Source organism: Triturus cristatus, chromosome 7 (assembly GCF_964204655.1).
Source record: "Triturus cristatus chromosome 7, aTriCri1.1, whole genome shotgun sequence".
NCBI classification, from domain to species: domain Eukaryota; kingdom Metazoa; phylum Chordata; class Amphibia; order Caudata; family Salamandridae; genus Triturus; species Triturus cristatus.
The window spans coordinates 282,386,659-282,675,016 of NC_140590.1; the positions used below are offsets into that span (position 1 = coordinate 282,386,659).

The 288,358-nt window shown below is 44.8% G+C and overlaps 1 long non-coding RNA gene and 1 other non-coding gene across 2 annotated transcripts; one reads left to right on the forward strand and one right to left on the reverse strand.

Annotated features, from left to right (window-relative positions):
- Window positions 1-8,086: 8,086 nt before the first annotated feature.
- Window positions 8,087-8,157, forward strand: TRNAG-GCC (transfer RNA glycine (anticodon GCC)). The gene has a single exon. It is a non-coding gene; the product is annotated as a tRNA-Gly (tRNA).
- A 49,436-nt stretch (window positions 8,158-57,593) lies between these two features.
- On the reverse strand, window positions 57,594-193,478 carry LOC146809430 (uncharacterized). The gene is made up of 4 exons (XR_014965548.1): window positions 193,386-193,478; window positions 76,681-77,353; window positions 58,770-58,851; window positions 57,594-57,650 (listed from the first exon to the last, which is right to left on the reverse strand). It is a non-coding gene; the product is annotated as an uncharacterized LOC146809430 (long non-coding RNA).
- Between the last annotated feature and the right edge of the window lie 94,880 nt (window positions 193,479-288,358).

The following is a 288,358-nucleotide window of genomic DNA, read 5'->3' on the forward strand; positions in this document are numbered from 1 at the left end:
GTGAGTAGGTGTGTGAGTGATTTTGAGTGAGTAGGTGTGTGAGTGGCTGCATGTGTGTGTGAGTGGTTGTGCGGGTGTATAAGTGTGTGTGTCAGTGTGCCAGTGAGTGTGTGAGTAGGTGTGTGGATCTGTGATTGAATGTATGGTTATTTTTTTTAATTGGGGTTGGGATCCACAGATCCACCCAAATCCCCCCAGAATCCAGGAGGATCGGGGGAGGATCTGCAGATCCTCACGTGGTAAAGAAAAAAAGGTTTTGAACAATTTCTTGCCCATGAGGGGTCCCTCACAGACCCTTCCATTAGTCCCATGGGGTCAGGGTTGATCTACTGACCCCTTCTATCACTTTTTAACTTTATTTTCCCCGCTGGGAACCGAGTCCCATGAACAAAATGGAGGCCACAACTTTCCTCTCAGGTTGCGGCCACCCAATCACGGCATTGCTGTTAGCACGTGTATTTGCGAATCCAAGGAGGACCTCTGTCCCTAGATATACAAATTTGTATTTTAGTTAATATCTCGAAAAATAATTATCAGATTTCCACCAAATCACAAAAAGGATGCTTTCTGGACCAAGAAGTACCTTTCTACCAATATCCATTCAGCGTTCAGGCTGTAGTCTTGTCTAAAATTGCAATGGGAATTAACATGGGAAAGGCACTTTGTTGACCCCCCCTTTTTCCCAGCACCCACTTGACTGATCACCATAAAACTCTTCAAGTGCAACTAGAATCAGTGGCACACTTTTTCTGTTACATTTCATGAAGATTAGTCAAACGGCGCCAAAGATATAGGCAAGTGAAAAAAAGCTTTTCCTATGTAAACTAGGTCCTAACTATAACTACCTACTGGCAATTGGCAGTAGGTAATATATATATATCCTAACTATAACTACCTACTGGCAGTCTCCAGTAGGTAGTTATAGTTAGCACCTAGTTTACATATACATATAAAATACATAAATTACAACAAAACACTGCAATAAAAATATTAAATTAAACAATATTTTAACCTTCAATATAATAGTAAAACAAATAGAAAACAGTATACTTACTTTTGATATTTTTGTTCAAAATAATTTTGTAGTCACAATATGTTCATCATAATGATATAATGGTCATACGATATTTTTAAGTAGAGATTAAGGTGGGAATAAACAATTTCACATAACTACACCCTACACATCGTTTTCTCAGTCCTTTAGATCACACTCTGCCCTTTCTGTTCAATGCTGGTCCCACATGTGACCTGTGCCGCCAACTAACTGTGCTTACCCACTTTACATTGACTGCAGCATTGACAGTCAATGCCATTGATCCAGTGCCCTTTTCTTATCCATCAGGTCAATGATTTACATTTCTTGGACCAGTGGCCTTATTGCATCCATACACCCATAGCTGGGCTTCAGGCTTTCTCAGTGCAGACACCCAGAAGCCTAAAGTGCGGCTAGGAATGAAGACAAGCCACTCCAAGTGGACTTGGGACCAATGAGTGCCAGTACCAGCCCCTGGGCACCTTGAAAATAGTTTCCTCCTCGAACCACATGTTACTTCCACTCACAGACTTCCAAGTTCCAATTAAAGTGAGAGAATGTAGAACAGCCAGGCACCAACATTTCCCTCATCCTCCGCCCCCAGCTCTCGAATGCTGGTAACTGCAGGTAAATGAATGTATTATGGACCCCGCACCACCTCTCTAAAGCCGGACTCTGCAGGCAAATGTATGTATTAGAATTAAGGGCCAGGAAGGGTCTAACCTGAGGTAGAGGCTGACACAACAGGGGACAAAGAGACACAAAAACCTTTATAATGCATTAAACTAGTATGTCGTATGCCATACATAGGACAAAACACCAAGAGAAATAGGATAAGAAAAGGAGAGAGGTGACCCAATTACAAGTAGATAGTTTGGACAAAACCAACTCAAGCAGAATCAAGCCCAGGAACAAACATTCCAGACTACAATTAGAGGAATCTATCGCACTGCTTAGACTGTGAAACACATAGATTATTGGAGCAACATAAGGCTCCAAAAACAATAATCACTGCCCAAACTGACACTGGTTACCTGGAGCGCCGCAGGACCCACCGATCCCCTGCATGACACACCACAAGGATAATCGATAATATAACATAAAATTGTCATTTTATGCGTCGCAATTTATACAAACCTTTATTGGTAGTTATACAGTGGTTCCGTTTTGATTTTGTTTGGTTTAGTAGATTATTGAATGGCATGGATTTGATTTATTCTAGACATTAACAATATAATCAATGTAGACTTTCTCAAAAATCTATTTTGTACACAATATGTAAATCTATGTTATTTTAAATGAAATGTGTACCAGGGAGGCAGTGAGAAACAGAAAATCAAGTCAAATGCATTAGATGTATTTTAGCAATTTTTGAGTGTTTAACAGCATAACAGTGCTACAGAGGGGCTGATCGAGGATAAAAGATTTGAGCCAAAGAACACCAAAGAATATTTAAATAAAAATCGAGACCACCTCTTATGGAAGCAAACTCCACTAATAACAACCTTGGGTGTTGGTCAGTTTTTATGAACTAGTTTGAATATTCATATACAGTGGAAAGAAATGGGATGCATGGAGGAGTAAGACATGATTGTATCAATGAGTTGTAATCAATTCTCAAATAAAGTTATCTTTGGCACTCATTGTTATATGTAGAAGTCACCATGGATGTGAAAAGGAAAGGTTAGTTTAATTTCAGAAGGTAAAAATAGGCAATGCTTTCTGAAGGCAAACATAATCTGAACATAAGAGAACTGGAAAAGGTATTGATGAAAATTAATTATTAACAAGCCCAGCACTTCTGTGTCTTGAAGTTTAAACAATAGTTTAGCAATTCATTTTTAGAATTGTTGGTGCCTGGTGCAAACAGTACAGTGAACACACACCCCTCTGCCCAAGTTTAACTTAAACTTGTGCGATACATGGAACTGGGTCCAACAAACACACTGTCATCCCAAATGTGATACGTACACATAAATTGGAAAAATATATATATACCTTTATTCATATTATTTAGTCCATATGGTACAAAAAAAGATCATAAAATTCGATCTCAAAAGGTTAATATCCATTCATATCATGAGTCACACACATTCATTCTGTCTAACCATCACACAACCACATACTCATACATACTTAACCTATCAACACATACCGAATCATTAGATGACAATGACAATGATCCAAAATCACCAAGAGTCTTCCCCAGGGTAAATTCACACCAAATGCAATGTATGGAATGTACAGTTATTCACTACTCGCACAGTTCAAGAACACAATATCTTTTCCCGGAGGGAAATAGGAGTGGGAGAGACACAGGGGCTCCAGCGCCGATGCACGTTTTGGTGTCAAATCCAAGTCTGGGTCACACCTTCATCAGGACGAAGCCAAACAGAGTGGGACTCATGACGACAGAAACCTGATGATTAACATAAGACCCTGGTAATGAAATTGGGCACACGGATACATACAGCATTAGGGAGCACCCAGAAATAACCCAATATGGTAAAAAGTAGTGCAGGTAGATGCAGACTTGTAGGAAATTTGCAAAGAGAAAATAAGATTGGCGATATCATCGATAATGCGAGCCGTAATATTCAAGCCCCATTTAAGGTGGCGCCGCCATGTAGGCAACAACGTGTGGTCGGTCTATAACAATGTCTCATCAGATGCTTTGAAGCCTCCAGCACATCTGAAGTCCTGGGTGCACAAATTGGGGTTCGGATGGCGTAAAATCCTCACGCCCGTGATAGCCGGCGGTGCCTGGTGGACACACTTGTTCCAAGGGGCAACAGAAACAAACACATTCACTATAATAATGTACATAATTCTATATCACTTACCCTCACTAAATTATGACATAACTGGTAAAAATGTGTTTATTAGCTCCTTAAATACACAACTATCTTTAATTACTTCCAACAATTTTGAAAAACACAATAATTCAGCAAAATACTATTTATTTCAAAACTTTATAGTCTATTTTTGCAGGTCTCTGTGAATAGATGCTTTCACAACCCACCCAAAACGTAAAACTTCCAAGAGGACCAACTCCCTCACTCAAGTTGGATTTATCCACACAAAACACAATTCTCCACTCAATGATCTACTTAAACCCTTAGATATACCTAACAAACTACACTCACAAAAGCTGACATCACGATTTTGCAAATAGCACACAATATGGCGCGTAGGCATTTAACCACCTCAGGTGGACAGTCCAAACCAAGTGCCAGGAAATACACAGAGTGGATATGAAAAATGACCAGAAGGCAAGCTTTTTCCATCTACAGTGCCAGAATCTGGAACAACATCAACGTCGAATCGTATCAAACCCTCCAAAAATACAGAAAGGAGTTTTAGGTTTTTTCATTTCAGAGAACATAACCAACGTGCACACTAAGGGGTATCTTTACAAGCCTCTTGCGCCCCTGGAGCCTCACTTTTTTTGACACCCCAGTGGCTGGTCCATTTTTACAAGGCCACACAAAGCCATCCTGAGAGGCATTACATTGCCTTGTAAATATGGCTCCCTTTCATGCATTACTCTGCATGAAAGGTGCGTTCCCTTGGTGTTGCTGTAGCTGTTCCATGTAACACTCATGGATTCTGACGCATTCCCAGACTTATAAGGTTTCGTAAACCTGGGAATGCGTCAGATTTTAACACCTCCCCTGGCAAGGCATTAAAGTGGCGCAAAGACCAGAAATACCTCTATTTCTACTCTTTTTTTCCTCTCTCTATGTGTGTTGCATTCTGCAGCACATATAGAAGGAGGAAAATACCATCAATGATTATTCTGTGCAGGAACGTATCCCTTCCTGCACAAAAACAATCATCCCTGCAATGCAGGTGCCCTTGCACCATGGTGCAAGGGTCCATGCATCTAGGGACTTCATCCCCAAACCAGCAATGCGCCAGGAGGCACGTTTGCAGAGTGGTAGAGAAAGGGGGCGTGCCCTCCCAAGACAATTCAGCAATCCCACAGTGTGTGACTTACTGGAGGTAACAGGAGGGCTTGTTGGGCCCCAAGGACACTCTAGAGCCAATGGGAACCATCCCCCAGTCAGCAGTGTGCCAGGAGGCATGTTTGCCGATTGTTGGAGAAAGGGGGCGTGGCCTCCGAAGTCCTCTCAGCAATTGCAGTCTGTGGGACTCACTGAAGGTAACAGGAATGCTTTTTGGTCCCCAAGGACCCTCAGTATATAAGGGGACTTCCTCCCCCAACCATTAATGCGCCAGAAGGTGCATTTGAGAATGGTGGAGACAGGGGGTGTGCCTTCCCAAGACCTGTCAGCAATCCCACAGCACAAGGGTGCCTGCATTGGCGCTAGGTAGACTATTGTGCGCCAGCGCAGAGGAAAGCACAGGGATGTGTTGTATAATAAATATGACGAATACTGCACTTTCCTAATGATGCAGCTCAGCTCAGCAAGAGGGCTTGCAGCGCCGCACTGCATCATTATCCTGTAAATATGCCCCTATGAATCTTTGACAAACATGCTTCTTGCAAACTATCATGAATACTATAACTGGGAATGTGTCAGTTGTTCAGTTCATCATTGCAATCCTTGTTGGCTTGTGCTTTATTAATACGACTACATACCTGTATACATTCAGGATCACCTAGTTAATGTAAGAGTGTACCTTGCCTTTTGAAGAGTGAGGCCTGCCGCGGACTCTGACTGCTCCATTCCTGCATCTACTCCTGAGCTTTAGTTCCTTTCAAGATGAAGTCAATGAGATCGATCAGGAAACACACTTTTTGGGAGCATAGAACTTTCATTCAAGACCATGAGGTGGAAAAATCCCAGAAACAGGGTAGGCCTCATTGAAATATTCATGGGCAAGATGGCGCTGTTACCAGAACAATGGACTACACTCCTGTAAGGGTGGTTTCTGAGGTTTCCTTGGTAGGTATTTGTCTGAGCCTCCCTCAAGAATTAGCTGCCACTGTTGACAGTCGTCTTGGAGAAAGGAGGGGATATTGAGTCCTGCCTTAGGGACTCAGCCTGTACTTCAGGGAATTCATCCACATGAGAAGCTGCATTCCTATGCTGGCCCGCTGTAAACATGGAGACCTTCCTTTTTCTGTCAGCTAAAAGCATGAAAGGGGTTTGGACAGTCTGGGAAGGGCTGACCTCTCTGGAATTTTGGTGGTATGAATGCCCATCCTTTAGCTTGGAAGCATGAAGCCTGCCAGCTTTCACACTTACCATAAGCTGCTGGGCATGCCATTCCACAAAACCAGCCTGTTTCCAGTTGTCAAACATCCAGAGAGTGCAAGAACATTTTTTATTTTCCTCTGCTAGACATGGAGTGCCCAGATGAATCTCCATACCTCCTCACCTATGGAGCCGCAGGAAGCAGAACTGTTGCCATGGAAAGAATCATCAGAGACTGCTGAGCATTATTTCAAAGTTCATTCCCTTTTGTAACAATGTGCTTTGGCCTGTCTCAGGGCTGCTAGAGGGCTTGGCGAGTTGCGTCGAGCTCATCATCGCCGTTCCGCATCGGCCAAGCCGGCTCCTTGTTATCTGATATTCCCAGGAAAAGTCCATACATATTACGAGCACTGCCCATCAGTAAGTACGAGGAGAACAAATTGGCCTCACACAGAGAGTAGGGCTGATCCTCTAGCTATCTGGAAACTTCACTGCTTAGATAAATGCAGCCACCCTATTGAGGTTAAGGAGGATGAGCTTAGGTATGACCCGGCTCACAGGAGAGAAGTTAGGTCCATGGAGTTAGCTCCCCAGCAGGGCGGGGAGAGGATCCAGCCATTTAAGGAGGGCTGCTTTGGGCATCAGAAGTGTATTTCTGGTGCTCAGATCAGTCCATCCCTTACTGACGAGGCCCTTCAGGGGAAAAGATACAAATTGAGATCGAGTACCTTTCTAGGGAAGGAGGCTTTGCTGTCTCAATCTGTACCCCCAGGGCAAGTCCCTAATAAGACAAAACTTAGGAGGCGGCCTGATAAGGCTAGTAAGGATGGTAAACTGACCCCTATTAAGGATAGGAAGAAGAAAGCTAATCAACCCCCAGGTAGGGTGACTCCGTCTTTAAGGTCTTACTTTAAATTGAACATGCAGGACAATAAGGTAGTAGAAAGGCAGGGAGAGAAGCAAGGAGCAGCCCTGGTTCAGAACACTAAGCCACCAGAAAAGGCCATTCTGTTAGCAAATAGATGTGCAGTTCTCTCTGAGGCCAGCCCCTTATCCGGGGGAGACATCGATCTGAGCAGTATCGACGAGAGGAATGAAAATGTAATTCCCGACAGGGGTCAGGGGATTACAACACCTGGCCCAGATTTAATCCAGGAGATGCTGACACAGCTGTCTTTAGAGATAAAAGAACATTTTTCCACTTCCGAAACAAATCAGAAAAAGATTCAAGACACATGCTCTAATCTGGAGGAAAGCATTGCTGCTCTAGCACATCGTATGGAGGACCTGGAGAATAAGTTGGGAGAATTTACTCTAGATGTAAAAGAGAACACCCTAGAACTAGGTAGGCTAAAGGAAAGAGAGAGAGATCTCTCAGAAAGACTGGAGAGACTTGAAAATAAATCCAGAAGGAACAACATCAGGATCCTGGATTTAGCAGAAGGCCTGGAGGGGGACAATATTATGGCTTTTGTTATTGGGATTTTCACTAAATCATTTCCCCAGGTTGCATCGACATCTGTCTGAGAGGCCGAGATTCAACGGGTCAACAGGGACCCATTTAAGCTTAATCCAGGACGGAAGAAACCAAGAAAAATCTTGGTGTATACAATCATATTCCCTGAAGGAGCAACTACTTGGGGCCGGGTTGAAGTCCAAATGCATTCAGTTACAAGGTTCAACTTGTAGAATAAGATCAGATATCGGTCGCATCACAGAGGACAGAAGGTGGGAGCTGGGTAAGCGGATTGACTCACTGAAAGAATTGGGAGCACAAGTCCAGTTAAGATTTCCGGCCTTCTTGAAAGTCATGCTTGATAATAAGATGTACAACTTTAGATCCCCATAAGATGTAGACAATTTTTTATTACTTAAAAAATCTGCAGCCGCATTGGTGGTTCAGTGGTAGAATTCTCGGCTGCCACGCGGGAGGCCCGGGTTCGATTCCCGGCCAATGCACCAGTAATGGAAACGGCCTTCCAAATATGGAAAATATGTAAACGAAGACTCCGTTTGGATAGTAATTTTAATTTTTATATGCCCCTATTTGACAATCCATCGTTGCCACCAATATTTTCAGACCATATCATGCAGCGCTGGCAAACTTTTAATATTTGTCAGCTTGGGGATCTTTTTCCGAATGAACAATTTACAACATTTTCGTACCTTCAACAACTATATAATTTACCCAAAGCAGACTTTTTAAAATACCTTCAAATACGCAGCTTCCTAAACTCTGAAAATTTAGTTAATTCTAATAAAATTAAGAAACATGAGGTATTAGAATGCTGTTGGAAACAAAATAGAATTGGGGTGATTTATAAGGCAATGATTAAAGGCTTAGAAGATAACCTCGTATCTTATAATGCTAAATGGCAAAAAGAAATGGGTATTGAAAATATCGACATAATGGATGCTTTAGCTTTGTCTGATCAAGCATTATGTAATGGATCTTTAAAAAGTCAGAGTTTTAGGAGTACTTTTGACTTATATTATACTCCAGCCAAGTTATTAAAATGGAAAGGGAATGTTGGAGACAAGTGTAATCGTTGTGGATGTATAGGTGCAAATTCTATCCATATGTTTTTCTTATGTCCTAAATTATCCCAATTTATTTCTGAAGTGCAAGCGTTTTTAAACCAAATAATGAATGTTTCCTTAGTATTGTCTGTTGATCTTGTAATACTTGGCATCCAAGCTAATCCAGTCCGGCTGTACACACGTGCAGAAGAAGGCTTCCTATTTGTATCAATGTCTATTTTTAGATACTGTATCAACTCGCATTGGCTTGATGCTGATCCTCCCTTATTTTTTCAATGGCAAACTAAATTGTTAAATATCTATCAACTAGAGAAAGCTGTGTACTGTCTAAAGGGGACGAAAAAGAGAAATTTTGGTTTAAAATTATGGGCTCCAATCTACTATTGGTTACAACGTTAATAATATAATTTGTAATTAACCTGTTTTTCTTGTTATGAATTATGTAAAAAGTTGTTTAATTAATTAATTGACTACTTATGTCCTTGTGTAACCTATTGGATATATTGTGTTTGGTCAACTATCTACTTGCTGCTATGAAAATCAATAAATAAATAAATAAATAAATAAAAATAAAAAATCTGCAGCCAAATGATAGTGAAGCATGGGTTCAGTGCAGGGAGATGATTAGAATTATTTGTTTTTTTAAAACTTTTTCTTTGAGGTTAGTGAGCTTAGACCCAAATTGGCAAAATGGATTTGCCAAGTAACAGTCAGGGAGGGTTCCCTAGGGTGGGGTGGGTGGGTGATGGGGTGTCACATGTGTGTGGGTGGGGAGCATTGGGGAAAAAATATAAAAAATATATCCTAAATATGACCTCATATGACTTAATTTCTATGTGTGGGGGAGAGTGAGGACTATGATAGGGGGTAGTTCTAGGGTAGAGTCCCTTGAAATTTTAAGCTGGAATGTGAATGGTCTGAGAGTTAGGAGGAGACAGCGATTGGTTTAGCAACACCTTAAAGATAATCCGGCCAAGATTCATATGCTCCAAAAGACTCACCTGTTACAGTCTGAATGTAGAGCGTTATTTGGAAAATTAAGATGGTTGGGGAAAGTAATAGCCTCTGACCAACAATGTTGCCCAAAGGGAGTAGTTATAATTATTAAATCCAACGCAGAGGTAGAGCTTATTCAGTCACAAATAGACAAGGTGGGCAATAGCGGAGGTGAGGTGTTACGGTATCAATTACACTTTAGCCAATTATTATGGTCCCAACGAGGATGATACTGATCTTTTGAATAACCTGTGTTCAGCCTTGGTGAATTTTGAAGCATCCTTAACTTTAGGAGGTGATTTTAATGTCCTGCTAAATAACAATTTATATAGATCTTCCCCCAGAACTCAAATTGCAGTACCACGCGTAAAAGCATGTTTAATGACGATGTTAAAAAACTTTAATCTTGGTGACATTTGGAGGAAAAAATTGGGAGAGACGAGAGAATACTTCTTTTATAGCAAAAAACTCATCAATATTCAAGAATAGACTATATGTTTATTGACCTCTCTGAGCTAGAGTCAGTAAGATCAATTAGATATCAGCCGATTCATATTTCAGATCATGGTGCCATGCTGTTACAGCTGGCTCTTTCTTTGGAACCTATTTTCAGGAAGTGGACTTTGAATATAAGATTCCTTTTGCAAACTTCAACTCCTGAGTTACTAAAAAAAGAGACAGCTACCTTTTTTCACCATAATCTAGACTCGGCTCCTTTGCATATAGTGTGGGATGCCTTCAAGGCTTGGCTGAGGGGGATTTTAACCCCTTCAGTGCCCATGACGAGCTGGACTCGTCATGGGCTGCGGTGGCGCTGTGCCCATGACGAGTCCAGCTCGTCATGAACTCCGCCCGCTAATGCAAGGCGCGGCACTGGGCGGGGAAAGGGGCGGGCATGCAAGGGGTTAAAGGGAGCGCTTGCCGGCTGGGCTAGAGTGGAAAAAAATGAGATTGAAGACATAGAAAAACAGCTTGTTTTGACTGAGACAGCCTTAAAAAGAGGGCAGATGCACGCCGCAGAGAAATAATCCCTCGAAGCAAGGGTAGAGGATCTACAGATGAAATTCAGGCCGAAAACAGAAGCAATAATGCTTCAAAAGTGGGAGGCAAGTAAGATGAGTGATTTTGATCAGGGGGAGAACTTCGGCAAATTACTTGCTATGAAAAGTAGATCGGATAGGTCCCACAATTTTATCAATAAGATCAAGATAGGAGCCAATGTGGTAGAGGAAAAAAGGGAGATTGAGAAAGCATTCGTGGAGTTTTTTCAAGGCTTATATAGGGAGGAGTTATCGGTTGAGGATGAGATTATCGATCAGTGGCTGTCTGAAAAACAACTACCGAAACTGGACTTGGCGAGCCAAGTAACCTTGACCCAAGATATAGAGGAGGGTGAAATACGTGTAATTTTAAATAAAACTAAGAAAGGGAAATCAGCAGGTCCCAATGCAATACCAATAGAAGTTTACACGTTAATATCAGATGAAATAATCCCGATCTGGCTGAGGTTGTATAATAAGATTCTTAGAGGGAATTCGCCCTTGCCAGATTCCTGGAATGAGGCTGTTATTACGTTAATCTTGAAACCGGGCAAGGACCCATTGGAATGTCAATCTTACCGCCCTATTTCATTATTAAATTGTGATTATAAGGTCTTTGCAGGTGTGTTAAATGCTCGGCTTAGTAAGATAGTGGGGTCAATTATCCATCAAGACCAAAAGGGGTTTCTACCGGGTAGGCAGATGCTGGATCTGGTGTATTCCATAATAGGCTCGGTCGATTTGGCAACAACACTAGGAGCCCCCCTTTCTATTATTACGGTCGATGCTGCAAAAGCTTTTGATCAAGTTAATTGGCATTATCTTAACAACACTCTAAAGGCTTTTGGGTTCGGAGTCAACTTTAGGGAAGTTCTTAAAAAAATATATAATTCCCCCAGGCACAGATCTTGGTTAACGGTACTCTCTCTGCCGCGGTCTCGATACAGCGGGGCACTAGACAAGGGTGCCCTCTATCACTGATCCTTTTTGACCTATATATTGAGCCCCTGGCTCAGAGTCTATGACAGAATAATAATATCTCTCCTTTTGAAATTAACAGATTTTTTAGAAAGATTGCACTGTATGCAGATGATCTTATTGTATTTTCCTCCAACGTTACTCCAACCGTATCTGAGTTAATGGCTGAAGTACAGTCTTTCGGGGAAGTGTCAGGTTATCAAGTTAACAGAGATAAAACTGAAATCATGGCATGGAATACTTCTGCACAGGGGTTGGGATTTCTAAAGAGTTAAAGTACTTGGGAGTGATAGTAACCCAGGACATAGGAAAGATCCCCAAAACAAACCTGGATAAAGTCTTGAAGGAGGTGGAGCATTTACTGAAGAGATGGCAGATTTTACCGTTATCCCACTATGGGAGAGTCAACTTGATTAAAATGTGTGTGCTTCCCAAAATCGCCTACCTTTTTAATAATATACCTCTGGAATTCGATAAAACTGCTGTTTTGAAAATACAGGGTAAGATTTCCTCGTTTATATGGGCAAGTAAAGGGATTAGGCTATCCTGGAAGAAGCTTAGGCGAAAGCTGGTTGAGGGAGGCTTGGGTCTGCCGGACCTTCAGTTGTACTGTTGGGCATATCAACTAAAAAATTGCAGGATGTTACTATCAAAACCAGATAGCTCCTTGATAGGAAATATGTTCAATGCCATGCTTCCAGATAGGGATAAGGTAGGCTTTATGTATAAATTTGGAGCCCCCAAATACTTTAAAAAGATTAGGTTTAAGACTTTACATATGGCGGCTGGTGCAGGATTACCGTATTACAGCGGTTGGGCCCCAGTGTGGGACTCGCCAGGAACTCCAGAATGCCTTAAAGACACACTATCTCAGCCACTAAAAGAGGCCGGAGTCCTACACTGGAAGGATATAATGGATGGGAACATTTGTCATCCTTGGGAATTATGGTGGAACCCTCACCAGAGGAGCTCTCTCTAGATTTAAATGTTATCAAATCTCTTCATGGTGTAAAAGTCTATCTAGGTTAATTCCCAAGGATATTTCCATGGAAGATGAGCTGCAAGACCCAATGGTAAAAAAAAAGGAAGTTGGCCGTTGGTATCAACACCTGCTTGCGGCAGCAGACAAGAAAATGGAACGTCCATATCTGGTCTGGGAGAAGTGCTTGCCGAGTGAAGATCTGGAAAAGTTATGGCAAGTATCTTTGGAAATTTTATATCCACTAATTAAATCTGCTGCACTTACGAAAAACCATTTCTTCACATTGCATAGGATATACTGGTCGCCCTTGAAGCTTGCCAAAATAAGGGGAGGTGGAGAGGCCAACTGTATGAGATGTGGGGCCCGAACGCGGATGACGTTCACATTTTTGCGGCTTGCCCCCAGATTCCAGAGTTCTGGGGCAGTGTGGGTAAGACTTTGTCTGATGTGTTGGGCATGGAGGTTGAGGTAAACTTTTCTTTTATTATTTTTGGTATTATGTTGAAGCCTGATGGTCTGTTGGGGTTTTCGGGGCCCGAGAGTAAACTGGTATTCTACCTTGTTCTTTTGGCAAGAAGGGGAATTTGTAAGCTTTGGCGTCAGGCCCTCCCTCCAACTTGGAGAGCCTGGTGGAACGCGGTACGTTATTTTAGAGATTTGGACCAAAAGGTCAATCAGAATAAGGGTAGGATAGATGTGGGGTTGTTTTGGAATCTTCTAGATGACTCTGTCAGTGTTTAATCTATCTATCTATCCTATGATTAGACCTCTTGGTCAGCTCTCGATGAGTGGTGTGGTTGGGTTCCACACATACACCATCAGCTGAGTCCACACCCCTTAGATAAAAAAACGACAAGGGTGGTACAGGTTGAGAGGTCGTTGCATCTATGGAGGTCATATGAGGAAAAAAAATAAAAAAAACAATGTGCTGAAGTTTCTATTAATGGATGAAATACTCAAGTAAAAATTTAAACCATGCAAGCGAATGTCTCAGAAATCAATTCAAAATGGATAATTCACTTCGCTGCAAGTGTTCATTAATCAGTTCTACGACATGAGCCATTCGCAACATAGACGAGATCTCTGTTTGGTATTGCTGCATCAGATAGGTCGATCCAGGTGTGCAGTAACAAGAAGGCATGTTTATAAAAGACAAGGGCAACTCATGGGTGTTGAGGGACTGGGGGTGCAGAGTATTATAAACGAACAGGGGTCCCTCATCAAAAACAGGTAGAAATAATAATACAATAGGGATACGATGATACCTATATTTGTTGTCCAATAAACAATTGTGAATCATTTATTTGCACAAATATAGGAAAAATAGGTGGGAGAGAAAACAAACAAAAAAGCAGTCAATTCTGACATAGAGGACCCAGGAATTTGTATGTGACATAATTAACTAACTAGTTTTACTCACAATTAAATAGTACTACTTCTTTTGTGCACATTACTGTCAACATTACAGTAGAGTCAGAGTACAGGAGTCGATGACGTTTCAATACTTACTAAATCATAGGATCATCATCTGGACATTAAGGATAGCATGCCTGAGGATTAGTCTATGGAGATCGGTCTGTCAAAAAAGAGGCTGCATGCTCGGACTGGAAGACCAGTCAAGCTGATCATACAGGGGGGCTCAATTCTTGCGATGCTCGGGGACGCCTTTGTTCCTCTTCTCCAGGAGCCAGGGGCGACTGGTGCAGAGGCATCTTTAGGCCTCAGATTTTCATCACCGGATCACTTGCGGTAGAGGGGGCATGCAAAAATAGGCTGCAGGAGGCGGGAAGTCCATAGTGGGCGAATCCAAGGTGGGCTTTATCTCTGGAGAGCTGGGGGACCACACTGGCACCGTTGGCCCACTTCAGCTCGGGCTAGGAAGCACAGGTACAGGGGTGTTTGGCGGTGTCTTGTTTCTGCGGTCCAGAGTATTCACAGTCTTCTTTGGGGTGCCTGCAGGATGCAGGGAAGCAGCTCTGCTGCTCCATGCGAGATTTTCAGTCTTTATTGAATGCAGACCATCCTTCCAAGCTTTGGAGACACAACAGCTGCAGGGCGAGACATCTTTGGTGCATTTTTGAGTGGGAACAGCAGGCAGGCTGGCAGGGCTGGTGCAAAGTCAGTTACTCTTCTTCAATCTTCTGCTTTTGTGGCTCTTCGGTGTCCTTCTTCTTTGTAGGTTGTCAGGATCTCAAGACCATGTAGGCATCATTGGTCCACTTCAGCTCTGGCTATGCGGCTCAGGTGTAGTGGTGTTTTCCAGTGTTGGGTTTTCGTAGTCTTGGAGCCTCATGGCTCAGTCTGTGGTACCTGCAAAATGCGGGGGAACAGCTCCTTTGTTCAACGGGTGTTTCTGAGTCTTTTAAGGAGTGCTGACAGTCCTCCTAGGGTTTGGACGATCAGCAGCTTGCAAGGCGAGTTGTATCAACTGTTGAGAATAGGCAAAGAGGCCAGCAGGGCTGGTGCAAAGTCAGTTGCTTCTTCTGCAGTTCTTGCTTTCGCGGCTCTTCTGCCGTCTTCTTTGTTTGGTCGGCAGGATCTGCTTTGCTGGTGCCAGCTTTCCCCTAAATACTGAATTTAGGAGTGTTAGGAGAGTGTAAGGTAGTAGCCAATGTGCCACTTACCCCTGGAATCACAACGCACCCTATGTGACAACTTTCTTGGGGAAGTGGGCATAACCCTGTCCCAGAGATCCTAAATTTGACACCACCAAGATGGTCACTTTTGAAAAGTCGCATCCACTTTGGGTAGCCCAGTTCAGTGGTGTTGTTTGCCTGAGGGTGGACACGCGTGTCTTGCCTAGCTAATTTTCCTGCCTGCCCAGGTGCCAAGGGCTGTGAACAAAGGGGGCCAGTTTACTCTCCTATGAGAGAAGCCAGATTCACATACCAAAGGCGTGGGCCTCTTTGAAGCTCCCCAGCCCTGGAATGCTAAGCCGCAGATCATCCTGTGGATGGAGGTGCAAAGCACCCCCTGCTCAAGCAGGCTTGGTTTATGGCCCCCAGAGAGCAAAGGCCCTCACCCTTGGTGGTCAGAAAACCATCTCTGGTGGCACGCTGGCTAAAACCAGTCAGTCAGCACACCAGTAACTGGTTGGTTTTCAGGGGGCGCGTCTAAGGTGCCTCCTGGGTGCATGTATTACTAAATCCAACATTGACATCGGTGTGGGTTTATTAATATGAGATGTTTGATATCAAACATGCCTATTTTCAGTGAAGCCATCGTGCAGCTGGGGAATTTGTTTTCACTAGTGTCCAGCACATGCTTTTAGAATGGTTTCTCTGATCAACTGTACTAGCAGTAATGGAACTGACCAGTACGGGGACATATCTGCTCATGCAGTGATGCCCTCACATGTAGTATAGTGCACCCTACCTTACGGTGGTACGTGCTACTGTGGGGGTGACTTACTAATACTGCATGCAGTGTCGTCAGACATGGCACACAGTCATGCCATGTTGTGTTTTCACTTTTGTCTGCACCCAGACAGGTAGCCTGCAGCGCCAGTTTGCATGAGTTTGGTGAGGGGTCCCTTAGAGTGGCACTGGGGGTACCATTTATTAGGGACTTACAGAGGGCACTAAAGGTATCGCCAATTGGGGAAAACAATTGCAGTTTTGGGAAAGAGATCTGGCACTGGGGTCCTGGTTAGCAGGACCCAGTGCACTTCCAGTCGAAATCACATCATATACCAGGAAGAAAGTGGGTATAACTTTGTCAAAAAATTCACATTCATACAGTTTGTCACTCAATACAAAGAGTATGCAATTGGTTCTGAACATTCTGCTACAAGCCCTACAAGAAGGTAGCCCCACAGCTTCCCAAGCAGATTCTGTGGGATGACTAATACCTGGATATCATTGAAACACTTTCTTAAGTCTGTCTAGGTAGTCCACTGGTGACTCTCCCATGATCTGTTTACGACTAGAGATCGTTGTCTAATCTTTTTTGACCAGATATACTTCTATTCCCACATTCAACAACCTGTTCTTCACTGCTGCCAAACACCATCATTTACCGGACCCTTTTTTGGCCATCTGGGTCTGGTGGGCAATGAGAAGATGACACTGGTGGGTAGTGTCAGGAACTTGCAAGAGAAGGCAGTGTGAGCCGGCATTGGAGAGCATTGCTAGAAGTTAGCACTAGGAATGAGTGTTTGAATATGGCACTGTGGGCAGTGTGACAGGCAAGCACTGCTACAATTCAAGCACCAATGATTTAATTCTGGAACTTTTCGCAAAGAATACATCCACACAACAGAAGTATCCAAGCCCCTGAGGACATGCAGTTTATTTGTTGCGCCGTACAGTAACACTCACTCATTGACTGACCCCTTCACCCAGACTTCCAGGGGCCATGTGGGGCGGCTGCTGCCAGGACCCTGGTGCAGTTCACCTGCGTAGCATAGAGGGTTCCCTTGCAGAGCTGTCACTCACCAGAGGCGAAATCATTCCAAATATGTGAGGCATTCAAACATGCCACGAAACGGCAACCTATAGCCCTGGGCTTCCGAACGGCGTGGGCGATAGGTGTGTGTTTATGTGTGGGGGAGGAGGGAGTGTACGTGTTGTGGGCATACATGAAGGAAGTTGAATTTTAGGATGTAACCATACACGCCACCAACACCTATTTAGGTGGCAGAGTATTTTTTACTTCCAAAGCATAATTATTTAACCCTTTTCTCTCTTAAAACGTACTGCAGTTCAATGGAGGTTAGTGGGAAACGTTAATTACCACAATCCATTTCCCTAAATCTTCCTCTTACCTGTTCCCAAATGTTGGTATCTGTGAATTTGTGGGAAGAGTGGATGGATGTGTGTTTACATGTCAATTTGTACTTAGTAGCGTGTGATATTCTAAACCGGTCCTGGCTTTTTTTTATACACATGCCTTTTCATTGTTGCAGATTTTTAAATTTAAAATTCTGAGTGTAAAAGTGAAATTGAAGCACAATGGAAAGTGGTCTTACCAAAAGGCAGCACTGGCTGAAAGTCTAATGTATGACATAATGACATCATACCTGTCAACTCACCCGAATTTATGGGGTTCACCCGCTTTTTATTATTTCTTTTCGACAGCCTGACACACAAAAAGCCTCAATCAACTTTAATGGAGTCACCCGCTTTCAAATCTATATCACCCTCCAAAAAAGTGTGAATTCCCCGTTGATTTTAATGTAAATGACTCTCTTACACGCCTGACTTCACACACATTGAGGTAAGAGGTTGACAGGTATGTGACATGGGGGCACTTAGCAGTTATGTTTGTGAGTGGTGATTGAGTATGAAAACAAGATATGTGTGTGTGGGCCTCTGTGTGTGAAAGTTATAAGCGTACATATGTGAGGCAAGTCCGATTCTGAATAGGTGCATTTACATGTTCTTACGTATTGTTCGTAATAACATTACTCCCTATTTACCAAAATGCCTTTAAATGAGCGTTCTCACGCTTAGAACTCCCCTATATTAGTACAAAGTTAATGGGTAAATGTATTCCCGCTTGCTTTTCTGATTCTTTCTGATGTGCCCCCAAATCTTGGCATGTGCAGCACAATAAGCGTTGACGTGAAGCCTTCGTCCCATATTTGCTGCTGGGTGGCCAAAGTGTGAAGAAATGTTAGAGGTGAGGAGGTCAGGTAATTGTGAGCTGCAAGTCCCAACACCACTGGGAGTGAGCTGCATTCCTCCCAGATTAAATGGGTTTGCCTAAATTCAGCAGCATCCCTCGCCGCGTGTGCAGAGCCCCAGGGGCAGCCTCTGCGCGGGAATCCATCTTGGCCCATAAGCGGCCGCACAGACCGCAAACTAACTTTTTAGTGTGAAAAAGCCAGCTTTATTAAAGACAGGTGCCCATGACAATAAAAGCATCCTAGGCCATAGCCTCACAAAACTAAGTCTCACTATACAGTACTTCACCTAACCTCCCCCTACAACCAACCCCAAAATTTCCCGGCCCCTTAACAACTCTTATTTTGCAACTGTAACTCATACTTTACATCGCTAAATGCTTTAACCTACATCTATCATCATCTAACTATTTACGTATCCGCACTCTTATCTTTTCCTTTGCTTCCTCCAGGTTTAACTTTATTACCACCCCCTCACATTGTCCTGCTTCTCCTATGTTTACCACCATAATTTTAATGTATAACAATGGCAAGTAAAACTGCCTACTGCCTGCACCTGCTCCAAGCGACAGCCAAATACAAAACCTCCCTATTTAGCCCCTGTGTGCAACACAATCGACTAAAAAAACTAAAAATTTCAACCAGCCACCCCTTTTACTTCAACAGAAAAAACCCTCTCTTCTAAGGGATGGGTTGGAGGGAAAACATTTCTCCTGACTTAACTGGCGGCTGCAGTATCACCTACCAAAATGGTGGTCGCTAACATAAAATGGCCGGGAATATATTGGGCATGAAGCCCAAAGCAGCAAAGCACAATTAGAGCCCAAAAAAGCACAATGTAGCCCGGGCTGCACCATTGCCCCAAACCCCCCCTTGGGGGCACACCTCTTATTGGTCGGCTGCCACCCAAAGTCCATTGGGCCAAAAGGGGCAGCGCAGACCACATACTTGCTTCTTGTGTGAAAAAGCCCGCTTTATTGAAGACAGGTGCACATCACAATAAAATCACCCCAGGCATTAGCCTCACAAAACTAGACCTCACAATACAGTACTTCACCTTACCTACCCCTACCCCTAACCTATAAATTTACCACCCCCCTTAACATCCTTATTTTGCAACTTGAACTCATCTGTTGGCATTGAACTGTCAACCTTTATATTGATTAACACTTCAACCTACATTTATTATCATCTAACTATTTACGTAGCCTAACTCTTAACTTTTCCTTTGCTTCCTCCAGGTTTAAATCTATTACCCCCCCCCCCCCATATTGTTCTGCTTCCCTAATGTTCACCACCATCATCTTAACGTATAACCATGGCAAGTGAAACTGCCTCACGCCACTCAGAAAAGGCCTATCCCTTACCTTCCTTTTCTGACCCCGCCACCCCAGGAAACTACCTTCACTCCACTCCCTGTCAATGCTGTCTCAAGTGCTTCTCTGATCTGTACCAGATATAGCTCCATCCCATACTTTGCTGAATGGACCCCTATCCCTCTAAAAAAATACGGTGGATCGAACCTCAGCTCAGGATATTCCAACCTGCCAAACCTTTCCTCCCAACAAAAAAGCCTCATATCCCCATTGATCTTTCAGCGGGCTTTGTCAATGGTGGCTGGCTTAGCCGCGCCCCTCTCCAGTGTTGCCGCGTAACAAATTCTGGTCATATCACAAGTGTGCCTGCCCACTGCCTCCTAATCTCTAACATGTCCCTCTTCATCTCCTTTATCAGGGCTAGGCCCTTACAAACCACTAGTTTATTTTCCCCTGTATGTAAGACGAGAATATCAGGAGACTTGTTCCTCCTCATTAGCTTATTCAAATATTGTAATAGTTCCTGCCACATCATACCACCTTTTCCATGCCACTTTACTGTAAACAGCTTCTCATCCAGCCCAAGGTTACAGCCACGACCCTTCTGGAGCTCATGCTTTTCAGCCCATTTTATAAATGAATGTCCGACGATCCATATCGACAATTCAATAGCTTCCAGACCAGCTACCACACCTGTAAAGAACACAATTGTGAGATGCCGAATTAGCACCATTCAGAAACTCCCTGTCTGTTCCTCGCTCACATAATGCCTGTAGCAGTCTGACGACCTGTGGTCCAACCGCATAATGCTCTACCTACCCCAGCCCCTCCAGGCTCCCTCTGTAGCCATACCAATTCTAAAATAATGTGTCCCAAAGTCCCCTGGTTGCTTGCTCCCCAATACATTCCGCACCTGTGCCCCATGGACGTGACAAAAAACTTCCCCTCTTACTGACCCGCTAATTATCCTCCACTTTGCACCCCACTGTACCGGACACACGTCCTGGACTGGTAAAACCAGAAGCCGAACTCTCTTCCCCAATGCCCTTTGTTCTGTCTTGGATTGTCCAATGCACAGTTCTAGCCCATCATCTACCTTCACCACATCCCCCAAGTCCAGGGTTCGGATAGCTTTTCTACCCAGCAGCTCCAAAACCCAGAAAGCCACGAAAAACATCCATGACATTAGAGTCGAAAAAAGCACCCATTCTCCCCTTTCCTTGCATAAGTCTGACAGCACCTCTATTATTCTCCTGAGCAACCACCGGGATAAAGGCTTTCGCAGCCGACGACCCCTCTCCCTAGATCATCCCTCTAACATTCTCCTACCCTGCTCCCCAACCGTAGGCAGGTATCTCCAGAAACACTTCCCCATGAAGGCAATTCCGGCCAGTTTTCCCACTATGGTGACCCCCGAGAGACCTCTCCCAATCAGTGTGATGATGTGTTGAAATACATCTTCCCTGTCCCACTGTTCTGACCTCTGCTTGGCCCCCCTCCTCAAACTCTTTCCAGAACAAAGCATATGCTTTGCTGGTGGATACAGTTAACAACCCTGCCACCAACTGCAGCATCCTTTTTCTCCTATGCTTCACATGTGTGCTGGTACCATCGTCTTGTCTTTATCTGCTTCTTTCACCAAACCATGGAACCTCTCCCACAGTGAATGAGACAAAGCGTCTGCAATGTTATTGTCCACACCTGACACATGCTTTGCTTCCATGGTGGCCGACACAATGAAGAGGTGGTGGACCGGGTGGAAGGGGGTGGGTGAGAGCAAGAGGGGGAGAGCACGGGGGATGTTAATACTAAAAATTAAAAACCGACTGACCTTTAGCTGCGGCCGCCTCCTGTGTCGTGTCTCCGTCTTCTCTTCCTTGTCCCAGGCTACACTAGGACAGACACCCTGTACAATCCCCACGTTGCTGTCATGTGTGAGCAGCACGGGGATTGGTCTGAACAGGCTGAAAAGACTCTCCGCTTAGACCAGGAAGTCTGTGGGGTTTCTCCAGCCCAGATGTTCAATGCAGCTGGGCTAGAGAAACCTAAGTGCGCATGTGTGTTTTGGTTGGCCTGAGATGGCCGGCCAAACACATATGCAATCTCAGGGAGTGAACATAGCAATCCCCCTCTCCCTCCAAAGCAGTGGCCTGCCCCTCCCTGAACACGCTGGCTCAGAGCCGGCAAGTGAAAAATAAAAAGATTTAGGTAATTGTTTTATTTTTCACCTGCTGGCTTGGAGACAGTGGGGGCGCTCCTCTGCCTTTGCAGTGGAACTGCCCCTGCTTAGTTTTAAAGGTAACATCATGTTTCAAACAACACATTACGAAAACTTGCAGCTGTTTAAGTACATGTTCATCTCTTGCTGACTGCGTGGTTACTACATGTACCACTGACATATTATCTACTTTGAATAAAACCTTCCTGTGAGCAAGCTCCTGCCTCCATCACTGCTACGACTAAAGGGAAGAATTCCAGAAAGGCATTGCTCCTAACCCTGTGCTTCCATGCCGCTGGCCATTCTCACGCGCACGGCCTGCCCTGCCAATAAAGGCCAAAGCCTGCACCCCCTGAAGCGTCCAAGTATATCTTCACATCCCACTCGCATTTTTTTGGGTGATCATTGGAATTCCATTTAAATTATCCAAGAACCTGCACCATATGCGCAGGTCTTCCCTTGTACATGCTGAGAGATGCATGTGAGATGCCCAAATGCCAAAAGAACTATTGATGGACAGAATGCAGAACAATGTCATACATTCTCCCCAGTACAGAGATCTGGGCCTAAATCCATCGTTTTTTTGCTCACCATGCCATTCCAGTTTGGACCCAGCCATATGCAAGTCAGTCTTGACCCTGTGCCTAATGGGAACAGTCTAGCCCGAACTCCCAGGCCAGGTCCTCCCTGGACTGGAAACAAGCATCCTAGGACCGGTTTCGGGGTTTCACCCCTCTTCAGCCAGGATAGCTTGATTCCAGTGGCATGGAGAGCACGGGACTCACGTCTGATAATACCCGTCCCCCTCGGGGTGACAAATGCAAAAAAAACTATTGATGGACAGAATGCAGAACAATGTCATACATTCTCCCCAGTACAGAGATCTGGGCCTAAATCCATCATTTTTTTGCTCACCATGCCATTCCAGTTTGGACCCAGCCATATGCAAATCAGTCTTGACCCTGTGCCCAATGCTCAAATGCCAACAGAAAGTCCTCCCCGTCCTGACTTCTCTACAAGCAAAGTTCAGCTGTCCCAGCAAGACCTGAACCTCCTTGACGGTCACCTTTTGTGTGTCCAGCACAGTGCCCAATAACAGTTGAATTTGCACCTTCTTTTCCACCGGAAGGCGCTCTTTCATGGATCCAGAATCCAGGTCAATACCTAAGAAAATAAAGCACCATTGCTGGCCGCACAGTTTTTTCTGGAGCCAGCAGTACCCCTATGTCGCACATGAGCTCTTCAAAACTTGTCAACTGCTCTTGACTTTTCGCAGAAGCGGGCATCCCCACAAAAAAGAAAACATCCAGACATTGTTTTATAATCCTCTTCCCCGTGTGTGACATAAAAACCCACAGTAGGAAGAAGCTAAACATATATTGCACAGCCCATTGGTAAAGCCTTATCAACATTTCACTGTCCCTCAAATTGTATGCAAAGCAACTGAAAATCCTCTGGATGTACAGGTAACAGCCGGAAGACTGACTTAATGTCACATTTCGCCATGAGTGTGCCTCTTCCGATCTGTTCCACCAATGTCATGGCAACATCCACCGAGGAAAATGACACCAACGTATCCTCACCTGAGAAAAAACCATTACCCGATCTCCCTTCCGGCCTTGACAAGTGCTGTATTAGCCTGAAATGACCTTGCTCTTTATTTGGCACCACCCCAACGATTTGTTTATGTGTCACCAATGATTTCAAATTGTCTGTCCATCTTGTGACCCTGGGACCCCTGTATCCCAAAAGAAACCCCTCCCAGAAACCTTTGCTCAACAACTTAACATCCTGTCTGTCATTATAGTACCATAACCAATCGTCAAGCCGGTCGCCCTTAACTGGTGTACTAGCCTTTTCCCATAGTGCCATGTACCCTTTGTCCTCCCCTATTCATTGCATTGCCCTGCTGTCCATTATTGCCCCTGCAGTTTTGATTCCACTGTCCTGCCTGTGCACCCTGCAAATTTCCTCCCGCCCCACAACACGGTACGAGTGAATGTCTTCCCGAACACTTGGAACATTTGCGCCGGAACGTACTGTAATCTCTAGTACAAGAGCCTTTTTTGAACTCCCAGCCTGTCCCCATTGTTCCACCCTGGGCCTTGGCTGCAGGAACCCCCCCCAGTCGGGGGGTGGGGGCCGGACTGAAAGCCGAAACACCAATAATAATCCACTTACTGTGTACATCGTCTTGCGAAACTTGTTCAACCCCATCATCTGCTGATATAAGTCAGTATCAATTTCCCCCCCACTTTGTCTCGGTGTCCCATGCCATTCGGGTCATAAATTTTTCACCATCATGTGCCCAAGCATACCCTCCATACGTAATTTGTGCTCTGCGAATTACATCCATGTATTTAAATATGGATACGCATCGCTCTGGATATTTTTAGCAATATATGCTTGTAAAAATAAGAAAGGCAGCCGTCCAGTTCTCTATTGTCGTAGACACTCTTGGCCGTATAGACAATTCACCTTCTTCCTTCTACTCCTCCTTGGCCCGCAATTCCCTGTGGAGGAGCTTCAGCATCTCCACATACTCCCTGTTTGATTTTTTTCCCTTGGTCACTAGCATTAGATGCACTCCTAGTGGCTTGCTTATCTCCTTGTATGCCAGTCTCTTAATCATTATTTCTTTACTCTCCTTAACCTTTATGTCATCCCCCTGCTTCCTCCTTAGCATCCTTCTCTGCTGCCTTCCCTTGCGGGCTTACTATACTCCCTTTGCCGTTGTGTCTAATGCCTTTGCGACTTGACCTTCCATCCGTGTCTTACCCCCATCTTTAGCTGCGTCCCCCTGTCCCTCTGTGCCTAACCCTGTGTCCTTTATGTACCGTCCTTTCCTCAAACGGATGTCCTCATTACCTGCTTCATCCCCTGCATTCACCCCCATGGACACCTTGCCTTTGTGCATTGTATTGTCTCCTGTGCCCCTGATACCCTTACCTGCCGTCAAGGTCGGCCTCCACCGTGGATCCAGCCACCCAACCAGCTGTGAAGGGGTTCCACCAGCTGATTCCATCGTGACAATCCTGCAACAAGCTATGAACAATTGCATTATGTGAGCCCCGCTGAGCGCCCCTCGCCCACCAGTTGTCCTCATTCCCCTGTGGTTCCTCTACAATTTCCCCTTCTTCTAGACTAATTTTGTCATAATTTAACTGTTCCTGCTCCTCCTCGAAATCCCCCCTCCCTGATGGCCCTGTGGCCTTGTCATCAAACCTGTTGTCCACCTTTCTTTTTACGCAGATGACGCTCTCCGAGGGAAGACAGGGTGCCATAGTAAGACCCCCTGCCTCAGCCCCAACTGGCACCGTTTGACGCCGCTGCTCCCTGCCCGAGAGGCCTCATTGACCAGTCCTGGTTCTTGCCCTACCAAGGCCATCCCAGACATTCGAGTGGCAGTGTTGTCGCCATCCAACGTCGCTATCGGCTGACTACCCTAGACCTTACCATCTCTTCCCCTCAGGGTCTGTGAGTCGCATAAGACACACCCAAGTCCGCATGTCTACTCGAAGTTGACCATGAAAAAGAAAAGGCAGGTCTGGCGTGTTGCATTAATGTCCCTCTCTCCCTGCTCCTCACACTGGTCTGGCACCCACAGCCAAGTACCCCCCCCCGCTGTTACCTCCAACTAGCCTTCCCACCTTGCACACTAGCCTGTCTCCGACCCTGTACCGAAAACCGTGGCCCATTCTACCCTCCCCCTCCTTGACCGTGCCCCTTCTCACCCAAACTTGCTGTGCGTAAGTCCTCTCCCAATGCACCAGACCCTCTCCACCCTCCTACCCCCAGGCCTTCCTCATCACTCTACTCTAAATCTGCTGCGATTAAGGCAGGCCCAGTCACATACTGTTGGGCACTTCCTTGGCAAATCCCCCATGCCTTCTCCCTTTCCCACACTTCCCTTCTGTGCCTGCCACTGTTCCCACCCTCCCTTCTCACTCCAAAAACCCTGTAATGCTCTGGGCCCTCTCTAGCAACCCCCGCTGATAAATAAACGGGCGGTCATTTTACTGCTCCCTCTTCAGCCCCCTCTCTACTCCCCACCCCTGCATCCTCCACTTTCTCTATCCCCTTCATTCCATGGGGTTCATGTCTGTCATTTTCCACCTCCCCCTTCCCAGTCTGCTGTCCTGTGGCAGACAGGTAATCCCTACCCCTGTCCCCTCCAACCTCCCTTGAGCTCTCTGGGGCTTCCCTCCCCTTCTCCCTGGCTACACTGCGCACCCTTTCCAGGCGAATCAATTTTCCAGGCCTGAGGCCTCAATCTGCGACCTGACTCAGCTAGCAGGCACATGGCTTCTTGAACTCTGACATCTTCCACCTTCCTCACTTGATCACTACACACTTTAATCACAAAAAAGAAATGAAATTCTCCTGACTTAACTGGTGGCCACCATGTCAACTACTATAATGGTGGCTGCCAAACTGAAATGGCCGGTTATATATTGTGCATGAAGCCCAAAGCAGCAAAGCCCAATTAGAGCCCATAGAAGGCCAATGTAGCCCAGGCTGCACCATTGCCTCACACTTCCCAGGGAGCACACATGTTGGTCGGCTGCCCCAAAGCCCATTGGAGTGAGAACCCTCGCAAAAATGTCCAATAATAGGGCACAGCTATCTCTCAAAACTACCACTGGCAGAACCCTGTCCCCATTCCCCGTCGGCACCCAAAAATATGAGGGAGTTGGAACCCTCCAGAAATACACCCATGAAAAACACCGCCGCACCAGCAATCAAAGAGAGGCTTGAACAAGAGGAGGACTTTGACTCGATTTTATATGGTTTTATTGAAGATGATTCTTGACTTGTTTACCATTCTTTCCACAGTGTTTTATTTTACTTTTGTGGTTTTTATGGGGTTTGGGCCTATTTGGTAGAAATGGATATGGAGCTTGAGGTCTGCATTTACATCCCACATCAATCTTTTTGGTGACAACCTTTCAGCTTTACAATTTCACACAGTGCTTTATAAATGAAGCAAATGCATCGATGCGTTCATGATTTGCAATTTGCAAACATGCTTTGTATGCAAAAATGCCAATATTTACAAACAAACAAAATCGGGGTGTGGAAATGTGCCTTTTAATGAGCACACCGGTGCAGGGGTCACCCGTCTCTGTCCACAGGTCCGTAGACCGACAAAATAGAGATTGGCACTGAAGCTGGAATTCAAATAACAAGTTTATTAATCACTCATGAGTGGGACTACGTCCACACAGCATTCTCAAGTGCTGCCTGAGGTAGTACATTGAATACACAGACCATGGTGCTTATATACAGAGTTTGTTGCAGAGTAAGCATGTAGTTACAAATAGAAGGTACAAGCATACACAGGAATAACTACCGACAAACATGGGCAGATGAGAGATCACTTAGTCAGCAAAGTGGGAGGGGGAACAGAACTGTTAACATCAGCAGAAAACAGTTGACAGTTATATATTTAGCCAGGTCCATTCTAGCAGCTACAGGCCTTTTCTCTCAGCACATACATTGCTTTGGCTCAGTACAGAAGAGGTTAACTAAAGCTGATGACACATGCAGAATAGAAGAGCAAGCAACAGTGAAGACGGAAAAATTACATAGCTAACAAAATGGATGCCACAACCAAGATGGCTTCAGCTTATGCTAACCGAAATTATTTCAGATTTCCACAGACGACCCTTTTAGCATATGCTGAAGACATCTTCCTATGCTTTTGAAGGAATATGAAAAGGATCATTAACATCTATCTGCATCATTTAATTAATTTCTTGATCACTTGCTAGTCGGGCATTTACATTTTTGACATTTTGTTTAGTCGGTATACATGAGGTGCAAGTAGAAACACATAGGGAACACAGCATTGGGCCACATTGAATACATAGGCAACAAGTGAAAAGAATCATAAAAATTAAACATAGGGCTGATAAAAGTTTCCAGCCCCATACAGTAAACATGTTCCATAGCCATCCAGTCAAAGTCCATGTCCCTGAATCCTGGTGGATTTCAGTGGCTATTTTGTGCATCTTGGAAACTGCATCGAAAACAGAGGGGGCGTGGTCAGGAATGTATACACAGCAGCTGCTCCCAATGATGCGACATTTGGATAAAAGTGTTATTAAAGTAGGACATTCTATGCTTTTGCTCATAATAAGGTAGAGTGAAATAGTGATGTTCAATGGGGACAGGAGTGGTAGCAGTCAATGAATTTCGGACAGGAGCTACTTCCTCTACAACCCAAGTTATTATAGCGATGACAACAACAGTCAAAGCGAGTCCAGTAGCAATCGTAGTTGGTTTATTACAGATTCTCCCCAAGCATATTCATTCCTTTGTCAAACAACAAAGCAGATGGTGCCCTAAGGTCCTGGGCAGGCGTTGATTTCATCACTAACATTGAGACAAGTAGTCACTAATAGACTACCCCACTTTGAAATCAGTCATTAACCACCCAGGACAGTGGCTCAAACAGCCTTTTTCAGCAACAAAGTGTCTTTCTTCCTGGGTCGCAGCTGATATCGGGATGTACCAGGAATCGTGTGGTCCGGGAGGACTTCCTCAGATCCTTCAGGTGACGTGGCTTGTCCTTTCTCGGAGACCAGGTTATCGCGGTGATCTGCCAACGCAGCTGGGCTCACTAGGTCTTGCAACACTTTTCAACAGTGTGTCACATGGACCCAGTTTTTCCGGTTCGTCACTCGAACTGCAGTCCTGGTAGCCAATAGTACCTGCTCCGGTCCTCGCCACCTCGGTGCTAGGGAGCTGGTTCTCTGGAAGTACTTTATTACCACGTAATCCCCAGGGTGCAATCAGTGACCCTCACCTTGCGACCTGTCTGGAAGAGTCTCCAGAATCTGTTGATAAATAGAAGACAAACTGTCAGTCAACTGAGACAAATAGTCTTTTATCATTACATAGGGTACATCATGTAAAGGGCATGGCTTAGGAATCCCCCAAATACTAATTGGCCTTCCAAAAACCACCTCATACGGTGAGAGGCCAGATCGTGTATGTGGTATCGATATAATGGATAGCAATGCTAAGGGCCATGCATCAGGCCATTTCAAAGATGTGGAAGCCTGTATCTTAGCCAATTTCAATTTCAGAGTGGAGTTGTAACATTTCACTAGTCCTGCTGATTGTGGGTGAATAGCAGCATGAAACTTCTGCTTAATTTCCAACCCTTTCATGAGATACTCAACAACTTGCCCAATAAAATGGGGTCCATTGTCACTCCACAAAAATCGACAAATGCCTAATCGGGGAAAAAACTCCTTTAGGAGCACCTTTGCTGTAGTAAGAGCTGTATTATCTTTTGTAGCTTATGCCTCCACCCATATACTAAAAGCACAAACCACTACCAAGACATACTTCAGGTTGTTACAGTGCTCAAGCTGGATGTAATCCATTTGCAGGACCTCAAAAGGTGCAGTAGGTATTGCAAACCCTCCTGTTGGAGTTCGTGTTCCCATTCCAGGATTACACTGGAGACAGATCAGATAGGACTGGACTATTTTCTTAGCCATACCGACAATCTCTGGATGATCCCAAACTTGGATAAGTTGCTTTGCTATTGAGGATGCTCCAACATGTCCCGGTTCATGTGCCATGTGAATCATAGGGTGTAAATAGGTTGTGGGTAGCTTCCATTTTGTCATTTCTTTATTCCTCCAACAGCCCTCATCATCCAATGCTCCCTCCTTGGACCATTGGTCTAATTCATCAACAGAGGCAGATTGTTATATGTCCAGCACCTCTTGCCTGGCATCATGCCAACGTTCAGCCTGTGATTTAACTACATACATAGATGTGGTACTTCGCTGCATTGCAGTCTCTCCAGCTGTGTAATCCGCAAAGGCATTGCCTGCTCCTATTTTATCGGTCACTTTCTTGTGTGCGCTACATTTAACAATCGTCACTTTCTTAGGATAGGTCAAGGCAGTAAGGAGATTATGTACTAATTCCCCATGTACTAATTGTGTCCCATGTGAAGTAAGAAAGCCTCTTTCTTTCCAAAGTTGCCTGAATCTATGAGCCACGCCGAAGGCGTATTGGCTATCAGTGTAAATGTTAACAAGCAAATCTGTACTAATCTCACATGCTCTTGTCAATGCTATCAACTCAGCTGCTTGAGCTGACTTCTGTGGGATACGAGCTGTCTCAACTACTGTCTGAAGTGTTGTAATCGCATAAGCAGCAGATGTAGTGCCATCAGGCAAGAACCATCAGCCCATAGTTCTCCATCAAAATTAGAGAGAGGCGTATCTTGCAGGTCAACATGACCCTTTGTTTGTTCTTCAGTAAGGGATATACAGTCATGTAACTCTTGTGAGTGAGACTGAGTAGCTGGAAGTGGCAATAATGTAGCAGGATTCAAAGTCAAATATCTTTTAAACGTGATATGAGGGGCCAAAAGTGTCAATTCATATCCTGTCAAGCGGGCACTAGTCAGATGCTGTGTTTTCGTTTGATTTAACAAGGCATCAACTGAATGAGGTACTAACACAAACAATCTATGTGACAAGATTATTCCCTCACTCTGACGTATGGACACAGCTGCTGCCCCCACTGCTCGGAAACAACCAGGTAGCACACGAGCAACTGGATCAAGGACAGTTGAAAAATATGCACAAGGACGTTGTTTATCACCGTGTGTCTGTGTTAAAACTGAGAGAGCGCAACCTTCCCTCTCGTGTACATAGAGAGTAAGTCTTAGTGTAGTCTGGCGTTCCTAATACTGGTGCAGAACAAAGAGCTTGACGTAGCTGTTGGAAGGCATTCTGGCATTCAGTAGTCCATGGGAGAGGCATCGGAGTGTCTTTAGTCAAAAGGGCCAATATGGGTTTAATAATGCACGAAAAGCTAGGGATCAACTGCCTACAGAAGGAAGTAAGGCCAATCAATGCACGGACGTCCTTCTGAGTACGGGGCACAGGAGTATCTAAAATGGTCTGAATACGAACTGGTGTGAGTGCATGTCCCTCCTTAGACAGGAGGTGACCTAAATAGGTAACCTGCTGTCTACAAAATTGCAGTTTCTTCAGAGAAACATTATGATGATGAGAGGCAAGGAATGATAACAACAACAGTGTTCCTTCTTCACACTGTTCAGGGGAGTCAGCCGCCAACAAGATGTTGTCGACATATTTACTAAGAGCCACCCCTTCTGGTACAGGAAAGGAATGAAGCTGCCTTTTCAATGCCTGGCTATAAATGCTAGGACTCTCTGTATACCCTTGTGGAGATCTAGGGAACCTGAATGATCTATTGTTCAATGTAAAGCCAAACAAATAATGGCTGTCAAGGTGAATAGGTATTGAAAAGAATGCATTCTTCAAATCTATTACACTAAATGTAGTGGCAGTAGGTGGAACAATAGTAAGAAGTGTTGTAATGTCAGAGACTACCGGGTATTGGGGCACCACAATTTTGTTAACCTCTCATAAATCAATAATGAATCTGTAAATTTTAGTATCAGTGTCTCTTTTCATAATAGGAAGAATAGGGCTATTACAAATGTTATAAAGGACTTCTTCCACAACCCCCACCTTGATCAAATCCTGAACAATGTGCGTCAATGCCTCTTTGCCTCCTGAGATATTTTATATTGGGGCAGTCGAGGCAATAAAGCACCTTCCTTCACTTGAATATGCACTGGTGGGATAACCATTTGTCCCTCATCAGTATCTGATGTAGCCCATAAAGTACTAGGTGACGATGCCAGAGCAAAATCTTCTTCAATGAGACAAGACCTGTCAACCATTGGATAGTTATCATTTAAAATACCACACACACCTTCTGGGGAACAACGTATTGTAGCACGAAAATGTTTAAGCATATCGATATCCACAATATTATCCGGCGTGGTAGGGGAGAGCAAAAATGGACATGCTGCAGTGAATTTATCAAGACTAAATGCAAGTGGCTGTGACAGTGGGCTAGATGTAGGTGTCCCATCAAATCCTATCGATGTTATCATTGCACCAGACAGGTGAGCCCTAGGAACCAATTATTTAGACAGAGCACTACGAGTAGCTCCTGTTTCAACCAGAAACCGATCAGTAGAGCCCAAGACATTTGCATCAACATAAGGACCTTTCTGATCTACTGGTACCTCAACCGGTTCCTTACCCCATCCTAGGCATTCCTATGCATAATCAGAATCTGCAAGACCAGTGACCGAATAATCAGACATTTGTTATTGATTTCGTCTGTCAAAAGTATTGGAATAATTTGGTCCGTGTTCAACTGCCTCAAACCTGGGACGAGTTCCCCTTCCTCGCCTTTGTCCTGAATTCCCTGGGCGTCCTCTCACACTTCCTCTACCCCGTTGATACTGCTGACCTTGCAAAAGTGGACACTCAGAACGCCAATGTCCAATCTCTTTACAATAAGCGCACTGATCAGAAGACAAAGTTGATCGAGAGAAAGGGGGTACACCAGGGGTATATACTGCACGTCTGCCTCTACCACCACCTCTGAATGGTGGACCATATACTTGAGCCAACATAACTTTCGTTTTTAACTCCTTTACCCTCTTATCCTCTGTGCCTTTTGCTTCAATTCCTGATGCTCATAATACTGGGCCATAGTCAAAAGGGAGACTGGGGAAGACGTAGTCCAAGAACTCTCGCTGGCCTTTAGGCAACTAGCTATTTCTGGCAACGTGTTAGCCCGTGTCATCTGTCAATGACTGCCCACTAAAATCATGGAATGTCTCTTCAAATTGTGTAAAGAAATCTGAAACTAACTCATCCGCTTTCTGTTTACAAGATGCTAATGTTGTCCAATCTATTTTCTTAGGGGGTATAAGAGTTTTCAACTTAGTCACAATAGCTTTGGGAAGATCTAATATCTCCTGCTGTGGTTTCTGCACAGGCTCCCTGGTCGCATCTATTTCTTCTAAATGCACCCAAGTATCACCATATGCTACATTGTCATCTATTATCCGAATCGTTCTCCACATATCAGGGGGCAAAATAAGTATAAAAAACATATCAATATCTGGCAAGGTCATAGTGCAGGAACTAATGGCTCCTTCTACTTCTTCATAGAAAGCGGCAGGATTTTTCCGCGGATCGGGCAAAGCGGCTTTAAGAGACATTACATTCGGCCTACTCCAAGGAGTATAAACCCAATTATAAATATAATATCCTTTTGCATCATCTGAAACTTTATCTTCATCTGTTCCCCTACCCTTCGGAGGAACATACAAAGGCGCAGCTTCGCGCATTGGTCGTATAGTAACTTCAGAACTACTAAATCCATTATTTGTTTCTGGAGCTTCGACTATCTGTTCTGAGGGTTGGGCTACTTGTACAGTTTTAGTTTTACCAGCTGCTTTTTTTCTCTGCTTTTAAACAAAATGTGTCATCTCATAATTTAACCACTCACCTAATTAGATCAGGTATTTTAAACAAAGAAAAGTTCCATCTCTTAATTGTTTATAATCAGAATTTATATCAGTGGGCTCTAAGTTTGTAGAAAGGTTTCTAAAATTAAGCATTACTTCCCAAGTAATCTTCTCTGCAAAATATAACTGCTCTAAATCTTTCCACTGTTGAACCATCGCTACAAGATCTGCAGCAGAGGTAATCCCACAGGCTTCTTTACGAACAGTGGATCTGATAGTAGCTTTTTCGTCAATAGTTTGAGTAGAGCGAGTCTGTCGCCCATCTGACATATCTTTGTCTTTATCATCCGAAGAAAGATGTTCTTCATCGGAAAAATCATTCTCAAGGGCAGAGGGAAACTTATACGGGGCAGGAGTCGATCTAATAAGGTAGAATCATCCTGAGGTTTATTAAGTATGGGATAAATGGGGCGCCTAATAGGGTACTGGCTAGTTACCTCTAAACGATGCTCCCTTTCCTCTTTTTCTTTTATTTCCTTCATCTCCTTATTTTTTTAATGCTAACGCTTTTTGATATATCGTTTTTCATTGTTCTTTCTCTGCTATAGCTGCTTCTCTCTTTGTTCTCTTATGCACTTCTTTCTCCCACATTCGTACACTATCAAACATATTTTGTCGACTTTTGTTCTTGAACAAGCACTGCTCTACATATTGAATCTTATTAATGTCAAATGACCCATTAACTGGCCATTGTAGATCCGGATCCTTTTTCGTATATTTGTTCCACAGTGTACTATACATTATGGAAGAAATACCATATTTGACATACATATGTCTATTAGGAGTCCCCTCTGGGGGAGCCGGCTGACTTCTTTATAAATTCATTTTGGTACCACCAAGACAGCAACACAACCTACGGAGTGTGCTGGAAACAGGCATGCTATCAAGTTTCTGTAAAATATTACTTTTCCAAAATATTCAAAAGTAGAGAAAAATCTCCACATTACCTGCCTTTATCTTTTGCAAAAAATAAATCAAACAAACAAAACCAGAATCTTGGCCAAGCAAACAAGAGTGCCGTTTCAGCGACCTTACCAAACAAGAGTCTCCAACCTCCAACTGCCAATCTCTTGGTCGACCTAATGGTCACTGCAAAAATAATGCCAAATGATACCTCAGTTGGGACCGGCCAACACCTGGAGGGTCAAATCGAGAAAACCGGAAAAATCACTTCGGCTGCAAAGGCAAGGGTCTCCTCATGCAGGACGTCTCCTCAGCAATATTCCACTATTCCGTCAAGACCACTCCTTCGGACGGCCGCGTCCTCGAGGAGGCCACACGTGTCGGGCGCCAACTGTGGAATTGTGCCTTTTAATGAGCACACCGGTGCAGGGGTCACCCTCCTCTGTCCACGGTCCGTAGACCGACAAAATAGAGTTTGGCACTGAAGCTGGATTTTAAATAACACGTTTATTAATCACTCATGAGTGGAACTATGTCCACACAGCACTCCCAAGTGCTGCCTGAGGTAGTACATTGATTACAGAGACCATGGTGCTTCTATACAGAGTTTGTTGCAGAGTAAGCATGTAGTTACAAATAGAAGGTACAAGCATACACAAGAATAACTACCTACAAACATGGGTAGATGAGAGATCACTTAGTCAGCAAAGTGGGAGGGGGAACAGAGCTGTTTGCATCAGCAGAAAACAGTTGACAGTTGTATATTTAGCCAGGTGCATTCTAGCAGCTACAGGCCTTTTCTCAGCACGTACATTGCTTTGGCTCAGTACAGAAGGAGTTAACTAAAGCTGATGACAGAAGCAGAATAGAAGAGCAAGCAACAGTGAGGACGGAAGAATTACATAGGTAACAAAATGGATGCCACAACCAAGATGGCTTCAGCTTATGCTAACAGAAATTATTTCAGATTTCCATAGGGGGACTTTCTTTTCTCCCTCAAAGAACTTTCTTTCCTCCATTAACATTCATAGAAGTGAGTGACGTTTTACACGAGAAAGTTAAAATAACGCAATTTTTAGCCAAACAGAGGGAAATCTGATTCCTGAGTGGTGGCAAGTACTGCTATAAAAATGTGTAGCATAATGTTTGATACATACAAAATACAAACCGATAAACAGTCAAACACAATGAAAAGATTTGCAGAAAAGAGACAAAGATAGCGTAAGGCACACCATGGACAACCTTCCCGTGCGGAACAGCTGGCACAACCAATAGTACAAGCCCTCAACTCTGGTAACAATAACACAAACGGAGATGAAAATTGAAAAGATTTACTGACATACATACGGGCGGGTTCGCACAAAATTGTGCTATGGGTGGGATAATCCTTGCCTCCGTGTCCTTAATAGAATTGAAACTTACCGTTACTATGCTAGGCAAATTTCGATTCTATGTCAGGACCGGAGGCTCTGATTATGCTAGCTTAAAGCTTACTTACCACCAACTGAGCAACTTCCAAGACTGGTTTGAAGTAAAACCTTTTGAAGGTGGGATTCGAGGACCAATCCGCGGCCCGCATCAAATCCTCCAACCGGGCTCCCAGAGAAAAGGCCTTGGAAGCAATTGCACCCCTGGTTGAGTGAGCACCAAACTGCTTTGTGTCAATACCCGCTTCCTGCATGACCCAACGCACCCACCGGGCAATGGTGGGGGAGGAGACAGCTCTATGCGGTTTTCGTAAGGCAAGAAGAAGTTGACGTTCACCCAGAGGGCGGAATTCTTGAGTAAGGTCCTCATAAGCCTTAAGACAATTTACGACACACAACTTGGGGACGTCCAAAAATGTGGGATAAGAGATCAACCGAGTAAGAGACTTAGTTCGGCGACCCACCTCAAACGTCACCCCTTCTGGGGAAAAAACCCACGCTGAAATGTCCAGAGCACGAACATCCGACAGGATACCAAACACAAAAGCATGGCCAGTTTGGCCGAAAGCTCTTTCAAAGAGAGGTATTTATTTGGCTGCCAGGAGAGGAATAGATTTAAAACCAAGTTAACGTCCCAAAGGACAGAGTAACGCGGCTCTGGGGGCAATGAAAGCCGAATGCTCTGCAGGAGCTTACAAACAAAAGGGTGCTCCCTCCACCGGGCAATGCGCCGCTGAAATCGCGGAACGAATTGTGTTGATAGAGCGATACGCTAACCCGGCCGTTGCCAACTCTGCTAGAAAATTCAAGACGGGAACGACTCCCGCGACCATGGGATCCAGGTGCCGTCGAAGACACCAACGCATCCACTTCATCCAGGCAGAGTGATAACGTTTGGAGGTGCTGTTTGCCCAGGCCTTGGACAAGAGTTCTTCAGCCGGTCTCGAAAGACCTGGGTGTGATCAACGCTGCCTGAAAGCCGCCATGCTATGAGGCGGAGAGACCCCTCAGCGACTAGGTGATGTTGTTCCCCATTAGGACCCAGAAGGAGCTGAGGAAACAGGGGGAGTAGGATTGGAAAATCCCAAGAAAGTTCCAGAAGAACCGGAAACCAAACTTGGGACCTCCTATACAGTGTCAGAATCACCAACTCTGCTCCCTGGCGGCGGATCTGGGCCGCTGACCGCACGATCATCAAGAATGGGGCAAAAGCGTAACCCTTCTCCACTCTCCAGTCCTGCAGGAAGGCAACCGTGGCCTCCGCGAGAGGATCCGCCCTCCAGATGAAGAATCGCAGAAGCTGATGGTCTAGGCGGGACGCAATAAGATCCATCGTAAATGGCCCCCATAGGTCTGTCAGCCACCTGAAGACTAGGGGATCCATTTTCCACTGGCTGGAATCGACCAGATACCTTGAATTCCAATCCGCCACCCGGTTGGCCTGCCCCGGGAGATACTCCGCCGTCACCGAGATATGATGAGCCAAGCAGTACTCCCAGAAATCTTTTGCCAGATTCTCCAAAGCACGGGAGCGCGGTCCCCCAAGTGATTCACGTATTGGACCGCGGAGACATTGTCCATTTTTAACAGGGCACAAGACTGCACTCGGTCCCTGGTCCAGCACCGGACGGGGAAGGACCCCGCCAGGAGTTCCAGGCAAATGATGTGCAACGCCTGCTCTTCTGAAGACCAGGCTCCGCCTGTGGAAAACTCCGCAGCGGGCGCCCCATCCCGACCCGCTGGCGTCGGACTCTTTGACCAGGTCCGGGGCTGACCCAAAAATCGCCCGACCGTTCCACGCTCCCATGTGGGTGAGCCACCACGCCATCTAGTCCTTCACCTCCATGAAAAGGGGGACTGAGTGGCCGTAGCTTTCAAGCGTTGCATGGCCCGATAGTGTAGGGGACCTGGGAAGATTGCCTGTCCCACCACCCGTGCGATCTGCCAGAGAGAGGTGTGAGTCTTGGAGATGGTCTGGCGTAGTTTGTGTCGAATTTTGGCCATCTTTTGGGATGGCAGACTTAAGGAAGCTTTGACCGAATACACAACGACCCCAGAAAGTTCACGCTCTGAGTTGGGCTTCGGCCGGACTTGTCTGTGTTGATCATGAAGACAAGGCTCTGCAAAAGAGACACCGCCTGATGGAGCTGCACCGACAAAGTCTGGGGGCACTGCGCCATAAGCAGGATGTTGTCCAGGTAAACAATCATGCGGATACCTAGAGCCCTGGGAAACTCCACCACCGGATGGAGTACCTTTGTAAAGCACCAAGGTGCCGAAGAAAGACCGAACGGAAGGGCGGTGAACTTCCAACAAAATTGGAGGAACTGCCGCTGCAGTGGGTGAATGGGGACCACTAAGTATGTGTCCTTAAGGTCTAGACGCACCATCCAGTCGGATGGAAGGAGAACATCCCAGAGGAGGTGAATCTCCTCCATCTTGAAATGCCGGTACACCAACCACCCGTTGAACTCTTTGAGGTTGATGACCGGCCGACGTCCCCCATCGGTTTTGTCCACCAAGAAGATGTTGCTCAAAAACCCGCGAGGATGCATTTGTGAATGGCAAATGGCACCTTTGTGGAGCAACGCGGAGACCTCTTCGTCGACCAGCTGTGCAGCCGCGACGGACAAAAAGAGTTGGGATGTGGGCGGCGTTCTTGACGTGGGGTGTTGTAGAACTCCATGTGAAAACCTCGAATGGTCTGCAAGAGCCAAGCATCCGTTGTGAGACCTGACCAGGCACCTTGGAAGTGCGCCAACCGTCCCCCGATACAAATATGTGTAACTGTCATGACACTTACCTTTGGAGCCTCTGCCGCTGGGGTTGTTCTTGAAGCCACCACGGCCTCAGAACCACTGCCCTCTTGTGGGGTAGAAGTCAGAGTAGCTGGCGTTGGAGCTATAATGCCCCCGCCCGGAGCCTTGTCCACTGTTGGGAGTGTGTTGTGCGCCCCGGCCGGTCGTGCAGCCCCTCCCACAACCGGCCCCCTGAGAGAACCGGGGCTGAAAGACCCTCTGTATACTGGACTGGGCCTTGTCCAGCGAGGTAAAAGTGGCCACAAACTTGCTTAATTCCTTAACAAAGGAGTCTCCAAAGAGACCCCCTTGCGCCACTGCTCCCGCCTCCGAAGAGGCCAGGTTCCCTAGTTTAAGGTCCAACTTAATTAACAAAGAGCCACGGCGCTCCATCGAAAGGGCACAGTTGGCATTGCCCAAGAATATTATTACGCGCTGTGCCCAGTTGGAAAGCACTTCAGGGGAAATGGCGGCTCCCGATACCTTGGCCTCCTCCGCCATGTCCAGTATCTTAGTCAGAGGCCCTATGGCATCCATCAATTTGTCTTGGCAGGAAAGCCAAGAGCGGTCGATTCCTTTACGCGGGTCCTTCATATATTTGGCCAAGAAGGTGGCCATTTTGGAGTCAAGCTCCGGCGTACAGGCCACCTTCCCGACCAAAGTAGGACACGGGCACTCAGACCGCAAACAAACCCTTGTCTCCTTTTCCAAGGGTTTGCAGAGACAGCCGGCCATGAACTTAGCCACCTTGGGCCCGATTCACAGAATTAACTTAAGACAAAATCCTAAACTTAGTACCATTTTGGTATTCACAGAATGCACTTACTACTTCTGGTATTCACAGAATAAACTTACTACTTTTGGTATTCACAGAATGGATTTCCGACTACTAACTTTACGTCCGCACTCGGGCCGGAATTTCCGGCCCGGAGGCGGAGCTTCCGGCCCGGAGGCGGGGCTTCCGGCCCGGACACGGAGCTTCCGGGCCGGAGGCGGGGATTCCAGCCAGTGGCGGAGATTTAGCCATGGCCAAAATCTCCACCTCCGGCCCGGAAGCCCCACCTCCGGCCTGGAAGCCCCGCCTCCAGGCCGGAAGCTCCGCCTCCGGGCCGGAATTTCCGGCCCGAGTGCGGACGTAAAGTTAGTAGTCGGAAATCCATTCTGTGAATACCAAAAGTAGTAAGTTTATTCTGTGAATCGCAAAAGTAGTAAGTTCATTCTATGAATACCAGAAGTAGTAAGTGCATTCTGTGAATACCAAAATGGTACTAAGTTTAGGATTTTGTCTTAAGTTTGTTCTGTGAATCGGGCCCTTAGTCCCCAGGGGCCCAGGCCGCTGACCGAGGGTGAATAACTTCCTCCGGGTCCAGCATGTCCGAACTGTCCTGCAGCAGAGAGGTGGAAGAACCAGCTGGGTGCCAAGAACGCGAGGACCCTGTGTCATCGTCCGAGTGCCCCGATGAATCCCCATCCATGTTAGGGGAATCCGGCGCGGGTGACGGGTTCAGGAACAGGAGGTGGAACAGGTGCGGGGGAACTGCCTTGGCTAAGAAAGCGCTTCGCAAGCGCTCAAAGGCACCTTTGTCAACCCCCTGTGCCTCTCCCGAGTCACTCTCATCACAACTTCTCTTAGGGGGTGGGGGAACCTCCCCTGGGTTAGGATTATCAGTAGGGACCAGGGCCAGGGCTTCTAAAGGGGCCTGCGCCAATTTGGTGCATTCCTTCACAATCCTATCGGAGAGGCGCTGCTCCATGGGTCCCACAGCCTCGTTAACGCAGCGATAGATGGAGGAATCAACGGCTTCATAAAAAGCATTGTCATAGGGTAAGTATTCCACCTCCTCCTCAACAAACGTAAACGTCATTCTGCTCCATGTTAGTCAAGATAGGAAAGGAGCGAGACTACCAGGCTAGTCACCAGCACCAAAGGCACAGGGGTGGCACCCTCAAGTTAAGGCCCTTGGGAATTCCAGAGGGGAGTTATGGGCAGATCAGCGGACTGCAAGACTTTTGGAGCAGTTGAACACTGCACTCGAGGCAAGCACTGACCCCAGGCACGCACAGGCCCTCAGCAATGTGACCGGACCACCCACCGCCTCCCAGTGTGCCTACACACTTGCTAAGTCAAAATCAGCCCACAGACGTTCAAATGAGGTTAAACCACAATACGGACCCCTGCTGGGGCGTTCGTGAACAATGGCAGAAATGCGGGAAGTAGAGGCGTCAGGTGAGGCGGTCTCAGGGGACAAGGCTCTCGTGTCTCCACTAGCGCCCCACGACTCCTCAGATGTGGAGACGCGCCGCGGGAGCGACGAGACGGGAAAGCGCCCCCGGCGGTGAAAAGAAGCACCGCAAGTGAGTGGCAACGGCCGCCTAAGGAGCGTTACCGCTCCCGCGGCTGATCAGGAATCTGAAAGAAAAACCACTGCAATAAGTATAGTGAAAGTCAGCACTGACAATACAGCAATTACAACAAATGCGTAGCGGGCCCCTGGCGTCTTCTGTTATCAGAAAAACCGCCGGGCCTAAACAAACAGGAGAAAATGAAAAGCACTTATCTGGCTGCGTAAGCAGCGAAGAAAGAGGAAGGACAGCCAAGATGAAGGGGCTATGTAGGGAGCATGAACACTGTGGAAGGACTCAATGGACATTATACCTTGGAATTATTGGAAATGTAGTACTGAATGGATTTTTCCCGTTGTTTGTATTAGTTGTTTCCTTTTCCCACTTTGGAAAACGATAAAGCTTAATGCTTTTCTGGCTGCTGAAAAAATGGATAAAGTAATAAAGTGAAGAGAGAAAAGCATAATCAGAGCCTCCGGTCCTGACATAGAATCAGGGCTCCAATTTCCATCTAACTTCTGTTGAAGGTCATAAAAGCCAAAGAGGACCACTAGTTCTGTGCTACCTCCCGGGCTAAAGCATGCCTGGCAGAGTTCAACCAGGCATTGTCCTCAAAGAAACCCTGAAGCCTATGCTTTACTGCTCTTCCTAGGATCTGGCACAGTGAAGGTAGCAAGGCGATGGCCAAAAGTCCCACACTGAAGTGCTCTACTTTTGCCAGTTAACCATATTTTATTGTGTTTATAAATGCAAAGCTCTCTTGAATTGCTTCCAACAATTTCCTAAAGCAAACCGTGTCCCTAAAGTAGCGGCTTACAGAACCTTGAAAATAATCACAAAGTTTTGGACGAGACTCAAACATTCTTGTAGAAGGGGTTATCCTCAATCCTTGTTAAATAAATTCCCCCTTATGTCCAACACACAGGTATCAAAACACAACATGGCATCTCAGCACTCCAAAGATTTAAAATATTTCAAAACAATAAGTCAAGTGTCCATGCTTCCATGTAGTACAGTAAACCAATCAAGTTATTGTTCATTTCTTTAATGATGGTCTTCTTACAAATCATTTTTGATTGTAGCCATAGCTAACAGCTTTCATACCTCTTGGAACTTCTTCAGGGCTTATTTCAATTCCATTTATGAATGTCTGTTACCACTTTAAATCCTCCAGTGATGTGTAATTGACCTTTATGGTCCAGTGAACAATGTGGTTCCCGTCGAGTGTTCTATGCTGCATCCATGTGTTACATACAAGCAACCCAGAACCGGTTTTGCCCTAGTTATGGGCTCATCAGCCGGATACAACTTAGTTTTAGTGTGCATGGTACGCAAGTCTGGGCATCACTTTCACACATAGGGCAACACACTAAAGTATACAAAAAAGTGATTCTGTACTGGTTCAGGGAGGACCTGGCTTAGTAATTCGGGCTGGACTGTTGCAACTGGAGCAGGGTCAAGACTGATTTGCATATAGCTGGGTCCAAACTGAGGTGACATAGTGTGCAAAATAACGATGGAGTGGGATGCCGCCCCAAGTAATTACCATTGGCTGAGATAAGCATCCCATCCATCACTTTTGTATACTTTAATGCTTCTTTTTATTGAGGTCTTCTGTACGGAGACCTAGGCCCATGAAGTGACAGCTCCTTACAGCAAACTGGTAATTACTGAATACAGTGTATTGTTTCAATAGCACTGAAGAGCAAGGAATCCTAATGGCATTAAAATGGGAATGGCACTTTGGGAATTCCACCCCCTCTCGTTTCTTGGCCCTGCTTGACAGATCTGCACAAAACTTGTCATAAGGATCCTCGGAGTATCTGTGCGCGTTATAAACACAAATAACATAACATAAAGCGGATCTACTTTTCTTTTAGAAAGTTTTGTGCAGATTCGTTAAATCTCACCAAATTTATTAAGAGAACAAAAAATACCTTTGCTATGGAATCTCTAATTTAATAATTTGATTTTTTGCCCTGCTTCCAGCCCCTGGCCCTCTGGTGGAAGGACCATGGGGTTCTAGTCTGCTTCCAGCCCCTGGCCCTCAGGTGGAAGGACCATGGGGTTCTAGTCTGCTTCCAGCCTCTGGCCCTCAGGTGGAATGACCATGGGGTTCTAGTCTGCTTCCAGTCTCTGTGCCCTTCAGCGTTACTGATACTGGACTCCTGCTCTGGATGTCGCTGGATAATATCACTGTTAATGATTTTGGGGGCCTGGCCTGTTTGTAGTGTTTGTAAGCCTCCTTTTTAATGGCAATATGGTTCTGGCCTGCTGCTAGTGACTGTGGTTCGTACTTTCACCGAAAGAGAGCATTGCATGCAGTTTTTGAAGGCGTCCATTTTAAATGCCATTTCGGGTTCTGGCCTCCTTCCGGTATGGAGAGTTTTATGGTATTGTTAGTCTGCCATGGTTCCGGGGCAGGGGCTGCTGACAAGGTGCTCCGTGAGGACTGCTAGCAGCCCCCAACCCCCATCATGTACCGCAAGATCTACACGAGTTTTTTAAAGCGCTGGCTCTGGGACTTAGCAGCTGGAGAGGCGAAGCAGGTGCCTCCAGTCCAGAGCAATTCACAATCTGAAAGAACCAGAATTCTGAGTACATAAGAGGGTTATGCTGTTACCAAGTCAGACTCGAATAGGGGATTATTTTTGTCAGCAAATTAACGTGGTTGGAGCTGCTTCTGTACCCATGCCCAAGAAACAAACATGTTGTCATAGAAGTTGAGGAGCCCACTGCTATTTTTATATAGTGCTTAAAAGTCCCAGTTTGTACCTTTGAGGAGGGACCAATTGGAGAGGGGATCTTGGGGTGAAATATCCGTGGAGAGGGTGGATCAGCAGTGGGTTGAAGAGGACCCATAATGCCTTCTTGCCATATGCTAAAAAACACATGTGGAAGTTCTGCTTTGCCCTTACTTAGTGTTTTGTGCCCGACTCTATGGGCATCATAGGGCACACATAAGCGCGCCCTCACCCTTTATTTCTGACTGCATGAACCTCATCCAGCGCCCTCAGCCTTGCCCTGTGGCCTGAGGGCTTGGCAGCCAGCTCGGTCAATGGATCTGTAATCCTATCAGTTGAGAGTGAAATGATAGCAGGTTCAGCAGATACTCAACACCAGCTCAGAGGAGAGCACCCACTCTCCATCTGTCTGAGACCCCCAGGTGAAAGGTGTCCTGAGGACACGTATTCACAGCTTTCAGGTGGACGTGAAAAAGGGCAAACGCACGTGAACAAAGACACACACTAGAACAGGTGTGCGCACTCTGACACAAGGACCATCTGCACAAGCGTATACCACACCACAGACTCAGACACACACACTCAGATTCACATGCATACAGGCACACACATAGACATGCGCACGAAAAAATCTTCAAAAGGGCAGCAGTGGAAGAGCAAACAACACATTATTTAATATACTTAGGAGGACCACAACAATTTACCACTTATTTTAAAGATGTTTTCAGTTTTCGCAGATCATGATGCATTTTGTGTATTTTGGACCATTGTGTGGTCAGCGGTTTTACACACAGAAACAAATATATATTTTTAAAATTATTTTCTAAGTTAACAGTACAGACACTATCACCGAGCGAAACTATTCATCTTTACATTTGGGCTGCTGCAGTCGGAGAATTAACACAGAGGAATACTGACATCTCCACTTACATCAAAAGGTTCAGTCTGTATCCTGTGACACATTAAAGTAAGTTACTAACCGAATGTACTATAAAACCAGAATCCCATGAAGTATAGAAGATCTATATAGAAGGTTAGGGTAGAGTGACAGCATTCCCAATCAACATGTACATGGTCCTTTGCAAAACAATGGAGCATAAAGGCCAGTTGCATGTAAGAAGTAACTTAGAAAGACGGTATGTCATGCAGCTGAGGTAAGTAGAGCGATTAAGGGCTCCATATATAATTTTGGGCCTTGGCATTGGCTGCATCAGGTATGCATATATTTCTATCTGCTTGTTACAATATACAAGAGATGCTTAATAAAGCTTTCTAAACTAAAAAAAAAAACAATATACAAGAGACTCTAGAGTATTACTAACCATTCAAGCCAAATAATCAAAGAATACTTTCATTTTAGCTAAGCTGAAGCGAAGATCTCCAGGATATTCGAGTTACCAAAGGTGTTACCATCAATGATAGCATAAGGACAAGTGAAAGGCGTCACTCAGAGGTATCATGGCCCTGTGGTAGACATAGCAAATTTAAGTGCTATAAAAAATATGACATATTCAAGCACATTTCAACAAAAACAATTTACTAGAAAAAAAGTGCAACCCAGATTGAAAGCGCCTAAGTGGGGAAAGTGTGGCAAAAAACCTCGGGAATTTAAATGAGAGAAATAGATTACTCAAGTAAATCCGAATGTTTACAAGTTAGCACAATTTTAATGTAAATAATGGCTACAGTTTCTTACCACATTGGTATTTTAACCAAGCTAAAAACGAGAAAAGGTGGTGGAAAATGCTCAAAACCTAAAGAAATTCCACTTTCAAAAATGTTCTTCAAACCAGCTAACAATCCACCACATGAACTGAACAAAAAACAAACGTTTTGATTCCTAAAGCTGTTTCAAAGTTGGTGGCTGAGATGCTGTTTGCCTAAGACTATTGCTAGTTTCAGGCATCAATGAGAAATGGGAAGAAAGTAATTTGCTTACTTCCAACCTTATGCTGGGGAGTCAAAGGATACTTGCACAGAGGCCTGCTGCACACAGTACTGTCTGGGCACCTGGTCCTCACAAGAACCCAAATGCATTCATTGATATGACACACTTTCTAGGATAACCTGCAGTTTTGTTACAATGCAGATCTATGTGGGGCTGATGGGCTAATGGATAACAGACAGGCTCAAAGGCATTCATGCATACACACCCCTGTCCCATACTGCTGAACTGACAGCAGTGACTGTGGTTGCAAATGTAAATTGTTCAATTCCACAGCTGTGTGACTTCAATATTTAGCATTCAACTTGACTTTTGGCTTTTTATTGGACTTTTCTAAAGTATTGTAGATTTGAGCTAGTGCTGTGGTTGGCTAGAATTTCAGGGTCAGCTGTGGTTGTGTCCTTGAAAAGGGGGTTGTTTAAGATGTCAGTAATTTCAGGGGTAGTGACAGAACCTCTATAACTTCCAGAGGCAACACTAAACATCTTGTTCCTGTCCATTTAAAACAAAAGCACAGGTGCACCACACAACAACAAATAGGTCAGTAGGAACAATTATAAAGTCCAAATCCAGTCGACAAAGAGAAGAGAATTCCTTAGCTTAATCTCTTTATTCCATTTTCTTGTTACGTAGAAAAAGACACACAATACAGCCGACGCGTTTCGTCCTAGTGCAGGACTTCTTCAGGGTTGTTAAAAACACATAAACATACATATATAAGAACACCTACAACAATTATAAAACATCAAATGTAGACATACAAAAATATTAAAAACAAATTCAAACAGAGACTGTTTTTAGACGCAGTATCATATCATGATAGTCAAGACCTATTTACTTTATACATCACATGGACAAAGCCTAAAGACAGATCGAAAGTTATAATTTTTTCTTTTTTCTATTTTCTAGTTTCAGTTTATCATATGTTCCCACAACCTTTAGAACCATATTATAAAATTGTATTTCAAGAGGGTCTACAGTCCCTATCGGGACAAAGAGAACACATCTTTATACTTGTATTTTGTATTTATCACTTTGTTTATCAAAAGTGACTATCTAATATTCACTCTTAGTTGCCTACGATGGGGAAAGTTAGAGAGAGATGAAATTTAGTTTAGTCACAGCAATTTTGAGAGCAAGAAGATACAACTAGAAGAGAGATAAGGAAGGAGAAATAAAGAATAGAAGAGAGTAAGACTAAAGTCTAAGTCCACCCATCACCGAAGGGGAACCCTCATTAGACAAGGGACTTACTGGAAGTCCATATAGGCCGTATTCAACATCATATAGAATCCAAGTTACTCTTAATAGCCAAGGTAAACAGTGGAAGATATCATAGTTATATCTGGCCATGGAATGCCCCCACTATATCAAACAGAGCATGACGTGATATAAAACAGTTAGTAGAATATATACCTCCCACTGGATGAAAGAAAAAGGGAGCAAAATTACAACAGGAAATTGAGGAACTTGAGAAAGAGATAGAAATGTCAGAACTTAAAGAAACTGTTAAGAAAAACTATCCCATCCTAGATGCGATTCTTGAGGGTTACCAAATGTACCTAAGAGACAAGAAGGTCAAGAAAATCAAAAGAACTATACAGATGGGAGAGTTTACACCTTCTCCCACGGATAAGATAATGTTAGGACACCTGGTAAAGGCAAAAGACCAAGGGAAGAGACTTTGGAATTGACTTCTGCCAGTAGCATAACCTCCCTCTCATCTGTAGTTAGCTCAGTTGCCACGGAAGATTCAGTAGGAGTTGTGGAGACTGAAAACAGGCCCAATCATTTTTTATTGGAAATGGTAAGACTGAGATTGAGTGCAAAATCAACACCCAAAGATCAAAAACAAGAAGGGGGGGAGGAGATGGCAGAAATATAAACAGAAACAACAACAACAAAAAAACAAAACAAGAACTGGTGGGCAGAATGACCAGATCAAAGAAAACAGGGAACTAGTAAATGTAAATGAGACAGGGAATATGGTGGAAAAGAAGGTAATGATTGTGAACTTATCTGACAGGGTGCTCTCTAATGATGATATTTCTGTCTTGAGTAAGGGACTGGGCTTTTGCCCGAATCAGTTGGGAGGTGATGTTGATTTATTTGTTGACTTGTCAAAATTTACCAGACTGTTAAAATTGAAGGATCATTTCATGCGAAATCCTTCCACTGATGTTAAACCCTTGATTGAAACTGTTCCTTCAACTCACACTGTACATGAAGTAAATGTTATTCAAACAATGATGTCTATTGAATTGGAAACTTCAATCGACATGGACCTTATATGAAATGAATTTGATATTGTGGAGGATGTGTCTGTTGATAGCGGTTTGAAACTAAAGTCAAAATTCATTCCAGTGGGCACGCACCCCAATATAGACATTTTTGGTGACAGGGTGACACAAGGTTTTCACCATTTATTGGAACATTCCATCCGCCCCAATATGCGTAACCACAATTTAACATCCAATGAGAGTGCAGCCCTAAAAAGTTTGAAGTCTGATCCTACTATTGTCATCCGTGAGGCTGACAAGGGGTGAAACGTGGTCTTAATGGAGAAAATAAGTTACATGGGGGTAATAGACCGCCAATTGGCAGATACTTCCTGCTATGCTAAATTATCGGGAAATCCCATTAAGGCTCTGAGTGCTTATATCAATATGAGACTTGTAGAATGGCGTGAGGTTGGTCTGCTAAGTGAAGAAGAGTGCAGATACCTCACAGTTTTGGAACCATCTTTCCCCTGTATTTACGTTTTGCCCAAAATACATAAGGGCGGTCTCTTTCCACCGGGCCGCCCGATTATCTCTGGGGTTAACTCGCCCACAGAAAACCTCTCCGAATATGTGGATCGTTATATACAGCCCCTGGTGCAAAATCTACCAGCGTATATAAAAGACACTAAGGATATTTTGGGCAAATTTGAAGGTTTCAAATGGTCTCATACTTTGACCTTTGTTACCTTGGACGTAACAAGTCTATACACCTGTATTAAAAAGGAATTTGGGGTGAAAGCCCTACAATTCTATCTGGGACAAAGGACGGCAGATCATTACTCACATAATGAGGTGCTCTTGGAGATGACAGAAGTTATCTTGTCAAACATATTGTTTCTCCATGCTTCCGACTGGTTTCACCAAATTCAGGGCACAGCGATGGGCTCCAGATTTGCTCCCGCTTACGCCGGGCTCTTTATGGGCTGGTTTGAGTGGGAGCATACCTGGGGATGCCATGCGGCAACATGGATGGAGCATGTAATTTTCTGGGGCAGGTACATTGATGATGTTATCATGCTCTGGGATGGACCTGCCCCAGAAATTGATTTCCTGGATGTTACTTTTTTCATACAGGATAATCATATCCACAGTCGTACACACAGGAAGAATACTGCTTGCAACAGTACACTGCATTTTCAGAGTTCACATCCACAACATGTGATTATGAACATTCCCTATGGGGAGATGATCCGTATGCGACAAAACTGTAGTACAGAGGAGGCCTTTTTGTCCAACCTAAAGGAGACAGAGAAGTGTTTTCTGGAGAGAGTATATCCTGAAAATATATTGAGCAAAGCACATAGAAAAGTAATGGAAGTCCCGAGAGTAGCCACCCTAACAGTAAAACCAAGTAATAGGTCCAAAAAAGCTCCAATTTCCTTTAGTACACAATTTAATGACCGTAGCAGTAGGGTGTACAATGTTCTTAGAAAACACTGGCACCTACTCGTAGATAAACCAAGTCTACAGGGCATTCTGGACACCAAACCGAAGGTGACATATAGAAGAGGACAAAATCTATGAGATATGCTGTGTCCTAGTTATGTCACAACTCCTAAAAAACAAACCTGGCTTACTTCTACTGTGAAAGGGTTCTATACATGTAGAGAGTGTAATATCTGTAGACTGGGCAGAAACAAGACCAAAGATTTTTGCTTTAACACCAAAAGCAAATATATTATAGAACACCTAATAAATTGTAACTCTAAATATGTGATTTACATATTAGGCTGTCCATGTGATAAGATCTACGTGGGCAACACTAAGAGATCTTTGAAGATAAGAATACAAGAGCATGTACGAGCACGTCGCAATGGGGACCTTAGATACCCCCTTACTTTTCATATGCAGGAAAATCATACAATTGATGTTGACCTCTGGTTCATAGGGATAGACCATGTCCCTGTCCACCCAAGGGGTGGAAATAGGGAATTGGCCTTGAGAAAGAAGGAAGCAGGTTGGATATGTAGACTACGAAGTGTTGAACTGGGTCATAATAGTGATAATGAAATGCACTATTTTTTGTAAAAAGCTGACCTTGTCACGAACTGTTGACTCTGTCTGTATACAAATATTGTCATCTTCCCTTTTCCTTGATGCATTTGACACCCTTTTGAATAATGTGTCATGTCAGCATACTATACCTATTGGCCCGGTAATGGCTAAAGTAAGAATGATTGTCCTGATTGCAAATAAGCTGGTGTTTATGTTCATGTTGCCTGTTCTTAATAACTGTCTGTTGTTCAATGGTTAAATTATTGATGATTGTCCTTACTGTTAATAAATATGGGATCATATTTGTTTGTTTATTTCTGTCCCCTTCCCTTTACTGATTCTTTTCTTTTTTCTGCATTGTCCATAAGCTGTGACTCATTATTGGAGTATGCTGTTGTGCACTCTGTCTGATGGTTATGGTGGGCATTGGTCACATTTACCTGTGATGTCACCATTCTCCATCTATCCCCTATTCTCTTTGCCTTTTTGAACCTACTTCATCTTTGCTTAATAGAGTAAAAATCTTTTCCCCTTATTCTATAAAAAATGGGGATAACAGGCTGTTTATTGCGGCCGAAAATTATGAGACCAATAAGGCACCTACTACAAGGGATCAGATTTTGTTTTAGAAAAGCACATAGGCTGTGATCATTCTGTACTATTATATTTGACATTAAGTTTTGGAGACTTATAAGCCCCTCCGTTTTTTGGATGATGTTTTTGTTATTCTAATTAGTCTTACATATAGTGTATTTAATATGGGTACCTGACTGGGCTAAGATGGCAACTGCGATTCTATCGGCATCGGGAGGTTCTGGCGCTGATGGTGTGATTCGATCGAATAGCGTGCAAACTATACACTTGGTTCGTAATGAGCATTGGAGATCAATAAGCTCTGTTGCCCTTTAGATGATATTGTTGTCATTCTATAAAGTTTATAATTTATTTACATATAGAGTACATATAAGATTAGCACTCAGACATTTGGGATATCGCTTCAGCATACAGGAAACATTCAACAAAAATGTTGTTCCGTTGTCTCAAGCTTTAGTGCAGTATTGCTATTACCCTATAGATCAGTGGGGGAATATACGTAACATCAGGTCAAACCTTAAGACCTACTGGGATCGATGTTATGATTCGATCGAGCAATGTGTATACATATTATGATTCAATCGAGTGACGTGTATATATGTTTTTGCTGGGACCCCGCTTTATCCTTGATTGTGCTTGAGGCTATTTTTCCCTTCCATTCGGTTTTAACTATATCACATTTACCGTTAAACTCGTGTCAGCATGAACGTTATAAGATGGCCGCCAGTTCTCTGTGATAAGTCACATGACCTTAATTGGGCGTATCGTGTTTGCCCCGCACAGGTGTCTCGACTTTACTAGCTTCCCCGCGTTATTTAAACGGAATTGCAGAAATCATGGCTTCGTCTTGCCGGAGGAAGTCTTGCTGCTGCTTTTCTTGCCGATCGTGACTATCGTATTGCAGTGGGTATGACAGCAGGATGATAATGTCAGGGTTCTCGAACCTTATTGTTCCTTCTTGGGTGAGATAGAACCCTTTCTGATATCTCCTTAGACATATGTTTTATTGATGAAGGGGTGAGAATCTTTTTAGTGTTTTAATTTGATTTGTATAGGTGTATAGGTGTATAGCTGCCATTTACATATGCACAGCCGCTCATTGGGGTCCTCTAACTCACAGTGAATATTTACTGGCGTCTTATTGAGATATATCACCACTTTACTATCAGCTCCTTAAAAGATAGAGGGCTGAATTCTCTCAATGCCTGATAAATTAATTTATGACATTCTTTGCCTGTACTCTGGTATTATATGCATGATGAGAGAGGAGTGCGACTCGATCTATATTACACATTCTGACCGAGTTGTACTCCTCCTGTTAAACCTTAAAATATATATATCATGCTGCATTCTAAATCTTTTAAAATCTTTTTGGGGCAGACTGGCTGTGACATTTTCTTCTCGTCATTTTCGTATAAATTATAGATGGTTAGTGTAGAGCGGTATATGTATAAGATTTCTGTAGTAGACGCTGGCCATGTATATCTGGGGAGGTTGTTTTTCTAAGTTTTATATTTTTTTCTTAGACCCTGAGTTTGCTACCTTATTGGCCTTTTGGATAATACTGTTACTTTATGTGATACTCCGGCCATCTGGACATAGATTGAAGGTAAGATGGCACAACCAATGTAGAATTTCCGGGGTCCCTTTGAAACCGTAGATGGTTGAATCATGTTGTACTTAGGTTACAACATATGGATTTTGTGAATGTATTATGGAGGCTATTTCTTTGACTGGACTTTTGCATCCTGAATTCAAATCATCTCCCTTCTGTTTTAGGTCCAGTAATATTCTTACTATTACACACGTTCATCTTATGAATTTGATGATTTCACCAAGATCTAGATGTTTATTTGATACCTTGAAGGTATGCCTTACCTGTTAGAACGTTCTGTCTACAGTGGGATTATCTTGTATAGGTTATTGACTAGTTATAACTACTGTGCAAATATTTGATGTTTTATATATAAATTGACATACCTTGCTAGGGTCTTCCTGATGGGTTTATAATGTTTTCTGCAGATTTGATTGTATTCTTCATTAGTAACTAAACGGTGCAGAATCTGGACGCTATACCTGTGGGTCGAGAGTTGTAGAGTTTACATTAAATCGTGGCTTACAACTGGACGGCCTCGAAATCCTTGCTTAGCTGTAAGTGTAGATAAAAGGGTTCTTGCGTCTCTATCTTTTGTCCTGCCGTGCTAGTAATTACCATGAAGGTAATTGAACTTATATGTTTTTATTTATATCACAGATTTTACCGGATGGGAATATAGCCTTGGGAACATTATCTCTCATATATCCTCCTCAACTTATGGAGGCACTTTGATTCTTTGATCCAGTGGTAGGTATATATTCTACTAACTGTTTCATATCACGTCATGCTTTGTTTGATATAGTGGGGGAATTCCATGGCCAGATATAACTATGATATCTTCCACTGTTTAGCTTGGCTATTAAGAGTAACTTGGATTCTATATGGACTTCCAGTATGTCCTTTGTCTCGTGAGGGTTCCCCTTGGGTGATGGGTAGACTTAGACTTTAGTCTTACTATCTTCATTTCTTTATTTCTCCTTCCTTATCTCCCTTCTAGTTGTATCTTCTTGCTCTCGAAATTGCTGTGACTAAACTAAATTTCATCTCGCTCTATCTTTCCCCATCGTAGGCAACTTAGACTGAATATTAGATAGTCACTTTTGATAAACAAAGTGATAAATAAAAAATACAAGTATAATGATGTGTTCTCTTTGTCCCGGTAGGGACTGTTGGCCCTCTTGAAATACAATTTTATAATATGGTTCTAGAGGTTTTGGGAACATATGATAAACTGAAAATAGAAAATAGAAAAAATAAAAAATTATAACTGTCCATCTGTCTTTAGGCTTTGTCCATGTGACGTATAAAGTAAATAGGCCTTGACTATCATGATATGATACTGCGTCTAAAAACAGTCTCTGTTTGAATTTGTTTTTAATATTTTTGGATGTCTACATTTGATGTTTTATAATTGTTGTAGGTGTTCTTATATATGTATGTTTATGTGTTTTTAACAGCCTTGAAGAAGTCCTGCACTAGGACGAAACGCGTCGGCTGTATAGTGTGTCTTTTTCTACGTAACAAGAAAAAGGAATAAGGAGATTAAACTAAGGAATTCTCTTCTCTTTGTCGACTGGATTTGGACTTTATAATTGTTCCTACTAACCTATTTGTTGTTGTGTGGTGCACCTGTGCTTTTGTTTTAAATTATTGAGTTCCTGAAGGAACAAGCACTGTGACGGTGGGTGCTGTTCGGTGTGCACATGTATCCTTGCAAGTATAAAAGGGATATAATTTTGGAACAATAGTAGGTTAGGTGCTGGCAGTGTTATCTCTAGGTCTTTTTGCATCTTGTCCCTGTCCATTGGCTTGATTGCTGTTATTAGATGACATTACAGTGGGTAGTAATAACGGAGTGAAGCGAAAAACTCAGGATTCTTGAATATGTCCTTCTACATTTATGTTATGTTAGATTTAATGAATGTTAATAGAACCCTACACTCTTGTTGGAACGAGGTAGGTGCCATTTTCTCTTATTCTTATCTGTGGGTTGTTAAGCATGTGCAATTTATTGAACATTTCTCTAAGGTGTAATATTGATACATTTGGCATAGTATTATCTTCGCCCCTCCTGATTGTTCTTCAGTAGTTACTTTGGTGCCTCTTGCAATGTATTCTGCCTGCATTATTGTTGAACCACCGACACTGGGGCTCCAAGTGTTGCCATTTCTTCTTCAGGTTGTCAAGTTCTAAATTATCCCATTTGATTCCTGCTTGTTTTTTTTTTTTGCTTGATTGTTTTTAATTCGAGGCGTAATTATCCTAAGAATGTTGATGTACTTTTTATGTAGGGTTGTAAGCGGAGCTTTAATATCCCTCCTATCTGGTGCTTTAGACTAAATTAAGGTATAAGCTCTATAGAATGTGGCTGTGTCAATGTTCTTTTATTGGTTAAACATGCCAGTCCTGGGCTGTGTCTGATATGAGGGTGAGCTGCAGACTTTGACATGTTTGCCAGATAAGCGTTTATGTCTGACCTCATGATGTTGTGTGTAAAGATGAGATTTTCCCCATGGACTATTATATCCCATGTATATATACATATTATATCTCTGCTGGGCTTTCTTGAGTTGGACAAATATGAGGACTCGGTGTTCTTGATTATTCTTACTGCACCTTTATCTGTCTTTAAAACTAGCAAAACTTTCATCAGCACATTGTTTTGGTCTGGCAGTTGCAGAGCCATTTCAATGGTCTAATCTCAGAAGAAGCTGGTTTACTTTGTTTCACTTCTGCCAAGAAGGACATATTTGACTTGACTGTGTAACAAGAATATTTAACAAAAAGGAAATAGCTATTTAAATACCATTTAAAAGGTCACACAGCAAAGCCCATCTCTCTTTGAGGCAATTTGTCTTCAATACACATTCTTGCGGAGGCTCAGTTTTATCAACACACACATAGTTTCTATTACGTGTACAGAGAAACCGGATTTAGCTTTTGTCTAACCTTGCTTGGATTTCAGTTGTAAAAATGTTGCATTGTGTTAATCAGGCAGGATGGGGAAAAGTCACCTATGTTAACTTTAGCTGTGAGGATCTGTTTCTTCTTAGATTTCAGCAGGTGGAGATTTCAATATGTCTCATTATCTGCTGTCTAATAAAATTGTAATGTAGAAAATAAACAACAAAGGAGATCACGTGGCAAGAAAATCTGGAAAGAACTGTACTAGTGGACACCTGGGCATTACGTAACCCATCTGATAACGAGTACACTAATTGCTCAGCTAGTTCTAATTAATTTTCCTGAACTCATTATTTATTGATAGTTCCAGTGTTGCAAAAGACTGCTTTGGGGAATGTGGGGAATATAGAGCCATCTTATCATGTACCAACAGTTATAGTCCTGGACGAAGTAAAGTGATCTCAAGGTGGTTCCACTGGAGAATAAATACTTGTTTTTTGCAAAGAAATGATCTGATTATGCAATTTTCTAACGCTGTTTAGGAATTACTATGCATTAATGAGAATGCAGTTCAAGATAGAGGAGTAGTTTGGCAGACTGTACAAGCCACATTTAGAAGCAAACTCAAACTGTCTAGCTCAAAACAGAAAAATAGTAAGGAGGGTGGGCTGGACACATGGCGGCCTGCCCAGGTTATCCTGGACACTTCCCCGGCGGCTCATGCTGCCTCTTTTCTCTGTGCAACCGGGAGGCAAGTGGACCGGGCCTCACTTCCTCACCCCCGAGCTCAGATAGGGCAGACTCATTAAGACCTCCCACGGGGGCCTTCACTGGGCCCTAGGGTCGACAGGACACTCTGAGTCACTTTGAAGGCCCGCTGTATGTGCCATTTGGGGACTCCAGGAGGGCTGTGATTGCTGATGTGTCACCTGGCAGAACCTACGGGAGACAGTTAAGGAGAGCAAAACGTAACCAGTACCTCTCACTCAGAGACTCACATGACGAACATTTACACCCAACCTTATAACACCTACATCTTTCTGTGACATGTCCAACAATGGACCCAACACACACGCCCTAACAAAGATGAACCTTTACAGTGCAGTCATCAAATGGGCCTCCCAGCAAAGGTCTTTTCAATGCAGAAACAACCCGTCTCCAGTGGCCAAGGGACTATCTTAAAGGCCATCCAGTCCTCCAGGGAGGCGGTTGAAACCAAGATATAGAAGTGAGATTTGATGTGTCGCTCCTACATCAAGACCTGCAAACATGGCCAGCAGGGTCTTCAAGGCAGAGGGCAAAGTCTAAATATTGGATGACGAGGTGGTCACACAAACACACTGTATATTAACTCTTCTACACCACTGCAACCCTGGAAAATCACGCAGAGGATGCAGAGAACAGATCCAGATCGGATAATCTATGATTCATCTGCACCTAAAAACACTGAAGTCCCACACCCAGAAAAATTCCTAGAAATATGGCTAACATCTTGGATGCCAGAAATGAAGCTCTTGCACAGATGTGTGGTTGAACAGGCGCATCGCTCCTAGGTCCAATGCCTGCCTCGGGAGCTCCTCCTGTCCACTGATAGCCCACAACCTTGACAATAGAGAAAGGGATGCGATCCCCCGAGAGGGAGTCATGACCTTTGAATCCACTCGTACCATGATTTTTTCAGACACCAGGGCCATCCAACAGCGCCATCCAACAGCGGAGGAAATCCTACAATGAGGTTAAGCAGATGCTTCGGGCTAAGAATATACAGTACATGTTAATATTCCCTGCCAAAATTAAAGTGATACATGACGCAAAAACTTACTTTTTCAAAATTCCTGAGGAAGCCCACGAGTATGCAACCGAAAGTCTGACTCCTTGGAAAAAGCCGCCACTGGATTGCAACTCTTCAGACCATCTCAATCAATAGCCGTCGAACATGACATCATGACATCATGGAAAGAAAGGCGGCATACCCTAAGCCCATTTGGATCCTCAGATCCCTGGTAGAGCCTGCAGCAGCAAGAGACCCCTGAGGTCTCATGCAAAGCGCAGCCTAGAACTCTATCCACCATCCGCCAACAAGCCTGCAATCGCTGGTCAGGCCTTTCAACTGTGGTAGGAGGACAGACTGGGGCCCCGGCGGCTTGCATTACTGAACTAGTAATAAGAAATTAAGGGGCATATTCACAAGGATCTATTGCCGAGATAACGGCACTTTATAGCAGCCAAAGTTGCGATAAATTTATCGCCCCATTCACAAGCTGGTGTTAACAGCCCACAGCACCGCAAAAAACATCGCCACAGATGACCCCCGCAACTATCGCTAATGAGATGCAGAGTTGGCGTTCCCATGCCAAAAGGAGCGACAACACCAGTCCACAACGACCAGACAGAACTGTGATAAGAACACGAAACAGGCGATAAGGCGTGTTAGCAGCAGGAAAATAACACCTGCTCTGACCTGGTGCTAAGTCGGACCACAGCCTGCACCACAAAAGGGAGCCCAGCCCACAGTCATATCGGAAGGGCAACAGATGCACCCGGGCAACTGAACATGCAGCCCGAGGGCCAAAAGGGCAACAACACCCGCCGCCCTCCCCGGCCCCCTCGACCAAAGACATGCCACATCAGCTACACCCAATCACGCACAAAATTATCTGCATAATGTTGCAGAATCACAACTAGTGACATGCATGTGTCGTCACAAAAATGAGCATCACACATTAATTTCCGAAGCAACAAATCCAAATTTATTAAAATGAACACAGAAATGAAATGAAGACACATTGCGGCTCCCCTCGGGCCAATCCGTAGGTCACAGCCTGCAAGACAAAAATCACGATGAGAAGGTGTGTCCTGTGCACATCAAAGGACAGAGAGAGAGCGAAGGAGAGAGAGAGGAAGAAAGGGAGAGAGAGAGAGAAAAGAAGAAGAGAGTGGGAGAGAGACAGAGAGGAAGAGGGGGAGAGAGAGAGAGAAGAAGAAGAGAGGGGGAGAGAGAGAGCGAGAGAGAGAGAGAGAGAGAGAGGAAGAGAGTGGGAGAGAGAGAGAGGAAGAGAGTGGGAGAGAGAGAGAGTGAAGAAGAGAGTGGGAGAGAGAGAGGAAGAGGGGGAGAGAGAGAGAGAAGAAGAGAGTGGGATAGAGGGATAGAGGGAAAGAGGAAGAGGTGGAAAGAGAGAGAGAAGAAGAGAGGGGGAGAGAGAGAGAGGAAGAGAGTGGGAGAGCGAAGGAGAGAGAGAGGAAGAAAGGGAGAGAGAGAGAGAAAAGAAGAAGAGAGTGGGAGAGAGACAGAGAGGAAGAGGGGGAGAGAGAGAGAGAAGAAGAAGAAGAGAGGGGAAGAGAGAGAGAGAGAGAGGAAGAGAGTGGGGGAGAGAGAGAGAGGAAGAGAGTGGGAGAGAGAGAGAGTGAAGAAGAGAATGGGAGAGAGCGAGGAAGAGGGGGAGAGAGAGAGAGAAGAAGAGAGTGGGATAGAGAGAGAGAAGAAGAGTGGGAGAGAGAGAGAGGAAGAGAGTGGGAGAGAGAGAGAGTGAAGAAGAGAGTGGGAGAGAGAGAGGAAGAGGGGGAGAGAGAGAAAGAAGAAGAGAGTGGGATAGAGAGAGAGAGGAAGAGGGGGAAAGAGAGAGAGAGCTAGAGAGTGGGAGAGAGAGAGAGAAAGGCAGTGGGAGAGAGAGAGAGAAGAAGAAGAGAGGGAGAGAGAGAGAGAGAGAGAGAGAGAGGAAGAGAGTGGGGGGTTGAGAGAGAGAGAGAGAGGAAGAGAGTGGGAGAGAGAGAGAGGAAGAGGGGGAGAGAGAGAGAGAGAGAAGAAGAAGAGAGTGGAAGAGAGAGAGAGAGGAAGAGAGTGGGAGAGAGAGAGACAGAGGAAGAGAGAGAGAGAGAGAGAGAGAGAGAGAGAGAGAGAGAGAGAGAGCGCCGCCCCTGCACACCCAGGCCACACTGCTCACCTGCTGCCACCGGTGCGTTTCCAACCACCTGCTGGCATGTAGTGCAGTCCATTAGGTCACACATCTGAGACAGACCCATCATCTGAAACAGAGTCCAGATACATGTTTGGCACAGGACACACAATCGCACAAGACAACATCACCTGCCCACCCATGCACACCCAGACAGAGGCACCCCAGACCCCCCGCGTCCCATCGAAGCATGCCCGCCCATGCACACCCAGGTCGCACTGCTCACTTTCCGCCACCGGCGTGCAGACAGGAGGTCCCACCCCGTGCCGCTGCAGGCTACAAGCCCGGGGCCTGCAGACCTGGCACACTCCACACTATGCCGCCCTGCTCCGCAGGCCACCAGGTCTCACGTTTGGTGCTGGGTCTTGATTACTCCATGGCAGAGGACATACCAGGGCACCCGGCCTCATCGCAGGTTGCACACCCGCTCAGCCCAATAGGTGCCACCGACTCTGTGATCCCGGAAGTGACGCCATGTGGCGGTAGGCCCGCGCTGCCCGCTGGCTCTGTCCAGCAGGGCGCACAAAACCTGAGCTGTCTGGACCGCCGGGACGGGGCATCATTGCAGGCTGCACACCCGCTCAGCAGCTTAAGGTGCCACTGACTCAGTGCACCCCAAGTCACCGTCCCGTGGCGGGGTGCCTGTGCTGGCCGCAATGTTCCAGGTGCCACTAACCCTGTTAAAGCCCAGTCAGCGCCACGTGGTGGCAGGCCCGTGACGGACGCAAGGCCTCGGGTGCCACTAAGCCTGTGCAAGCCCAGTCAGCGCTACGTGGTGGCAGGTCCGTGATGGACGCAAGGCCTCGGGTGCCACTAAGCCTGTGCGCAACAACTCGTGGGCCCTTTATGATTGAGAACCGTGGCAGAGGGGAATGTGACGTCGTCGGCCCCTTATGTTGGCGGAGTCACATGGCCTGTGACACCTGTGCTGGATGGGTGTGGTGTACATGCAAACCTGCCCTCAGGGAGTGGCTGTGGCATGCTGACAACTAGACCAGTGACCTGCACACCACCAGCGAGTACGCCTGCGACGGGTAGCAATGAGGATCCCCCCTTCGCCTCTTGACTTCGTCCATTGTCCTCGATGTCCCCCCATATTCCAGTTTTGGTGCCTAATGACACATTGGAGGTGACCTACAGTTGTAGACGGTGCTCCATCACCTCCGTAACTATGATCCTGTTCGCCTGCAGACTGAACTTCGTATTTCTCTTCTTCTTGTCCTTGCCCTTCCCTGTCCCTGAGGTCCCGGGCTGGTCGTCTGGGGTGCTTGTGGGGTTGCACTTGTCCTCTGTGTCTGCTTCGGCTGCCTCCATGGTGCTTGGGTGTTGGTCAGTTTGTGTTTGGGTGTTTTTTTCTACTTTTATGGAGATTTTTCCCGCCGGCCAGGTGTGTGTTGCAGGCCTGGTGCTGCTTATCGCTTATTTCCTCATCGCGCTTTGGCCAATCGCAGGTTTTTTGGTGTTGTGGTTTGTGTTTTTATCTCCATCGAGGTGGTTGTGTCGCAGACATTGTCCGCGGTTTCGGCAGACTATCGCATGGTACCGCCTTGTTGTGAATTCCACTGGTTATTTTCCCGCGATGGGCTGCGATGTTGAGAGTTGTGTTAAGCTACTCTTGCGGTAGTTATCACACGTTCTTGTGAATATGCCCCTAAATGCATTAAGCCCGATGTTAGCCATTTCAGAAATATTCTGTACAGGAGGCATACCCATGCTCGTGTTTTGCCCTAATTTGATATAATGGTTTGTGTTCAAGGGGGTTTCATGGCGACTGACGGTTCAGGAGAAGAATTCTGTGGAAGGGGAAGATTTGGAGGGGGTTGTTTTGCATGGGTTTGTTTCTATTTGTTGTTCAGTCCTTAACTGTTTCGTATTTACAACCACAATGTCATACAGTGATACACTCTGGATTAGCAGTCACCATACGCAGAGGCTGGCTCTTCCTATATCCTCTAGCCTGTGCATTTGCGTTCGTCGATTATCCCCACTATGATCACATTTGACCCCAATGCCACACTTTAAGATTATGTCCTGGAATGCTAGTGACCTCCTAGATCGCATCATGCTGACTGCTATCCTTCGTTATGCTAAACAATTCATGCCTGCCGTATTGATGCTACAAGAGGCACACTTGCTGGGAATGCACTGCACCTTTCTGAAATGCTTTGGATATGATTGAATATATCACGCAGGGATCCCAAAGAGTGCCACTCCTTTTACACAAGACATTTCCGTTGGTGGTGAGTTCCGCCATCTCAGATGCCCAGGGCCACTTTGTGGGTGTGGAGGACCTCCTTGAAAGGCAGCAACATAATTTCCCTATTACAGACATACCACCCTAGTTGCCCGAAGCTCTGAAGGCAATATGAGCCATCCATGTGTTTCCTCATTGGGTCACCATTCAATAGAAGGGGACTGCAGTGCCTCCCCCAATCCTTCTGTTGACTCCTCAAACACTCCTACAGTGAGCCAACTGGACTCTGCCAAGCAACTTTCGACTTGGATGGACTCACTGGGGTTGTGCAATGCCTGAAGGGTATGGCACCCTAGTAATTTGGAATTCACACACACACCTCGACCACAGACAAGACATTATCTCATATAGATCTACTTCTCCTCCCAGCAACCAACATCCTGACAGGCGCTATGATCCTTCTCAGGGAAATCTTGGACCATTCACACATTACCACCCAGTTCGGGAGGGCAGATAAAACTCAATGTCCTATCTGGCGACTTTACGCATGATGCTTAGTCGATACCTGATTACTTATTAACTGAACTCCAAGCGTACTTTGAACAGAACATGGGCATGACATCATCTCTCTGGATACCATGGGCAGCTGGCAAAGCCACTATAAGAGGCCTAGCCCAAGGATATATTAGACATAAGGCAAAAGAAAAGCTCAGTCACTTAACTGCACTTGAAAACAAAATACTAGACATGGAAAAGCAAATTCTGATCGACCCGTCAGCGACCCTATATCGCTAGCTTCAAATCTCTAAGGCTTCACTGAGACAAATCTCACTTGAAGAAGCTTGGCACTGCTGGAGGACAACCATGCAGCAGGTGTAAGAAATGGGAGACAAGATTGGAAAATTATTGTACTGGTTGGCCACTAACGAAATGACCTCCAAGATTGTCCCCAAAATCACTGAGCGATCCAGTATTCGCAGACGTACTTCAGCCGAGGTTGCAATGTAGTTCGCCGATTTCTACCAGAAGCTCTATGCCTTTCATCCCAGTCTCAAGAGGAACAGGACCACCTGTCCCAAAATGAATATTTGATGCAGTCGACTGGTCTTTCCTGCTCGAGGTCTTAAAGTGAATTAGTTTTCGTGAGCGATTTAGAGCCTACATGCGGCTGTTCACAGTGCTTAATTTGTAAAAAATTAAGTGCCAGGGCCCTTCTCGGAAGGCCACTGTAGCCTGCGGCACCTATACCCTGCCAGCGCTGCCAATGGCAGTACTAACATAACACCTAGCCACCTCACTCCTACAATAGTGGAAATGCAGTCTATTTCAGGCTACACAAAGCTAGTATAATGGCATGAGAGGATGATATTATTCATTTTCACTGTATATTGATTTAATAAACACGGTTGTGGTGCTCATCTCAAAATTAAAAAGACAGTGCCACTATGTGGTGGATTGTCAGTAGAGCTGGTGCTGACAATTAGGTGCCAGTGCCATGCACCGGAAACCAATGGCACAAATGAAGCACATACCGCTATGTGTGGGCAAACGTAGTAATTTCGGACACCTTCTCGATCTGTAGAGGCAACAGACAAGGGTTTGATCTATCCCCACTTCTATTTGCCCTTGCCATTGAGCCCTTAGCTTGGCTCATTCGCTGTGATGTACGGGTCAAGGATTGGCAATGAAATGCACGGATCGAAGATATTTTTGCTCTATATGCAAATATCTTCCTCTCCCTAGCCAACCCGCATCTCTCAGGATCTCGCTTCCTGGAGATACTAACCTTATATGAATCTGCCTCAGGCCTCCGGGAGAACTGGAACAAGTTACTCCTGGTCCCTATCTGAGGTGATCTGAAAACTGTAAACTGGGACACATCCATCCCCATCCAAAAGCTAAGCTTTCAATATGTAGGCTTTTATACCTCCAGGAATCCCGACTTAGCTGAGAGCCTCAACCTTTCATCACTTACTCCTAAAAGGGAACAAGACTTCCAGAGATGGGAACTGCTCGCACTTAACTTACTTGGGAGAGTGGTGCTATTCAAAATGATGATCCTTCCAAGATTCTTGTGTACCCTCCAATATTTTCCATTCGACATTCCTAACTGTTGGTTCGTGAAACTCAACACTCTGATCCACAATTTCCTATGGGCGGGTAAACCACCTTGTATAGCACTGAACAAATGCAGACAGTCGATCTTCGAAGGGGGATTAAGGATAGCAGACATCAAACTGCATTTCCCAACTGAAGATGATTAATGAATGGTTGATTGGGGGATGGATTGACCCAATATACCGACTGGAGCTCTCTCGCTTAGTTCGGGATGACATAATGAGACTGCTCTAGGGCGATCCCATACCCCATCTTCGCTGTCTCTCAGAGATGTCTGCGGTGATCATTAGGTTATGGAGGGCAGCCCTGCGCATTATGGGATGGGACAAGATACTCATACAGCTTACTCCACTATAAGTGGGATGGTGCCTACATCACAACAGTCGCGGCTCACATGACTTGCGGGTGGGGGGGTGGTTGGGGGCGTCGCATGGAGGTTCGCACGTGGGGGATTTAAAACATAAATAAAAAAACTTACCATACCGAGTCCTGCGCGGCCTCCGCTTCTGGACGGGTCCCGTGCATTTACCTGCAGCTTTTGGAACAGGAAGCAGGTATCCTCCTTCCCCTAAGCCAATCACAACGCTGCAATGGCAGCTTTATGATTGGTGCGGACGGCGCCCAGTCGGACGCCTGTAGGGAGGCCATTTTCTCTATGTAGGCTGCAAGCAGCCTACATAGAGAAAATCCAGAGTGCGCATGACAGGTTAGGGGCCGACCAAACAGTCAGGGCCTGTTACATTGTGCAAGCCACTCCTCCCCGACCTGCCCGCCCCCAACCAGGCATACCATTCTGCTTTCTCGCAGCGCAAGAAGCAGAAACATAAAATGGTATTTAAAATACAATTTTATGTTTCTGCTTTTCGCACTGCGAGAAAGCAGTGGGGTGACGCACCTCCACCCTAATGGAGGAGCCGCCCCTGCATCACAATGCACACCTCGAAGGCTTTAGGAAATGGGACAGAATTGGACTTAGAACCTTAGGCGACATCTGACAAGGAGGGCATTTATGCTGTTTCCAAAATCTACAACAGCAGTTCTACCTACCCCACACAGAATTCCACGAATACCTGAAACACTGCCATGCCCTGTCATATCACCTGCGTGACTCTACTGAGTTGCCCGAATACAACCCTCTTAAAGCCAAACTTCTTATGGGCCGTCTGGGTAAAGGAGAAATATCTCACATATTCAACACATTAGTAATGAATGCTCTGGAAGTGTTTCTAACCCTTAAAGAAAAATGGGAGGAGTGGACAGACCCCCTGGAGGAGATAGATAGGCGAGATGCCTGGATGGCTATCTGTGAAATAGCTCTCTCTTCCAAAATGCAGTTAATATAGCTATACTATTTACACACCACCTACTTAACACCAAATTGGCTGTGGCATGCAAGGAAACATTCCCAACCCACCTGATTCCGCTGCACTCAGACAGACACAGACTTCTTTAATGTTGTATGCTCCTGCCCTGAATAACGGGCTACTGGCAAGTCATTGAAAAGACTCTCTCTCTGATCCTGGACTGTTCAGTGGTCCTGACCTAGGTTGTCCCCGCTGTGAACAGGTAATGGTGGGGGTGACCACAATGTTCGCCAAACAAGACATTGCTCGCAGATGGAGGTCCTCTCAACCCCCACCATGGTGGAATGGCGGATGAGGGTGGACTGAAGGGTCAAGATGGTTTAGCCGATTTATCAAGCTAGGGACTGTCCACAGTAACACACAAAGATTTGGAGCAAGTGGTGGGCATACTAAGGGCTGGAGAACAATGGATAAATGACTTGTGACTAAGAGTGCAATGTTAAGGTGTATGAATACATCTCATTTGCTAAACCTGAAATGGATTGTACTGAATGTAATAGAGAAAACAATAAAAACAGGGTTTTTTTTTAATTAAAAAAAAAGAACATTGTGTCACTTATGGCAAAAATGTATCCTGAGATTAAAAAGATTGAACGTTTTGGAAAATAGATGACAGATTCAATGATCATGGTAATACATAAACCAAATTCGAATTATCATCCTATTTCACTAATGAATGCAGATATAAACATATCTAGGCAAATTTAAAGTACGCAAATGGAAGGTTATCATAATCTACGGACGAATAAGAATGGACTGGGCGTTGTAAAATGAAGGAGGCAGTAGTATAACACTGGTCTGTTGTCCGACTTGTTGAAATTGGCCTTTCATCAAAATTTTCCACGAGTTGGTATACATTTGGATGCAGAGATGTCCTAAACCGTGTAGCATGTGATTATCTATTTTCAGTAATCTGTCATATAAACTGACCTCTAGCCTGAGATCTTTATACAAAGAAACGAAGGCAAGGAGCCTAGTTGACATCAGGCTGTCCTCTGAATTTAATATTGAAAGAGGAACGAAGAAAGGCTACCCCTTTCCCAGTTATTTTGTAATATAGCAAAAGAAAAAAACACTTTGGCCGCAGTGCTAGGCAAACATGGAAGTTATAGTGAGAGGATAATTTCTATCAAGATTTACAAAAGGATGACTTGCTTCTAGTAGTAAGAAATCATTTTTGATTTTGTTTCAGTGAGTCTGATTCTAGATAGTAGATTTAAAAAAAAATATTTTACTAATGTTCACAGTTACAGCAGCAAAGGAAAAAAAACAGAAAAACAAAGTAAAAAAATGTGAATTCTTACAGAGAAAGGACTTGGGTATATAATGGGCAGTAGAGTAAGCAGCATCTTGCATCGATTGTCCAATACCAGTTATACCTCATGATTATTTCACGTCCAAATTATTCTGACACAAATACTGATGTAACAGTCCCACAGCATCATGATAATTAATTAACAGGCCAACATTCATTTGCAATACACTATAATAAGCAGTACAGGGGGTTTATCTAAAATCCACGTTACAGTACATTTGTGGTCCCATTTAAATAGTCTTTATCAGCAGCATGTGGTGCCAAGTATACCTGATAAGACACAAATATGTTACATGGTCTAGATTTAGGTGCCATTAGTAGATCTCAGGGGCATATTATCAAGGACGGCGTTAAAAACTATCTGGTTCTGGTGTGAACATGGACTTCTATTGGAATTCTCCAGGGCATATTATCAAGCCCATTATCGCTGCTTTATCGGCAGTTTTCTGCCGCTAAACCGGCGATAATCTTAACTCCGTCCTTGATAATATTCCCCATAGTTTTCAAATGTGGGGCTACATAATGTAGGGTCATATCGCCATTCAATAGTGAAGAGTGCCACCTTGCTCCATGTCACTGCTATGCATCTTTTTGCTAAGAGAAGCACTTAAGCTGTGAACCTTCTTACCAGTGTGAATACCTTCTAGAGGGGCAATCAGAGGGTCCAATACCAATTTAAGAAGTTCTATTCATCTAATCTCCTCAAAAATGAATTTCCAGCACGTGTGTATGGCAGGACAGTTCCAGGATACATGTATAAAATCTGCTGATTCATCCTGAAATCGAAAATAATCAGAGTTTTCCCTAAGGTCGTATTGGCACAATCTGGCAGAAGCTCAATAATATATTTGGTCATATCTAAAGTGTATAAACCTATGTCGACTATTTAGGGAGACATTTTTAATGGCAGACCAATAGAACTGCCAGTCTGTTTTTTCAGTCTTGTCGACTTTTGATTCCCCAGTTATTTCCCCACTTCTGGCAAGTGAATATAGATGGGAAATAAAAGGTCTGTGTTTCACATTCTAAATTAAGTATACCAAATATCGAACGAGACAGGTCCCTACAGAGTTCCACCCACAGTTCCCATCACTGCGCGGCACAACTGAGGTATTCAGTGTAATGGAAGTAGAATTCTGGTTCTGTCATTGGGTAACGGAGAGTAAAATACAGAGTCCAGTGACCTTGGTAAGTGGAGCACCGTAAAGAGTAAACCTAATTTATCTGGATTGAATCTTCAAGATCTTTGACGACGAGGATGGGATTGCCATGGACAGAGTATAACCAACTGGTAGCCAAAACAGGGGGGGCATGTTCTTATGTTGACGGACATGTTTTCTAACTGGTTAGAGTTGAACATTGTGAATACAATAAATACCAAGAGTGTGATAGAATTTCTATTTGAGATATTTGCCAAAGAAGATTTTCTGGGCTCACTTTGTACAGATAATGGAGTTCAATTTACCTCCAAGGAAATGTGTCAGTATTTGATGGAAAGCGGAATTAAACAAAAAGGGTGTGCACTATATCATCCTGAAGAAAATGGGACGGTGGAAAGACTCAAAAGAATGCTTAGATATGTATTTCAAGTGGCGAAAGATGCATGTAAGGGCGGGAAGGTGAACGTTAAGAAGTGGTTAGAGGCATACAGTTACCCCACATGGTGCTAATGGAAGGGTGCCTTTTGAATTATATAGGACAAGGAAATCCAATACCATATAATTTCCACCATGGACGAATGAAGGAATTGAGGTTAGTGATATGAAAGAAGATGTGATCGGAGATGGAAAGAAGAGAGGAAAGTGAATGAAAGGAAGGTCTGAAGAAACTTGTGATTAAGGTAGAGAAAACAGTTAAAGGCTCCTGTAAATCATGAACAGTCTGCAGTCCTATGTAAAATAGAAATGTGTTTAGAAATGTCACGAAAACTGAAAACCTCTGCATTTGGAACTTGAACAGAATTGTGAAGGTTAAGGATGACAGCAGTCACTGTGCGAAAGAAGAAGGAAAAGTACAAAAGGAATCTAAGCCAAGAGAATTGATGAGATCCAGCAGAAGCATTAAAAGACCTAATAAGGTTGACTACTGTATAGTGTATAGTTAATCTAGTTATAATGCTGTAATATAAGTGTATATATATCTGTATTGTATATAAAAAAAGGGAGATGTGTGGTATTCAGGGTAATTGAATTACTACAGGATTCTGGTTCTGAATATATAATGTATTCAGAAGATGCTGGGACACAACAGAAGAGTGCAACAGCCTTGGTGGCTGGAGTGCTGTAAAGAGCAAATGTAATTTATCTAAATTGAATCTGCAAACTCATTATTCTTAGAAACTGGCAAATCCTGATAGCAACCTTTAATATAAAGGTCTTGGGTGGTGAATCTCATACATCACTCTCTGAATTGACTCAATGTCAAGAATTTATTTTCTCGGAACCTATCACCCATGGCAACTGTGCAACCGACCCAACAATTGCCCAACTCCCTTTTCCAAGCACAAGGGTAGGCAGGTAAGGCAATTTTTTTCATTATGGTGGTATACATCAGTATTCATTGTCTATGTCTGAGCAGCCATCTCCACTCCTGCACCGTGAAGCCATTCAAATCAAGTGTTGCAATTTCTGGTGGTGGAGCTATATAATGTGGCTCCAAAGGGCAGTGGAGCAGCAGCATCTCTCTCTAACCACAAATGGGGCAAATGTTTAGGGCCGTGCAACCAGTAATGGGCAAAATGGCACTGTGCTACGTCGTACTAAAGTTCTATGTCTTAGGCCGCTAAGCCACCTTTTTTGTAAGAAACCATTAACGTTGATCACGTAACTCGAGGTTGTTTCCCAACCCAGGCAAGTTTTCATAACTGATGTAGTGTGTAAAAGAACTTTTTGGGAAAGGAAATGGGTATATTAAGAAACAAGACAAGAAATATCGGTAGAACCACCTTTTTCATTGTGGCTATCCTGCCTGCTAATGACAGTGATAATCTTATCCATTTCTGATATTTTATAATAATCTGTTTACTGCCACACCATAATTATTTACGATGACCTAAGCAGGATAACTGTGTATGCTGCTTTCTAAATATCATATCAGTTCCTCAGTCCATTTTTATTGGGAAATCCACTGTGCATTGGCACATTGATGCGATAAGCGGAAACATGAAGAACAGATGATGGACGGAATGCTAGACAATGCAAACATTCACCCCCAGTCACATGTCTGGGTTTAATACACAGTTGTTTTGCTCACCATGCCACCCCAGTTTGGACCCAGCCATATGCAAATCAGTCTTGACCCTGCTCCTCATGGGAACAGTCCAGCCCAAACTACCAAGCCAGGGCTTCTCTGGACAGGAAACAAGCATCCTGGGACCGGTTTCGGGGTATCACCCCTCATCAGCCAGACTAGTTTATATCCAGTGGCACAGTGAGCACAGGACCCACATGTGGGCGTACCCTTCCCACTTAGGGCAACAAAAGCAAAAAGAACAAATGATGGACGGAATGTTGAACAATGCAAACATTCACCCGCAGTCTTTTTCTGAACTTTTCTATGGTCGTTCAATCCCTGAACATTCCATGTCATCAGTCGCAGAACAGGCCTAGTTGAGTTGCTAACAATAGCCATTTGCTGTTAATCTTTCTGTCATGAGCTGTCTGGTATAACCATGAAATACACAAATCAAGGAAATTTGGTCCACAGCAATGTCACTGTTACGTTTGCTTAGCACAAGTTCAAATCGGGTGTGGCACAATTACTATTTGAATCTTAAATTCATATGATATGGTATTTATGGATGTAAACCAGGAGAGATACCAATGGCAACAGTGGATTACAAATTTGCCATCATTTATTAAAAGCGGGATATCAGGGTTTATCCAACTTAGCCCTAACACATATCTAGTTCACTGCAGTGTCAGGACCTGCAGTGTACTCTGAACACATTATTTTGCATGTTGTTCAGCTATGTGTTAAGCAGGACTTTTCTGCATACTGAACGCATCCGCAAATATCTCAAGCATGAGGCATCACTATTCCCACTTGTTTCGTATGTCATTATTGCTGTTTTATTAGTAGTGTATTTGTTTTCATGTCACACAAAGCCAAAGAACTCTTCACCATCATCAAGGAATTTGCGAAACCCAACATCGAAACCGCAGACTTCCTACCCTCCCAAGACCTTTGCAACAGACTCTGCAGATTCTTTCACCACAAAATCAAGACGATCTACAACAACTTCGACAACCAGGATCTCCCCACCGAACCAGCACCCCCCTCAGCCTGTGCACCGCGACAGACCCTGCTCAGTTGGACCCCACTCACCACAGCATCCACTTCAGAGCACCATCGGATCCCTGCCCACACCGCAACTTCCACTGAGCCACCCTCGCACCATAGCCACGCCGAACCATCTACTGCTTCCTCGAGACCACCTCCTTCCCCGAGGACTGGAAACATGGCAAAATCAACCCACTCCTGAAGAAATCCTCCACAGGCCCGACAGACCTTAAGAACGTCAGACCCATCTCCCTGCTTCTCTTCCCAGCCAAAGTCATCGGAAAAGCCATCAACACCCAACTAGCCGACTTCTTCGAAACAAAAAACATCCTGGACATCTCCCAATCCAGTTTCCAAAGCAATCACAGCACCCAGGCTGCCCTCCTCACCTCCACCGAGGATATCCGCTCCCTCCTCGACCAGGGCAAAACCACGGCCCTCATCCTCCTGGACCTCTCAGCAGCATTTAACACCTTCTCCCACCGCACACTAACCACTAGACTCCACGACGCCGGTATCCGCGACGGGGCCCTCAACTGGATCTGATCCTTCCTCACAAGCAGAACACAACGGAACCGACAGTGACCAACTGCGGAGGGCCCCAGGGCTCCTCTCTCAGCCCCACCCTCTTCAACGTCTACATGCCCCCCTCGCAACCATCATCAGGAACCACGGACTCAACATCGTCTCCTACGCTGAAGACACACTGCTGATCCTCACCAACGAACTCAGGGTCACCAGGCACAACTTCCAAGAAGGGATGAAAGCCGTCGCCACCTGGATGAAGAACAGCTACCTTAAGCTCAACTCAGACAAGACAGAAGTCCTCATCCTTGGATGCACCCCCTACACATGGAAAGATACCTGGTGGCCCTCTGCTCTAGGAACTCCCCCCACCCCGACAGACCAAACACGAAATCTCTGCATCATACTATATGTATCGCTCACTTTGGACCATCAGATTAACTCAGTATCCTAGGCCTGCTTCAATATCCTCCGCCTGCTGCAAAAGACCCTGAGATGGATCCCCAACGAATCTAACAAGACCGTCACTCATGCGCTCATCAGCAGCAGACTCGACTATGGCAACGCACTCTACACCAGTGTTACCCAGAAAAACCTCTGCAAGCTCACGAATGTTCAGAACGCTGCAGCCAGACTGGTCCTCGACCTACACGGCACAGCCACATCCCTCAACACCTCCGCGAACTCCACTGGCTCCTGGCAGACAGAAGAATAACCTTCAAACTCCTCACCCATGCTTACAAGGCCCTCCACAACACCGGACCAGCATACCTGAACAGCTGCCTCTCCTTCTACGCACCCAAAAGACTCCTCCGCTCCACTCAGCTCGCCCTGGCCACTGTCCCATAGATCTGCAAGACCAGAATCGGGTGAAAGTCCTTCTCTTTCCTCGCTGCCAAGACCTGGAACACCCTACCCCTCCACCTCAGACTATCTCCCACGCTATCTCAGTTTAGGAAGGACCTCAAGACCTGGCTCTTTGAATGACCCCAACACTTAGACGGATCTGCTCCCCACCTCCCACCAGTGCCTTGAGACCCTCGTGGGTTAGTAGTTGTGCTTTAGCAACCCTTGATTGATTTCCTTAACATGCCGTCTTCACTTACTTGGAGCCAATTTTATGCGTGTGCCTCAGGGCTGCACGAGCTTCTTTGCTATGGCACTTATTTGGGAACATTCGCCCCAGTCTGCCATCTTGGTGGCACCAATGTTATCTGCAGCTTGTGTCTCAGTGCCTGTCCCAGCAGAGTGTGACAGTATCGCTCTCCCTTCGCGGCCCGCACCAGGCACTACAGGTCCCTTGGTGCCATCTTGTCCTCCCATTTCCCACTCCACTTTACGATCAGAGCATTGTCCGTCGGCGTATTAAACGCTAATCTGGCAGCTATATTAGTTCCTGGGCATTATCCACATCTGTGTTCGGCGAGCTGGCTCGCCAAGTTCTGTAGATTCTGTATAATTCTGTATGCAACCAAAAGAGCCGCTCGGTTAGACAGTCTTCTTTGGTCCATGCAATCCCCCTCTAGTAACTAGATTTGATATATTTTGAGGTAATTGGATTAACTCGAAAAACCCAAAATAATTATCATGAATGAAGAGTTGGTTACACTAGGTAGTGATGGCTGGAGCGTACAAGTCATATCAAGCTTAATAAGTCATTTATGGATCTACATTCAAAGATAGTAATGATGAAATGAAACTCACTCATGAGTCAACTAGGGACACATACCACTAAATGGTTGACACTAAATGCGGGTATCTGAAAAAAATAAATCTAATTAAAAATGAATGCATTACTAAAAATTCTGTATATTTTAGGTAATCACAAGGAGATATGGATGGGAGCTGAAACTTTTCAGACACTCACCCACAGTGACAGTCATCTGGGTTGAATCCATCATCATTCTTTAGCTCACTTTGCCACTACAGTTCAGACCCAACTATATGCAAATCAGTCTTGACCCTGTGCCTCATGGAAACAGTCCAGCCTGAACTGCCAAGCCAGGTCTTCCCTGGACCGAAAACAAGCATCCTGGGACCGGTTTCGGGGTAACACCCCTCATCAGCCAGGCTAGCTTGAATCCAGTGGCAAAGTGAGCAAGGGACCCATGTCTGGGCATACCCTGCCAACTTAGGGCAAACAAAGAAAAACACAAGGAGATGATGGACGGAGCGCTGAAACTTTTCAGACACTCACCCCCACTCACAGATCTGATTGAATCCATCATCGTTCCTTAGCTCACTTCGCCACCCCAGTTCAGACCCAGCTATATGCAAATCAGTCTTGACCCTATGACTCTTGGGAATAGTCTAGCCCAAACTGCCAAGTCAGGACTTCCCTGGACCGGAAACAAGCATCCTCATCAGCCAGGCTAGCTTGAATCCAGTGGCAAAGTGAGCAAGGGACCCACGTCTGGGCATACCCTGCCAACTTAGGGAAACAAAGCAAACACAAGGAGAGGGTGGCCGGAGCACTGAAACTTTTCAGACACTCACCCCCAGTCACAGATCTGGGTTGAATCCATCATCGTTCTTTAGCTCACCTCACCACCCCAGTTCAGGCCCAGCCATATGCATCTAGGCATTGGATATCCGTAACGGGATAATTAGTCCTAGCTAGGCCGAAGGTAAGCTCTAATGGGTTATGGTCACTTTCAATACTATTGATGAAAACCATATCCAAGACATGGGGCCAGAGCATAACGTCAACCATGATGTAATCAAATAAACCTATATTGGTTGCTCTTTTGTAGGTAGGTTTCCCTTCCCTGTTAGAGTTTGCCCTACCGTTACATGCACGGATACCCTGGTTTAAGGTTAACACATTCATTGAATAGCGAGTGGGGACCAACGAGTAACATTGGGAATAAACCAAAGTCTATCTTCTTCAGTGAGGGTTACACAACATGGCATATCGAGTGGTTCGAATCGGCAATTAAAGTCACCTGCTACAATCTTCAACACTGTTGGGGATAAGTTAGCCATGTGAAATGGAAGGTGGCTTAAAATAGGGGAATCTGGTTTACTGACTGAGGGTCTCAGATATATATGTTATACAAACTAATAGTAAAACCTGAGAAGAGTCGAATTGTAACACACAAGACATCCTTAGATAGCTCTTCTGAGCTCAACACGGTACCCCGTACGTGTGTGCCTAACCACATCAATAGGCCATCAGATGCTCTGCCCCATGCACCTGCTACAGCTGCTATGTCATATTAGGTGTACCCAGGCCAATTGATTAGGAAACAGTGCCAAGTTTCTTGAAAGAGGCAGATGTCTTAATCCCCAACAAATGCCTCCCAGTCTGGGTTAAAAGGTTTATAGCCTATACCTACAATATTCCACGATATTAACCTCAGGTTAGATTTTCTCCCCAGGTAATCATTTGTTATTGTATCATCCAGACGTTGAGATGCACTTCTCTGGAAACTACAGGGAGGGCTTCTCTGTTGTTTGATTCTGGCTTCATTTGCATAGAGCTCTTGGAATCGAGGCTATATTTCCTGGTGGGGAAAAGACCTGATTCCCCAGTACAGCATCACTTCCTGGTTCTTCCAAGCATACGTTTTCCACATACATAGCTGTACTAGTTTTTAAACACCCTACTTGAGCACCCTCTGTGTGTTGAACGGTCCTACTGGAATGGAATTTACACGGGAGATCTCCGTGAGCTAAATGTCAATCAATTTGGTCAAGAGGCCCAAACCTATTGTAGACTGGAATGTTATAAATGTCACGGTCTGGGTCTGATTTATGCCAAGATAAAAATTGCCAAACCTATTTTGACCCCTGGATTGAAAATTATTCAAGGGTATTCTGTTGAGAGGTTTATAAAAATATCCGACAGGAAGAAGAACCAGTCTTCCCAAGCCTCCCGAACTCCCAAAAGAAATGTTAAACACCAATTTCTGAACCACTTCAGGTTTCCTAAAATGTATGATTATACAGTCACCCTCTTTATCTTTCATTCCTTTCCCTCTCCACCTCACCCTGCGGGTGAAGAGAATACTGTCCGCCTGTGTCCAGGGAAAACGTTGATTGGTGCTCAGCCAGTTTAAACATTTGTTCTTGAGTTCAGAAAAAGATTCAGACTGGCCCAGTCTAAGACCCAGTACTCCCGCCAGTACCACAACATAGGGACAGGCAGCAGGAGTAGGTCAATCCCAGGTAAATCCCTGGTTTCTTGCGGCCTTTAGTTGGCTGCTGCATTATCCGTATTCTCCATTTTAACCAGGCAGACTGGTTCTGTATGCTACAATCTTGTGCTTTTTTCCCAGGATTCACAGAGAGACTGGCAATTTGACTCCCATCTTTTGTAGTGGTCTCTAAAACTAGAGTATCACTCTTTCTTTTGATAGGGTGCTGAACGGTTGTTGAGCTACTTTGAGGGAAGGGGTGTGAACCGACACCAAAGGCCCTGGTTTGGTCCACTGATGGCGACAGTTTTAAATGAAAATTAACCAGTGCTTCCACCTCAATTAATTTAGCCTTGATTGGAGAAAATTCCTCCTGTATCAATGCTTTAATTTTGTCAAGTAGTTCACCCTTTAGTTTAGCGCCCTAGCTGAGCTTCATTGGTCCATTGATTGATTCGTTTAGGCCCTGCTTCCTGATATCTGGGCAACACTGTCCGTGGGCGTAGGGGGGCACATAGATGGGGAACCCTGCACTAATGCCTTAATTCTGGTAGCACGTTTGGGTTTCTTGGAGGCTTGATGGAGCTCATTATTTTGGGCAGATTTAAGTCTCTTACGTTTGAGTCCTGGTATTAGAAGAGAGATCGACAAAAGCGGAAGAAAATTTCAAAGCTTGTCTTACAGCAGTCATTAAATGGATGAACAACAACCACCTCTGCTGTAACACCGACAAAACAGAAATCCTTCCCATCGGTAAAAATAATCTGTTTCAACCCAAAGACTGGTGGCCAGATGATACTGTAGCCCCTCCTTTAACGGTTGAGGTCGCAAAAAATCTGGGAGTACTGTTCGACTCTTCCCTTTCCTTTATACCCCATGTTTCAAAATGATCAGGGACCTGTTTCGGCCTTATTAAAACATTGAAAAAATTCTTCAATCTCATCCCGCTTGCAGCAAGGAAAACTGTAACAGCAGCTCTTATATTATCACGGCTAGACTACTGCAACAGCCTCCTTGCAGGGACGAATAAGGCCTCTCTGAGGAAACTCCAAGTAGTTCAGCATGCAGTGGCCAGATTGGTCTTAGGGCTTCCTCGTAGAGTGTCTGCCTCTGCTCCATTGAAGACTCTACACTGGCTCCCGATCCATAAAAGAATCTTGTTCAAATTGCTGTTGACAACTTTTAGAGGATCGCGTGGTTTAGGCCCTGCTTATCTCTCCACTAGATTTAAATCTTATACCACAACAAGGACACTCAGATCTAGCTCCGCAAATGTACTTGCAATAGCTAGGTTTAAATTGTCAACCAAAGGAGGGAAATCAGCTACGGTCTTGGGCGCAAAAGCGTGGAATAGCTTGCCAAAGGAACTGAGAGCGATCCAACGGGAAGATCTGTTTAGAAGAGCCCTTAAGACTTGGATCTTTGGCCTAATAGATGTCTGCTTCCTGGCCATGATTTAGCCCATACAGTTACAGTCGGTTCCAGTTATCTGCAGCGCCAGGAGAACCCGTCAGGAGTGACAGTTGCGCTATATAAACCTCACTTTTCATTTCATTTCATCAATGGCTGCACACTGACAGTTGGGTCGAGTTGGGTTAGTGTTGAGGGCCCCACAGGTTCCACCAAGTCAGTGGACAAATTGCAGGCTATTGCATATGGCTCCATGTGAGGTCCCCTTTCTTCCAGTAGAAGTTTCCACTAAGTAAGTTCGACTTATGTAGAGGTTACCCCGATTGTCCTCTGTAGAATTTGATTAATTGAGGTGGACTTTGGGGTGAGTTTGATGGTAAGACCTGAGCACCCAGTAGACTTTTGTTTCCCCATGTTTTATATTTCTTAACTCCGATGGGTGCTATAAAGGTCTGGGGGAAACCAATACAGGTCTTTGTTAAAATAAAATACCAATCAAGTCCCTGATAATCATATATGTCATATAAATAAGTTATAAGAGGGATGCACTCACCCCTTTCTGGGCACAAACTCGAGGCTCCAACCACGGGAGGTGGCGCAGCCCAGCCTTGACTGGCCATGGACAGGTGCAGACGGACCCGCTCTTGGCCCGGGCACCACCTGCACGCGCCCCACGCTGCGGGACACCTCTTGTGCTTTTACAGAGCTCCAGCACCTTCCGCTCCCGTCAGAGCAGATGGTGAGTGCTGGGGGATGTAGTATCCCACCCCAGCTATGTGCAGCAAGTCCTCGGTGAATGAGGCTTCCGCGCATCAGGACACCTCTTGTGCTGTTACGGTGCTCCGGCGCCTTCTGCTCCCTCCAGGGCAGATGGAGAGTGCTGGGGGATGTAGTATCGCACCCCAGCTGTGTCCAGGTAAGTACTCGACGAATTAACTTCTGATACAAGTTTTGTGCATTTTCTGGGAAGGCCACAAGTACTGTTGAGATGCTTCTAGAATTAAATGTAAAGTTTCACAGAGAAAGCCTGAGCACTTGCTGATAGAACTGCCTTTCTTGAAGACTGTTGGAGATGTGCCCATTCTGCAGGGTCAAAGCAGATTTCTTTTTTTTTGCCTTTTAGCTGAACCCTCTTTTTACTGGCTTTCGAACTCCGTTCAGTGCTTGTGCTCCGCCTTTCAATATGATCAATCAGCATACTTTTATTTCTTGTTACTTTGAGAAATCTGGAATAAAAAAAAAGATATACTTTTATTGAATTTTATAAGACAATACGGCAAAAAAAAAAGGAAGTCCAGCATATTCACTTGGCCGTGAAGGGGCCTTATATCATTGAAACAGCCTATGGGGCATATGTAAAGCAGAAATCAACAAAGCATTGTTTAATTGGGAATAACACAATGACAAACTTAAGTGGTTCTGAGTCCCCCCAGGGGTTTCTCCCCCATAACACGAAATGATCGCCATGGGGACCAAATTATTTTCCCATTTGCATCGGCAACCTCTACCCAACTATATTCTTTTTCTAACCGCATGCACCAGTCCATGTCGCATTCCCAATATGCCACTGCTGCTGTATCCCATGCACCCCACATGTGTGCTATGTTTGTTTTGGCCAAGGCTAAACTTAATCATATCCAGGGCTTATTATTCCTGGACGGGGCGGTCATCCCCCCATAAGTGTACGAGGCATGTTTTGGCCGAGTCAGGGATCCTGACTTCCTTCATCAGTCCCTGCAGTGCCAACATCTGGATTATTATTATTTTTTTTAAGTGATTTATTCATAAACTTTACAACACATTACTGATACAAACATCACTTCGGCAAGACAGTACATGGCATGATATATGAGAGAGATAATATGGCAAGATTAGTCGGTCGGTACACATTAATCACGGTAGCATTACAGAAGAGTAATACAGATATAACATAGCTTTCTAGAATGTCCAAGTATCACAATACATCAACATCTGGAAGGTTTCCAAACATCTGGGTTTGAGGTTTATGGTTTGAAGTGAGGCAGTTGCTGCTGGAACACTGCGGGCCCGATTCACAAAACTAACTTAAGACAAAATCCTAAACTTACTACTTTTGGTATTCACAGAAGTTAGGATTTTGTCTTAAGTTTGTCTTAAGACACACTTAAGACAAACTTAAGACAAACTTAAGACAGACTTAAGACAGACTTAAGACAGACTTAAGACAGACTTAAGACAAACTTAAGACAGACTTAAGTTAGGATTTTGTCTTAAGTTTGTCTTAAGTTTGTCTTAAGTCTGTCTTAAGTCTGTCTTAAGTCTGTCTTAAGTCTGTCTTAAGTTTGTCTTAAGTTTGTCTTAAGTCTGTCTTAAGTTTGTCTTAAGTCAAACTTAGGACAAAATCCTAACTTCTGTGAATACCAAAAGTAGTAAGTTTAGGATTTTGTCTTAAGTTAGTTCTGTGAATCGGGCCCTGCTGCTGTAACATCGGGATGGTGTACGTTTGCATTAGCTTCCAATTAAATCTATTTTCTTATTTGGAATATGACATTTCTTGGGAATAAATAAAATAGTTTACATGGCAAAAAAGAGCTGAGGAGGGGTGAATTACAGACACTATTAACCCCTTTTCTACTACGAGCTGAGTTCCAGGACATTTTATACAGCAACAAGTGGCAGTTCGATTTTGCTTATGTACTTGTAAGACTCTGGATTTTGTGACCATTACATGCGCAATTTTGCTTCCTTGTGCATTTTAATTTTTGTGTGAATTTCAAGTTAACAATATTACGAGCTGGGCGTGGCCTCGCAAAGGATAGCTTAGGGGGCTTGAAGACTGAGCTGCCGGCTGAGGCCCGTGAGCACAGGGGCATCGTCGTATAGCAGGCAGCTGAGTGATCCTGGGGCCCCTGGACTGATTAACGATCCTCGAGCGGGCTGTGGGAGCCGGCACTAGAAGACGTCGCGGCCCAGGGGCATGTAATGTCCTGTGAGACACATTCTAGTGTCCCACAGGAAGCTGTCATCCCAGCCACTCCCTTGAGGGCTGGACACACAGCACCCCCACACCCATCCCTCACGGGTGCCACGAGTGACGTGGCCCCGTCAATAAAAGGGCCCGGGTGCACGTGCTCGTGGCCAGTTACAGTCCATTACTACCCTGTGTCTGCGTCAGTCATTTGCCATCATGTGGGCCTGAGGCCCAACACTACACTGGCGACGAGGCGGGTTCGACCTCGTGTGCCCGCTGCCAGGCACTTCGTCGTTCCTCATGGGGAGGAAATATGCCCGGAATGTCATGTCCCCACTGCCCTGAGGCACCGTCTTGGAGTGACCGACTGGCTGTCCTCCTCTGCCTCTCTGATTCCGGTGGGAAAAGAGAGGAACCGTGACCTCCCAGCACCAGGGTAGGCAACATGCCCAGTGCCCCTCAACCGCACCCCTGGCATCTCTCCCGGGGACAGGTGCAGCCCAAGGGTCGATCGGCTGGGGAAACATCGTGGATCATCGACCGCATGGATAGGACCCCAGGGTCGGCTCTGAAAGCACCCACATAGGAGGGTAGAGTGGATCACCCCATGACACCCTGGCGGACTGCAAGGCGGAGTGCAAGCCTCAGTGACGCCCACCGCTGGAGAATGCCTGAGGACACCAACGCATGACAGCAGGAGTGAGGGAGGGGGCGAGAGGGGAAGGAACGACGCAGAAGACAGGTTCATGCCCCCCTCACCTGCTCAGGCATTTAAAGGCCATCTCACCCGGTACTTGCTGCTTCACAGACAGAAGCCGTAGCGGAAGCGCTGTCTTCTGAATCTTTGCCCCAAGAAGAGACAGGACGGCCAGAAATGGCCTAGAGTGTGCTCCTGCCTCCACCAGAGGCGGCCCGTAACTGTAGAAGCCCGCATATCTTCGGCAACACACCAGCGATACCAAAGACTAGTACTGCTGTGGAGAAGCATGCGCAGCGCCACCTGCTGGCCCCGCTCCGCATCGGCAAGCCGGCCAAACGAGAGAGCTGCATATAAAGGGACTTTGCCCAGAACCAAGCCGTTTCACCGCATCAGCTCTCCAGCGGTCGCCCCAAGCACCAAGAGCGCCAAAGAGAAGCGACCTGCCTGGCTCTCCTGATTTGCACCGCGCAGCACAGCGAGGCAAGGGAAGGCAGCCCCACCCGATAGGAGCTTCAAGTCTACTAAGGTGCAGTCCACGATGAGCTGAGAACACGTCAGCTGCCTCAGGCTCGGACACAGACCCAGTGCCGACCTCAGCAGCAAAGGAAGATACAAGCACGTCTGCCCTCCCAGACAGCTTGCAAGTTGAGCTCCTGAGCGACAGAGGAGCAGGCGCTGGAAGAGGAGGGGCCAGCAGTGCCCTGTGTTTGGAGGGTCAACAGCCCCACGAGACTGCAGTCCAGAAGCCGCTGGCCGATAGCCCGGTGCACAGCACGCACCCTGTGAACTTTCTATCAGGCAAAAGCGAAGCAGCTGAGCCCCTGGTGAGGGCCAAGAAACCTCAAAGCTACCTTTACTTTGAGAGCTACCTCAGTCAAGCACCAACGTGGATGCACAGTCGTGCCAGACATCAGGAGACGCACTAGCTTACTCAAGTGTGACCTCACCAAGTGGGCAGAGACAATACAATCAGCACCAAAGAGAGACTGCTAGCCCACAGAGAGCTCGCATGAATCCCAAACGGGCGCTGCCAAGTAAAGTCCAGCCAGAACAGGGTGACCAGAAGCCCAAAGCAGCACAGCCTGAACCTGCAGCACACATGGTGAGCCACTGCGACGACCAAACTGCCACGTGTTAGCTCCCCAGATGCCACACACTAAGGGACGGACCGACTGCCTGGCCAGAGTAACTAGCCGACTGTACCCTGTAACCATCAACCCAAACAGCACCACAGACTGGAAGAGAAGCCCTGACGCTCCACTACCCGGCCAGAAGTGGCAGGATCAGCAAAAGGAGACTGCGACAGGATCCTAGCAGGAGGATCTGCACCGGCGCATCCGAAGAGCGGTCCAGCACACTAACTACCCACCGCGACCGACGACTGCAGACCTACAACGAACGAAGCTGCACTGTACCCCACGGACCAGCTGCACCAGGGCACCACCCAGCATCCTGCTAACTCACCGTCAACAGCAGTCAGCAGATCCCAGCGTGCGCACCGCCATCACCAGGAAGACTGCTATCGCACGCCCAGTAGAGGAGACGGACTGCACCAGGCACAGCAAGACGTGCCCTCAGAGGAGTGGCCCTCTGCACCCTGCGAAGTGAGAACAGCCAGGATGCCTGTGAAGACAGCGAAGTCTCCAGGTGGATGCCACACTCAAGCCCCAAAGTGGCCCCAAGCCACACCAGTGAAAACCAGCATCATATAAGCAAGAGCACGGCCTGCCACCTCTGCAAGGTATGGGGAGAGACAGACAAACCCTGCAAAGAGCTGAAAGAAACTTAGAGCTACACACAGACAGCCACCGCCACTAGCAAGAAGTGGACGACCAGCCAAGACAGCAACGTCTCCAGGGAACTGCCCCCAGCAACAGCGCAAGAAAGACTAGTGCAGAGCACGCCCCACACGTGGCTGCCCAACGCCACCGCCGGTGAAGAGGTTTAATCACCCGCCCCTACTGGTGAACAGGCACAACCGCAAGCCACACCACAGGCACCCCAAGTGCCAGAAGAGAGTGTCCAGGAAGAGGAAAGAACACGCGAAGTCAGAGGCACACAGAAAACCGCGCCAGGGAACCTGGCAGCACGGGCAGGCACCCGAGAGCTAGAGACATTTCCACAAGGAAGCACTGCTGAACCCAGGTTAGAGAGCACCCACGTCTCCACCGCCCCAGCGAAGCCCCACAGTGGGCCGAAGACCACACAGAGTGTCTTCCCTCACACTGCCTCAAGACAGAGTTGGCCGCGACCCAAGACAGGCAGGAGAGGAGTCGCACACCCCACATGGCAAGCCACCAAAGCTACATGCGCTCCAACGACCAGCGACACACGACTGGACGTCACGTCGCCCAGAAAGCAATGAGCGCGTTGGAGCGAAGACAGAAACCGGCACCATGACAGTGCCGCCTCGAGGTCCAAGCGCAATGACCTCGAAAAAAAGAAGAGAGTGACAGCCCTGTCACCCCGAAAACCGGATGAACACAGGTGGGCTGAACAAACCAACAAAAGGAGAAGACCGAGGACTCACAGTAAGCCAAGAGCACACCCTGACACACCAGATAGCCACCAAGGCGGACCGAAGTCCTAAGGTACAGCCTCACGGAAGAACTGAACATAAGCCGCAGCAAGCGCAGACCGCGTCTCATCCCAACGCTTCCCCATGCGACCGTCCATCCCCGAGCATTGGCAGTCCAAGTCAAGAGGCATCCCTGCTCCTGTCTGCAGATGCCACGGGTGAAGACCAGCTCTGAGTGCCCGCCCTCACACCGCCTCAAGATGGAGTCGGTAGTGGCCCCAAAACAGGCAAGAGAGGATCCGTACACTCTACGTGTCAAGCCGCCACCGAAGATCAACCTCAACAAAGCGGAGACACCTGGCTGCAAAGTCCCTCCTGACATCCGAACTCTCCCAGCAAGTCACCACCACCTGTCATTCCGACTCACCACATGGCTGGCAACCGCCATCACGCCAGTCATCAGCACATGCGTCAAACACTACTACCAGAGCACAAGTGGACTGGAGTCCTACACCGTTGCCGCACCCGCCGACCAAAAGAAATCAGAAGCCACCTGAGAACCTGGCCTACACCGGAACCGCGGCAGCAAGTGCAAGTCTTGGCCAAGATTCATCCACCCGTGAGAGTTGTGCGTGCGACTAAGTAACGGCTCCTCAGCAGTCCTGCAGCTGCTCCAGACAGCACACAAGCGGCCCCCCAGCGCAGCCCTCCTAAAGTCCCGCAGCAACCCCGACAACGGGCCTCCCCAGGTGGGAGAGCGAGAAGAGACATTGCCCCACCAACAGGTTACCGGTCACAGCCAAGCAGTTCAACAGGGTCAGTCGGTCCAGCAACACCTCTGTGAATTCTCACTTGGGACTCCATCCATGTTCTCGACGCAACCCACTAAAAGGAACTGTTTAGAACTCACCACAGACCATCACTGACGTCAACAAAGTGGAAGCCATGCAAGACAGCAAGGCATGTCATGGTCAGCAAACTGACAGTATGCAGCGGACGTCTCCGAGCCAGCGGTCGTGTCCTGAACCCCTCAGGTTAAACTACGCGTCCCCGCAGAGAAAGTTCTGCTGCAAGCAAAGTCACCAGCCCACGTCTGATGTCGTCTGGCCACCTGACTCGAGAGACAGATGGACCCTGTGGTATCTAGTTAACTGTTTGTTTTATCCCCACAGGTTGGACTAACACTTTGTTTGTTCCTCAATAAAGTTGGGGAGGAATGTAATGTCCTGCGAGGCACGTTCTAATGTCCCACAGGAAGCTGTCATTCCAGCCACTCCCTCGAGGGCTGGACACACTGCACCCCCACACCCATCCCTCATGGGTGCCACGAGTGACGTGGCCCTGTCAAGAAAAGGGCCTGGGTGCACTTGCTCGTGGCCAGTTACAGTCCATTACTACCCTGTGTCTGTGTCAGTCATTTGCCATCATGTGGGCCTGAGGCCCAACACTACAGGGCACAGCCAAAAGGAGATGGCCGCCATCTTGTTTTGCCTGCCAAGCAGAGGTCCGAAGAACGACGGGGATGGTAATGTCCCACTCGGAGGAGGAGCAAGGTGGGATCGAGGGCCCCTCCTCTCTCCCCCACATTTATCCATTTTCTGGATTCGGCCCGTGCTTCTAGCCATTCCCCCATTGCCGTTTGTGTGCACGCACCAGGTATGGCCTGAACTACTGGGGCAGCCGCAAAGCTTTTGTGCTGCAGGCACCCCGCTCGGGCTTCAATATACGGTGTGGGATGCGGTGCAACCGCCGGGAGAGCTGCAGGGGCCCTGATGGTCGCGGATCCTCACCACAGCACTACAGAAAGAGCCAGGCAGCATTGAATAGCTACATCAGCCTGCGCCATTCCTGCAGGCTGCCCGGTCCACGAAGGGGACCCTCCTTAGAGGGCGGCCACCTTAGGGCCACATGAGGGCACAAAAGGCAGCCGCCCAGTGTTGGGTATCCCCTAGGGGTCCGCGTGCCCGCGTCACATCCGGGCAGGAGTTGCCGGGGGGGGGGGGGGGGGGGGGGGGGAGGTGCAAATACCTCTCCCGCCCAATTGGCGTCCTCTTTGCCCACTACCCTGACGCTGTTTCGGACCCTCATCGTGATCCTCAGGATCGACGTGTACCTCAGGAGCTGCACGCAGTGAGTGCGAATACACCCCCCCCCCCCTCTCCCCCAGTAGGCACCAGCTCTCCCAAGTGTTTGAGTACAGTCTCAAGTTGCTGGAATGCCAGCTGTAAGCTTAGCATAGAGTGAAGTGAGTGCATTACCTGGTCAGTCAAGCACGTGAAGGAGGAATCGCATGGTACAGCTTGCAGTAGAGAGCCTGTGCAGTGTCTGCAGTCACCGTGAATAGCCTTGTCCGCAACGTGAAGTTGGAAGTGCTTCCGTCGGGTTGCGCGTCGGAGTGTGCCATGCCATTGCTGAAAGGATCATGTGTTTCCTCAGAAATTACGAGAACAACATGACGTTTGAGGCACTCCTGCCCTCTTGTGAGTGCCAGCGTATCACATTATTAGTTCAAGGATTACGTTTCTTCTGGAATTTGAGGAAAGATGCCTCACTGATCAGCTACAATTATTTCTGGATTTTGGAGCACTCTGCAGGACAACAGGATATACTTTATAAACAACGTTTGGGAATAAAATGAGATAAAGCAATTTGGGGCACCTTTAAGTGTAGTGATGGTGAGATATTAAATGCTCACTCGCACACAAGCTACACATCGGAGAGTGGGGAACTGTGTTGCACATCTTATGAATCGTGCGCACACTAGTGAGTGGCGATTTGACATACTCATTGATTAAGGATCAGCTGGTACGCTGTACAAACAATACCAGAAATTGTAGGTGAAAAATCCCAGTCTCGGGGAAGCCTTAAACATTGTAGAAGATAAAGGAGGGAGGGAACCTGAAATTTTGAAAACCACTATGGAGAGTTTCAATGCTGCTCGTGCAAAAATTGAAATGTTTTAAATGTGGATGCTTTGGTCACAATGCTAATTGTTCTAACTGCTATGCCAGAAATGCCATACTATAGATAATGATGAAGAAAGTGTCCATGTTCAGGACACATACTCAAATATTTTACGATTGGAACAGGTTATGATAAATGAAGTGGATAGTGTGATTGATAGTGGAAGGGTTCAGTTGCTGGAGTCTGTTGTCAAGATAGGTGGTAAACAAGTAACAGTATTAGCGGACTCAGGTTCAGCGTTTATGTTAATTGGGGACAAGGATTGCGAGGATATTTATGGTATCGATGATATATTTTGTCAGCACCAGACATTAATCCAAAAGGATATGGTGGGGTAAAAATTAAGCCCAGGCAGTAAACTCCACTCTGCTCATGGAGTTTGCAGAATTCGGGCATTCCGCGGAGGAATGCAGAATTCCTAAATTCCACCATTCGGGTGCAAAGCGGAGGTTTTTTTTCCATTCGCATGCTCAAGTTTTCTCTTGGCACTCAAATGCGAGTGCCAAGACTCTCGGGCCGCTTGCGAGCATGTGCAAGACTTCTCACACCACTAGTGAGCTCCCGCAAGACTTCGCGCTCACTCGCATGGCTCACGGCCGCAAACGCACCAATCTAGCATTCTTAGATCCGATCGCAATCGCAATCGCAAACAGAACAGTCGAGCAAAAACCTTTTTTTTTCAAACCAAAAGGAAGTGCCCCAGAGACTCCAACTTCCTGTCACTGTCCAGAAGGCTCATCCCAGTGCTTTGTCCTTCTCCTGGTCACTTTTCTTTGCGATTTGGAGCTGGAAGGATCGCTCTCCTTGTCTGCTGCATAGATACCATTAGATTTAAGGACTTTGTTTTTGAGATATCACAGGTAAGTTGAAAAACTGGTGTATAAGGGTGTTGTTTGACTGGTGGCATTCACTTGGATGTATTTGTACTTTTATTAGATTTTTACAATTTATTGTGGTGGGTGGCCTGCAGTTTAGTAGGGGTCTAGTTTTTTTTCTTGCATTACATTTATCTTCTTTTGTAAATAAAATTCTCTGTTTGTGGCCATACCTCCTTGCTGGTTGTTGTTGTTGTTCTGACCATGTGGCTGGCAGCCATTTGGTGTAGCCAGCCCGTGTGCTTTGCCATAGGCCTGCATATCTTCTCTTTGTTTCCCATGTCTCTTTGCTTGCTGGTTCACCATGTGGTCATTCGGTGGTCATTTTATGTAGGTAGCCAGTGTGCTTTTGCCATAGGCCTGCATGTCTTCTCTTTGTTCCCAATGCTTTTTTGCTCTGTGTTGTTGTTATTGATGACCATGTGTCCAGCCAGTGTGGCCCTTTGCCATATGCTTGCATGGATAGTTGAGAATTGAGATATTAGTTTAATAAATTAAAATGAATGATATGCTTGAGGTTAATGTCATGTGTTCATGTATACTTTTTTTATTTTAATTTGTTTCAATTTTAGTTTTCATTTATTTATTATTTTTCAAAAATGTAATATTTTTTTAACTTTTTTTAATGTATCTATTTTATTTTTGAAATTGATGGACCATTTGAATGTGAACAGCACCTGAAAGATATGTTTTGGTAGATTACACATCAAAATGGGCTTGTGTAAGTAATGTGAGTGTAGTAGCTACTAAGGCTGCCATTGAGTTTTTACGGGAAGTGTTTGCTTTAGAGGGGATTCTGGAGACTATCATCACTGATAACATGGTACAGTTTGTTTCCTCAGAGATGAGAGATTTCCTGACAGATTTATCCATCACTCATTGTGACAAAAGATGGTCGACAGGCAGGAGCTCCTCTGAGATCTCCAGGGCCAGGGATCACTTTTCTGGTGTAAGTCCCATCCAGATGCAGAAATTCGTAAGCAGGATACTGATCATGGTAGTGGGGGGCAAGAATCGCACAACGTAGACCAACGAAGCAACAGAGGACGGACATCCTCACAGCAGGATGAGCACTCAGTGAGGCTGGGACCAATTGGGGAGGACACCAAATGGAACATGCTGCTCATGCTGCCACATGTTCCGAAGACAGCCTCGGCTCGCATGGAGAGCACGCTGTGATGGGGACCACCCTGTGTCTTTTTCTCAGCTCCCCTCTGCCCCATATTGAAACGCTGCTCAATGGAGGTCTCCGATCTGGACTGAGATCTTGCAGTGAGCGGCAGAGCGTGCAAAGGTTCTACCACTACTACTTCTATGCTACGCTAGTGAAGGTGCTTAAGGAGGCATATCTTTGAACAGACCATGCGAGTAACCGTTATTTTGAATGGTCATTTTATGTAACCTGTGCTTTCTTTGGTAGTAATTTACCAAAATTAATGATAGTAGAAATAGGACCGAAAGATCTCCGAGCTGGAAAACTATTATAAATTTATTTTTCATTTACGCTGCCCATTATTTTATATGTGGATACCTGAAGGTGAAAGACCTAAAAAACGTACAGAATATTTTGGGCTAATTTATGAGAGGCTTGCATCGCCAGAGCATCACTTTTTTTTTATTCTCCGGTGGCACAAGCATCTAAACCATATCCATGAGGCAATGCAAAGTCACCCTACATTGCTTTGCATTGCTTTATAGACATGGAGTAAGACATAGCAGCGAAAGTCACTGCGTTACCTTACTCTGCGTCAAGTAGGTGTTCCATGGGCTTTGCGTGGGGTTACCACGCAAAGCCCATGGATTTTGATTCTGCCGCATATTTCAAAATCACGTAAACCTGGGGCAGCTTCAAAAACTGATGCCTCCCCAGTGGAGGCGTAACGAGGAGAAATGTTTTAATTTCTCCTCGTTTTTTTCCTCTTTCCATGTGTGCTGCATTGTGCAGCTCACATAGAAGTAGGAAATCTCCCCTCAGGATTGTTTTGGTAAAGGAAGGTGCCTCGTCCCATACAAAAACAATCCTGCCTACCTTGGTGTTAGGCAGCAATTTGTGAAGGGAAAAGGACTGGAGTGCACCGCATTTCATAAATACAGTGCATTCCAGCCCTTTCACATTGGCATAGGGCAGCGCCGCAAGAAGACTTGCGGCGCTGCACTACGCCAATTCCTTTGTTTTTAGCTACACCTTTGGCTACACCCCTATGCTTAATGACCTTTGGTTTGCTAAACAATGTTTAATATAATTTCCCCACCGTAAGAATGATTTGCTGTGGTAATTGGGGGCTGTTAGAAATGTGGGTCTCTAGTGGCAATGGATTGCACCTTTGTCTAAGTAGGGACCCTTCCTTCTACTCAGGGTACGAGGGATACACTACTGAAATAATAACCCTTGTTCACCCTTGTCACGAGCAGTCAGGCTTATTTCAGAGGCAGTGTGTAAAGGATTTGCACATAACCAACAGTAATACAGTGGAAACACTACAAAAGGACACCACACCAGTTTAGAAAAATATCCAATACTTTATATATTCAAAACAAGACCAATACGATAAAAATCCATAATACAGTACTTAAAAATATGCACTTTGCGGGGAACTGGCGTTGGTCGGTCCGGACTGCGGTGTGGGACGGGGCAGTGTGTCGCAAGACATACGAGCAGTGCCCCCAAGCCACGGTGCGGCCACGGTTGTCGAAGTCAGCAACGGCGTCAGGAAGACCAGGACGGCGAAGTGAAGCGAGGCGGTGCAGTGCCCACAGGTCACGGTGCAAGCAGCAGCTCGGCGGCCATCATCAGTGAGACCAGGGTTGCAGTGCGAGATGCAGCGTTGCCCTCTGCGGTGTCTTCAGGACACGGAGTCAGTGACAGAGTAAGTTGCTTCCCCCCTCTGTGGCAACTGAAACCACAGTTCCAGAGGCGGCACCCAGAGGTTGGTGAAGTCTTTGCAGTGCCTGAGACTTCAGAACAGGAGGCAAGCTCTACTTCAAGCCCTTGGAGATACTCAGCAACAAGTAAAGAAAGTTCAGTCTAGTCCTTTCACTGTCCAAGGCCTAAACAGCAACTGCAGGCCAAACCAACAAAGAAACAGCACAGCAAAGTTGCTGTACTCCACTTGGCAGTTCTTCCAGCTCTTCTTCTTGGCAGGTTCCTTGATTCCAGTGAGTTCTAAAGTTCTGGGGCCTGGACCCCAATATATATACTCAGTTTCTCTTTGTGCTTTTGGGCAGAAGGAGCCTGTGCCAGCCCAAACCAGTTCCATCCTCTCTGGCACAGCTTCCTGACAGGAGGTGGAGACAGCATTGTCCAAGGCAGACCAGGCAAGAAAATCTCCTCCCACTACTATAAATACAGACCAGGTCTATTCAGCCCTGACTCCTCCATGAAAGGCAGGACACATCTTGATCCCCCAGTGGCTGCCTGATGAGAATGCACATCCCTAGCCCCTGTCACTCCAAAGCCAGACAGTCAAACCACAAACCCAGCAGAAGCACACAGGATGGCTAAGCAAGAAAATACCTACTTTCTAAAAGTGGTATTTTCAAACACAGAAAATAAAAATCATCTTTACTAAAAGATGAATTTTTATATTCTGAGTTCAGGCATACTAAACCCCATTTCTCTATCTTGTCCCAATGGGAAAATATGCTTTGAAGATGTTATAAGTAAAATCCCATTCAATCCTATGGAACAGATAGCCTTTCCATAGTGAAAAATTAAACACACTAATTCACTACCAGGACATGTCACACACACCAGTACATGTCCTACCTTTAATATACACGGAACCCTGCCCACAGGGGTACCTTGGGCCTACCTTAGGGGTGACTTACATGTACGAAAAGTGAAGATTAGGGCCTGTCAAGTGGGTGCACTTGCCAGGTCGACATGGCAGTTACAAACCTCGCAGACACAGCAGTGGCAGGTCTGATAACCCTTTTCAGGGCTGCATGGGGGAGTGACACAATCAGTACTGCAGGCCCACCAGCAGCATTTAATTTCCAGGCCCTGGACCCTCGGTGCACTTTACTAGGGACTTACTAGTAAGTCAAACATACCAATCATGGAAACACCAATCCATAATACAATTTACAATAGGAGCACTTGCACTTTAATACTGAACAGCAGTGAGAAAGTGCGCAGAGACACTGAACCAGCAAAAAACAGTCAAAACTAGGAGGTCAGAAAGGAATAAAACAGGGGAAACATGCCAAAATATGCCAAGGGAATTTATGGTTGTAGATGGATGTTGATGATGAGGAGAACCAGTTTCTAGAAAATTTTGTCAGAAGGGGTCCTTATGCCTAGAAAGGTTTGACAAGGGGGTCTCAACATCAAAACGTTTGAAGACCACTGGTCTACAGTTACATTGCAGGGGTGTCCCTTTGCAGCAAGGACCCTGCGCAGCCACGAGATATCTGGGCTATTCGCCACAGTGTGGAGAGTGCAGCCCTGTGTTCTGGGCTGGGAGAGTCCGACGACTATGGGCCCCACTTGTGAATCACACCAGTTTTCAATGTGGCTGAATAAACATGTAGTGCTAGGTTAGACGGGTCCGTAAGTGCCAATGAAGCAGTTTCCCCGGAACAGTGCCCCAGCCGCAGCCGAGGGGCAGGCGTGTGCTACAGGCCCACAAGGCATAGGATCAGCAGAGCGAATGGAAAAACAGTGAGGATGCTGTGAGTTCATTTGGAATCTATGCACGTGTAGTCCGTTTGGGGCCTGGTGTTACTGGTGCGCCGCGTTCAGTAAGAATGCCTCTTGTTTAATTTTGTGGGTACTGTGCCATTTGCTGTTCAAGAGGATACCGTACGTGGCGAGGTGGATGTGTCAACTCCTGGACCCTCCTCCCTCACTGTTTCACCGCCTTCAAGCAAGGCTTGCACCTTCTCGCATGACCAGAAACAGGCCATAGTGCCTTGATCGGCCTTGCTGAGTCTGGTTGTGGCCTTGGGCTCGTCACCGGTGTTTTCAGGTACACCATCTGCTGTTCCATGTGCGGCGTGATCTCTGACCGCTAGGTATGCGCAGAGAGACTCCTTACTGGTACATTAGTTTGGCTGGTCAGGCGCCGCAGACGTGACCTCCCACACGACGGCTAGCAATCTGTTAATCCCGATTGGCGCACCTCTCCAGCTCCAGCAGGGGAGTTCCACTCACACCACCTGGTATTGCAGTAAAGCTGGGGACCACCCCAGGACCCCCAACAGACTGGCACTCACTTCATGCTGGCAGGCAGCTAGCCGCACGATCAATTGTTGTTTGCCAGGTGGCTGCCACTGTATTGCTTCGGCCTAGGCCTAAACTCTCAGAAATCTACAAAAACGTTGGGCCCGATTCATAGAACGACCTTAAGACAAAATCCTAAACTTACTACCATTATGGTATTCACAGAAGGCACTTACTCATTTCGGTATTCACAGAATTTAGGAGTCCTAACTTTAGGACTCCTAAATGCCTTCTGTGAATACCGAAAGTCTTAAAGTTAGGATTTTTCTCAGTTTAGGAGTCCTAAAGTTAGGAGTCCTAACTTTACTACTCCTAAACTGAGAAAAATCCCAACTTTAAGACTTTCGGTATTCACAGAAGGCATTTAGGAGTCCTAAAGTTAGGAGTCCTAACTTTACTATTCCTAAACTAAGAAAAATCCTAACTTTAAGACTTTCGGTATTCACAGAAGGCATTTAGGAGTCCTGAAGTTAGGACTCCTAACTTCTGTGAATACCGAAATAAGTAAGTGCCTTCTGAGAATACTAAAATGAGAAAGTGCCTTCTGTGAATACCAAAATGGTAGTAAGTTTAGGATTTTGTCTTAAGTTAGTTCTGTGAATCGAGCCCGTTGCATCTTTTTCCTCCAAAAAATGCATGGGCCGGTCCTTGTAGTTATAAAGAGTGCTGTCCATGTTTAGCTGATATGTGATGAGGCCAGATGAGGGAGGATTATGCCGAATTTTGTCCCCAGATTGCAGGAGCCTCACGTCAGTGCAGCTTCTTGCACGCCGGCTCTCTGGCACTCCCCTGCAGTTCTATTTCTTGATATCCTAACACACGTGGGGTCCACTGGACTCCATTATTCTCTACACATAAACACACACACTTTAATCACTGGGCATGCAACATTGCTAAACTTACTTGGGGAAAACATGCACATGACTGTCCAGAAACATACAAGAACAGGGTGGTATAGCTTCCCAAAGGCAAGCAGAGGGCTTTCTTCCTCACATAATTCATGGAAAAATCTAAGCTTTGATAACATTTACTCAGCTAAAAGTAAGGTTTATTTATAAAAACCTCAGAATTAAAAAAGATAACACTTAAAAAATTACATGTTGCAACACAAATCCTAAAAAAACATTGCTGTTCCCCAATTACGGTAAGTTGTGCAAACCATAACTTGCGCTCCTGCCATGTGCTGCTCATAAAAAAATTAATTAAGAAAACATTACATACAACATAAAAATATGGCTTCTGAAATGATATCAATTATGGCATCATTCACCAGATTAATAACAATGTGTGAACAAGGATTACTGTTAAAGTTAGTTCATTCAAACTTCTCACACCAGGCCCCCGAAGCTACCACCACACAAAATGCCAAGTTTCCAAACAAAGGAGTGCAGAACGTCCAGGCATGTACAAGGATGGCCAATATCCAATACAATTGTGCTTGAAGGGTCCCTTAATATCAAATTTGTCCAGGAATCACAAAACCTACGAAAGGTTTGCAGAATCCTCCTGAAACTAGAGTGAAGATAACAATCTCCTCGAGTATGAGCAATCCAACAGTAACAGTTTGAAACGTGAAAAAGAAGTTCCTGGAATAATGCAGAGTAGCAATAAATCCCTGTGGGTTCTTAATTGCTGACTTCAGTCGCTTCTCGCCAATTCATATTGCTTCTTAGAGAAAGAAACAAATCCAAATCTAGGTAGATATGAAAGATAAGTTTATTCCATGAAGAACCCTTCAGGGTACTTCAGCAACACACCAGAGCAAGAGCAAATATCCAACAGGCCAGCCTGGAATGTCCACCGAGGTCGTCTGGATAATAACATTCTAATTTACTTGACAACCAGCAGACTAATCCTAATGACTTACAAACTAAAGCTAAACTAAAGGAAATGCAATAGAAGTACATGACAGCTAAGATAAACATAACACATCTCCCCCTTTTAAACCCCCCCTAAAAAGGAACAGAATAGAAACTAAAACAACATCAAGGAGGAAATTACATCAAATAGTCTTCAAGATACTCACGTTTAGTTAACAATATTTTTGGTCTCTGAGACAGAATACTGATATATTGAGAACCCTGAGGTCTTTGAGAAAGATTACTGATAGATTGAGAACCCTCTGCCTCTTCTGACAGCACCACTTCCCCATGAGATTTAGAGGTAAAAACAGGTTCCTCAAACCCCATCTCCAAACCTCTGTCTTCTAAGATCAATCCACCATCGCAGTCAGCATCCGGTTCTAGCAAACTAACCTCAGCATCACCTTCAACATCAACACCCACACCATCACTTTTGCTTGCACTGGACTTCCACAAAGACACTACTTTATCAAAAGTACTGTCAAGAAATTCAATTATCAGCTTCCTTAGAAGGACCAGCATTGCAACCACAAACAACATCCTCCTCTATTTTTCCTTCAGTACATCCCTCTTTGACCAAACTCTCTCCTGATACCTTGGCTACTCTCTTTTTGCTCCATCATTTGCCACCAATAACCTTTACACCATGCTTGTCAACTTGAACAATTTTAATTTCCGGAAAGAATTTAGAACCTGATTTTTTGAATGGTCTCTTGATTCTAACACACTTACCCACAACAAACTCTCCTTCCTTGACCCACTTACAATCTTCATATCTGTCTTTGGATTTGGTCTGATTTTGTTTTTCACTTTATCCATCACTTGATCCACACTAGGAATACAATCATCTACTTTGGATTCTTTCACCACCCATTCAGGCGATAGTTCATCAAAAGAATGTCTCCCCCTCAACAATGCAAATAGTGCAACCCCCGTAGTGGAATGAGGCATATTATTATAATATCTCCAAATTCTTTCAGCCACTGCATCATACACGCGCCCAACCCCGAAGAAGCAGCTAATTGCACAACATCTTTCAGCATACAGTTCGCCCTTTCCACCATGCCAAAATCTTCTGGGCTATAGGGTAGCCGTGGTAAGATGTTTGATTACAAGATCTAAAAAGTTTTTCATGCTGCTGGACACAAACTGAACCCCACTATCTGTAACCAAAAAGGCTGGGATTCTCTCTGATCGAAACAAATCTTTGAGAAAGTCAATGACATTCATAGTATTGGGTTCTCTCATAAACTTGAAAGAAACCCATGTAGAACGATAATTCACTACAATTAAAACAAAACTGTTGACACCATTTAGACTCTCAATGGGATCAATAAAATCCATGCCAAGTTTCTCCCAAGAATGTTCCGGAAAGGTAACAGGGCAAAAAGGATTATTACGGGTACAAAGATTCTTCTCTGTTTGAGAACACACCGTGCAAGTGCCAACCCAAATTTCCACTGCACTACCCATTCCCAGCCACCAGTAGTACAACCGTAGCTTTTTTCTAGTTCCAGTCACACCTACATGCCCTCTGGGCGCCAAATTAACTAACGTATCCCTTACATTCGCTGGTGAATCAACATAGAACCTCTCATGAGGAATTTGTCCTCCACACTCAACTCCCCTTTTGTTTTCAAATAAGACTCAAACTCCTCGGCAATTTGACCTTCCCTAGGCCACACCCCGGTAATATATTTCTTGAGCACCGTTTGACAATGATCACTTGCCACCACTTCTTCCCAATCATCACATTACATCACCTCGTTTGCAACAGTAAATCCATCCACCAATCCAATGACTTTTTTGCAGTCTTCATCTTGCATTTCATCATTCACCTGAGTAACCGTACACTTGGACAGAAAATCTGGCCTGCAGTTTTTCCTGCTAGGACTGTACTTCATTCTAAAATTTAATTCATATAGTTTTATAAGAAGGCAAATGAATCCTTTGTCATTCCACATGTAAACTAATGGTTTATGGTCAGTGACAGGCACAAACTCTCTTCCCCACAAATATGTTGAAAAATGATGAGCACCCCACACGCAGGCCAACACCTCCTTCTCAATTGTACTGTCATTTTTTTCTGCCACAGAAAATCTTCAAGAGGCAAAGACCATGGTGTTTTCAATTCCTTCAACCAACCATTTGGCTAAGCACAGCCCCATGGCCTGAATTACTAGCAAGTACAGTTACAAAAGATGGTACATTAGCCATTTAGGGTTGTAAAGTGGGTGCTTTGGTAATTAGAACCTTTAAAGTGTCAAATGCAGCTGTCTGTTCTTCCTCCCAAACAAATTTGGCATTGCACCTGAGTAGTTTTCGCACCGGTTCGCTCTGCAATGTAAAATTCTTTACAAAGCGTGAATAATATTCACATAAGCCAAGAAAAGATGTCAACTGGTCCTTGTCAGTGAGTTGGGATCATGTATCAATGGCTTGTATGAGATCTTTCGGTTTTATGCCTAGCGAGGAAATCCTGTGACCTAAATATTCTAGCTCCTCTAATAAAAATTTACATTTCTGTTTCATGACAGTGATGCCATGGTCCTCTAGAATGCATAGCACTTTATCCAAATGTGATTGAACAGAGTTGGAACATATTAATATGTCATCTTGATAAGTCAAAACTTCTTTCACTTCCCCCAACAGATGAAGCATTAACTTTCGAAAGGCCGAAGCCGCTGAGGCTAGCCCAAACGGCATTCTGAGAAGGCGAAACACTCCAAAAGGAGTATTAAAAGCTGCCAAATTACGGGAATCTTCTCTCAATTCAACCTGATGATAAGCAGCTCTTAGGTCAATCGTGGAGAAGATTTTTGTACCACTAAGTTACGCTAACATATCTTGGATCCTAGGCAGTGGGAAACAATCAATCTGAATATTCTTGTTCAAAGGATCTCAAATCAATGCAGAGTCTCAGTTTATCGAACTTCTTTTTTAATGCAACAACAATGGGAGATACCCACAAAGAAGAGTCTACTGGCTCTACGACACCATCTACACAGAGTTTGTGAAGATGTTCCTTTTGCTTGCTTCTAATACTCAGCGGTATATGCCTCTCTTTGTGAATAACAGGAACAGCCTCAGGCTTAAGAATAATTTTGTGCTCATAACTTCTAACCATTCCTAGTCTGTCCTCAAAGATAGACTTGTGTTTTCTTAACAGATCAACTAATGAACTCGCTTTACTTGAACATTTTCTATTAAAGAGATAAAATGTTAGGTACCAGATCTTAACACCATACCAAATTTACCCTGGGCCCTCCACCCCAAAATCTTATATCCTTTCTTAGCTACATACACTTTTGAATGAATTGTCTTATCTTTGAACATGATGCCGCTTAGAAAATGACCAATCATGTTGATCTCCTGCCCCCCAAATACCACAGCACGAATATCTGAGGCCAAAAGATTATTTTCACTCCACTCCTTTAAGAAAAGAATATCCAAAATGATAGTGATGGGGGAACCAGAGTCCACAGTGACCTTGGTATCAACGTTCCCAATCCCGACATCACACACCAGAACCACACCCTTACTTTCTAACTGAATCTGAGTATCTATCATATTGACTGATAACGATAATCTTCTACTGACATCAATGTCACCAGGAGAACTCATAGAATCTTCTATTTCTTGAGAATCAATTGCCATTACTCTAGGGACATTCCTACACACACAAGCAAAATGCCCCACATTTTTGCATTTTAAACATGTTTTGCCAACCGCTGGGCAATTGTTAGCGTTGGCTACATGAGTTTTAGAGCCACACCTAAAACCCGAAAACTTTTCTCAGGTCTTTTAAAATCTGATTTGCTACTCAGTAAAGGTTTGGATCTTTGCGAAACGGCATTGACAGCTTCTGTTGGTAATGATTTAGTTTTCCCCAATTCATTAGCAGCTGAAACAAAACGTTCAATACCTTCAGCTATCTTCAGCATTTCTGCTAGAGTGGGGTTTCTGAAGCATAAAATCCTCTCTTGAACTTTAGTATCAAAACAATTAGCCACAATTTGATCTCTTAAATATTGTTTAAGTGGCCAAACAAACTCACACGACGATGCTAAAACTCCTAACTCTGCCACAAAATTGTCTATGGTCTCATGTTGTTGTTGTCTACAGGTGAAAAACTAATGTCTTTCTACAATCACACTGGGTTCATCATTGAAAAGCTTTTCTAATCTTTTTACAGCTTATGTAAACTCATCCCATTGCTCAGATGAAGGAGCATTCACTTACAGTTCATGATCGAATTTTCTCTGTCTCTCGGATATCAAGAATTAAATAAAATTGCATTTTTCCTTGCAGCCGAAAAACTCTTCCCATCTATCAGTACCAAATAGCTTTTAAATGATTTGAACCATTGATGCCATTTGTAGGCATGGGCGGTAAATTCTGTTCCGCTCGTGGAATTTGGGTAATTTCGCATTCCGCGGAGAACTTGGAATTGCCCAAAATTCTGCCTTCCGCTGCTTCGCGGAATTTTTTGCTTGTTCGCATTCTCAAAATGCGTGTTTGCAAGATATTTCCCCCCGAGCACGCAAACAGCATTCGCGAACAGGAAAAAGCATTGCGAACAAGCAATTCCGCATGTTCGCGGAATTTCTGCGTGCTCGCGGAGATTTTTTACTGTTTTGCGGAGCTTTGCGTAGCGCGACTACGCAAATTGCGCCCACCCCTAGCCATTTGACTCTAGGTGCACCTGGTTCTGGTAAAAAGAAAACAGGTACATTTGCAGTTTGCATAGCCATAGAGACTGTATAAAATGACTCTGCGCTAACTTAGTACGACTTATACATATAAAGAATTTGTCAAACAGCAAGACTTGCACACTGCGATGTAATAATCACAACCAAAAATTCCTTTACTGTGGTAGAAGAATGAATTGCCCAATTAAAAGACAGAGCCTCTCAAGGGTGAGTGTCCACAGTCTTGCCAGCCAGAACAATCCTGAGTTATATATGTAAATTATAAACATTAAAGGTGTGTGTCACCGTGCTATCGTCAGCCCCCAAACGTATCAGCCACTGGCGTGCGCATCACCGCACCTATAATATGATGCCGAAAATCTCTTTAAGGTTTGCAAGTCACCACGCTCCAACTGCCGTCGTAGACGTCTTGACTGACGCTTGTGTGCATGTAGTGTTCTGATGCGCTTCTCTTTTTGACGTGCCAGTCTTCTCTGTACGCTTCTCTTCTTCACAAAATGCCGCCGTCCCAAGATGCCAGAACACCGATGAGCGGCACGGCGGATTTTATCAAGCAGGTCAGAGTCGCGAACGTAAATTTAAATGATGCTGTAAAGTTAGTTCAATCGAACTTCTCACACCAGGCCCCCAAAGCCTACACCACACAAAATGCCAAGTTTCCAAACAAAGGAGTGCAGAACGTCCAGGCGTGTACAAGGATGGCCAACATCCAATAAAATTGTGCTTGAAGGGCCCCTTAATATCAAATCTGTCCAGGAATCACAAAATCTACGAAAGATTGCCAGAATCCTCTGGAACTAGAGTGAAGATAACAATCTCCTTGAGTATGAGCAATCCAACAGTAACAGTTTGAAACGTGAAAAAGAAGTTCCTGGAATAATGCAGAGTAGCAATAAATCCCTGTGGGTTCTTAATGCTGACTTCAGTCGCTCGTCGCCAATTCATGTTGCATCGTAGAGAAAGAACCTAATCTAAATCCAGGTAGAAGTTGAAAGATAAGCTTATTCCATGAAGAACTTGAAGTCAGCACCAGGGTCCCTTCAATAACACACCAGAGCAAGAGCCAACATCCAACTGGCCAGCCTGGAATGTCCACTGAGGTCCTCTGAATAATAAAATTGTAATCTTCTTGACAACCAGAAGGCTAATCCCACTGACTTACAAACTAAAGCTAAACTAAAAGAAATACAATAGAAGTACATAACAGCTAAGATAAACATAACACAAATGTATGGCAGTGTGCAAATGAGTTGAGCACAGGGCATGACCTTTTACAAGCCCCGATGCCACCAGCCAGTGTGCCCATTAATTGGCTATGAACAGTGGGGTTGAGCTCAAGACCAGGCCTTATGCCAGGTTATGAACCCATTCAGATAGTGGAAATACTCCACATCACATGATCTGTGACCACACACACCATTGGTGTGATATAAATTACCTGTGTGGGCCTAAACCACTACACAGGTTCTTCAACCATACAGCAGGAATTATGCTATCCGCTCTGCCAAGATGCAGAAGTAACACCACCTGAAATGTTGGCAGACCAATAGACAGATCCAGTGGAGCACATTTCATTCTATGAAAGCCTGCCACAGAAAGATTAGTGGACTTTCTTGTTAAGATATGCGTAAAGTCCTGAAAATACTGGTACCAACTTCCCAGCATGATGGTGACCAACGTCAGTTGAGTGGTTTGTCCTGCTGTCCAAGGTGAGCTAGTGCAGACAACAAATTTCCTTCATTTTGCCACTTGTGAGACAAGCAAAACAAAAGCTCATCAGGAAAATCTGAGCTACCTGGTGGGATGACAGACGCTGTTTGGCAGTGTTGCTTTGTCTTCTTTCAGTCCTATCAGAGCTGTTTAGAGGTGCCTGTCTGCAGCAAACATTTGTTTACGGTATGACCGGGAGGGAGACGATGCAGCAGTACAGGAAGTCTCCTGTGTAACCCAGCTTCAGGAACTAATTCCGCTTTAGAGATGCTGACGAGGAAAGTTGGCACCTACAGTTACACAACACTGAATGTGTAATTAAAAACCATGCTCCGGTCCTGGCCTGGGAATACGCCCTTGATGTTTATTTCTTCCATTAAAAGCTTGATTCAGAGTGCTTAGATGAGGGCTTAGAGAGTGAATGGGTTGCCCAGGATCAAACATTTTGGTAAAGTTGGAGATCCAAGACCAAAATGCAGTACTACTTGTTGGACGGGATATTACTTTGCCCCCATATAATATTTTGGTAAATTTTAATGAATATACCATAAAGCTGGGTGCTGTCTATCCCATTAATTCTTTCCCATCACTCATCCTGATTTTCATCCAGTCCAGATTGTTTGTGCCCACCGAAATAATAGGAGCCTTTAGATTAATTTGAAAGACTCCCACGCTTAGCAAAAAATGAGCGCAGGAGAAGTAATTCAAAAAGAAATTTCCCAAGAGCCAACAATTTGGCCAAATGGGAAGTCAGGGATTAAAAACCAGATTAAAAAAGATTGGAAGATTCAAACCAGCTTCACAATGGCGGAAGACGCAACCAGAATGGGTACTTGAGGGCATGGTTTTGTCATGACAGCTCATCTTGTACTGAAAGTAGCCCCTTAGCATACGGCTACCAGGAAAATGAGAAAGTGGCACAAACAATTGCCAGTACACCTTTACCAACTTTCACACACCCCCAGGCTTACAGGCCTAGACACCATACAGCTCAGCTGGCTCACTGGTTGCAAAAGAAATCGACTTCCTGTCCACTAAACACCAATCATGGCGACCTCTTGGTAACATCCATGTAAGCATTAGCTGATGGACCTACAAACCCACTCGAAATATAGCCTTTTCTCCTTTCATTAATGTGCCTAGAAATACCAGAAGAGTGGTGTACTGGCAATATACGAAAGAAAACCTCCGGCAACTAGTATTTAGCAAATGCAGATATTTTGAAAGATAACATTGAATTACAGGAACAGAAAGTAGGGATGCTGCAGCACCCCTAAAATAACCATTCTGGAGGTGAATGAGCAATATATACCTTTAAATTTAGAGCCTTATTTATGAAAAGAGTCGCTTCGCTGTGGTGAAACAGCGATGCAACACTTTTCAGTGCCTCATCCTTGTGACACCATGGATGTGCCTTATTTACTGTATGGTGCTCCATGTCACAAGGATTTACAGATTCGTCAGGAATCCTGATGATTCAGTCGGCGCATTGCTGGAGTGTGTCTAGAAACAGACACAACTCCAGCAATGTGTCATTTCACATGGGGCAAGCCCCATGTGAGAAGTCCTGCGTCACCTCTTACGACTGCTTCAAGCAGGCGTAAGTATTTGATGCAGTGATGCCGTAGAAGTGGCGCTGTGAAATCTCACAGATTTCACAGCGCCACTTCTACAAGGTTTTTCTGCGTCGGAACGCCCACCCTGCATACATTATGCCTGTCGCAGGTATAATGTAGCGAAGGGGTATACATAGTGACACATCTGTCTAGATGCATCACTTTGTAAATATGGCACAGTGTGGAGCATATTTTACACCACTGCAGCATCACAAAAAGTGACGCTACAGCAGTGTAAGGACCTCATAATTGAGGCCCTTCATTTTTATTATCTTGTCACCTTTGTTGTGCATTCAAAGACAGAGGTCAAATGTCAGGTTATGTCTTCTGACAAACTGCTGCTCATTCCTTTAACTTGGAGATCAGTGTTTACTTTTCTTTCCCTGGCTGCAAAGTTAGAGTATTTTTTTAAAGTGAACTATCTGAATATCGAAGGGGTATACAAAGTGACTCATCTTTCTAGATTTGTCACTTTGTAAATATGGCACAGTGTGGCGCATTTTTTACACCGCCGCAGCATCACAAAAAGTGACGCAACAGAGGCGTAATGATCTCATAATTGAGGCCCTTAGTTTTGTGAATGTGAATACTTGTAAATTAACTATACAAATATTTTTTTTTAAATAACAGCAGTTAAAAAAGAACAAATGAAGCACTTTTTTGTAATCCTGAAGTGAAACAAATATTTGAATATGTTCAAAATAAGACACTTGGTGATGCACATATGATAAATATTTGTGAGGCATAATTTCTCAGTTATCGTTTGTGTGCTACATCGTTTTAACAGTAAAAGTGCATGACGGCAAAATCAGTGGCCATTACAGTGGAAAATGCATGGCCACACCATGGTTTAATAATATATTTGCAACAGCATGCTTCAAAATGCACCACCAAATACTTACCACTAATGCTGAATAGGCGTGGCTCATTTGCTACACTTTTAATTTGTGTGACACTTGGATTTTTCACAATTCCAATTAATTCAGTGACGTAGCACTGCTAATAGCACCTAAGGCTGAAAATAATTCAAGCACTTCTGAACGGATTTCCCTAAAACAGAAGCGAAGAAAGAGATTCAAATCAGAAGGCTGAAGGGTACCAAAGCCGCCATTTTCCCTTTGTGACCTTTTGACGGCGGTGACGCACGATAGGCCCAGACAGCCGGAGAGCTGCATGTCTGTCCGCAAGAACGAAGGGGAGGGGAAAGATGCGCGCGGGTGATTGCGGTATACGCAGAAACACGAGGAGAATGTGTGTCCCCTCAGGCAGTGGGCTGTCCCCGGATTGCGTTACGAGCTCTCCTCACACCGGGTGTACAGTGACAGAAAACTAATCACTGTCCGAGCGGGCGTAACTCAACCGGCTTCACCTCCAGCTTTTCAGGCGAGTCCCCGGGGAAGGTTCGAGATAAACCTCAAACCATCCAAAAGGGCAGAATATAGAGCGGCGACTTGAAAGGCCCGCGCGCATTGTGGGGCGCGCTCTTTGGAGTGTCATTACATTCAACTGGAGTGTCTTAGTGATAGCGGCCCATTCTTCCTCCGTCGCCTTTCATCTTGGCGTCTGTTCCTTTATCTTCGTCAGAGTACCATCAGTCAGTCTCGGAGCTCAAACCAAGTTGATGCCATCATGGGGGAGCCATTCCCGGACACCGCATCAAAAAGTGAATCTGAATACAGTTCACTACAAGGTCAACTACAGGGACATCCTGTGTTGCTGGATGGCCGTCATGACAGTAGGCTTCACGCGCAGTGAGAAGTATTGATGGACTATTATTTGAACACGCAGGAATGGGTAGTATTTTTGCAGACCCATTTTTTTCCAGGTCATATTCTGCAGCTATCCCTGTCCCAGCCTGTTTAATCATTACCATGTACCAACATTTACCATTTGCTCTGAGAAAGTGATGGGAGAGGGAGTGCGTTTTGGGGATGGGTGAGGAGGAAGGGAGGTTGCAGGAAGTGTAGAGGTGCATCAAAAAACATTTAAAGACGTGGATGTTTTATCTGCACTGTTCCGACCTTGAGTAGCAAGTGTCGAGATACTCCTTCGGGAGTGAGTCGCTGCGCTCTAACAAGTGCCGATAACAATGCAAATGGTGCCCCGTCCTCCCCACAGTGCTGGATCGGGTCAGGTGTGGATGATGTCACCCTGGACCTCACCCTTAGGTCCAAATTGAACCTCACCCTTAGGCCCAAGGGTGCACTGTCTGGCCAATTCCACTACACAATAAATAATGCACAAATACCCGACTCATGGGCAGGATGCCTTGACGAGGATAGTCCTGTATTTTCTCCTTCAAATAGAACACCAGGTGATGTCCCCTCACCTCTGGGGAGTTGGATGTCATTGCAACACCAACCCTTCCTTGGCTGTGTAGTAGTTCCTGAATAATCCTCAGTAGAAGAGGCCACAACAATGAACAATGGTGGGTCTTGAGCTCCCATCTTTATACCGATTTCACAGACAGATGTGTGTTCTGGGTCTGCTTTCTAGGTTGCACTCTCATGTGTCCTGGACAGGCTATCTTCCAGGCCTGCAGTAGGTTCAACTAACTTCACTGATGCCCTACCTGTTCTCTCCGACACTCCTAAAAACAGATGCATGTGATCCAGTATCCAAAACAAGGACCCCTTGGAGATATCTGACCAAAGGAAACTATTTAAAACTCCCTTTTGATATCCAGATCAATGTTGAAACCGAGCTGACAACTATCTTTAACGATCGACTTCCAAGCACCTGTAGTTCTCCGGAATAGATAGACACCAACACAGACAGCTGTTGTCAGGGTTTTTTTTCGCTGTCAATGAGCAACAGAACACTATTGAAAAAGAGAATTCTGCTGTGTTGAAACTAACTAGGAATTTAAGTATTTAGTCTTTTACGGAATTATGGTCTTCAAAGTCTCCTAAACTTACAAGGAAGATGTGAACACAGACTGAAATCCTGGCTTACAATAGGTGGCATGAGGTGGTGGTCTGTGTCTAAATAGGTACTCTATCTCATTGAACACCAATCCTGAATCCTCATGACCTACATGACCAGTACTGGTGCTACCTGAACAAAAAGCCAAGTGCTACCTGTTTTCTCCTGGAGAGGAATAAGCTTGAAAGCCACGATAAAGATCTTTTGTCCTACAGTACTGCTGAACTTGCCTGCATGAAAGACACAGATGAAACTAAATGCTAACCAGGAGACTTTAGGGCCCTCGTGATCAGTTCTTCCCATTTTAAGGGACTGACATAACCTAAAGTTAAACCAGAACATAGCTTTATCTTTCTGGCTGCACTAACCTACTTCCGAGACACCAAGACACTGGCCCTTAGCTTTGCAGCTTGACATACACAGTACTGTTGTTTACCAGTGTCTTTTGCTGTCTTACAGTTATTAAAATCCCTGTTAGGTTGCAAAGCAAAACCAAAGGGGATGATGGACAGAGTGTTGAACATTGCAAGCACTCACCCCCTGTCAACTGATCTGGGTTTAATCCATCATCATTCTTTAGCTCACACCGCCACCCCAGTTCAGACATGGCCATATGCAAATCAGTCTGACCCTGTGCCCCATGGGAACAGTCCAGCCCGAACTGCCAAGCCATGTCTTCCCTGGACCGGAAACAAGCATCCTGGGACCGGTTTCTGGCTATTCAGCCGTCATCAGCCAGGTTAGCTTGAATCCAGTGGCAAAGTGAGCAAGGGACCCACGTCTGGGCATACCCTGCCAACTTTAGGCGAACAAAGCAATAACAGTTTGTCAGAGGACTGCAATCCTTTGTTATAGTATTGTGATCGAGATCAGTTAGCTAGTGGTATGTGCTTACACCTGCGGGCATTGTCTGAACCTATAAGTTGGTAAACAAACAAATTCATAGACAGCATACAATCCAGAATGTGATGTGTGTCTATAAATAGTTGCTATCATGAATATTTATAACATTGAACAACATAGTAGTCTGTCAAACCCTGTTTGAGCGAGCATGTTCTGTAAAGTGCACCCTGTACTAAATCACTTTTAGCTGCTATCAAATGTTTTAGTGAGTCAAAAAGTGGCATATTAAAGTTAAGTGATGTGCAAACGATCACACAATTTGGTCAAGTATCGTGGCAAGTATTTAAGTGTGAAATGTCAAAGCTAGCCCTCCTAAAAATGTAAAATATAACAAAGAAGAATTCATTTATGGAATATAAGTCTAAGTATATTTAGTAACCAAGATGTAGGACAATTGCCTTTGTGCTGTTTTCCATTTTGCAGAGATTAAGAGAGTCGTCCAGCACCTAGATGTAAACAATAAAATTATGTATCTAAACAAAAGGGCTACAGATGTTCTACAGAGCCTAATTTCAATAAAGGCTTAACTAGCAGGAAGCATGTCTACAATTTGAAGATATATTTTAATTTGCTTGTATTTAAAGCACTCTTTCAATGTAACAAAAACACAAACTTTTAGGTTCGTATGATGTCCTTGCATAGCCTACGATTTAGGTATCAATCACCTGGTGCTGATTTCTCCTTGTTTCCAAATGTGCATTAGGGAGTGCAAGACAGACTATTACCAGGGGTGTAAGCCCTGTTCAAATTTAGCTCAGAGGTCCAATGGGACCAAGGCCTTAGCTAGAGCCAAGCTTGAGGATCGATTGGCTTGCTCAGTGTAGAGGCCTCTGGATATACCAGGAGGAGAACAAACAAAAGAATCACAAGTGTAGGCACCATAAACAGTTACAGGAGTGACCAGGAATGGTCCATGTCTCCTTTATTTAGCCTCTCAACCGCACCTGGCCCAAGGGTTGCGTGTTACATGACTGCCTTGATTGTAGTGGCTGGGAGGTCCACTACATCCCTCCTCAAGTTTTTTGGTGGGACGACTACCTGGAGATACAGTATAGCCTCTTGGTTTGACACAAAGGGAATAGTGAAGAGATTGTCTCAGAGCCAGGTTCAGTCGCAAATTATATTTCTGACTACATGGCTGACCCTCTCACCATTTATCTTTGGTACCTCAGATGGGGCTCCATCAGGGATGTAACTCAGGTAAGTATGCCTGGTCTCCTATGTCACAGGGACTTGGGGTGAATCCCCATTCTTCCATTGGATTCTACTCCCTTTCTCCGACTGGCAGCTCTGGAATCTCTAGTTTCTTGAACCAGGAGACATTTCTAGTCACATCTTCTCTCCCTCTCTTAGCTGTGACCATTAGTGCCCTGCATTTGGATTATGAACCACAGGCTCTCTCAAAAGGTGTCTGAAACATCAATCCTGGAGGCCTGTCCTTGATGACGACATGGTCTCTCAATCACAGGTTAGGGGTTTCTACCTGTTCTGCACAACTGGCACTGTCATTCATGGCCTGGTGCTTGAACTGCTGTGCCATGAGGACTCCATGGGGATATTGTATCTAATTGGTTATCTGAACATCTGGACCCTGGAGAGGCAAGAGGTGGTGCTGTGTGGCGTGTACCGGTGGAGTCTCAGGAACTGATGCGAACACCACTCGAGATTGTCTCCTTGATCCACACAAATCTGGAGTGCTTTGTTTAGAGTGTGCATGAAATACTCTACCTACTTACCCATGGGCCTGAGGCCACTGAGGTGTCATTTTTTGATGTTGTATCCCAAAGGCATTGAGGTACTCTGTGAATTCAAGCATCTGGTTGTCTGTCTTGAGTTCAGACAGCAGACTGAACATGTCGAAGACTTTTTCCATCATGGGCTCAATCTTGTAGAAGGCAGTTGACAACGTTAATTCGAACACTGGGTATTTGGAGTGTCTGTCCATGATCACCACAGTGGTCTGGCCATCAGGCAAGCTTTCGAAATCCATGCTTTAATTAGTCCATGGATAACGGCAAGGTTCTTCTGTTAAGACCGGAAGGGGACTTCACTCTCCCCAGTGATTTGAAGGGGCTACACATCCTCACTTTTTCTTCCGCAAGACTGTTCACTCCTGGGGACCTGAGCTTGGACCTCAGCCTCGATTTGGTTTTGGCTACTCCTTGGTGACATTACTGCTCCAAGTCGACCACTTGGGTCTATAGTGATTGGTTCACAATCAGCTCTCTTTTTTCACCAGGAGTCGAAATCCATCACTGTGGAGTCTTTGAACAATGCTCTCTTTATCCCTTGTAAAGCTGTATCCGCTTGCTCGCTCCAGCACCATACTGTGTCCGTTCTCGTGAGTTAGTTTCAACAGGTTAGCTAGACGGGGTATGAATCACCTGCAATTCGTGCCCATGCTCAAGAAGCTTCTAACTTCTGTTGTAGTCTGGGGTATCAGGCCATGTTGAATGGCTTTGGCCTTCTGGATGCCCGACTTTATGGCCCTCGTTGGAGAACACAAATCCAAAAGATTAGACAGATGACTTAAAGAACGAACACTTGCATCTATGTAGGGTCAGTCCTTGCCTTCCGAGCCTTGACAGGGTGGCTCCCAGTCGGGTGTGGTGTTCCTCCAGCGTGGTTGAGTAGATGAGAATAGCATAATATATATTCAAAACACCGCCCAGGCCCAATAGTGTCTCTATAATCACATTTTGGAATACTTCAGCGGCCGATTATATGCCGAAGTTTCCACGTTTATACCGCTGCAGCCCCAGGTGGGTGGAGAAGTTTGATATAGAGACTGTCAAGTTCCAGGTGGTGGTACCTAGCACTGAGGTTCAGCTTGGAGAACCACTGGGCCCTATTTAGGTCTGCAAGTATATCATCAATGTCAGGTGGATCTCCTACTTGATGGTCTTTTTGAGGAGCCTCATGTCAACACACAGGTGAATGGCCCCGAGGTGCTTCAGTTAGGGAGCGATTACCATGGGTGACACACACAGCGTGGGCCTGACACCTTTTCAATCACTCCCTGCCTTCCAACTTGTGGAGTTTGTACCCCACCAGCGGGCAGAGGTGGAATGCCATACGCCTGTGTCGGGGTGCAGTGGGGCATTGGGCTTGGTCAATGTGCAGCTTTAATTGCATATCTTTCAGACACCCTAGACCCTATCAGTCCGTGTATCGTGGATGTGTTTTGCAAAGACGGTCCTCATCGGTGTGGCACCCCAAGAGTGTGCCGGTCCCCTCCTTGGTGACATGGAAACAAGCGCGTTTCATGGTCTTCACATTTTTCACCTCCACCATGATCATTTCACTAAGTAGCTGCGGTATATTTCCACCATAAGTGTAGATTCGCATGTGTGTGGGCTGGAAAGCTGGCCTGAGGCTTAGAGCTGGAAACTGTCAAATGTCCATGACACTAAATGAGGCCTCTGTATAGATAAGGGAAGGGACTGCCTCACTGGCTTTTACCACAGAGCATATCTGTGGTGGTCTCCTCTCCCTGCTCTGCTGTTCTATGTATGAGATCATGAAGACATCGCCATCTTTGCCCTCATCTTCCGCTACCTGAACTCTATGCCTTACAACTGCATTCTCGGAGGGATTGTCATCGAGTGTAAGGTGCTTCGGATTGGGTTTTCCTCAGAGACTGGTTTGTGTCCTCCATCCTCTGATGCTGCTTTGACACCTGTGGGCAAAGTGGTTGGCTTTGCCACAGCGGGAGAACGATCGTCCTTGTGCAGGGCATGTGGTGAAGGTGTGGGGGGTCTAGGCACAGTTACGGTAGTCACTGTAGACGGTTGAATGGGACTTTGCAGATTGAGGGAATGGTGGCCTCTTGTAAACCGTGTCAATTGTCTCCTCTTTCACTTTGGTCAGCTTGGTGGTGGATGTCTGAGCAGAACCCTTGGATGGTGCCAGGTTCATGTCTTCCACCCCACATTTGTGACTGCAGCATGATGATTATGTCTTTGAACTTTATGTCAGACTGGAGAGGGATCAGGCGCCTCCAGAAATATGAAGGGCACCCCTGAGTTACTTGGGTATGCACTTCTTTCGTCTCGCCATCATCGATGCACGTGCTTGCAAGTGCCCTCAGCCTTTCATGGAATCTGTGGATGGTTTTGTCTTCTCGCTGGTGGGCTTGGCGGAGCTTGAAACTCTCAAAATTGCGGTTTAACTGTGGGTCGAATTGCATGTTCAGAGTTGGCATTGCTGTACTGCATTCCTCATCTTTCCCTGTTCCTGGGAGGTTTGTGAACAGTTTGCAGATCTCCTCACCCCCGTAGTGCAGCAGTAAGGATTGTTTCACTGTGCCGTCAGTTTTGAAGGTGATGCAGAAGTAGTTATTTAGCTACTCTACCCATATCTTCAAATGAAGGACTTCCGTTGCTGCATTAATCAACTCCTTAAAAAGGTAGTAATGCAGTCATATATATGTGTACACTGGACCCTGCAGGTTGTTGGGGCTGTGATACCAGTTGATACTGAGTGTCACCTGCCATGATTCACCGTGGGGTTCATTTTCTCATGGCCTTGGTTCTGCACTGTGTCTGGGTTTTTTTTCTTTAGCAAATTCATTTTCTTACTTGCCCTGATTTCCTCCTCTTTTTGCGTGTCTGTCTCCTTTTTAGGTCTTGTCTAGCGTTGCAGCGCATGCCCTGCTCGCTCTGCGAGGCATATTGTAGTAGGAACAGATGTAAAAGTGCAGTGGAAGTCCTGCCCATATTTTCCATTAGTTGGTGTCATTGTCCATGGTAAATGCTGGCTTCCAATTGATAATGAGGCTTCTTAGTCCCTCCTTGTTACCGCCCTGTCTCCTTTTGTGACCGCCCATCCGGACTGGATCTTTTACTTGCGGGGTTACACGGTCTCCTCATTAATTCGGTAAGCACTATGTTTTTTCAGTCAGTTGGCTTTGGTTGCCATCACTCTCGTTACCTCGTTTTCTCTCTGCTGTTCTGTTTCTGTGCACTCGCCTTCTTCTCCCCAAGTGCCTACTTTTCACGGACTGTCTCTTGCGCCTCTTCCCTGTCTCACTGATGGCCGGGCTGACATCCCACTTCAGGGGGAGAACTGCGTGCCGCCCTGTGAGAACTCTTTTATGCTTGTTTTAGTGTGTCGTGGGGAAATCAACCCTGGTGAAACATATTTGTTTAAAATGCTTCAACAGATCAGTGGGATTTTCTGCTTTGCGAACTGCGCCGACAATTAGGGGCTTGTAAAACAACACAATCACGTCATGTTTGGTACATTTCAGGGTTATTGGACGATCGAATACCCAAATTAATCAAACTTTTAAATTAGTTATCTGGAAGGTATCAGCGATGAAAAGAAAGCACCCGAGCAGCAAAATGCAGTGAAGTGTTTAAAGAGCATTTTGTGAAGTGCACGTGTCAAGCAAATGGATGAAATGAACAACGTCCATAAATAATAACCGGGGAGTAAGTGCATCTCCACGGTGGTGGCAATAAACAGAAGTACTGCGGATTGGTTGGAGACAAAGTAGTTTTCCAGGAGCAGTGGAAAGGCACCGTGCGTGCGCACGACCGTGGATACTTAGAAATAATACATGTTTATGTGTATGAGAATTTTAGTAATCATGACATCCGATCAACTTATGCAATGATTTAAATCACACCTTGTATTTAATTTAGCAAATAATACTGAAGTGTTGCAGTTTCTAAGCACTGTAAGTAGCATTGGCACAAAGATTACAGTCAGTTCTCATGTACTAGTAGGTAGGCAGCACCTGGCAACACGAAGGAAAGAGAATCAGAATACCCCTATCTAATATGCAGAACAATGGCGTTTTTCCCAAAAATTATTGTAAGACGTTCTATACAGGATTTCGGGACAAGACGGCTCCAAACGGAAATTACGATGTGTTTCCAATTTGTGAGAAAGTGTACTGCATTTGGTGACGAATGCTACACAGTGGCTGTGGCATTCTAATCCTCACAAAAAGAGCATTGGGTATTGTATGCAATGCTCGTGAACCCACACATCAGCGTGCCTCAAAGTGCACGTGGGATTCAAACGGTTAAATACGACTTTATGAGGTATCACTTTTTCACAGCGTCAGCTGAAGCTCATAGCTGCATGCATCCTCTAGAGACCACCAGTGAAAAACGCCCCTCAGAAAGCAAAGTATGTTAACCGCCACCACATGTGGGGCAATTGTAGAATAGTCCGCAATGTGATGCAGCATGCTAAAGCAACTATCCGGGTTTAAACTGGGACACATCAAACGTGAGCAGTGACCGTTGTGTCTCTCTAGACTAAAGCTGCAAATGATAAGTGGTCATTTCCGAGAATTCCAGGTGGGGACTCTTTTTTTCATAAATGGGTTTAAAGCAAGGGTGGGCGTAGTGGGCGTAGTGGGGCTACGTGAAGCAGCGCGTAATGTGCCCAAATCTACGCACACTCGCGCGCTCCGCGTAGCCCCACTACGCGCCGCCCGCCTCCCGCCCACCCTCCTTTTAAATTAATACCCTGCATGTTAAATAATTAAAAGTAAAGAGACTTACCTGAAGCGCGGCGTCTCCGGGGTCCCTCTTCCTCGTTTTCAACTTCTTGACAAAGGCGCATGCGCGGACGCCCACGCATGCGCATTTCTAGGCGGGGACGTGGCCTTCCACTGCTGCGCTATGTCTCGCTTAGCCAATGTGAGGCCCAAAAACAGAAGGTGTCTTTTATATATCGGTTCCCCTCACTGTCCTCTGTGCTGTGAAAGAGCGTCAATCTAGGGTCCGCCGGAAGGTCCCATGCCAGCACCCTCCCCATGCAAGACAACACGCCTGACCAGAAGAGCTGCAGTGCCCCGCAACTCCACACCGTATGCAGGAATGACCCTTATCTGTACCACAACGGAGACAAGTGGGAGACGGGATAGCCCTCATTTTCCAGAGGCGGAGGCGCGTGTAATAAATTCTATGGAGATATTTAAATTGAATAAGCCTATATCTGGTAGAGACGGCGGCATATCTTTGGCTCGCCAGCGCCTCGGCCCAATCATCGTCCGTCAGGGCGGGCAGGTCCGCCTCCCACTCCACCCGGGTCCGATGCATAGTGGTCTTGGAGTGTATAGTGAGGGTTTGGAAAATTTGCCGGATTTTGTGGGCTCCTAGGTCTCCCATCAGCAACTGACCTTCCAGCGGGTGGAACACTGGCAGCGACTGAAGATGTCGTATCAGGGGGGTCAATGCGTGTCGGAGCTGCAGATACCGATGAAACTGTGACTTGTGAAGGTCGAAATCAGCCTGCAGCCGCTGGAATGATTTAAGTGTGGACCCTGCATAATGTCTCCAAGAGTGGATATCCCAATGTCATCCCCCCTGCAAAACCCCACTAGTGCCGAGACAGGCCAAAGGTGTGTTCCCTGCCAGACGGGAGTGGCGCCGGTCAACATACCCTACCACCCTATGGCCCAAACCACCCGCCTCCATATCTGAATTACTGTCCGGCAGGCCGGGGGAAACGCCTCTAATGGCGAGCAACTATATAGTAGATGAAGCAGCAGAGTATCCGCCATAAAGAGCCTCTCCACCGTATAAGCCGGATCTGCCTGAGCACCATACCACCATTCGTTAATGACCAGGAGGTGCGAAGCCCAATAATACGACCGGATGTCAGCCGCCGCAATACCGCCACAGTACGTGGATTGGATGCACGTCGCCAACGCCAAATGGATCAGAGGAACCTATTCAGGAGTGCATTTATTTGGAGAAACCACAACGGGGGGATAGGATACGGATAGTTCTGCATCCTATAGAGCAAGCACGGCAGTGATATCATTTTGAAAATTGCCGATCTGCTGTATAGCAAATGGGGTAGGTGAGACCAAATCATCGTCTCATCTTGGACAGCGAGGAGCAGGGGAGCTATATTATTTATACACGCAGCGTGAGGGCACCCCGTGATGTATACCCCGAGGTATTTGAAGCCTGCATCGGCAATAATCAATTGCGAGGCCCAAGCTTGATTCCTCTGTGCGCCTAAGATGGGGAACAGGATAGATTTGGTCGGGTTAGCGCATAGCCCCGATGTCTCCCCAAAAATCCACAGGATTTGGAGTACACGGGGTCCGGAGGCCCACGCGTCAGACATGAAGAACAAGGCATCATCTGCGTATAGTGCAATCCTGTCCGAGCACTCTGGCGACCAGTCCTGCCCACGGGGAACCGAGTCCCTGCGCACCCATGCGGCTAGTGGCTCAATCGCTAGTGCAAATAAGATAGGGGACAATGGGCAGGTTGACAGCCTCTAAGAGCTTAAAAAGGTGAGTCCAACTCAGCAAATCAAACGGCTTGTCGATGTCCGCCAACAAGCCTGCCGCAGGGCGACCCAGACGATGGGCCTCCACAACGGCGTTGTGGGCCCATCTGATATTGTGTCTGGTGGAGCGTTGTGGCATGAAACCAGATTGATCCGGATGTACCAGATCCTGAATACATGCGCAGAGGTGGTCGGCCAAGACCTTTGGGCTCGAAATTCAGCAAGGAAAGGGGGCGATATGAACCTGGATCTTGAGGAAGACTACAATTTCGGCATGTCGCCAATCCGGAGGCAGAATGCACTGCTCCAAGGCCTCGTGCAGCGTCTCAAGCAGATGAGGACCTAGGGTCCCCATATGTGAGCGCAGGAAATCGCAGGTGAACCCGTTTGGGTCCGGTGCACGGCCCGGGTGGGTGTTGGATAGCGCTATCCGTAGTTCATCTAATGAGATGGGCTTGTCTAGGGTGTTGTGTTGATCATCCGATAGGCGGCAAGGAGGGATATCTGTGAAGAAGTCATCTATAAGGGACTCGGCAATTATCTTGCGCTCCTCATACAGTGTCGCATAGAAGGTGGCAAAGGCCTGAACCACAGCCTCAGGGGAGGCACACATGTCGCCATCAGGGGACCTCAGAAGGGGGACCTGCGTCAGGGACGATCTGGCCTGGCATAGTCTATGGACCATCTGGCTGGACTTGTCGCCCCATTGATAAATCCCGTATTGGGTTGCCAACCAGGCCTCCTTAGCGCTATTCGTAAGCAGTTGGTGGAGCTGTTGCTGGACATGCAGCAGATTCCGACAGGTGCTGGAGTCCGAGCCCTCCACCATTTGGGACTGCAGTAGGACCTGACGATCCTCCAACTCCCTCACCTGCGCCAAGCGCCGTCGTTTCTCCCCAGAGCGATAGCTGATGTCTGCACCTCTGATCGTGGACTTGAAGGCCTCCCATCCTGATAGTCGGCATCTCTAAGCAGCCATGGGGACATGCCCCATCGATAGGGGGCTCTACGAGTCTGAAGGCTCAACTGGAGTTGGACTGGCGAGTGATCTGAAAGACCCCCGGGCATAATGGATGTATGTGTTACTCGGTGAATGTTGCTGTGTGGGAGGAACAGATAATCCAAACGTGAAAGGGTGGGGTGGACTGAAGATGCATAGGTGAACCCGGCTTCCAAAGGGTGAAAGGCCCGCCATGAGTCGGCCCAGCCCAGTGTATGAGCCAGTATATTCAGTTTGGATCTGGGAGGGGGTAAATCTGGCGGCCTAGCCCGCCACCGATGAAGTGGAGTCATGATGTTGTCCCAGTAACCGCCCAGTATCGTCAGGCCGCCCGGAAGATCACCCCAAAGCTGTGTTAGTTTGTCTATAAATGTCTGGACTAATGGTGGAGGGGCATAGATACACCCAATTGTGACCTGTTCCCCAGCTATGGTGCCTGATATAAGTGTGAAGCACCCACCCGGATCTAGCCAATGCTGTGTGACTTGAAGCGGCACATGGCGGTGGATGAGAATCGCCATGCCGCGCGCGCACCTCGAGAAGCCGGAGTGGTACACCGTGGCAAACCCATATCGAGAGAGGCAAGGGGCTTTAGTGCCCAGAAGATGTGTCTCCTGTAATAGTAGGATGTCCGCTGAATAGTGCTTCGCTAGGTGGAGCACCGCCCCCCCATTTGACCTTGTTCAACAAACCCCGAACATTCCAGGCTAGAATATTGAGTTCCCCCAGTGGAGAGTTACCTGAGATGTGGGTAATTTCTAAGCTTCAATTTGTGTAGTGACAGACGATGTGATAATGACAGAATATGGAATTCTGTGCATGGTGCGCATAACATAGAACCAACTAAATACAACCCAACATGTCCCACCCCGCTCCTCCCACCCCCATACGTCTAAAAACTCAGAGTATCTGTTGCAGTGGAATCCTGTCCCAGGCCCCCAACGTGATGACCTAAGCGGTTCCCCCAATGGATCCCCCCCACCCAACATCACCCAACATTACCCAAAACGTTCAGGGCATACACTGTCCGACACATTCCAGCCTATAGGATCCGGAGCGATCCAACAGGGAGCCTCCGCCTTCGACATCACTCTGCCACTGAAGAACAGGAGAGAAAATGGCCATATGCCAAGGCCACCTCAGTCTGCAGAACCCGACTGGCCCTGAGCTTGCCAATTGCAGCGGGATCTATGGTCCCGTGCAGCAGCGTCTCTATCTTGCCGACCGCTCCGATGTGAGCCCTGCAAGGAGTCCTAGTCCATATGGATCGGCGAGTGTGGCTTGAGGTTATGCTTCTCATCTGTCCACGCAAATACCTCCTCCGGGGTGTCGAAGAAGAGAGTCTTGGCATTGTAGGTCACTTTCATCCGGGCAGGAAACAACAGCGCGTAGGATAAGTTCAATTCTCTGAGCCGTCTCTTGGCCGCCACAAAGGATTGACACTGCTGCTGGACCAGTCTGGTATAATCAGGGAATACCATGATGGGATGGGAGTCGAAGGTCATTTTTTCTTTATGGAGCCGGGCATACCGAAGGATGGCATCTCTGTCGGCATAGTTGAGGAGCCGTACGATCACCGGCCTCGGGCTCTCCCCGAGCGGCCACTTCTTGGTCAGAGCACGGTGGGCCCTCTCGATCAAAAAGCATGGAGACACGGCCTCCGGTGGCAGCAGCACCTTTAGCCAGCCTCACAGGAAGTCATCCATCGACGTCCCCTTGCAGCCCTCCGGAAAGCCCACCAGGCGGATGTTGTTGCGGCGGACCCTGCCATCCGCGTCTTCAACCCGCAGCGCCAGCTCCCGGGAGACCGTGGTGAGCCTGTCTACTTTCTTCTGGAGGGTGGATACCGTGTCCTCCACTGTGTAGACCCTAGTCTCCGCCTCCGTGATTTGGTCCACCGCCTTCCAAAGATCCTGACGAAGGAATGACACCTTGGAGACTTCTGCCCCGATCTGGGCCTCGAGAGCCATCTGAGACTGGTTGATCGCTGCGAGCAACATCACCATGTCCGAGGACAGGCCCTCAGCAGCCTCCTTCCCAGTGGGGCCAGTGGTGTTGTGATCCATGGTGCTCTGCTTGGGAGCTGCCGCACCATGTTTGTCCCTGCCCATGGTGACTGGAGGAGCAGACCAAAGGGGCCCCGCACGGGGTCAGCTAACGCAGAGAGCAGCGACCCAAGGGGCAGCCGATAGAGGATGGTGGATAGTCTGTAGAGGCGAGAGTCTCTCAGCCCCAGGTCCAGGCCCAGGATGTCTCCCCTGCGTCACCAGCGTTCGCACCCACAGGAGCTCCGGTCAGCACTCAGGAGAAGCCCACCAAGGCCCCAGGTGATCTGGGAGGGGCCGCCACCAGAGCCCTGGTGCAGCAGTATAGAGTCTCACCTGGAGAGAGGGGCGGCAGCTGTTGGCGCAGTTCGGACACACACAGCCCCTAGGCCTTGCGCCCCCTGCAAGACCACCCCAAGTCCGCAGGCTGCACATTGCACAGCCCCCAACTGGTAAGCAGGCGCAGGGGGCAGCAACTGGGCACCACACTGCAAAGTCCAGGTGCAGAGCGGCCCTCTCACCGGCCAGGCTCCAAATCCACTCGTGGCACCAGCACCCCAGCAGGGGGTGGCCGCTCAGCACTGTCCACACAGGCAGGGTGCAGATGATCACCGCCACAGACCCAGGTCCTCGGACGCGCCCCCATGTGGTCTCACTCACGGGATGGAGATCTGTAGTCCTACGACAGGACGATCAGTCTCTGATGGTTCACGGGGCAATCCCAGCGATGCAGGCAACTTCAGGCGCCGGGCCTCGACCAGAGCCCAACCCGGCCCGGAGCCTCCTCAACATAGGGGCCGGCGCCTAGAGAGAAGGGGGAATGGGCCACACGATGGCACCCAGGCAGCATTGCGGGCCATCCGCCCAATCCGCTCACTCGCAGCCGTGCCGCAGGGTCCGGTCGGCGCTGCACACCAACCTGGGGCAACACAAGGCAGAGCAGCTGCTTCCGATGTCGTCTCCCTCAGCGGCCGCAGCCAGCAGCAGGCTCACCCAGAGCGCGGCCCGGGTCCTCTCGGCTCTCCCCTACCGCCAAACTCAGCCGAAATGGTCTGGGCGTGCTCTGCAGTTAGTGACTTGCGGTGGCGGCAACAGGGGTCAGGATACAGAAGGATAATGGCCCTGAGAAGGGGCGAACAGGCGGAGCTCTAAAGAGACGCGGGCGCCATGTTTGGCTCCTAAGCCATGCCCCCATTTGTATTTATTTTTACATTTATTTAATGTTTATAGATTTTTTGTAAATGTGTTTTTGGGATTTTCCAATTGTAATATTTTATTTATTGGCTACATTGATTGTTATAATTCTTGTTATTCAATTGTTTACATTTGTTATGGTTTTATTGAATATGGTTGAAATGTATATATATATATATATAAATGGGAACATTATTGTGAAAATTGCATGTATACATGTAGCACCAATGTAGACACTGAGAGATTTCTGTATTTAACATTACCAGACTGTAAATCAGTGTCTTTCAATAAATTAGTTAAAGGTGCAATTCAAAACATGGAGTGTAGCCAATGTAAATCAGAAATGTTATCCACATTATTCTTAACAAAATATGGAAAATACATAATTTTAATGATGCAACGTTGTACAGCTGACGGAAGAAAATTGGATACTTTAATAAATCAATTTGTAGCAGCACAACTATCAATATCAGGAAGGACTTTTGTAGCAATTGCAATAATTTTCCATGATGGTCCTTCCACAACATCTGGACATTACACTGCCTATCTGAAATGTGACAAAGGCTGGACACTTTGTAATGATGCCCAGTTGGTTTTCAAACAACGTTTGCCTAGTGAATTACCAAATTCCTACCTAATATTTTTAAAGCCAAAGTTTTAGGAAGATAATTCACTCTCTGAGGAATTTATTAATATAATTTAATAGAACTACCATTGGACAATTTACATAAAGAAGGAGTGCAAAAATACCATTTGGCCTCAAGGAAAGGTATATTTTTGAATTATGGACTTTTTGGTGGTCATTGATTCGGTGAATATTTTAATGTGGCAATATTTACAGTTTTTATAAGTTAAAGTTATAAAATTTTGTAAGCTGTAAGCATTTCATATATGTGTGAGTTGTATTTTCTGGTATTTTACTGAGAATAGTATGTTTTTTTTTTTAACAATCTTTCTGATTGTTTTTTTTTGCCCGCTGTTAAGTGATGAGTACGATTGAAATCACTATTTCTAGTGAAATTCAATATATTCTGAGAACAGCAAAAAAGGCAAACAAATTACTTTGTGGAAATTATGCTGTGTTGTAAAAAATGTATTATTACATGTTATAATTTTTTTTTTCTTTTCTTTCACAGATCCAAATTTTAAAATAAGCAATTTATATGAATTTAGATTGCAATGAAAATCTGAAAAAAATGTATACCATTTTTTATTCCTATTATTGTGATGGTAAGTTTAACTAAGTCTCAATATGCAGAATGAGGAGGTATGCAAGAAGCTACAAAGTTGAAACACGTTTCTAAAAACACTCTGTTTATACCTATGTAGTTTTGAAATCTGCCCATAATCAGATATCATGTGACCTGCTTAAAAAGAGATTTGAGGGGTTCATAATATTTCCCATTGTACCTATTGAAGGACTGCAATCATTTCAATCATTCTTCTTTGAACATCTTTGCAGACAAAACTCTGTGCTTACCTTCTATCATTCGCAAGGAATTTTAAAACCGGAAATATGTCACTTTTTGTAACATAGTTATTGCGCAAGACACTCTTTCATATTTACAAAGAGAGGAAAAGGCACTCTGTGTACTTTTTCTACTCCATGTAAATACAACCTCATCATACACACCACTTTGCGTTGAAAGGGTTCTATAAGTGTTGTTGTGCATGATTGCACTGAATACTCATAGAACAAGATACATCTCTAGATTTATCAGAAATCATAAATCTCGATATGTGTGTGAATGCTGCACCATTCTAAAATTGGTGTAGGAAAGCACAATAAGGAGAATTATTTTCATTCCTCCACATTTTTATATCTTCAATGCATGCTAAAATGTTCAGCATACATTGAAGGAGAAAAATGCATTTTTTCATTGTTTTTGTGCAGGAAGGTGTGTCTTCCTGCAGAAAAACAAACAGCACATGACACAGATATCCTTGCACTATGGTGCAAGGGTGCCTGTGTCACCACATGGCTGCAATTTAAGCAGCCGTGCAGAGAGAAGCATAGATTTGCAACATATTTATGTACATATGTTGCATCCCTGTGCTTCGGAAGTACTACAGCACACTGCAGTTAAAGAGGTTACTGTGTGATGCTGCAGCACTTCCTCATAGTTCTGCACTTATACATTCACCATACGCTACTAATGCATTCATTCAGTCAATTACGTACTACACATACATTCATCTAAACTTTCACACACTAACAAAGAAATTTAGCTCTTTTTTTAAACCAGGAAAGTTAGTTCTTAGAAGAACTTTTTTTTTGTTCTTTCTTCTTTTATATTTTTTGCGGGTTTTTCTAACAATTTTGTGATTTTTTTGTTTTTTCTGGAAAAAAAACTAAACAGGAGGAACCAAATAATGAACTTCAGGGAACAAAAAAAAACAACAAAAAAAAAACTAGCAAATGTGACTTTCTTGCCAGCGGCAGATCAGATCGATCGAACTGCTCACCGTAGCACAAAGTCGCATTGCACTTAGTGCAGAGCACTTTTAAATATTGTAATTGAGGACGGATGTCCAAGTTTTGGGCTGATGGATGCACTCTTGAATTGCTCGGCTGCGATGAGGTGGAAGGGTCAGGAGCAGGAGTGTTTCTCATCCGTTTTCACTCTTCTCGTGCCAGATTGTTCGGATGAACGGTCCTTAGATGCTTCATCATACTTGCCATGCCGCACGAGTATTTCATGTTAGGATCCCCTCGCGACAGCACTCTTTTGCAAATCTTTCACGTGACCAAGGTGGCATTGGTTTTAGTTTGCCCCTCAGGATACGTAAAAAGTTTTCCACACCACAGATGAAAAACGTGGTGTGGGTGGTGCCTCCTCCAAAAATTCATCCTCAGATGAATGAGGAGATGCAGGTGATGCCTGCTGCCCTGAAGCCATTTTAGTTGGAAAAAGTTAGAGCTAAGTGTAAACTTCGTCTAAAAAATCTTCTTCTCTGCAAAGAGATGCTCCTCCAAAGAAGGTGAAAGAAGAATGATTGAATTGGGTGGGGTCTTTCAATAGTTAGAACAGGAAGTGTAATGAACCAATCAAATCTCTTTTTTTGCAGGTCACATGGGATCCGCCCACCCTACGCTTACGCATCACGCACCCAGCGCGCATCCGCGAAATTGAATTAAAAAAAATATAGGATTACATGTAAAAATATATTTCTTTTAAGACTAGTTTAGAGTTTGTCTTCAATTAATATTCACATGAAATAAATATATATATTTTTTAAACGTTAAATATTTCGCGGGATCCGCGCACCTACCGCGTCATAGACGCAGATGACGCATTGCGGAAGCGTGTAAATGTCGCGTTATGTACATCGAACGTGTCGCGTATAGGCTGGGAGTCGCGTACCGGTCGCATTGTGATCACGCACTAAACACGTACCCAACGCATACCATGTGCCGATGCTAACGCGTAGGGATTGAGAACGGTGCGCATAGGGTGCGCGGATCCAAAAACATGGAAAACATATATATAAAATAATGTTATGAATATATAGTTAAAAAAATATTTTGAAAAATATAAAAAAATATGTTTGAAAAACCCATTAAATTCAAATAATATTTTTTAATTTTTAAAAGAATTAATTGAAAAAATAAGTTTAAAAAATGGTGATAAAAAAGTATTTAAAAAAAACATAATTAATGAAATTGACACACTGAATTTGAAAAATATAGAAATCCAATCAAAATCATTAAGCATGATATCTTTAGAAATAAGTTATAGATAGGAATTAGAATTTAAAAAACCTTTGAAATTCACTGAAAAAAACATAGGTTTCATGCACGTTATAGTTAGGAATTGGCATTTAAAAAAACCTTTGAAATTCACTGAAAAAACCATAGGTTTTACAGACGTTATAGTTAGGAATTAGCATTTAAAAAACCTTAGAAATTCACTGAAAAAACCATAGGTTTCAGGGACGTTATAGTTAGTTGGACATTTGACTCATATAAAACCAGAGAAATTCGCCTGTTATAGTTAGTTGAGCTGACTATAACTCGCGCGCCCGCAATGCACTGGTGATGACGTCACATATTACATCACTCATGACATGGTCAGTGACATCACTCATGACATCACTGATGACATCTCAAATGACATCACTGATGACATCACTGATGACATCATCCAGTGAATGTGTGTTTCTGTAAAGTTTAAATATTTTTCATAAATATCTATGCCAAGGTGTATTGAAGAAAGAGTGGATTTACAAGTGCCTGAATGGATTATTTAGTAGGTGCGTGACTGACTGTATAAGTGAGTGATTGAACATGTGTTACTGAATGTATGGATTAGTGATTAAACTGTGTGAAAGTCTGTATTAGTGTCTCAGTTGGTGTATAAGTGGCTGCATGGGTTGGTGAGTAGCTACATGAGTGTCTATATGGGTTATTGATTTGTTGTCTGAGCATCTGTATGGATGCCTGAGTGTCTGTATGGGTGGGTGGGGGGTGTGTGACTCTGTGCATACATGTCTGAGTGGGTGATTCACTGGTTGTGTGGATTACAAAGTGCATCTGGGCAGGGCTGTATGGGTGTGTTAGTGTGTGTATGGGTGTGTTGGTGAGTGAATGAATGTCTCACTGGTATATGTGTGAGTAACTACATATGTTTTAAGGCAGTATATGTGAGTGTTGGAGTACATAAATGACTATATGTGAGAGTAAGTTATTTGAAGAGTGGGTGTATAAAAGAGTGTCTGCTTGTATCAGTGATTGTATAAGACAGTAAGTATGTGCTAGTATCTACATAAATAAGAGATGTGGTGTGTGTATAAAAAACACAGTTGGTGTGTATAACTGTATGCATGAGTAAATGCCTATGTGATTGATTCTTTGCATGACTGACTAGGTGTGTGAGTAACTCTATGGATGAGTGGCGGACTGTGACTGTATGTATAGGTGTATGAGTGCATATTATAGTACTGTATTGATGAGTAACTGCATGTATAAGTGAGTGAATGTGAGTGTAGACCTAGGAAATAGTGGGTGCTATGTAGTATCTGGCATTGTTGTGTGTATGGTTTAAAAAATAGTAGTCTGTATTTTAGAGTGCGTGTATCAAAGTTTATATTAGGCCATCAGTATGTGCATCAGATTATCACGTGGATGATGTCATCAGGGATGTCATCAGTGTTGTCATTTGAGATGTCATCAGTGATGTCATCAGTGATGTCACTGACCATGTCATGAGTGATGCAATATGTGACGTCATCACCAGTGCATTGCGGGCGCGCGAGTTATAATTAGCTCAACTAACTATAACGGGCGAATTTCTCTGGTTTTATATGAGTCAAATGTCCAACTAACTATAACATCCCTGAAACCTTAGTTTTTTCAGTGAATTTCTAAGGTTTTTTAAATGCTAATTCCTAACTATAACGTCTGTAAAACCTATGGTTTTTTCAGTGAATTTCAAAGGTTGTTTAAATGTTAATTTCATATTTTAATATTTATAAAACCTATATTTTTTCTATTTTTTTGTAATATTTTTAAACTCTATTATCCTTTTTTTAAAAAATTGAATAATTATGTAATTTTTTATATCTTCAAAAAAAAGTATGTATATATATATTTATTTTTTTAGAAAACTAGACTCCCGTACCGGTAGTGTACCAAGCTCCATCACCACGCGAATCCTATCCACAATACTGTGAAACTCATTAAGGATGCGCATTTCGTATCTGACGGCTTCGTAGCACCGTATCCCGCCTAACATCATATACGTATAAGGTCGCGCCAGCTCCTAGTTTGGTATGCGACGGCTGCGCGGTACCAATACGTGCGTTACGTCATCTACGTATAGGGTCGTGCCGGCTGCGTGTTCCGTATGTGCCGAGTGCACGCTGCCAGTCCCTGTGTTACGTCATAGACGTATTGGTATTGCACCGGGTACGCCATTTCCTCATTTATTTTTTTATGTCTCTAAACTATATCTAAATAGGTTTAAAGTGTATATGAGAGCAAGCGATAATCCAAAATATTTTCCACATTTATATATTTCCTACTGTAATAAATTTATATTATGGTAAATATATTTTCTCAAAATTGCATCGGGTGCGGCCTCCTTGCGCGCTTGGTGCGCAATTGCCATGTGACCTTAAAAAAAAGCTTTTGATTGGTTCATAACATTTCCCATTGTAACAGTTGGAGGACCCCACCCATTTGATTCATTCTCTCTACACCGTTTGATGAGAGACACCTCTTCTGCTTACAGAGCTTTTTTGAAAACCTTTTTGCTGTTTACACGTATCTTATAGTACACACAACATGCAACGATCATCTTAATCAATAATCATGCTCTGTACAGTAGCCTTCCACGTGTGATAGCCATGCATCTGAAAAGTTACATCAAAAAACAAATGTGTGTTACACGATGCCCCTGGTGTGTGTTTGTGCGCGCATTATTGTGCTGCCTTTCGGCCTGGGTATTGGTGGCTCGAAGGGGTATCATCAGCCACGGGCAGAGTGCACATACTAGATCACATGTAACACACAGTAAAGAGTAATGTGTAGATTTGTGTTGCAGTATGCTCTGTTGTCAGGCTTTACCAGTATAGTAGTGTGTCATATGTGAGACTTTCAGATTTACGTTTGACATGCATTGCTTGACTGTAATGAGCGTTATCACTGTGTATGACGTAGCCTCACTGCTGATCCTCCCTCCATCCGAGCACATTCACATGTGTGCGCTTCGCGATAGCAACACTTTCAATAATACTGCACACCACTGACATGCGTGTCTGCGCATATCCACAAGCTTGACAACGACATGTGATGTTGTCCATTCAATGTTTTCGGACAGCATCTCATTAGCGATAGTTGCCGCCCTCCCGGTACATGCTACAATAATGTAAATTGCGGATTGTGCGACGTCAAAACTGCAACAGGGACACACACATAAGTACACTTCCTGGCCAGGCAGGAACTGAATAACACCCAGGTCCCCGGAATAATTATTCACACCCCTACGCTGGCCTGCCTTACACGAGCCCAGCCCACTTTGCATACGTATAAATAGGATAATGACGACGCCACATGTCCCAGTTCTTCCACACTGCTTCAGGTGATATGGCCGCATCCACCTCACATATCACAATGCGCAATTAAAAAAAGGGATCCGTGAGGTGTACATCATCCTGGCAATCAAAACTACATCTGAATTGTGAACCCTACTGGCCGTCTTGTTTGGACACAAACCAATGACAGCAGGTGAGCAGTGGGGCCCGGGTGCACAGGGGCTGCAATTGAGCGAGGTGCAGCGGGAGGGATGGGGTGCATCAGCCTGGGTGCACAGGTGCAAACAAGCGATGTTGCCATGCGTAATGATGTGATCTCTGACCTCATTCAGTCACATCTCTGTCTCATTTTAAGGACCTGCTGGACCGTACTGTAGGCCTGAGCCAGCGGGCAGCGCTGCCCCACAGCCACATGGCGTTGGCTTTTGGGGCACTGTAGTGAGCTGACTACTAAGTGTACATGCACACATGCTTTCGACACTGCATTACACGCGCACATTATGCTTCTAGCATGCGCTCTGTTCCTTTGTATGTGAACGTTTGCATAACATATTATTATTTACCCTTGTCTATTCTCGTGCACTCCAACTCCTCTTTGAACCACGATTACCACTAACAGTTGGTAGATCGTACTTCAAGAAGGAAGGATGCACTCAACTGATGTTCTCTCTTAAGCTTGAAATAAACCTTAATTTACCTTAAGACGTTTCCATCATTATATTATTTCTCCCTTTTCAGACACTGAGTTAGTTGCACGAAAAAGCACGCAGCAGGTGCTCAACCGGTGCCGATGCTCTGGCCTTTCTGACGCCTTCCATCGTGGTATCAAAACACCGTCCCAGACCGGAGACTTGCTTTGCCACCCTGAGAGGCACCCCGGAGTCGGAGCTTGCACCGGCACGTCGTTGGACCCACCGGTTGTGGCAGGTGAGCAGTGAAGCCTCGGTGCGCAAGAGCTGCATTTGAGCACAGTGCGGGGGAAGGGCCTGGGATCCAGCAGCCTGGGTGCATAGGTGCAGGCAAGCGATGTTGCCGTAGATAATAATATAATCTCTGGCCTCATTCATATCTCTGTTTCATTTTAAAGACTTGCAGGACCGCACTGTTTCTCGCGGACCCCAGCATCCCAGACACACGGGTGACGGGAGGTGAACAGTGAGGGTGGGTGCAGTAGGCCGACGCTCTGTCTCCTCCTCCCTCTGTTCTTTTGACTCTCCCTCCCATTCTCCCTTCCACCCACTCGCTCACTGTCCCATTCTCACTTTCTTCCTTTCATTCTGACTACCTTTCTTTTTCTCTTGGACAAGGCACACATACTTATGTTTCTTTTTTCTCTTGCAGGTTTTGTACGCTGTGTCCGGAGGAGTCCCACCCACTTCTTTCATGTTTTACTGTTGTTCGAATAAAGTTACGTTTCCATTTATTTGTGTTGTTTTAATAAAAGGTATTTTTTTTACCAATAAATAAGTGAGTGTATGGGTCTTTTTTTCTGACAACACTTGTCTGTAGTTTATTGTGAAAATCGGCGGTTGATAGGAGGTTATGAGGGAAAATATTTGTAATTTTGTGGTGTACCTACCAAATATAAACCAACAGACTATTACATAAATGAAGCCTGGGTAATTCTACAACGGCAAGGGTTCTATGAGTGTATCACTTTATGACACCATGAGTACTGCCCGTGTGATTACAGAACCAATAAGGCACTGCCTAGGGCCACCGAGGCTTCAAGGACTGGCGAAGCCCACCCTGCATATTTAAATAAAGCCCCGGATGTTGCCGATCCCCGGTCTTGAGTTGGCCTTGAAGCCCCCGAACAATTTGTAAACAATACCCGCGAGGTGTTGATCCCCTAATCTGCAAAACGTCTCTGTGCCCTCCTGCGCCTAATTTACATGTGAGATTAAGGTCCCCAGTGCTGCAGAGACCCCGCAATATAATAATAGTAATGGCCCCGGAACATTACCCACCAGTGGGCTCATCTAAATGAAAAAAGACCCTGCTTCATTTTTTTTTCTCCATTTTTACCATCCGATCCGCTTTATTGAAGTGTTACGAGGTTTTCCTCCTCTCGCTTCAATGAGGTAATCAAGAATTTACTATCACAGGGTGTAATCAATGGGGCCGCCCTGTAATAGCAAACATAAATGTCCCGCGGATGCACACCCCAGGACATTGTATGACCTGCGCCTGGGAGGTGGTGCTCTATAGGGCCATGATGCATTGGTTAATGCATAACTACAGAATTAGTATAAACGTATACTAACACTACTTGCACACGTGTAGTACAGCAACCAGAGTGTAGTGAAGAGGCAGAGGATGCCCAAAATCAAAAAATATAAATCCTACCAGAGGTAGGATCACATAGTTCGATCAGCCAACGACCCCTGGATGAGTAGAAACAGCTTCACCAAGAAAACAGGTCTACAGCAGAACACAATCAAGCTCAAAATCTTGATGAGTGCTGCCTTCTTTTTACCTTCTCCCGCTCGTCGCCAAATTTATGTAGTGAAGAGGAAGACAGCAGTGGATCCGATAAGTAGATTGCAGGAAAAGAAGACAGCTTAAACAGCCACCAGCAGGACCAGACAGCAAGGCAACCGTTTTCTCCAGCACCGTGTACAAACTCCCCAAGATTCTCCTCATGACAGCCCTACATTCTAACTAGGGGTGGGCGGAATTTGCAAAATCCACTTTCGCAAATTATCGCGAAAATGTTTAAAATTATCGCAAACAAGCGGAAATATCTCGAAGATGCGGAAGTTTTTTTCCCGCATGTTCGCGAGATTTTCTGCATGGTTGCGGGTCACCAACTTACCCATCTGGTTGCTCGCGGGCACGGCCATCTTGTTTTGAGTTGTCTCGCGGTGCATGATCGCGAGAAGAAAGACATGATCGCGCGACGCATGACGTCACTGCGGGCGCGAACTGTCGCGAGACAGTGCAAATGGCTAAAAACAATACAACATCTCATGGAGAACGCGACCGGATCAAGAAAACTTGTCGGCGAACGCAGGGATTCAGGTAAGGCGATCGTGCGCGCGCGAGAATGTATTATTTTACAGCGCGAGCAAGAAACAAATTATCGCCAAGCTGCGGAAAGCGGAAATTTTGACATTTTCGCGCTCTCCGCGGAACGCGAAAATTATCGCAATTTCCGCGAACGGAACGAAATTTTAGCCCAGGCCTAATTCTAGCATTACATACTTTTTTTTTTTTTACTTTTTATTAATCAGCACCAGCATATCAATCACATTACAGAGGAGTAAGAAAGAGATCACAAGTTGACAATAGGTTACATCAAGTAGTACAAAAATGTCATTCGGAAGGTCTAGGGCGAGGGGGGTCATCCAATGGGGGCAAGAGGTGGCTGACATATTTCTCCATGATATGAATTCCCCATGCCCCACACACAAGCCCACTTCTTAGGACAACCACGGGCCACATATACAGTTTTTTCTCTGAACATAGACCAGTCTAAGTCTTTCTCCCAGTCGCCCACCTCCAGAGGCTGAGACGCTCCCCACCTCTGAGCAATGTTTCTCTTGGTAAGCATAAGTCCCAGAGTGGCCCACTGTAGCAAGCAATCATTTAAATCATTCGGCTCCCAAATATTCAATAGACATCTACGAGCGTTCAGGCTGAGTTGTGTAGACAGGACAGTGTTAATAACTAAGGGTGGGCGTAGTGGGCGTAGTGGGGCTACGTGAAGCAACACGTAGTGTGCCCAAATCTACGCACACTACGCGCTTCGCGTAGCCCCACTACGCGCCACCCGCCACCCACCCACCCTACTTTTAAAAGATTAAATTAATTTGTAATAAAGCAAATTAAAGGCACTTACCTGACGCGCGGCGTCTCCCGGGGCTCCCTCTTCCTGTTTTTCAATTTTCCTGACAAATGCGCATGCGCGGACGCCCGCACATGCGCATTTCTTGCGAGAAATGCGCATGCGCGGGCGTCCGCGCATGCGCATTAGTCAGGAAAATTGAAAAACAGGAAGAGGGAGCCCCGGGAGACGCCGCGCGTCAGGTAAGTGCCTAATTTCCTTTATTACAAATTAATTTTTTCTTTTAAAAGTACGGCGGGCGGGAGGCGGGTGGTGGGCGGCAGGCAGCTACGCTTCGCCCACGTAGTGTGCGTAGGCGCTGCCTGCTTCGCCTACTTCGAAAACTGCGAAGCAGGCAGCGCTACGTACACTACGTGGGCGAAGCGTAGTGTCGCGCCCAGGGTTATTAATAACATCATGTACTCTACGCCAGTAAGATTGAATACTATCACAGTCCCAAATTATGTGCATAAAGGTACCTGTTTGGCCACATCCACGTCTACAGTTCCCCATATCCCCATCCGCACTAGTTGGGAACCAGTCACATACACCCTATGGAATATTTTGAGATGAACAAGTCGGAGGCGTGCAGGTATTGCCACGACTCTGGGCGAGGTCACGGCCTCCTGCCATTCTTCATCATCCAACTCAAGTCCATCACTGGACCACTTCTCCCGAAGCGATTGGAGGGCGTCTGGCATGTTGTTTATTCATTTCTTATATATTAAGGATATGGTGTTGTCAGGGACGAGACCATCTAAAACTCTGTCCTCCAGTGGAGAGGACTCGGGAAGGATGCTCCCGCCCTGCAGTTGGGTACGCAAAGCCTGCCTGACCTGTGTGTAACGGAAAAATTCAGAGTTTGCTCATTCGAATTGCTGCTGTAAGGTGGCGAATGATTTAATATCAGTTTTATCTCAAAGATCGCTTATTTGCGAGATTCCTATAAGGTCCCACTTGTCAAACCCTTTGCTTTTCCACAGACTACCCAATTGTTCGGAGTCCCACAGTGGTGTCGCGAGAGTGAGCCAGCGATTCCATCCGAGACATTTAGTGTCTGTGTGCCAAACTTGAGCTGAGTGTTTGGTGGGACCCATGAGAGCAAAGCGGCGCGGCCTGGAATAAAGGGCTCTATTATAGTTCCCACCCGGTAGGAGCCACCTATCTATGTTATAACCTGGGTTCCCAGGGCAAGTGTAAGTGCAATGGTTTATGGCCGCCAGGTGGGCCGCCCAATAATACTTCTTAATATTGGGGAGGCTAATGCCCCCATCATACCAATTTAAAGTGAGCTTTTTAAGGGCAATACGTGGCTTTCCACTCCACAGCAAGTCCCGTTGGAGACCCTCCATCTCCCTGAAGTAGGACGCCGGGACCGGGTCTAGAGAATTCTGCAGGGCATATAAGAACCGAGGCAAAGACATCATCTTAAAAAGGGCCGCTTTTCCCAGTAGGGAGAGCGGGAGAGATTTCCAGTTGCTTATGTCCTTACGCAGCCTAGCCAGGGGGGGGAGTAAGTTTCGGGAATAGCGGAGTGATGAGTTTAGGGAGAGAAAGATCCCCAGATATTTAAAGCCATCCCTACATAATTGTATTGGCCATCCCCTCCACGGGACGGGCGGCTCCCTAGCCAAAACAAACCACTGAGATTTACCCCAGTTGACAGAGTACCCGGATAACCTACCAAAAATGGCAAGAATATCTAAAACCACAGTTAAGGACCGTCTCGGAGAAGTCAAGTAAAGCAGGATATCATCCGCGTAAAGCGAGATGCGATCTTCCCAATCCGGAGACCAGTGCATGCCCCGGATCATCAAGTCTCTGCGTATCCACGCCGCCAATGGCTCCAAGCTAACATTACATACTTACATTATAGTAGCATTACATACTAACATTCTACTGTGACTTACATTGGAATACTACACAGAGCACATGACTTTACAGCAATGAGCTCATGGTTTCATCCACGAGTAGTTCGCTTCCCACTCCCTGTATTGTATAAACGCAAACTAACACTACTTCCACAGGTATGCTACAGCACCCATAGCACATCACTTTACAGCAATGAGCTCACGGTTTAATCCCTGAGTCTTCAGACCAGTAAGAGTGAATAGTTTGCTTCCCACTCCCTGTATAGTATAAACGCATACTAACACTACTTACACAGTTATACTACAGCGGCCAGTATGCTACAGCGCCCAGAGCCCACCACTTTACAGCAATCAGCTCGGTTTGATCCCAGAGTCTTCACACCGGTAGGCGTGAGTACTTCGCTTCCCACTTCCCATATAGTATAAACGCACAGTAGAGGTCAATAGTTCGCTTCCCACTCCCTGTATGGTATAAACGTCTACTAACATTACTTCCACAGGTATGCTACAAAGACCAGAGCACATCACTTTACAGCAATGAACACACGTTTAGCAGCATCTCATCTCAGCACCATGTCACTCTGGCAACACTTCACTTTCAGTCCAGTAGGAGTGACTACTTCGCTTCGCGCTCCCCCACAGAGGTTACAGTGCTCCTATCCTCCTGTTTCCTACTCTTTTTGTCCTTTTTTCCCCTTACTCGTTTCAACGGAATTACAAAATGGCTGCCAACACTTCCTAGTTGCAACTGCTCGCACCGCTCGCAACCAATAAGCATCAAGCTCGTGCTCGTAACGCCTCAGCCAATCAGATGGCAGAATTCCCAAATATTGATATCTGCAAATTTTGATATTTCTCCAAAACTACTGAAGGGATTTACACCAAATAAACAAAAGCGTGCTTTCTAGGCCAAGATCCTTCTCCCTGCCACATTTGGGGTAATTCCATTCACCCGTTCGACCTGTAGCCTTGTCTAAATTTTCCTATGGAAATTAACATGGAGAAAACATATTTTGGGACCCCTCTTTCTTCTCGGCCCCCCTTGACGAATTACCCCCAAACTTTCAACATAGGAGCTGATATGAACAAAGAATTCGTTTGGAAAATTTCATGAAGATTCAGCAAACAACGCCATAGTTATAAGCAAAATGCTCTTCCTATGGAAACTTGGTCCTAACTATAACTACCTACTGGCGACTGCCAGAAGGTAATATATATATATATATATATATATATATATATATATATTACCTACTGGCGGTCGCCAGTAGGTAGTTATAGTTAGGACCCCTTTTCCATAGGAAATCCGCAACATTCTATTTTGAATAACTTTGGCGCCGGTCGATGAATCCTCGCGAATTTCTCAAAATAGGTGGGGCGCTACGCTACGCTCCTACCCTGAAAGTCTCGGGGGGATACGTCAAGCGGGGGCTGAGATAAAAGGGGGGTCCCAAAACGCGTTTTTCCCATGCATTTTTCCATAGGACCTTTAGAACGAGCTACAGCCCGAATGGCTGAACAGAATTACTAAAAATTTGGCAGAGAGGTAGTCCCTATGTCAAGGAAGTGCCTTTTGTAGGTTTGGTGTAAATCTGTTCAGTAGATTCTGAGAAAATAGCCTTTAAATCAATATATATATCTGAGCCCGCTTACGGTACGCTTACCGTACGCTTACGGTGCGCTTACGGTACGCGTACGGTGGCGTGCGCGAGCGCGATTCTGATTGGCTGTTAGATCTTAGTAAACATTCGAATCGGCCGAAACCAGGAAGCGGCGGCCGCCATTTTGTGTGTTTCACTCAGAAAAAAAAGAGTGAAAACAAGAAAAGGGGGCAATGAGGAGAGTTACAGACCCCCTTACATTTGTGAGGGGGTCAAAGAAGGACTGTAAAGTAAAAAGAAAACATTTATGGATTTTAAAAAAAATCACGGGGTACGCGTACGGTAAGCTTACGGTAAGCGTACGGTAGAAAAAAAAATAAAAAAATAAATGAAATTCAGATTTAAGTGTTTAGATATTAGGGGGCTCTAAAAAGAGCCGTTGTGTTTATGAAATGATTTTTTAGTGGTACCTACAAGTAAGTACCGATGCAGAGTCTAAGGTTCAAGAGGAAGACTCTGTTCCCTTCATCATTGAAGTGCACACCATCTCCTCTATAAATGTCTTGCATGTCATAACGCAAGTTGTTGTGGTAAATGGCTCCCATACCATAGTCACGGAGGAAAGCAGAAACAGATTTGTTGACGTGCTTTCTTGCTTTGTCAATCTGTGGACAGAAATGATTGGACCAGTTCCATTTTTGCCTTTGGCATATGTTGGAAAACACAAAGGCAGTTTTAGGGAAAAGTGAAAACAGTTGTGCAAAGGTGTCCTTCATAAGCATTTCCAGACCTACCCCAGTCAAAGTGCCTAGGTCATTGCCACCACAGTGCACTATTATGAGGTCAGGGTGTTGGATTTGCATGAAGGATTTCACCAATGGCATCAATTGGTGCCACTTTAACCCTCTCTGACCAATCCATTTAATGTCTACATTTGGCAAAGCAAGGTCTCTCACCATATCTGTTTTCTCTGCAAACTTTTCACTCCAGAAGACATAGCTGTGCCCTACAATCCACACTGTGAACATCTTCAAAGGAGAACTGGATGCACTCAGGAGGTGTCTTTCAGTAGAATGGCAATATGAAAAGAAAGACAGTTTGGAAATGGAGGCATACATATTTTTTACAAAACAAAAAGAACTGATTGGCTGTTTCATACCATTCTAGAATAAAAACTAGGCTGTATGTGTAAATTAATAGAAGCATGTTTTGTATTGGTACAAAAAAATGTGTTACCAAAGAACAGTACTATGGATTTGCTGTTAGGTTTGAAAAGTCAAGCACTCTTGCTCTGTGGAATTGAAACATTGTGTGGCGAACTTCTGACCTAACTCCACACAGCAGTGTTCCATGAGCTGTTGCTATGGTAGCAGGCAGAAGTCAAGTTGGGGGAAGGGTACTAGGCAGAAGTCAAGTTGGGGGCAGGGTACTTTTGGAAAAGGGTTGGTTTTCAACCAATAGAAATGTGTGATTACATTTGAAAAAAAGGGGGAAGCACTGAGATTTGAAACTTACATGTATATGTGTGGAAAAATAGAGGGAAAGTTTGCCATTATCTGGTTCTGCTGAGAGGAGAGAGGTGAACAGAACAGAGATCCTGGCTCTGATAATGTGCTGTTTGAGTGCCACATTTCTTTCACAACTAACTAATTTTAAAGGTGAGGTTAGAGTTTGAGAGGAGATGTATATGGTAAATTAAGAAATGAATAATAGAAATGGAAATTCTTTTTGTTGAAGTTGCGTTTATCATTTTCTGTTTTGGGAGAAATTTAAATGTGAGGAACATGTAAAATAATATGGACTATGTTTTCACGATAAATTAAGGTGTACTGGAAAAAAAAGAATAGTTTAAGGGTTTGAGGTTGGACTCAGTAATGCAAATACATTCAGCATCACTAAGGCTGGTTGCCCTTGCTGGAATGTAGGCAGCCACCCAGGTTACACATGGTGGTGGTCTGAAAAAGCAGTTTGGACATGTGCATTTAAAAAAATCAAAAAAGTGGTTTCATAATGTGTGAGTCTGTAAAAGTGATTTTCACTTGCCAAAAAAAAAGAGCAGTAAGTGTGCATTCAAATTGGCAAAGAAATTTCGTTTTGGGACTAATGTGAAAACATGACTCTGTGTGGAAATAGGAATTACAGGCAGAGATTTATTGCGTTTTTTTCTGGTGATTTCACAGTTGCATTAGTAGGAAAAAGGGGGAGCGATTTTTTGGGGGAAGAAGCAGACTCTTAGCACACACCCATCTGCTTGCCATGTATAATCATGCACAGTATTTACAAGCGAGTGGGGTTTTCAGGTTTCAGTCTGTAATGCAAATACATTCAGCATCACTAAGGCTGGTTGCCCTTGCTGGAATGTAGGCAGCCACCCAGGTTACACATGGTGGTGGTCTGAAAAAGCAGTTTGGACATGTGCATTTAAAAAAATCAAAAAAGTGGTTTCATAATGTGTCAGTCTGTAAAAGTGATTTTCACTTGCCAAAAAAAAAGAGCAGTAAGTGTGCATTCAAATTGGCAAAGAAATTTCGTTTTGGGACTAATGTGAAAACATGACTCTGTGTGAAAATAGGAATTACAGGCAGAGATTTATTGCGTTTTTTTCTGGTGATTTCACAGTTGCATTAGTAGGAAAAAGGGGGAGCGATTTTTTGGGGGAAGAAGCAGACTCTTAGCACACACCCATCTGCTTGCCATGTATAATCATGCACAGTATTTACAAGCGAGTGGGGTTTTCAGGTTTCAGTCTGTAATGCAAATACATTCAGCATCACTAAGGCTGGTTGCCCTTGCTGGAATGTAGGCAGCCACCCAGGTTACACATGGTGGTGGTCTGAAAAAGCAGTTTGGACATGGGCTTTTTAAAAAAACTGAAAAGTGGTTTCATAATGTGTCAGTCTGTAAAAGTGATTTTCACTTGCCAAAAAAAAAGAGCAGTAAGTGTGCATTCAAATTGGCAAAGAAATTTCGTTTTGGGACTAATGTGAAAACATGACTCTGTGTGGAAATAGGAATTACAGGCAGAGATTTAATGCGTTTTGCTCTGGTGATTTCACAGTTGCATTAGTAGGAAAAAGGGGGAGCGATTTTTTGGGGGAAGAAGCAGACTCTTAGCACACACCCAGCTCCTTTCCATGTATAATCATGCACAGTATTTACAAGCGAGTGGGGTTTTCAGGTTTCAGTCTGTAATGCAAATACATTCAGCATCACTAAGGCTGGTTGCCCTTGCTGGAATGTAGGCAGCCACCCAGGTTACACATGGTGGTGGTCTGAAAAAGCAGTTTGGACATGTACATTTAAAAAAATCAAAAAAGTGGTTTCATAATGTGTCAGTCTGTAAAAGTGATTTTCACTTGCCAAAAAAAAAGAGCAGTAAGTGTGCATTTAAATTGGCAAAGAAATTTCGTTTTTTGAAAAATATGTAAATATGTGTACTGTATTATAAAATGTTTTAAAAATATTAATACTTTTTTCTTTTTTTTCAGATTGATATAGAAAAATTTCGAAAACTAGAACCATTTTTAAAGCTATTTTTATAAAAAACAAATGAATAAATATTTTTTTGAGTGGGTATGGTAAGTCAATAATAATAATTGTAGTCTCTCAAGGACCTTGTAATGTAAATATTGATTTTTAGTGTTTTTTAAAAAAAAAAAAAAAAGTACGCGCACCGTACGCGTACGGTAAAAAAAAAAAAAAAAAAGTTTTTAAAAACATATGTAAAAAAAATATGAAAGATAAGGTTGGCTCTTAAAAGAACCGTTGTGTTCATGCAGGGACAGAGGAAAGAAAGAATGGGAAAATTATTCAAAGCGACAAGTGTGCTGATCTATTTTGTTGTTCACTAGGGAAACACTGGTCTCCCTATGGCAAATTAGATCTTGACAAAAGGCGCATCGAATATCAACCCTCCGAAATCGAGTGTTCATTTCCAGAGGGCCAGCAAAAGGAGATGCTCCCCCCACAGATGAAGGGCTCACCTGACCTGCAGAAGAAGGAGTCAGCTCTGCAGATGATGGTCCAGGCTGAGCTGCTGTGGATGTACTTGCTTGTCTTTCTGAAGAGTTACCTCCAAAAAGATGACCATGTGTCCTTTTGTGTACATCCTTGAGGTGTCTCTTCATGGTATGATTCCCAAAGGAATACTTCCTGTCAGGATTACCTCTTGAAAGTACACGCTGACACAGCTTACAAGTTACTAAGGGTGCATTCACCTTTTGCTGGCCTTCAGGAAAAGTAAAATAATCCCATACATAAGAGGGCTTTTGTTTCCTCGCTCTCTGCCTCAAAACAGTGCTGCTAGTGCTAGCCTCACTCTCAGAAGAGCTCTGCTGTTCTGCCATCGTATCACAAAGACAACCCAGCTCCTTCTCCTAAGGGATCACAAGCAGAAATGAGGGGAATGGGTGTGGTGTAGGAGAGTTCTAGAACTGAAAGTAGTTTCAACCAATCAAAAGTTGTGTTTCATGATCACATGACCTACCGTACGCTTACGGTGCGCTTACGGTACGCTTACGTCAAAAGTGCGCATGCGCATAACAGACACTACCCGACACTTCCGCGTAACGTGCGCGTGTAGCGTACGCGCGCACGCGTCCCACGCGGAGTTCGCGCGGCTACGCAAATTGCGTAACTATACGCAAGCAGCGTAGAAAAATTACGAGCGTTGCGAAAACCGTACGCTTACCGTAAGCTTACGGTACGCGTACTAAAAAAATAATAAAAAAAAAAAAAAGAGTACTGCAAATAAATTTTACATGTTTATTTTAAAAAATATATTAAAAAAAAAACATATTAAAGAATTTTAAAAATTTAGCCATAGTCTTTATAAAAGGTAAGAAAAATAAAATAAAAATAAGTTAAAAAAAATAGAAGAAAAAAAAACAATTAGCATTTAAAAAACCTTGCAAATTCACTGAAAAAACCATGGGTTTCACACACGTTATAGTTAGGAATTAGCATTTAAAAAACCTTAGAAATTCAGTGAAAAAACCATAGGTTTCACACACGTTATAGTTAGGAATTAGCATTTAAAAAACCTTAGAAATTCAGTGAAAAAACCATAGGTTTCACACATGTTATAGTTAGCTGGACATTTTACTCGTAAAAAACCAATGAAATTCCCCCGTTATAGTTAGTTCAGCTAACTATAACTCGCGCGCCCGCAATGCACTGCTGATGACGTCACATATTACATCACTCATGACATGGTCAGTGACATCACTCATGACATCACTGATGACATCTCAAATGACATCACTGATGACATCACTGATGACATCATCCTTGTGATAGAGTGGCAGACCTCCTCTCACCCTAATAAAACCTTTGATACACGCATTCAAAAATAGAGACTAAAATTTTCAAAACAAAGGACATACCAATAACAGTTACAACAACCTCTTCAGTAATTCTAAGATCCACATACACATCCACTCATTCACCAACAGTCCTATACAGTCACTCATACATGTACTCACTTATCATATGTACTCATACACCTATACATCCTGTTACACAATGCCACTCATCCATAGAGCTACTCACAAACATAGTCACTCATGCTAATAAAGAATCAAACATACATTTACTTGCATATACAGTTATACACACACCACCACACTTACTTCTACGGAAACTTACACATACTTAGTCTTTTAAACAATCACTTATAGAAATACATACTTATTCATACAGGAACTCTTTCAATCTCTCACTCTCACATATACTCACATATATAAACCAATAGTCACATATACTAGTTTTAAACATATGTAGTTACTCATAAAGACACTATTGAGACAGTCATTCACTCACTAACACACCCATACACACACGCATCCACCCATGCAGTCCTGCACACATGCTCTGTTCAACACATACAAACAGTGAGTCACTCATTCATGCACCTATGCACTACGTCATACCCCCCACCGAACCATGCAGACACTCAGACTAATACTCAAAAAACCAACTAATAACCTATATAGACACCCATGTAGCTACTCACCAACCCATGCAGCCACTTATACACAAAGTGAAAAAATGATACAGATATTTACATATTTAAATATTACTCACTAAGCCATGTATTCACTATGATACACTTAATCAGTCAGTTACACAATCAATTTTTCAAAAAGAAATCATTCATTTAGACAGTAATATACCCATTTATTCTTCTATCAACCTTGAGATATACATATATAAAACATATTTAATTTTCAGAAAAACACACATTCACTGGATGATGTCATCAGTGATGTCATTTGAGATGTCATCAGTGATGTCATGAGTGATGTCACTGACCATGTCATGAGTGATGTAATATGTGACGTCATCAGCAGTGCATTGCGGGCGCGCGAGTTATAGTTAGCTGAACTAACTATAACGGGGGAATTTCATTGGTTTTTTACGAGTAAAATGTCCAGCTAACTATAACATGTGTGAAACCTATGGTTTTTTCACTGAATTATATATATATATATATATATATATATATATATATATATATATATATATTCACTGAAAAAACCATAGGTTTCACACATGTTATAGTGAGCTGGACATTTCACTCGTAAAAAACCATTGAAATTCCCCCGTTATAGTTAGTGCAGGCAACTATAACTCACTCGACCGCAATCCTCTGCTGATGCTAATACTGTATTTAGACACTTATTTGCCCATGTCGTCTTCCATTAAATTTTAGCTATACATATATTACAAATATTTTTTTTTCATAAAGACACATATGTCATCAGCAGAGGATTGCGGTCGCGTGAGTTATAGTTGCCTGCACTAACTATAACGGGGGAATTTCAATGGTTTTTTACGAGTGAAATGTCCAGCTAACTATAACATGTGTGAAACCTATGGTTTTTTCAGTGAATTTGCAAGGTTTTTTAAATGCTAATTCCTAACTATAACGTGTGTGAAACCTATGGTTTTTTCAGTGAATTTGTACGGTTTTTTAAATGCTAAGTTACTTTACGCCGTTCGTGGCGTGCGCGCCCACTTTACGCAGTTAGTGCCGTGCACGCACGGTGGGCACGCGATGCGCTTCGCGCACCGTCCGCACACGGAGGACATATTATGCGCTTCGTTGTGAAAGGTTATCTATTAAATGTTCTATATGTATATATGCCATGCGCAAAAGGTGGCCTACAGGCACCTTTTGAACACGGGGTGGGGAAAATGTGGATACTGGTTTTTTTAAAATTTATTTTTGACCGTACGCGTAATCGGCGTTTTATAAAAAAAAAAAAATTGAATTTTTGGCCTTGGGGGTTCTTTTGGGACACCCTAACCATGGCTAGGTGGTTAGGAGCTGTCTAGCCTGCCCCTTTTCATGTTATCCAACTTTGTTTTTCCTCCCCCCCTCAGAGTGCGAGAGAGAAAATGGCGGCCGACACTTCCTGGTTTCGACCGATTCGAATGTTTACTAAGATCTAACAGCCAATCAGAATCGCGCTCGCGCACGGCACCGTACGCGTACGGTAAGCTTACCGTAAGCGCACGGTAAGTGCACGGAGCGCGCTTACAGATATATATATTGATTTAAATGCTATTTTCTCAGGACCTACTGAACAGATTTACACCAGACCTACAAAAGGCACTTCCTTGACCTGTAGACTACCTCTCTGCCAAATTTCAAGTAACTCTGTTCAGCCGTTCGGGCTGTAGCTGTGTCTAAAGGTCCTATGGGAAAATGCATGGGGAAAACGCGTTTTGGGACCCCCCTTTTTTCTCAGCCCGCGCTTGACGAATCCCCCCGAGACTTTCAGGGTAGGAGCGGAGCGTAGCGCCCCATTAGTTTTGAAAAGTTCGCGAGGATTCGTCGACTGGCGCCAAAGTTATTCCAAATAGAATGTTGCGGATTTCCTATGGAAACAGGGTCCTAACTATAACTATCTACTGGCGACCGCCAAGGACTACATCCACGCTGTGGACTACTGATCCCAGGGGGCCCGCTGTAACCACCCGCACCTGGCCGCAGTTATCCAGCCTGCCCGCGCCTTCAAAGCGCCTCGCCGCTCCCGCAGGCGCGGGAGCCGCTTCGCTTGCCAAGGACTACAACCACGCTGTGGACTACTGATCCCAGGGGGCCCGCTGTAAACACCCGCACCTGGCCGCAGTTATCCAGCCTGCCCGCGCCTTCAAAGCGCCTCACCGCTCCCGCTAGCGCGGGAGCCGCTTCACTTGCCAAGGACTACAACCACGCTGTGGACTACTGATCCCAGGGGGCCCGCTGTAACCACCCGCACCTGGCCGCAGTTATCCAGCCTGCCCGCGCCCTTAAAGACCATTGCCACTTCCGTGCAGCGGACGCGCGCCGGACGAAGCCCGGACAAAGGGCGGACCGTCTGTGGCCGTCCGGGGCCAGAGGAGGCCGGGCTGGGCCCCCTCTCTAACTCGCTGGTATTGATGTCCCGAACACTAACCAGGTACTGTGATTGAGTAGCAGCGTCATCCACCACCTGTTGTGGTTTCGGACTGGGTTGTGCCTATTGATTATCACTTGCATTAGCCGCTCTACATATGTAAGGTGTTCCTGTGTCTGGAACCCCCTTTCTAGTTACTTGCTGGTTCCAGACACTTACACTTGCTGCTTATTGTATACTCGACCAGGGTTTGTGTTGTCCTGCCTTACGGTCTGTCCCTGTACTACTAATGGCAACCCGCTCAGGTAAAAGTCTGAGGGGGAACGTGGGGGGCATGGCTGGAACCATGGACCAGTTTATAACCCGTGTGGCCAATGTCATTGACAAAGAAATATCTATGGCTGAGCGGCGGCTATCCGGAAGCCCCTTTGGCGACAGACGATCCTCGATTGGCCCGATAGCCCAGATATCTTCACCGGAACATGCTTTGGTTCCACTCTTGCACCCTCTTGGCCCCTCTCCTCCGGACCATCCTCGTGTGGTGGCCTTGAGAGCCAATATAGAAGGGCTTGAAAATCTGTCAGATACGGCACTTAATTCCCAAAGTCTTGTGGCCCCAGTTGTAGCAGTAAGCAAGCCAGCTACTGCTATTGCCCATTTGGCTGTCCCCACCACTCCCTCAGCTATACCTAACCCGACATCTATCATGGTACAGGCGGATATCCACCCTGCCCCCCCAAAACCCAGAAAACTTACCACCTCACAGAAAAATAGATTCTCTAAAAATTGTAAAAATAAGAGGCGGGTGGCTGTTAGGAGGGGCTTCCTCAATAAGGCAACAGGAGGGGAATCTAGTATATTCCGGGAAGATAATGAGGAGGGCACCGTTGAGGGGAATGCAATTTTTGCCGTCAATACTCAAATTGTTGGTAGCTTAGAGCCCCCTCCTTCAGATTCACCCCTGGCAAAAAAAATGGAGGAAATAATGAAATCTCTACTTTTGCCAGTATTAGATAAAATTAGAGGGCTTTCCGAGCGAATGGACAAACTGGAGCAGACTACCCTAGATAATTTTTCTCATTAAAATCTTTTATAAAAGTGCAGCTAAAATCTAGGGATGACAATTTGGGTAGGGGATCTGACAAAAAGGTGATGCCCACTGCCCGACACAATTTAGCTCCTACAGTTGATAAACCAGTAGTTTTGGAGGTGACTAATCACAACTCGATCACTTCGGCACTTGTCGATGGCACCTCCAGCACCATCGGCCTGTCTTCTGTTAAGCCGGCTGAGAAACTTAAATCCTCCAAAGCTACAACCAACATTTTGGGCAAAATAACTGCTTGTCCCCCGGCATTGGCTAGCGTAGATGAGAGCAATTCTACTAGTACTGTTATATCTCCGATTGTGGAATCATCAAGAAATGCAAAAGCCCACGTGTTGTATCCAGGAGAGGCCCCTTCCGGTGGGAGAAACTCTATTATTAATCTTCCCCCTGAGTGTAAGCCCTATGTAGTGGTTTTGACTGGGGTTCCTGCCCTTAGTCCCGCCAAGAAAGAGTCTTATGCTGAACTATTTAATAAGACCTTATTTTGGCTCAAAGAGAACAGACCTCTGCCCGAGTTTTGGGGGGGCAGGATACTACACGTACGTAGAGTCGGTTGGATTGGCTCTAGGGAAAAAGTCATTTCTGGCGATTGTATTATAGTGAATTTTGAAGATCCAAGGATTGCCAGTTTTATATGTAGTGATTCTACAAAGGAACATAGTCCAGTAGGAAGCCTGGGCTTGATTGGCACTTGTGACCTCAGCTATTTTTATCCCCCAATCTTGCCACGGCAGACCGGAACCCATATGAGGGATGGTCGGGACCGTGGACATATTGATGGCTGTATTTCGCGATCCTGCCTATTTAATAATGGTCCTGGTCATTTGCAGGGTCGATTGTGGAAAGGTTATTGACAGGTAATTCCCCCCCTACGTGAGCCACACGCTGAACCATCTGGGGAGCCTTTATCGGAGAGTTTACCTCTTGGAGAGCTGCAGGTAAACTCTCCAATCACTATTTTTCCTCCTCCCTCCCCTATGTATAGGGGATACTCACAGGCGTTGTCCCAACTTAGTGGGGAGACGCCTGTCGAAAATCTTCGAACTTTCAATACTGTGGTACCACCGGTTGGACATAAGGATATTGTCACGGATTGTACTCCCTCAACAGGAGCCTTGGTCTTGGGGCATGGAGTGATTCCCAATAATGCCTTGAAGGTTGTAAGCTGGAACATTGCCGGCCTAGCCCGAAATATAAGTGTCCCAGACTGGAACACATTTATCGAATCTTTTTCGATTTGTTTGTTCCAGGAAACCTGGTGCATGGACCCACAATATAAGTTGGGATACACTACTTATTTTGCACCAGCTGTTCGCCCGAATGGAGGCAAAGGGCGCCTCCATTCGGGCGAACATCATTAGGAGGCACACCAGAGGCCAATTAAGTAAGAGTGCGCAGAGAACAACGTGGTTGCATCTATGAATGTTTGCCGATGCTAGCCTCTGATGAAGAAGCGCAAATGCTTCAGAAACGCGTCAGGCTGAAGGACTTGAATTGTTGGGATGAGAAGCCGCCTGTTAACTTAATAAAGTATGTTACTTACCTGAAGTGGAGTGCGTCCTCACAACTGGGCAACCTTTGATGAATATATGTAAACACGGCGGTTCCAGGCCGTGGAGTTGATCGCACCGCCCGAGGAATGAAAACGGGTCCGCACGAGTGGAAAAATTCCCCTTGGTTTGCAGGCACAAGAGGTGTTTTAATTCAACAGGCGAAGTCTCATTCGGAAAACCCACTGAAGGGTAGAAATGTGTCCTGCACTGTGCATCGGCAAAACAAACCCACCGGAGGGTACAATTTGCATAATCATGAACTACGTGTCCCAGCGTACCTTGTGGAAAAAGACATCATTAGGAGGCACACCAGAGGCCAACTAAGTAAGAGTGCGCAGAGAACAACGTGGTTGCATCTATGAATGTTTGCCGATGCTAGCCTCTGATGAAGAAGCGCAAATGCTTCAGAAACGCGTCAGGCTGAAGGACTTGAATTGTTGGGATGAGAAGCCGCCTGTTAACTTAATAAAGTATGTTACTTACCTGAAGTGGAGTGCGTCCTCACAACTGGGCAACCTTTGATGAATATATGTAAACACAGCGGTTCCAGGCCGTGGAGTTGATCGCACCGCCCGAGGAATGAAAACGGGTCCGCACGAGTGGAAAAATTCCCCTTGGTTTGCAGGCACGGAAGGTGTTTTAATTCAACAGGCGAAGTCTCATTCGGAAAACCCACTGAAGGGTAGAAATGTGTCCTGCACTGCGCATCGGCAAAACAAACCCACCGGAGAGTACAATTTGCATAATCATGAACTACGTGTCCCAGCGTACCTTGTGGAAAAAGACATCATTAGGAGGCACACCAGAGGCCAATTAAGTAAGAGTGCGCAGAGAACAACGTGGTTGCATCTATGAATGTTTGCCGATGCTAGCCTCTGATGAAGAAGCGCAAATGCTTCAGAAACGCGTCAGGCTGAAGGACTTGAATTGTTGGGATGAGAAGCCGCCTGTTAACTTAATAAAGTATGTTACTTACCTGAAGTGGAGTGCGTCCTCACAACTGGGCAACCTTTGATGAATATATGTAAACGCGGCGGTTCCAGGCCGTGGAGTTGATCGCACCGCCCGAGGAATGAAAACGGGTCCGCACGAGTGGAAAAATTCCCCTTGGTTTGCAGGCACGGAAGGTGTTTTAATTCAACAGGCGAAGTCTCATTCGGAAAACCCACTGAAGGGTAGAAATGTGTCCTGCACTGCGCATCGGCAAAACAAACCCACCGGAGGGTACAATTTGCATAATCATGAACTACGTGTCCCAGCGTACCTTGTGGAAAAAGACATCATTAGGAGGCACACCAGAGGCCAATTAAGTAAGAGTGCGCAGAGAACAACGTGGTTGCATCTATGAATGTTTGCCGATGCTAGCCTCTGATGAAGCGCAAATGCTTCAGAAACGCGTCAGGCTGAAGGACTTGAATTGTTGGGATGAGAAGCCGCCTGTTAACTTAATAAAGTATGTTTAGGCTTTCCTGTTTTCAGTTTCTATTTTTGGTAAATTCTGGTGGTGTTTTTTCAGTGTTTTCCAGTGATTTCAATACCTCAAAAAAACAGTGCTTTTCAGTGGTTACTCATTTTCGCGCCATAAAAAACAACTGAGACAGTGTTTTACCGGTGTTTATGGAACGCTTTGCTGTTATTATTGCTTGCTTTCTTCGTCAGGCCCCAGCCATGGTAAGGACCACACTGTATGACATTTAAAGTGATTAAGAGGGCGATCATGATGTGTGCTGAAGAGATGAATGCCAGAATGTTACCATCTGACCAGACCAATCAGTGTATATAGGTACAAACTACAGAGAAGCGTTTGTGGCAGCCAGCAACGTCTCACAGTGTGGATCATTTTTCATAATTTACCCTACAATATCACTGGGAGCTTCGGACGACATAGTATCATCTGTCTTGGATTTGAAACCAAGGCTCCAACGTCCTGGCCACATAAAACGCGTGTTCCTCTTTAATCGCATCATAAATAAATTATACAGACATTCAAAAATGTTGTGTTTTTCAAACATTTTTAGCTGCAGGAGTCCCGTGACAACTCTGCTTTTGCCTGAGCTACCGTCGAGTATTCCCTCGCTCGCCTAAGGTCGAACGTGGGGATGATAAAAGTGCGTTATGCACAAGGACCCAGGTCACCAAAAATGCTGTGCTCCAGGCCTGGGCCTTTTTTCTGCGTTCTGGTACGTTAGTTCCACGGACGTGAACGAAGACTACACGTCCCAGAATGCATTAGGTTGCTGAACTACATCCAAGCGAGGAGAACAATGTCCCCGGTGCCATGGGTACATCGGGTAACCTTACACTAATGTACTCTTTGCAGACTTTGCTTCCTGCGTGTAGCCTGTACCAAAATGTCATATATTTGTCTGTCGTGCAGCATATCAATAAACAGTAAAACATCCCCCTTTCCTCCCCCCTCCCACTGAAGCATCCCAATCATGGCAGTCATAACAATCCCATCCCCCTGTTTGTTTTGTGTCAGTCTTCTCCATGTTCGCAATTTTCCACGTCCTGGAGCAGCAGTGGCAGAAGTCACTGGCGGGTATCCTCCCGTGCCAAGGTTCACCTGCCCAGGTGTTCATTCCTGCCCTTAAATTACCCCTTTGCATAGAGTAGTGCCTTCTGAATTTCAAGGAAGCAGTGATTTATAGTTCCATGACCTTTTAATCGTGACAGTGAAGCTTAAACTGGTCAGGGATTCACTGCACAGTCCGCTTGCACACTAAACTGTGTCCTCTTTTATGCCTTCTGGGTAAAATGCGGCGTTCCTGCTAAAGGGTCCAGATCCAGCACCTACTGCGCTTTACTGTGGAAGGATAGTGTAGGTGCAGTGGGGGGATGAATAGGGTCCTCACAACCTCCACAACAACGTATTTGAGGTTAGTTAAACAGCAGTATGCTCAGCAGTGTCCATACTGCTTTGCCTCATCATCAGTGTGCCTTAAATATACTTTAATCCTGCTGGCAGTAATCTCTTGGCTGGGCTAATACAGTTGCTTTCTCTGTTACATCCGATCTGTAGAGACGTGTGTTGCACGCTCCTGTGCCAGTTCACAGCGCACTCAGTAGCAGGCTGTGGTTTCTTCAGCGTGCCTCACGATCATACATGCCAACATTTCAGAAAAGCAAAGCGGGAGATTTAAAATAAAATTTACAAAAAAATCGGGAGAATGGGGCCTTCAATCGGGTTTCTGTCATGCATGGACTTTGGAAGTGGCTGCTGCAGGATCGGACATTAGAAAGCAAATTCACGTGTTTTTTTAATCACCTTTCAGAAGCATGGAGCGCAATGGCAGGCAGAGAAAGAGGGGGATGCAAGAGTTTGCACTGGCCTGGCAGGTTGTGGTCAGTGCATACACCACCCTCCCCCGTCAGCCCGGGCTGAAACAGCTTCGGGCACACACACAGCCGCCGCCCCCCCCCGCCCCCAGTACTTCACAGACCATTCACTTGTTAATGAGGCTTTGTTGGTTTTTCACCCCTTCTAGAGCCCCCGCATCGCCATTCTGACTATTGCTGGAAGAATTAGCAGTTACACAATACCAAGCCCTGTCACCTGAAACCCCGAGGAATCGGGTTTTTGCTTGCAGGAATCGGGAGGCGGGAGACTAGCCATGAAATCGGTAGCCTCCCGCCTGAATAGGGAGTGTTGGCATGTCTGCTCACGATATCCCGCTTTCCCAGAGCTTCGCTCTGATTAGGGCGGTCCAACAATAATACGGTTTTCTCGCACTGCCGCGGCCTCAGTGCCTGCAGTTATCTGCCGTCTCCCGGAGTGTTCTTTCTCCATGCATGTTTCCTGCTGCTACTCCTGAACCTCAGCATACACAGCTCTGCCAGTGCACCTTGATCCTGCCTTACTAGCCCCCCTGCTAATCTTGCACTGAGACTGTCCTACTCTTCTGCCATTGTACCCCAGACCTGTCCTGCAGCAGAGACCTGCCCACAGCTCGGCATGTGAACATCAATCCAGTCTTACAGCACTGCCTCTTATTCTTGGACTAGTACACGCAGCTCTGACGGTGCACCTCAATCGTGGCCTGCCTTATACCAAGCTGACTTGGATTACGAACCTCCAACATCCTGGCCAGTGCGCTTCAGTCTCGACCCTGAGAGCTCCGAGGATACCCTGCACCCTGTCCTGCAGGGCTATTAATGTTAGAACTGATAGGGGATGTCGGTCTTCAACTATAGCTATAGGCCTTCTGGTATTGCAGCAATAACTCCCACACTCAGCCCTGTGAGAGCGCCTCAAGGCTAACCTGCAGCACCATCTGCAATCCCAACATTTGCATCCTCTCGCCCGGTTTTGCGGCCGGCTCCGGGTTCTAGTGCAGTGATGTCACAACAATGATCTGAATCTGAAGCATGCGGTCCATACACCAAAGCAAAACTAGAAAAGGAGAAAGGGCTACTTCAGCCACGAACTGCACTTGTGATTGGCTAGTTTTTATTGTGTGTGCGCCACAGTCTGTTGTTTTTGGATTATCCATTGTGGCTTCTTGGTGTTAGAAAGGTGGCAGTGGACTGGCTCAGGGTGACCCCATGTAGAGACGCTGATAGTGAGCCGGTTCACATTTAAACGCCTGTAAGGTTATAAATACTACATTCCTTTGTGTTCTTTCTCCTCCCTGCCAGCGGGCGCTTATGTTCGCAGATCCGCTCTGTTTAGTGCAGAGTTGAAGGACTTGCGCTTGTATCAGCGAGTCATATTGCCGCCATCGCGCCGGAAAGTCTGTGGCCGATCCGCCAGCTGTTGTATCCTGCCCAAAAGCCATTAGGTGCCTCCGTAGAAGATAGTAGCTGACACTGCAGGGCTAACTAGGGCAAACCGGCATTCCCAAATCGGGGATCTCGATATGTACTGCTTTAGCTCCCTCAAGTGGCCAAAAGGTGCAAATGGCCAAGTGGTGAATCCAATTTGGAAAATTCAGCGATACTCGGTTTAAACCGGGTCAGCTGATTTGCGATCGGTAGGGTAATCTCGGGGAGAGTCGGTTAAAACCGAAATCCGGACAGCCTAAGTATGTTACTTACCTGAAGTGGAGTGCGTCCTCACAAGTGGGCAACCTTTGATGAATATATATATATATATATTCACTAAAAAAAACATAGGTTTCAGGGGCGTTATAGTTAGCTGGACATTTCCCTCGTACAAAACCCTAGAAATTCCCCTGTTATAGTTAGTTCAGCTAACTATAACTCATGCCCCCGCAATGCACTGCTGATGATGTCACATATTACATCACTCATGACATGGTCCGTGACATCACTGATGACATCTCAAATGACATCACTGATGACATCACTGATGATGTCATCCATGTGATAAATTAGTGCATCTTCTCACACCCTAATATAACCTTTCAACGCAAAGTGGTGTGTATGATGAGGTTGTATTTACATGGAGTAGAAAAAGTACACAGAGTGCCTTTTCCTCTCTTTGTAAATATGAAAGAGTGTCTTGCGCAATAACTATGTTACAAAAAGTGACATATTTCCGGTTTTAAAATTCCTTGCGAATGATAGAAGGTAAGCACAGAGTTTTGTCTGCAAAGATGTTCAAAGAAGAATGATTGAAATGATTGCAGTCCTTCAATAGGTACAATGGGAAATATTATGAACCCCTCAAATCTCTTTTTAAGCAGTTCACATGATATCTGATTATGGGCAGATTTCAAAACTACATAGGTATAAACAGAGTGTTTTTAGAAACGTGTTTCAACTTTGTAGCTTCTTGCAGACCTCCTCATTCTGCATATTGAGACTTAGTTAAACTTACCATCACAATAATAGGAATAAAAAATGGTATACATTTTTTTCAGATTTTCATTGCAATCTAAATTCATATAAATTGCTTATTTTAAAATTTGGATCTGTGAAAGAAAAGAAAAAAAAATTATAACATGTAATAATACATTTTTTACAACACAGCATAATTTCGACAAAGTAATTTGTTTGCCTTTTTTGCTGTTCTCAGAATATATTGAATTTCACTAGAAATAGTGATTTCAATCGTACTCATCACTTAACAGCGGGCAAAAAAAAACAATCAGAAAGATTGTTAAAAAAAAAACCATACTATTCTCAGTAAAATACCAGAAAATACAACTCACACATATATGAAATGCTTACAGCTTACAAAATTTTATAACTTTAACTTATAAAAACTGTAAATATTGCCACATTAAAATATTCACCGAATCAATGACCACCAAAAAGTCCATAATTCAAAAATATACCTTTCCTTGAGGCCAAATGGTATTTTTGCACTCCTTCTTTATGTAAATTGTCCAATGGTAGTTCTATTAAATTATATTAATAAATTCCTCAGAGAGTGAATTATCTTCCTAAAACTTTGGCTTTAAAAATATTAGGTAGGAATTTGGTAATTCACTAGGCAAACGTTGTTTGAAAACCAACTGGGCATCATTACAAAGTGTCCAGCCTTTGTCACATTTCAGATAGGCTGTGTAATGTCCAGATGTTGTGGAAGGACCATCATGGAAAATTATTGCAATTGCTACAAAAGTCCTTCCTGATATTGATAGTTGTGCTGCTACAAATTGATTTATTAAAGTATCCAATTTTCTTCCGTCAGCTGTACAACGTTGCATCATTAAAATTATGTATTTTCCATATTTTGTTAAGAATAATGTGGATAACATTTCTGATTTACATTGGCTACACTCCATGTTTTGAATTGCACCTTTAACTAATTTATTGAAAGACACTGATTTACAGTCTGGTAATGTTAAATTCAGAAATCTCTCAGTGTCTACATTGGTGCTACATGTATACATGTAATTTTCACAATAATGTTCCCATTTGTAAGAAAGGCCAAAAATATTTTCTATTTCTACACCTTCATTTTCAAAAATGGTAAGCATATACATTAAAAATTCCTGAGCATCTTGTTGGATATTTTGTGTAAATTGTGTAGAACCAGAACACACATTCAAAAGACTACTAACATCTGAAACAGATTGTATTTTACTTGTATCTGTTGTCAATTTTACATAAACAGAATTCAACAGAGAACAAAATCTTTTTTCCCGATTCTGAATAATTTGTGCTTGCAAACCTTCAAGATAAGAAACAACATTGACCACTACATTAGCATAGCAGTTGACACCATAACTATTTTCATACTGATAACCAACAATCTCTTCAACAGTGTCCAATTTCTTTTTACCTGCAATCACAACATTATCTTGTTCTTTTCCCTTCTTGACACCTTCAGAACAGATATTATCTAACCTTCTTTTTCAACCAACCACACGCTTTTCAAATACAGGATATTGACCTAAATTTGGAGCATACACCCTTCTTAACCTATTATACTTTTTTACACAGTTTGCATCTGCAGTAACCTTTGTCTCATCAAAATCAATCAAAAACAAACCAGATAATGTTCTGACTCGCGACAAAGCAACATATGCCATACCCTCTTTAAATACAGTAGGTCCAATGTGCACCAATGCACTGTCTACACTTAATCCTTGAGATTTATGAATAGTCACTGCATATGCTAGAGAAAATGGAAATTGTTTCCTACGGACATATAAATCTTTAACAAGCAAAAAACGAACTGAACAACGACCAATTTCTTTAACCCTATCAATCTGATCAAATTAAAAAAATTCTATTCCTTCTTTTTTCTGATAATTCACAAATCCACCACTTTACCCATTGCACCATTAACTAAACCTTTCTCTACATCCAAATTACGCCTTAAAATTACCCGACAGTTTACACACGCATATAGTGTCTTTTCTAAACCAGCAGTTTTAGATATTTTTTTTTCTAAACAATCCAGTTTTGATCTCAACTTTCCCGTCAAAATAATAGTGATTCCTTCATGCAGTATTTTATCGATGGCTTCCATTTTTACAATTTCTTCATTTTCCAGTTTCAATAATTCTCCGTTGAATATGGAACATTCGCGCAGTGTTGGCATTAGGCAAATCACTGACTTATTTTTAGCAATTTCCACGTACACTTTTGCAGGAACTGCATTTTCATTTGGAAAGACATTGCAAAGTAATCGACTCTCCAAAGCTTGTTTGCCTTGTTTTGAAATAATTCCAATTCTTATATCTTGAAGAATACTTCCATATTCAGCATCATTTGCCTGTCGCATATTTGTTGTCAGTTCTTTGTATTCAAAATTACACTAAATGTTCACATTACCAACACTGCCAAGAGACTTTCTGGTATCTTCATGGCCAAGTGTTTTAAATACCGGTTGTCCTATTACCGGAGTCAGTTGCAGTAGATATCCAAAAACTATGACGTGTTTTCCTGCAAATAACACGTCACTGTTTTAAGAATTTGCTGCATTCTTAAATGCACAAAGGCAAGCATCACGTTTGAGACCATGCTCACCTCATCAATAATGAGAAGTTTCATTTTCTTCAGGACTCTTGAAACTTCACAACAAGCTTCTCCAGATAGCTTGTGGTATTCCAATTTGTTCTCACGCTCTACTGGCAGCATTAGTAAACTATGTAAAGTAATTCCTTTAATGTTATGTGCTGCCAACCCAGTTGGAGCAGTGACAACACAAGACAAATGCGAATCAGTTGTTTTCTGCAGATAACTTGTAATTACTTTAATTAAGAAACGTTTTCCTGTTCCAGCTTGACCACTCACATACATTCGAATAGGTTTAAATGATGTACATGAGCACCCTCTCTTTTCATGAAGTAATCCATGGTCAATCTGCTCTTTCACTTGCTGATATATTTGTTTCTGTTTAACATTTAGTTGTTCTTCCAAGTTTCCTAACTGTATTGCATCTCCTTGAGCTTGATACATTGCTGTTTCCACCTCATTCATTGCAATCGCTGCTTCATTTTCAACAATTGGTTGTCCTAGTGGATCTTGACTCAGTGCAGCAGAACTTTGACTGTCTTGAGAAGTGTCTCTTGCAATTTCAGCTGCAATTGTAGCTTCTTGATCAATTTCATCATTCAACATTTTGACATAATTTGCGTAAGCACTGCATTGTATGCTATCTTTAGAAGCATTAAATTAATATTCATAACTGGGAAAATCTCCAAGTAATTCCAGTTCTGAACGCCATGGTTTGAACATTTGCAAAAGGGCTAAATAGTAAAATTCCCTTTTGTCAGCAGTGTCGCAACTCAGTTTCCTGTGATTAATTAAATTTATTTTCCTTTGTTTCACCAGACATCCTTCGGAACCAATCACTCCATATTTTCCATCGTTGATGTTCTCTGTAGTATTCCGTTTAAAAGTGTAGTTTTGCAGCACTTCATAGAGACACATGTTCTCAAGATGATGACTTCTATTTGGATAGTATGTGTCCAACATATTTGTTTTCAAGATATCTGTACTTTCTGGTTCATTTTCTGCTAAATATTCAATTTCTTGAACAGATTTCAGTACCCGATTTCGCATTCCTGCAAGACCTAGACTCACCCAAATGATTCTTCTACTTTTGGAATATAGACTTGCAGATGATAACCGATCTGAACATTCATATGCGCCAATTTCACGATGCGATAACATCTTCAAACTGAAACTGTATAATTTCTTACTTAGAGTCTTCTCGTGAGAAATCTCTTTTCAATTCAGTCTTTTCTGATTTAGTAATGTAAGACGTTACATATCGAGCAACAGCAATGGAATTGTCCGCAACATACTGAATATCCATGTTAGCGTTCCACATGGATAAAATAACTGGATTGTAGTCATTTATGTATTTTGATTCTTCGCTTCTTCTTAAGTTGTAGGTGTTTTTCGGAGACTTTCTTGTGATGGTATGTCGCATAGCTGATATAAAACTGTTCACTCTTCCTTTGGATAATACAGGACGTGGAAATCCAAAACGACATTTGGTATAGAACTTATCCTTTGACTTGTACTTTCGTCGACAGTATTCTCCACACCTGTGGCTTTGAAATCGTAAGACTTGTTGTTTTAAGTTTTTATCTTCTCTGCTATTGGAAGAGCACATGTAGCATAATCTTCAATGAAAGACAAAACAGTTTCATCTGCATCTGTTCCAAATTTGGGGGCGTCCTTGATCCATAACAACATATGTATGTGAGGAGCACCTCTTGCTTGATACTCTTTTCTCCAAAAGAAATCCACAACTTCTCCAAGAGGAGGATTCTTTTTATTGCAGATGAAAGACATTATAGCTTCAAATCTATGATTGAAATATCTGCATACATTGACAGGATCCAAAGAGCATAATTCTCCAGGTGTCTTGTATTCAATGGGGCAGATTTATGTTTCCTGGCGCATCCCTGCAAATCAGCAGGGATGTGCCAGGAAAGATGCGTCACGCAAGTTTACCCTTGCGCCACCACAGATGCGCCGCATTTACAATGCAGCGCATCGTGGCGCAAGGATAAACAAATGCGTGACGCGTCTGATGTCGTAAGGGCGGCGCATTGCTGGAGTCGTGTCGCAAGCACGACGCAACTCCAGCAATGTTTAGGGGCTGCCCATACCTAACATGCTGCGTCATGCCTTACGCCTGCTTCAAGCAGGCGCAAGGTTTTGACGCAGAAGCGTCGGAAAAGTGACTGAGTGAAATCTTGTAGATTTCACTGCGTCACTTTTCCAAGGCTTTTTCCGATGGAACGCCCACCCTGCATAGATTGTAGCTGACGCAGGTTTAATGTGGCGCAGGGCTTTACACCGTGACGCATCTCCATAGATGCGTCATGATGTAAATAGGGCGCAACGTGGCGCAGTGTTTACGCCGCCGCTGCATCACAAAAGTGACACAATGGCGGCGTAAAAGTGGCGCAAGTCTAACATAAATCTGCCCCAATATTTTTTATATTGGAATTTGCCTCTCGAAGAAATTCAAGTAAATCATCCCAAGCATACTCAGCACAGCTTAGTGTAACAAACCATGTAGGAGTTCCCAAGTTCCGTAGCATACATTTCAGTTCTCCATGTCCATGTCGACAGTACCAATATTCATTAGTCCCACGCTGACATGCCATCAGATTAATCAACTGAGATTCTAAATGATCATCTCTCTGATGCACTTTATCCATAAAATCCTTTGCAGTTACATTTTGAAGATGCATTCCAGTTTTTAAAATGTGATTTACTGCATATGAAAGTCCAGACAAGTCACTTTCAAACAGAAGATGAAACATATAAGGGATACATTGTCGAAATCTTGGATCTTCTGCATATAATCTTGTTGTCCAATATTCAGATGCAGGAATCTGCACAGGACGTTCATCATATCGTCCACCTTTTCCTGTTGGAAACAACTACGGGAAACAACGAGCTTCCAAGCTCTCTTCCCATACACTCATGGGACTTCCTGTTGCTTTTTTCATTTGAAACAACTCAATTGTATTACCCATCACCTCTTTGGAATGAAGTGGATGTACACTGTAATGTTCATAGATTTTTTCACATCTGGACATGTCCACTTTTTCTATTTGTCCAGTTAATGTTTCAGTATCTTCTGCTAAATCTATTTCTTCTCCTACAAACACATTTCTATAGTACTCATTATTTTTTAACAGATACAATGATGCCTTTTGCACTTTTCTAACATCCACTAACTCTTGCCAAATTTTCTTATTCTTAGTAGGAACACCATTAACTAGAATGACTAGTGGCTCATTTTCTGCATGGTCTACACCAATAGTTTCAATATTTTTCCTTAAATCTAACGGTAAATACACAACTCTTCCTTTCAATCCTCTTTGCAACTCTGATGGAGGTAATTTACCTGTTTTGGGCTCCATACGAACAATAGCCTGAAACGGGTGAACACATTGTATGAGAATAGACTCATACGTATTTAAATCTATCAGCTCTGGAGGAATAGCAACCAACTCTAGATTATTATGAACAGCTCTAGCAGGCATTTTATTCTCATCTAATTTGTTATAACAATATTTGCAAATACGCTGCTCACATCCCAAATCAAAACAATCCTCTACCAGCAAATAAGTTGCAAATTCCATCCACTTATCATTATCTTCTATTTCACTTTTTAAATACAGATTGACACCCCTAGTCTGATTTTTATAGTGACTTTGCCGACAACAAATACAAGAAACATTTGGTCTTTCACCTGAAATTACCTTAAACTTTGTGATTTCATCCTCAAATTTTTCTCTAATTACGGGTTGTACATTGTCTTCAACATTTTGTTCTACTAATGTGTCTGTTTCTTCACTCTCTTGATGAGGACCAAAGTAACAAAACTCAACATCATCACAGACCTGCTTCACATCTGATACTGACACATGCAAAAGAGCACTGTTCAACTCACTTAACTTTAGTGCTGGACTTTTTGCATAATACAACCTTCTCACTAACTTCCACATTTGAGTATGATGTACTGCCAGCATTCTGAAATGATGAAAAACACTTTGACAAACTTTCCTAGAAAGACAAGCCAGAGAATGACCTTGCAAACCAGTATGTTTTCTCACTCTGCAAGGGTCTAGTCCTTACAACAGCTCAATCTTTTGTTTTACACTTTTTTTAGTATAGGCTCGTAAAAAACTACATAATTTTTCAATAGATTCCTGTCGTACATTGCAAACACTACTGCAATCCCAAGTGTACACAGGGTTTTTAGCACGTCTCCCTAAAACTTCATCAGCTATCACTTCTTCTGCATTTCTTTCAACCATTTTCGCTTTCTCAATTGGACAACCGTCGCTAACCTCATAACCTCTACCACTGGTATCAACTGCATACAATAATATTTCGCTCAGTGAATAACTCTCTTCGTTAAAAAAAGGCTCTGAACTGGAACTGTGTTTCCATTCTCCCAAAAAAATCACAACCTTTTTTTTAATTAATAACTCTTTTCCTCCTACTTTTGGCCTTCATTACATGGATTGGTTTACCTAGTGATCGAATTCTGTTTAACACTAAAATAAACAGTTTCCTTTTTACTTCAAAAGCCTTTTCCACAATGTTTTCAATATGCTTCTTCTTTTTATAAAATAAAGCTCTCTTTTTATATTTCTTCACATCTTTCAGCAAATTATGCACTACTCTCTTGTAAAAAATTTTTTGCGTAATTCCTTATACTGATTTTGCCTTCTTTTACCATACTTTATCTCCTTTGACTGACCATTTGCTTTTTTACTTTTCCTCTTAGTTTGAATTTTTTTCTTACTTGAAGAATTCTCAGTAGTTCCAGCATTATGTGCATTCTGTTTGCTCCTACAAACATTTTTAATAAATTGCTTCATGATCTTACCAGAAGATTTTTTCCTTTTAGCCACATTATCTTGTACATTCAATACTTGTGGTTGATGTTTCTTCAAATAATCCTCCTGTCTCTGTTCTTTTCTTTTTCTTTTTTTTCTGGCATGATTTCTCTATTTTAACGTTGAAAAAAAGTATCTGTAAAAAAGAATCACAAATAAATGTATATTAATAACTTTCAAATTTATACTATTCCATTACTGTACAAACACATTTTATATAAAAACTGACTAAGAAACTATAGCCCTGAACCACAAGTGTGACGATGGTTAAAACACTACATGCATAGTGCATACTACTTTGAAGCAGTTCATGCCCTAAAGCCTACCTCACTAAAAGACCACATGCTAACTGACTGAATGATTACAGTACTATAAGGAGACACACTGGGTGAGTAACAGGGTGTTTGCTAGAAGTTTATGAATACTAACTGGGGAATTGAAGGTGTGAAAGACAACTGTGTAGGTGGTTAGAGGACTGCATGTATACTGGATAGGCATTTGAAGCAGTCCATGTGCTAAGGCCTGGCTCACTGCATGAGTACTTGGGTACTGACTGAATAATTAGAGTACAGCAAGGAGAGTGCCTGGGTGAATTTATAAGTGGTTGGCTTTTGGCGCAGTGAATGGATTAGTACTTGGTACTGAATGGGTCACTAGAGGAGTGCAAAGGGAGTGACAGGATGTTTGCTGGACTGTATGGATACTGACTAGGCAATTGAAGGTGTGAAAGACAAGTGTCTAGGTGGTTAGAAGACTGCATGCATAGTGGATAGGGGTTTGAAGCAGTCCATGTGCTAAGGCCTGGCTCAGTGCATGAATACTTAGGCACTGACTGAATGATTAGAGTACTGCAAGGAGAGTGCCTTGGTGAATTTATAAGTGTTTGGGTTTTGGCACAGTGAATGGATTAGTACATGGTGCTGAATGGGTCACTAGAGGAGTACAAAAGGAGTGACATGGTGTTTGCTGGAAGTGATGGATACTGATTGGGGAATTGAAGGTGTGAAAAACAACTGTGTAGGTGGTTAGAGGACTGCATGTATAGTGAATAGGCGTTTGAAGTAGTCTATGTGCTAAGGCCTGGTTCACTGCATGAGTACTTGGGTACTGACTGAATGATTAGAGTACAGCAAAGAGAGTGCATGGGTGAATTTATAAGTGGTTGGCTTTTGGCACAGTGAATGGATTAGTACTTGGTACTGAATGGGTCACTAGAGGAGAGCAAAGGGTGTGACAGGGTGTTTACTGGAAGTGTATGGATACTGACTAGGGAATTGAAGGTGTGAAAGACAAGTGTAGAGTATGTTAGAAAACTGCATGCATACTGCATAGACATTTGAAGCAGTCTATGTGGTAATGTATGGTTCACAACATGAGTACTTGGAAACTGACTAAATCATCAGACTACTGCTAGGACAGTGCCTGGGCAAAACGTTTACATTTTCAGTTCTGGCGCAGTGAAGAGAATAGTACATGGTACTGCACTTTAGTGTCAAACCCTGACTCATTTTATCGATGCATAAGCAAAGACTAGCTTCTAATGCTACTAAAACTTGACAACATGACAGGTTTTAAAACAGTTATCTGTCAGCAAATACACGATGTTACCAAATGCTTCTCTCACAATCCTTACCCAAATGCACACAGACTCACAGTGTGATTTTAGACAAGCAACACTATCCTAGGAGTTTACCAAAACTCATTCACTAGTCTAGAAGAGGTAAGGGCACTGCACACAATCTACATATTTAAGTACTGCACTTTAGTGTCAAACCCTGACTCATTTTATCAATGCATAAGCAAAGACTGGCTTCTAATGCTACTAAAACTTGACAACATGACAGGTTTTAAAACAGTTATCTGTCAGCAAATACACAATGTTACCAAATGCTTCTCTCCCAGTGGTTCCCAAATGCACACAGACTCACAGTGTGATTCTAGACAACAACCACTATCCCTAGGAGTTTACCAAAACTCATTCACTACTGTGGAAGTGTTAAGGGAACTGCACACAATCTACATATTTCAGGACTGCACTTTTGTGTCAAAGCCTAACTCATTTAATCAACGCATACGCAAAGACTGGCTTCTAATGCTACTAAAACTTGACAACATGACAGGTTTTAAAAGAGTTATCTGTCAGAAAATACACGATGTTACCAAATGCTTCTCTCACAGTGGTTCCCAAATGCACACAGACTCACAGTGTGATTCTAGACAAGCACCACTATCCCTAGGAGTTTACCAAAACTCATTCACTACAGTGGAAGTGGTAAGGGAACTGCACACAATCTACACATTTCAGGACTGCACTTTTGTGTCAAACCCTGACTCATTTCATCAAAGCATAAGCAAAACCTGCCTTCTAATGCTACTAAAACTTGACAAGACAGGTTTTAAAACAGTTATCTGTCAGCAAATACATGATGTTACCAAATGCTTCTCTCACAGTGGTTCCCAAAGGCACACAGACTCACAGTGTGATTCTAGACAAGCAACACTATCCCTAGCAGCTTACCAAAACTCATTCACTACTGTGCAAGGGGTAAGGAGACTACACACAATCTACATATTAAAGTACAGCACATTAGTGTCAAAGCATGACTCATTTTATCAATGCATAAGCAAAGACTGCCTTCTAATGCTTCTAAAACTTGACAACATGACAGATTTTAAAACAGTTATCTGTCAGCAAATACACGATGTTACCAAATGCTTCTCTCACAGTGGTTCCCAAATGGACACAGACTCACAGTGTGATTCTAGACAACAACCACTATCCCTAGGAGTTTACCAAAACTCATTCACTACTGTGGAAGTGGTAAGGGAACTGCACACAATCTACATATTTCAGGACTGCACTTTTGTGTCAAAGCCTAACTCATTTAACCAACGCATAAGCAAAGACTGGCTTCTAATGCTACTAAAACTTGACAACATGACAGGTTTTAAAAGAGTTATCTGTCAGAAAATACACAATGTTACCAAATGCTTCTCTCACAGTGGTTCCCAAATGCACACAGACTCACAGTGTGATTCTAGACAAGCACCAATATCCCTAGGAGTTTACCAAAACTCATTCACTACAGTGGAAGTGGTAAGGGAACTGCACACAATCTACATATTTCAGGACTGCACTTTTGTGTCAAAGCCTGACTCATTTAATCAAAGCATAAGAAAAAACTGCCTTCTAATGCTACTAAAACTTGACAACAAAACAGGTTTTAAAACAATTATCTGTCAGCAAATACACAATGTTACCAAATGCTTCTCTCACAGTGGTTCCCAAATGCACATAGACTCACAGTGTGATTCTAGACAAGCAACACTATCCCTAGCAGCTTACCAAAACTCATTCACTACTGTGCAAGGGGTAAGGGGACTACACACAATCTACATATTAAAGTACAGCACATTAGTGTTAAAGCATGACTCATTTTATCAATGCATAAGCAAAGACTGGCTTCTAATGCTACTAAAACTTGACAACATGACAGGTTTTAAAACAGTTATCTGTCAGCAAATACATGATGTTACCAAATGCTTCTCTCACAGTGGTTCCCAAATGCACACAGACTCACAGTGTGATTCTAGACAAACAACACTATCCCTAGCAGCTTACCAAAACTCATTCACTACTGTGCAAGGGATAAGGAGACTAAACCCAATCTACATATTAAAGTACGACACATTAGTGTCAAAGCATGACTCATTTTAAAAAGGCATAAGCAAAGACTGTCTTCTAATGCTACTAAAACTTGACAACATGACAGGTTTTAAAAAAATTATCTGTCAGAAAATACATGATGTTACCAAATGCTTCTCTCACAGTGGTTCCCAAAATGCACACAGACTCACAGTGTGATTCTAGACAAGCACCACTATCCCTAGGAGTTTACCAAAACTCATTCACTACAGTGGAAGTGGTAAGGGAACTGCACACAATCTACACATTTCAGGACTGCACTTTTGTGTCAAACCCTGACTCATTTAATCAAAGCATAAGCAAAACCTGCCTTCTAATGCTACTAAAACTTGACAAGACAGGTTTTAAAACAGTTATCTGTCAGCAAATACACGATGTTACCAAATGCTTCTCTCACAGTGGTTCCCAAAGGCACACAGACTCACAGTGTGATTCTAGACAATCAACACTATCCCTAGCAGCTTACCAAAACTCATTCACTACTGTGCAAGGGGTAAGGAGACTACACACAATCTACATATTAAAGTACAGCACATTAGTGTCAAAGCATGACTCATTTTATCAATGCATAAGCAAAGACTGGCTTCTAATGCTTCTAAAACTTGACAACATGACAGATTTTAAAACAGTTATCTGTCAGCAAATACACGATGTTACCAAATGCTTCTCTCACAGTGGTTCCCAAATGGACACAGACTCACAGTGTGATTCTAGACAACAACCACTATCCCTAGGAGTTTACCAAAACTCATTCACTACTTTGGAAGTGGTAAGGGACAGCACACAATCTACATATTTCAGGACTGCACTTTTGTGTCAAAGCCTAACTCATTTAACCAACGCATAAGCAAAGACTGGCTTATAATGCTGCGAAAACTTGATAACATTACAGGTTATAAAAGAGTTATCTGTCAGCAAATACACAATGTTACCAAATGCTTCTCTCACAGTGGTTCCCAAATGCACATAGACTCACAGTGTGATTCTAGACAAGCAACACTATCCCTAGCAGCTTACCAAAACTCATTCACTACTGTGCAAGGGGTAAGGAGACTACACACAATCAACATATTAAAGTACAGCACATTAGTGTCATAGCATGACTCATTTTATCAATGCATAAGCAAAGACTGGCTTCTAATGCTACTAAAACTTGACAAAATGACAGGTTTTAAAACAGTTATCTGTCAGCAAATACATGATGTTACCAAATGCTTCTCTCACAGTGGTTCCCAAATGCACACAGACTCACAGTGTGATTCTAGACAAACAACACTATCCCTAGCAGCTTACCAAAACTCACTCACTACTGTGCAAGGGATAAGGAGACTACACACAATCTACATATTAAAGTACGACACATTAGTGTCAAAGCATGACTCATTTTATAAATGCATAAGCAAAGACTGGCTTCTAATGCTACTAAAATTTGACAACATGACAGGTTTTAAAAGAGTTATCTGTCAGAAAATACATGATGTTACCAAATGCTTCTCTCACAGTGGTTCCCAAAAGCACACACACTCACAGTGTAATTCTAGACAAGCACCACTATCCCTAGGAGTTTACCAAAACTCATTCACTACAGTGGAAGAGGTAAGGGGAATGCACACAAACTACATATTTCAGAACTGCACTTTAGAGTCAAAGCCTGACTCATTTAATCAAAGCATAAGCAAAACCTGCCTTCTAATGCTACTAAAACTTGACAAGACATGTTTTAAAACAGTTATCTGTCAGCAAATACACGATGTTACCAAATGCTTCTCTCACAGTGGTTCCCAAAGGCACACAGACTCACAGTGTGATTCTAGACAAGCAACACTATCCCTTGCACTATACCAAAATACATTTCTTCATCTAGAAGGAGTACTACATTTTAGTGTAGAAACATAACTCATTTCACAAATTCATAAACAATGACTGGTTTCTAATTCTACCAAAATATAAAAACAGCACAGTTATCTGTCTACAAACACATGAAAACACAAATGCTTATCACAGAATGGTTTCTACATGCACACACACTGTCAATAAGATTGTAGAGAAAAAAAGTACTCCCTACACTTTAGCAGGAGAAATACATTAGTCTGATTGAAATCAAAATAGTCTACATACATCCCCTCACAATTAAATAACTCACCTTTCAAGTTGTTTTGTAGATTAAGAAGTATATCAGTCACACACCAGATATCAGTCACACACCAGATTTTCTTATACAGAATCTCTGCACTGTGCACCTGTCAGCAGAACCAAAGAATGGCAAAGTTTCCCTCTCATTTTCCACACATATACATGTAAACATCAAATCACATTCCTTCCCACATAAATTCAAAAGCAAACACACATTTCTATTGGTTAAACATTTCAACCCTTTCCAAATGACATAAATTTGAACCCTTCCCCCAATCTGCCTTCTGCCCGTTACCATACAAACAGGTCATGGAACACTGTACTGAGCACACAGGTCACAAGTTCAGCACACAATGTTGCTAATCAAGACAGCAAGTGTGCTTGACTTTTCAACATATCAGCTTATCATATATAATGTTCCTTACAATCAGTTTTTGTTAACCAATAAGAATCATGCGTTTAAAAAACACAAATATACACCCTACCTTTCAGTGTAGAAGGTTGTCAAACAACCAATCATTTCTTGTCTTTTTTCAAAACTGCATCTTAGCCACCATTTTAGAAACATCTTACTTTCCAAACTGCCATTTAATTTACAGAGACCATCTGAGTGCATCCAGACCTCCTTTCAAGATGCTTAGAGTGTGGATTGTGGGACACAGCTAAGCTATATTTTCTGGAGCCAAAGGTATGCAGAAAACAAAGGCATTCACAAAGACCTAGGTTTGCTAAATGTAGACATTAAATGGATTGGACAGAGAGGGTTAAAGTGGCACCAATTGATGCCATTGGTGAAATCCTTCATGCATATCCAACACCCTGACCTCAAAATAGTGCACTGTGGTGGCAATGACCTAGGCACTTTGACTGGGGTAGGTCTGGAAATCCTTATGAAGGACACCTTTGCAGAACTGATTTCACTTTTCCCCAAAACTGCCTTTGGGTATTCTAACATATGCCAAAGGCAGAAATGGAACTGGTCCGATCATTTTTGTCCACAAATTGAGAAAGCTAGGAAACATGTGAATAAATCTGTTTCTGCTTTTCTCCGAGACTATAGAATGGGATCCATTTACAATAACAATCTGCGCTTTCATATGCAAGAGATGTATAGAAGAGATGGAGTATACTTTACTGATGAAGGAAACAGAGTCTTCCTCAACAACTTTAGACTCTGTATAGATACTTGCTTATAAGTACCAAAAACGTTCAATGAACACAACGGCTCTCAAGAACAAAACACTTAAGCTTGATCTTTATCTCCCAACAATTTAAAAAAAATTTTCCTTGGATCGGCGCACCCAACGCAAGAGAATCCATGCACCCAACGCGATAGGATGCGCGCACCCTGCGCGCATTTCGCCTTTTTTTTTTTAAAGGGGGCCCCAGGGGATCCTTCTGGGACCCCCTAGCACCTCTGGAGGGTCAGAGTATTTCCACTCTGCCCCCTTTATAGGTTTTACACACTTATTCCCCTTGCTTCTCCAGCCTCGCTTCTACCGAGGCGGAAAATGGCCGCCAACAGTTCCTGGTTTCGAATGTAGACAGACACTCGACAGCCAATTAGCATTCAGAGCGCGATTGAGAGGGTGTGAGCTCGGTTCGGGGAGGGTGCGCTTACGGTGCGGGTAGGGTGCGCGGATCCTCCCCGGCCATAGATATCACTAGCTTTTTTATCCAACATTTCTCAGGAACTACTGAACAGATTCACACCATTTATGCAAAATGCATGAGTCTGAACTGAGGACTACCTCTTTGCCAAATTTGGTGTCATTCCGTTCAGCGGTTCGGGCTGTAGCTGCGACAACAGATCCTATGGGAAATTGCATGGGGAAAACGCATTTTGGGACCCCCTTTTTTTCTCGGCCCCCGCTTGACGAATCACCATGAAACTTTCAGGGTAGGAGCGGAGCAGAGCTGGCCAACAGTTTGGAAAATTTCGCGAAGATTCGTCAACCGGCGCCAGACTTATTGGGAATAGAATGTTGCCGATTTCCTATGGAAAATAGGTCCTAACTATAACTATCTACTGGTGACTGCCAGTAGATAATATATATATATGTGTGTCTATATTCACTACATATCTATAGTGGAACATAATGAATACAAATATTTATGAGCCTCCAGTTATTCACGCTAGTGTTCTTGCTCGATACCTGCATTTCTGTATAGCTTTCGGAAATCCTGAAGGCAACAGTCCGCCCCCTTATGACGGCGGTGCATGTTGGACAAACTTGGAGCGTACATTTTTCCGGCCTGTCCAAGGTCGGGGGACTGCACCGCCGTCATAAGGGGGCGGACTGTTGCCTTCAGGATTTCCGAAAGCTATACAGAAATGCAGGTATCGAGCAAGAACACTAGCGTGAATAACTGGAGGCTCATTTGAGCTTTGGTAAAGGAATACAAATTCGCTAAGCTTGTGGAACCCATCTGTGGGGAAATAGCAGCACTACAAGTCCCAGGCGGCCCATCTGAGGGCGTGATATTTAAATAGCATGAGACTTTGTGTGCATGCGTCATTCTACTAACGTATGCCCGTGATCAAGGGGAAGGATCCCCGAAACGCGTTGGGCTTTGGTGTGTCCAACTATGCACGCTGATGTTTAAAGAATAAAGGACTTTGCGGGAGACTGCGGGGCCTGCCTGCAATTGAGTGCAGTTCCGTTTGTTGGACAAACTTGGAGCGTACATATATATATATATATCTATATATATTACCTACTGGCGGTCGCCAGTAGGTAGTTATAGTTAGGACCACGTTTCCATAGGAAATCCGCAACATTCTATTTTGAATAACTTTGGCGCCGGTTGACGAATCCTCGCGAATTTTTCAAAATAGGTGAGGCGCTACGCTCCGCTCCTACCCTGAAAGTCTCGGGAGGATTCGTCAAGCGGGGGCTGAGATAAAAGGGGGGTCCCAAAACGCGTTTTTCCCATGCATTTTTCCATAGGACCTTTAGACACAGCTACAGCCCGAACGGCTGAACAGAATTACTTGAAATTTGGCAGAGAGGTAGTCCTCAGGTCAAGGAAGTGCCTTTTGTAGGTTTGGTGTAAATCTGTTCAGTAGATTCTGAGAAAATAGCCTTTAAATCAATATATATATCTGAGCCAGCTTACGGTGCGCTTACGGTACGCTTACCGTACGCGTACGGTGGCGTGCGCGAGCGCGATTCTGATTGGTTTTTAGATCTTAGTAAACATTCGAATCGGTCGAAACCAGGAAGCGGCGGCCGCCATTTTCTCTCTCGCACTCTGAGGGGGAAGCTGATAAACAAATGCCAAAAACATATAAAGGGGCTGTTTAGACAGCGCCCATGCACATAACCATGTTAGTTGAGTCTTCAAAGATCCCCCAAGGCAAAAAACGGTAATTTTTTATTTTTCGAAAATTTCGCCGATTACGCTTACCGTACGCTTACCGTACGCGTACGGTAAAAAATTATTAAAAAAAAAAAAACCCACTCTCTCCACCCCGTGTGCAAATGGTGGTCGAAGGCCACCATTTGTGCATGGCATATAAGAGCACAGCATTTCCCCAAAAAATTTCAACAGATTACCTATCACAAGGAAGCGCATAATATGTCCTCCATGTGCGCACGGTGCGCGAAGCGCATCGTGCGTACATGGCCCATCTAGCGTAACGTGGGCACGCGGTGCGCTACGCGCACCGCGTGCCCACCGTGCGTGCACGGCACTAACTGCGTAAAGTGGGCGCACAGTGCGCAAAGCGCACCGTGCGCGCACGGAACGAACTGCGTTGAGTGGGCGCGCACGCCACGAATGGTGTAAAGTAACTTAGCATTTAAAAAAACGTACAAATTCACTGAAAAAACCATAGGTTTCACACACGTTATAGTTAGGAATTAGCATTTAAAAAACCTTGCAAATTCACTGAAAAAACCATAGGTTTCACACATGTTATAGTTAGCGGAAATTTTACTGATAAAAAACCAATGAAATTAATTATAGTTAGTGCAGGAAACTATAACTCACGCTACCGCAATCTTCTGCTGATGACATATGTGTCTTTATGAAAAAAAAATATTTGTAATATATGTATAGCTAAAAATTTATGGAAGAAGACATGGGCAAATAAGTGTCTAAATACAGTATTAGCATCAGCAGAGGATTGCGGTCGCGTGAGTTATAGTTTCCTGCACTAACTATAACGGGGGAATTTCATTGGTCTTTTATCAGTAAAATTTCCGCTAACTATAACATGTGTGAAACCTATGGTTTTTTCAGTGAATATATATATATATAGATATATGTATATATATTCACACGAAGAAATCCAATGAAAAAGAATTCCAGGCGAGCCCACAAGCTGATTCAGCAGGTATGATTTATTCCTGGCAGAAAAGACTATATATATATATGGAATCCATAAACAGGAATTAACTCCTATGCCCCGAGATGAATTGGACAATCTGAATGTAAATGATATACCCACTCGAACAGACCTTATGACGCTAGCTGGAGAAGAGAATAGAAATATGGAAAATATGGAGAGCGAGAATCACTCTGAAACATTTGAAAGTTCAAATAGTAACAATGTTGGGGAAGTATCAATACTTAATGAACAAACAGAAGTGCTGTCATTGGGCATGCAAAGAGATGATCAAATCCCATTTAGATTACCGTCGAGATTTGCACCACAAATGCCAGGAGATCATTTGGATATTTTAGTGATAATGTAACTAAAGATTAGGCCTGGGCGGTAAATTCCGTTCCGCTCGCGGAATTTGCGGAATTTCGGTAATTTCGCGTTCCACAGAGAACGCGAAATTGCCCAAAATTCTGCTTTCCGCGCCTTCGCGAAACTTCGCGTTCTCAAAATGCGTGTTTGCGAGATTTTTCTCCCCGAGCACGCAAACAGCAACTGTGAACAGGAAAAAAGCATCGCGAACAAGCGATTCCGCGTGTTCGCGGAATTTCTGCATGTTCGCGGAGATTTTTTACCGTTTCGCGGAGATTTGCGTAACGTGATTGCGCAAATTCCGCCCACCCCTACTAAAGATTTGAAATCATTGTATTATGGCTTGAATCAGAAGAAAAAAAGAGTGAATTCTAGGAAAGCCCAAATACATAAAACTGTGGTCAAACTACAAAAAGAAGACAGAATTGTGATAAAATCCTCTGATAAGGAGGGTAATGTTGTTTTATGGGGACGGGAACTGTATAAAAAAGAAGTATTGAGCCAATTGAATAATCCAGAATGTTATCGAAGGATTAGCATGAAGGAATATGAAGATAAGATACAAAGGACTTCTTTTTTGAAAAACTTGAGGTGTGGAAACAAGAGGATCTATTAAGCTGGGATGAATTTAAATTCATCAAAAAAGAGAAACCAGTAATACCGGTATTCTATATGCTCCCGAAGGTGCACAAGAGTATTACTACACCTCCAGGAAGACCTATAATTTCTTCATGTGGCAGCTTGTTTGAAAATGCATCCAGATACATCGATTACTTTCTTAATCCAATGGTAAGAACATTGACTTCACATATTAAAGATTCAACGGATTTCCTGAAATGTATTTTTGATATTCATTGGGATGCTACTACTATGTTTTCAATAACCTTGGATATCTCGACATTATATACAAGCATACGTCATGTAGATGGCCTTAGAGCAACAGAGTATTTTTTGAATAGGAGACCGTTAAGGTTTTTAAAACATAACCGTATGCTTTTAGAGCTAATGGAACTATGTCTAACGAAAAATATTTTTTTGTTCAGTGAGGAGCTCTTTCTACAAGAGCAGGGAATGGCGATGGGCACCTGCTTCGCCCCCAGTTATGCCAATTTACATCTAGGCTGGTGGGAGGAGCAGGTGCTCAGGGGCCACCCTTAGAACAGTGGTCTAATAATATCTTACTCTGGGTAAGATTCATAGATGATGTTTTCGTGCTGTGGCAGGGCACGGAAACAGAAATAGAACAATTCATCATGGATCTAAACCAGAACTCATTGAATTTAAAATGTGTGGGACAATGTAGTAAAGCGACCATAGATTTCCTAGATATCAGAATTCAATCAGTGGGGGATAAATTAGAGACCACGATATTCAGAAAGGCTACTGCGGGGAATACTGTTCTCCATGCAGCGAGTGCCCACCCCCTGCCTTTGATACGCAGTATTCCCTTTGGGGAATTTTACAGGGCGAGAAGGGCATGCAGTAGCAAGGATGAATATTTGAAAATTGAGAAGGAGATGACTGATAGATTTAAAGAAAGAGGGTATTCTTTACAAATAATAAAAGGTGCAGCTCTAAAAGCAAGAAAATGTGACGGACAGAAAGCACTTTTTGAACCGTCAAAAACTCAGAAAAAGAAGGACAGTTCAAAAGTAGAGAACCCTAGGTTAATTATGACATTTAACACCAACCACAAAGAAATTAGAGCCATTAAAAAAAAAAAACATTGGTATCTGGTTCGAGGGGATCCCTCAATAGGCTCAAAAATAAATAGACAACCGAACATTACTTACAGAAAATCAAAATCTCTGAAAGATCTTATTGTAAGTAGTGAGTTTCAAGACAGGAAGAAGGGAGCTAAAGCGTGCCAACATGGTTTGAATGGTACGAATTTTAGAACATTTTTTAATAAAACTGTTTTTATTCAAAGCTTTTTAACCTGCAGATCTGACTTTGTTGTCTATTTATTACAATGTAACTGATCGAAAGTATATATAGGAAGTACTACTCTACCTGTATATAAGAGAATTCTCCAACACAGAAGAGCAATTTTAAACAAAGACAGAACATACCCAGTCGCAAGACATTTTGAAAAATGTCATCAAAGCAATCCTATGAGTCTCCAATATAGTTGTATAGCTGAGATCCCCCATAAAAAAAGAGGTGGGGATACGGAGAAGGAACTCAGGAAATTGGAAACTTATTACATCTTAGAGTTCAATAGTAAAGAACCTCATGGACTGAATGTCTATGAGGATCTCTATACCTGCTTACATTGAGATAGTGAAAATAGGGTTGCTGAGGGTAAAAGCTGCATAAAATGAGACCGTTTTGTATATTTTTTCTTTTTTTAAATGAGAGGATTATACAACAAGTAAAGAAAGGACATAGAGGTGATGGTTTTCTTCTGTATATGAAATATGGATACATTTTTTTAACTTTGAAGGTGTTTATTTGCTATTTAAAAAAAACAAAAGTTTTTAAAAAATATTTAAATATGTAATGCGATTTTAATTATATATTTCTGGGATAAAGTGTTTTAAGAAGTGTATGAAATATGTTAATTTATGGTTTACATAGCACTTGCACTTTAAGAAAAACTTGGAGATTTTGAAAAAATGTCCTTTATGTAATGATATTTGAATTACATATTTATTTGATGAATGTTTTTCTAATTAGTAAATCAATAATATATTGTAAGGCACTGACACTTTCAATGACTAATTTGCACAAAGCACTAGCACTTTGAGATAATATACAGGATTAAGAAATAATACCATCTTCCATTTTTGTGATAATTATAAAATGAAGAAATATCCGGAATGTAAATGGAATAGTTGCATGTATACAAATATGTTCTGTGGTAGATGATGACAAGAAAAATGGTAGAAACATAAATAACTTTTATTTTATGAAATAATCTGAACTAAAAATGCAAGTGGTGAAATACCTCTGTGAAATATATATATGTCCAGAAATATGAAAGTGAAATTCAGTGGTAACACACTTGAATATATAAAAATTATTTATTTATGTTGTTATCTCTTTGAGATGGTTGATGTAAACTGGAACTTTCCTAAGAATATGTCATTTACTGGTACATGCACCATGTTCATCGAAAGATGGCCGCCACTCTCGACCAAAAAGGAGAGTGTGATCATATGTATGACAATGTCAATAGTCCTTCTTTATTGTTGTTACTCCTTGATATAGTATTTTAAACAAAGGTGATGGCGTTTTTAAACATCGTGAACAAGGCAGCTGAGACTGCCAAAAGGCGTAGATGTTTTTCATCTAAATAAAAAAATCCGAGTGATTTAACCCTTTTTGGAGTGCTAGACGTTTTTTTTCCTATTGAGGAAGGAGAATCTTATTTTGAATATATATATATATGAGGAACTTCATCTGAAACCTCCCAATTCCTCCTGGAAAGACGAACACGGACCCATAAGATAATTGCAGGGTTATTTATTGAATCCAACAAAACGCAACTCCGCCATGACGCGTTTCGGCCCTCAAGAGGCCTTGATCACATGACTCTGTGATAGAAAACCAACCATTTAAAGTGCTAGTGCAGTGTCACGTGCAAAGTTAGGCAAATAGACGTAGAAAACACATTTGAAGGTTATGGCCACATTCCATTTGTTAAAATGTTAACAAACGCTGGATACGTTTTTAAAAAAAACCAATGTGCACAGCTAAATACATAAATAGCTGAAAAAAGCGTTACGCATTGAACGAGCATAAAAAATGTTTACAATTGCATCTATATATATACATATATATTTTCATATAGATAAATGTAGAATATACAAAAACTATATAATGTATAATAAATATATTATTAATTATATTATATACACATTCATATTAGTTAATTTAAAATATAAACAAATCATAATGTAAAATAAATATGTTTAATAATTATGTTACAATATAAACATGTATATTTATATAAATCCAAACTTATATATGTATTTGTGCGGTTATATAAGTATGTAATTACATATAGTATTAAATGTTAGTGGAATATATTTACTTTACATTATATTACATTTATATATTAAATATTTATCATTTACTACTTTAAACTCTATATTTAAAAACAAAATTATTCTTTTTGTCTGTTTTTGGATGATATTAGAGTCAACAATATTTTTTCCCGATATTTTTGTACTTACCATTATAAGTATAGGGACACAATATTTTGGTAAATTATATTTTTTACACAACATTTGTGTTGAACGATATTGTTTACTTCGATAGTGTGTCAGTGATACAGATGTGCTTGTTGTTCAGGCGCATTCGGAGCATCAGAGCAGTGCATTGGGGATCCGTGCTTTGGCCTTGTCTCCGGTGTAGAGGGCATAGGCCCGAGGCTATACCGGGAGGGGAACAAAGAAATGAACTACAGGTGTAGACCCTGAAACAGTTATGGGAGTTGCCATGAGCGGTCCATGTCCCCTTTATTTATCGCCTTAGCCACTCCCAGCCACTCCCAGGGATTGCATGTTACATTACAGCCATGATTGTAGTGGCCAGGTGTTCCACTGCACTCAGCTCTAGTTGAACCATGCCAATATTCTAGTAAGTGTATTACTGTTGTGCTGTGTTCTCACTTTCAGGATTAGGCTGTTGTTCATGATCACTGAGCATGGGTATAGTTTATCCTGAGGTGCAGCAATGTCATGTCATTCTGCGTTGCAGTGTGAGGAACCCCTTAGGAATAAGGATTTACTGCATAAATTGGTCATACTGCACACCCTTCCTGCCATTATTCAGGGGCGTAGCTACCATTGGTACAGCCGGTACAGTGGGACAGGAGCCCAGGGCCCTGGGAGACCCATTGAAGCCTGATAATTGCTGAAATTTACCACCTGTGCAGCAGTAAAATAGGCCATGGTTCCTTGCTTGCGCCAGGGCTCTTGGCATCCTTGCGCTGCTACAGAAGTAATTCCACATTTTCAGAAAGTTCCTGCCTGGGAATTTCACCTGCACTTTGCTGGTGAAATACCTAGGTGGGAAACAGTGGCAGTGCAGTTTCCCAGCTCGGCTTGTAATTCCTCGCTGAACAGAAACTCCTGGTACAGGCCAAACTGAGAATTACAGCCCACTTGTAACGAGGGCCTTATGTCTGACAAGGAGCTCGTGTTTTATATACTTCATAGTCTGCCTTTAGTGTAGTATCGCATCACCCTTTGGCAGTCCAGAGTGAGCGCCATCACGGTCTGCCCAGTTGTTACCAGCTGCGGGGAGCACCGGGTTCGAAGCGGGGCATACTGACAGCTGTATAAGCTGCACACAGCTGGTGTTTACCTTTGAAAAGCACCATGTGTGCTTATCCGTGCTTCTTTCTGTGCCCTAACTGCAAAAGCTAATACGCGAACTGGGCCTATACGTGCTCTAAGGCAAAACCTGCCAAAAAACTCTTGGCAGACTGAAGCGCACTAGCCCATAAAGTTCAGGCGCTACCGACCCTGAGGTTGAGCCCTCTCGTGCACGTGATGGAAGCATAAAGCTAGTGATGCTTCCATTGATTTATTGTGGAAGTAATTCAGAAGCTCATTGAGGGCGGGAAATCGGCTGCTTTAACAAGTGTGCGGTGAAGAGGAGTGTGTGACCATATGCCCCGTCGAGAAGAAAGAGGTGGAAGAAAGAGGCAGAAACCACAAAAAATAATAATTATGACAGAGAATACACCCACCATTGTTGTCATATCCTTTTCCGAGTTGTACTGGAACCAGGACTTTAAGTGGGATGAAAAAGGGAGGGGCCTTAAAAGGGGCGTGGGCTATGTAACAAAGGGCACCGGTTAGACACTTAAACGCCATTTCTGTGATTCCCATAGATGTGCCACCTATATTTATGTGCCTCTCTGAGCTTTTAGTTACTGCATCCAGATTCATGACACAACAACAGACCTGCATCTAAGAGCAGCCAGAACTATTGGTTTTGTCAGATATTGTTAGCTTTATAAGATAGGCGAGTAACAACAATGCTGTTGTTGTGAATAATATTGAAAGTATTTTAATTCTGAAAGGATGAGACTGAATTAAACATTACTGTGAGTTCTATGGAAGGGGCAGTGGTGGTCTTCAGAGTATCTCAGGGCCTGATTATGCTGTTGGTGGGTCCGACACCAACGGCTCATCAGTGTCGGACCCACCGACATCTGCCCCTGCAGTCTACCCGCTGCATTATGATGAATCTGGTGGAGGGACTGTCTGCTGCGCTTCTGACGGTCTCTAGGAGCCCGTCAGAGGGTCAGTAATCCCTACAATGAGGGGGGTGCGTAATCAGGCACATCCATAGGAATTACAATGTCCCTTTCTGCCTGCCCTTTCATGGTAGTTCACCCGCCATGAAAAGACTGGTGGAAAGTGACTTTGGGTGCCCCTAGCATGGCCCCCTTCTCCCCTGGCTGTCCGCTATTGGGTCTGGAGGGCTCCTATGGTGCCACCCTCAACATCTCTGCAATATGTGGCAGGCACTGCATGGTACCTACCACATAGTGCAGGGATGTTTTGAAGGTGTTTATTTTCTATTGGGGCGTGTGCTGCAGCCCGCAGCACATGCCGCAATAGAAAATATACATAACAATATAGACAGAGCACAGCACAGCACAAAAAAGTATTTTACTAACATTAGTCAGTAATCAATTTAATTCCAGCCAAAATAAAAGATGAAATGATCAATATACCGTCATCTTGATCTCCAATGAAGTTGACACGTAGGTATAGAGGAAAAAACAGCCGACACGTGTTTCGTCGTTAGGCGACTTTCTCAAGGCTTCAGTCGATATAGTTGTAAATGCAAGAAATCAACGGGAGCACCCCATTCTTCTCTAGTATGAAGATATTATAGGTGCAAGGCAATATCAGTATATATTCATTAGTCGCAATATATTGGTAGAGTCATCAGTTACAAGATTGGTGAGCCCGGAATCCGTTACGGTAAACGAAAGGGAGACTAAAAGTATAGACCTCCCAATATGAGAAGTATCCTTAAAAGCGTGATCTACGGTGAAACAAAGTCAGAGCTTCCAGCTCACATCCCGATAAGTAAAGTAAGACTGTCTCAGTGAACAAAAAAAAAGAAGTATAGTGGCGGGTTACCATTACCGAATCTAGCAACCAGGGGAGTTCGAGAAAGATGGGAAGAGGAAAAACCACGATAAGGCCCAGGGCATGGTTAGCTCTAAAAAGAAGAAGTCTCTTGACGTCTCTTGCCATGAGACTATGGACCGCATGGAGACAATACTAACTGAGTGCCAAGAAATAGGAGACTCGGACTCATTGAGCTCCCCTACTCAGGCAACCACCATTACAGATGATGATTCCGCAGCCCCCTCAGACTCCTCACCTAAACCAGTACAAGGGTGAAAATCTGGCAAGGTAATTCCTCATATGTTCGAACAATGTATTAAAGAGTCAAGTAGGGTTTTGAAAAATCGTCCTATCAATCTGGAACCTGACCCGTCTAAAATTGTGCAATGTGCAGAGATAAGTGGGTCCCCCAGTACAGCACAAGTCACTCCAACTGAATGCCGAAATAGATTTGATGTTCTTGCCCACTAGGTGGTAGGATGCTTGAGTGACGGTCCAGAGTTCACCAAAGTGTCTTGGAGTGCCCATGCCCCTGAGGTGCTTGAACTGAAGTTGCTGATCGAGTTATTGAGAGACAAGGTGGCTGCCCTCAGAAGCGAGGTCGCTACTTTAACTGAGGGAGCAGTATGTAGGAAGGAGGTGCACCATGGGCCTCCTCTGCCCCCCCCGCTGTTGCACAACACATAGCAGAGGACAGGTGCACAGGGCCTTACTCTCGGGAGATCCCTGAGCCACCAAATAAAGCTACCCTGTATAGTACCTTATACCAACCACCTGACAGACCTAGGAGTAACTGCCGAAACCACATATATCCATTGGCAACTAGAAACACACAGCCAGGTATTGGCCATGCTAGGGCCCAATCCAGAACAATAGATAAAGGTAAGGTGACCCTAGATGAAGGCCATAATCCTAGGTCAGGTCGCAGGTAGACATGGGAAATGAGGTCAGTAAGGGATGGCATTTATACGAGGCAGAGTGCTCAGGATGCCCAAGATACGGTTTATCTCACTGAAGTGCCCAAACTTTCCCGGGTTGGGACTGAAGATCAGGACTCTCTAAAAAATAAAGGCATTTATCGGCTGAGATCCACCCACCATTGCTACTCAATAATTACAGACGACATTAAATATGCAGGAAGACTCTCCTTCCCAGGGGCTGAGAGGGATATGATTGAAGTCAGGTTTTTTTACAAGAACTTGGTAATTGGGCTATTGGTGATAGATTCACGCACCATTCCCCCAGCCAATACCTTTATTTCTATCAGGTATAGGTGCCCACCAAGGTTGGAGCTAGTGCCCCTCAGATCTACCAGGGATGGACTGTGCGCCGGCCCTTCAGGCACAGGGATCGGCCAAAGGTGACTACAATGCAGTGAAAGAAAACCAGGTAAGATAGGGCCCTTGATGAATTCATCCCCATCAGAAATGTTGATACCTAGAAGTTCAGCATATGACACTGAGCAGTACACCGGGCCTCCGACTGTAAACGTTACAACCGATACAGTCCGCATTGGTGGCACGCCAGTGGAAGGGATGGCCTCTGTTTCTTCCCCTGTAGGTGAGTCCCTGATCACCCATAAAATCCATGGTTTAGTCCCTAAACCCGTAGTGGAAGGAGGTGCACCTGTCCCCTCTAATCTCAGGGTTCTAGTTTAGAATGTGGCTGGAATTCTAAAGCTGCAATCTTATCCAGATTGGTGTAGTTTCGTGGACACCTTTGATGTAATCCTGTTTCAGGAAACCTGGAGTTTGACCACTCCTTTCAGAAGCGGGTTTTTTGCCTATGCTATTGAAGCTTCAAGCTAGCAGGAAAGAGCAGGGTTGCCCCTCGGAGGGCCTAGCAGCATGGATAAAAAATGCACTGGGGTCCAAAGTTAAACTACTATGTGTTGATTCACAGGACATTTTGGCCTTCGAGTTGACCTTGTTCAGTGGCTGGAAGGCCAGAAATTTTTAATGTCTATAATAGGGTGGAATGTGCCTCGGAGGAAACTAACACAATCTATATACACTAGTAGAATAGATTATTGTTTCATCACCTCCAATCTCTTGCCCTTTGTGGACGATATGGTAGTGGTGAAAAGATCAGAGTGACCATAATGCCCTAGCCCTTGTCTTTACTAAACTTGGCCCCCCACAAACAACTAACCTGGGGTGCCCTGATTTGGGTGTGCTCTCGGCCACAAACAACCAAAGAGCTGTTAAGTGGGGCTGGGTGGAGGAGCATCCGGCAGCTCTAGAAGTAGTGAAGGAAAAAGCAAGGCAGTTGATTAAGGAGCTGGTCAAGCTACCTGCCAAGGATGCAGTGGAAAACCTTGGGCCCCGTCACGAGCAGTTCTTTGGTGAGATAAGGGACACACTTAGTCAGCCATTCATAGCGCGGGGAAAGGGAAGACATTGTAATGATCAGCTGCAAGATACTAAGAGTTCCTGGTATAATCAGGAGTGCAGGAAGGCTAAGGGAGCACTTGACGGTGCATTAACACGTAGGGTTTGTGCGGAGATAGCATCCTGTAGAGCAGAGTATAAAATGGCCATAGGCAGCGCTAAAAAGGTCTGGGAAGGTTCTCTCTGGGATTCCTTATATACTGCATTGATGGATAAAGACCCAAAGGCCTTCTGGAGACGGGCAACATACTGGCTAAAGGAGGCAAGGCAAACCCTGGAATATACTGTCCAGCCCGATGAGTGGGTTGCCTATTTTGTCCCTCTCTATGTCAATGGTCCAAATGAAGGCAATGAGACGAGTGAGATGAGGGTTGAATCCCTGGGAGGAGAGAGGAAAACTTTGGTTTTCTCCTTAGAGGAAACGCAAACTGCAATCTCATCTTGTGTGCCAGCAAGAGCTCCGGGTCCAGACAGAATACCAAATGACCTGTACAGAGAAGACCATATGCTCTGGGGTTCGTACATAAACCTGGTAACAAATCTGATCTTGTCCGGTGCCCCTATTCCATCCTCATGGCAGATTGCCAATATAGTGCCCATCTACAAGAAAGGAGATAGATCCAAACCGATGAACTACAGGCCGATAAGCCTCATAGACTCCCTCCAAAATATTTTTTGTAAACAAGTCCTAGGAAGGATACAGGACTGGATGACGGAGGCCCAAATCCTGAGTGATTTCCAGGCAGCGTTCTGTATGAAGGTCAGAACCCTGGACCAGGTCTTCCGTCTTATTTGCATTTACTGGAAGGAAGCAGTAGTTAAGGAGGGGTAAACTACACGTGGCCTTTGTCGATTTGCGCTCTGCATACGACCTAGTCCCCCGGGCAAGGCTTTGGAGGGTCCTAAAAGAGATGGGTCTCCCTGCCGATCTTTTAAACCTTTTAATTAGACTCCATTCATCTAACACAGCACAGGTTAGGTGGGGCGCCAACAACTAACAGAAACCTTCCCTGTCCAACATGGAGTGAGGCAGGGTTGTGTGTTGGCGCCCACCCTTTTTACTCTTTTTATAAACGGAGTTGTTGATTATGTAGACAGGGATGGCTGTGATGCCCCTAAAATTGGTGTTAGAAGAATACCAGCACTGTTGTTCGTTGATGACACGCTTCTAATGTCCAAATCGCCACAGGGTCTCCAATAACTCCTGAATGATTTTATAAGGTTTTGTGATGACAGGGGTTTGATTTTAAACAAGACAAAAACCAAGTCCATGATTTTTAATAGAGGAAAAAATAAAACAACTAGATCTGTGTGGGCTGGTAGCGCCAAATTGGATCAAGTAGAAGTATTTGACTACTTGGGCATCCGTTTGACTCCATCGATCAACTGGGAGGCACATATGAATAAAGCAAAGTTACAATTAATTTACCAATGTGCCAATATCGGCAAAATACATAGGAAGATAGTATCTCGCCAAATTGCCCCAGCTTTCGAAATCTATAATACCAAGGTTTTGTGAGGAGTTCTTTATGGTGCTGAACAATGGTGCCCGGGTAATCAATCTCCCCTTACAACTGTTGAAAATCGCTCCCTAAGATCGTTCGAGAACCGCAGATAGTCTGGGCCAGAACCGCAATCGCCGGGCCAACGACGATCTCTGCAGCTGCGCGGAGGCAGGCCTGCAGACGATATTTGGACCGGAGGGATTCAGGTGATCCGGGCCGTCCCTCCCCCAGGACAAAATACCCAAGAGGGACCCCTCTGCTTGGACTCATGAGGCGTGGGCGCGGCGGAGGTCCATTATTGATCTGAGGCAGTGACGGGACACTCGCTTGGACCCCCCTTTTTAAGTAGAGTCCGGAGGCGAGACTGATGCACATTGGGCCCTGATCAGAGTGGAGAGCTGGCGCCCTGTTAACAGCGAGGTGGGGCACACCATTGTGAGCAGACAGGCACACAGCCCAGGTGGGGAGAACAGCACGGGGGTGAGTCACGACAGATCTGCGATCGGGGGAAGGTACACCTGGGAACATGGGGTAAACGGACACAAAGCAGCCAAAGTTAGTGCTGGAGCAGCGCAGAACCACCCGGGGCCCCGACCTCCGAGGACCCGCTGCGGGAGGCAGAAACAACGGAAGCGACCCCTTCCAAAGCCGACATAAGGGAAATGTTCCGCACTTTGAAACAATCGTTCACCTCCATTGACGGCAAAATAGACTCCCTATCGAATCGGTTTGATCAACTAAAGGAGAAAGTGACCAAACATGGAGAGCGCCTGGAACAAGTGGAACAGCGTACCTCCACGTCGGAGGACGACGGCGCGGAAACTCGCGAAAGGCTCCTCAAAATGGAGAAAGTACTGGAGCTAATTCATCAGAAAAATTAGGACTTGGAAGCCAGGTCACGCCGTAACAGCATACGTGTAGGCGTGTAGGAGTCCACTGCCATGACACGCATCGAAGACTATGTAGAGGAGATGCTGCGGTCCCTATCTGCCATGTGCATTGTGGAGCGCACCCATCGCACCCTCGGCCCTCGTCCCCGACCGGGAACGCCAACTAGGCCAATAATTGCACGCCTGCTTAACTAGCGTGACAGGGCCACGATTCTTCACTGTGCCAGAGACATGCAAAAAGTGGTGTACCAGGGAACATCGATCTCCTTTTATCCAGACTTTATCCTGGCAGTCCAAATCGCTCACACAGACTTCCTCTCTATTAAGTTCAACCTCCAGGAGCTCAAAATAAAATACTCGCTCCTCTACCCTGCCATGCTCAGAATATTCCATGCTGGGAAGACAATCTTCTTCACGGATCCTAAGAAGGCCGTGCGATACGTCAAGGATCTACATCTTGCCCAAAAGTCTGAATGTTCAAAGACAGATTTGGAAGAGGGTGGCCACGCCAGCGACAACGACTAACGTGCGGAGGCTGCAATCACAATGGATGAGGCCTCGTTCGGCGAACTAACGAACTGGTCAGGGCAGTCCGGCACAAAGAGACTGGGGTCATGTATCCGTTACAGTTGCCGCATACTGATGTGGCTCCAACTCCAGTTTGAATAAGGCTGGGTGAACATTGTGAGATGCCCTGTCGCTGGGCCACTTGGGGAGGATTCCCTGACAGTGCAAAATGATTTTTAAGTTGGGGGGGAGGGGTTAACTGGGGAATATGCTCTGCCTGTTTGGGGGGCTGGTGTGGGTGGGGGAATGAGGTTTCTTGCGACTTTCTTATTTAGATTTGATTGTATTTGCTACCCTCCCTGTCTTCTCTCTTGTTAGACCTGGCACCATTGGCATGGGTTTCCCTTCCATTTTTTGCTGTTGCCTATGTTTTTGCTGGTCTAGATGCTTTGGGCACTTTGCCACTGCTGTTCAGCGCCAAAGTGCAAGTGCTCCCTTTTGTAAATTGTTGTTTGGATTAGTGATTCCATGATTGGTTATTTGATTTACTTGTCATACCCAAGTACAGTGCACCATGTGTGCCCAGGGCCTGCAAATCAAATGCTGCTGGTGGGCTTGCAGCACTGAATGCGCCACCCACAGAAGCAGCTTGTAAAATGTGGCTCAGGCCTGCCATTGCAGAACCCGTGTGCAGTCTGGCACTGCCATGTCTCAAACCTTCCCTTTTCTGCATGTTAGTCACTCCTAAGGTTGGCCCAAGGTACCCCTGTGGGCAGGGTGCATTGTATGTGAAAGGTAGGACATGCCCTCATGTGTGTGGCATGTCCTGATATTGAAACACTGCCAATTTCATTTTTCACTATTGCAAGGCTATCTGTTCCCATAGGCCAGAATGGGCAGTTCGCTTATAACATCTTATAAACATAACTGACCCATGGAACAAGATAGGAAAATAAAGTTTAGTATGCCTGAACTCAGAATGTTAAAGTGCATCTTTTAGTGTGGGTGATTTTGACCTTCTGTGCTTGAAAATACCACTTTTAGAAAGTAGGTATTTTCTTGCCTAACCATCTAGTGTGCCTCTGCTAGGTTTGTGTATTGCATGTCTGGCTTATGAGTGACTGGGACTGAGAAAGGGCAGCAGCTCCGGCAGTCTGATGAGTCAGGGCTGGGCTGAATGGGCCTGGGTTGAATTTAGAGTAGGAGTAGGAGATTTCCTTTCACCTGCCTGGGCCAGGTCTGCTTTCAACAATGCTGTCTCCACATCCTGCCAGGCAGCTGCGCAAGAGAGGACAGAACTGGTTTTGGCTGGGTACAGACAATCTCTGCTTTCAGAGAACAAAGAATTTGTATGTATAAAAAGGGGGATCCAGACCCCAGAATTTTAGATCACTTCTGGGAAATCAAGACCTTTGCCAAGGAGAAGAACCGGAGAAGCTGAAGGAAGATTACTGCCCCTGTGCTGTTTGCTGTTTGGAGTTGGCCCGCAGTGGTTACTTTTTGCCAAGGAAAGGAGAAAAGGACTTTGCTGTTTTGCTTTGCCACCTGCTTGAAGAAAAGATCTCCAAGGGCTCAAAGACTTCACCACCAGCTCCCCTGAATTTCCTTGCTGGGAATACCTACCTGCAAAGAGGTGCCTGCTGCTGTTTAGGGCCTCTAGAGACTGTTTGTTGTTGGGAGCTGGAAGATCGACGCAACAAGGAAGAAGCGTGTCGCATCCGCACCGATTCCTGACGCATCGCCGAGTCACGGAGAAGCGCACCCCATCCACACCGGGTCCTGACGCATCTCCGAGAAACCCGTCACAGCACCCAGCGGCTGGAAACGTTCACGCATCGGCCGGATCGTCGCATCGCATCGAGCCGCCATTTTGTCGCATTGTACCGGATCGTCGCCACGCATCGAGGTGCCATTTGTCGCATCGTAACCAGAACGCAGTAAGAAACAGACACATCCCCTCCTCTCTGGTAAGGAACAGATGCATCGCCTCCCCTGTGCTGCAGTAAGGAACCGACGCATTACCTCCCCCAAAGCAAGGAACTAACGCATCACCTTCCCTGTGACCCTTTTGTTTGTTTTGTGTGACGCATCCAAGGTACTTTGTGGGTAAAGTGTCGCATTTACAACTTGCATTGAACTGAACTATTTCTACCATTAAAGAGCCTTATTTTTGATACTATATTGTGGATTTTTGCCGTTTGGTCTTGTTTAGATAAAGAATTCTTATTTTCTAAACTGGTGTGGTGTCCATTTGTAGTGTTTTCACTGTGTTACTGTATGTGTTCACAAATGCTTTACACACTGCCTCTGAGATAAGCCAGTCTGCTCGTGCCAAGCTACCAAGGGGGTGAGCAGGGGTTATTTTAGGAGTGTATCCCCCTTTCCCTGACTAGAAGCAAGGGTCCCTAGGACAAAGGTGCAAACCATTGCCAACTAGAGACCCCCATTTCTAACATTGGTGGTCAGCGTTGAGGATTTGGACTTGCATTTATGTCTTACATACAGTAATTGGTTTACACTACTGGTGAGTACAGACCATTACGCGACCACATACATTGTGGTAGACTGTTTCCTTGGAACTTCTATTTTTTTTAGAACTGCCAATTGTTTTTTCACCATGAGCAAGCCAGCATCCATTGCATCTATGGATTTAGAATTTGAAGAGGAGAGGTTTGATACCTACACTGTGCCAGAGCTTAAAACCATCTGCAAAAATGTAAAATCTCCGTCAGAGGCCTCACTAGGAAGGATGAGTTCCATAAGTCGCTGAGGGTCTGGCTGGGATCTAGGAATGCCAGTAAGCATCCTGAAGAGCCCAGGGAGGAGGCAGAGAATTTAGATGGGCAGCTGGAGGGGCCATTTGGCCTGGCTGGGGGAAAGTGCCTTCCAGGGTGGGCAGCAGTGTTTCTTCTAAAGGCCCGTCCCCAGAGGAGCTGGAGGACAGGGAGAAAAGCAGAGTGCATGAGATGGAGCTAGCCAAGCTCAAAGTGGGGAGTCAGAATGACATAGAAAACAAGAAATTGGAGTTGGAAAAAATAAGGGGTTAGCCATGGAAGAGAAGAAGATGCTTTTAGAGTATGACAGAGTGGTAAGGGAGCTGGAGCTGAAAGCAACGAGCTTAGAGATCACTCCCTCTGGTGGCAGCACACCATCAGTGCCTGTAGAAAGTAAAGTATATATTCCCAAGGATATCATTAAGCAATTCATGAAGCATGCGAACATTGGGCAGTGGTTTAAGGCCTTTGAGGTAGCGATGACATCCTACCGGGTCCCTGAGAAAGATTGGGGAGCGGGGTTGTGGAGCTGCTTTATGGAGGAAGGAAGGGAGACCTTACTAGCATTGCCCAAAGAGGGTCAGATGTCCTATGCCCCCATGAAGGAGGACTTAATGGCCAGGTATGGATTGACCCCAGAGCTTTATAGGCAGAAAATTTGAAATTGCAAGAAGCTGGAGTCTAGTACCTGGGTGGAATATGTGTCTTTGTTTTGCAGAGCACTGGATGGTTGGGTGAATGGTAGCAAAGTAAATGATTTTAAGGAGCTCTATGATTTGATTTCATGGGAGCACTTGTCCAGTAATTGTTTTCCAGAGCTACGCCAGCACCTGATTGTCAGTAAGCTAACTAATCCTAGGCAGCTTGCTGTGGAGCCAGACCGCTGGGTCAGTACCCGGGTCCACAATGGTCATGTGGGAGACTTCGCCAAAGGTGGGCATGGTCCCCAGCAGAAGAGTGGCCCTGGGGGAGGAGTTGGGTGCCCAAGGTGGGTGGGGTCCTACAGAGATGTCCCATGTCTCTTTAGGAGACAGTGAGATGGTCACTAGATCTCAACAGCCTGATGACACTAAGAAGTACAGGCAGTGGGTGACCATCAAAGGCCATAGAGTGGAGGCTCTAAAAGACACCGGAGCCAGTGTGACAGATGTCAGTTGTACAAAAGGGGGTGGTGATGGACGGAGCATCAGAACCAATCAAACACTCACACCCAGTCAACAGATCTGGGTTTGATCCATCACCGTTCTTTAGCCCACCCTGCCACCCCAGTTCAGACATGGCCATATGCAAATCAGTCTGACCCTGTGCCTCATGGGAACAGTCCAGCCCGAACTGCCAAGCCATGCCTTCCCTGGACCGGAAACAAGCTTCCTAGGACCGGTTTCTGGCATTTTAGCCGTCTTCAGCCAGGCTTGCTTGAATCCAGTGGCAAAGTGAGCAAGGGGCTCACGTCTAAGCATACCCTGCCAACTTATGGCGAACAAAGCGGTACAAAAGGGGGTGGTGATGGACGGAGCATCAGAAAACACTCACACCCAGTCAACAGATCTGGGTTTGATCCAACACCGTTCTTTAGCCCACCCTGCCACCCCAGTTCAGACATGGCCAGATGTCAGTTGTCGGCTGGTGTCTGAAGAGCAGGTGATCCCCAACGCATTCTACCCGGTAGTTGCCGCTGACAATTCAGAGTGCCACTGCAAGGTGGCACAGGTTCCCTTTGAGTGGGGAGGGGGGTTTCAGGTACCTTTCATGTAGCTGTGAGGCCAGCCATGCCTGTTGACTGTCTGCTAGAGAATGATTTGGAGAGCTCCCCTTGGGTGAAGGTGGAGTGAAGGTCTCATTTGGAGATGTTGGGTCTGCCAGAGTGGGCGTGTATGACCACTCGGTCAATGGCAGGCGGTAAGGGTATTCAAGAGGACCTGGAGCCTGAAAGAGTGGCCCAGGTGTCTGCCTTAAAGAGAAGAGGCAGAGGGCACGGGAAACCGGCCCCTGAAGTTCCCACAGTCCAGGAGGAGGCAAACCTTGAGGGAGATGCCCTTGAGTCTACAGAGGAACAAGCGGCTGAACTGGGGGGCCTGCCTGAGTTGACCCATTGACAGCAGGAAGGAGGCCCCTCGAGGTAAGAGTTGTGCAAGGAGCAGAAGAAGTGCCCTTCTCTTGTGGGTTTGTGGCAACAGGCTGCAAACCAGGCAGCAGTCGATCAGTCTGGATCACATTGGATATACTGGAAGAATGATCTCCTCTATAGTGAGACTAAGGTTGCTGAGCCTGGGTCAGCCTGTGTGCTGGTAGTACCCCAGCGCTTCAGAGCCTTCCTACTGGGTCTGGCTCATGATGTGTCTTTAGCAGGACATTTGGGGCAAGACAAGACCTTTGAAAGGCTTGTCACCCACTTTCATTGGCCCCAAGTGTGCAAGAGCTCAGATACTCATTGCAGGACTTGTCAGACTTGCCAGGCAAGTGGTAAGAGTAGGAGGAAGCACAAGGCTCCTCTCCAACCTTTCCCAGTGGTCAGCACCCCCTTTGAGGTGGGGCCTCTGGATCCCAAGACAGCCATGGGCAACAGATTCATCCTGGTCTTGGTGGACCATGCCACTCGGTGCCCGGAAGCCATCCCTCTCCGGACTGTGATGGCCCCTGTGGTGGGTTGTGCGTTGATGGGGATTTTCTCCAGTGTGGAATTCCCCAGCGATGTGGTGTCATGCCGTGGTACCAACTTCATATCTAAGTATATGAAGTCCTGTGGCAGGAGTGCAGTATAACCTATAAGTTCACCACTCCTTACTACCTCCAAGGTAATGGGCTGGTTGAGAGATTCAATCGGACCCTGAAGATCATAATTATGGGTCTTGAGTAACCCATGGGGTGTGAGTGGGACGTCCTCTTGCCATGCCTTCTGTTTGCTTACAGAGGTGCCACAGAAGTCCTAAGGGTTCAGTCCCTTTGAACTGGTGTATGGCCATCCTGTAAGAGGACCTCTGAGTTTGGTGAAAGAAGGTTGGGAGAAAGCTCCCAGTAAACCTCCCCAGGATGTATATAGCTACATTCTGGCCTTCAGAAACCAGACTAGGCATTTCAGACAACTCGCCCAGGCGAATCTGGAAGCCAGCCAGGAGGAGATGAAACGCTGAATTGATCAGAATGCCACTCTTATTGAGTTTCAGCCTGGACATAAAGTTTGGGTCATGGCCCAAGTGGAGCCTTGCGCGCTCCATGATAAGTGGAACGGACCATTTGAGGTGGTGGAGCGCAAGAGTAACGTCACCTACTTGGTGGACTTGCAGTCTCCTAGGAACCCTTTGCTGGTCGTGCATGTGAACTGCCTGAAGCCCCACTTGGAGAGGTCTGAAGTGGGCATGCTCTTAGCAACAGATGCTGGGATGGAAGAGGAGACTGAGCCTCTTCCTGACCTCATGTCTGCAAAGGACCAAGATGGGTCAGTGCATGGTGTGAACCTCTCTACCACCCTGACCCCTGAGCAGCAGGGTGACTGTCGCCAACTTTTGGGGCAGTTTCCTGACCTGTTCTCCCTGACCCCCGGTGTCACTCAGTGGTGCGTCCATGATGTGGACACTGGGGACAGTCCTCCAGTAAAACATAAGAGTTACAGAGTGACTGACAGGGTCTGAGCTTGCATCAAGGAGGAAGTCTCCAAGATGTTAGCGCTAGGGGTGATTGGGTCCTCAAACATCCCTTGGGCCTGCCCAGTGGTCTTGGTCCCAAAGGCGGCCACACCCGGTGCCACACCAGAACTCTGGTTCTGTGGGGACTACCGAGGGCTCAATTCCGTCACCAGGACTGACGTGCACCCCATCTCCAGAGCTGATGAGCTCATCCATCGGTTGGGGGCTGACCGGTACCTCAGTACATTTGACTTAACGTCTGGGTACTGGCAGATCACTTTAACTGATGGGGCAATCTCCACACCAGATGGGCACTACCAATTCCGGGTGACGCCCTTTGGGATGAAGAATGCCCCTGCCACCTTTCAGAGGTTGGTCAACCAGGTGTTGGCTGGACTGGAGGATTTCAGTGCTGCCTACCTGGATGACATTGCAGTCTTCAGTGCCACTTGGTAGGAACATCTACACCACCTCTGGGAAGTGTTGAAGGCACTGCGGAGGGCAGGCCTCATGATCAAGGCAAGTAAGTGCCAGATCGGGCAGGGTTCTGTGGTGTACTTGGGACCCCAGGTTGGGAGCGGCCAGGTGGCACCTCTACAGCCCAATATTGATGCCATCCTGGCTTGGGAACCCCCCAAGACCCAGACAGAGGTGAGAGCCTTTTTAGGACTTACAGGGTATTACAGGAGGTTTGTCAAGGGGTTTGGCAGCATTGTTGCACCCTTGACAGAGCTGACTTCCAGGAAGCAGCCCAAGAAAGTGTACTGGACTGATGCCTGCTAGAAAGCTTTTGATGCCCTGAAATCTGCCATGTGCACGGTGCCCGTGCTTCAGGTGCCCAACTTCTCAAAAGAATTCATTGTGCAGACAGATGCTTCAGAGCATGGTGTGGGGGCTGTGCTTTCACAGATTAATGAGGAGGGCCTAGACCAACCTGTAGACTTCATTAGTAGGAGGTTACTTCCACGGGAACAGAGGTGGAGCGCGATTGATCGTGCAGCATTTGCTGTGGTCTGGGCACTGAAGAAGTTGAGACCATACTTGTTTGGGACTACTTCCATGCTCAGACAGACCACAGGCCCCTAAGATGGTTGATGCAGATGAGGGGTGAGAATCCAAAGCTGTTGAGGTGGTCCATTTCCCTACAGGGGATGGACTTCACGGTGAAACACCGCCCTGGTACAGAACACACCAATGCTGATGGTCTGTCCAGATTTTTCCGCCTTAGTGAAGAGAACTCCCAAGAAGGTGGGTAGTTCACCCCACATTTCAGCTGGAGGGGCCACGTGTTAGACCTGGCACTATTGGCATGAGTCTCCCTTCCATTTTTTGCTGTTAACTCCTGTGTTTTTGCTATGTTTTTGCTGGTCTAGATGCTTTGGGCATTTTGCCACTGCTGTTCAGCGCCAAAGTGCAAGTGCTCTCTTTTGTAAATTGTTGTTTGGATTAGTGATTGCATGATTAGTATTTCATTTACTTGTCAGACCCTAGTACAGTGCACCATGTGTGCACAGGGCTTGTAAATCAAATGCTGCTGGTGGGCCTGCAGCAATGATTGTGCCACCCACAGAAGCAGCTTGAAAAATGTGACTCAGGCCTGCCATTGCAGAGCCTGTGTGCAGTCTGGGACTGCCATGTCGACTTGGCAAGTGCACACACTTGCCAGTCCCCAAACCTTTGCTTTTCTGCATGTTAGTCACCCCTCAGGTAGGCCCAAGGTACCACTGTGGGCAGGGTGCATTGTATGTGAAAGTTAGGACATGCCCTGATGTATGTGGCATGTCCTGATAGTGAAATACTGCCAATTATGTTTTTCACTTTTGCAAGGCTATCTGTTACCATGAGCCAGAATGGGCAGTTTGCTTATAGCATCTTATAAACATAACTAACCCAGGGAAAAAGATGGGAAATTAAGTTTAGTATGCCTGAACTCAGAATGTTAAAGTACATCTTTTAGTATGGGTAATTTTAGCCTTCTGTGTTCGAAAATACTACTTTTAGAAAGTAGGTATTTTCTTGCCTAACCATCCAGTGTGCCTCTGCTAGGTTTGTGTATTGCATGTCTGGCTTGTGAGTGACAGAGGCTGGGAGAGGGCAGCAGCTCCGGCAGTCTGATGAGTCAGGGCTTGGCTGAATGGGCCGGGGTTGAATTTAGAGTAGGTGGAGTAGATTTCCTTTCACCTGCCTGGGCTATGTCTGCTTTCAACAATGCTGTCTCTACCTCCTGCCAGGCACCTGCACCAGAGAGGACAGAACTGGTTTTGGCTGGGTACAGACACTTTCTGCCTTCAGAGAACAAAGAATTTGTGTGTATAAAAAGGGGGATCCAGACCCCAGAATTTTAGATCACTTCTGGGAAATCAAGACTTTTGCCAAGGAGATGAACCGGAGAAGCTGAAGGAAGATTACTGCCTCTGTGCTGTTTGCTGTTTGGGGTTGGCCTGCAATGGTTACTTGTTGCCAAATAAAGGAGAAAATGACTTTGCTCTTTTGCTTTGCCACCTGCTTGCAGAAAAGATCTCCAAGGGCTTGATATTTAGCTTGCCTCCTGTCTGAAGTCTCAGGGACACAAAGACTTCACCACCAGCTCCCCTGAATTTCCTTGCTGGGAATTCCAACCTGCAAAGAGGTGCCAGCTGCTGTTTAGGGCCTCTAGAGACTGTTTGTTGTTGGGAGCTGGAAGATCGATGCAACGAGGAAGAAGCGTGTCGCATCCGCACCGATTCCCGCTGCATTGCCGAGTCGCGGGGAAGATGCGTGCCGCATCTGCACCTGGTCCCGGCGCATTGCTGAGTCACGGAGAAGAAGCGCGCCGCATCCACACCGGGTCCCGATGCATCGCCGAAAAACCTGTTGCAGCACCTGTCGTGCGGCTGGAAACATTTACGCATCGACCAGATAGTTGCATCACGCCGCCATATTGTTGCATCGCACCGGATCGTCACCATGCATCGAGGCACCATCTTGTTGCATCGTAACCGGAATGCATTGAGAAATAGACACATCCCCTCCTCTCCGGTAAGGAACAGACGCATCGCCTCCCCTGCGCTGCAGTGAGGAACAGACGCATCACCTCCCCCGAAGCAAGGAACTGATGCATCACCTTCCCTGCGACCCTTTTGTTTGTTTTGCATGACGCATCTAAGGAACTTTGTGGGTAAAGTGTCGCATTTACAACTTGCATTGAACTGAACTATTTCTATTATTGAAGAGCCTTATTCTTGATACTGTATTGTGGATTTTTGCCGTTTGGTCTTGTTTAGATAAAGAATACTTTTTTTTCTAAACTGGTGTGGTGTCCATTGTAGTGTTTTCACTGTGTTACTGTCTGTGTTCACAAATGCTTTACACACTGCCTCTGAGATAAGACTGTATGCTTGTGCCAAGCTATCAAGGTGGTGAGCAGGGGTTATTTTAGGAGTGTATCCCCCTTTCCCTGACTAGAAGCAAGGGTCCCTATTTAGCCAAAGGTGCAAACCATTGCCAACTAGAGACCCCCATTTCTAACAACTCTCTTTTCCCTGTCCCCCCTTTATCACAAGATGCACGATACTGCGCGCATACAGGGGAACATGTACATACGGTGTCATGACCAGGATTAAATGTATCTCCTGGAACGTGCATAGTCTCAATGATGCCCGTAAAACCAGAATGGTGGCAGCACAACTGAATAGACACAATGCGGACATCGGATTCCTGCAAGAACTACATTTAACTCAGCACACACAAGGGTGTCTGCGTGCTGGATGGGTTGGCGAGAAGCATATAGCATACTACTCTAACTATGCACATGGGGTGGCCATCACCATCAGAAAGGGTTTACACTGGTGAACACGAGTATCGATTTTGGATAAGGTGGGCAGATATGTCATGCTGGCGGGTACACTATGGGGCCACCGGTCAGACTCATCTCAGTTTATGGTCCCAATCTTGACGACCCTGGTTTCTTTGCGAAAGTTTGGAGGGTGGCGAATTCCATAGGTCCCGGGGCTATAATATGGGGCGGAGACTGTAATGTAATAATCGATGGCACCAAAGACAGGTCTGGTGAGTCCCGTCGTCCCCACCCTCGCGCTGATGGTGAACTGACAGATATTTGACGCTATAGCCACACCTGATGAGGTGTGCGGTACATGTATGATGTCGGCGGGACCCTCCTGGTCGAGCATAGACTATTGGTTGATCTCTCGCGATACAGCTGCATGGGCAGTTGAGGCACTGTATCTTCCTCGCACCCTCTCTGACCACTCTCCTGTGATGCTTGAGCTTGACATTCCGGATTATCCCACCAGGGCTTTTGCCTGGAAATGCGCTACGCGATCAGGCATTCCGTGAATCTATCAGGCAAGCGATAACTGAATACTTCAGTAACAACGAAGGCTCAGTGGACTCACTCTCGACCTTGTGGGAAGCTTTTAAAACTGTCATAAGGGGGAGGGCATTGCGAAGCAGGCAGGAGTGGTTAGAACTCTGAGGGGGGTTTTACAGAAATTAGAAAAAGAAATAAAGGCCCATGAGCAGGAAATCTTTGCCAGCAAAAATGCCAATACACTTAACACAATCTGTGTCAAGATGGATGAGTTGCAGGAGGCGACCCACCGTGAAATACTTTTCCTCAGGAAAGATACTAGAGCGAGGCGATATGGTGAGGGTGACCGCGCCGGAAAAACCCTGGCGGGGCTACTCAGGAAATCTTGGGCTAGCGACTACATCCCCGAGCTGCGATCTGTGGATGAAGGGATAGTGACAGGTCAAAAAGCCATCCAGGAGGAAATAGCTTCGTTTTATGGAGGAAGTTCTTGACACCCTACAGTTGATATGGTTGGAGGCAGGCCATACGGTCTATCAAGACGATCATTTAACAGAAGAGGAGATTATTGGACCTATCCGGGCCCTCCCGGCTGGGAAGACCCCTGGCCTTGACGGCCTTCCCGCAGCCTTCTAGAAAGAGTAGGCCAGATTGCTTGCCCCACGCTTAATAGATATATATCAGACTTCGTGGAGCTCGGGATTCTCTCCCCGTCGCTCCGGGAGGCTCTCCTCATTACAATCTTAAAGCCAGATAAAGACCCAGTCAGATGCGAATCCAGCTGTCCTCTTTCCATGATCAACGTAGACACCAAGATCCTGGCGAAAATGATCGCAGCTCGTCTCCTCCCACTGCTCTCCATGGTGCTTAGGCCAGATCAATGTGGATTTGTCCCCGGCAGAACCACTGCTCACAATCTCCACACTTTATTTGCCACAATGCAAAGAGAGGACCCGCAGACGCAAGCAGGCACTATCTTCTTAGACGCCACTAAGGCGTTTGATTCGCTTGAGTGGCCATACTTATTTCTCCTGCTTAAACACATAGGCCTTAGCCCCAAATGTATCCATTTGATCACGCTGCTCTATACATCCCCCACGGCTCGCATAAGAATTAACGGTGTGATAACGGCTCCAATCTCGACCTCCAGGGGCACGCGGCAGGGGTGCCCTCTGTTGCCCCTTTTATTCGCCATCGCAATGGAGCCATTGGCTGCTAGGGAGCGGCAGCATCATGCTCATATTAGGCCTGGCATTTACCCCTAGGGTGGTATTGGTCTCACTGTATGCAGACAATGTCACATTATATGTCAAGCAGCCCAGCGAAAATCTAGATCCACAGATCAGCGAGTTTGTCCGTTTTGGCAGCATCTCTGGGATAATCATAAACTGGTCCATATCAGTGATAATTCCGCTTACGGAGGTCACGATGCAGGTTAAGATGGATTTTCCCCTACAGTGGGCATATCGATCAGTTGTGACCCTGAGGAGCTGTGGCGCTCCAACTATAGCAGGTTAATAGACTGGCTGGAGCAGCGCATAAAAAGATGGATCACATTACGCCTTTCCCTGGCAGGCAGGGTAGCCATCGCCAAGATGGTTGTACTGCCCAAACTCCTCTATCTCTTCACGAATATTCCACTCCCTCCCACATATAGCTTCAAGACGCGGTTGCGATCAAACATGATCACATTGGCCTGGGCGAACAAACAGCCGAGAGTGGCATGGGAGGTACTCACACTACCTTTTGAACAGCTCCTGACTTCGAACTCTACTACTGGTGCGCCTAAGCGTAATTTGCATACTATTAGATAGACCCAACCCAGTTCATGGCACACATTGAGCCGGAACACGATCAGCTGTCCCCGGTTCCCCTTCGGGTGACCTTATACCAGATTAGGCCCCGCCCTCGAAATGAGATAGACACGGTAGGATGCACGGTGAGGGCCTGGCATGACATGCGGAAGAGGGCACGTCTTGATCTCATGTACCTCTCCCTTGGTTCCCCTGGTGAGACATCCGAGTTTGCCTTTATTGGCGGAGGCGGGTCCCTGTGCTCGGTTAAGAGCAATGAAGCTCACAAAAATGGGAGATGCATACCCGGATGGCACTTTCGTAGACAGGCATCAGATTGCCGTGGAATCGATAATAAATTCCTAAGCAATACACAATTTATCAAATATAACAACATAACATAAAAGTATTAATTATAAGAAACTTAGTGTAAAGACCAAAAAGATATCTGCCTTGATGTAAATTTTTAATCTCAATTAATTAAATTCAATGATAATCTAAAAACAATTCCTATTTAAAAAGACATCATGTTGATGACATTACATAATACAATAATTGTGCCAACAGTATTTTAATTTCTCAATACATGAATGACATAAAAAATACAATTAAAACCAAGGGTGGCAGAAAATAAATCTTCGACGCACGTTTTGGCGCAATTTGCGCCTTCGTCAGGAATGCCTCAGAATTACTTTAAAAGTTTTTTAGCTGGCCTTCTGCTGGATATAAGGTGATTCCCCCGCTTTGATATATTTAGTAAAATCCAATCCTAAGTCTCTACGTCGCGGATACATATATCTGTATTTCTCTCTAGAGCCTTTGCTGTTTCATAAAGCGAATATTTTGCTTTTTACGTTATCTAATTCAAAGATAAAATTGCGTTAAGAACTGGCTATCCACATTGATGGTGAAAATTCGTTATATTCAGGGCTTTAAGTGGGAAGAAAAAACTGGGGGGTCTCTCAAGGGGGTGTGGCCAATGTAAATAAGGGCGTGGCTTAAAAACATGTAAGTTAAAATGTTGTGCTTAGCACAGTGTGCCGCCCGTCTGGTATTTTGTTGTTTCTGTCATTGCATCCAGATATATGATACAACAAGTAACATCATACCTACATCAAGTCAGGACTATTTGCTTTCTCAATGGTTGTTAGTTGCATAAGATAAATGAGCAGCAACTATGACTTGTAATAATATTGAAAAAGCTTCACTTAAAGCCCTGGTAATCCCATGACAATGTTGCTGCTCCTGAGTTTCAAAAAGAGAAGGGAAATCCAGAGAGAAAATTACTCTCTTTAAAGGATTTCCCTTCCCCTACAACGCTCGAAAAAACCAGACCGCCTGTGCCAGGTCACAAAACAGAGCCCGAAAGAGACCCGTTTCGAGGATTCTTAAAAAAACCTGCCGGTGCTCAGACCCGGTGAGACCCGGCCCACTTAAAGCCCTGGTTATATTAAATTAGATTCCTATCATATTAACGATAGACCATCAATGGCGGATTGCCGTTTAAAATGGTCACGAGCGTCTGGTCGATATCGCTTCTTTCATCCAGATTGAGGTGGACCAGGAGCTAACCACGCTATGACGTATTTCCAGCTGCGCTGCGCGCCTCTCACCCCTCCTTCCCCGGCCTGGCTCCAACCACATTCCATCCCCTCGAGAAATTCTTGAAGAACCCGTCCTCGCACAAGCTCATAACGCGCCTTTACACATATATTGCAAAACACGGCACCTTCTTGTTCACTGTGGGCCCGGCAGGAGTGGGAGACAGCGCTGGACATGTCCATCACGAAAGTGCACTGCTGCTGCTACCCGCGAAACGCCGCATCGCTATGACATGGGGCAGGTCACGCGCTCCCAAAAAAGCTGCATGGTTTAGGGACGCCTCGTTCTGCCAGGAACATTTGGCTGCCTACTGGGAGCTCATGCCTACTCAGTCCCGCCCAAAAGATGTTTGGGGCCCTCTCCAGCTACACATTAGCGCACACGCCTCGGACGAGGTTGCACCCAATATCCAGTCCACAGATGCATTTGCAGGGGGACCAGGCGGAACCGCCACAGCTTGCATAAGGAGAACCTCATTAAACCCACGAGCTTGCCTAAGTACACAGATCTTCCCCTCTCCCTGATTTCCCTCTGAGCTTCCCTCCCCCTCCCAGTTGTAAATGTTGTGTAAAAAGCCACAGTACAAGTTAATGGCACCGATATAATTCCTATGTGGGAAAATGTCTCCACCATCAAACTACCAGACGTGATGTGTAAGAAACAACCAGAATTGTACTGCTTAACCAGAATCTATATCACTAGCTGACAAATGTTACGTGAGATATAATTGTGCCAAAACGTATTCGCAACTTTAATGTAATCAGCTAATGTAGATGCAAAAACTAAATAACAATGTTAAAAAAACAAAAACAATTTCTAACTTGCTCATACTATTGATATAAAATATATGTATAGATTTTTGTCCCCAAGACACGTTTTAGAAGAGTTTTTAATGTATGCCTGCACCTCTCACGCACAGAATTGCCAGGTGGAATTAAAAAAGGGGGGAGAGGGGTTGTTGCTATGCACAGCAGAAGGTGAGGGTGAAAGAATATCGTCTCTGTTTTATATTGAAACTAGAGCACATATTATGTGTTACCTCTGGTTTGGAAGAGATAATTACTCCTCTGTCACTTGACTCATCACATAACTTGCAGTGGGGAAGTTGGAAAAGGCCTTTCAGTTAGGAGGCAGCTGACTCCAAGAATCTCATCGATGAGGCCTAACCTATATGTATTGAGACCCAAAGTTGTTCTTTCTCCATAAATGTGTGTGTTTGTCCTGTACTGTAAATTACTTTCTCGATCACTGTCCATTTGATATCTTGGTCACTGTGTCCCTTCTCTATATATGTGCTGTTAACTTTGTAGCTGACCTTTTACACCGTATAGTACTCTGTGTTCATTAATACGTGTTTTTACTTTCCTGGTGGTCAATCCCTATATAGCGAAGGCCACATGGGCATGTGATCATGTAAATTACATTACTGCTGTTGCAATTCGTGTGGTGTCACTGTTCCCACGGAGTGGAAAGGCCTAGGTTGATGGACTTGGATTGTGTGGTGAACGGACATATAGTGCAAGAACCAAATGGGAAATGCCCCAAAGTGTAAGTTGTTTATCTTGTGGGCCTTTCCAGCTGTTACTATGAACAAGTACGTCCCTGATACTCCTATTCCGTCTGAATCAGAAAAGTTTTTTTTAAAGGACAGTTAGTTTGAATTAAGGATCTGCCATTTTTTATTTACTATTTTCTTTATGGTATTTGAGGAAGAGTTGTAAGTTGTTACACATATCAATGAATTTGTTTTTTACTTTTCATTGATTTCTAGCTGTGCAGAGCATGGGGTATTATGGGCTCTTTTCTGTACTTGTTCGATGATCTTCGGATAGGCCTTCTCTTGTAGTATTTTTGTGAACATCTCCGACTCTTCTTTGAAACTGTGTAGTAGGTCTGAACAATTTCTTCTAATCCTGAGTAATTGTCCCACTGGGAGATTTTCTCGTAAGGATCAAGGGTGGGCACTATTAAAGTGGAGTAAGCTGTTGCGATCTGTTGGTTTTGTGTATAATGTGCTTTCAAGCTTGCCATTTTGAGCTATGATGTTAACATCCAAAAACGAGACCATGCTTGTGTTGGTGGTTATGGTAAATTGCAGGTATGGATTGAGTTGGTTTAGCCATCCTATAAAACCCTTGGTGCTCTTTTCATCCCGTGTCATATTACAAGGATGTTGTCTATGTAGCGGCGTCATAGGTGTATCTAATTTTGGTAAGGATTATTCGGCCAGATGTTCTCTTCCTCAAACTAGCTCATGTAGAGGCAGGCTAAACTTGGAGCGAATGTACTGCTCATGGAAGTATTGTGTCAATGTAAGTATATCTGATCTTCAAACTTGAAGAAACTCTCTGTCAGTGCTAGATGTAATAATGACATAATCCATTTGATCGGTGCTTGCCACGTCCAATCTTGATCCTGTAGTATGTTGGACATTACACAGAGGCTTTCATCTTGTGGAATACTGGTGTAGACGGCCTCTACATCCAGGCATATCATAGTTTCTTGTGTTGGATGGTACTCTACTTCAGTCAAGATGTTGAGAAGATGTTTGGTATTCCTAAAAAAGGATTTGATTTTTGTAACCAGGGGGCGCAGGAACCAGTCAGTGTAATGGGAGAGTGATTCTAGGAGAGAGCCTATGCTTGATACGATCAGTCTACCTGGAAGGGGTAATTTTCCTTTGTGGATTTTAGGTATTGTGGGGTTTTTGGTTCGGGTGTGTTCAGAAATTCATGTTCTTTTTTCGATATCCACCCTCTTTCCAGGGCTTCTCCCGTTATAGTCCTGATGGTTCTTTGTAGACGTTTGGTCGGGTCTCTTTGTAATAGGGTATAGTGTCTGGTGTCTGACAGGAGGTTCAAACACACTTCCCTGTACCCTTTCAGGTCTTGAATGACTGTGGCACCACCTTTGTCTGCTGGTCTGATCATTAAATTTGTTCTCTTGTTGATAGACTTCAATGCTTCTTGTTCATTTTTACTGAGGTTGTGGAAGATGTCTTTCCTCTTGTTTGGTTTTTCCACTACCTTAATTACTGCCTTTTCAAAAGCAGGTACCTCTGGAGGCATCATAGAGGCTGGTGGATTACATTTCAATGTTCTCCTCATGTTTGTGTCTCCAGTATCTGTCTCTTTCATGGGATATCCTTGAGAAAAGATCTTCACTCGGATCTTCCGGAAAAATTCATTCAGTTAGCATCTGGTTCTAGATTTGTCCATGTTTGTGGTAAGGGTGAACCCAAGGCTTTTATTTGCTTATTTAGGCTTGTTTACGCAGCTGACACTGCGATGTCACTGCATGCCAGAATTCTAGCTCAGCTGACTCCTGTCTTCCAACACGAGGGATGGCCAGCTCTACACAAAGACGGACAGTCTGACGACACTTACCTGCATATAATGGGGCGATAGACCACGCAGCAGGAATTTGGCAGGTCCCCCACCCTAGACAAACTAGTTTAGGTAGTCGTATACTAAAATGCAGTACTTATCTGCCAGCATATATTCACTGTTTTAGCCCAATGGTGAAATTGTTACTCTTTTTCACTATTCTCGTAATTCTAGTTACGCTCTCTGTTTCATTTTACTGATTATCGGTATTTATACAAGAATCACAAGGCTTCAATAAATAATGAAAAGCCTTACTGAGTATTTCTTGTGTATTTCTTTGGGTATGCATGAGAGTCCAAACAAAAGAATTCTAGATCTGTTACCAAGATTTCCTTGGGGAATCATGGTTGTCATGTTATAAGGTTGAACTGGTGCACTGTGGGCTAGCAGGACTAAAGGCCAATATATCTTGAAGGTGCACACGAAATCAGTCTGGCACAATCCTGATTTTTATCCTCATGTCAGCCTTACCGGAGAGGTACAGGCCGTACGTCAAAAAATATCTTGGCAGTTCTGCATGGGTGTATGTTATGTTCTGTTTTAATTGTACTTTTGTGCTGTAATTGCCACAAATGCCAGAGGAAATGTCATAATTTTGCCAGAAAACTCAAACAAACATGCGCTCACTCCAGCGTTACCTGTTTTCCAGTGGAAAGACAATGCATGAATAACATTTTAAGATCTAGGGGGTATGGCCAGGATGGCCAGCAAGCGGTCTTCTAAATCACAAGCTCTGCCGTGAGCCAACCTGATTCTCTGTGCATCCGATACGTCGGCTGCTCCTCTCTCGCCTACCCCAGCGGGCCCTCATGGGGAGCACCCGCAGAGACTTCTGGGGCATCCGATGACCTACTGGCGGCCCGGGATCCCGGCAACTGCGAGGGATTGAGGCGTGGCCCGAGACGCAGACGAAGGCCCGTCTGCAATTGACTAGGCCGCTGCCGCCCAGAGCGGGGCCGCGTCGCCGGGAAGGAACATGTCGGGGTGTCATCGGACCCCCTGCAAGTGTTGTTGGACTGCCGCTAATACTGCCGGGGGCCCGCCTGCGGATGGGGCTGCCCACTGGCCCGGCGGGCTTTCGCAACGACGGCTGTGACGACCGGGCGGCCCTGAAGCCTGAGACTGCCCATGGAGCCCCCCGCGAAAGACTGCTGGCGGGTGCTTTCTCTACCCCTTGCACAGACATTGAGGAGATTCGAGGTGGGTGCCCGGCCCGACCCAGAGGAAAATGTCAGGGGTCACAGGCCAATTCTAGAAGCCTCCTGAATCTGCTATTGATGTGCTTCCCTGCCCAAGAGGCACTGCCTTCGGCCTCGCTGCACAGAACGGTGCAGGGCCGGCGACTGAAATACCATCCCACCTGTGGGGCTAACTGCTGGGCCTAGCTTGACGCACTGCCCCACACCCCACCGCTGACTGGGGAAACCTGCCTGGGGGCCCTCGAGGCTGTGCTGGTGGGCCCGCTGTGGCACCTGGGGCAGGCAGGGCCCGCCTGGCCTGATAAACGGGGGTGGTGGCTGGAGACACGGCTGCCTCGGGCCCCCAACTTGACACTGCCACCTTTGACCCACTGCACATATCAGTGCAGAGCCAGGGCCCGTGTTCCTGGGCCGCTCACCAGACCGCAACGAACAGGCTGCCAAGAAGACATCTGGCCGAAGAACTGGGAACTGGGGAAATGCCCCTCTGCAAGGACTCTGGGCCCAACCACCAGTTGACTGGCCTGCTTGGGGCCTCTCTCCTCACCGCATAAGTGATCCTCCGAGGCCCCTGCACCCCCAGGCTTCATCCCACTTATCAATGCTCATCTGAAGAAGGAGCCCCCGCCTCGGAGGTGCCAGGGCCCCACATCCCTACTGACTAACGGGTGGTCCTGTGGCCTGACCCCAGTTTCTTTCCACAGACTAAAATCCCTTTGTGCTGCATGACCAGGCGTGGGGCCCATGGCTAGAAGAGGTGCCCGCCACCTGTTATCCCCCTCATCTCCTCCCTGGCACCCAAGGCAGGTGACAAGGCTACTAATCGAAGCAGGTGACAACGCTACTAATCGAAGCGACCCCCGCTGCAAGCGAGGAACCCTCACTGACCCCCCTCTTCGTGGAGTGGCATCCCCGCCGGACTTTGTGACCTGAAGCCAAGATCAGGTCCAGCTGAGGCCCAGGGACGGCGTAACACTGGGGAAAGACAGAGCTGCAAGCGCCGCTTCCAAGCAGATGCCGATTGACCACTACACCACCCACTCTGGAGGTCCACCCTCGGGTGCTGGTGACTCGGATAAATCCATGGCCACAGTTAATGATCTCTCAGTCATCCTACAAGCAATCCAAACCTCTCAGGCAGTGGTGGTGGCGAGAGTCGGGGAAGTGAAGATGGACGTCACCTTGCTTCGTCAGGACATCCGCAACGCCATAACCAGGATCACGGAGACGGAGTCACGGATCTCCACAGTCGAAGACAAAGTTTCAACTCTCAAATCCCAGGTATCATCCCTCCTGTCACGCACAGCGGAACTGTACTTGCGAGCTGAAGATGCAGAGTACCACTTGCGGAGCAACAATATCCGCATCGTGTGGGTCCCAGAGTCCGTCTAAAATACGTCCCTGCAGCAAATGGCGCACCCCATTGAAAAGTGGCTCAGGACCTGGATGCCCGCAGAGCTCTTGTCCCCCAGGTTTGCTGTGGAGAGAGCGCTCCGCTCACTGGCACCAAGACGGATCATCGCCCGCATCCTGAATTTCCGAGACCGGGATGCAGTCCTGCGTGAGGCACGCTCCCGACCGGACCTCCAATACGATGGCACCAAGGTCCTGATATTCCCAGACTACACCAAAGAGGTCCAGCAGTGCAGGCGATCCTTCCAAGACGTCAAGCAGAAGCTACGGAACATGGGTCTGCAATAACGCCCCCTTTTCCCAGCCAGACTCCGGGTCATCTTCCAAAATAAGCCCATTTTATTCGACCCACCCGGTGCAGCCTGGCAGTGGCTAACAGAAGAAAGACCGCTGTGGGAGCGCCCTTTCCTCCCCACTGGCACCTATAGGTGGCATTGGGCCTTGTCGCTCGTTCCCAGACTCGATCCAGAGGATGACGCCACCACTCTCAGGGGTGGTGTGGTAGAACTCGCTCAGACTCTCCACCGGACTCCCCCCACCAGCACACCAAACTGAAAGATCTCCACCTGAAAGGTGACCAAGTCAACCGCGAAGGTGACATGAACCTCCCGCCTTCCTCCCTGAAAACCTCCTTGGCCCCTCGGCCAGATTTGGACTTATTCCGCAGTCCAATAGTTAGACCGCCCTCGGACCAGGAACTCGACGCCTGACATGGGCCTCCAGCACCCACCGGGATACAATCGACCCCTTGACTTGCCGCTCAGTCTAAGAACTAACCACCTCAACAGCGGCAGCCGGCGGTAATTATACAAACTCTACATTGGCTCACCCCACCCGTATTGTGGACTCATCAAAACAAGCCTATGTTAACTCTCTTATAGTTTTACTGGAGTGACAGATGCTTCTGATATAGAAGTATGGAGAGGGGTGGGAGTTGGGGGGTTTGTTTACACATATTTGTTGACTGTTCAAGATACTCTTCCTTCCACTAGGTACAGGCACATTTAGTATTCCTTTTAACAACCATGACCACGCAACGCTAGGAATTCCTGGGACCTCCCTGAGACCCGTCACATCAGCACGTTGCCTCCTTCCCACGGCCTGCTGCCCGGCTTGCTGCCCACCTCCAATGCCCATATGCCCGCACTCACCACATTCAAGGTGCTGTCATTGAATGTCAATGGTCTTCTGGACCGTATCAAGCGCTCGGTGGTCCTGCAAGAAACCCACCTACACGGCAAGACCTGCCCTTTCCTGCCTTGCAAAGGCTATGATAGGGTCTTCCATGCGGGGTTCGAACAGGGAGCAACGGGAGCCACCATTATCCTGCTCCGTTCCTTCCCCCTGGTGGTTTCTCGAATCTCTTGCGACCCCCAAGGGCAGTTCATAGCACTTGAGGGTGCTCTGGAGGGACAGGTGAAAGTCCTTTTGTTCATTTATGCCCCCCCCCGGCCGCTCTGAGGCACTGTCTGCAAACCTTGTCGTCACTCCTCGCCAGTTACCATACTGGGTGGTGATTTTAACGCTGTACCTAGACCGACACTCAACTGCACCAGACCCACTGCTTTCAAGGGCCCCGGGACCATGCTCTTTACTGATTGGCTCTTCTTCTGGGGCCTCTGCGATGCTTGGAGAACATGGGACCAAACAATCCGGCAGTACACACACACACTTCAGCTTCACATCACACACACTCACGTATTGACCTAGTCCTACTGCCAGCCCCAGACTGCCAATCTCTGAGTCATGTCAAAATACAATCCAGAGGGGTCTCCGATCACTTCCCTGTGCTCTTGAAATGGGGCAATGCCCCACAACACCGCGACCCATGTGGCGCAGCAACGCCTGGCATTTCCAAGACCAAACCTTTCTCCAAGGCCTAAGAACCGGGCTTCAATCCTACTTCCTCCACAACTCTGGATCAGTGGCCCATGTGAACACCCTTTGGTCCGCCAGTAAGGCTACCATTTGTGGATTTGTGAAACACTTGGTCCGGACTAAGGAACATGAACGTCTCTCCCTTATCACACAAATGGAAGCCTAAGCCACCCACCTGGAGCGGCAACTTCTCTCTGACCCAGGGAAAACGACTTCCCGCCAGCTGCGCCACGTCCTGGAGGACACACCCCTGCACTCTCTAGAACCAGCCAAACTACTCTGGCGCGCGATAACGGCCAAAGTCTATGGATGGCTGATAAGAATGGGAAAATGCTGTATTGGTTGGCCTCTAATCAGCAGGCCACTAGAATAGTCTCAGAGATCAGGGACGAAACGTGCCAGCTGCACCAGGCTCTGCCAGACATTGCACGGACCTTTGCTCGTTACTATGAGGAACTGTACTCGGTGCAGAGAAAGAGAGACCGGGAGGCCAGTGACTGCCTTTTGGGCATGGTTGACCTATCACCCTTCCCGTGGGAGGAAGCCCAACTCCTGGATGACTTCATCATGATAGAGGAGGTCGGAGAGGCCCTCTAGGGGCTACACCCAGGGAAGGCCCCAGACACGGACAGGTTCCCCATGGAGTACCTCCTAAAAAATCGAGACTTACTGCTCCCCCACCTGCTCGCCCTTTTCAACTCTGTCACTATAGTGGTGCTCCCCAAAACACAGCCCCCCTCAACGTCATCCACACATTACCGCCCCATATCCTTACTAAACTACGAAGTCAACGTTTTTGCCACCGTACTGGAAAATAGGCTGAGAAAGGTGCTGCCAGCGCTCAACCACCTGGACCAATGCAGCTACATAACGGAAAGAAACACACAACACTGTATTCTACGGCTCCACGTGGCCTTAGCCCACCGTCACTCCTTAACACACGACCTAGCCTTACTCCTGGTTGACTTTGAGAAGGCGTTTGATACGGTGGACTGGGAATACCTACGCAAGGTGCTGGTTGGTACTGCTCTCGGACCACGCTTCCGTGGTATGGTTATGTGCTCTACTCCCACCCCTCTGTCGAGTATACGTAAACAGGGTCCTCTCGGACCACTTCCCTATTAGACGTGGCACAAGGCAGGGCTGCCACCTGTCCCCCTTCTCTTTGCGTTTGCGATGGAGCCCCTGACGCGATGACCCAAACCATGAGGGGTGGAGGTGGGACGCCAATCATGAGGACCGTATCGCCCTATACGCAGATGATGTCCTTTTGTACTAGGCAGATCCAGTGCAGAGCGCCCCCCGCTGTCTGCACCTCCTTGAGGCTTTCGGACGGGCCTCTGGGTTGAAGATCAACCCAGCCAAATCAGTGCTGGTCCCCCTGGACCAGTCACAGGGCTGTTTCGACTGGCAGTTGTACATTCCCCTCCGTAGGTTAAGCTTTAAATACTTGGGCATATGGGTGGTGCTACACCCTGAACTCACCTGGGCCCTGAACATATGGCCACTGACCCAAAAGACGAGAGCAGACCTGACTATGGCAGAGACTCCCTCTTAATATGATGGGCTAGATTGCCTTATACAAACTGATGATCTTGCCCTGCATTCTTTATGTACATCTTAACATCCCCCTTCAGATCCCGAGGTCCTGGTTCCGCAAGCTGGAAAGTGACGCACATACCTTCCTATGGCAGGGCACCAGGCCACGTCTCGCGCTAGCCCACTGCCAGTGAGGCTCCTACGATGGCGGACTAGGTATGTCTAACCTGTACCTCTATCATCTCGCCTCCTAGCTCCTTGTCGCGCATGATTGGTATAACAAGGGGTGATTGGACCTGACCTACAAGCTTGAACTTATGCGGCTCGGTTTCCCTGCTCTGCAGGCAATGCTATACAGTGCCCGATGCCCTCCCACTTACTCACGGTCACACGTGTGCCCTAGCCTGTCGTACTGCCCTACGCCATGTGCATTGGGATGGAAAGCTCACACAACAAACCCCACTATGGCACGGCACATGGCTGAAGGAGGTGACAACGCTTACAGGCTTCAGAGCATGAGATATCATTGGGATCTCTCAACTTGGGGATGTGTGGTCAGGAACACACATACACTCCTTTGCCAATCTCCAAGAATCACACGCCCTCACCCGCTCCTAGTTTTACAAATATCTCCAGATCAGACATGCCCTCCATTCTCACATGCATGACACAGAACCCCTCCCCGAGTGTAACCCCCTTGAAACCAATATCCTAATGGGTAACGTGGGGCGCGGTGGCATTTCGCAAATCTACCGCACCCTCATCGTTAATTCAACTGGTTCCTTCCACTATCCACAGACCCGGTGGGAGGGTTGGATGGGCCCCCTAGATGAAGCGGACTGGCACGACGCCCTGATGGCCCCCCGTGAGTGCACTATCTCCTCCAAACTGAGTCTAATACAAACCTACTATCTTCATGTGGCAGATCTAACCCCTGCACATCTGCACAGGGTCGGTCTCCGCTCCAACATCCCCTGCCCAAGATGCGCTCCTACATCTGCAGATTTCTTCCACATGATTTGGTCCTGTGCTTCAATGCAAACTGTCAGAGGTACTGGGGTGGACAATACCCCTCTCTCCCAACCTGATCATTTTGGGTATAATGGAGGGTGTGGAGGGCACCAGGGCAGAGAAAGCCTTCCTAGGTACGGCCTTCCTTGCCGCCAAGTGCGACATCGCGGCATGGTGAATGAATCCCATGCCCCCGACTGTCGCAAAGTGGCACCGTGGAATAGACTGGTGTGCCCAGCAAGACAGTAGTATTTGAGGCAAGGGGCTGTCCCCGCAAGCATGGCCTTGACTTCCCATCTCCATGTCCCAACTCAGGGGAGGCCCATAGAGCGCTGACTCACTCATTTATGTAGATGCACTGATTCGCTGCTTGTACTTTGTTTATGTGATGCTAACTATTCTATTCTACATGTGCCTATTTCTGATAGCCACCATTTGCCTGTTAAAACCCAATAAAAGTAAAAAAAAAAAAGGTCTATATGTATAGACGTGTTGGTGCTGTCATATAAAGGGCGTGGCTCCCTGTATATAAACATAGGAGAAGCGAGACTCCATCACCATAATAGATAGGCTGACTAATCTTTTCAGTGCAGCAAAAGCAATGATTTGTAGTTTTGCGATAGATCATATATTATATCAAACTTCACTTTAATTGAGGATGTTTGGAAATGTAGGCAAAAGGGAAAAGAGAGGGGGACATAGCTTAAGTTTTCCCTATGTTTTTCAGGTTTTTATTGTGCCAGAGAATATATAGTTCATTGTGATTGAGACTGTGCCTATCCATCATATGTACGAGATAACATATCCACTATCCAGCCAGAAAACAAGTTATTTGCTGTGCTGCAGAACATGCGCAAGTCGTTGCGCAATGAAATATGGCCATCATGGCACCAGATAGTATTGCCCCTTAACACACACACACACACTGAATTCATCACGCCATGGATCTTACCAATAAAGGGTCAAGAAGGTCGGTCTATCAGTGCGAAGTTTCCCCTTCTCTGCATACAGCCTCCGTCTCACATACCCATGCACTTGACCTCCACCCTTCAAGAGACACGTTATGGTTCAATGTCGTAAGTTCTGGCAGACATCAAAGGCAGGTCAGAGGTAAATGCCCAATTAAATCTGCCTGTCCAGCTTAACCAACCCCAACATCATCCTCCCCGGATGCAAGCAGTAGCTGATTGGACTGAGTAACCTGGCAGCAGTTAAAAGAGAATGTGCTTAAGATACAGTTGTGAACACACTGTTGTGAATGGGGGCAGTGGCTCCGTGCAATTAGGATACATTAGAGCAGGGACATTTCTGAGGCAGGGATAGGGGTATAATTATTATGCATTTCTGAGAAAAAGATGTTTTGGGTTTGGCCGTCCAGGAGAGCCTGGGGCACCACGAAAATAGATCTTGCATACATTCAGGAGGCCGGACAGAGTTGTCCCAGTAGCTCAGACCAGGCCAGGCCAGGCTTTGTGCCTCCTTCAAAAAATTGTGTCTGTGGGGCCCCACCCAGACTTTTGTAGGGGGCAGAGTGGTTTGGAACTAGCTGAACCAGCACAAAAACATTTGGGTTTTTAGCAGGGCACAAGTCCTAAAAAAAGAAGTGGGGGGACGCTGTCACCGGAAGTGACGTCACAACAGGAATCTCATGAAAAGAAGTGGGGGGACGCTGTCACCGGAAGTGACGTCACAACAGGAATCTCATGAGTATTCATATGCCTTTAGATGACGGGGCATTTCACAGCAGCACTGCTACCCCTGGTCTGTTCCTCGATGTCCTTTGCAAAGATTGGGATCTTAGGTGGGGGCATGATGAATAAGAGGCTGATCGAAGAGTTTTACAAGACAATTAAGGATATAGACGCTGCTGCCTGTAGACAAGTTCCTCTTTATAGAAGGCATGATGGCATAAGCAATGCATACCTTATTTGAAGTATCCATGTTCTAAGATGGATGCACACTATATACATGTTCTCAAAACACTCATATAGAGTGGTTTACTCCTAGTCATACTCCCTCGCCTTCATTCAGTAATGAGGCTTCCTTGCCTTGATTAAACACCAATCAAAAGCCCCCACCCCCAATAAAAGCCCCTCTTTCCACTGCCTCCTCCTGTACATGAACAAGTTCAGCAGCAGATTCAATTTATTTGTTCCATATACGGGGGATGGAGGGACTCTGAATGAAGGTGAGGGTGTAGGACTTGGAGTAATGCAATTACCGGTAAGTAATTGAAGCATTACTTCCACGTCCCTACCTCACCTTAATTCAGTACAAAATGAGACATAACAAGCAGGAACTGAGTTGCAAGCATAACAGTGATCCAATGTATTCAAAGATACAAACAGAAAACAGCTCTATTACTTCATAGAGGCAAGCACCAGCACAAAGGTTGTGGAAATAGCCCACATAGCTGCTCCACAAATTTCTAATGTTGAGGCACCCTGCAATTCACCCATTGCAGTAGCAATGCTCTGCGTGGAGCTTCCCTGAATACCTGAAGGAGGAACCTTCCCTAAAGCCCCATATGCCATTTAAATTATGGGCAGTATCCACTGACTTAAAGTTGGAATAGTTGGTTTTTCTCTCCTTCTAGAAGTCCCAAAATGACCAAACAGGGACTCGCTCTTCTGGAAAGGCTCCACCCTTTGTAAGTAAACCAACAAAACTCTCTCCTGATGTTCAAACCTCTGCTCCTCCTATGATTATGGAGAGGGACAAACCTCTGGCAGTATCACCTCCTGATTAGAGTAAAAGCCAGAATTAACTTTATGGTTCAATTCTTTGTATTGCTGTTTTTCAATCAAAAACAAAAACTAATGCCAACAAGCGATCAGGCACAATTCTGGGCTACGCAGAGCCTGGCAATGAAAGCATACAAGCCAGCATCCTATGGACAAACAAAACTCCCGATCCGCCCACCCCCCACCCGTCCTCCATTCAACCCTGTTCTAGCATTGGAAAATTTAGTAGTGGTGCTGTGCACCGTTACTACTACGAGGATGTTGGCGCCCCCGCCTCCGGTAGACGGAGTAGGCGCAGATATCTGGGGCACGTAAATTCACAGAACTTTTGCGTCAAAAGGGTCAGAAAGGGAAGCCATAATCTCATGAAACTCTACGCCTTTTCCGGCAAGTGTAAGTTATTTTTCCCAGTCCCAGGATATGCCATAAGCGTGTTAACCAGCCTGTGTGTGTGGGAATTTGATGGGTTCCCCAACGTGTACGGATGTTTTGCATGGCAGTACCCAAAGCTATACAGATCAAACGCCCTCTCCTAGATTTCAGTGTATAGGCCAATGGGTCTGGTACTCCCTACAAAATGTGTGCAGGAAATCTAAGTAGTTGGGTCTCGAGGTGTTTGTCAATTTCGTCCAATACTTGGGTCCAGTAGTGTTGAATTTGGGGACATTCCCACAATAGATGTACCAGTGTACCTCGCTTACCGCAGTTTCTCCAACAATCTGCTGGGTTAATCTTATGCACTCTCTCTGGTGTGTAATATCAGTAGGTTGCTACTTATGTGAGCGTGTCTGTTAGGAGGGCCATGTTACTGGCAGTGTGACGCGCTCTGTGACAGATTCCCTCCCACTCTTTATTGCTTAGGGATCTCCCTATTTATTTTTCCCTAATACCTCGTCCTACGTTGTACATGTGCATGTTCCGTGTGTTCAGCAACTTGTATAAGTCGGAGATCAGTCCCCTGTCTGAGGTCTTTGATAGGAGCCATCTCTCATAGAGAGTGAGATGACATTGTGCGGCGTCTCTGTTTTGTGGCTGCATTACCCAATGTCTGAGCTGTAGGTTCCTTAAACGCTCTGCTTCTGGAATGCCATAATCTGCTTTGATCTGTTGAAACGAGAGTACTCCTTCAACATTAAAAAAGTGACCCATGGCGCGGCACTCGGAGCGGCACCACAGCATGAACTTTGTCTGACCCACTCCTGGCTCAAAATCCAGATTGTCGAATAATGTGGTCATATCCAACGGAAATGTCGTAAGATTGTGTTTAATGTTGACCTGATCCCATGTCGTCATTGTTGTCTGACAAATAAAGGCTCCGTGGTCTATGTACCTTCTTTAAAAAGGGGATTTTCATCAGTGACGTACCCGTTACGGCCCTGTCCTGGAACAACAAGTGCTTTTTTGTTTCGGTACGGTTCCATTCCACTAAATGCCTTAACTGTGCAGCTTGATAATACAGCTGGAGGTCGGGAATTCCTAGCCTAACCTCGCCAGGTGGCAAAAAGCTAAGGTTTTTTTTCATCCTAGGTTTGAGGCCCTTTCATATGAATTGCATGATCTCCATTTGTAGTTTGGGAATTATGACTGGTGGCGAACATAGGGGAAGTGTTTGGAACAAATATAGAATTTTGGGGAGGATCATCATCTTAATAGCTGCTACTCTACCCAGCCAAGAGATCAGTGGTGTTTCCATCTATGCATATCAGCACAAACCTGTCTGAGTAAATTGTTGTAGTTGGTGGTGGCAGTGGTGTGTGTGGAGGCTGCTATTTGAATTCCCAGGTATGGAAATGTGTTATGTGACCATTGGAACGGTTGTTGTTTCTTGAGACGTTCCACCAGTTGAGGAGGAAGAGAGAGGTAAAGAGCTATGGATTTCCCTACATTGACTTTGAATCCGGATGCCCTGCCAAAATATTCTAGTTCTGTGAGGAAGGCCCCCAGCGATGTGTCAGGTTCGTTAAGGGTCACTAAGACATCATCCGCATAGAGGCTTATGATATGTTTATCCCCCGCAAACAGTACTCCAAGCATCTGTGGATGTGTCCATACTCTGTGCGCCAGCGGCTCCATGTATAGTGCAAATATCAGGGGCGATAATAGCGGGCAACCCTGTCTTGTGCCTTGGGCTATCTGGAGTGGGGCTGACCTATGACCATTGACTCTCACAGTTGCTGTGGGAAAGCGGTAACAGTCTAAGATCTGAGTGCAAAATCGTTCCATATGGCCAAAATGTGACAGGACTTGTTCGAGGTTGGGCCAGTGTACTCTGCTGAATGGTTTTTCAGTATCTATTGTCATCATCATGTAGTTGCCTGGGAATCTGGAAGCCTTGTCTACTATATTTAAGACCCTCCTGGTATTGTCACTGGTCTGTTTCTGGGGGATGAGGCCAGCCTGATCGGGGTCGACCAGGGCTGGCATATATCAGCTCAGTCTGTGTGCCAATATACCTTTAAATAGCTTTAAGTCTATATTGAGCAGTGAGATGGGCCGAAACTTGCTACAGTGTGTTTTCTCTTTTCCAGGTTTGGGGATGACTTTTATAACAGCCTCTAGCATAGAGGCTGGGATCGCTCTTGGTTTAGAGAAGGAATTAAAAAGCCTGGTCAATAGAGGAGCGACCTCTGGACAGAAAGTTTTGTAAAAAGTTGCTGTAAAGCCATCAGGGCCTGGTGATTTGCCCAGATATTGCAGAAGTCGCTTCCTCAATGTGGATTTCCTCCTCCAAGATTGCGGTTTGGTCTGGAATCAATTTAGGTGTTTGCACATCTTGGAGGTATCTAGTGCTCTCTGTGTCATCTAGCGTTTGTCCCGCATAAAGCTGCTCGTAAAATTCTCGGAATGTCTCGACTATCGTAGCGTCATCTGTCACTGGATATCCCTCTCGATTGATTATCATTTGGATGCTTTGCTGCAGCTGGCTCTCACAGAGCTTATATACCAAGTGCCGACCACATTTGTCCCCCCCACATAGAAGGAGTGGCGCAGCCGGAGGGCCGCGTGTTCCGCCCTGTCCAAATCTAATGCAGCTAATTGTACATGTAATGCCAAGAGTTGACGCCACACCCTGGGAGCCCCAGTCCTCTGATGTATGTGTTCTAGTTCCATGACCTGTAGGGATAAGCTCTCTCTTTTCTCCTTCCTAAGTTTATTGTCTGCAGCCGATATCGCTATAAATTTGCCTAGTATCACTGTTTTAAGTACTCCCCACAAGACTGACGTGTCGGTCTCTGGGGTATCATTGTGTGTAAAGTAGTCGTCCAATGTATGTTTAATTTGTTCCACTACCTCTTTGCGCTCTAGTAGTGTGTCTCTCAGTCACCACTGTCTGCAGGGAAGTGTTTCGGGTGGAAGCGACACCGTTGTCACCACCGCCGCGTGGTCTGAAAGTGTAGCCATGAGTATTTCGGTGTTTGCTGTCAAAGTGTATATTGCTCTAATGCCCAGCAGCTAATCCAGTCTAGCATAAATTTTGTGGGCGTTAGAGTAGTATGAGTATTCCCTTGCTTGGGGGTGAGAAGAACTTCAAAGGTCAATCAGACCTAGCTCCCTCAGCCTAGCACGCCCCTCCTTGGACAATGCACCCACTTGCCCTTGTTGTTGTGCTGATCGGACTTATTGTAATTAAATACTAAATTAAGGTCTCCCTTCATCAGTATGTTACGTTCATCCGTTACAAAGACCTCTTATAGTGCGGTGTGCAGGAAACCCTCCTGACCCTCATTTGGGGCATAAATCGTTCCCACTATTAGTCCCTGGCCTCCGACTGTAAAGCTGCAAGTGAGTAGTCTGCCTTTGATCTCCTCCTTCTATTGTACCACCCTTCCCTGGAAGGCTCGAGATACCAAGTCGGCCACACCTGCTGTTTTAGTTGAGCTAGAGGAGAACATCTGGATGGGGAACGCCCTCACTTTAAGCCTGTAACAATCCCTGGCTAAAAGATGTGTTTCTTGTAGCATGCAGATATCTACCTTTGTCTGTTCCGGATATGATAAAATCGTGTAGTGCTTAATCAGGTTATTGAGTCCCCTCACGTTGAGTGAGAGAATTTTAAGATTAGAGGATTGCATTCTTGGTGTGTAAACATGCCATTAGCCTGAACCTTCTTCTTCCCAATAATTCCAGCCGGACTGCGACTGTGTCTTTTGTGAGCTCAAGTGCATATGTAATGTGCTTTGTAGTTAGGTCCCCAAAATTATCCCCAAAAGAAAGAAATAACAAGGAAGAAGAACAAGAAAAGAGTCCCGTAGCAACATAAATTAAGTTACCCAACATAAAGTTTGAAGTCAGTCCTGTGACCATTCGAGGCCACTCGGAGAAGAATATGGGGTCCATGTTGTGGCCAAGTTCTCGCCGCTCCCCCGGGCCACCCACTAAGAAAAACTTCGGGAGGTGGCCCCCACTGGATGTGCTTAGTTATCCTCAGCTTTCTCCACTGCGGATGTGATAGATTCCAAGGACTCTTGCTGTCCTTTCGCGATTTCAGCTTGATCTGGTTTGTTCGGGCTTCGACGGTGACCCTGTCTCCACCAACGCGGTTGCTGTTCCCCACAGACTGAGAATCCCGGGTCTCTGTCTCCATGCTCTCCAGGAGGTTCCAACCCCAGCAATCGGCAGGCCTCTGACAGCGAACGCAGCTGCCAGAGTCTGCCCTCCCATCAGAAGATAAAGCTACAGGGGTGACCCCAAGAATACGCAATGTTCTGATTTCGCAGGTAAGCAGTCACTGGACAAAAGTCTCTTCGCTTTTGCAATGTTAACGAGGCCAGGTCTTGAAATAGTGTAGGAGTTTGGTCTCGGAATGAAATTGCCCTTGCATTGAATAATATTTCTTCCTTGGTTTGGAAATCGTGCACACAGACCAGAATTTCCGCCGGAGGGGCTTTGTCAGAGCGGGGAGCCCCCACTCTGTGTGCTCTGTCCAATTTGAGAATAGTGTCTTTAGGATTGCCGAGTATATGGTTAAATAGGTCTCTTACGTAGCCAAAGAGATCGCTTCCCTCTGCTTTCGACGCCACTCCTCGGATCCGGACGTTGTTCCTTCGGGAACAATTCTCAAGATCCTCCAAATGTGATTGTAAATCTATGTGTTGTTCTTGAAGACGGATGATCTCCTGTCTCATGGCCTTTGTCTCTTTCTCCCTGTTGTCCCCTTTGTCTTCCAACGCTGCTACTCTGTGTCTCTTCTGATCTCCTTAATTTCTAATGTAAGGTCCTTCTTGACTGTTTGAAGATCCTCCTTCAACGACAGAAAAAGGGACTTTAGAAACGCTCGGGTCACCAGCTTCTCCACTGTGTTAATCACTGATGTGTGCGGCGCTTCTCCAAGGGATGGCTGTTCTGCCGTGCTACCACCCGTGGGCCGCATGAGCATGTCCTTAAGGGAGAGGTCTTTCTTCACCCGACCGGTGGTCATTGCTATTCTCTTTCACCAACACAGGCTGAGTCGGGGTCTCGCTCCTTCACCCCTTGTGCCAGGTCTTTGCTGCCCCAAAGTCTTCTAGGGCCTAAACACTGGGAAGGCCCCGGCTACCCGACCACACTCTCTTCCTTTGTGGGTTTTAGATGCAGGGACAGGTCAGCAAGGCCCTCTATCTCAGGTCCCTATATCGCTCCACAACCACTGTCTCGGGCGCCAGTTGTTCTCCTCCGTTTTTTTCCCCGCCCTCTGTCATGACCCAAGAGCGTGGCTGCTACAGCTTCGAGGGGCTCCTTATGGTTTCTGTTGGGGCTGAATTGGGTATGCCCGTCCATCTCATGGTGGAAATCACAATGCCGTCCCCACAACTATGCTCTGCCCATCAGCTCAGTGAGTCTAGGCCCCTCCAGCAGCCGAGGACCATATATACCCGGTAATGGAGTGGCTTGTGGGCCAGGCGGGGTGCCCCCTTTGGTCCTTCCGCTATCTATCTTTCTGGACTCACGCAGCAGTGCCCTTAGGCCCCCCTGGATGCTCCTCTCTGTAGGGTTCAGCACCCCTCTAGGTGTCTCACACAGTCTCTCTGTGTCCCAGGCCACGCGAGGCCTCTGCCGCGTCAGCCCCTCTGCCTTGCTTGTGCTTTGCTTGTGCGCCACTCTGTGATTGACTGCGACCGCCCAGGGGTCCCACCAATATTCAGCTCACCTCAGGCTCAGGCACAGTGCTCTTCCTTCGGGCCTCTTTGAGCCGGAGTGTGGGGCGATCTTCCCGGGGCCTACGTCATTCAGGAGGCCGCTCAAGCTCGCGCATGGGCCCAGCTCTCTGCTCCGGCAGCGGTTTCTCCCCGCTGCACTTTCGCTCGGACTCTCTGGGTGGGTCTCGCTGGAGCCCGCGCCCTGTGCCCTGTCGCTCCTTCCTCGGAGCTTTCTCTGCAGCACCCCTGGGGCTTTCTGTGCCTCTCAGGGTAGGACGTTGCTCTGGTCGCTGCTGCTTCCACGGCCTCACGGTATGCCGCAGTCGATCGCAGCGCCGCTTGCTTTTATCTCAGGGCTACACAGTGCAGGGATCCTGTGCACCGTGATCTTGCTTTTCCTTCAGCGCTTAAGAGGCTGTGCTCGCCGAGGAAAGTGCTTCAAATTTGGCGGTCGGTGGGAGAGACAGCGAGGATCGTCCTGCCTCGCTGCCATCTTGGCCATGCCCCCCACTCCCAGAATTACCTTTAGGAGTAAAAGAAGGCACAGGAACTAAGACCATTCTATCCTGGTAAATTCTGCAAAAGGGATGACGACAGGACAATGTCTCTAGTTCTCTCACATGTCTAGCGGATTTAATCGCTACCAGGAAACAAGTATTTAACATAAGAAGTTTAAAGTCTGTGGGCTCCAGAGGCTCAAAAGGAGACCCATTTAAGATATACAATACCAAAGCTAAGTTCCAAACTGGAAAATGTCAAAAAGGTCTTGGGAATAGTGGAACTGCCCCTGAAAGAAGCTAGGCATCAAACCATTCTCATCTTTCGGTTTCTCCATGAACTCCTGAATGCTTTTTTAGCTGCACACTGAACATTCATTTTTTGCAACTATCAAACCTAAGCGAAAACCATGTTGTAAAAATTCCATGATCGAGAGTTGACTAGCTGAAATAGGATTAAGCTCCTTTTTCATACACCAATGAGAAAAATACCTCCAATGCCTAGAATATGATTGAAATGTCAAAGATTGCCAAGAAGCTTGAAGCGTGACAGCAAGCTCCTATGGCGCACCGTGATCAACTAAGCCCCTCCGCTCAACCTCCAAGCCGTCAACTGCAATTTTGACATTGTTTCTTGAGACAAAACAGGGAAGTCGAGAGGAGAAGGACTCGTAGGTAACCTCCATTTCTGACCCACCTTCATGACCTCTAGAAGGTGAAACCAATTCACCCATGGCCAATGGGGAGTAATGAGGACCACCTGTGCTCTGCCACTCTGAACACTCACTATGAATGACCAGATCAAAGGAAAGGGAGGAAAGGCATATACAGTATTGTTCGTAAAAGGACAAGTCAGACCATACATTAACCATGCCTGAAGACACCTCCCCCTCATACAAAACCTCCGAAGCTTGGTATTCTCCAGATAGGCCAAGAGATCCACCATTGGCCATCCCCAAAGATGAACAATAAGGTGGAACAGGACAAGCTGTAGGGAAAAATTCAGGGAGGAGAGAATTTCCTTGCTTAAGACATCTTCCTTCACATTCTCCTCCCCTTGGATACAAATGGCAGACAGGGATGCTAAGCACCTCTGAACCCAACTGAAATTTCCTAGTGATCATGTTCAATGATCTGGACCTTGTCCCCCCCACTTGTTGATGTAAGCTTTTGTCACCATATTGTCCATGCAGACAACAACCACCGTCCTTAAAAGCAGAGGACTGAACCCCCAAAAGTGCTAAACACACCTCCATTAGTTCTCTCCAATTGGAGGAGTTCTGCACCTCCTTGAGAGACCAAAAGCAGACTGTATGATTATCAGCCAACCAGGCCCCCTATCCTGACAGACTGGCATCTGTCGTCACAATCACTGGAGCAGGAAGAGTCAGAAGAACACCCTACAGAAGATGCTTTTGAACTAATCACCAAGTGAGATCTGTCAAACCTGGTCTGTCATCCTGATCCGGAAGGACAGAGTGTGGGAAGCTGGAGACCAACTGAAAATAATCCATCTCAAAAGTTGGTGCAGATGGAACCTAGCCTAAGGTACCAAGAAGAATATTGAAGCCAAATGACCCTGAACATGCAACCATTCTGAGGCCTTTGGTTGATTCTGACTTAATGGGACTGCAGAACGCAATGGCTTGTCCCTGTTAAAACCACCAAGCCCAGCTGAATCTGAAAACAAACCCAATTGAAGACAAGATCCCACAAGGGAAGCAGGAGTGATTTCTCTCAATTGATCAGGAATCTGTGTACTTGAAACACTGACAAGACTCTCCCCAATTTAACTCGTAATTGGGATTCTCCTGAAGACTGTATGAGAAAATCGCCTGGGGAAGGATGAATGAAAATTCTCTTGGCGTCCACATTGGCGATCAAAAGAGCCAGGACCTTTGTAAAGACCCTTGGTGAAGATTTTAGCCCAAAGGGAAGGACATAAAGCTGGAAATGGTTGCCTCCCTCAGGAAACCAAAGAAATCGCTGATAATAGTTCTAATGGGCACGTGAAAGTAGGCGTCTTGAAGGCCTACATATACATAAAGATGGATTGCAGCATGAACTGTTCGGATCCAGGAATTCACCCACTTCAAATGTAGCACCATGCAAAATGCCTCTGATGCTTTTTCCACAAAAAGAGAGTGGAATATGCTCCTGCTCCCGTATCCCAAAATGGTACTCTGTAGATTGCCCTGGTCCATAGAAGTTCTTCGATACCGTCCAACAAAGCCATACGCTTTGGACCAGAGGAATGCACATGAGTGTTTATGACTTCAGTTTCTGGTGGCCAATACATAAAATTGATTGAATTTCCTTTTTGTACTATGTTCAAAACATATTGAACTGAGACATCCTCTATCCAGGCATGGCAAAAATGCTGAATCCTGCCTCCCACTGGAAGAGCTTCAACAGATCAGTAAGTGTCAGGATCTATTTTTTGTTGATCCTTTTTGCTTTGAGAGATCTTTCTTCTGGCAGAACGATCTTGGCTGAAATCTCTCTCTTTTATCAGAGGTAGATTGGGAATGACATTTTGGAGATGACCTAGGTGATCTGGCTCAACTCTTTCCACCACTAGACCCTCTTTTATAGTGTGCTTGTGTTTCTTAAATGCCTTTGAAATCACTGTATACAATTGATCACCAAAAAGGAGCTGTCCTTCAAATGGGATCTTAAGAAGGAATAACTTTTCCGAAGGGTCAGCCTTCTATTGTCTCATCCACAAGTTTCTCCTGGCTGCAATCATTGTCCCAGCCAACAAAATACAGGACCTGATAACATCCAAAAAGATGTCCACAAATAGTCTAGCTTGTTGGTCCATCACAGCCAACAATGCTTAGCACTCTAGCCCATCTTGGATAGCCACAACCAACTTGTCAAAATCCTGAACCAAATACTGAGTAGAACGTGCCTTCAAGGCATATTCTCCTCTGAGAAAGCCTTCCAGAGACCAGGAATCTACCTTTATACCAGTAGCATCTGTGGGTGTACAATCCTCAGGATTGGACGCAGTCTTCCCAATTAAAATTGCCAGAATCGGATTCAGCTTAACTGAAGGACGCAGAGCATTCTCATCCTTCAGTGAATACAACTTCTGTAAGAAGCACGGAACTAAAACGTCCTTCCATTTACCCATTACTGTGTCCTTTATCGGGCCATGAAAAGGCATAGCCAACCTAGAATGCTTAACATATGGCAGAAAAAGAGCTCCACCATTCCCAACAGACTGGAAGCAGGTAAACCAAGGTTATCTCAAACGTGAGAAAGAATATTCCACATCTCCAACATATTTGCTGGAAGAAGTAGAAGGAGCATCCAATTCTGATGTCGATGAATCATCATCTGGTACCATAGTTGCCGGTTTATCACCTCTGCCACTCTGAGAAGACTGATACACCAAAGCTCTGTATATAGCAGCCTCAATCGTGTCCTGACTCTCATCCCTGGACATCAGAGACAGAACATCATTAGAAGATCATTTACTGGCAGTAGGTTTCTTCGTTGGCATGGACCCTTCCTCATCCGGAGTGGTAGACAACAGGTTTCCTTTCACAGTTATATTAACCTCCATTATAGCAACGAACTCGAGGAAAAAGCAATTCAAAAAAAGTGAATCTGACTGAAAACAGACCAATCAACACCCTCCCCTTTGACCACAAACTTTCAAAAGCGGATAGCATGCCCAAAACACCCTCACTCACTGCTGAGTAAAGTGACTGATACATACAACAGCTGCTCCTTGAAGGCAAACAGCCAATTTGGGGATCCCTCACCCAGAAGAACAGCCCCACCTGCTGAAGACCGCCAGACTCCATTGCGTTGTACTCTGCTGACCTACCCTCTCCTGCTTTGCAGGAGAACCCAGAAAGCACGATTCTGCTAACAGAACCAACAAAACCACAGAATCAACTAAAGGAGCTGCGCTTCTTAACAGATTGACCTAACAATGCCGCAATCTGTGTCTGTAAGCAAACAATGGTCCCACCAGCTCCGTCAAAAAACACATCAATGGGGCAGATTTATGAGCCCCTTGCGCCACTTTTGCATTACTTTTCCCATGTTAAAAGTGACGCAAACGTGGCGCAAGGGGCTCATAAATCTGCCCCATGGTATCTAATAGTTTAGACAAAAAAGAAAGGAGGAGGCAGTGGAGGGAGGGGCTTTTATTGGGGATGGGAGTTTTTGATTGGTGTCTAACGGAGGCTAAAAAGCCCCATGTTGTACCCAATTAAGGTGATGAAGGGACGTGGAGGCAATGAGAGATTTTGTGACTCCTAGAGCCCCGATCATCACACAGAAAGACGCTAAAAGGGGCTTGGCTATTCATGAATTCCTATCATGATTTACATAGGCACAAGCCTGTCAGAGATTCAGATAGATATTTCTAACCACAGATTCGTCACCTTTAGAATATTCCCCAGGCCCCAGACCGGATTCAGACATTTTTACAGCAGTTTTAGGCATGCTGCTAGGTGATGGCCTCGTGCTCTGCGTCAACCTGGTTTCGCCCCAGATGTGATGGAGCAGTGTTGCATATAGGTGACACCCCTGCACACTGAAGTAATTTTCTTTATTTCTGGGTCTTCATACAGAATTCAGAGCTCTTCACCCTTTTTTTTGGTAGACAAACACCCTTTAAAATCTTTTGCAGTGCGCAAGGGAACAGTTTCCCCACCAAAGACTACAGTTTTCAAACCGTTTCATGAATTCCAGAAACATGAGTTGGTGACATACCCACATGAGATGTGCCTCTTGTGTTTGGGCTCAAGTCATGTGATGAATGTGCCCTGTATCATGTGTACTCAAAGGCGATCCAGTGGAGTGAAGCTGTATGTTGCAGAACACTGAAAGATGTCACAAACCTACCATACGTCCTGATCCAAACCAAGGGAGCGGACTAATTCCAGCTTTCATGGCTGCTTCAGCAACAGGTTCTCTTCTCTGGAAACTATGCATTAGCAGTGTGGGTCATTCAATGTCGCACTAGTGTGTTGTCATACTGTATGTTCTGCCTATGTTCAACTTTTTGTGAACCCACTGCTTAGATGTTACAGACCATGCAATACCAAACCAGACAAATGAAAAGGAGCATACAGTGTATCATCAATATAGCTCAATTTAGAGCATTGGATGATATTACAAAAAGATGCAATATTGGAACGTGTCCATAATCAAAGTTCAATTAAATTCCTCATCCATTAGGACTGTGAGATTAAAAACATACAAAAACAATATGTCACATATCAAAAACATTATTATTTACAATAAATCTAACAACACAATACTTTTACACATTACATCACTCTTAAAAACTAGACAACAAACTACACAAGACTCCCTCCCTACATACATTTTGTTATTTCAAACCAGATTGCATATGTACATTCTTACTATGTTTACACATTTCTAGTGAATTAATGTCCACCATGACAGATTCCCTGTCTGTATTCCGGCCTACCAATTGCCCATTGGACATTAATTCACTAGAAGTGCGTAAACATAGTAAGAATGTATATAAAAAATCTGGTTTGAAATTAAAAAATGTATGTAGGGAGGGAGTCTTGTGTAGTTTGTTGTCTAGTTCTTAAGAGTGATGTAATGTGTAAAAGTATTGTGTTGTTAGATTTATTGTAAATAATAATGTTTTTGATATGTGACATATTGTTTTTGTATGTTTTTAAGGCTACTGCTGAGGGCTGGTGTATAGACACCAACAGGCACTGCCACCAGTGCAGCAATAACCCATGTTCTTTCATGGGCAGAGACAGAGATCAAGCAGATATTGTGCAGGTCAACAGCAGCACCATTTCACCCAGTACTTAACCCCTGCGGCATCAGCCCCCAAGCGGCGTTATTTTGCCCTTAGCAGTGTCCAGCCAGCCTGTGGGAGGCAGCATCAGACATTTTTTGCCAGTCCTCCTGATCGTACTGCAAGGCTATGCCCTTCCATTTCTTTCCTCCCATATCCGAACAGCCATCAGAGAAGCATCTATTTATCTTGCTGCAAGACATGCAGGCCTACTTCTGGCCAATGAGGCCATTGAGAGGATGCCAGACTTGAAAGTAGTGATGGGTTGTTACTCCTGCCACTTCCTCATTCCAAATAAGGAAGGAGACCTTTGTTCTCTTTTTAGATCGTTGCTCTTTGAATGTCTTCCCACGGAAGGATACCTTCAAAATGCTGAGAGTGGCACAAGTTCTGTGTGTCCTGACTTTGGGTGACTTGATGGTTGCCGTAGACTTAGAGGACACATTGTTGTGTGTGTCAGTCCTGCAGTTCCACACACATTATTTGGGGTTCACGGTCAGCCAGGTGCATTTTCAGTTTGCTGTCCTCCCCTTTGGCCATACCAGCTCTCCACGAGTGCTCACGAAAGTGATGGAGGTGGTCGCCGCCCATCTTTGAAGGTTGGGGATACAAGTTTTCCCCTGCCTTGACAAATGGCTGTTGAATGCACTCAGCTGTTCCCCTCCTTCCCAGAAAATAGAGCAATTGTGCATACAAATTGTACATGCTGTATGTCTGCAGTTGCCTACTAGAGGAGCTGTAATTGTCTAAAGCTAAACAAAGAGAAAACCAAGCTTGTCCTATCTGGGAGAGATAACCTCTGCCTGGACCCCTTCTGTGCTATGATATTGCCCTCTATGTCGGTATTTCAGCTTGTCTTATTTAGAGACTTCAAGTGGTCCAGATCACATTCCCTCAGGCTTGTTCTCAATCTTCCTACTTGTACCACTGTCACCACACACTTGCGCAATCTTCATTGGCTGCCTGTCCATAAGCGTTCCCTTTACAGTCATTTTACAACCATGGGCCTTCTTACCTTAGCAGTCACATACATTTCTATGTTCCTTTTAGACAACTTTGCTGTGCATCACATCTGCTTGCCTGCCAGCTTCGCATCCTGCATGCTTGAGCAAGAGGATGCTCCTTTTCCTACTTAGGTCCCAGTGCTTGGAATAAGCTCCCTCTCTATTCATTCTGCTGGATCTTTCTCAAACTTTAGGGAGAAAACGAAAACCTAGTTGTTCTAACTTAGCTTAGTTTTGAACCTCCAGGCAATACATTTCTGTTCCGGTCCAGCATACCCTCTTTTTGGGCAAAATGTGGGTGTTACGAATACAAATAACATGACAAAACAAGGTGGGCTTGCCACTGTCAGATGTAGACCACATCCATACGATGGCAAAACTCCTGATATCATTTGGGCCCTTGATCAACAAGCCAAAGTCATACTTGACTCCTTCGTAGAGGCTTCTCTTTATATGAGCAGTTCTGAACAGAGTGTAGCTCAGGGCCTTCTCTCCGTCACAAGTCCAGGCCATTCAGGCTATGATCCAAATGTTTCAGCTTTACTCCTTGATCTCAGGGAGAGTCATTTCTGAGAGAGACTTCCAACCACAGATTCCTCACCTTTTAAATACTACCGCAGGCGTCAGACTGGACACGGAAATCTTTTCGGCAGTACCCCTGTGCTCCAACAGGTGGTGCAGACAATTCTGCATTTACATAATTTTGCACAGGATGTGACATGCGTGGGCTTATATAGACACCACTGATGCACTCTAACATCAGTTGCTTTCTTTCCACGCCAACAGACACGGATCCGGAGCTGTGGAAAACAAGCTGCAATAGCTGTTAGCATCTGCTGAAGCCATTTTGTTTGTGGCAGCCATTTTAGTTGGCCATGCGCATTCTCCCTCTTCGCCGTTGACTGGCCTTGTATTCTGCTGGTGTCATGTGATATAGTTAACTCTTTCAGCACTGAGCCAGAGCCTTGCACATGCTCAGAAGAGTCTGTAGCTGCTCATGCACCTGCCTTAGCCTGTAACTGTCAGGCTGTTCTTACTGATGTCAGCAACTCATTACTCCTCCTACTTGTTGACTGTGCATTTTCTGTATGACCATCTATGTGTGTAACTCTTCTCATGTGTACTTGTACCGCCTCCTTTTGAGCCCATGTGTGGGAATTAAAGGCCCCTGTTCTCTGCACTCCTTAGACTGTCTCCTACAGTGGCCTGAGGGTACTGTATGATGCAGTCTCCCACATGTGAGGTTAATAAATACTTCTTTTTGATATTACAGCGTGCGTGCCAATCTCTTCTTTGTTGTGTTAAAGGACCAGGTGTATCAGTGAACCCCTAAAAAGGTTTTTATTTCTTCAAATGGCGCCCAACATAGGGCTCATCGGAGAAGCGGCTATCCAAGGGAGTGGTCTTGACAGGAGACAGGAATCTACTGAGGAGGACAGGACAGGAATCTACTAAGGAGGTACCCTGCGCACGGATTCTTTGTGTTTGTAGTCCCATGTGGTTCTAGTTTCCTTGATCTGGTCCTCCAGGTGTTAGCCGCTCCCGACTGAGACCTTCTCTGGCGTGAGTATTCTAAAACAACAGTTAGGTCACTCAGAACTTGGCAGTGAGAGGCTGAAGATTTGTGATTGGTACGGTCGTCGACATTTGTTTGCTTGTTTGGCCCAAAAAATGTGATTTACGTGATTTGTCTGGATATATGCAAATTGCGCAATTTGTGTAGGCAGGTAATGAGGAGATTTTTCTCTAAATTGTGAGAACTTGAACGGCACACTTTGAGCTAAGTGCCACTTCATATATAATATTGTATATGTTACAATATTCTTGGCATGCCTGTTTCAAGCGCACTTCGTAGAATGTGTTGCTTTCTTGGAGGTACCAATGTGAATCTTGAAAGTACTCAGCTGACACCCCTCAGAGGGAATACCTAAATAGGTTTAGGAATATTAAAAAAAAATATTTCTTCCCTGGTGACTAGTACACCATGGAACCAAATATATCTATAAAAAGGATCCGTATCAGTGCACTTAGTAAAATTCATAAGTGGTGATATGGAGTGTTCTGTCAGCCAAACTGGTAATTTAGTGTATTTGGCTTCTTGAACATGGAACTGTTGGGCTGTTTTGGTGCAGTTTCTTTTTGTTTTAGAGCTCTTTTTGTAAATATGACTTACAATTGATATTTACAAATGGTCTGGTTCGAGTACAGTCTGTGGGCTGTCTTTTGCTTTGTCCTAAGTGTTGATTTGTGGGTTAATTTTTTTTTTGTTGTTGTATGTGGTTGTCGACTGACATGCTTGAAAGTACTTGTTTCAGTAAGCAGACTATGTTTTTTGTATGAGAATGGCTTGCTTTAAACAAGCAGTGTTGTGTGTTCTGAGTCTATGACCCCCTTGTTGAAAATATCTGGAATGAGTTCAATTGGGTTTTTGTTGTCATTCTGTTATGCAAATGTCTTTGAAAGAATTACATTTTAAAATTCAAGAAATGTATTATGTAACATATGCTAAATAGCACATTAGAAGTAAAATAGTAACAAAGTCTGGATGTGCAAATTTCCACAATGGTAAAGATAAATTAGAATTCACAAACAAAATGAATAAAATAGGCCTCATAGAAAGGAAGAAAACACAAAATTGTGTGCTTTACACACCTAGGACTCAATATAAAATGTTACAGCTTTCTCCTTAGATACATTGTATTAGATATTAAAAGGAATTCACATTATTTGAGTAATTGGTTGCTGGTTAAATAAAGGCGCCTCTTTTGTACAAACATTCAGAACGATAGATTTTGACTAGCTTGCAATGCCTGACATTTAAATAGATTGAACCGTGCTCAAATTTCCTGCACCAGAAAAAAGAGCTTTCAAACAGCTGTGTTTAAGCTGTCTCACTGAGAAGAAGCTGTCTGACACACCAAAAGGAGACTAAACTTTTTCAGGACATTTCAATACAGCAAAGGGGTTTTCTCCTGAGAAAGGCTTAGAAATTGGCGCCTGTTGGTCAGAGCACAGCTGAGTAATTAACACATGGCTATTTCTAGCCACTAAGTTGCAGATTAAGCCATGGGAAGCATTGTATGAAGGCATGTGCGTTAACAACTACTGATTTTAAAAGTTAAGAAAAGATAGTTTCATTATTTTGGATAACAGTGAAAGGATTAAAAGTAGGGATTTTCTTTCTTGTTGCTTTTGACATAAGTACATCTGTGGATCTGATGGTAAAACAATCACTGCTCTTTAAAAAGTGGCGCAGGCTAATTCATGTTTCAGTCAAGCTTCTGTGCTTAGTGTTATAGATAAATGCATGTAAAGGCAAAAGGGAAGGAATGAGGCTTGCTTTTCATATGTGGAAACATCAAAAGGGTTGGTGATAATTAAAAAAAAAGAATTATTAAAAATAATTGCACTAAAATCGGTTTTTGATCTTTGTAATGTCTAATAATCATACTGTGAAAAATATAAGCTCCTAGCATCAAAGTTGAATTTTAGTAGCACTCAACAACAATGTAGGGAGTGAAATTTCACTTTACCCAGGCGTATAAAAACTCATTTTATAAGGGTGTACCGTATACATTTCTGATCCCCCACCCCTGGGATATCTAGAGAAGACCCTGGGGGTCGCTAATATGCTAAAACATTGTAGGTTATCCATTTTTAAGTGCCCCTTCCACAAAAGTCGAATTGGGCAACTTTTACTTTTTAAAAGCTGTCCTGCCACCCAAGAACTGTTTTCAAACTGATCTCAAGGCTTCAGTAATGCACACATGCAAGTATAGAACAAACAGCTGACCTCTGAACAACTAGACAGCACACCACACACTGCACACAAATGAAAATAAGTATAAAGAAACCAGCAGAAGTTATTATCCTACCTTTACAATTGTTAGACCACAGGTACGGAACAGGACTGCTTTTCAGCTGTGAGTCTTCAGAGTTGCTTTGAATTGGAAAGACCGCATGGAATAGCCTTACTGACAGGGGACAACAGGTTTAAGGGTCAAAGGCCAAGGTCTGTTTTTAGAACTGACCAGCCTTACTGACTGTGAAATTTCCACGCAGGGAGCCACTGTGACAGTCCTGATTGTCACATTGTAGTGTAAAGCACTACAGATCTGTTTTTGGTAACATTAGCTACAGGAAATATTGCATATTCTGTTAGGAGTACATGGGGATATCACTGTTTTCTTGAGACATAATACAAGTATAGGAGAAATGCAGTTGGGGTTTATCCTATTGAATAACATTATCAAGGGATAGCAGCGTTTGTAGGTCATATGCATAGAATAGCTCTGCCATGTATATAGCACTAATGCTTTTATTTTAAAGATTACCGTGCAAGGGCTACAATAAAGAGGCAATGAAATTCAGTTTCCATTCATGCGCCCTCATGTTACACTAGTACAATTGCTAAAGGAATTGGTAGTTGGTTATTAATGTTTTCTAGCTAGCTCAATGTGCTATTTACCTCCTACAAGTTTGTTTGTGCTCAGCTGCCAAAAATAGGGATAGATAGTGTCGACAGAAGTTCACCTGTTTCAGGTTTCCTACTGTCGATATGGGGGAAAGGAGGCTAGCTCCTGGGCAAATTAAGGGTAAGCAAATTTATGTTTTCTCTCTCTTTTTCTCACTCTCTTTTGAGCCTGACTAAGCTGTCTACGAAACGGCCATGAGACATTTAATTGGCTATTCAGTAATACTGTTTTAAAATTGTTAGAATTAATAAAATGAATAAAAAAATGCGTCATGTTACTGCCCATCCTGTCTGATGAAATTATGAAAGGATGAGTAGTCTAGATTACTGTTCCCTTATTTGACCTTTAAGGGGAAACTATATGTTATTCTCATGCTACATACAGTTTTGGAAGGGCATTGCTAGTCTTTTATTAGTTAGTCTGTGTAAATAAGCTGACAGCCCTTATTAGAGCTGGTGAATTGGGTTTTTTCCTTTGAAAATGATGTTGCATAGTCTGGATCGTGAAAAGTAGAATGCAGGAAAGACGCCCATGTGATCCTCAGCAAACATTTTTGAAGGAAAATATTGTTTTATTGGAGTTTGTTTGTTACAACATGTTCTGCTGGAGAAATATACGTTGAGTTTTTTAGTTCTTTATGTAAAAAGAATCCCTGTTAAATTAGCAGTTTTAGATTTTCCCGCTGCGCCTATAACATGAGAGCACAGTCCTAAGCGTTCAATGTTAGATAGATGAAGTGCTTCTTGGGTGTCTTGCTAATGTATAGGGCGCCCCAAGACTGAGAAAGTATTCTGAGCCTATCCTCTCTGTTGATAGATTAATTGTATGGCTTTTCTAAAGACCTTTTGTTCTGTCCACCAATAGATATTTGCTGCCTTACAACCATTGCCAGAGGGGCCCGGACATCAGATCTAGCCTGAGGAGTCAGCACCAGTCTAGCTTGAAGCCAAGGTGAAGGTAACCAGCACAGGCATTGCTGGCAACTAGGACCTCAGTGAAGGTAGAAGGCCGGAAGCACTGGGACGTGAAGTGTGTACCCCTGACACTGTCTTGGGCAAAAGACGGGGTCACAAATCAGAATGAAGAATTGATCCTTTGTGTGTCCAGTTTTTGGTGCCCAGCTGAGATAGTTACAGACCGACCAGGGCGGCAAGGAGGCTTTTGCTTGGGTGACCCCTTTTGAAACAAGGGTTGCTTCAGAGATCCCAGCATCACGCCCCTGAATCCTGGCCGTAAAGTAAATGAAAGTTTGCACCTTTGTTTGTTGATCAAGAGATGTCTGGGCATACTGGGTACAATATGTGGCCCCAACGAAAGAGCAGTGTGCAAGAGGAGCAACACAGGAGTTAGGGAAGGACTTGAGTTCAGGGTACAGGTGCTGTGCCTTTGGTGCCTGTTAGAGTAAAATGAAGAAAACTGGTGCACTGCCTGAGACACTGGACAGGATCGCTGAGGGCATTTGCCCCGGAAGGTGATTGCCCTATCCTGAAAGAAGAAACTTTTCCCTTGAAACTGGCCGTGATTTTTTTGATTGAGTTGCAAGTTGTGCAGCTCCACCGTTGGATGAACAATAGAAGCCTGCCGGTGAGGCTCAGATAGACACAGGGCGAAGACTCCCCTCTGGCTGATTGTACAGCGGCTTCAATTTCCCAAGGACTTCTTTTTGTTAGCAATGTACCCCTTTGGTCGTCCCATTTTTGGGGAGGAGCAGCCCTTTGCGACTCCTCGTCCTAATTCCCATGGCCCTGTTTGGTCCTCCTAGTCCCCTGCAGCCAGGTTAATTTTTGTAATGATCCTTGTATTTTCTTTAATATTTGCATTAGTAATGTTTATTCTGCAAGAGAAACATTTTGCTAAACAATCGATAAATTCTTCTTTGCCCTCCTCCTAAGTATATTATTTGATACTCTAGCCCTCATAAAAAAAACATTGGAAAAGTCTATTGAAAATGTTTTTATTAGATATGTGTTCTCCTGATACCTGTGTGTTAATTATGACCCAATGCTCTGTTCCCTTTGCACTCCTGCTTATACCTTATATATACCCGCTTAATGAAATGTTCAAATAAAAATAACCACCTAGCAATGGATCAGAATATTAATGAATTTATGAGAATAAATGTGCAAAATATTTCCTATATTCCTTCTAGATCATAGCGGATGTATTCAGCTGATGCTAAAACGGCCATCTGTGGAAAACTAGCTGCAATAGCTGTTTTCATCTGCTGAAGCCATTTTGTTTGTGGCAGCCATTTTAGTTGTGCTTTCTCCCTCTTCGCTGTTGACTGCCCTTGTATTCTGCTTGTGTCATGTGATATAGTTAACTCTTTCAGCACTGAGCCAGAGCCTTGCACATTCTCAGAAGAGTCTGTAGCTGCTCATGCACCTGCCTTAGACTGTAACTGTCAGGCTGTTCTTACTGATGTCAGCAACTCATTACTCCTCCTACTTGTTGACTGTGCATTTTCTGTATGACCATCTATGTGTGTAACTCTTCTCATGTGTACTTGTACCGCCTCCTTTTGAGCCCCTGTGTGGATATAAAAGGCCCCTGTTCTCTGCACTCCTTAGAATGTCTCCTACAGTGGCCTGAGGGTACTGTATGACGGAGTCTCCCTCATGTGAGGTTAATAAATACTTCTTTTTGATATTACAGCTTTCGTGCCAATCTTTTCTTTGTTGGGTTAAAGGACCAGGTGTATCAGTGAACCCCTAAAAGGTTTTTATTTCTTCAGAGCTAGCCTGGGTCTAATTGAGACTTTAAATTCTCAAAATTCTACAGTGTGCAAGGGAATTATGTCACCTTCCAAATCTAAACTTGTAATCGTGTTGTTTTACCTGCTATTCGCCTCCCTGCCTCCCTGCTTGACATTTCCCCCAGCGGCGGACCTAGCGCTGAGAGGGACAGCTTGCAGGAGTCTTGCAGGCGCCATCGTCCACGCTAGAGCGAGGGACACGCCCCCCTCGAGGCCACGCCCCCTCGTTAGGCTTAAATCGAGCGCTGAACTCAAGCGCGGCAGAATATTTCATCTCTCCTGAGGCTCAGCCGGGAGATAGCTTGCTCATTTGCACAATAGTATTTTAAACTTGTAATTGTGTTGTTTTACCTGCTATTCGCCTCCCTGCCTCACTGCTTGACATTTCCCCCAGCGGCGGACCTAGCGCTGAGAGGGACAGCTTGCAGGAGTCTTGCAGGCGCCATCGTCCACGCTAGAGCGAGGGGCACGCCCCCCTCGAGGCCACGCCCTCTTCCTGTCCTATAACAATGTGTACGCACCGGAGGCGCAGCGGACGAGCGCAGCGGGCGTGACGAAGGCAAGCTCGTCTGCGCTCGTCCGCACCGAGTCAGGGCCTAGGGCCACCCCCTTTGTCACCCAGCCCTCAGAACACATACATTATAGTAGTGAAACCCTCCACAACCTCAGGACATATAACAGCAACTGTAGTGGACATAGCTTACAAGCCGACTCCCTCCCGCCTATCTGCCCTGATTGCAACCATCCTTTCAAACCCAAATCAACTATGGGACTGCTACACGATTTCCATATGTTTTTACTAAATTGCCGCTCTCTTCCCAAACATACGGCTGAAATCGCACTTTTATTAGAGGAATTTACACCAGACATTCTGTTCCTTACAGAAACCTGGCTATCCCCTGAGGCCGATTCAGCAGTCGTAGAAGCCCTCCCAACAGGCTTCCAAATCTCCCGCCAAGATCGACCTAAAGGGAGAGGAGGAGGCGTGGCGATAATTTACAAAGAACATCTCCACTGTCGAGTGGCGTCCGAAACCATCATGGATTGTGAAAGTCTTACCTTCACCGTGGAACTATCACCAAACAGCTGCCTCTCCGGCACTCTTGTTTATCGCCCTCCTGGTCCTTCGAAACAGTTCCATGTGAGCTTACCACCCTCTGTGGCTGAACAACTCAATACTTCATCCAATTTTATTTTGCTAGGTGACTTTAACTTTCATTTTGAGTCATCGTCAGACCATATAGCCTTGACCCTAGCAGAGGATCTAGCAGCTTTGCAACTCTCCCAACGGGTCTCCTCTGCAACCCACACGATGGGCCATCTGCTGGACCCGGTTTTTAGCAACTGCCCTGATCTTTCAACCAGTCCACCCATCCCCCTGCCCTGGACGGATCATTTTTTGATCCCCATTAATTGGCCTGTGTTTAAAACCCCCGACTCAACTCCTACCACGAGACTTACGAGAGACTGGTCTCGCCTAGCAGTTGACAAGTGGACCAGCAAACTCGCTGAGAATCGACCTATGAGCATTGACAATCCCGGCCTAGCTAATCAGGCCTATGCCAATTGGATCACTCAATCTCTGGACGCTGTTTTGCCTAAAAAGAAAATTATGCTTAAGCGTTCCCACAAAACCGCCCCTTGGTACACCGAGACTCTTAGAGACAAGAAACGTCTCTGTAGAAAATCCGAAAGGCGTTGGCGATCCGACTTCTCCATAGATAACAAAACCCTTTATCGGAATGCTATCAGTGAATACAAAACACTGATTAAAGCTGCACAATCCTTATATTTCTCCTCGCAAATTCTGCAGGCCAAATCTAAACCTAAGGAAATTTTTCATATCATTAAACTTAAAGATGTCTGGGGTGAAAAGGAACCACAAGACCCGGGGTTTACATATTTCTTGAATCCGTATCAAAAATTTTCCAGATTAGATTACTTTTTTATTTCACAATCCGAACTTACTAAGGCTACTATTAAGAAACTCCCCAGATTAATCTCTGACCACAATCCTCTTATTTTATCGTATAGGGTCAATTGTTCAGAGAAAAAACATACTAATTGGACTTTTGAAAAAACATTATTATCAGATTGGAGGTTTCTTGAACATATTAAAAATTGGTCTGGGGAGTTCTTTGATGTAAATAGATACAGTGCCTCTAGGAATGGGGGTTGGGAAGCCTTTAAAGCAGCCTTTAGGGGGGAAACTATAAGCTGTTCGGCTAGATTAAGGAAGGAGGACATGGCGAAGGTGGATAAGCTTATGGAGGATCTAGCAACAGCGGAGAAGGTGCATAGTGAAGAAATAGGGAGGAGTTTGGATGGGTTGGAGAGTTTTAGAAGTATGGCGGTTATTAAAGCTAATTTGCAAAAACTGGTCACACAGAAGGCGGTGGGGGAGTATCAGGCATCAAAGGCTAAGCGGTATGAGACCGGGGAACAGGCGGGTAGGATTTTGGCTTTACGCATTAGACAGGAAAGAACAAAGAATGTTATTACGAGTATACAGGATGAGGGGAAGACATACTCGGAGATTAAGGACATACTAAAAGTCTTTGAAAAGTTTTATCAAAATTTGTATGATAATGAGATTCATCAGAGTCAACAGCAAGAGGTGTATAATTTAGAGATTGGCAATATAGGCCCCTTACTTGATGTAGCCTTAAAAGAGGAGCTGGAAAGGGATGTAACGATTACCGAGATTAAAGATGCTTTGCGAGAATTGGCTGATGGGAAAGCTGTGGGTCCCGACGGAATTCCTCTGGAGGTATATAAAAGTCTGGAAAACGAGTTACTCCCTATTTTGCTAGATCTTTTTAATGGCATTTTATGCTCAGGCACTATACCAGATTCCTGGAAGGAGACCAACATTATTATATTTCATAAAATGGGCAAGCCCAAAGAGAAGCCAGGATCTTATCGGCCAATCTCACTTATTAATGCAGACACAAAGGTATACTCAAAAATTTGGGCTAAAAGGCTGGGGGGGGGGTCATCGGTAGCCTTGTCTCCCCTTGGCAGCACGGGTTCGTGCCCGGACGGGGCACCACAGATCATACTCGCCGGGCTATAGCTCTTTTTGATGCCCATGCTGCTGGGGGGAGGGAGATGGCCATGATCCTTCTCGATGCGGAGAAAGCTTTTGACCGCGTAGTTTGGAATTTTTTATGGCGTATTCTAGCTGTAAAGGGCTTTGGCCCCAAGATCATCAAAGCTCTGCGAGCTATGTACTCAGACCCCGTGGCCAGGGTGTCGGTAATGGGGGAGAAGTCGGAGAAGATATTGATTAAAAGAGGAACACGGCAGGGTTGTCCCTGCTCCCCGATATTGTTCTCACTCTATATCGACCCCCTGATCCTTAGAATAATGGGCTGCCATAGGATTAGCCCTGTTACCTTTAATGGGTACACAACTAAACTGCTAGCTTATGCAGATGATCTGGCGATTTTTACCAGTGATCCACATCAGGCAATGCCCGTTTTAGTGGATCTGGCCAAGGAATTTGGTAGTAGCTCGGGGTATCTGCTCAATGAAGAGAAGACCCAGATCATCTGCACTAAGAATATTATTAGGTTAGACAGCAGATATTTGGATTCAGCAGTTTATCTAGGGGTCAGAGTTAACTCGGATGTTGATAAGATCATTACCGAAAATTACAGTCCTCTTATGGCTGCGATGGAAGCAGAGTTAAAAAGGCTGGATGTTTTACACCTTTCCCTGGTCGGAAGGATAAACGTACTCAAGATGACATTTTTTCCTAAGATTCTTTATTTGTTTCGAGCCATCCCTTTATTACTGGAGGAAAAAATTCTAAAAAATCTGGAAGGCCTTTTTAACAGGTTCATTTGGCAATACGGGAAAACCAGACGCTCGCTGAACCTTATGTCACTCCCGTTTGACAGGGGTGGTATGGCTCTTCCAAATCTTCGGTTATATCATCTCTCTTGTTTATTAGCACATATGTCAATCCTCTTCCATCGTGATTCCAGCTTGGTAGCGACCCAGGGAAGTAGGCAGGCCCCCCCTTCCATTTTTGAGCTTTTTTGGGGGAAAAACGCTACAGGGCTGCTCCTGAGGGAGGTTGATCGGAGATTTTACAAGAAGCCTAGATTGAAGATAGTGAATGGGATATGGGGGACTTGGAAAGCAGTCCAAAAGCTATTGGAAATTCCCAAGTATAACTCGTACCTTCTTCTTTGGAATTCTAACCTATTCCCGTTTTTAGGCAAGAATATGATTAATCCTCTCTGGAGTGAAAATGGTATTAGATCTGTAGGCGATCTTCTCAAGGGGGAGGAATTTTTAAGTTTTGGAGCATTTCAGTCTAAATTCAGGATCTCTACTAATCATTGGTTTTTGTATGGACAGGTAGTAAAGACATTGAAGGCATTTAGACCAAGAATTCTGATTTCCACAAGGCTTCCTGTGATGGACTATATATGGAATGGGGGTAATAAAATAAAAATTATATATAGTCATCTGTTGGAGGGAATACAGGACGATTTGGAGAAAGTAGAGTCTTCACTAGCAGTCAAAACAGGTGATCCTGATGTGGACCTAGATCTTGCTTTAATGCTAAATAAGAAATTACTCCGCTCATCTAATCTGAGGGCCCAGCATTATAAAACACTTTTTAATTTATATTTTACCCCGGCAAAGCTTGCGGCTTGGGGTCTGGTGCCGAAGGATAACTGCCCTAGATGTGATAAAAGCCCAGCGGATCTAATACACATGTTTTATCAGTGTGAAAAGCTGTCTATTATTTTGAAAGAAATTTCAGTCTTTTTGGAGGGGCTGTTAAAATGCAGAATTGATATTTCTTCTACATTGATGGTAATGGGAGTTGATAGGAGCATGAAATTAAGTAGCACCGCGGAAGCTTTGGTTTTTATTTGTACAGCTGTGCTTCGTATTATCATATCTGCGGGCTGGAAGGAGCCATCTCCTCCCACATTTCAAATGTGGTTGGCGCGGCTGCTCGGGATACACAATATAGAATTATGTTTATTTGAATTAAAAAATATCACAGTAAGGGATAAGGGGAGAGCCATTTGGGCTCCAATAACCAGCTGGAGAGATCTTTAGCAGCTATATATTGAATTATTATTATTATTTTTTTTTCTATCTCTTTTGTAAAAAGTCCTTTAAGGCATGCGAGGGACAAATAAGTTTTACTGTTGTGTGGATTTTCTTTGTATAACATCTGTAAACTCAATTAAAAAAAAAGAAAAATCCGAAAGGCGTTGGCGATCCGACTTCTCCATGGATAACAAAACCCTTTATTGGAATGCTATCAGTGAATACAAAACACTGATTAAAGCTGCACAATCCTTATATTTCTCCTCGCAAATTCTGCAGGCCAAATCTAAACCTAAGGAAATTTTTCATATCATTAAAAATCTCCCTAAACAGCCCCCCAGCTCGCAGGCGGATAAGTCCATTACCCACTGCAACAACATTGCCGATTTTTGTCATCACAAGATAAGTTCTATTTACTCTACTTTTCCCCCGAAAAACCCTTCCCCTTTACTCCAACCCGTGACTTCCCCCTTCAGCCAACAGCCACCCACGCTCACTCACTTCCTTCCTCTGGATCTCGTCACTCTTGGCTCCTTAGCACAAAAAGTAAAATCCGGTTCCCCGGACGACCCAGCCCCTCCAAATATAATAACGGCAGCCTCACAGACCACCCTACCCATTATTAGGGAGGTCCTAAATGCCTCCATCTTCTCTGCAACGGTCCAGACCGCATGGAAGCAGGCCATGGTGAGAACTTTACTGAAAAAGCCTAATCTGGACCCCACCAACCTGAGTAATTACCGCCCCATTTCCCTGCTCCCATGGATCAGCAAAATATTGGAGAAATACATAAACCTTCAACTGATAAGTTTTCTGGAAGAGCACCACTTACTGGACCCTACCCAGACAGGCTTTAGACCAAAACATGGCACGGAGACCGCCCTCCTCATGGTCACAGAGGAAGCCAGAAAAATCCTGGATCAAGGAGGATCAGCGGCAGTGATCCTTCTTGATCTCAGCGCAGCTTTTGATACGGTCAGCCATGACACTCTGCTGGACCGTCTTTCTCAGGCCGGGATAAAGGAAAAAGCCTGGTCCTGGTTCCAGTCCTTCTTAGAGGACAGATCTTTTCGCGTGTTCGAAGGCGAGTCTGTTTCTTCCAGCAAACCTCTTAATTGCGGAGTTCCTCAAGGCTCTTCTTTGAGCCCTGCACTCTTCAATTTGTACATGAGGCCGCTGGCTGATGTCGTCCGCCCATTTGCAATTAAGATCATCTCCTATGCGGACGACACGCAGCTGGTGGTCTCTATGACACAGGTAGCTAATCCATCTGCTCAGGGTGGGCTCAGAGACTGCTTGGAGGAAGTGAAGACCTGGATGTCCCTATCGTGCTTAAAATTGAATGGGGACAAAACTGAGCTTATGCTCCTAGGCCCTTCAAATCTTAGTCTCCATCCTTCCATGTGGCCGTCAAGTCTGGGACCCCCCCTGCTCCTAAAAACAGTATTAAGAGTCTTGGAGTCTGGTTGGATAGATCCCTGTCCTTCAACGTTCAATCCATAAAACTTTCAGCCACCTGTTTTGCCACTATGAGGATGTTAAAAAACATTCTTCCTCTCCTCCCCTTGGAAGCTAAACAAGTGGCCGTACAAGGCTTAATTCAGTCACGCCTTGATTTTAACAATGCACTCTATCTTGGCGCTCCTGAATCCACTTTAAGAAGGCTTCAGATAGTCCAGAATTGTGCAGCACGCATTTTACTCGACCTTCCCCGGAGAGAGTCAGTGAGGTCTGGACTGGTGTCCCTGCACTGGCTACCGGTGCGCCAGAGAGTTATGTTTAAAGCTATGTGCATAGCTCACCAGGCCTTCTGGAACACCGGCCCAAGGATCACGCGGATTTTTCTGGCAACAGCCCCCAGAATTAAAAGAGCTAGAGCTGGAGGCAGAGCTTTTTCCCATAATGCTGCCAGAGCCTGGAACGCCCTCCCGTTGCATCTCAGAGCCAACTCTAACCTCACGTCCTTCCGTAAACAGCTGAAAACCTTTTTATTTCATCCAGTCTAAGTCCCCTTCTCTCCCTGTGTGGGCCACTGTACGGATTATGAGTATTCTTAGCGCTTGGACGCCTCCGGGCAGCAATTCGCGCTTTACAAATGTACATCATATCATATCATATCATATCATAAAGGGTTTAAACCCTGTGGGGAAAGTCTAAACAAAATGCCTGTGACTGACACACATGTGGGTTGTCTGTGGTGCTCAGGGTCAGATCATGACTCTAAGGCCTTTAGTGATTGTGCCTTGATGCACCCAAAGGTCATTCAAGATCAGGAAGCTAATCTGTTCATGTTGAAGTACCGCAAGACCTTGTGCCTTGATCAGTCGAGGTCTGAAGCTAGGTCCTGTTCCTACTCCCACAGTCCCTCTCGTGATCGGTCTTCATGCTTTACGTCCTAAGTGAACTGTAGGTTCATTCCATCAAGGTCAATGCTACTACACCTGCATTGCCACATGGAGTGCCTGTTCTTGAAATTCACCAGGTCGCAAAGTGGGTGTCAATGGACACATTCACGAGGCACTATTGCTTTGACAGCCAGGTCTGACAGGAAGGGCATTTCAACCATTTGGCATTGCAGGACTGCATCCTCCCTCAGTCCCATGCTCTTCAACGTCTACATGGCCCCCCTCGCAAAAATCATCAGAAAACATAGTCTCATACGCCAACTACACCAGGCGCAGTTTCCAAGAAGGAATGAAAGACGTCGCAACCTGGATGAGCAGCAGCTGCCTAAAGCTCAACTCAGAGAAAACATCAGACCTCATCCTCGGCTCCATCCCCCCCACATGAGACAACACCTGGTGACCCCCCGCCCTCGGAAACCCACCCACCCCAATGGACCACGCTCGCAACCTGGACATCATACTCGACTCTTCACTCACCATGAACCGCCAGATCAATGCCATGTCCTCCACTTGCTTCAACACCCTCTCAATACTTTGCAAGACCTTCAAATGGATCCCCACCCCCGACAGCAGGAAGACCGTCATCCACACACTCATCACCAGCAGACTGGACTACAGAAATGCCCTCTATGCCGGAATCAACCAAAAACTCCTCCGCAAACTCCAGACCATCCAGATCGCCACAGACGTATCCTCGACATCCCACGACATGACCACATCACCCAACACCTCCGTGATCTCCACCGGCTCACCGTCGAAAGAAGAACAACCTTCAAACTGCTCACACACGCCTACAAAGCCCTCCATAACACCGGACCCCAATACCTCAACAAACGAATCTCCTTCCATGCCCCCAGGAGAAACCTCCGCTCTGCCGACCTCGCCCTAGCCACGGTCCCCCGCATCCACAGGGCCAGAGCAGGTGGAAGACCCTTTTTCTACCTCACTGCCAAGACCTGGAACGATCTCCCCCACTGCATACAACAAAGCCTGACACTGCACCAATTCTCTTCGAATGACCTACGGAGCTGCCTTTGCCCCCACCCCCAACTCCCCAGCGCCTTGAGACCCTCACGGGTGAGCAGCGTGCTTTAAAAACCCCTGATTGATTGACGAAGTTACTCACCTTCAGTATTAATCTTTCTGGGGGATACTCCCACCTCCCCTTTATGTAGAGGAGTCTCTTTTTAGCATCTGAAAAAGTCCCAATTTGGAGATTTGTACACTTGTTACTGACTAGTTTGCTTTGTACTCTGCATCTGAGGGTGCCAAAAGAGTCAATCAAGATATGACATCAATGCACAGCAGTGGCATCTATATGTGGCTCCGCTCGGTCGATGTCGATGTGGAACTGCAAAACACCACTTAGTGGCATGCAGGAGAACATCTGTAAAAACTTCTGGATCCAGTCTAGCAGTTAGGGAACATTCTAAAGGTGAGGTATCTGTGATTAGAGTATCCATCAGAAAGAGCAAAGCTGGAGTCGGTGGCTTGGCCATCCATGGTGGCGGTCATGTCTTGAGCGCGCTCCGTCCAGCCCTGCATTATCCTGAACATTTATCTTGCCTATCCGACTCGGTGCCGGTTGATGAGAGGCTCTACCGCAGTTAATGCCATGTTTGTTGCAGGAAAAAGGATCGAGGCCACGGCCAAATTCTCTTATTTGGGGATTCTTTTCACGCACGGTGACACATGGGGGCAAGCGGTTGACGCCAAGAAACTGGCTTTCCTTAGAGCCACCACTGCCCTTATTAACTTCACTAAAAGATTGGGTAAAAGACCACCGGTGGACCTCATAAAAATATATAAGGCCAAGTATGTCTCATTAGCCACCTATGGAGCAGGGCTCTGGAGGCTAGCAGATGTGAATAAAATCCAGCATGTTGAGAACTCATTTCTCAAATATCTTCTATCAGTCCCAAGTGGTACTTCTTCTTCCGTATGTCATGCAGAATTGGAGCTTACCTTTATCTCTGATTTAATTAAGTTAGAGCCTATCCTTTTATGGCATAGGCTCTGGATTAAGGAAGAGGCAAAATTGAATCGGGAGATTATTTTAGATATCTGTAAACTGGATGGGTTTTTGAACATCCCATGGATTGCGTACATAAGTAATTTCTTAAATGACCTTGGCCGTTTGGAGAATTTTAATAATCCGGTTCACTTGGGACTATTTCAAGGACGGATTTGAGAAGAGAAGGGCTACTGCTTCTGGAAAGCCACAGAATGACAAATGATTTATTAAAACCGACCATCCTCCAAAATCAGATGATTTTAACCACATTTAAAATTCAACCCTATCTAACCTTTGTACCTGGTGTATACGATAGATTCATTTTAACAAGATTTGGACTGGTTTTTTTTCATAGATTGGTGTCATTACCAAAGATGAATGATTAATCGAGAAACTTTCAGCCTTGCCCATGTGATAATAGTTCTTCCCAATCAATGATTCATGTTTTATTCTTCTGTAAACTGTATTCCCACTTAAGAAAATTGTACATAGTGCCCGTTTTAAAAATGTTTGGTCTCCCCCAATGTCGACCAGCCTTTCAGGCTCTGCAATAGCTTGACAATGAGCATAGTGTTTTTAGAATCGTGATCGTTTTTAAACAAGTTTTTATTTATCGGAAGCTTATGCATGTTTAATTGATTTTTAGCTTCATATTTATGTCCCATTATATGTATTGAAGATCGTGTTTTAATATTAATTATGAATTTTTTTTTTTTTACTAAGTAATTTTCACCTACTGTACATATTTCTTTCTTATGTGCTTTTATGATTGAATAACATATCAATCGAATAAAGCTTCTGTGACTGACTAACATATATATATACACACATATATATGTAAACACACACACACACACACCCACACACACACACACTAGGCTTATAACTGTGTGTGCCATATGTATGGCAGGACCCCTCCTCCCTAAGCTCCCCCTGCCCTCCTCCCCACTCTGTCTCTGCTGGGAGCAGACAGCCATACCCCTACTGTGCTGCCTTACAGAAGCAGATACTTTGTTTAAAACTTTTCACTCTTCAGAGGCGCCTGTGAATGGAGGTATTTCTGCTTTACAGAATGACCTACCCTTTGTCCAAAAAACTGGGACATTTACCTACAATTAAGAAAAATCTCGAGACACCGGGACAGTCCTCTTAAAACCGGGACTATCCGGGAAAATCCGGGACGTCTGGTCACACTAGTAAAGTATGTAGGGGTGTCCTCTTCTCCAGAGTTCGTGGAATAACCTTAATGCCATCATCTAGAGGATTATTTTTATATAGGTATTCAATATCCAATGTGCAGAGAAGGCAAGAATTGCTGTCAAAAGCCATATGTTTGACCTGATAAATCAGGTGCATGCTATCTCTAACATAACATTGTGGGATTGGTACAAAATCCCGAATGAAAAAATCAATGTAACAACCGATTGGTTTGAATATGGCCTGCATCCAGACATTATCGGTCTCTCTGGTGGAGATGTTTGATTCATATGCATTTTAGGTAACGTGTATATTAAAAGTACCATCAAAAGAGGAAGGAAAGGGAAAGCTCCAGGGCCAGATGGCTTACCCCAGGACATGTTCACTGATAAGGAAAAGTTACATACCTGTTGGCATAGTTCTGCATCGTAGGTGTCTTCATTGAAGTCATACACCTTGGGCCCGATTCACAGAACTGACTTAAGACAAAATCCTAAACTTACTACTTTTGGTATTCACAGAAGTTAAGATTTTGTCTTAAATTCGTCTTAAGACAAACTTAAGACAGACTTAAGACAGACTTAAGACAGACTTAAGTTAGGAATTTGTCTTAAGTTTGTCTTAACTCTGTCTTAAGTCTGTCTTAAGTTTGTCTTAAGTCTGTCTTAAGTTTGTCTTAAGTTTGTCTTAAGACAAACTTAAGACAAAATCCTAACTACTGTGAATACCAAAAGTAGTAAGTTTAGGATTTAGTCTTAAGTTAGTTCTGTGAATCTGCCCCCTTAATCCTGTGCTGCCTGCATGGACCCCGGAACACCTTCTTCTAAACCTATAGGGAATCCAGTAAAAGGATCTGTATAGTGTCAATCACTGAAAGTCATTTTCCATTCTTTTGTACGGTAGACTTTCAAAGTTGTATTTTCCTGGAGCATGCTGATTGGAACTGCAGGAGGCTTGAACTGCAAAGCTCACAATACTTTGTCATCGGAAAAGGGGACTGTGCCTGGAGATATAGGGCCCGATTCACAGAACTAACTTAAGACAAAATCCTAAACTTACTACTTTTGGTATTCACAGAAGTTAGGATTTTGTCTTAAGTTTGTCTTAAGACAAACTTAAGACAGACTTAAGACAGACTTAAGACAGACTTAAGACAAACTTAAGACTGACTTAAGACAGACTTAAGACAAACTTAAGACTGACTAAAGACAGACTTAAGACAGACTTAAGTTAGGATTTTGTCTTAAGTTTGTCTTAAGTTTGTCTTAAGTCTGTCTTAAGTCTGTCTTAAGTCTGTCTTAAGTCTGTCTTAAGTCTGTCTTAAGTTTGTCTTAAGTTTGTCTTAAGTCTGTCTTAAGTCTGTCTTAAGTCTGTCCTACGTTTGTCTTAAGACAAACTTAAAACAAAATCCTAACTTCTGTGAATACCAAAAGTAGTAAGTTTAGGATTTTGTCTTAAGTTAGTTCTGTGAATCAGCCCCATAGAATTCAAAGGAAAAGACAACCTGATAGGCTAACACTAGAAAGCGCAAAACGTAACCTGAATCCCAGAGGGACCCTATCCCACAATAAACTTCAGTGGCAGTTTGCCTGTGAGAGGCAGTTCTTTCTTACAAGCAGTACAGGATAACAATACAGCCTGACAGCCGGGGAGGAGGAAGGGTGTTTATGACTTCAATGAAGATACCTACGATGTAGAACTATACTTACTGGTATGTAACTTTTCATTCTGCATCATATGATCTCCATTGAAAGTCATAAATCTTGAATAGAATAGCAAGCTAATCAAACTCCGTATAGCGGATGTCAGGTAAATAAATATATATATATAGATATTATCTACTGGCGGTCGCCAGTAGATAGTTATAGTTAGGACCGTGTTTCCATAGGAAATCTCAAAATTCTATTTTGAATAACTTTGGCGCTGGTTGACGAATCTTCGCGAAAATTTCAAAACTAATGGGGCGCTCCGTTCAGCTCCTACCTCGGGGTGATTTGTCAAGCGGGGGCCGAGAAAAAGGGGGGGTCCCAAAACGCGTTTTCCCCATGCATTTTTCCATAGGACCTTTAGTCGCAGCTACAGCCCGAACGGCTGAACAGAATTACGTGAAATTTGGCAGAGAGGTAGCCATAAGGTCAAGGGAATGACTTTTGCAGGTCTGGTGTAAATCTGTTCAGTATTTCCTGAGAAAATAGCATTTAAAAGCATATCATATCTATACGCGCGCACCGTGCGCGCACTGTGCGCGCACCCTGCCGTGCGCGAGCGCAATTCTGATTGGTTGGTAGATGTCGGTAAACATTCGAATCGGTCGAAACCAGGAAGTGTCGGCCACCATTTTGTCTCTCGCAGTCTGAGGGGGTGAAAAAAAAAGGTGGAGAACGTGAAAAGGGGGCAGAGTGGACAGTTCCTGACCCCCTAGCCTTGGTCAGGGGGTCACAGAAGGACCCCCAAGGGAGAAAAAAACTATTTTTTTGGTAAAAAATCGCGAGGTGCGCGCACCGCGCACGCACGGCACGCACTGCGATCCATGAGTGTTCGGTGCGTGAAGCGCACCGAGCGCACAAAGAGAGCGCACCGTGCGCGCACCGTGCGCGCACCGTGCGCACACGGTGAAAAACCTGAATTTTTTTTTTTAATAAATACATAATTCAGCATTTAAAAAAACGTACAAATTCACTGAAAAAACCATAGGTTTCACACACGTTATAGTTAGGAATTAGCATTTAAAAAACCTTGCAAATTCACTTTAAAAACCATAGGTTTCACACATGTTATAGTTAGCTGGACATTTCACTCGTAAAAAACCTATGAAATTCCCCCGTTATAGTTAGTGCAGGCAACTATAACTCACGCGACCGCAATCCTCTGCTGATAGCGTCAGATATTACATCACTGATGACATATGTGTCTTTATGAAAAATAAATATTTGTAATATATGTATAGCTAAAGATTAATGGAAGAAGACATGGGTAAATAAGTGTCTAAATACAGTGATGTAATATCTGACGTCATCAGCAGAGGATTGTGAAATGTCCAGCTAACTATAACATGTGTGAAACCTATGGTTTTTTAAGTGAATTTGCAAGGTTTTTTAAATGCTAATTCCTAACTATAACGTGTGTGAAACCTATGGTTTTTTCAGTGAATATATATATATATATATACACACACATATATCTATATATGTATGTATATTACCTACTGGCAGTCGCCAGTAGGTAGTTATAGTTAGGACCTATTTTCCATAGGAAATCCGCAACATTCTATAACGTTGGCGCCGATTGACGAATCTTCGCAAAATGTTCCAAACTTTTGGCCAGCGCCGGTCCGCTCCTATCCTGAAAATTTCATGGTGATTCGTCAAGCGGGGGCCGAGAAAAAAGGGGGGTCCCAAAACGCGTTTTCCCCATGCATTTTCCCGTAGAACCTGCTGACGCAGTTCCAGCCCGATCTGCTGAACGGAATTACACCAAATTTGGCAAAGATGTAGTTCTCAGTTCAGACTCGTGCCTTTTGCTTAAATGGTGTAAATCTGTTCAGTAGTTCCTGAGAAAATGAGAGTTAAAAAGATAGATATATCTGGGCGGAGCCTAGCCACACATCTCATCGTGATATCTGATTGGCTGTCAGTACTTCATGCAAGAAGTGTTGGCAGCCATCTTGGGACCAATATACATGATAGCACCTCATTAAAAAGCATTGCAGTTAATAGAAGGTTTTAAGACTTTAGTTACATTATAAATCATTTGTTGATGGTACCATACACATTTTAGGAATTGTGGTGTGTTCTAAGGTGATTTTACCATGTGAAAAAGCCTTCTGCTGTGATATCATGAATCATGTTTGAGAGAAAACTATTTTCTGATGCTTTTCCCACAGAGGTTTGGAAGGTGATTTATAAGCTAAACTGAGAGCATATTTTCTGTAAATTCACATTATCTTTCTCAGTCATGTGAGAATGAAGTTTGACATTCTCAGTAAAACATGTACATCCAACAAGGGCAGAGACTGTCAGTTGATTCCTTTGTGTTCTACTGCAGCTTCCAAGAGTGTTCTAAAGAACAACTAGAGCGCTAACAGTCCTACTTATGACAAACGTATTGCACACCTGAAGCCATCTTGATTGGAATAAAGTGGTAACTCTTAAAACATTTAATTTAAAAAGGAACAAAATGAGGGGGTTCATTTTGCCATAGAAAGTATGATTAGTGCTGCAGAAAGAAAAATTAGGGCACATTTTGAGTTCTCAAATCGTCTTCTATTTCATAAAAAAATTCTGACATGCAGACTGAAACATGCACTTTTAATACCAGCAGCAGACTTTTGTGGTGAACAGTAGCTTTACTACAGTGATCTAATGAGCAACTAGAGTGCTAACATTCAGAATTTATGGCAAATGTGTGACATATCTGAATACCTTCTTGATGGAATCAAAGTAAAACACTGAAAGCATTTCCTTCTGAGGAGACTGCAGTAAATGAGGAAATTAGGAAACTTCATAACAAATAAATCTCCCAAGATGGCCACCAGAGACAAAAGAGCCCAAATGCAGCTCAAATATCAACCAGATGTAGCCCACATGTAGCCCAATGACAGAAGTGTGCAAAACACTTATTTTTTGTGTATTTGCAGTTTTATATAGTGCAGTCTTGTCAGGTATTGGAGTGCTTTACATGAGCATTGGTTACATCACACAAGATCAAATTCATTTTGGTTGTAGACATGGGGAGATTAAGTGACCAGAATCACAGAATGTTGATATGAAGCAGAAACTCCAACCTGGTTCCCCAGGTGCAAAGTCTGCAGCTCTGGAAGTAACACCACATCCTCTCCCCTAGGTGCAACATTTAATCAAGTGCTCAACTGGATAAAAAAACATAAAGATTACAAATAATGTAAAAGTTCTTTGTCGCTATTTGAAAACTCAGAAAATATGTCCTCATTTTAGTTTTTTAGAGCAGTAACCATAATTTTGATGCAAATAAGACCCTCTCATATATGTAATTTCTAAAGGAAATGCTCTAGGTATTACAGTTTTGATTACATCAAGATGACGTCAGGCGTTCCACACTTTTGTAATAAATATAGAATGTTAGCAATCTAGTTTTTCATTAGGATACTGTTGAGAGGCAGAGGACTCTGAAAATTTAAGGCAGGTAGGAGAGTGCAGAGGCAACCATTTGACCACACTGGGCAGGCAGGAAGGGCAGTGGCAGCACAACAGACTATGGAGGGCAGTGGAAAGGGGGGCAGGGGCAACAAACCAACAATACAGGACTGGCAAGAGAGGCTGTGGCAATATAATAGACCATTGTGGGCAGAAGGAAGAGGCAGTGGTAGTACAACCATACATGCCAACAGACCCGTTTCAGCCAGGAAACGTCCAATGTTTTTAAGCTCAAATGGGCTTTATTTGATCTGTCTCCTGTCTACAATCTCCTCTTTTTCAATGTAACTCAAAGGGGAAAATCAATACCCCAGTTTTTTTTCTAAATCTCCCTCTTACCAAGTTCAAAATGTTCGCAAGTATGGTACATTGGATCATGGTAGGCAGGAGGAATTGGGGTAGGTACATGGACTCGGATAACAGAGGACAGGAGGGACATGGAGAGGTGCACCAAACTGACCCTACAGGGCAGGCATCAGGGTTTGCAGCAACACAATACACCACACAGGGCATGCGGGACGGGAGTGCAGCACAACAATCCATCGAAAGCAATAGGGAGGGGACAGGACCATGCACATGGACAACAGAGAACAGAGGGGAAAGAGGGGAAAGAGGCAATGGTAGCTAGCTGACCATAATGGACAGACAGGTGAGGAAATATGAATTTTGTGATCAGTTATGTCCCCTATCGTAGACCCCAACGGCTCCATGTGCATGCTATAAGTACATGTACGTTCCCTCCAGTTCCAGTTTTGAAGACGCAAATACATGTGCGTCCACCGTCAACATGTCCTCTTTCAGATCCGCCATGAATGGGTCAGATACTCCATTCCTAAGTATGAAAGGCCACCGACTTTATGTGGTTCACTTTCCACATTTTACAGATTCAGGCGAGTAGGCCCTGAATCCCGTCATCAAGCCTTTTCCTGTCTTCTGCCTCTGAAAGCTCCAGTCTGAGCCTGCATCTGTATCCATGAACTTTGTCCTACTCCCTGCGCGGCTAACGGTGCCTGATCCAGCCAGTTGCCTGCCAAAAACTGTATTTCGCCTTCAAGATTATCTGCTTCGCTCCTCATCCGATGCATTCCTGTCTAGTAGTTTAGGTAAACATTCCTCTAGCTACCGTGCAAAGGGCCAGGCCTCACTGTCCTCGTGCAAGTAATTCATAGCCCCGTTACCATGGAAGATTCCTGCCCCCTCGCATCTCATGTAGACACTTAGACGCCCGTACACGCACTAACAGTCAGTATAGAATAGATTCCGTCCGAAGAGACCTTTCCTTTTGGATAACACAGTTCTTTAAACATAGGATATTAGATATGATTTGGGATTAGGTTGACATAACCCTCAGACTTCTGTCTCCACATGTAGAGCTAAATGTCAAGTCCCCTTCACCCTCCAGTTGCACGTCAATCACACGTCATGCGGCTGCGCACGCATCTCTGCCAAATATTTCTGCTGACATTGCAGGATTCTCTTATGGATCCACCCATTTGTGACATCATGTTTAATGACGTATTTTAGTTACACCCATGTTTACGCCTCTATTAGTTACGTATGCACCTTTTATCTCTCCTATCAGCTGTTACGCCTCTTGCATCTGTTTCACTGTAATGCATTTTCTATAAAACTGCTTACCTGTCAATAATGTATGCCCTTCCTTCCTGAACTTTCGTGGTGATGGAATAGAAGCCTGTAATTCGAATTACATTCCTTTGTATAGGAATAAAGCCTTTTTAAACCTCTAATACCACGGATTCTGCCTCTTATATTTACTGAGTTATTCCTCATAGACTTTACCGCATAAAAAATAGTACCGGTAATGAAATATTTACCACATAAATTGGCGCCCGAACAGGGACACTTTCTCATCTCACGCGCCGGCGGTGCGTTGCAGGCCCGGTCTCCTGCCACAGCTGAACGGACAAAAACGCGTATCCGCAGGATTTCCTGTATCTCCCTCCGGCCAAGCGGGGGCAACTGAGGCTGCGATCAACACCCAGACGAGGCGGTGAGAAGTGCGAAGTATCCCGACCAGAGCCTAGCTGAGAGAGCAAGATCCGAGGTATACAGAGACCCACCAGGTTCCGAAGTTCCGAGTCCAGTCGAGTCTAGTCCAGTCCGGTCCAGTTTCAGTTCCGTTCCGAGGCCTTCCGTTTCGAGCTACCCGGTGAGTACCATTACCGGGGAGGCATTTTACGTGCACATAGTCTGTGCCGGTCAAGACGGGTTTGGGTACACAAATCCGGTCTCCACTGTTTCAGCAGTGTATCTGTACAGTTTAGCAGTATATATAGTATGTCTTGCATATAAATAAGTATTACCTAGTGTCAGTATTATGTCAGTAACTAGTTTTCTATTAGTTATCATTGTTCGTTAAAAAATGTTAAATGTTAAAAATGTTTTAATACGTTCTATACATTGTGGTGTGAATGACTGTTCATTATTGTGTTTACTGTATTAAGTGTGTTCTAATAATAAGATCTAAAAATGCCGCTCTTTTCGAAACTAAGACAGATCAAAACTAGAAAAGGGGTACTCGAAGAAGCTGTTCCCATTCCACCTAGGGACACTCCAGGATACTTTATGTATCATAAGCATGGCCTAGATGCCGTATTATTTCTTGATTTATGGGTGGATTACACCAAGGATTTGCCAGAAAATCAGAGATGGCCCACAGCGGGGACCTGGGATGCAGATTGCATCATGAGAGTAGAAGAAGAATTATGGAAAAAGAAAGCCAGACAGTCACAGAAAGATGCCATTGAATTATGGCGTAAAGAATCATATAGACGTACAGAAAAAGCACTCAGACAGGACGAGAAAGGTAGAGAGAATTCAAATAAAACCCGAGAAAATCTATTACTTGAGGAAGGTACTCGAGTAAACTCAGAACAAATAGATAGACAAAGAAACACTCTTATGAATGGTATGTACCCTCTTCTGGCCGAAGGGTTACCTAAGGCTATCCCGGAAATACCAAAAGACTTAACTCCTCCATTACTCCCGATAAAAGCACATCCCAAAACACATCCCAAAACAGCAAAGGACGTTTTCCTTTCTTCCTATTTAGACGACGTAGCTCCCGAGTATGCTAATGCTATGCCACCCACACCGCTTGCCGATGGTGTTCAACACCAGGAGCATCCGTCTGTATCCCCGCAACTACAAACTCCTATACAAGTTCCCACAGGTCCGTCCGTTTCTACAGTTTTTCCCGCATCTACAATCTCTATCCTACGTCCAACGAATCCTTTCGTGCCCAGCGCTTCAGAAGGTGCTACAGGAGGTACGACAGACATGTTTGCTACCCCGCCGCGAAATAAACAGACCCTTAGAGATTTAGCACTCCAACGTACACCCCAACTAGCGACCTCCGACATGTTTAAAGAACAACTTGTGGATTGTAGATACGATCCAGTGCCAGGTAGACAGGACAAATTGCTCATATCATCACTACGTATACGACGCGCTACATTATATTTAATGACGATACCAGGAATGGTTGAACACCTAGACAATATATATCGCTTTGTCCAAACAGGGCGAGGTTCAGAAAGTATCAACGAAGCTATGGAATATCAGAAAGTGGACGTACAAAGACAACTACTACGTTTTTTCATAAATTGTGTAATTAGGAATCAAGACAGGCCCGGGGCAGATCACGATACCATGCAAAGACTTGTCAAATGGGGTCAGAACATATCAGAAGAGAAACATGATAGACAGGCGTGTATAATCGCCATGTGTCGAAAGATCCGCAAAGAAGTAGAACGAATACATAAAGAAAGACGAGAAACAGACAGAGTAGAACCAGAAGAGGAGGAGGAGCAAGAATCAGTACAAATAGAAACGATAGCTTATGTAGGTAGAGGAAGACCCCATAATAATACTAGAGGCTTTAATGATCAGATACGTCCGATACGTCCAGAATGTAATAGACATTTTACAAACCCTATGTTAAATACAAGATCCCCTGAACACCTATTCCAAGCCGCTGATAAATTACTCCGAGATCGAAGGGGGTACCATATGCTCGATTCCATGGACGAACAAGAATTAGCTAGGTCAGCAGTACAATGGGCTGACAGTCCCAGCGACTACAATGATGATGTACTTGCACACACGTTTCTGAATCTTGACCCATACGAACAGCGTTTAGCTAGTATATACATGATTCAACACCTCCTTATATTATATAAAAGCCAACACTCCGATCCAGGACCCTTACCTGACATATTGACAGAACTACTCACGAATATATGGAGAGGGTCAGGTACTGATTTGATTAGGGAAATTTTAGAATTCCGAAATCAATATTTAAATTTCGTATGCCCAGAACACGTTCCAGTTCCCATTATGGGAAGAAAAATGTATCACATAGATAGACAGAACCCGTTACGCGAAGTACACCCAATAAGAGGTGACGTAATAACTTTACACGCGTGTTTGTGTACACGCCTATAACTAAACTAGAATTATTAGAAATGAAGAAAGTAGTACCCAGCCATGACAAGGATCCAGCAGGTTTCCACCGTGAAATAAAAGACATGTTACTCATGGGAGAGTATACCTATCCCGACATTATGAAGATATTAAAAGTCCTATTACCCACCGGTGTTTATGAGAAACTTAAAGAAAAGGAATGGGAGGTGGGAGACCAAAAGATAGATTGGACAGCATTAGAAAACGAAAAAAAGGGCCCGAGCTGCAGGAGCAGGACTTGGGGAAAAGACTACAGCACTAGCAGGACTACTAGTGCAGGTACTGCCACGTTTATTAACTACGAAAAAGGAAGACTGGGGTGCAATCTCAGCCTGTAAACAAAAACCAGATGAAGACACTAGTGATTTCTATTCCCGATTTGAAAAATGTTTTGGTATAAATAGTGGTATAAAAGCCAGTAGTGAGTCATATCCACATCTGTTTGTGACAAAATTAGTTGAAAATTCCCTGCTGCAAGTTAAGAATAGAGTATTGAAATTTGAAAGTACCTGGCAAGGTAATACCCCATCACAGATGTTACAGATGTTACAATATCACCACAATAGAATTAGAGAAGAACAAGAACACGAACAAAGACGTATGAAAGATACAAAAATGAAAATGCTTGTTGCTCAGTCAGTACCAGCTAATGGTCATCAAAAGGTTGATTCCGCAGGTCCTACGAAAGGGACATGCAACTATTGTAAACAACAAGGTCATTATATACACGATTGTCCAGTCCTGAAACATAATATTGCTACAGGTAGAACCCAGGAGAGACCACGTCCACCTAGACAGGATCAGAATCAACAACCAATCCCTCAGCATGCACAACCTAGGTTAGCTCCGCAACAACTAGCTCCGCAACAAGGAGCTGCACCACAGAACGTAGCACCACCACAAGCGCAGCCTATTGCTGCAACACAAGCAACAACACAACAAATGTATCAGTATGCACAAGCAGATTATCCCGATTATCAGCGATACTCATGAGATAGCCTAGAGAGGGAAGTTGGCTTACCCCTTATTGAGGTTCCTGTAGACCAAGAGGGACCTTATGTACATAGTGAACTATTAGGGGAAGACAGAAAGTTTTTACTTGATACAGGGGCAAGCAGAACAACTATAAGACGCAGTGAAGTTCCAGGGGCACCCCTCTCAGGCTCACAAAATATTTCCCTTGGATTCTCAGGAAAACCTATAATTAATGAAGTTACACAGCCTCTTCCACTTACGATTGGTCCATTAACACGTACTACAGATTTATTGCTTACTAAATCATGTCCAGAAAACTTGTTAGGTATAAAAACATTGAAAGCTCTAGGAGCTATAATATGTTGTTCTCCGGAAGGAGTACGACTATTTCTACGCGACTTCAAAGGTCACTACGTGTCCAGAGACATGGATCACCGACTGCAAACTTTACCTACACATTTATGGGCACAAGGCCCCACTGATGTTGGTTGCATGAATATTACACCATATCGTGTCACACTAAAAACAGGAGTAATACTACCACGAATGCGACAATACAAATTACCACCCGATGCTGTTGTGGCTTTGCTGCAAATCATTGACGAGCTCATTACACAAGGAGTGGTTGTCGAAACCGACTCCAATGTATGTAATTCCCCGATAATTCCGATTCTTAAAAGAACGGATCCAAAAGCACCACCAGTATATCGATTTGTTATTGATCTGCGCGAGTTAAATAAATGTATTGTACCACAATACCCTGTGGTCCCAGATATCTCTTCATTATTAACCGCTATTGACTCGGAAGCAGCGTTCTTCACTGTAATTGACCTCAAGAATGCTTTCTTTAGCGTCCCAATAGATCCGGAAAGTCAATATCTGTTCGGATTCAGTTTAAATGGACGAAGTTTTAAATTCACACGCGCACCTCAAGGATTTACAGAAAGCCCCAGCATCTATAGCCAAGCACTGAAACGAGAACTTGACAGTATCCACATGCCAGTTAACACTGCCTTGCTTCAATATGTCGATGATCTGCTGATCACCGCCCGAAGCGAACCTGAATGTGAAAATGCGTCACTGACGGTTTTGACATTTCTGGCCGACAAGGGGCACAAGGTGTCCCCTTCTAAGCTGCAATTCTGTGTCCAGCGAGTTGTTTACCTTGGGCACTCGCTGTCCAAGGAGGGAAGGCAGCTTACACCCGACCGCATCCAGTTAATCGCTAACATGCCACCACCCAAGACACAAAAGGAGGTGCGGGCTTTTATAGGTCTCACTTCATACTGTAGGCAGTGGATCCCTCAATATGCATTTCTAGCAAAACCACTCATCCAGTTGACAACACAGGAGGCAGCCACATCGACTGTCCTCCCTTGGACTCCAGAAACATACACACGCCTTTGAAAGCTTAAAGAAAGCTTTATGCCAAGCACCTGTTTTAGCAACACCATGTTACAGTAAACAGTTTACACTCTTTGTTACAGAACGCGAAGGTACTGCCCTGTCAGTACTCACTCAGGAACAAGCAGGATCACACAAACCATGTGCTTATTTCTCTAGTACATTGGATCCAGTAGCTCAGGCTCTTCCTGCGTGCCTGAAATCAGTGGCAGCAACAGCTTTAGCAATCAGACAAAGCGATGCCATAGTGTTAGGACACCAACTGACAGTACAAGTACCACATGCAGTAGAGGTTCTCTTGAACCGCACACAAACACAACACTTGACTATAGCGAGACTTACCGGTTACGAACTGACATTATTTCAGCCACATATAGAAATCAGACGTTGTAATACGTTAAATCCTGCCACACTGTTACCAGTGGGCGGAACAGATCCATTGGCACATGATTGTGCCGAAGTCATTACTATCACGACGAAACCCAGACAAGACTTGACAGATATCCCTTTGTCAGATCCAGACTTGACATTGTATGTAGATGGGTCATGTATGAGAACAAGTACAGGAGAGTTAGTGGCCGCTTACGCAGTCACAACAGACACTGAAGTCATTGAAACAAACTGTATTAACATTTTGTCAGCTCAAGCAGCAGAGCTCATCGCTCTGACACAAGCCTGTATTCAAGCCAAAAATAAGAAAGTCAACATATACACAGATTCACGTTATGCATTCGGAGTCGTCCATGACTTCGGCGTACTGTGGCGAGAGAGAGGTTATTTAACTTCTCACGGTGCCCACATCCAACACGGACCCCTCATTCAAACCCTATTAGACGCGATCCATCTACCTACTGCAATATCGATTATGAAATGCAAAGCCCATACAAAAGTTACCGATATCATTTCTCAGGGTAATGACCTAGCTGACAGAACAGCTAAACAGACTGCTCAGAATCAGACTCACACAACTGACATGACAAAGACAATAGTTCCGACACCAACACATTGCATGACAGTTAAGGATCCCGCCCTTGATGTAATTGACATACAGACACATGCTACACCAGAAGAAATAAAGAAATGGACTGAATTAGGAGGGATCCAAACGGATCAAGGATGGATGACGAAGGAAAAATCTATATGGTTTCTTCCCGACTCTATGGTTCAAGTCATCATTAACACAATACATAGTCCAGCGCACCTAGGAGAAAAAGCTATGCTAGACAGCATTCAACACATTTGGTTCAACAAACACTTGCGAGCAGCAGCTAAACAGAAAGTTCGTACCTGTATGATATGTTGTCAGTTTAATCCAGGTAAAAGCATCCCCGTAGAGCAGGGTGGATTTCAACTTCCCGATCATGCTTTTGAAGTCCTCCAGATGGATTATATCCAGATGGAACGATGTCGAGGATTCAAATATGTTCTCGTAGTTGTTTGTGCTCTTTCCCGTTGGACAGAAGCATACCCGGTTTCAGATTACACTGCTCCGACTACTGCCAAACAGTTAGTTCGAGAATTCTTCCCACGGTACGGTTTACCACGTGTTGTCTACTCAGATAACGGCCAGCCGTTCTCATCCGAACTAATGAAACACGTTTCCCTTTTGTTAGGCTACCAATGGAAATTCCACTGTGTCCGACATCCCGAGGCAGCAGGTCTCGTGGAACGTCATAATCAAACTCTGAAAATTAGATTGTCCAAAATATGTAGGGAAAAAGGTGTCGACTGGATAGTAGCCTTACCAGTTGCGCTCTTTTACATGAGAATGGTAGCACATTCTCGAACAGGGCTATCCCCGTATGAGGTGATCTTCGGTAGACCACCAAATATGTGGGGGACGCCTATACCTCGCAAAATAACTGATGTTGACTGTAATATGCTGACAGATTACCTGGCTTCCTTGATGTCTGCACTACAATCTTGTCGTTCACAGGTAGCCGCAGCTTTTCCCGATAATACTGAGGTGAAGCCCCATGACGTGGTTCCTGGTGACCTGGTTTTGGTCAGGAATTTCGACCGGAAGACCCAACTGGATCCTAGGTGGAAGTCGCCTAAGTTGGTTCTACTGACTACAAGGACTGCCGTGAAGATTGAGGGTCGCAAAGGGTGGTTGCACTCGAGTCATATCAAGAAATTTTATGGACTACCATCCAGTGTCAATATTCAACCTTGTATTCCCTCACAGACAGACTCAAAGCTCCCCTTGGTTGAGAAATCAAAACCAGAACTGTACAAACTGAAATTGAGGTCTAGCAAGTCAGACAATTTGATTGTTTAAGTCCTCTCCAAGGTGAATCGGTTGAATTTGTCTCTGACATGTATCCTCTAGACCGGAATAGAGAAAGAAATCAGCAAATGCGGCTTAAAAAGCATGCGTATTGTAAATCACTTCGTAGTCACTGCATAGTAACCCTATTAATTTTGTTTTTTCTAAGTCTTCTGATCATTATTTTCAGCATACTATTGCATATGTATTACCCTATTCTAAAACGTGCTTACAATATAACTGCAGAACATTCTTTTAGCGAATTACCTCCGCATGAATTGTCCTATAGATTTGCGCTGCGCAACAACACATTCATTAGTATGTTACATCATTCCCATCAGACCAGCAATGCCACAAATTGTTGGATATGTGGCCAACTCCCTCCCTATCAAAACTATAAGGGAGTTTTGCCCCTCTTTCCATATCCGTTCACACACAATGGCTCCTGTGGAGCATGGTTTAGTTTGATTAATTCCCTAGATTCGAATTCCGCAGTTTACCAAGACAACTGGGTGTGGGGAAACCTGAACCTAGTTTTGCTTAAAGTCTGCTACCCTAACAAGGAGGGACTTCCCAAAAGAACAGGAACTGATCTAGAAAATGAAGTATATGGATTAGGTAATTTTACACTTAACCTCATGATCCTGAACGTTGAATCTGAAGCTACACCAATCTTGCCCGCCATGTCAGTATTCCCAGTAAAAGGGGAATTATGTATAAGAAAGAATGGTTCCATACATATGGGCCATAGTAAATGCACCACTGTAATAAAATTCAGTGATCAAGGCAAGTCTACATTTAGAGCTTCCCATCATTCCTACTTCATATGTGGCCAGACCGCATATATATGTCTACCTCTAGATTGGGATGGTACCTGTTACATAGCATTCCTTCTGCCACCTGTTTTCCTAGCCCCGCCTGATTATCACAGAAATACCCATTTAGTACACAATAGACAACAGAGAGATCTCCCAATTGTCGATTACACTGAAACAGCATGGGAAAAATACACAGATTTCAATAAAGGTTTCTTTCCATATATAGGTACAGTCACTAATAGTAAGCTGATACGTAGATTAACCAGAACCCTTGAAGCAGTAGTGAACGAAACTATTTCCGCCTTAGGCAATTTAACAGAAGAGCAGTCTGCTATGCAGATTGTTGTGCTTCAAAATCGTCTTGTCCTTGACGTCATCCTGGCCGATAGGGGCGGAGCTTGTAGGGTCATCGGATCAAGTTGCTGCATTTTCATACCAGAAAATTCGCCGTCAGTATATAAAGCCATAACCCGCCTTCATAAGATTATAAGCCAGATACACCAGAGTCCAGGCACCTGGACTTGGTCCGGTTGGTTCTGGGGCGTGTTGTCAGCCTGGGGATGGAGAATCCTATCCTTCCTAGGTATTGGCTTTCTCATACTATTCAGTTGCTGCTTATGTCTACAATGTGGGCCAGCGATTTGTGGTCTGTGTGCCACATCGTGTATCCCACCTCCACGTTTTCGTTCAAGATCCCGGAAGAAGAAAGAAGAACAAATGATGCTATATGAACAGATCGATGGATTGATGAAGATCGATATCTCCTGAGGGTCCGTAGGGGACAAGGAGGGAATGAGGAAATATGAATTTTGTGATCAGTTATGTCCCCTATCGTAGACCCCAACGGCTCCATGTGCATGCTATAAGTACATGTACGTTCCCTCCAGTTCCAGTTTTGAAGACGCAAATACATGTGCGTCCACCGTCAACATGTCCTCTTTCAGATCCGCCATGAATGGGTCAGATACTCCATTCCTAAGTATGAAAGGCCACCGACTTTATGTGGTTCACTTTCCACATTTTACAGATTCAGGCGAGTAGGCCCTGAATCCCGTCATCAAGCCTTTTCTAGTCTTCTGCCTCTGAAAGCTCCAGTCTGAGCCTGCATCCATGAACTTTGTCCTACTCCCTGCGCGGCTAACGGTGCCTGATCCAGCCAGTTGCCTGCCAAAAACTGTATTTCGCCTTCAAGATTATCTGCTTCGCTCCTCATCCGATGCATTCCTGTCTAGTAGTTTAGGTAAACATTCCTCTAGCTACCGTGCAAAGGGCCAGGCCTCACTGTCCTCGTGCAAGTAATTCATAGCCCCGTTACCATGGAAGATTCCTGCCCCCTCGCATCTCATGTAGACACTTAGACGCCCGTACACGCACTAACAGTCAGTATAGAATAGATTCCGTCCGAAGAGACCTTTCCTTTTGGATAACACAGTTCTTTAAACATAGGATATTAGATATGATTTGGGATTAGGTTGACATAACCCTCAGACTTCTGTCTCCACATGTAGAGCTAAATGTCAAGTCCCCTTCACCCTCCAGTTGCACGTCAATCACACGTCATGCGGCTGCGCACGCATCTCTGCCAAATATTTCTGCTGACATTGCAGGATTCTCTTATGGATCCACCCATTTGTGACATCATGTTTAATGACGTATTTTAGTTACACCCATGTTTACGCCTCTATTAGTTACGTATGCACCTTTTATCTCTCCTATCAGCTGTTACGCCTCTTGCATCTGTTTCACTGTAATGCATTTTCTATAAAACTGCTTACCTGTCAATAATGTATGCCCTTCCTTCCTGAACTTTCGTGGTGATGGAATAGAAGCCTGTAATTCGAATTACATTCCTTTGTATAGGAATAAAGCCTTTTTAAACCTCTAATACCACGGATTCTGCCTCTTATATTTACTGAGTTATTCCTCATAGACTTTACCGCATAAAAAATAGTACCGGTAATGAAATATTTACCACGCAGGAGAGAAAGCTGCAGCATAACAGACCATAAAGGGCAGGAGGGACAGATCAGGGGCATTACAATGGAACAGACAAGTCAGGAGGGAAGGAATAGGGGTCTGCACATGGAAACAGAGGGCTGGGGGCAAGGGGGCAGGGCAGGAGCAGCAAGATGACCATGGAGGTCAGGCAGGATGGGCACTAGAAACAAGACACACCATGGAGAGCAACAATGAGACTATGATGGCATACACATAGACCATGGAGGGAAGGTGGGAGGGGGTCAGGGGCAGCTAGCTGACCACACAGGGAAGGTGGGAGGGGCCATGGCAGCACAGAAGACCATGCATGGCAAGCGGGAGGGTTAGTGGTAGCACAATGGCTATGATGGGCAAGAAGGAGGGTGCAGGGGCATGCACAAAGAACCATTGAGGATAGAAGGGAGGGTCAGGACCTGGGCACAGACAAGAGAGTTCAGGGGAAGGGGCCTCACAACAGACCGCGCGGGACAGGCAGGAGGAGCAGTTGCAGCACAACAGACCAGGGAGGGAAGAAGGGTGTGGCAGTAAAATGGACCATGGAGGACAGGAGGGAGGGGACAGGGGCATGGCATGTGCACAGGCAGGGTGGAGGTGGCAGGGACAGGTTAGAGTCATCTGACAATGCTAGGCAGGTGGGAGGGGAGTGGCAGCTCAACAGAACACTCAGAGTAGATAGGAGTGGCAGGTCCATGGAACATGGTGGGCAAAAAGGATGGAGCAGGGGCATGCACAAAGACATCGGAGGGCAGGGGGAAGGAGAATAGGGGCAGCAAGCTAAGCACAGAGGCTAAGCAGGAGGTCAATGATGGGCCATAGAATTGGGCAATGGAGGGCAGGAGGAGTGGACTGGTACATCATGCTAAATGGAGGGCAGTGGCAGTACATGTGACCATGTATGGCAGGAGGGAGGAGGCTAGTCCATGGATTCAGACAACAGAGGATAGGGAGGAGGTGGATGGGGCAGCAAGCTAATTGTTCAGAGAAGGTGGGTATTATGAACTTTATTGTTTTTAAAATGTGTCTGTGCAAACTACTTAAAATATGAACAAGTATGCAGCATAATCTCACTTTTATTCAGGAAGAAGAGGACGTTTGTGACTGTGACTCTGGGCTCACTTGGCACAAACACCCCCTGACCCTCCTCCCCCCATCGCAAAATGTAATGTCCGTGAAAAGGGTAGGTGGACGCAGTGTTATATAGAACATAGTCCTGAGAGCACAATTGAAAATGAAAACTAGATATAGTATATGGTATAAACTATGCACCAAAAAGTGTGATATAAGATGAAATATAATATGCAATACATTGTGCGCAATGACAGATTCATTGGAGAGCGCGAGATAGCACAGGCACTAGCGCGTGCTATGCGATATGCGCCTTGGAGTGTAATATGCACAGGACAGTGTTGTGTAACCTAACTAGTCTCTAAAGTTGTAATATAAAATATGTGCTGGGGAGTGTAACGTTGCATATGCACTGTGACAAAGATATGGATCCCAGATTGTAATATGTATGGCATAGTGCTGTGCGTTATAACATAGGCATCGAGGAAGGCACGTTAGATGGGGCAATATAACCCGTGCGAAGGCAGGTGTGGCATGACATATTAACGGGGTGCTGTTACAGTGCACATGGGCTAGAGAGTGTCATAGCATACGCACTAGCTGGTGGAATACAACACAGAGATGTGTGGCACTCAGCAGGCACTGGTGGGTGTAACACAGCATTGGGCTCAGCCAGGAGCACGCTGTGACTCTCAAGTGAGTTTCGTCTCCTTTCCAGAGAGTAAAATAAAAAGTATTACACATCCGGCGGTGGATGCGTGTTTTATTAACCGTGAGGGGGGTTTCTTGCATAGTTTGGTCGGATTTTTGGCGAATCCCCTTTGAATGACTTGGTGTGCGTGTGTATTAAATGTGCCCGTCAATAGCTACCCATGTTTGTATAAATAAATGACAAGGGAGTCTACTTGGAGAGTACCCACTGGTGGGGGTGCCGGGATTAGGCACGGTAGGGCGTCAGACACGTCAGAGCTTCACTAGCGGTGTAAATACATTCCATGTGAATTCATTGTATGCATAGTCGCCTTTTAATGAATATCACGCAAATCGTCGTGGTGATAGGTACATATGGTTTGTCCAGCATGTCCTAGGTGTTTCTATAAATATATATTTCTTTAAAATAATGAAAAACAAAGGCCGGCCCCGGGGTATTGGGTCCCCGGGGCCATAAGTGGCCTGAGGAGGGGGGCACCGCAGCCCCCCTCCTAACGAATTAAAAAAAATAAAAAGGCCATGACGCGGGGGTTGGGGTCCCCGGGGTCGATTAAGGTCTTGGGAGGGCCAAATTATTTTTTTTCATCAAAAAATGAAAAAGGGTGCAGGCCCTGCGAGATGGGGTCCCCAGGGCCAATAAGTTAGAAAAAGAAGGGGGGCCACACAGCCCTCCTTCTTAAAAAAATAAAATAAAATAAAAGACCAGCATCTCGCCGTAGGCCGCGTCCCCTCCTTGCAGCACTCTGCAAACGCGCCCCCTGGCCAGTTGTAAGTTGGGGAATTAATTCCCCTTCAATACTGAGGGTCCCTGAGGGCCAACTAGCCCAACAGGTATCTCCAGTATGCGCCAGGGAGCTGCGTTGCAGACAGGTGTTCTGAGGCCACGCCCCTTTTTACACCTCTATACAACGCAGCTCTGTGGTGCTTACTGGAGGTACCTAGTGGGCTAGGTTGACCCTAGGGACCCTTAGGATTCAAGGGGACTTAATCTCTCAACTTAGAACGGCCACAGGGCGCGTTTACACAGTGGTGAAGGGAGGGGACGGGGACTAAGGAGACGTGTGCAAACACGCCCTTTGGCGCGTTTTAACTTGGGGAAATAATTCCCTTTCAATCCTGAGGGACCCTGGGGGCCAACTAGCCCACCAGGTGCTTCCAGTAAGCGCCACTGCTCTGCATCATCAGTGATGTCATTTGAGATGACATCAGTGATGTCATGAGTGATGTCACTGACCATGTGATGAGTGATGTAATATGTGACGTCATCAGCAGTGCATTGCGGGCGCGCGAGTTATAGTTAGCTGAACTAACTATAACAGGGGAATTTCAATGGTTTTGTACGAGTGAAAAGTCCAGCTAACTATAACTCCCCTGAAACCTATGTTTTTTTCAGTGAATTTCTAAGGTTTTTTAAATGCTAATTCCTAACTATAACGTGCATTAGTGCATCAGTGAATTATATATATATTTTCATCCAACAAACGCCGAAGCTTCTCAAGATGCACCATCTCAAAGAAATGAGAGGCTGAGGGAGAGGAACCGTCCTGCTCTGGTTTCCAACACAGTGCGTCTTGATGAAAAGTGCCTGCTCCCATCACATCCAGATCCTACCAAGGATTTTAAATGAATCTCTGAAATCTGTACGCATTGGAACCTACTATAGGTGTTTAATGAAAGCTCGATGTGACCACACATCCCAGCATTCTATATGAATAAATCAGGGGCTCTCCCGGGGATGAAAAAACAATAGTTAAAAACCCCAGAGGCTTTCCACTTTACGTAAAAAAGAATCTCCTACCTATCACCGCCCAAGTCCTTGCAAAGCCAAGTCAAGGTTCGGCAGGGGAGGCAATACTTGAGCCACCAGTAGATTCAACGCTTGTCTCCAATACAATATAATCAGCACTAATGTCTCCATCACCGCCGCCTTCCTCAGGCTTTGGAAGCAGGAGAGACATTGATAGAAGAAGCTTGTCCTCTCCGTACTCAAATAAGTCCATTGATCTTAGCAGCCCCGCTCCCGCACTTGTCCACCAGTGAAACTATATTGCAACATCAGTTTAAGGGCTGCTCCCAGGCCCAGAACACTTCACTTGTTTTGATCAAAGACAAGGGCAGCCTAGAGCCACTTGGGCTAAAGGATAAACCTGTGAGCCAGCCAAGACTTGAAGAATCTGACTCTGCTGCTGAAATCGGTGCGGCTAATACACACCAGATAGGCATTAAGATCTTGTTGAACTTAAAACTAGAGGAGATTCGAGACAAGAAGAAATTTCAACAAATCGAGATAGTGGCACTACACCTCCGACTGGGAAAAATTGAAGAGGCAGTCGCTAGCTTTCCTATCAGAATCCAAGAAGCTGAATTGAGGATATCCCAATTAGAGGACCAAATGAATGCTATGCTCCAGCAAGTAAATTCGGCGGCTCAAGACAAAATAACCCTGGAGAACAAAGTTGAAGAACTAGAAAATCAATCGCGTCGCGCCCATCTGCGGATTGTGGAGGTCCCGGAGGGGAGTGAGGGGGCTAACACGTTGCAATGGGTGGAGTCTTTCATTAAGCAAAAGGTGCTCCCAGAATTCTCCAGCTCAAGGAGTGCAAGCCTCTATTGCACAGCAATCCAAACTTAAAGTCCTAGTGCAGGGGAAATTTCATATGTTTTCACAAATTGAGGAGGCGCAGGAACTACTGAGAGCTTTGGTTTTGTTCGGGGGTTTAGCACTATCTGAGGGGGGGGACAGGTCATCCGTGGTGCAGCACCAGGGCACCACATAGTGAAGTAGGGGGGGTGAAATGCGGATAGCAGGGAAGACCACATTTTTGGGGGGGTGGGAGGTCACGGGGTTTGGGATAGGGGGATGGGTAAAATAGTTAGAAAAAAGAGCAGTAGCAAACAGGGCAGAAAAGTACCGAATAGAAAATGGAATGTTAAGAATTTCTTTCAATGCTGGGAATATGAATACAATTAGCAGATGTCGTATCATATCGTTAAATGTCAATGGCATACTGAATAGACAAAAATATGGGGGATTAATAAGATGGCTTGCTACACTAAAACCTCAAATTCTATTTATTAAAGAAACTCATGTGAAAACGAACTTACCAAAACATTTTATTCCAGGAATGTTTTTCAGAGCCTTTTTTGCTTCGGCTGGGGTTGCAATGAGAGGGGTCGCAATTTATTTTTCTAGAGACATGGACTGGGAATTTGTACAAGAAAAGCGAGATCCCCAGGGTAGGTGGATTTGGGTTATGGTGAAAATTAATGGGAATATTCTGAATTTTATCAATTATTATGGGCCTACTACCGATGATACATCCATATTATCAACAATACATAGGCTTTTTATTGGGATTTTCGGTCAAATTATTTTAGGCGGAGACTTTAATTTTATACAAGATTTGAGAACAGATACCTCAAACAAGAACAAGAAACAGTTGAAGCCCAAGACAAAAAAAATGTTTGATGCTTTGACTCTGCAATTAATTGATGCCTGGCGAAGAGTTAATCAGGCTGCTCGGGAATATACTTGCTATTCTCTCCAATTTCACACCGCCTCACGTATTGATTTCTTATTAACATCATGATCTCTGGTACTTACTGCGGCAGAAATTGGGGCGAATGCTTTTTCTGATCATTCTTATGTTCAAGTCGAATTAGAAATTGGGGATGTGAGGAGGAGGAGGAGGAGGTCCAGGTGGCAGATGGATCGCCTCCTTCTCCAAGATCCTGAGTGGGTCGAGAGATTTAAGGAATGGATACTAGCTGAAATTTTTTCAGTTTGGGGTCGATTTAAAGCGGCGGCCCATGGTCAAATGATTACAGTGACTGCTGGAAAGGTGAGAAAATTCTAGAAAAAATTGCAGAACTCCAGTTATCTCTCAAAAACGCCTCTAGATTCCGAAATTCCCCATCACGGGGCCAGTGGGAAGAATCAAAGAAGATGTTGAGAGATTATTTCATTCTTGAGGAAATTAATAGCTCTCTGACCTATTTACAACAGGTTTATGAAGAAAGTCAAATGGTGGGAAAAATGCTGGCTTGGTTTACTAAAGCACAACAGGAAATAGCTTGTATTTTGGTGGTAATAGACCCTAAGTCTAGTAGAGCAGTAACTGATAGAGCATATATTGCTCGGGTCTTTGTCGAACATTATCAACAACTATTCACCACTAAATATATGATCAATCTGGAAGCGATTCATGAATATTTTGCAGAAGTAGAACTTCCCAGGGTATCCATCAATTCAGCTGTTCAGCAACAAAACAAATTAGTATCATCAGAGATTTTGGTAGTCATAAAGTCCATGGCTGAGGCAAAAGCCTGTGGGGAAGATGGATTACCCATTGAATTTTATAAAATTTTTGGTATAGAGCTGACACCTTTTCTTAAAAAATTATTCAACCATATATAAACTAGAGGTGTTGTTCCTTCGGAGTTTAAGAGGGCGATCGTGGTTAGTTTTACAAAAAAGGGTAAGGAATCTAATAATGTGAACTCATACAGACAGATTAGTCTCTCAAACGCTGACTATAAGATCCTGATGAAGGTATGGGCACAGCGATTTACCCCTTTGGCTAAGGAAGTAATTAATGTCGACCAAACAGGTTTTTTCGCGCGACGGAATATGTCATCTAATACTAGGTACTTGATTCAAGCACTAGATTATTTTAATGTTAACAAAACACCAGCTTGCATTATGATGGTTGACACGGAAAAAGCCTTCGACCTTGTCAACTGAGATACTTTATTTTTTGGGCTCGAAAGATTTGGTGTTCCGGTTCAAGTGATCTTCATGCTACAAAATATCTATTGGGGGCTCAGGCTCAGCTAGTCATTAATGGTAATCAAATAGGGTAAGTGGATATTACTCGGGGGACCAGGCAAGGCTGTCCCTTATCACCCTTTACCTTTTTTATAGATCCCCTAGCGATTAAAAAACAAGCTAAAATGAACACTCAAGCCCCAATTTTAGGCATGGCAAAATTAAAGCTCTTTGCCGACGACGCCATTTTATATTTCAGTCCGGAAAAGCCAAACATGGACCGGATTTGGCCGAATTTAGACAATTTCAACTAATTGGGGGATACAGAATCAATCCAATTAAAACAGAGATTATAATATTGAATACTGGAGCCAAATTCTTACCAGATAATTTGAAACAGCAGGCTCTTAATACTGATCCTATACGTTATCTTGGGATTTATGTCACAGGTCAATATGGCCAGCTAGCCAAATTGAATTATGAGACAACTAGTATTAGAATTCAGAAATTACTGCAAAAATGGGCAAGTCTTCCGTTAACCCTGATAGGTAGAGTGGCGCTTATTAAGATGTCCATATTACCTCTTTTAATTTTTCTTTTTTCTAACATCACTATTAAGATCAATGCTAGCTATTTTAAAGGGCTGGATTCTATGATAAGATCATTCATCTGGAATAAGAAGGTTTCTAGAGTAAAACTCTCGGTATTATACAATTGGATACAAACTTAGGTGGTTTAGCATTACCTCATATCCAAACATATTAAGAGTCAGCATTTTTGCATTTGGCAGCTTGTTATTTGTCTAATACAGGACGATTAGATAATTTTTTTATTAATAATATGATCCAAGAAGCGGGAACTCAAATCCCCACATTTCTTTAAAAGATCTAAACTTCCCAAGAAAGCCAGGTACACAACACTTCTGGATCTGTCAAGTAGACTTCAGTTTTTTTTACACAAAGCAGTTTTTCTGGGTTTCACTCTCTAAAATTAAGTGAGTGTAAAGACCTGGGCCTCCATATCCTTTCCACTCATTTTAGAATTTGGCAGGAGTGTGGTTTGGGGGTACTGAGTCCGTTTTTTATTCGGGAAAGGGTGATCAGTTGGGAATAAGTTCAGACTAGGTGTTACGAGCGGTATAAGCCACTTTTTTTTTAATACTTACAAAAAGTCAATTTTTTAAACAAATATAATTTACTACTAAGTTGCCCCCCTTCCAAGGCAGCTACCGACTTATTCTCCGCAAATGTTAGAGGGGTAGGAAACTGCTGCGAGCCCAAAACAAATCTCCATTGGTGGAAACGTTTCTGGAGAAAGTTGTTTTAGAAACCCAATGCTCTTTTTCCAGTCATGAATGGCAAACTATATCTATTACAGGAAATAGGGCCCTGAGAGCTGCCAACTTTAAAAGAATGGCATTTCTGTCTCATTGGATGGCCTATTACACTCCAAAGACCTTAAACAGAATTTATCCTGAGGTGGAAAATAGGTGTTTCCGTTGTCTCACCCCAATGGAAAGGGGGTGGAGACATATATTTTTTACCTTTTCAAAATTAGGGTTGTTTTGGGAAAATTTTGGGGAGGATTTTAGTCGGGCAATCCAGAAACCGTACGCTCCAATAGCGGAGGCCGCCCTTTTTGGTATAACGAGTCGGGGGGTTACGCTGTCTAAATCTGAGGGGTATTTTTTAGCTATATCAATGTTGGTGGCTCGTTCTTTAATACTACAAAATTGGAAATTGTTTGAAGCTCCTTTTTATGAGAAATTGCTTAATAAGATGAGACTAACTAACAAGTTTGAAGAAGCTTATGCTAAACGTGTGGGGGCAATTAAAAAAAATTCTGCGATTTGGAAATATTTTGTTGACTACGAAACCTAAGTTTATTGTTAATGGATGACACAAGAAATATCGATTAGTTAGAATTCTGGTTCATAAACTTTTTTGTATTATGTCTAACCAGCTGAACAATGTGATATATCAAAAGTTGATTTGTTTTGAATTGCATTTAAATAATTGATTTTTTTAATTCTATTTGTAATATGTAACTATGAATTGCCTTCCCTGCAAGTTCTGCTCAATAAAAAAAGAGAGTCAGTTCTTTCTGACAGGCAGTACAGGATAACAATACAGCCTGACAGCCAGGGAGGAGGGAGGGTGTGTATGACTTCAATGAAGATACCTATGATGTATGTATGTATAAATATATATATGTGTATATATATATATATATATATATATATATATATATATATATATATAAATTCACTGAAAAAACCATAGGTTTCAGGGGTGTTATAGTTAGCTGGACTTTTCACTTGTACAAAACCAATGAAATTCCCCCGTTATAGTTAGTTCAGCTAACTATAACTCGCGCGCCCGCAATGCACTGCTGATGACGTCACATATTACATCACTCATGACATGGTCAGTGACATCACTCATGACTTCACTGATGACATCTCAAATGACATCACTGATGACATCATCCAGTGAATGTGTGTTTTTCTGAAAATTAAATATGTTTTATATATGTATATCTCAAGGTTGATGGAAGAATAAATGGGTATATAAGTGTCTAAATGGATGATTTGTTTTTGAAAAATTGATTGTGTAACTGACTGATTAAGTGTATCATAGTGAATACATGGCTTAGTGAGTAATGTTTAAATATGTAAATATCTGTATCAGTCTCTCATTTTGTGTATAAGTGGCTGCATGGGTTGGTGAGTAGCTACATGAGTGTCTATATAGGTTATTAGTTGGTTTTTTGAGTATCAGTCTGAGTGTCTGCATGGTTCGGTGGGGGGTATTACGTAGTGCATAGGTGCATGAATGAGTGATTCACTCTTTGTATGTGTTGAAGACAGCATGTGTGCAGGACTGTATGGGTGGATGAGTATGTGTATGGGTGTGTTAGTGAGTGAATGACTGTCTCAATAGTGTCTTTATGAGTAAGTACATATGTTTTAAACTAGTATATGTGACTATTGGTGTATATAAGTGAGTATATGTGAGAGTGAGAGATTGAAAGAGTTCCTGTATGAATAAGTATGTGTTTCTATAAGTGATTGTTTAAAAGACTAAGTATGTGTAAGTTTCCGTAGAAGTAAGTGTGGTGGTGTGTGTATAACTGTATATGCAAATACATGTATGTTTGATTCTTTATTAGCATGAGTGACTATGTGTGTGAGTAACTCTATGGATGAGTGGCATTGTGTAACAGGATGTATAGGTGTATGAGTACATATGATGAGTGAATACATGTGTGAGTGACTGTATAGGACTGTTGGTGAATGAGTGGATGTGTATGTGGATCTTAGAATTACTGAAGAGGTTGTTGTAACTGGTATTGGTATGTCCATTGTTTTGAAAAGTTTAGTCTCTATTTTTGAATGTGTGTATCAAAGGTTATATTAGGGTGAGAGGAGGTCTGCCACTCTATCACAAGGATGATGTCATCAGTGATGTCATCAGTGATGTCATTTGAGATGTCATCAGTGATGTCATGAGTGATGTCACTGACCATGTCATGAGTGATGTAATATGTGACGTCATCAGCAGTGCATTGCGGGCGCGCGAGTTATAGTTAGCTGAACTAACTATAACGGGGGAATTTCAATGGTTTTGTACAAGTGAAAAGTCCAGCTAACTATAACACCCCTGAAACCTATGTTTTTTTCAGTGAATTTCTGAGGTTTTTTAAATGCTAATTCCTAACTATAATGTGCCTGAAACCTATGGTTTTTTCTGTGAATTTCAAAGGTTTTTTAAATGCTAATTTCTAACTATGCCTACAGAGATAGGACATGTGAAGAAAGAAGAAAAAATGCACAGAAAGAAAAAAAAGAAGTGCAGAAAGAAGCAACAGAAGTCCTCAAAGACGAAGAAAAGTGCAGGAAGAAGGATAACGAGCAGAAAGAACAAAAAGAAGAGCATAAAGAAGCCTTGTTGCAAAATCATCCTGTACCCTCAACTTTTTCAGACGGATACTGGTGGTAACTGAGTCTGACTAACCAGTCCTAGAGCCAGTGCTATGTTAAAAGACACTTAGAATACAGTGAAAACACCTACATACACTAGGGAACATTATGCGTTGGGGTCCCCCTGTGATTAGCATGACCTCCTCTGTAAGCCCCTAGTATATAATAGGGCAAGGGGATTAAAACTACCTCTTAAAACAGGCCACAGGGCGTTTTTGCACACGTTAACTCAGGCCCCGTCCCCTCCCTTCACCACTGTGTAAACACGCCCTGTGTCCGTTTTTAGTTGGGAGATTACGTTCATTTGAATCCTGAGGGTCCCTAGGGTCCAACTAGCCCACTAGGTACCTCCAGTAAGTGCCACAGAGCTGCATTGTAGAGAGGTGTAAAAAGTGGCGCGACCTGGACCACCTCTCTGCAATGCAGCTCAGTGGCGCTTACTGGAAGCACTTGGTGGGCTAGTTAGCCCCCAGGGGCCCTCAGTATTGAAGGAAAATTATATCCCCAATTTAAAACGTGCCATAGTGCGTGTTTGCACATGTCACCTCAGGCCCCGTCCCCTCCCTTCACCACTGTGTAAACGCGCCCTGTGGCTGTTCTAAGTTGAGAGATTAAGTCCCCTTGAATCCTAAGGGTCCCTAGGGTCAAACTAGACCACTAGGTACCTCCAGTAAGCGCCACAGAGCTGCGTTGCAGAGAGGTGTAAAAAGGGGCTTGGCCTCAGAACACCTGTCTGCAGCGCAGCTCCCTGGTGCATACTGGAGATGCCTGTTGGGCTAGTTGGCCCTCAGGGACCCTCAGTATTGAAGAGGAATTAATTCCCCAACTTACAACTCGCCAGGGGGCGCGTTTGCAGAGTGCTGCAAGGAGGGGGCGTGGCCTCCGGCACGATGCCAGTCTTTTATTTATTTTAATTTTTTAAGAAGGGGGGCTGTGTGGTTCCCCTTCTTATTCTAATTTATTGGCCCTGATGACCCCATCCCCCAGGGCCTGTCTCATAATTATATTTTTTTGACCCCAATCCCCAGGGCCGGCCACTGTTTTTTATTATTTTAAAAAAATATATATTTATAGACACACCTAGGACATGCTGGACAAACCGTACGTACCTATCGCCATGACGATTTGCGTGATATTCATTAAAAGGCGACTATGCATACAATGAATCCACGTGGAATGTATTTACACCACTAGTGAAGCTCTGACATGTCTGATGCCCTACCGTGCCTAATCCCGGTAGACACCCTCGTCGTTTATTTATACAAACATGGGTAGCTATTGACGGGCACATTTAATTCACATGCACACCAAGCCATTCAAAGGGGATTCGACAAAAATTCGACCAAAACTATGCAAGAAACCCCCCTCACGGTTAATAAAACACACATCCACTGCTGGATGTGTAATACTTTTTATTTTACTCTCTGGAAACGAGACGAACATCACTTGAGAGTCACAGCGCGCTCCTGGCAGAGCCCAATGCTGTGTTACACCCACCATTGCCTGCTGAGTGCCACACACCTCTGTGTTGTATTCCACTAGCTAGTGCATATGCTATGACACTCTCTAGCCCATGTGCACTGTAACACCACCCCGTGAATATGTCATGCCACACTTGTCTTCGCACGGGTTATATTGCCCCATCTAACGTGCCTTCCTCCATGCCTATTGTTGTAATCTCTCTCCTGTATCTTGGACGTTTTTTGGTGCTTTTCTGTGCTGTGAGCCACCCGGCAGCACGTTATTTACGTGTCTCCATTTTGCCTCGCTGTGATTTTTAACAGCTCGCAATGATCCTGGCAAATGTTTGCTGCAGGGTCAAGGTCCTCTGTTAATCTAGGTCTCTACGGAGGAAATTGGTGAAGCTTCCGTTCTCTCTAAATAGGCACGTACTCCTCACCGGCAGGAATATAGACATAATATATTCACTTTTAGAGGACACAGTATGCTACCGATAGGAATGTCAAGTGCCATTTTCATCTTTTACAACAGGAAACACATGTAATCAATTTTAGAGGTCAGTGAGTTCATTTCGCTTTCCCTTCGGGACTCTGGCATTTTTCAAGGTTAACAATGACTTGTTTTAAAAGAAAGAATTCAGAATACAGGTGCACTTTGTTGTTACTGTTCCTTTCTGGACCACTACAGATATTTTTAGAGTTCCCTCTGTGACGTCAGGTTTGGATCTCTGCCTTTGCTGCTTCTTCACATCTGCCTGCCTCAACGCGCTGTGGGCCTTCCTGCAGTGCGTCCTGTACGTGCTGCCATGTTTTCTTCAAGGAATCTTTGGTGCTATTTTACGGAGCTAAAGTCAATTTACGCCTATCCATCGTGCTTCACGGACCGTCAGCCTGCCATCCAGTAAACGCTCTTCTCAGCGTCCCATCGTGTATACTCATCTTCTACATGTATCCTGTGTCTTTTCGTTGCTGCTTCTCCCACTTCTCTACTAGTAATAAAGTGAGTCTTTTTGGGTTTTGAGGCGTTTGACACTTCTCTGTGCTGTCAGTGCACGATGTTCAACTCATCATCTGGTTTTCTCAGTCAGTGTTTTCAAGGATTGCCAGTTTGTTCATCTCTCCAATTCTGGTTGAGTCATTCAACTAATGTGGGGGTCACAGTACTACGGTGACACGCACACCTTGAACTTTAATTCTGACACAGGTCAATGAAGACGTTTGCACATTTAATTGGGACATTTTGAGAAGTGATCGAATGTTTTTTTTCACATATGTTCTTCTACAATTTACGTTCACAAACATGGGACGTCTTTGATCCATGCAACTTTTGCTCACTTTACATCATTGCATCAGCTTGCATTCAGGTACTGTGGGTACGTACATGCCATTTGGCATTCATGGTCCCAGCTACATGTTTACATATGTCTATAGATTTTTCCCTACATAGGGGTGGGTTTTGCCCCATTTGCCCACATACATTTGGGATGGTTCAAGTTGCAGGTTCACATTATTTTTACCCTACACAGGGTTGGGAATGGGTTCCAGCACCATTTGGCCATATACCTTTACTGGGGAATGGGTACTAGCCCCATTTCCCTACATAATTTTGCCTACATAGGTACTTTACGGTTTGTCCCTTAACAGGGAGGGCAATAGGTCCCTGCCCCTTTTCTATTCTTTCACGTGCCTACTCGGGCCATTTACGGTTGTCACCCTTACACAGGGAACCGGTGCATGGGTCACAGTCCCATATCACATTTACAGTCATGGTTTTAGTTCCAGTGACTGAAATTGTCTTTTTACATTCTGTAATTTTGCTGTTTTGTAGAACGCAATGTTACTCTTACATCGTATTGTTATTGTTTATTGAAAATGGGGGGGGGAAGTAATAGTTATACTGTATGTATCTACTTTGCCTCTTCTCCGTTTTCTTATATGTCCAGTTTTCCTGGTGGTGTCATTCTTATTGCCATCCTTGGTAGCACTCTTTCATGGGGGCTCTATTCAGGTTTCTTAAGGTGTGCTTATTTACACTTTATATGCTTTCCCCTACACAGGGAGGGCAATGGGTTTGGCCACCTCCCTTGCACACTCTGGACACTTTGGGGTTCACCGTACGCTTGTGGACTCTTGGTACACACCTCCATGTGTTTTTGCTTGTTTTACGTGTGTACCACTGTACACTTTAATATACCCTTACATAGGGTGGGGATGGGTTCATGCCCCTTTTTGCCTACACATTAATGCCGTCATAGGTAAAGCTCGGTTGGAACCCCAAAATAAGGCATGGGTTAGGGGTGCGTTCCCATCCACTATTACCTTGCTACCCCATACTGGGCACAAATTTATGAGCTTTAAACCATGTACATTTCCTTGGGCTTCCTCTTAGGGCGTCTTATGGTTTATAGTCCCATTCAAAGTGTTCCTCACCTCGTTCATAGGAGTTGAGGAGGGTCAGGTGTTTGAGTCCACATTACTGATGTTGTTTTCTTACAGGTTGCAAGTTGGATTTTGTAGAACGCATGTCAATCTCACATTGCATTGGGACTGTTTATTGAAAATGGGGGAAGCATTAGTTTGCTGTTTGTACATCTTTGCCTCTTCTCCGCTTCCTCCTTGTTCAGTTTTCCTTGCGTTGTCATACTTTGTTTTCATCCGTGAGATCGGAAGTTACACTGCTTGATGTCGTCCAGTGTCTCCAGCCTCACCTCGTTCGCTCTTTCTTTCCTTTCTTTCCCTGTCATGAGGTGATCTGTTATTCCCTTCTCTTTGTGTGTCTGCAGGTAGGCTGGTGTACATTTTGCGTTTTGACTTGTTCGCCTCCAGACCCTGGGGTTTCCATGTTACTTATCATACAAGCTTTGTTACTTCACAGGTTCATGTTACCCGCTCACTTCGTCCTTTTCTCCTGGTTTCCTTTCCCTACGAAGGGAGATGTGTTGTAATCTCTCTCCTTTTTCCCCTGTTACCTTCCCTGACGTGTTTTCCAGTTTCTTTTCCTAGTGGTAGCTTCCTTTCCTCCCCCACCTTTCCTCCCTCTTGGGAGGGTCCTTGAGAGTTCACCTTGGAATGTTCAACAGGCTGTCAGTAGCGGAGAGTGGATGACAGAATAAAGACGCTTGAACTTCACACGCTTCAGAGTGTCTTCATTACAACACCTATGTTATAACGCACAGTGCTTTGCCATACATATTACAATCTGGGATCCATATCTTTGTCACAGTGCATATGCAACGTTACACTCCCCAGCACATATTTTATATTACAACTTTAGAGACTAGTTAGGTTACACAACACTGCCCTGTGCATATTACACTCCAAGGCGCATATCGCATAGCACGTGCTAGTGCCTGTGCTATCGCGCGCTCTCCAATGAATCTGTCAAATACACTATATCTAGTTTTCATTTTCAATCGTGCTCTCAGGACTATGTTCTATATAACACTGTGTTCACCTACCCTTTTCACGGGCATTACATTTTGCGATAGGGGGTGGAGGGTCAGGGGGTGTTTCTGCCAAGTGAGCCTGGCGTCACAGTCACAAACGTCCTCTTCTTCCTGAATAAAAGTGAGATTATGCTGCATACTTGTTCATATTTTAAGTAGTTCGCACAGACACACGTTTTAAAAACAATAAAGTTCCTAATACCCGCCTTCTCTGAACAGTTAGCTTGCTGCCCCATCCCCCTCCTCCCTATCCTCTGTTGTGTGAATCCATGGACTAGTCTCCTCCCTCCTGCCATGCATGGTCTGATGTGCTGCCACTGCCCTCAATTTAGTATGATGTACCAGTCCACTCCTCCTGCCCTCCATTGCCCAATTCTATGCCCCATCATTGACCTCCTGCTTAAACTCTGTGCTTAGCTTGCTGCCCCTATTCTCCTTCCCCCTGCCCTCCGATGTCTTTGTGTATGCCCCTGCTCCATCCTTTTTGCCCACCATGTTCCATGGACCTGCCACTCCTATCTACTCTGAGTGTTCTGTTGAGCTGCCACCCCCCTCCCACCTGCCTAGCATTGTCAGATGACTGTAACCTGTCCCTGCCACCTCCACCCTGCCTGTCCACATGCCATGCCCCTATCCTCTTCCTCCTGTCCTACATGGTCCATTGTACTGCCACACCCTTCTGCCCTCCCTGGTCTGTTGTGCTGCAACTGCTCCTCCTGCCTGCCCCGTGCGGTCTTTTGTGAGGCCCCTTCCCCTGAACTTTCTTGTCTGTGCACAGGTCCTGACCCTCCCTTCTATCCTCCATCGTCCTTTGTGCATGCCCCTGCACCCTCCTTCTTGCCCATCATAGCCATTGTGCTACCACTAACCCTCCCACTTGCCATGCATGGTCTTCTGTGCTGCCATGGCCCCTCCCACCTTCCCTGTGTGGTCAGTTAGCTGCCCCTGAACCCCTCCCACCTTCCCTCCATGGTCTGTGTGTATGCCATCACAGTCTCACTGTTGCTCTTCATGGTGTGTCTTGCTTCTAGTGCCCATCCTGCCTGACCTCCATGGCTATCTTGCTGCTCCTGCCCTGCCCCCTTGCCCCCAGCCCTCTGTTTACATGTGCAGACCCCTACTCCCTCCCTCCTGGCTTGTCTGTTCCATTGTAATGCCCCAGATCCATCCCTCCTGCCCTTTATGGTCTGTTATGCTGCAGCTTTCTCTCCTGTCTGTCCATTATGGTCCTGCCTCTTGCCCCTCTGTTCTCTGTTGTCCATGTGCATGGTCCTGTCCCCTCCCTCTTGCTTTCTATGGATTGTTGTGCTGCACTCCCGTCCCGCATGCCCTGTGTGGTGTATTGTGCTGCTGCAAACCCTGATGCCTGCCCTGCAGGGTCAGTTTGGTGCACCTCTCCATGTCCCTCCTGTCCTCTGTTATCCAAGTCCATGTCCCTACCCCATTTCCTTCCATGATCCAATGTACCATACTTGCGAACATTTTGAACTTGGTAAGAGGGAGATTTTATAAAAGACTGGGGTATTGATTTTCCCCTTTGAGTTACATTGAAAAAGAGGAGATTGTAGACAGGGGACAGACAAAATAAATCCCATTTGAGCTTAAAAACATTGGACGTTTCCTGGCTGAATCGGGTCTGTTGGCATGTATGGTTGTACTACCATTGCCTCTTCCTTCTGCCCACAATGGTCTATTACATTGCCACAGCCTCTCTTGCAAGTCCTGTATTGTTGGTTTGTTGCACCTGCCCCCCTTTCCACTGCCCTCCATAGTCTGTTGTGCTGCCACGGCCCTTCCTGCCTGCTCAGTGTGGTTAAATTGTTGCCTTTGCACCCTCCTACCTGCCTTCAATTTTCAGAGTCCGTGCCCCTGGCCTCTGCCTCTCAACAGTATCCTAATGAACAACTAGATTGCTAACATTCTATATTTATTACAAAAGTGTGGAACGCCTGACGTCATCTTGATGTAATCAAAACTGTAATACCTAGAGCATTTCCTTTAGAAATTACATATATGAGAGGGTCTTATTGGCATCAAAATTATGGTTAGTGCTCTAAAAGACTAAAATAAGGACATATTTTCTGAGTTTTCAAATAGCGAGAAAGCACTTTTAAATTATTTGTTACCTTTATGTTTTTTTATCCAGTTGACCACTTGATTAAATGTTGCACTTAGGGGAGAGGATGTGGTGTTACTTCCAGAACTGCAGACTTTGCAACTGGGGAACCAGGTTGGAGTTTCTGCTTCAGCTCGACATTCTGCGATTCTGGTCAAATCACTTAGTCTTCCCATGTCTACAACCAAAATGAATTTGTTCTTGTGTGATGTAACCAATGCTCATGTAAAGCACTCCAATACCTGACAAGTCTGCACTATATAACACTGCAAAAACACAAAATAATAAGTGTTTTGCACATTTCTGTCATTGGGCTATATTTGGGCTTTTGTCTCCGGTGGCCATCTTGGGAGATTTATTTGTTATGAAGTTTCCTAATTTCCTCATGTACTGCAGTCTCCTCAGTAGGAAATGCTTTCAGTTTTTTACTTTGATTCCATCATGAAGGTATTCAGATATGTCACACATTTGCCATAAATTCTGAATGTTAGCACTCTAGTTGCTCATTAGATCACTGTAGTAAAACTACTGTTCACCATGGAAGTGTGCTCCTGGTATTAAAAGTGCATGTTTCAGTCTGCATGTCAGAATTTTTTAATGAAATAGAAGAGGATTTGAGAAGTCACTCAAAATGTGCCCTCCTTTTCTTTCTTCAGCATTAATCACAATTTCTATGGCAAAATGAACCCCCTCATTGTGTTCCTCTTTAAATTAAATGTTTTAAGTGTTACCAGTTTATTCCAATCAAATGGCTTCAGGTGTGCCATACTTTTGTCATAATGAAGACAGTAAGCGCTCTAGTTGTTTTTAAGAACACTCTGGGACATTCTGTCATTGGGCTATACTTGGGCTACATCTGGGTGATATTTGGGCTACATTTGGGCTCTTTTGTCTCTGGTGGCCATCTTGGCAGACTTATTTGTTATGAAGTTTCCTAATTTCCTCATTTACTGCAGTCTCCTCAGTAGGAAATACTTTCAGTTTTTTACTTTGATTCCAAAGGCATTCAGATGTGTCACACATTTGCCATAAATTCAGAATGTTAGCACTCTTGCTCATTAGATCACTGTAGTAAAGCTACTGCTCACCGGGGAAAACTGCTGCTGGTATTGAAAGTGCATGTTTCAGTCTGCATGTCAGAATTTTTTAATGAAATAGAAGAGGATTTGAGAAGTCACTCAAAATGTGCCCTACTTTTCTTTCTGCATCACTAATCATACTTTTTATGGAAAAATGAACCCCCTCATTTTGTTCCTTTTTAAATTAAATGTTTTAAGAGTTACCACTTTAATCCGAGCAAGATGGCTTCAGGTATGCCATACGTTTATCATAAGTAGGACTGTTAGCGCTCTAGTTGTTCTTTGGAACACTCTGGGAAGCTGCAGTAGAACACAAAGGAATCAACTGACAGTCTCTGCCCTTGTTGGATGTACATGTTTTACTGAGAATGTCAGACTTCATTCTCACATGACTGAGAAAGATAATGTGAATTTACAGAAAATAAGCTCTCAGTTTAGCTTATAGATCACCTTCCAAACCTCTGTGGGAAAAGCATGAGAAAATACTTTTCTCTCAATCATGATATCCCAGCAGAAGGCTTTTTCACATGGTGAAATCACCTTAGAGCATACCACAATTCCTAAAATGAGTATGGTACCATCAACAAATGATTTATAATGTAACTAAAGTCTTAAAACCTTCTATTAACTGCAATGCTTTTTGAGGTGCTATCATGTATATTGGTCCCAAGATGGCTGCCAACACTTCTTGGATGAAGTGCTGACAGCCAATCAGATCTCAGGATGAGATGTGTGGTTAGGCTCCGCCCACATATATATATGATTTTACTTTTGATTTTCTCAGGAACTACTGAACAGATTGACACCAGACCTGCAAAAGGCACATCCCTGACCTGAGGACTACCTCTCTGCCAAATTTCAAGTAATTCTGTTCAGCCGTTCGGGCTGTACCTTGGACTAAAGGTCCCTATGGAAAATTGCATGGGGAAAACGCGTTTTGGGACCCCCCTTTTTTCTCAGCCCCCGCTTGACGAACCCCCCCGGCGGGGAGCTCAGGTCGCGAGGCACCCCGCCGCTGAAGTGCGGCTCCTTACGCCAATCAAGAGAAAAGCGGCGTGCAAAGGAACAGCGAGACCATTTTCAGAAGGAAATACAGGCAGAAACACGGCGGTTTTCTTTTCAGTAAACCTACTAATGGAAGTATTAATTTAAAGGAGACACAGTGGCAAACTACTAGAGACTAAAAACTACAAGAACCAAAGTGCCCAACAGCGACGCCCACTACGGCAATCAACTAGATAAGCGCTATCAACATGGCGCGAAAATTGCACAGCTTTGCCTCCTGAACACCAGTGACCAAGGGCTGAGATAGCCTGAAACGCGTCTGGACTCAAATTACTTACTGTTCGGAGATGCCGTTGTTCTTGCCACCTTGTTGAATAAAAAGGTCGTTTCATCGCTGATGTGTGGCGCCTCAATTTCAGGGCAGCTTCATATGGATTATGTATGCGGCCCGGCTCGGGTCGCGAGGCACCCCGCCGCTGAAGTGCGGCTCCTTACGCCAATCAAGAGAAAAGCGGCGTGCAAAGGAACAGCGAGACCATTTTCAGAAGGAAATACAGGCAGAAACACAGCGGTTTTCTTTTCAGTAAACCTACTAATGGAAGTATTAATTTAAAGGAGACACAGTGGCAAACTACTAGAGACTAAAAACTACAAGAACCAAAGTGCCCAACAGCCACGCCCACTACGGTAATCAACTAGATAAGCGCTATCAACATGGCGCGAAAATTGCACAGCTTTGCCTCCTGAACACCAGTGACCAAGGGCTGAGATAGCCTGAAACGCGTCTGGACTCAAATTACTTACTGTTCGGAGATGCCGTTGTTCTTGCCACCTTGTTGAATAAAAAGGTCGTTTCATCGCTGATGTGTGGCGCCTCAATTTCAGGGCAGCTTCATATGGAATATATATATATATATATATATATATATGTGATTTTCTCAGGAACTACTGAACAGATTGACACCAGACCTGCAAAAGGCACTTCCCTGAGCTGAGGACTACCTCTCTGCCAAATTTCAAGTAATTCTGTTCAGCCGTTCGGGCTGTACCTTGGACTAAAGGTCCCTATGGAAAATTGCATGGGGAAAACGCGTTTTGGGACCCCCCTTTTTTCTCAGCCCCCGCTTGACGAATCCCCCCGAGACTTTCAGGGTAGGAGCGGAGCAGAGCGCCCCACCTATTTTGAAAATTTCGCGAGGATTCGTCAACCAGCGCCAAAGTTATTCCAAATAGAATGTTGCGGATTTCCTATGGAAACACGGTCCTAACTATAACTATCTATATATATATACACCTACTGGAGGTCGCCAGTAGGTAGTTATAGTTAGGACCTTGTTTCTATAGGAAAAGCATTTTTTTCTTTTGTTTTCTCAATAACTTTGAAGGTCTTTGATTATTCTGCAAGAAACTTTCCCAGGAAAAGTTCTACAGCCACTTTTGGGCTCTTCATGGTAAGCTTTGTGCAAATAAATCAAGCGTGCAGAGTGGTGTCCAAGTGTTTCAGTTCTTATTTTAATTCCCATAGGATTCTTCGCTGTTTTACAAAGAAAAAAACAACTAAACAGAATTGCAACAAATTTAGCATGAAGGAAGAACTTACCTCAATGGCTGTGCTTTTGCTGTAAATATGATCTGTATTTTCTAATGAAATTAGCTTTTAAAAAGATGCTGGGTTGGGCATAAGGAGGTTACATTTTAGAAATATATGGAGAAGAGTTCACATCTTAGAGATATCTTGACAGTTAATTTGCAGATCCTCCTTGAATTCACAACTCTATGGAGCATTTGTGACTCATAAAGTGACCCTGTTGTACTAGGGCATACTTACTTACTTTGTGCATTGCCGCTATGCAAAATCTGCTCCTGATTTGTGAATATGCCACTTTCTGATTGGCTGGCCATCACTGAGACAATTCTGTTATGCTGACATGACAGAACTGAGTGGACTGAGCACAGTCTTTGCAAAAAAGAACAGGCATTGAGAATGCAAATAGGTATGGCTTTAAAATAGTGTTGTATTATAATGTTTAGTATTGCTAGTAGATAGCATGGGAATATATGTGTTTTTATGTAGAAGCCATCTTGTGACTCGGTTGAACCAAGTCACAAGACAAAACTAAGAAAAGGGGCAGGGTAGAAACACCCTGACCCTGTAGGCCTGTTCAGGGGGTCCCACAGGGAGCTCCAGGGCCAAAGAAAACATTTTTTTAAACAAAATTGGCGGTATCCACGAATTCGGCAGAAAAAGAAAAAGCACAGGCTCCCACGCTTTGTTTCCTTTAGGCCCCGGCGACCGCCACCTTCCCGGGGCTAATTGTTTTAATGTTGGGGCCCACGTACCCCCCGCAGCACCGGGGACCACAACCTCCCTGGGGCTACAATTACAAAAATGTGTGGGGGACTCCAGCCTCCCAAGCAACCCCAGGGACCGCCACCTCCCTAGGGCTAATTTATGTGAAATGCGGGGGCCACGTAACCCCCCACAGCCCTGGGCACCACCACCTCCCCAAGGCTATGTTTACAATAATAATTGGCGGGCTCCTGCTCCCCCATGCAGCTCTGGGAACCGCTACCTCCCGTGGGCTATGTTTAAAAATAATGTATAGGGGGGCTCTAGCTCCCCCACACATCCCTGGGGACCACCACCTCCTCGGGGTAGTTTCCAAATGGGAGACGGGCCGCACGGCCCCCTCCTAGAGCCGTAAATGGCCCTGGGGACCGCCACTCCCCCAGGGCCGGCTCCAACACTGCAGTTTGCTATGGGATGGCGGGCGCACTGCTCCTACCATCTCATAGCAAACAAAGTGCTCCACTTTGAACACGTTTTGCTCTCACTTGTGCAAAGTGAAGCACTTTGCTTTTTACCCCTAGGGAGCTGCATCTTAGCAGCTCCCTGATGGTAGAAAGCAATGCCAGCGCCTGCAGGAGGCGGGAGCAAGCTAGGACCGTGGGGGAGGCCCACTACGGTCTTAAAGGAGATGGCCATTCCGCAGGGGATGGTGTCCCAGGGGCTAAAATCAGCCTTGGGTGGGGGGTGGCTGCACGGCCCAACTCCCTTTTCATTTTAATTTTTTTTTCACAGGGTCTGGCCCTGGGGGATAGGGTATCAGGGGCCCAAAGGCGTCAAGGGAAAGGGGGCCACACCGCCTCTATTCTTAAAATGAAGAAGAAAAAAACAAAGCCGGAAACTCACAGAGGCCCGCCCCCTGTCTCCACTACTCTACAGTAAGGAAGCATGGCCTGCAACCACCTCTCAGCAATTCCACTGTGTGGGGCTTACTGGAGGTAACAGGTAGGCTAGTTGGCCCCTAAGAACCCCCAGCAGCGAAGGGGACTTCATCTCCCAACCAAGAGCATACCAGGAGGCACTTTGCAGAGTGGTGGAGAGAGGGGGTGTGGCCTGCTATCAGAACTCAGCAATCCTACTGTGTGGGACTTACTGAAGGTAATAGGATGGATAGTTGGCCCCCAAGGACGTCCTTAGGGGCCAACTAGCCCTCCTGTTACCTCCAGTAAGTCCCACAGAGTGAGATTGCTAAGAGGTCTTCGGGGGCCATGCCCCCCTTTCTCCACCACTCTGCAAACACGCCTCCTGGTGCACTACTGGTTGGGGGATTAAGTCCACTTTACTCTTGAGGGACCTTGGGGGCCAAGAAGCCCTCCTGGTACCTTCTGTAAGTCCTACACAGCGGGATTCCTGAGAGCTGGTTCGAGACCCAGCCTCTTTCTCCACCACTCTACAAACGTGATTGCTAGTTAAAAAACCTTGGAAATTCACTAAAAAAACAAAGCTTACAGGGACGTTATAGTTAGGAATTAGCATTTAAAAAAAAAAACCTTAGAAATTCACTAAAAAGAACAAAGTTTACAAGAGCGTTATAGTTGGCAAATAGAATTTTTTTTAAACGTAGAAATTCACTAAAAAAAAGGTTACAGGGACGTTATAGTTAGGGTCAGATCTTACTCAAACAAAACTAGAGAAATTCAGCCGTTATAGTTAGCTGAGTTAACTATAACTTGCGCCCTTGCAATGCACTGCTTATGACCTCACATAAAACATCACTCATGATATGGTCAACATCACTGATGACATCTCAAATGACATCACTCATGACATCAGTGATGACATTAGCCACAGCATCTCTGATGCACCCACTCACATCACTGTTGAATCTTTTATACACCCACTGCCACTCGCACACAACCATTTACAAACCATTCACAGACCGATACCAATACTTAAGACACCCACTGTCTGATTCCTAGATCTACACAAACGTCCACTTGCTCACCCATACTGACACTCATACCCCCACTCACTCACTAATACAGCCATTGACAAATCCACTCATACACCCATACAGGAACTCACACACTGAGTCACCCATAGACCTACTCACACACCTACACACTCACCCATAGAGTCAATCACACAGGTATGTACTCACCCAAACAGTTACATACACACCCACTTACTTACTCATACAAATAGAAACACATACTCACTCACCTAAAGTCCCTGACAGAAGCATGCACTCATCTATATAGCCACTTTCATATTGACTAACTCATGCAGTCACTCATATACCCCATCACGCACCTATACTGTCTTTCACATACTGTTACTCACCCATACTGACACATGCACTCAATCACTGACACATCAATACAGACACTCACTCACCCATACAATTTCTGACACACACACTTAGTACCCCATACAGCCACTGATTCACCCACTCATTCATCCATACAGGCAGATACACTGTTGTGTAGTTCCTATAAAACCTATATAGGATCTGTGCGTTTAGACAACATACACTGTAGGATTGGTGTCAGACTGGTTCAAAACACTCCCACCGGGTATGTTGGCCTGTGTACTAGCTAGTTCACAGTGCCACTAGAAACAGTGTACTACTTTTCGCTTAGTCACTTGTGCTCACTTAGTCTCAAAGAGATACACAGAATAAACAGTATGGACGTTTTTCAATAAGCATTTATTGAACAGTCGCTATTCTGGTGTAAAATAGGTGTGCTGAAACAACCATTTGACAGTAACAGTTATAAATGAGTAGACGCACTAAGAAAGTAAAAGTATGATAGATTTCTACCATCTTGCTATAACCATGAATAAAGGCAAGTATATAAAATACATGACAATAAAAATGTGTACTCCTACGATGCTACCCTAACTAGATGTACCTAAGTGTACCTAGCATGTATGTAGGTGTCAAGCCAAGAATTCCTCTAGAATGAAGTCAACCCCATTACCTGAAGTGAGAGACTTTGGCACCCCGTCTTGGTCTCTAGTTGGACACCCCGCAAGGAATTTTAGACCACTGCGAGCTGGAGTATCTGCATGCAGGAACCTCAGCCTCTCGCGTCAGTGTGTGTCAGCAGGGAAATCCTGATCTCCGTCACTTGTCTCAGCAAGATGTGATGTTTGTATACCCAAAGGTCTCCCGGGGGGTTCTACCTTGCTGTGCCACTTGTCGGACTTAAGATGACGTCGGGAATGAATTTTATACATAGTTATTATACAGGAGATGGTAGTCCTGCTGAGTTTCTAAGAATCCTCATGCATAATGTATGAGGCTTTTACCAGGGAAGATCCTGCGTTCTGTGTGCAGTGTCGTATCCAGGTGAAAGGTCAGTCCCCAGGAACCGTTATGTGTGTAATGTAGGGGAGAGTATAGGGGAAATGTTACGACGTTACCTGAGCCTATATTGGGGTAACTATATGGAATATAACACCCACTCCACATCTGACTGGACAACATAATGAAATTCTAACGTACTATAAGGCTGTATTGACACTGGTATGCAAACAAGTACCGTAAAACAATAGTTCTACTAAAAATGTTTAAAAATTCTTTAAATTGTCACTCAAGCAATAGCTCTAATGTGTCCGTATATATACTTCGAACCGCTACAAGCAGTGGAAAGCCATGCAGGACATAAAAAGTGTCAATTGTCTTGGAGTTCCAATTTTGAGTTTTGTTTAAAAAAAGCCGAATTTTTCTCACCACTCGATTAGCCAAATGTTTTGTGTCCTGGCTGGTAAACGCAACATCGCTGTTGCCTGCCATCGTAGACGACGACCCTTGTAACACCTCACAGATCACATCAATTGAGCACAGATGATCTTCCGTACTGCCTGCAGCCGATGCTGGGGCAGACTGTGCACCATCCAAGGCCTGGGTGTCAGTGGAGAAGCCGGTATCCATTCCAACAGGAGCAGAGAATTCTTGTGGAGGCTCTAAGAATGCCGCCATCAACATAGGACTACGCTGGGGACACTGCAGAACATGGGCCGTTATTGGGTCCAGTAAAGCATCAACGTTCGGTTGTGCAACTGATGGAAGTGTCAGACAGAGATCCAACACGCATTCTTCTCCGCAGAACAGGCATCGGAGAACAGGTAGGATGAAGTTCATCCAGACTGGTCTAAATGACAGGCACCAAGAGGCGCTTAGTTCCCGTAGGCGTGGTGTGCCCAGATGTTGTACCATGCGATCACGGTATTTACGCTCCAGGAGCACTTTTTCCATCTCCTTGGTGTCCATTGCATAGCAGAAAAACTAGAATCAGGATACCTGCTATTAGAAACAGGATTAGCGGAAGTCCTCCAAAAATGCTTCAGAATACGGAGTGTATAAAGTTTGGTATAACTCTGAGGACCATCTGAAAGGTGCTTAACAGTCCCGAACCAATGGTAGTCTATACCCGTCGTATCAGACATGTTAAAGATACGATTTACCATTTCTGTGAAATGGAAGAGGCAGTTTGTACGTATTAGTGCGTGTATCTCAGCTGAGGACCTTGCTATCTGGAGATCAAAAGTCTCCCGGGCAGAGATTAAGGGCACAGGTTTCTGTAGAAGCATGGCTTTCATTCTGCTCAGAGTATCAAACCATATAAAAGAAACGTTCAACGAAGGCCATAATGGCGCCTCCCTGACTGTGTGTGTCGGTGGCAACAATACTTGCATTCAGCAAGTAACCCTGGAGCTCACGGTGACGAGATATGCGATGCCCAGAAGCATCCCACAACAACCTTGATCGTTCAACATCAAGTAACTTCCATTTGAAAGTAGCTTGAATACCGGGGTAATCACGGCTGCCGTGGTACCCCTCAAGTGACAGGAGTGGTCCGCTACTGAACTACTAATTCCTGGCATATGAGAGATCCACTTAAAGCGTTCTCACAGTTTGTACCGCTTAGAAATACTTCCAGATCCCCACATCTGCATCGAAATCTGTACGGTAATTCCCACGTTTCCTTGATGAATTCCTTACCCATTTCTTCATATTTGCCTGCCTGTTGTTGTTCTAGGCAATACTGAAACTAGAAAGTTGTGACTGGTAATGTTATATGGCCATGGATCAACAATTCTGTGGACTGTGATTCTGCCACAGTAAAATGTAGTTTTCTAGTTTTTCAATATGCAGCATTGTATATTGTGCTCCCCTCTGTGCCATTTTCATCTGTTTTTCTGTTAGACTGTATGCAGAATATAGTGACGTACTGTTGATAAAACACCAAGGCATATAACCTGCACGCAATGATTGCAGCGTCCTGCTCAATAACATAATAGAACGTCATTGTGATTCCCCGTGCTGTAGTATGGACAAATCTTGTTCTAGTACATCAATAGCAGGAGATACAATGTTGCCCAGTGAATAAATCCTGGAGGTTAACGAAGTCATGCCATTGTCAACTACGGCTAACGCCTTTTCTAAATTGATCCTATCTATTTTTCATAGTTTTTCCGCTGCTTCTTGTTGGAAGATTTTCCAAATTTCATTATAGACACCATAATAGAAACGTTTGGGCACAAGGAGATCTGCCGTAGCCATCAGAATCTTACTTACAAGCACTTTACCATTCCACTCAATAGTCCTAGCCAAATACTTGGGGTGGGCATGGTCTCTCAGACTAAAAGCCCTCCGGTGCGGTGAAAAGGCACATAGGTAGGGCCTCAAATACCACCATTATTTGTCTATTAACTCTATTTTTATCATTGTTTTTTTACTGATGCATAATGTATATCATCTTGTCTGCTTCAATGTTTAATATTTCTCTTACTTAAAACTTTTATCTATTTATTGGAAAGATTTTAGATTTTATATTACCTAGTGACTGCGTCATTTGATAACTGTGTGTTTTTGTTTGTGTCTTGTATGAATTATCCTAATTCGAAGAAAGACTATGATGATGATGATGGAACGTTTTTGACGTGGCTTTCTGGGACCCAGTAGAAAATCCCATAGGTCCACATCCTCTGTAAGTAAGGATAAGTGTTGTTTCACCTGTTATAGTGTTTAGGTTTTTAGCCAATCGAGGCCTAACTTCCCAATACTGTATGATGTCACCACCCATGGATGTTCTCTTTGTACATAGCATGGGTCTGGCCTATGGATGCTGAACCCTTCGGTTGAACCCCTGAATCTTTGCTGACATCTATTTGTGTCTGGGGGCCAAACCAACCATTCCTTCCAATTGGCGTCTGATCTAAGGTATAATGTCTTCTAAAATAATCCCTTCTCGTGATGTAAAGTAACTCTTCGTATGTGATGGTGTTGGAATCCGAGGTGAGTTCAAATCCTTATTCTTGGCTATTCCAAGACAGGAAGTCTGTTACACAGTATCATTTAGAAATATCATCTGCTGAGGAATGAGGCATCCTCTAAATAGTGCTTCTGTTCCCTGGACTTGCCAGTCCCTAAAACCCCAGACTGATTTTTAAGTGTGTAGTGTCTTTCCATAAGTCAAAGCCCTGTTCAGACAGTTGGGCAATGAAGGAAGCAGAGTAAATCTTTTTGGTGTTAGTCAGCATATTTTTCTGTGTCGGTGCAATCCTATGGTAATATGAGGTCAGGTCTGAAATGTTAAACCCTGAAAAATGTGAACATTTTTGTGCAAACGTTTTCAAACTACTTTTTGGTGGTGTAGGGCAATGTTCCCATTGGTGATATGTAAAAACATTCCTGGGGTTACTGGATTTGTGTAGAAAATGATGACCATAATGTTGATAACAATACATGTTGTTAAAAATCTGATGTGTCTTCTAACATTTAATTATGAGAAAATGCGGCAGATTGTTCTAAATCGGACAACATATTATTTACAGTTTCAAAATCCCAATCATCGGAAAATGAGGTTTCAGAATCAAGTTCACTTTTGATGCTGTCGAGCTTTGGTGCAGATAAGTTCCGGTAATAAGTAAGTAGAAAACAGTTACTAAGCCTATCCAGAAAAGAAAGAACAGTATACCAGTGATAATCCAAAGTTCTAGCCAAGGTGACACTAAGTATGTTTTTTTAAGAAAAATGAAGGAATCTTTGGTTTGTTGTTAGGGGCTGGCATTGTTTCAGGTTCACTTGGATCCAACGAAAAGATATCAAAGTAGATGAAATTGCATAATGCAATTCGATCTATTTTAGGCAGCTCAGCAGGGTTTTGTTGAACTTGTAGATGGCTCTTGTTGAGGCATATTTATGCAGACATCAGTGTTAGGTCGAATTGAAATTTGTCTTTCATTTTGATTTTGGATGTCAGTTTCAAGAGGAACGAGTTCCATGGCATTGTTGCATAGTCCATCATTCTGTATAGGTGACTCTTCAAACGTGATGAGTAGGCCTGGGTGTAAATTTCGTTCCGCTCGCGGAATTTGCGATATTTTGACATTTTCGCGTTCCGCGCAGTGCGCGAAAATGTAAAAACGTTCTCAATCTGCCACGAAACGGAAGTATTTTTCTTGTTTGCGCTTTAAAAATTTGCTCTCGCACGTGCGGTTGTGACTTACCGGGTCCCTGCGTTCGCCGACGAGTTTCCCTATCCGTTCACGTGTGCCACGAGATGTTGGAGTGTTCGTAGCAGGTCGCACTATCCCACGAGAGTTTGCGATCGCGAACACGTCATTCGACCCGGAAAAGGAAATAAGCATCGCGAGCAAGATGGCCGCACTCATTAGCGACTGCATGGGCAGGTTTGAGATATATTTCCCCGCGAGCACTCAAAAACACATCGCGAACGGGCAGGAAAAGCAATCTCCGCATCTTTGCGAAAGTTCTGCATGCTCGCGGAGATTTTGAGCAATTTCGCAATAATTTGCGAAAGTCAATTTAGCAAATTCCGCCCACCCCTAGTGATGAGCCTTTCTGTTTGAACTTTATGTATGGTAGCGAGATGAGGGCGTCGGTTATCCAGGATCCCACAAGGCCTACTATTCAGTATCGGCCTCATAGTGTAGTTTTATCAGATCAATGGAGCCAAATCTTTTCTTCTACTTTACAGCAAGAGGTGGCAGAAGTACAGTTCTTGTTCCTTTGACTGCCAGCACAGGTACAGGCTTTCTGTATCATGGCCCAAATTCTTTTTTGTCCACTATTTTTTCCCTGACCAGATCCCTGACTTTAAGAATCCAGATAGGTCTTGCCGTGACTGACTTGACTTCCCCAGTGGCGGTCCGCTTTACCTGCACATTACTCTGTAGTGCCCTGGATTCGTTCAGATCCTGTAAAACATCCAAACGTTTATTGATGTCAGAAGGTTTTTCATCCACCATTGTGCCTTCACAATCGAGATCAGATACCCACATTCTTGTCCCAAAAAGGACCTCAAAAGGAGGGACCACCCTTAGAGAACTTCTTTGGATATTATTCAAGTCCCGCTGTACCCCATATAAATGATTGACCCAACTGCCACCCGTGCCTAATACTCTAGCTGTTAATGATTGCATTAAGTCCTAGTTTTTCCTCTCCACAACTGAATTTCCCTCGAGATGGTACGGAGAGGAGTACCGCAGTGCAACACTCAAACTTCCCATGGCTTCCTTGTAAGCCCTAGAGCTAAACGCGGGGCCATGGTCAGAATGTAATGTGCCAACTGCGTATGTCCCTATCAAGACTCGTAAATCTTTGGTAACAGTTCGAGCGTCAGCCGAGCACCGAGGCCATACCCATAGGAATCTCGAGCAAGAATCTACTACAACCATGATGTACCTGAAAGCCCCATCAGTTTGTAAGGGGCTGCAGTGGTCTAAATAGACACAGGCAAGTGATCTGTCTGATATTAGCAATGGTGTCTGCGCTGGACGTGTTATGGTGGAGCCCTACATCTGTTGACAGATGTCGCATTTTAAGACATAGTCTTTAGTCTGTTTTGTTAGCCCTGGCCACCAATAGCGTTGTTTTAGTAAAGAAACTGTCGCTGTAACCCCTGTGTTTGCAGAACCCAGACCCTCGTGTGCAGTTAATATTAAGCCTAATTTGCGATCCATGGTTGGTATTACTCTATCCCCTACTCCGGGAATCTGAGCAAATGGAATGTTGTTTGCATCTAACTTGTAGGAGTACTTGAGTGGAAAACCTTTCGGCAAGGCCCTATTCTCTTTGCGTGAAGAAATGACAGCTACCATTATCTGTCCGTCTATTCTTGTTTTTGAACAAGTGATTGCAGCTACGGAAGCCGTACGTACAGCCCCTTACGCAGCTTCATCAGCCAATGAATTTCCTTCAACGTGAACGTCATCACGTTGATGACTCAGTATGTGTATCACGTGAGCTCTTGGTAGTTTGTTTTTCAACTCAGCTACCTGTTCCCATAGCATTTTGTGCTTAATTGTGCCACCTTTTGAGACCTTTAACCCATTTGGACCCCAGTAGTGAAGATATTAATTTATATGGCTGTACACAGTAAAAAAGAAATCGCACATCCAAGGCCGGTACAATTATTCGCTGCCCCTCAGCCAGTGCTCTTTCTCTCACTAAAGCAGTCTGTACTGCTATCAGAATTTTTTCTGTGCTTGCAAAATGCATCTCAGCGTTCGTATATAAGTGTGATTTGTATGCTATGGGTACTGTTTCGCCTTCATTTTATGTTTTATGTGTACCCAGATTGACCCGCAACTATACGGATTACGCTGTTGCTGACATTTACGCGTGTCTATAAGTGTTTAGACGCTATCATGTCAGCTTGTAGGAAACGATGGGTGTCTGTGTCCCTGTGTCAATTGCCTAACTGAAAAATCAGGTCTTATGAGGTCGTAGAAAGGTTTAACCCTTTCTGCGTAATCCAAAATGTATGTTCTACCAAAGTTCAGGAATCCCAGTATGGATTGTACATTTTTCAATGATTTTGGAGGTTGGAGCAGCGCACACTTTTCTAAAAAGGCTTTTTCCTTCACTCGAAAGCTCCTATCTCAAAAATAGGCCATTGAGGTGGGCTATTTTTGACTTTTTGAAATTGAATTTGTAGCCTTCAGAGGTGAATCCCAAAATGATGGTGCTCACCCTGGTCAAGTATTCCTCCAGGTCATCATCCGTCAGATAAATATAATCTACATAGGACAATGTCTCTTCATCCAGATTCTGAAGCAACTCAGTTACTCTAGCTGAGAACAACCCCGGGCTGTTCTTATACCCCTGGGGGAGTCGACAAAATTGACTCTGAGACCCTAACGCCGAGAATGATGTCAAAAATCTGCTCTCAGGCGCTATATTCTGGCAGAAGAATCCATTTGAGATATCTAATGTTGTTTTGTATTTTTTCCGCACAATGTTGTTCATCAATGCAGCACTATGTGCGTTTTGTACTGCAAATGTTTTTGTGCATGAGTTTAGATGTCTGTAAACTAAAATTAGATGATAAGAGTTGTCAGGTTTCATTAAAGGAAACAAAGGAATATTCATTGAAGAGGTGCAAGTTTCAATCACCCCTGTTATTCAAGGTGATCTAAGATCTCCCTGACCTGTTTTTTAGCTTCTTGCTTAATTGGATACTGCCTCTGTGAAGTCGGAGTAGATTTTAATAGTATCACATGGTGAGTTGAATCCTCATCCCACCCTACATGGTTGCGATATAATGCAGGGGCAAGGGCTACCACCCACTTCTGCGCGTATGTGTGTTTTAAGTGGTTAGAAACAAGGTCTGAACAAGCTGGAAAAATGACCCTTTCTTCCTTTGGGCAATCCATAACAATAGCGGGAGGCCAATCTATTTCAGCTAAAAGAATGTCATAGCCAAAAGTCAGGTTCTCCCAAAAGAGCCCTCTAATTTTTCTGGGCTTGTCCCCCTCCATTTGGATTGTTAGTTCATACAACCTATGTGGGACACTTACCCTAGTATAAGGCGTTTCCACCGTTCACTCAGCTCCGCTATCACCAGAAATTCCATCAGGTTCTGGCGAGCTATTGATACTTCTGCTGCACTGTCTAACATCATCAGAGCCCATTCCCCGTTCAGAAGTTGAGTCCTCAGAATTCTGGGCATGTCTGATCTTAAGACCTGCTACTTTCTTCTTTTTAAATTGAGGTTTTGATTTAGGCTTTTCTTCTTTTTTGGAAGTGTAGTCTGAAGTGTGATGTGTGTCTCTGGACTTTGTACCCTCTTCTTGTCTGTGTTCTGACCGTCCTTCCCTCTCTGAGTTTTTTGATGATCCCAGAAAGGAACGAGAGGAACGTGTATTAGTATCCTGATACCTGTCAGGTTTTCTAATGTTGTCCCTATTCCTAAGATTATACCTCCGTTCGGAGGGCTTCTGTTGAGGAGACCTACCTCTGGATTGAGATCTATTGTCTTTATTCTTTTGCTGTTTGTTATTATCCCATTACTTATTTGAAGAAGTAGGTGCTTGCTTAAAGGTATCCTTTTCGGGACTATCCATCTGTTGTGGTTTTATTGCTCTAGCTCCCAAACTGTCTCTACCTAATTCTGCATAAGCAGTTTCAATTACTTTAGGTAATTCATGTTCCTGTTGTAGAGGAGTGAACTCCCTTAGGCGTTGGCGTATTGCCACTGATGCTGTCTCCCCTTTAA